Source organism: Melospiza melodia, chromosome 1 (assembly GCF_035770615.1).
Source record: "Melospiza melodia melodia isolate bMelMel2 chromosome 1, bMelMel2.pri, whole genome shotgun sequence".
Taxonomy (NCBI): Eukaryota; Metazoa; Chordata; class Aves; order Passeriformes; family Passerellidae; genus Melospiza; species Melospiza melodia.
The window spans coordinates 89,984,556-90,272,913 of NC_086194.1; the positions used below are offsets into that span (position 1 = coordinate 89,984,556).

The window sequence follows — 288,358 nt, forward strand, 5'->3', positions numbered from 1 at the left end:
CATCCCAGACATGGACTACCTAGGTACTGGTCTCTGTCATACATTGCACACTAAATGGATATTGGTCTAGGCTGGAGTTTGGATGGATTGGGAACAACATCACTGAAGCTGTGTCCTGGGACTGCTGTCAGTCATAGGGTGCTGTCAGTGCTGTGGTGACTTGGAAGTTACTGTGGCAGTAAAGTCCTTGCCCCAGAGATGCCTCAGAAACCCAATCCATCTGCCATTTTATGTGGAGCATTTACTGTTACTCAAGAAGCTTTACTGTGTCAGCAGGGAATTTTGCTTGCATCCCCTTAAATGCTGCTGTCTGTCCTTTTAAAAAAGTCTTTTAAAAAGTCACTGCCTCGCAGCTGTGGAGGGAAACCTCATAATTCACAGCTGCTGGGGCAGTGTAGCAGCAGGCAGCCCCTGGCACTGGCAGCACTGGGAATGTCTGTCCCTGTGCAACAGGCAGCTCCTGGCCTGCACACTTTGTTCCCAGCCAGCAAAGAGGGGGGATCCTCCCCAGTTCAGGGACACCAGGATCTGACTTTTGGTGCTTTGAGTAGCAGTTTAAGGCCACCAAATGGTCATTTCTTTCCTTTTAAAAATTTTTTCCCCTTTCTCAAGGCAGCCAGCTGCAGTACCAATGTGGGAGAAAGACTCAAGTAGCAATAGAAAGGTGTAACATGATTTTGCTTTACATAGAGATGCAATGAGATTTCATCTCACTTCTCGTATCACCAATAAATTCTCCCATCTGCAAGGACTAAATGAAAGAAAAGGGCTAGAAAAAAACTTCAAAACAATGTAGCACATTTGACAATATTCTTCTTACAGCAGCCAGTGACTTGTGTCCTTCTGGACAGCAAGAACTGGGGAGCTCTGCAAGAGGACTTTGAAGGCCTTTGTAAGGTCTGAATATGCAGAGGTGAGCTGTCCCACGATGGGCCTGAGGTGCTGCAATAAAACCAGTGGCAAGGTATTCATACCATCTTGCTGGGACCAGTAGCCCATGGTGCCTTCCCACTCAGTAACAGCCAAAATTGCATTTGCTATAAACAAGCATAACAGACATCTGGGTTTTTTAAGGGCCAGTGTATTTATTGACCCAATCCACAGCAAAAGGGGAAAAAAAAAAGAATTATGTAACAAAATGAGTAATGCTGAGTGGGTGAGGGAATTTCTTGGTGTTTTCTAGCATGCAGCTACCTTCAGCAGAAGTGTGTGTGGCTGAGCTTTCATCACTGACAATGTGAAAAAAAATATTTTGCTTCAAAAGGGAAGCATTCCCCCATGCTAGTAAGTCACCCTTCAGAGCATCCTTCCTGTTCATGCTAGCCATGAGTAGCCATGCATGCAAATATCTCTTCTTTTTCACCACTAAAAAAGAGCTGCCTGGTACAAAAGTCAATGAAAGAGGCCATCCAGGCAGCATCAGCTGTCAACAGTCACTGCAGCTGTTCAGGCCTCAGAAGGCATCGGGGGCCTGCATCAACTGCCGGCCAAAATTAGGAGAATTTTCAGAGTTTTCCTGAGATAGAGTGAAATAAAGCCAAGCAGGCAATGTGTCTCATAAGGGGAGTATTTCCCATGCCACTGGAAGGAAGGCAGCAGCTCTCTGCCATTGAAAACTTCCCCCTCTACCTCTGTAAGTCTGCCCTTGGTGGTCCCAGGTGCTGTTCCACCAATGGGACAGTTGTGGACACAGCGCTGCACGTACCATGGCCCTTCCTTTTCCAGTGATACCAAAAGCTGCTGTGATCTGGGGTGGAGAAAGGTGGGAGGAGATGTAATACTGTATCATCATTTTATTTCACATATGAATTTTTCTGGGAGACATTTCCAAAAGCAACCAAGTCTCTTTGTCTGAAGTGTCCACCATGTCACAATGCTGTGGAGTTTCCTCCTGTCTTCGGACAACATTTCAGCTCTTATGAATTTCCCCTCACATTTAGCGGGTTTATCCTCCATCACCCAGGAGGATAAGGTGCAAAAGGTGCCAAAGCTGCTTTGGGCTGAAAGATGCTGATAACCCAGGAGAGAGGGGTTACTTCAAGCTTGTCAACTGCTCTCCGTGCTCTCATTCCCTCTCATTCACAGAGGTACCTGCCAAGGAGGACTGCAACACAGATGTCCCAGTTGTCACAGGGCTGCAGAAGGATGAATTTCCTCCTGCAGGAAGGATCTTGCATTAAAGCCCCTGCCCAGGACAGCTGGCAGTGGAGAGCTTTATGGGGCCTGCTGATCCAAAGGCTAGAGCTGAAACTACTGAGCATCCAGTGGTTCATCTGGCGTTGTGCTGTAAAGTGATTTTTGGTTGGATTTGCTGCTACATGTTTTTGAAAACTTTTAGAAAGCCTTCACTAGTTTATGTACGTGCTAGACTGATCACTGAGAGCAGGAGAAATTCTGACTTGCTACCCTCTGTTCTTGCTCTCCACCGAAATCCTTGTTTACAAAAACCTGTTTCCTTTTAAATCATTCTCCTGCACATCTAATAGGGTCGAGCTGCTTCTTTTCAAAGTGAAATACCACGGTACATTCATTTAGGGCTTGATTGCTCACTCCCTGTAGATCACAGCCAAACTCACACTGCACCCCTGTGAATGATGAAGCAGGTCTCTCAACACAAAAATGTAGACATGTTCCGTTGCTGCCTAAAGAAGAGCAATAGATAAATGGGTTTTTCTTTTTCTTTAAATACTTTAGGTTATAGCCCTCCTTGCTCACTAAGTATTTTTCCTTTAGGGCTCTGGGTTCCTCTTTTGTCTATCAGAAAGAAGAATGTAGCAAACTGCTAGACCATCACCACCTCCTTCTCACAACGATCTGCATGTCATCACCATCTGTTCAGTAAATCAGGGCTGGGGATTTACCCCTCGCTAATCAAGACAGGATGAAACCAAATTATGTTTGAAATGGTGAAGCCCCCTCCACAGTGTTGCATGTGCCCCAAGTGTGCCACTGGCAATCCTCCCAGTTTCTTTAAAGCAGGGAAATCCTAGTGGCACCCACATCAATGACTTTTGTGGAACTTCCCAAGGCTCACTTCCACCTGAGTTCCTTTCTCTATCATTTTAATTCCTGCTTTGCACTGCTTTTCAGAGAGATGCTCCAGTTCAAAAGGACAGAAACCCCAGACAGTTTTAAATTTAATGGACAATTGTAGTAGGCAGCAGGAGCAGAATGGATGATACCTATGTAGTATATATCTTGTGGGTTTGTTTTTTTCAATATTCAGTGCTTAGTGTTTAGTGAGTGTTCTTGCTGTGCCACCCTAATCCCTCCCCTCTCCAAGTAATTTTCTTTTTTAACAGAGGTTCTTGCAGCTCACTTCCTTGGAAGTGGAACCTCAACTCCATAATGTACAAAACCAAACTGATCTTTTGAACCCAGTAAATTATGTGAGTTTGAATTTAGACAAAAAGGAACCCAAGCACATTTCTTACATTTCCTGGTATGAAAGCTGGCAACAACTGGTTAAAGTATTTAAAGTGGTTGTACATGCAGCCTCCCTTCCCCAGGGCATGGGGCTCTCACAGCGTCCCAGGGTGTCCAGCACTTGGAGTGTCATCCAGCCACAGACTCTTGACAAGCTCAGAATGTGCCAGGAATCAAACAATGTGTCAGCCCACAGTGCTCAGTGCTCCCCAATTCCCTGGAAACTCCTTCCTTGCTGGAGGACTGTATTTAAGACAGTGATCCCGGGGCGATCCCAAGCAAGACGCACAGGTGACAGCACTCCTGTCACCAGCTCTCTATTTGTCCCACAGTAGTCAGCCTGGCCCTCTCCTTGTGTGCCCCACAGCTTGGAAACAGGCTCCAGACATGGAATGTGTCCAAGGCAGGAATTCAGTCTTTACCTTGTTCTTTGCTGTAATAAATCACATTTAGATCAGGTACCACCTCTGGAGCAGTCCCACTTCTCCACTACGGTGAGAGTCCATCCCTAGTTTGGCCTTACTTCTGTGATCAAATTGCAGTAAGTGTTTTTTTTGTCGGTGCTCATCATATTTGGGATGTCTTTGAGAGCAGTCTGTAAACTGCCTTTATGGGAAATACTCTGATGACACAACATAGCTGATGAAATTTGGCCAGGTGGGCTGTTGGCCTGAAGTTCTTACCTGTCACTCCATCTTTTTACTGCAAATAAAGAAGGTTGGACATGAAAAAAAAAGATAAATGCTATAATTTGGATTTGCCTCTTCCACTGGATGAAGGGTAGCACAGGTTCCCAGGTGAGCTGGACCTGTTGCTCCAGGGCATAGGGGACACGGCCACGCTGTGCCTCACATGGCTGGCACAGGACCATGGTTCCCTCCATGGCAGCAGTCCCTGGCAGTCCTTGCTGGCTGCCCTGCAGAGATGGAAGGCTCAGATTATCTGAGTTAAGGGAGAGGTTGCTCTCAACAGCTCCTGGCCTGCATCAAATTAAAAAAAAAAAAAAGGTGCTTTCCTTTTTTTTTTTTTTTTAATTTGAAAACTACTTAATTTTTTTTTCTTTTTCTATCATTTTCTTCTTTTTTTTTTTTCTTCTTTAGATTCATGACTGCTGCTTGCTGATGAAAGTAGCTGGAATACCAAAGGTTGAAATGCTCTGGGGAGGTGGGTGGGCTGTTCAATCAGGAGGCAAGGAGCCTCCTTCCTTGAGGAGCAGGAAGTCCATAAACATTTTGCTGTTGGTCTTCAGAGGTGAAAGTGTCAGCCCAGGGTTTCCAAGCTCTTGGCCTGACATCTGGGCCCTGGGGAAGGGCACCACACTGCTTGTGTGCCACACTGGTTGGGTGTGCTTGCCAACTTCTTCTCTCCAAAGGAAAGCCAGAGAATAGCATTTTTATGTGATGCTAATTTGCAGGTTTTTCTAAAAAATAGATTTTGCAGTTAATGTATTTTCCCATCTTGCAGTGGACTTGGCCAGTGCTTGGTTAACAGTTGCACTTGCTGATTTTCAAGGGCTTTTCCAAGGTAACTGAATCCATGATTCTGTAATGACTTAGGAGTGAGGACAGGTGGTGAAGGGCTCTTTCAGTCCCATGCACAGGCTGATGTACAGAGGCATGAAAGCAGCCTAATGGGAATTGGTTTGAAATATTGTTGGCTATGAAGGAGAGGGGAAGTACAGGAAAAGAAAACAAAACATCCACCAAATCCACCTAAAATAATGTCACCTGGGCTGTGAGGCTCTTCTGCTTGAAAGGTATAACAATGCTTGTCAGTTTGCTTTGTTTCTAGTAGTTTAAAATATCTCTGCAATTAGCATTATGGAAAATATATAACTGACTAATACTGGTTTAGGAGTCACGATTTTAAATGGAGGAACTGCAAATACCCTTCCAAAACAAGAATGCAGCTCTTATGACACCAGGAGTTGAAGTTGCTACAATAAAAGATGCGGTTTTTTATTTTTTGTTTGAACCATGTTAGACTGCTTGCAGAGCAGGTGCTTTGCTCAAATAAACCAAAGTAATCAGAAATCTGCCCCGAATTTCCACAGTGTCTCTGAATTCATTCAATTACATCCACAGACATGTTTCTGATGTATGAATCACTTCTGAACTCAACCCCATGCCTCAGAGCTGCTGACTGAAGAGTGGTGTTGTGAGGCTTTAACAGTGCCCCTGTTTGGGTCCGAGCTGTGCTGCTGCTTTGGGCCATGGAGGGCATCATTCCACAGGGACTTGCAACCAGGGATTGGCAAGGACTTCTGAGGGATGAAAACCCCATGGTAGAACCTGTGCCACCAGCAACCTCCATCTCGGGGAACAGGTTTGGGACAGCTAAAGGTGTACACAGGTAGCTGTGGGCTTTCCAAAAATACTTTTAGGAGCTTAATGAACTTCTGAAAATGCTTCTACCAATGTCATTTGTCAAAGGGCTTCAGCCCAAGGTTTGCTGGGCTCCTGAAGAGCCCTGGTCAGGGTCTCCACTTGAGAGGAGACATCCTGCTCACTGGTGGGTCTGCTCCGGGCTGCAGCCACAGTGCAGAGGGCCAGACCTTTGCTGGGCACCAGGAGCTGCCCCCATGAGCAAACTCCCAGGTGCAGATGGAATGCCAGGACAGCCAGGACAGCCAGGGCAGCCAGGACAGCCAGGGCAGCCGTCCCAGCCCAGGAAAGCCCTCCCAGCCCAGGGCAGAGCAGTGCCACAGAGTGGGCGCCCCTCACTCCCCTCTGCAGGTTCCTCTTCTGCACCGTGGAACTCCCCCTGTGCTGATGCCCCAGGGAGGGGATTTCTCGGTCTCTGGTGCAGAGGGAGCCCCTGAACAAGCCCCAGTCCAACAAAAGGTCTCTCCTGCCAGACTTATGGTCCCTGGCATACAGGGGACAACAGGTTCCTGTTTGGCTTAGGGACTGAGTGCACCCAGTGGTATTTTAGGGAGACAGGAGAGCCTTTGTACCCAGAGAGGGAGAGAAACCTTCCTGAAGGAAAGGAGGAGTAAACTGCTGGATGCAAGAGCATTTAATATGTGTCCTCCATGGCTCTGCACTGCCCCTTTCTGTAGGGACCCACTTCAGAGCGCTGCTCTGACACAACATCTGTCTCTCTTTGCTTTTGTACCTTGTGTGCAAGTCCCAGGTGAGTCAGCTGGGACTTCAGAGGGGTTTGGTGAAAGCAGAAGCCATCTTTTTGTGCACTGAGGGCTTGTTAGAGACTGTTGAGAAGAAACAGTCACTTTTCCTGGCATGCCTTTAGTCAGTGTGACCTTAAGAGTGTGAAAAACAGGGGGCCCGGCAGCGACTGCCGTGGTTAAACAGCAGCAAGAGCATTTTCACAAGAGGACTTCAGGCATTAACTCAAAAAACTTCCATGAAGGCAGCAGGGCTTTTCGGTAAGGTTTGAAGAGTCAGACACTCGCAATGGTGTGGAAAACACCAGAAATGGATGAACAGGCCAGGCTGTTGTGCTTGCAAGGCTGGTTAGGGAGGAATCATCTCTTGGGATATGCAAAAAGCACCCAGAGATGCAGCATTTAATGGGGACACCACAGCTGAGGTATTGATCAGAGCTTTCTACTTTGCAGACCAAAATTGTGGTCCTACATATGTCCTACATATCTTACTCATGAGAGGACTGATTTGCAAAGGCCGAGTGTGCATGTAGGGGTCTGGCTTTAATCATCTCCTCTAACATTTAGGCAACTGGAGACAGTTTTCTAATGGAGTTCTTGCTGCAAAGCAACCAAACTCCCAGCCAGGTAATTTCTTACATAGGTACTCTCTGGGGATTTTATGACTGACTTTATCTTCTCTTGACATGCAACTTACCTACCTCTCCATCTATACATGGATTTCTTTGGGCAAGAGCAACTGTTTTTTCTTTTTAATATTCTCCAGTATTTGAGAAAGAAGGTTTTTATTTTTCTCATGAAGGATTTGACCTAGTGCAGGTCCAGTCTGCATGTTTCACCCTGGTCCCAAATTTCCTGGTTTAAAAAACACAAAAGAGAACACATGAGAAATGTTCCTTTTACAGTGATATATTTCAAGATGGTTTTATACTTAGTGAAATTTCAGCTGGCACCCTGAGCACCACACAGTCTTAACCCTGCAAATTGAAATTGGATTTCTAGTAAGTCTTTCAGATGCCGTTTGGTAAAGCTGTGGTTACTTGTCTTGATTTATGGTAGCAGTCACATCCAATATCAAAGAAGCGTTCCAATGTTCCAAAGGTGCTTTGGCTCATGACTGAAAGGATTTCACACTGGCCCTGCCAATGCTTTTTTTGGAAGATGGATGGTGTGTTACAGACCCAATACCTGAAAACGCCTGCACTTCTCACTTCTCCCTCCGAACGCGGCGATAATTACATTTAAATTTCAGAAGATGGCGTTGAAGATTTGCAATTAATATCCTAAACCTGCGGCGCAGCGCGGTGACAGATTCTGTGACCTGAGACGTTGCACAGAGAGGATGTGGATGGAAGTGCGCTGGGGACGTTAGAGCAGACCAAAACCAGAGTGTCGTGCCACTCCGACACACGTGCTTGAAACCCGAGAGGCGGCAGAGAGACTTTCATGCGAGCCCGGAGCTCGCTCCTTCATCCACCACGGTGGGGCAGGAGGCTCCGAGGGCAGGCGAGCCAGAGGGTTCCAGCCCTGGCGCCTCAGGATGGGCTTTGCAGGAGGCAGCGTGCCCTGGGCCAGCGGGGAGGGAGCCGCTCCCGGGGGGCTGGTGGCTGTCCCGGGGGGCTGGTGGCTGTCCCCGCTCCCGGCCGGGGCTGGTGGCTGTCCCCGGGCTGGTGGCTGTCCCGGGGCTGGTGGCTGTCCCCGCTCCCGGCCGGGGCTGGTGGCTGTCCCGGGGCTGGTGGCTGTCCCCGGGCTGGTGGCTGTCCCCGCTGCCGCCCCGTCGGGGCTCGCTGCCTCCAGGACCGGCGCCGCTGGTGTCCCCCGATTTTGCCCCCCAGTTGATCACACCTTTCGGGCGGCCAAACACGGAGCGGGCTGGACAGGGAGAGCCCGAGCCCTGGGGGGAAGGAGGCGGGTGTGTGTCTCATTCCACCCCGCGATCCGGGCCCGAGCAAAGAGGGGCTGGGGGGCAGAGGGCGCCGGCCGGGGGCACCGACCGGGCACGGCGGGGGCTGGTGCGCGGATGCCCCCGCGTCTCCCCGAGCATCCCGGGGGCCCGGCCGGCGCCGTCTAGGACGGTTCTGGTGGGTGTAGCGAGCTGGGTCTTTACAGGAAAATTCGCCCGGCTCTCACTGGTAGGAGTTTCCCTGGGCTATTTATGTACGTGCGTCTGTCTGTAAAGATTTAAAAAAACCCAAGCCAGCGGGGACGCGGAGGGCGGCGGGCTGCACGCCCGTCCGCCCGCCCGCACCGTGTTTACCAGCAATGGCTATGTGTCACTGCTCAGATGTTTTCCAGCTCGCCGAGGCCCGCTCCCCTCCACCGGCTCCACCCCCGGGCCCGCCTCCCCCCACCCGGCACGACGCCCTCCATCATATAAAGAAACTTCCCGGTGCCATCGGCCCAGTCGCTCCGCTCCCCGTCTCAGCAGCCCCCGCAGCCGGCGGCCCTGCCCGCTCCCGGCACGGTGACGGAGGTAAGCGAGGGGCGGCCGAGCCCCGGGACCCCCGGGCAGCCCCGCCGGGCTCGGCGCTCCGGGCCGGGCAGGGCGGGGTGGGCGGTGCGGGCGCCTCGGCTTCCCCCGGTGCGCGCTTCTCCTGCGGCTCCGTGTCGGCACCCGAGCGAGCCCGTTGCCTCTTTTTTTTCCTTCTTTCTTCCCCCTTTTATTTCTCCCCCCGCCTCATTCTATTTTTTCCTTAATTTAAAGCAAACGAAACAACACCCGCCCGTTATCTGCTCCCGAGGTGAGGGCGCCCACCGGCCCCAGCCCGACCGGTTCCCGCTGCCCTCGGGAGGGACGCGGGAATGTGTGGGAGGGATGCGCTCCGTGCACAGTGAAAGGGGGGAAAGCGACTTTTTGGGGGTCTTCTCACGGACTCCTGCGGGCTCCGCGCTGGGGAGCCGAGGTCCCGAACGCGCCCCGTCCCTCGGACGCGCCATGTGCGAGGGAGATGCCGGGGGACCGCGTTCGGTGTCCGGGGGGATGCTGCCCCTCGGAGGGGTGTAAGGGGTGCGGAGCGGTGCTGCCCATCTGCCCGCAGTAGTGTGCGCCTGTCGGGCGAGGGTCTCGGAGCGGCTCCCCGTGGGTAGAGGCAAAGATCCCTGGTGAGGAATCGCTTCATTTTGTTAGGTGTTGTAGGGGGGTGGAGTGGGAACCCACCAAATTAGGATTTCGGGCATTTAAACATTTTCGAGGTCGGTGAGGCAAACCTGACGCCAGGTCCCCATCGCTGGTGCCGGTGTCCCGGAGTTCGCACTTCCCGGCGCGTTCCCATCCCTGCGGAGCCGCGCCGCGCTCCGTGCGCGCCTGCGGGCGGCTCTGGGCCTCCGTGTGGTGGGCTGGGCTGGCAGCTCCCACGTCCCGCGGGACATGAGTGCCCTGATGCCGGGCTCTGTGGGCTGCTGCCTTTCCACTTTTAGGTATACGCAGCGCATAGATTTGAATGTTGCCATGTGTGCGTGCTGGGAGCAGTTGGAGGGGTAGATATGTATAGGACATCATGTGTTCAAGCGTGTCTTGCTGAAGCGAGCTTGTGGAAGCTGCTGTGGTGTTATAGATGGATGCCATAACTGGGTGTGAAGCCCTCTGAATAGTGTGCATGGCATGTCTGATAGCACATACGTGCACCATCATAGGCAAACCTATTTTAATGTGATTTTTAACTGGTTTGGTTGAAAAGTAAACTCCCAGTTGAACTCTCAGCAGGACAAGGGAGCTGTGCCTTAAGTCACTTACGACAAAAACTTCAACGACCGATGTGTGTTCATGCATAACAGCATCGGGACGGGGGGAAGTCTGTCAGAGTCTGCAGCACAGGCAGTGCCTGGGGAGGGCCGTGGGGGGCTGTGCCCGGTTTCCTGAGGCTCTGTACCGTGTTTCCCGGGGCCCCAGGGCCCCCAGCATGCCGTGGCTGCTGTTTGGTGCGGTGTGTGTGGCACCAGGGACTGGGCACCGCTGGTGGGGACTTAGCCCAGCGCTCAGCCTGTGGGTTGGCCTCTCCCCACATCCTGCCCATTTCCCCCTCCTCAGCAGCTCCCAGAGAGCCGGTGCTTGGACCTGCTTGGAGAGGCCAGCTTGGTGGGGCACCCCGAACCCCCCCACCCAACCTGTGACAGGAGTGGCATGAACTTGGAGCCGGGCGAGTGCGGGATGAACTCGGTGAGCTGCGGCAATGGGAAACTGCGCCAGTGGCTGATCGACCAGATAGACAGCGGCAAGTACCCCGGGCTGGTGTGGGAGAACGACGAGAAGAGCATCTTCCGCATCCCCTGGAAGCACGCTGGCAAGCAGGACTACAACCGCGAGGAGGACGCCGCCCTCTTCAAGGTGAGGCTCAGCCTGGGCTGGGGATGGTGGAGCGCTGGCAGGGCAGGAGGGATGCTCCTCACCATCCCATCCTTGCCACCTGCCTCTGCAGGCTGCTTCTGCTGCTTGGCTGTGCTGGGCACTGCCTGGCTGTGCCCTGGTGTCCCTGTGTTTGTGGGACAGCCACCGTTCCCCAGTTCTCCGCGTGGAGCTAAATGCTTCTGGGACCACAGCACATCTGTTTCCACATTCATTCCCCTTTCTTATGCCCACTAAACTGTTTTTTGTACCGTGCCACGCTGCTATTTTTTAGCCTAAACCTGTGCGGAATAAATTCATGAACAATTCGTGTACATGTAAGCACACACACACGTAAGCACACACACTGTATGCTGTTTCAAGCATTATGCCTTGTACTTGATTTTTTTTTCTTTTTTTTCTTCCTTTTTTTTTTTTTTTTCCATTTTCTTGCTCTTTTGATTATCTGAAATGTTTCCAGGCTTGGGCTCTTTTTAAAGGAAAGTTCAGAGAGGGCATTGATAAACCAGATCCCCCTACCTGGAAGACAAGATTAAGGTGTGCTTTGAACAAGAGCAATGACTTTGAAGAACTGGTGGAGAGAAGCCAGCTGGACATCTCAGATCCCTATAAAGTGTACAGAATAGTGCCAGAAGGAGCCAAAAAAGGTAAAGCATCTCAAATTCCCTGTGTAACAGAATGTGAAAATGTCTCATTGCAAGCATATGAGGACTGAAGTGTGCTTTTCTGGAATGACCCTGCAGCCTTTTTAAGTCTTTTAAGGGACCAAAATGAGGGCTCAAGTGCAGCTTGTTCTGTGACTTGAGAGGCTGTGTCTGCGGGAGGATGCTGGCGTTTGAGCTGGAGCACTGAGAGGGAGCCCCTGCAGGAAGATGCAGACAGGCGCCTGCACATCACTGCAGGAATTGCTCTTTTAGCTGGAGCCTCCCTGCCAGTTCTGTGTAGTGAGAGCCAAGCAGGCGGCTCAAGGGACAGGCAAAAAAAGCAAATAAAAATTGCATGCTGGATCTAGGTTCTGAATACAGGGAAGAGCAATTTTGGGGGAGACTGTAGGTAACTGCCTTGGGGGGAAAGAGCTGGGAGTGAGGGATGCCCAGCCTGCAGCCTCCAGGGCAGGGGCAGGGCCATGCCTGCTTTCCAAGAAGGCCCTGGTGCCAGGCAGGGCCTGTGAGAGGAAAGGCTTGGCATCGCTGTGCACTAGGCTGGGACACACTGTGCTGTGGGGCACTGCAGAGCCCAGAGGGACAGGCTGCCCCAGGGGGGCCAGGGAATCCAGTCCAAGTGGGCACTGGAAGGTATTTTGGTCCTCTCTCTGTTCAGTGGCAGGTTGTATGGATTTGCCTTTATTGTGCCGATTTCAGATTTCCTTAAGATGTGGTTCACATAATTTATTTTCATCCCTCTGCTGAACACAGGTGCAAAGCAGATCAGCATGGAGGAACAGCCATTAATGATGAACCATCCCTTTCCAATAACATCTCCTTACGCTGCACTACCGTCCCAGGTATGGCAATAGTTGAGTGTTTTGGTGCCTTTACACTGAGCAGCACAATTTCTGTGCTATGTCTGTCCTTGGTGGGGGGGCTCTCAGGTTCTCCCTGCGAAGAAACTTCATTATGAGAACTGAGAAATTGAGAAGCAACTTTTCTAATGTCAGATGAGGCCACAGGGCAATTGATTTCCCTTGGTGTTGTTTATCCCAGAGTAATAGCTCTTTTCTGTGGGACAGCAGCTCCTAGAGCACTGCCATTCTCTTGGTGCCAGATTGCGAGCACCCAATGAAGCCTTGCTCTTTCAAGCAGACATTTACCAGCAGTGCTTTGACTGCCTTTTGTCATTCCACTCCTCTTATTATTTACACCAGTGGGGAGAAACTAATTTGAGAGTCTCACTGGTGGCGGTGGCCAAGTGCCATCCGCGTAGCCTGGGCACGGCTCGGACCTCCATGGGCTTTGGCAGGGAAAATCAAGGAGCTGAGATGAGAAAGCTGATGCAATGCATAGCATTAGCTGTGACAGCTGCCTGCTGAAAGAATACCTCATTAAATCGAGTAGGTGCCGAACTACATGGTGCCCCACGAGCGGAACTGGAGGGAGTTTGCCCCGGAGCAGCCGCATCCCGACATTCCGTACCAGTGCGCCAGCATCCCCTTCACCGCTCGCGGCCATCACTGGCAAGGGCCCGCCTGTGAGAATGGTAAGACAACCCTGTTCGGGGCTGCTTGCTGAGGCTGAACACCTGGAGGGAGCCCAGATTCCTCAGGCTCATTATTTGTGGCTTTGGAATTAACAGATGTGGATGTAGAGGAGTGCTGGGTTCCCTTGAAAGGGAGCCCCCTTTGTCCTGGCTCTTGCATCCGCTGCCACTGTATGTGTGGTGTGTGGGCTGTGCAGTTCTCTACATTGATAGAAATCAGCCCTCAAAAGTCCTCAGCTGTCTCAAAAGCCCTGAGCAATAAAGAAAGCAACCGGCCCTCACAAAAACCCCAAATGGGAACATATGTTCTTTAGCTTTTCTCTCTGATTTTGGACTTTGAGGCATACACCAGTGAGGTTTTCCCTCCAGCCTTGTGGGTTAGACTGACATTATTCTCCCTAGGGGAAAGCTGGAATTATTACTTTATTTTAGTGCTGTGGCAGTGGGACAACTTGTCATGGATTGAGACTCTCTTGGGGCTGGTACAGCAGAAACAGAATAAAGGAATGTTTCCTTCCCCAAAGATCTCACAGTACCAGAGCCTAACACAATCATGGCTTTCCAAGCTCTGCATCTGTAGGAAAAGGCCCAAACTGTGAAAATTGGCTGTGCTGAAGCTTGCAAGAAATAAAACATAAGAGAAAGGGAACTGTGTGCTGTAGATGCTTGCAGGGTAACTCACCTGAGGATGCAGGCATTTGCTTTGTGAGGAGAACCACCTGGTTCAGAAGGGCAGGAAAGGATGGAAAGCAAGAAAGGACCCTTGGAGTAGGTGGTATATCTTCAGTGGGCAGCTCTCTCCTGGTTTTGATGCAGAGAAATCTTTGGGTCTGCTAAAAAGTAAATACTCAGTGCACTGCAACTTTACTGGCAGTATATTGGAATTATCAGGCAGAATGTTTTGCTCTTTAGCTCAGTTATTTGCTAATAAAAAAATCAAGCAAGCAGAGTGAGCTCTGCCCTGAAGTACATCCTCTGCAGCACTTGCACACATTTGGATCCTTTGCTGAATTTGTAGGCTGTTGTTAGGGTTGATACTGTGTTTCTCACTGGGCTATAAAATGCATCAGGAGATGGGTGGGTGTTTTTTATCCCAGTTACTCCAGCTCCTGATTGTGGTGAGTTTTGCCACTGGGAAAGGTAAAGTGTTCTTGTCTGCCAGTCACTTGCATCATCCTCCAAAGACTTTTATTGGCATTAATAAACAGGAAAAACATCAGTTGTCCATGGCATAATCCACCTCCTCAAAGGCATCTGTTGGAACAGTTTAGTAGTTCTAAATAGTAGTTATGCTAATAAAGCCCTAATAATCTTCTGCTGCACATTTTTCTTCACCTACATTTAAACAGTGTTAATCCCAGCTTTATTGTTAGACCCATCTTAAGTAAAGTTCTTTGGAAATATGGATTGTTTCATGCAGGTGACTTTTAAGAGCACTGTAGTCTAGTTAAAAATGTAAATTATTTCTTTAATGGAATAACATGTTAAGTAAGGGAAAGGACAAGGGGGAATATAGAAGCATAAAGGGATTGTTTCATGCGGATCCAATTGAAAATATAGTCCAGGTAACATCTGGAGTGATTGGTAGAGTTGGCCTGCCTGGAGGAATTGGGAAATAGGGCCTTTTTAAGAAGGGGAAAGAGAGAGAGAGAGTTCCTGTTGGGGCCCAGGAAAATTCACTTTTGCATTGCTGTGATCTCTGCCCTGGCTTTTCCTCTAGGATTTAGGCCTCTGTCACTGACTTTTGTTTGTGAAAACAGGTTGTCAGGTGACAGGAACCTTTTATGCTTGTGCTCCTCCTGAGTCCCAGACTCCCGGCATCCCGATTGAGCCAGGCATAAGGTCTGGCGAGGCCCTCGCTCTCTCAGGTAAGGTCCACAACCCCCCAGGCTTCCTGGGGAGCTTGGCAAGAGAGACTCCCCCCTCTGCCTTGCCCAGGCACCATCTCTCCTTTCAGATTAAAGGAAAAAAGAAGAAAAAAAAAAGAAAGTTAATCCTCTTTAATGAGTGAATTTGGGTGTATGGTTGTAAGTTTGCTCTCCAGGATACTTAAGCACTTCCAGCCCCAGCTCCAAGGGATGGAGGTGGTTAAAGCTTATGGAAGTGCTTGACTGGCTTGTGGTGTTAGTGCTGGGTTGCTTTGGTGAGACACCAAATCAGGCCTTCCCTGGGGAGTTTGGCAATTTAGGAGTGTCAGTGACTTCAGGCTCAGGGTTTCATTTGGGAGAACCCTCCCCAAAATTGGTAGTGCTTGTGGTGCTCCTGTTGGTGCCATCTGGCTTTGCTCTGCTTTGTTATTCCTGGTGGGGAAAAAAAATGACATTCAGGAAAGAAAAGGGAAGTTACTTCAGCCAGGTTTGTAGATGTCTGGATGCTGGGGAACTTACTGAGTAATTCTGGGAAAAGGTGTGGGAATGTGCTTTTCATGGAGATAGTGGATAGACCTGTAGAGTGCTCCTTGGTGGGTTTCTTAAGTGGGATTGCTCTCCTGAGTCAGGGGCAGTGTGGGTGTGTAGATGTGTGTGTCTTTGTGTGTGTGTGTGAGCATACACTGTACACACATGTAGGTATTATATATATTTTTTCAGTGCTGTGTGAATTCATAGGAGTCAGCCAAGTGGACCAAATGGCCATTTGAAAGCAAGGCAGGGGATTTTGAGCACAGCCCTGTTGGAGCTGGAGCCAGCAGTTGCTTCTCTCTGGGCAGCTGAGTGCAGCTTTGCAGGTCCCCTGTGCAGGAGCCTTTTCTATGCAAAGTCTGGGGGAAACACAGCTACTTCCTTGTTAAATCTGAGGAAGTGTACTGAGCCAGTGGGTTTAATTGTGACGTGAACTTGGAAAATGTGACCAACATCAACTTTTTCTGTGCAGATTTTTCCTTTTAAATGGAAATGTGAACTTGGTGGGATTTTAGTTCTACGAAATTCCCATGCATCAGTAGCCCTTTTAATAAGATGAGAGAACATTAATGCTCCTGTGTCCCTAAAATTTCAGTATTTATATTATTTTTATTCTTTTGACTGATATGACCTTCTGGGTGGCGCTGACTGCTGGGCTCAGAAATCTTATGTAAACTTGTCTCTTGGCCTTAGCACAGATCTGAAACATTAAACATCCATACTGATTTATCACAGGGATTGTTTTTTGTTTGTCTGTTTGTTTCTCCTTGTAGACTGCCGACTCCACATCTGCTTGTACTACCGTGAAATACTGGTGAAGGAGGTGACAACTTCCAGCCCTGAGGGCTGCAGGATATCCCATGGCCAAAGCTACGAGGTCAGCAGCCTGGACCAAGTTGTCTTCCCTTATCCAGAGGATAATGGCCAGAGGAAGAACATAGAGAAACTGCTGAGCCACCTGGAGCGAGGAGTAATCCTGTGGATGGCACCTGATGGCCTCTACGCTAAGAGACTTTGCCAAAGCAGGATCTACTGGGATGGGCCGATGGCGCTCTGCAGTGACCGACCCAACAAGCTGGAGCGGGACCAAACGTGCAAGCTCTTCGACACTCAGCGCTTCTTAGCAGGTAATTCCCACTGGGGCTTTGATGTCCTTTTGGAAATGTCACCTGTCACTGTCCAAATCAGCTTTATGGCAGTGCTCTTTTCATTCAAGTGAGAATTGCCCCTTGATGCTTCTGGGCCAATGCAGCCAAGGGATGCTTGAATCCTGAGTAATCCTGTGAATTTCCACTCTCTGCACATTCAATGCCCCTGTACAGACCAGCAGGAGTCAGCTGAGGCTCAGCTGGTGACACCCAATCTCTCACCTTTCTATATGAAGCATAAGGAGGAACCTAGCAAAATAGTTCTTCCATAAATTGACACAGAAAACTGGATCCTCATCTTGGATTTGCTAGTCTAAGTCCTGGATAGGTCTGCGGGATGCACTTGCACTCCTCTCAGCTTGACCCAGAGCAAGCCTGAGGTCTTGCCCTGAGTACACAAATTTCAGTAGCAAACCTTCTTTTCAGTCTGTGCCAGTGTCTAAAAGATACCTAGGAATTCAAAAGGGTTTCACAAACTCTGGAATTTCAGAACTGCCTGATATTCCGAGCAAGGAGGTGCATACCTCACCAGAGCTCTCTGAAAGGTCTCATTTTGCACCAGGCAGTGCAGAGGGAGCGGGGCAGTGCTTTAGGACAGCGCCTTCTCCTTACAGCCTGTGAAGGGAAGGGGCAAAGCTTCAACCCCACTTCCCAGCACACCTGCACAGTTAGAGAGAGGAGAGCTGTCCACTCAGAGGAACTGGTGGGAGGTGGTCATTGTCCCAGAGGACAGCTTGGGCAGCAGGAATAGATATTGGTCCTTTCTTGATATTTCTGGCATCACTTAGAGGTGAACTAAGTTGCTATGGTTTGGTGTGTTTCATTACTAGAACAGGGCATCAGCACTGGCATGACACTCTCAGGAGAATAATGCCTTTCAAAATTAAAAGAAAACCCAACAAATGAAATCCAAATCATCAGTTTTAGCATACTTTATATTCCAAGGTTGACACGCTGTCCTAGAGAAACAGCCAAGAAAAAATTGCATTTAAAGAGAGAAATCTTATATAGATGTGAGAATTGACAGTTAGAAAGGGGAATTTGAGGTCAGGCATTGGGCTGGGCTTCAATCACATGCTAATTTAAAGATGTATAATTCTGTGCCTTGTGATGGTTTTGGAAATCCCTTTCCCTTTTCTCAGGTGGTTTTTTAGATGTGCTCTGGGTTCTTCCAAATGGTTGACAGGACATCTCTTTTTAGACACCCAACCCCAAAGATAAGCTCAAGCAATAGTTATTTTTCACCCCTCCTAAGTTATGCACCAGTGCCTGTGCAAACCCAAGTGTGTGGTTGCAGTCACAGTCTGTGGCATGTGCAAAGTGAGTTTTTGCATGTGATGGTGCTCAGTGCAGTTTGGAAGTGAGTTGCCATGGGCCTGACACATCTACTGTGTTAATTGATGTGCTGGGGTCCCAGCCTGCAAGCAAACTCAGGGATTCCCCTACCCTGGGAAACTGGGACTCCCCTGGGAAGAGAGGCAGGTGATCTCTGCCAGGAGAAGGAATCATGAACAGCAGAGAAAGGGACAGATGCAGAAGTGCTATAAACCAGCCACAGTTCTTGGGGAACCACTGAGGAGCTGGACCCTCAATGCAAACTGCACTGGAGCACTGGGGCCTGGGCTGAGAAGCCTCTGCTGCTGAGAAAGCTAAAATGGGGCAATAAATCAGAAACCAGGGAAATGCTCTCTGTGGAGAGAGATAAATTCATGGTAATTGTTGTAAATTGGGCTGGGTGGAGAGTAGGAGAACAGAGGAAGAGAGCTTGGAGTGTGAGGTGGCAGCCAGAGAACAGTTGGTGGGACAGAAGGAGTGGCAGCTGGAGCAGGAGTATCAGGAGGTGGGAAGGGTTTGGGGAGGCTCAGGGGGAGCCCTTTGGTGTTGAATCATGCACTTGGGCCTGGAATGGAAAACAGAGTGAGCAGAACGTTTTGGAGAAGTGCAGGGCTGAATTCAAACCATGGTTGTCCTGGTGGTGGGAAAGAAAGGGCTTTCTCCTCCAGCTGTGTGCTATGGGCACTCCCACAGGTACTCAGGACTTGGAGAATTGCTGAGGCCAAGTAAAGCAAGGGAAAGAGGAAGTTGAAAGAAGTTGCACATCAGCTGGTTTGGACTTGGGTGGGTCATCCTTCTTTGTCCTGTAGTAGCACAGAGGGAAGCAGAGTTCCTTAGAAAAATTTCTTCTTTCTTGCCTTATCCCCAGAGGGTATGGCACACTTCAGGGGTTTCTGGGGAGACTTTGGGGAAAGCTACATTTTACTCCATGTTTTAAGCAAGCTGCCCATTGTTTTACTTGTTTTACTGGCCCTCTCAGTAGGAGTTGTAGTCCAAGCCAGGGTTGGGATAGCCACTGAATCCACACCTTGGTCTGAAAAGCCTGCAGTTGGAGTAGGAATGGCAGGGGTGTATTTTGGGAAAAGATGCATTTGTCATGTCAAGTTCAAAGGCTCTCCTTTCCCTTTCTAGCAGGGAGGGTGCTTCATTATAATGCATTGGCTTTAATATTAATTGCAGCTTTTTCCAGAAAGCATGAACAGGGTTATAAATTAAAATGGAAAATTTACCTATCAGCTGTGGAGAAACACAGCACTCAACACACACTTCAGCAAGGATATTGTGTTAGATTGAATTTTGTCTTTTCTGGATGGAAATGCAGTATCAAAACAACAACATTTGGTCCACAACACTGGAGATTCTGGTCTGAGTGGGAGTACCTTATAAAGGCCTCCTCTGCTACTTTTCACAGGGGACACTGACTATTAGAATAACAATATTTCATCATTTCACTTTGCACTAGGTTATGGGCTGGCAAAGAGAGTGCAGGGGCACAGAAGACACAGAAAGCTCTTTTGCTGGCTCAGTACATGGCTGAAGTAGAGCCTCTTCCCCTTCCTTACCTCAGTGTGGCAAAGACAGTGTGGCGGTGACCTCACCTCTGTCACAGTCTGGCTGTGGCTAATTTTTGGGCCTGGCAGTATTTTGTGTCTCTGGCACTACCAAGCCATTTCAGTGCTGCTCTTGTGTGTCTGCTTGAATGGTTCCCTTGAATGGTACCAGAGGTGTCTGCTCCAGGGTTCTGCTCTCAGGGTCCCATAGAAGTACTAACTGGAAGACCTCTTGGTTTCATTAATTATGAAATTAATCGTGAGACAAAGTACACAGAAGAGTTGCAGTGTTGTAACCAGCTCCCCCTGATCCCAGGGAAGGTCTCCAAACTCAGTGTCTTGTGCTTACCTTTTGTCTTTTTCCTGACCTCTCTCATCAACCCCTGGAGTTACTTTATCTTCTCCACTGTGCTCCAAGGTCATCCTCAAAGTCTGTCTTACTGGCCTCCACTGGTTTTGACTGGAGCAGGGTTAATTTTCTTCACAGTGGTCCTTGTGGTGCTGTGGTTTGGATTTGTGACCTAAACAGTGCAGATAACACAGAGACAAGACAGTTCAGCTGATGTTGCACAGTGCAAGCACAATGTCAAGGCTTTCTCCTTGTCTCACTCTGCCCTCACAGGCTGCAGTCTGGGGTGGACGAGAGTCTGGGAATGGGCACAGTCAGGGCTTCAACAATCCCAGCTGAGGGATATTCCATGCCATATGACCTTGTGTTCTGCAGTAAAACAGGGCATGGGGGACTTTGCCAGAGGTTGCTGTTGCTTGGGCACTAGCCCTGTGTAGATCAGCCAGTCGAGTGATTGCTTTTTCCATCACTTGTTTTTCTTTGTTTTGTCTTCTTTGTTTCTTTTTACCCATTCAACTGTCTTTATCTCAACTCACACTTTTTTTTTCCTTTTGCCATTCTGTTTTTCTCTCCCATGCTGGTGGTGGGAGTGAGTGAGTAGCTGTGTGATGCTTGCCTGATTATTCCACAGCACGGTGCTTTCTCTCTTTCCAGAGCTGCAAGCCTTTGCCCACCATGGACGTCCGCTGCCGAGATATCAGGTCGCTCTGTGCTTTGGGGAAGAATTTCCAGATCCACAGAGGCAGAGGAAACTAATTACAGCCCATGTAAGTAGGATTTCTGCTTTACCTAAAACAAGCACACTCCTTGGAGGATATGAATCTGCCAGTCAGGCTTTTGTGCCTCATGTAGATTATGAGGGAAGTGGTAAATTGTTGAAGATGCAGCACTTTGCAGAGCAAGATTTAATCCCCAGATCTGCCAAAGGCTCTCTGGAAGCCCTCAGTAGGGCAGAGCACCTGATTTTCCCTCTGTACAGAGCATTTTTTGATCTGTTGCAAATCCCATCTAAAGCTGAAAGGTACCTGGAGCTGCTGGGCTGTGCTGTTGTGCAGCTGCTTGGGCTGCCTGGCCGCTGCAGGATGTGGTGCTTTTACACCCACTGCACTGAAGATGCTCCAGAATCCCAGCTTGCATCTCAAGGGCCTCAGCCCTTGATGGGATGCAGGGGCTGCCTGTGCAGCCTCAGGGTTCAGTAGCTGTCAGGCTCATGGGCTGGCTGACCTCAGCTCACACACACTCAAAGCTGCTGTTTCGGGATGCTCTCTGAGAGAGGGTGAGGGTGGAGACTGAGACCAGGTACTTTCTGAATTGGCTGTATTGGCCAATAAAACCACAAGAGAGGTGGTAATGCTCACACTAGTGGCAAGGCTTTGCTTACTGCATCCTTGAGAAGAAAACTGGTGTCTCTTTTAAGTTTTTTGAAAGCCCCTTTGGTAGCAGGTTGGGTGCCAAGTCAGATTTCTACCACAAGCTGTGGCCTCTGTTTAGCTGTGTAGCTTTTGTGCTGCCACACTGCTGCCTGGCAGATCTCTGGGGTGGAAGTTGAGAAGCTCACAAATCCATCCTGAGCTGTGCAATGAATAGTTAGAGATGGTTGCCCATCCTTGTCTCTCCTTCAACTTTTTCCCATTCTTATTTTGGCTTTCCAGCTTTCCATCCCTGCTTTGTAGCATCCTCCCTCCAGCCCCCTTATCCATCTCTTGTCCTGGTATCTTCTCTGTGAGCCTGTACTTCCTCCTCTTTCCAGAGCTTTGCTTCCCCTCTGCCAATTGCTCAGTCTGCTCATCCTCTTGATCTGTCCTGGCTTGTGGGCTGGTGGGACCCTACCATCCCACCAAACAGTAATGCACTGAAAGCTGCCTGGGGCACCTGTCCCACTGCCTTCCCATCTCCACCTTGGCATTTATTTCCTCCAAAACAGTGCCTGTGTCTTTTAACATGGAGGGATTGGCTGACCAGCAGGAGAGGGTTTTGGACAAGTGTAATCCAGCCTGTCCTTCACTGAGAGTAAGGAGAGCTTCAGGTGTTTGTTCTCAGTGTACAGTTCAAATATTTACAGTCAGAGCCCAAAGCCCTGAGAGGGAATGGTGGTTTCTGAAGAGACAGAAGTGGAGGCAGTGTTAACTCATACAAATCCCACTTAGTGGTTGAACAAATTTCTCATCAGAGCTTGAATGAACAGAAACAAAAGCAACCTAAAATGTTAGGTTGAAATCTGACTTCAGACACAGTCATTTGGTGACATATCTCAGCCTACCTGAGGGCTCCAACATTTCAAATTAAGTCCTCAAAGTACTTTGCAGTGCAGATAAGACTTTTGACACGTTCAACATGTATTTAAACACTTGGAGTGGCTGTGGGCATGTGTGTCCTGTGGGCATTGCTTACAGCCTGGGGCTGGCTAAGGGACTGCAATTTTTGATACATCATTTGTGTCACTGCTACAGTCCCTTATAATGAAGGTGGTGAAGGAAAGGAGTGTGTGCAGGTAGTGAGACACTTGGCAGCAGGGCTAGGCAAGACCTAGTTTAAAACAGAGATTAGTGAAACCATTGAAATTGTATTCCCATTCTGGGAAGCAGAACTGTTCTGCCCCAACTTGGTTTTAACTTAAAGCCACCCTGAATAACTAAGATGAGGAGCGTGAAGTTTTGTCACATGTCTGATTAACATTTTGTCTGTTCTTAAGGTTGAACCAATGTTTGCCAGGCAGCTGTATTACTTTGCTCAACAAAACAGTGGACATCTGCTGAGAGGCTATGATTTACCAGAACTTGTGACTAGTCCAGAGGATTATCACACATCTATTCGCCATTCCTCTATTCAAGAGTAAGAACCTCAGAAGGAGTGGTTTTACAGGCACTGTAAAGATTTTGCAGAGTGGAAGAGCAGATCTGGGTCACGATTTGGACATCCACAGTCCCAGCTGGAGGCATTCAGGGGTACAGTGATAGGAAAGTGAGCAACTAGGACAACTGTATTGTACAATAAAATTGACGGGTCTTCAACATTTGGATGCTACGTCTCACATGGGGTTCCACTGTTGCTGAGAATTAACTGAAAACTGACAAAATGATTGCTGTGTTTACGTTTGCTTAATGTTCTTCTTGGCTTTTGAGGACTGATCCTTACCGAAGATTTAAATCCAGAGTTTACACTGTTACCTTTGCAGGGCTATTTATTTTGGATTACTGATCTCAGGGAAAGTACATAAATTTGCAGTGTTCCCAATTTGAAACTGTAGCTACTGTAGATGGGTAGCAAACGTAGATGGTTTATTGAGGATAGCTAATACATGTATGTGGTTATAAAATTAGATTCATAAGTGTGATGCCTATTTTCTTGTATAGAATATTTCAGTGTATTTTTTGAAAACAATGCAATTCTTCAGAGACATATTTTTTTAATGTCTGACTGACACTTGTCCTGACAATGAATTTTGTTGCTGCCATTGTTGTTATTGGATTAGCCTCCATGATAGCAGTTTCTAAAGTAATGCATTTATGGTACTGTGTTAAGAAGAGTGACCATTCAACTCATATTACCTGTGGATTTAGTGGATTAACCACTAAAATTCTAGAGTCCCAAAGAGCAGGTTTATAAATAAATTGTTTTTTCTTATAATTGTAAGCTACTATGCATGCATTATACATACACATATATATGTACACATGTATGTATGTATGTATGTATGCATCAGAATTAAGTTGGCAGACCTTGCAAATAGCACACAAATGGTCCAGCTACCCCTTTTTGATGTCACATACATAAGCCAGGTTAAAATAACCACCACCCGTGACTTAGACAGAGCCAACTCTGCTGTTTGTGTGCACTTGCAGCTTTCTTCCCGTGGTACTGAAATGAATGTGAAAGGAGAGCTCAAGGAAAGCAGCATTTAGCCTTCTGTACTAAGGCAGTCAAGGAAATAGTTGTTTGAATGTTTGCAGAATTTGATGCAGTTTGCAGCTTTCAGTGGTAGGGTACTGTTAGAAAGACAAAGAAGTCTGCTGGGTGTGTGTGTCAATGAAGTTTCCTTGCTAGCAGGCAGACCATGTGGTCTTAGTAGGTTTCACCCCAGAACATGATCCCCCTGTGCTTAGCAGGCATACTTCACTTGACTTCCTAAATGAGGAAGAAAAAACGGTACTTGGTCTGGCAGCAGACTTGTGTTAGGGACTTTGAATTTATACATCTTAAAGATGCATACTCCTTTGGGATATATTATCCTCCTTCTCCACAATGCCAAACAGAATGAACAGATCATTTCTACTTTGTTACTTGAAGGGTTTTTTCCCTGGCTTAAAGATTTTTGTAGGGGAGACCTCTTCCTTAGACATTAAAAGCAATGTTCTGGGTGACCATCTGAGATTCACATTTGCTTTTGTCCTGCGCGTACATTTTACTGAAAGGGACTTCTGTATTCAGACTTAACTGGGGCCATACAAATATTTGATGTGTTTTTCACTTTTTTTCTAGTGGTTGTTGCTTCATATGCTCATTGCTTCAGCTCACGTCTTGGAATAAAGTTCTATTTCCCCACCAACTCGGTGCGTATGTGTTGTTTTCAGTAGTGGGACAAATCTAACGCGTGTGGTTCTGCACTGTGAACCTGGGCAGCGCTGCTGGTTGTCTATGGGGAACTCTGTTCTGAGCCAAAAGTGCAGAGAAAGGTCAAAAGGTAAGGATTTTTGTTTACAGAAATGTCTGCAATATTAGCCACAGGTAGCAGAAAAAAGGAAAATAGAGAGGTTCCCCTTCGGCTGTTGGTTTCCAGGTCCATGGACAGTGCAGCAGAGCCCTGGCAGCTGGGGATCTGGTGCTGCCATGCTCTGCCCCTCCAGGGCTTCTGGGGCTGGGGACCAGGCTGGAACTCTCCTGCCCAGCCCAGCACGTGGGGATCCTCTGACTGCCACTTGATTCCTGGTTTTAGAGTTTCCAGTGCACTTTAAAGTGAGTAAAGCTAGGAAAGGGTGAAAAGGAGGATGGTAAAGTGAACCAAAGTAGTGAAGTTGCAAATAGGAGGGAGTTTACCAGGTAGCCCCTCTTTGCTGGAAATCAGGGTCCTGATGGGGTTTTTGGGTGCAGGAGCTTACAGAGCAAGCAAGGTGTGAAATAATACAGTCTCGAGATCTGTAAAGCATCTGAAGATGGCGGGAGGGAAGTGTTTTCTTTTTTTGTGCAAACTCCTATTGACTAGCAAGGTGAATTATAATTTTTGGCTTTGGAATGTGCTTTTAATTATTGTCCTTGAAGTAGCATAATTTAAAGCCAGCAGCTGTGGAGAAGGAGGGAGGGAGGGAGGCAGGGAAGGAGAGGAGCTAGAAGAGCACCATCTAATTTCTGGCCAAACACAACTTGCTTGGAGGAATGGCACAGGGGGGTGAGTGGAAGGAAAATCAAGCTGTTATTTGTACCATAAATTGTTTTGCAACTTAAAGCTGCATTTACTTCTGTGACCATTTTTTACTGTTCAAAATACCTATGAATCTCTAAAGTGGGGAAAAAACAAAAAGCAAACAAGAAAAAAAAACCCTGGAAACATTTTCTCCTTTTAGTATCTTTTTTACAGTCACTACGTGAAAGCATTTGAGGTACTTCCTACCTCTGTTAAATTCTGTTTATAGTTTCTGAGGTCTGCTTCCTTCCTGTTATGTTTTCGGTGGCGTTGTAAATGACATGTTTTACTCCTGTCAACACTGAAGGCATAACTGTTTGGGTTTTTTTCAAACGTTTTTTGTGTCAGTATTGGTTTTTCTGATTTTAATACAGCCACAGTTGCAACTGTTTCTTGAAAGGTTTTTGTAGCAGCGAAGTGCCTATATTCCAAATTTGGTTCTGCTGAGTAGTTTGTCTGTAAACTGTATTAGCCTTAGAGGGGTTGTAGGTTAACCAGAAACAAGGAGATATATTTTAAGCTGAAGTACAGTGTAATGGGTTTTGTGGAAAAAACGCAGGATTCACGTGAAAACCCCTGTGGCCTTTAGACGGGCACATTTATGGTGTTTACATCAGCGTTTGTCAGCAGCGTGGGGGTGGGGAAACACCACCCTCAGCACAGGGCTTTCAGGAAAAAGTAAAGCATTTTCTCCTGCACGCTCTCAGATCACTGTCTGTGTACACTTGTAGAGAGGCAGGGGGGAGGAAGGGGGAAGGAAGACAGAAAGAGAAAGAGCACTCACCAGGGAGGCCAAGCAAATTGAAACAATCGTATCTCCTTTCCCAGGCAGAACTCTGACACAGATTTAGATGAACTTGGATGGAAAGATAATTAAGATTGCCAGGGTGATTCTTATGTGAACTCTGATCTGGCTGGTAGGAGGCTGAGAGCTACTGATTTTTGATTTATTGCTTATGAGTTTGGTTGGCTCAGAAGAGATGTCAGCAGGTCCCTGTGAGTCGGAGTAGTTGTGAGGTAGCTGTGTGCAGCCATTCCAGCACTTAACTTTCACGGGCGTAGTCAGGTGAGCACATCCTCCTTGCATCCCAGAGGAGCGGTCACATCCACTGTGACCCACAACCAGCTCCACTGCTGGGCTTCAGGAGCCAGCTGGCCCAATGCCTGTGGAATGCTCCATGCCCTGGCTGTGCTGAAATGATAGTGAAGGAGGAGCTAACTTAGGTGTCTCAGAATAATGCTCTTGCGGTGATAGATGGTAAATAACTTACAAACACACTGATTGGATGGGTTGTCGCTGTCCTTTTGCCAACTGGTAATAGGAAAAGACAATCACCTATGCCCAAGTGGAAACTGAAAAGGAGGCTAGATGCCTTGGTTCAGGGTTTGGACTTGTTTTTCTGCTTGGTCCTAGCAGACACTGCCTGGACAGCTGATGTCTGAGTGGTTCTGCCCAGGGTGATGTTCCACAAAAAGACAATTATCAAGAGTGCGAAGAGACCAGTCCAGGTTTCATCTCTTCAATAGGAGTAGTGTCTGGTAAACAATGGCAATGAAACACAGGACTTCATTTTGCAAACTCATTTTTATTGTTTTTGCACAGCACAACTGCCTTGCATGTCTCTGCAAGCAGCTGGCAGCCTCCTGCCACTCTAGCTACAGTGCTGCCAGCTGAGGCCAGACCTGTTGTGCTGGGTATTTCTCTCAGATCAGTCTTCCAGGCTTCAGCTATCATTTCCTGCTCCCTACAAAAGACAGATCATGAATTATGCAAAAGATTCTGTCTTTTAAGCTAAGAGAATAGACAGATCCAGGTGAGTTTTCACAAACCGCAGGTAATGCATTCCCTCCATATTTCTGGGAAGTGTTTTTGTCTTTGACCCTTAGGCTTTCTGTGTTTTGATTTTGAGACCAGCTTCTGAATTCCTGCTCTAGGAATGTCTGAAATCCAAAAACTTAGGGTCCCTGGTTGTCCTTCTTCTTACCTTTCCTAGCCAGGCAGAAATTATGTCCATATATTATCAATGAAACCACCTCCCAGAGGAAGTTCTGTGAATGTCCATGTGAACCTGGTGAGGTTAGAGCAGACACTTGCATCTTACGTGAAATATGCTTTCCAAGCTCTCCTGGCTATGGCAGTGCAAGTGCAGTGTGTTCATGTAGCACATTTCTTCCCATCCTCACCGTATTGTTCATCTTGCTCCTTCTCACTTCCTTCATGAAGATGTTTAAATCTGGATCAGGCAGATAGCCCTGATTTCCTCAGGTCTGCAAGATGCAGCTTCTCTCTGACCTGGGAATGGCCAGTGCAGCACAGGCAGTGGTCAGATGTGTTCAGGTTCAAGCACTTCTGCTGTGTGTCTCCAAAATGCATTAGCCTGTCATTGTCCATGGATAACTCCTACTCATATATCAGGGACTATTTGTCTCATACAGTCTTATGCCTTCTCTTCCTGGACTAATATGCCTCAGCAAATGGTCATCAAGAAATTCCCTTTTTTCCTGGTGGTTGCAGCCATCTAGTAATGTGCATTCCTAGGTACCTTGTTGTGGTCTAGCTAACCCTTTTGACTCTCTCTTGGGTCCTCTATCAGTTTTCCTCTACACTGGCAGCAAGACCTAAAGGCAGACAGTGCCTCTTAGTTGAGCTTGCCAAGCAGGACAGGGCACTACCTTTGAAGGTTAGTCTCTGGACAGCACCACAATTTCTGTAATTGTGAGTAGGATGTTCTTGTGTCTTCCCAGTTGTGATTCTGACCCTCAAGCCCATGAACTGATGTGCAGAATATAACCATGGTGATCATTTAAGCTAGGCTTTCCTGTAGGAAGCTGGTGTGCAGCTTGTCTCCACCCAAGGCACCGCATTCAAATTGCAGTTTCTCAAGGTGATTGAATCAATGATTTCTCATGCTCCTGTCAGAGCCACACTCATAACTGTCTCATAAAAGCACAGGCTGAGCATTTGTACTTTCTAGCACAGAGCATATAGCCTCCAATAAAATCACTTTTAGAGCTAGATATCTTACTTTTTTTCCTTTCAAACTTCTGGGTTGCATCCTCAGAAACTAAAGTTATGGGTCAGGGCTTGATACATCTCCAATAGCTCATTTTCATTTCCTTTTTTCACACATGATCAAGAGGTTTAGCCCTCTTCATGACTGTCCCCTCCCACAGAAAAAAACCCATGCAAGGAGTAGTGAGAGAGAGACTTCAAAAACAGGGTGAGTGACCTCATCTACTGTGGAGACGTCAGTCTCCAAGAAATAGGAAAGGTCAGAGCTGTTTAGAGCAATGGGGTTTTCACAATTCAGCTAAAAAACCCAGACTCTGTCTGAAGAGTTTGTGGTGCCCTCACCCTTTATCTCATCTTTTCCCGAACTAGTTGGTGACCCTCCATCCAGAGAATTGGCTGCTCTGTGGTTTTTAACATAGATTGCCATCCTATGTTCCATTGCTTAACATGGACTTTCCAAAGGAAAGTGGTGAAATAAATGACAGATGTTTGCATGGGAATATTGCAAATCCTTTTCACCCTTTAAAACCAAACATAGTGTTTTCTTCTTGAGCTTCTTCCACCCCCAATATAACGGAATCCTGGAAGTTTTGATTGCAATTTTATTATTTGAGCTAATTAGCTGGTTTGGTTGCTGAGCTTTGTGCAGCAGTCTGTGTGGGACAGAGGCAGAAGGGCCCTCTCGGTGGTGGTGGCAGGAAGCTGGAGGAGCTGGAGCTGTCTGTGCCTGGTGCCGCGGCCCAGGGAGGGGGTTTGCCTGGTGTCACTGGGCGTGGATGCGGGTCACCCGCAGACAGCGCCAGCCTGGAAGATGACTCTGAAGTCTCATTTTCCTTTAAAGCCAGCACTCTACAAATAAAATGGCTTACCTGCAATCCCCACACAGTTACAGGCACCGTTTAAATATAGCATCGATGTCTATCTGCGAATTACAAGGAAATGAATAAATCGAGGCGACGCAAACCGCAAGAAGGAAGTTGAAAGGCTGGAGCTGTGATAGGCTGCGTGTGCCCAGGGACCCGGTCCCACCTGCACCTTCGGCTCCAGAGGTGACACCGGACTGCCCAGCCCGTCCCGGCTCCCCGGCACGCACATCCCTGTGCCGCCGCTCTCCGGGGCGCTGCCCACGGGGAGCGGGCTGGATCTGTGCCCTGGGGCACCTGCACCCCCGCAAAAGCCAGAGGCACCCCGGGGTCCCAGCCGCAGGGACGGGGACGGTGCGGCGCTTTCTGGAAATGAATGAGTTCATTTCGGGGAGGCAGTGGTGGGCAGTGCTGCAGCACGCAGGGGAGCGCAGGGAGGATGAATGCAGGAAGTTGAAGCATGACTTCTGTGCTGCTCACCATCCTGCAGCCTGCTAGCTGCAGATATTTGGCTGAGTTGTTTGGCCTGGCTTCATTTTTTTATTGTAAATGTTGATGACTTTTTCTGATTGCAAAATATATAGCAAAGCCAGAGTCATTAGGTGAAAAATGAAGATATTGCATACAGAGAGTGTGTGTGTGTGTGTGTGCAGCTACCAAGCCACTCTCACCCTTCTTCAATAATCTTTTACGCAATTGGCAGGGCTTATTCCCCTCTGAAGGAGGTGCTAATGACACCCTAAACATTTTGTGAAAATATTGGGCTGGGGAGAGGAAAAAAGATCAGGTGTAAATCAGCATCTGCTGCAGGCTCTCAACGCATATTAGGCACTTAATTTTTTGGACTCCACCAGAGGAGTCCATTGATGTCTTACGCCTTATTAACTCCCCGACACTGTACTGCAGACTAATTCTGCTGCTCCAGAACTCCACCTTACCTGCAAGGTCTTGTGGAAAACCAAGCACATACCCCTAGGGCCCAATAAACCCATTTTTCCTCCTTCCATATGCCAGGTGTTCCCAGGATGAAGGCTGCAGCTCTTGGCACTAACAACGCTTTCCCTTGGCCAGCAGCTTGGGTGGCAGGCTGACTGTGGGCAGGGGAAGGTGAGTGCTCATGTGCAGTCTCTTCTTCCAGCCCCTCTGGCACACCCCTGTGGGATAGGATAGTACTGAAGTTAGTCTGGCAGGATGTAAGGATCATCACCACTGCTCTCTACCATTCCAGCCAAAATGTGTCTTTCCCAGGAAAAACTCTGCATCTTTGGATGTAGGAGGCAGAGGACAGTGGCTGCAGGCATGAGCCCAGTAAATGGAAGGACAGAGTGTGGAGAAGGACAGCAGGTTGAGGACAGTTCAGTTCAGTTGTAGGTATAGCTGGGGCTCATTAGGGCCATTTAGTGCGTTCTGCCGTTTGCAAGAGTCTGAAGTAGAGAAGTGGGTTTTGGCCACGAGGAGAAGTCAGCTAGTTCTCAGAAATAAGGCAGCACGTGCAGACATGGGGAGCAGGAAAGGCGTAAAAAAGTAAAAATAAGAATCTGTATAAAGACAGGTCTTCCCCTCAAAAAAAAAAAAAAAAAAAAAAAAAAAAAAGAAAAAAAAGAAAAAAAAAGAAGAAAGTTAAAAAAAAAGGACAAGATAAATTTGGCTGGGAAAAGAGGAAAAGAAGTGGACAGGTATAGAGGTATGACCTGCTGCTTGTGGCCACACAGGGTCAGTTATGGTGGGATGTGGGGGGAATGGGAGCTGTTATGAGGGCAGGTCTGAAACAGCACAGTGAGAGTTGAGAGAGGGATACCATAAGGATGGGCCCAAAGCAAGCCTGGAGACCATCCTAGGGGAGGATGGAGAAGGAAAAAGGGAGTGAAAGGGCCCCCCAAGGGACAGTGGTGGGGCCTTGGCCATGAGGGAAAGTGACAGTGGGGCTGCTAAGTGTGGGTGTAAATTCAGGGCAAGGGGGAGCTTGAGGAATAGAGAGTAGTGAGTTGTGATTGGAATAGGGCAGGAAGCTTGAGGAAGAGCTTGGATGGAGAAAAGGAGCAGAAGGCAGTGCAGCAAGAGGGATACTGCAGCCACAGGCGCTCTGGCAAGCAGAAGGAAGTGAGGCCAGGAAAGAAGAAGAGGATAGAGGATGATGATGGTCAGAAGTAAGGATCTGGTTGTGTTTAGAGGAGTCAATGTTAGGTGTGTGGCTGGGTCCAGAGGCGCTGAAGGAGACGGTTATTGAAAGACCTTGCCAGGAGGCTTTCATCCACTCTTGGAGAATGGGGTAAAAGTAGCTCATGACCTGGGATAGTATGAGCCAGAGTAAACCCAGTGCTACAGAGAGATAAAATCAGGAGACTCAGAGCTGTTGGAGAGGACCTGAAGGATCTTTGTGCAGAGGGACAAGGAGAGGCTGAAAAAAGCAGCAAAGCCACAGGCAGTGATATAGCCAAGGTCACACCAAGGCCAGGTGGAAAGACAAGAAGATGATGCTGAGGGAGAGACAAAGGTGGCCATAGAGAAGGAACTGAGAGCCCAGAGATCAGATAAGGAGCAGAGCATAGCCTGAAGAACGTTTTTAAGAGGAGTGAAAGTTAGCAAGTGGTCCTCATGTGGTGAAGCCTTAGTGAAAGTGGGATGTTGAATATTTCCTCAGTTCCTCAACAAAATCAAGCTAAGGTTCTTTGGCTTCAGGTAAGTATCTCCCCACAGACACCCACGTGCTCCTGCTCCTGCCCAGCCATCTCCAGCTCCATGTTTGGAAGTAGAAAGTGAAGAGTATTACTTTTGGAACAAACACAGCAGTTCCTGTCCAGTCCACCAGGGAATCTCACCAAGACTGCCATGGGTTTAATGGGCCAAGAAGGCTGATTTTAAGTAGTGAATAATAGTTCAATTAATCATTGATTTTATTGCCAATGATGCAAAAGCACAGGCTGCCATTGCTAGTCAACTCTTTTTTGGAAAGCCCAGCTCCTTGGACTGCCATTGCCATTACCATGCTCCAGCAAGAAGGTGTTGCTGTGAGCTGCACAGGTGCAAGGAAGTGCTATGTTCCCAGAATGCTTGGGATTGCTCTGGGTCACACAGTCCAGCAGAGATGTCCTTCCCTTTCCATGAGCACACAGCCAAGCCTTGCACATTGATTATCTCCATCTGCCCCCCTAGACCCTTGCAGCCCCTCTGTGGGCTGGGCTGGGGGAGCCACCGCTCCTTTCCCCCATCCCATGGCTGGATGGAAGAGGCTAAATGGACCAGGCAAAGGTCACCTACCCGATGCTTGAGAAGGATCCATGGGACAAAGTCTTCTGCCTGGCAAGAGGGAAAGGTAACCTGCCCCCAGAGTGAGTGGGGAAACACTTGGTGATGTTTGCTAAGGGGTGAATAAAAGTCTGGGGTATCTCCAGAGTAAACCCATGATTAAAGGCTACCCAAAGCCATTCTTCCACCCCCAAAATGGTCCTGTGCTTATTGGTGAGAAATCATTCAGGTTTGCTTTTAAATGCTTTGGAAAGAGGTGAGTTTTAAGAGAAGTACACAAAGCAAATGTGCCGTTTATCACTTCTTATGCTGATGATCAAAGCAAAGGTTTTCTTTTCTCTGCAAGGAATAATGTGAATTGAGTGCAATCATGTTAATGACAGCAGTAACAACCACAGAATAAATATTATTTTAGTGGAAACTGAGGTATTGGTGAAACACAATCTAAGAAACTGGAGAAGGACAGGGCTGGGGTGGAGGCTCAAAATTCTGACTCCACTGACTTTGTGGGCTGAGATGTCACCCCTGAGAGAAAAGTCTATGTTTTAAAAAACCAGAGATGATTTCAGTTATTTGGGAGTGGGTCTGTGGTGTTACCTAACTGCTGAGGACATTCCATGAACCTCACAACCACCTGCCTGTGTTTTGATGGCCAATTTGGAACTGAAGCCACTGATGTGGTGGAAATAATTATCTCACCATCTGATTTAGTCACTCCGGCAAGGTGTTTGCAGAACTTAGCGCTTTGTATAGGATAACAAAAAAGCAATGGGCTGGCTTTTAATTCAATTAAAAGCAAATAATACAGTCTAGGCACTGACAGCATGTGGGAGGAAGTGGTGTTGTTTCCACTCTGACTGGCAGCAAAAACAAGGTGGTTTGAGGAAGGCTTGCGTGTTAATGGCATTTCCCTGTTCTGTTTGTCAAGCAAAGGTGGGAATAGAGAGTCAGAGTTTACCTGAATCAGTTCCTTTACAAGAATAGACGGGGGGACTCCATGGGAACGGTGCCCGTGAGTGTGAGGGGCAGGTACCCAAAATTGCTGTGGGTGAAAACAGAGCAAAAGACACCAGGGCTGTGCACAGGGCAGGTAGGAGATGGAGGTCTGGCTGCCGGGAGTGCTGAGCTGCCTTCTCTCTCTCTCTGGCAGCCGGGCTCCCACTGCCTGCTGTCAGCTGGAGGCTTGTACCTAAAAAAGCCTGCCCGTGGTGTGGCTGATTCACTTCGTACTTGCAGCAGTCACAGGCCCACTTTGCAGCCAAGGGCTCAGCAGTCTGGTTATGGTGTAACATTTTTCCAGAAGTGAATCAGACTCTGCCTGGTGGCTGTATCAGGCATGATAACCCAAAAGTATCTAATAGCACCTTCCTCTGTCTCTGCCAGTCTGAGTTCATCTTTCTATCATTACAAAGGTAAAAAGGCCACCTGTACTGATTCTGGGTGTTCTATCCTACAGGACAGCCTATAGGATATTAATTCCCTCCTGACCACCTCAGATGACTTTGCATGAGGAGAAAATATTTCTGTATCAAAACTCACTTTAAAAGAAATTTGCCCATAAATAACTAATTCTAGCCTTTTGATGGCCTAATCTTTCAGTCAGTGCCTTGCAAGAGAGCTGGAACTGAGATGCAGCATAGAGAGGGAGAGTTTCTGGGCTCCCAAGTATGTGATGCCTCTCACACTGGAGCAGGGATTCCTCTGCAGTGCTGCTCTCCTACTCACAGCTCTTACTCTGATTTGAAGTCTGCCAGCCCTGGCTGGCACCAAACTCCTCGTACTAAGTCAGGCTCAGCCTTTTAATAGGTCTTGTTTCTCCTCAAACAAATCACAGCAAAAATAAAGTAAGTATGTCGATTCTCCCCCTCCTGCACCAGCTAATATATTTTGTCAATGGAAACAAGGGGATATGCTCTGGACTTAGTTCTGTCATTCCAAAGATGTACAGAACAGCATAAATCTAGAAAAGCTCATACTTGGACTGGCATTACCTCTGGCCCATCCTGATGTTCCCATGCTGGTTTTGGTGAGTTTTTTGTCTGCGTCTTGTCTTGGTTCAAATCAGACCACAAGCTCTCTGGCAGTGTGTGGGCATTTCTCTGTCACTAAGCGCTGGTGGCTCCAGCTGGGAGCTCTGTGTGGTGCCGCACTATGAAGTCTGGGAGAAGGTGGCAGGGTGAATATAACAAATGCAGCCAAGAAGTAGCATTGCTACAGCTCATCCTGCAACATACAATGCACCAGCACATTTTTGCTGGCATCCTGTAGAGCACAGCCATCCTGGCCATGCTGGATGCCTTGGAAGACAGAGCCTGCAAGTGTGTCCTGCAACATCCTCTACCATCAGCCACAGGGGCATCTCCAGGAAAACAGTGAGAGGAGAGGCAGAGGGCCTCCTGTGCAATCAGAGACGCCTTAATGCCACTAGATGTGTGCCCAAAATCTCTCCAGGATATTAAAAACCCTCACAACAGCATAAACCAAGAATGTGCCCCAAGCAAAGCTAACATGGCTGTGTGATGCACATGTCCACACCACACAGCTCCTGCCATTCCAGGGCTTTGCAGCCCTGTGTTCTCAAACCATGTCCACAGCTGATGGTACTGGATGTTTTGTCTGCCTGGAATAGTTTTCATTTCCAGCTGCTCCTGAGAAGAGCAGCCCCTGCTGCTCAGAAATGGGGGTTGCATGGGCTGGGCACTGCTGAGAGGGACCAGGATGCCTCACCTGCAGGTAAAACCCTTATTCCTGTTGGGAACCTGCCAGAGGAGAGAGCAGCTACTTGATCACATTTACTTAGACCAAAGGGTAGTTCCTTTTGTTCTGTGGTTGGCATCAGGAACTTCACACCAGTGATTTTTTTTAAAGTTGTTTTTTTCTCTTACCCAGTTTGAATGGAGCTGCCTTCTACTCTTCCTTCCCCATTGCTTGTTTATTCTCACTTAGTACTTCTGCCTCCCTGTAATTCAGAAGCACTGGCTGAGGGAGGCAAGGTGGCTCCCTGGTGTTCATTTTTTTGCAAAAGCTCTATTGTCACTGCCTGTGCTGGTTTGGCTTTGAGAGACAGCAAAACAAACCCCTTGGTGTTGTTTTCATGGCCCTGCCCCATGTTAGACCTCTCTCCAGCCCCATGGCATGTGAAAAGCTCTTGTCCTGGGTAGTGGGAATGTCTCTTACTCTCCATCACCTCATTGCAGCTTGGGCAATGCTCACAGCAGCAGCACCTTGGGAATTGAGCTGCATCCCAAGTGGAAGTGTTTGTGTTTTTTCCTTCTTGTTCGCTTTTTTTTTCTTTCCCACTGCTGCCACAGGTCTGTCTGCTTTGCCTCTGCCTGTCAATAAGTTGGGGCTGTGGGACAATAAGAATTCTGTTTTGCAGAAGAAACAGGGAGTTTTGTGACATTTGGAATTTGGGCTTTTGTTTGTTGTTTAGTTTTTTGTTTTTTTTTTTTTTAATTCAGCAAGAGATGGGGGGAAAGCAAGATTTCCTTACGATTTTTCTTGGGGAAAAAGTCTCCAAGAAACAATTATAATAAAATAAAATAAAATAAAATAAAATAAAATAAAATAAAATTAAATTAAATTAAATTAAATTAAATTAAATTAAATTAAATTAAATTAAATAACAAAGGGAAGCCATTCAAAAGTACATCACACCAGTAAGAAAGCTTGAAATCAGGAGTAGGGGCCTGGCCCAGTCCAGTCTCCCCAGTCACCTGCCTGCTCTGGTGTTGCCACCTGTGCCATGCATGGGTGCAGGTGAATCAGCAGAGATACTGAGATGCCCAGACACTGCTGTCCCTGGAAGTAGCAGCCAGGGATGAGCAAAGGAGGCTTGACCTTGGTGGAGCAGAGGCTCACTGATGAGGAGGACACCTCTTCACCCCTGCCAAAATCAATAACTTCAAGGCTCAGCCCTCAGCCTGCTGGGAGTACTCCTGGTTCTCCAGAGCTATGCTCCACAGGTGTTGAGAGAAAGCCCAGCAGAGGAGATGGCACTCCAGGAGCCAGGGTTGGTCTGTGAGATGCAGCTGGAGTGTGGTTTTGGGTGCTCAGGCAGCGAGGCAGAGCCTGGAGGCAAAGCTGCTCCTTGCAGGTTGGGGCCCCACTGCAGGCGCTCATGGCTGAGCCGCTCAGGGGCTGGGTGTGCAAAGCTTGGCTTCTTCTAAAAACAGCAGACTTACTCAGAAGCAGAATCCAGTACTTGCCTTTACTCCAGCTCTTTTATATATAGTCCCCATTTCTCCTGTTTTTACTTCAGCAGTCGCTGTATGAATTGCAGCTGTGAAGTGCGTGCAGGGGGTGCAGGGACAGCTGAGCGCTGCTGGCCAAGCTGGAGCTGCTGTTTTGCTCCTGGATGTGGGGTTCTCTCTGCAAAGGCCATGTTGGAGAGCAGACTTTATCCTCCAAATGGTTGTTGGGGGGAGTGAGTGGCTTATGCCACCTTAAATGAAAGTGGGGGCTCTTCTTTTTCCCCAGGGATAGACCAAGAACATTTTTATTAGTGTTTCCCTTACCATTGCTGTTTTTCTGATTTCCTTCCCTCCTCCCCAACCCCCCAATTTTTTAAAGAAACATAGCCAAGCTGCAAAACTAAGATGTTTTTTTCCCTGCAATGCAGGATGATGCAGAGCATGGATTATTCCTGGATTATTGTTTTCAAGGGAGGTGTCCGATGCCAGGAAGTACATTTGCTCAAAACCTGTGCTCAGAGGGAAGGAAAGAGAGCAGTGGTGGTTTGACCTTACCTCCAGGAACACTGGTGCTGCAGGCAGCAATAGGCCTCCCAGTTTATCTGAAACTCAGAAGATCCCCAGATCCACCAACCAAATGTCTCAAGGAGCCACAGCGTTCCTGCTGCCCTTTCCCAGCACACAGCATGGTGATGGGAATTGGTGCTGCTTTCACTTCAAGGATTCGCAAACCCATGAATTCAGACCTCTGTTAATGAGAGCAATTCAGAACATATATAAATGGGGGCTGGTTTCTTCTTCTCCTGTCATTTTTATAAAGCTATAGCAACATAAACAGGGATTCATAACAGCCCAGAAGAGAGCTCAATGGAGCAGTCTGAAGTATTTTCCTAGAAAAAGTTCACACAGACATGAGTCCTTGGCCCACATGATTATAAGAAGAGATAAACAGAAATGTTTATCTCCTTTTAAACACTGAGGCTACCCTCCTTGGAGTTAGGGAATTTAAAAACAAGGGACATCTTTCTATACTGGTCACTTTAAGAATCAACCTGATTTTCCTTTTTTCAGCACTAACAGTGTAACTTCTGAAAAAGTAGCACATCCTATATGAAGTTTCCTGCTTCCATTACTAGAAGCAGGCACAATCAGCACATGTGTATGCAGAAGACACATACACAAATCAGGTCATCTTCATGTTGGAGTCAAAATCAAAACAGAACCAAAAAGCCAAACCCAACAAAAACCCTCAAAACACTTACAGGTTTGATTTCACCTCATGTGAAGGTGAGCTTGAGACCATCAAACAAGAACTTTCAGGCATTTGGTTGCTCAATTTTTGTTAATGCTCTCTTCTGCTTTACTGTCTAGACACCAAACCAAAATGATGTTGGCAGCTGCAGTAGCTTCTAATAAGTGACATTTCTTGCCCTCAGAAGTTTCCTGTTTAAGTCAATGGGGCAAGTGGCAGAAGAATGGAAACATTACTAACTAGATCCCTCCCCCGCCACCTTTGAAAAAGTGATATAATGAGAGGGTTGATAAGAAAAACATTGCAGTTTTGATAGTTGAAAAAAAAAATTAAAATTAAGGGAAGCATTTTTTGAATGGAGCTATATGCCTACAAGACCTGGAAATCACATCATGGACCCCTTTACAGTCTTAGGCATGAGACTGGCACCTGCCCTGGGTACTCAGGGCTGCTGCAAGGAGTCTTTGGGGTGCCCAGCTCCAGGAGGGCCCATAACTCCCTCATGAGCTCATATCTCAGATTTCCCCCTTGCCCAGGTAGTGCTGTCCTAGCTGGTGGTGAAAGGAGCATTTCCAGGAGCTGATGCTGCTCTGTATTTGTCCTTGCTCACAGGCAGATGAGAAACGAAGGATCAGCACAGCTGCAGACAGGGCTGGCAGGAGGCTTTTCCAGCTCTGTGTTGACAGTCAAAGTCTCAGTGCAGTGTACAGAGATGAGGTATTTGTGGGGAGCTTGTGGCATCAATTCACAACCTGTCACTTTGCCAAGGACTGCAAGGAGCCGGCTGGAGCAAGGGTGGGATGGTGCCCGGTGGCGGCAGTGAGGGCTGGGGTAGGCCCAGGGCCTGCACCTTTGTAGGCCCGCACCTTCCAGGCCTACACCTTGCTCTCGACCGGACAGAGCAACCATCAATACCTATCAAAAGTAACAGCAACCAACCCCAGGCCTCAGCAACCTATTTTTGTGAGCAATTGCATCCATTATCCTAATTAAGAAGGAGATGCCAGAATTCTGACTAAGGACTGGGGTTGACTGGAGTCATTACCCACCATGTCCTCCCAGGGCTGGGTGCCTCTGTAGGTGCAAAAGGAGGTTAAAAGAGGTGAATAATGAAAGCACAGGGCGCGAAAGGTCTCTTTGCAAAGCTAGGGAAAAAGAGCAGAGATAAGGGATGGTTTTGGCACAGGTCTCAGAATACAGAAAAGCCTCATGGCCCATGATTCAGAGGTGCTGGTCACCGCTGTAGTGCTGTCTGAAGTGGTGGGTGTTCAGCTTCTCAGAAACTCAACCTTTTATTTACAAACCCACTCATCACTTACAATCCTGCCTGTTTACAAAGCCTGTTGATGAAAGTACCTTGCCTTGAACTCTCAAAGGAAATCTCTTTAATCATAAAAGTCTCACCCTGCTTCTTTGCTTTGGGTTGGTTTTTCTTTTATTCCTATTTTGCACCTCACTTACAGTATTATGCAGACAGAGGAGAATATTTTGATGGCCACATGGGCAAATTTAAAAGATGCCAGCGTTTGACTTGTCTGTGCAGTGCTTGAGTGCCTGGGTATGTGGTTTCTTTAGCTTAAGGAGACAGAAATGGAAGGGACAGCAAACTTAAGCAACAAGATGGGAGCCCATTCCATTGGACCCTTTCTGGCTGTAGCCTGATGCTACACCTCCCAGAGGTGCTCTGAATTGCCACCCTTAAGATTGGTCCTCACCCAGTATGTCCGATATGCTCCAGGCACTTCCCTTCCCCATCACCACCATCTCTAAGGCACAACTTCTCTCTCCCTCTCTCACCCCTCATCCGACCCCAAGCCATGTTTGCCATCCCCTCCACCCCCAGCTCCTGCCTTGTCTCCAGCAGCTCTGAGGCTTAGGCTGCTGCTGCCAGCACTGTTGGTGCCTGCAGTCGTGGGAGCTTCCTCCTGGGTGAGACCCCACCAAGACCCACTCCCTGGGGCTGCAGCACAAAGTTCCATGCAGGGGGGTTCAGGTGCAGACCCCAGGGGGGCTCATGGGGAGCCCTGGGTGTGGAATAAAGCTAGGGAGTATTTTTTTAGCTCTGGTCCAGCTCTAGGGAGTGCTGTGAGCAGGATGATTTATTTCTTCAGAGGTTTATAACTTGGCAAAATTTGGATGGAGGTTTTTTGCAGGCAAGCAGCACATTCCTGACACCCAAGCCAAAGTCCTGCCATATTTCAAGTCATTTTTCAAAGCCTGGGGACATGAGGAAAAGGTCACCAAGTTTCTTGAAGCATAGAGAAAGAGTATATTTTCCTCCAGCTAAATGATCAGCAACTACTTCAAATTTCCAGGCAAAGAAAATAGACCGGGGCAGACTCCAACCTGGGATATTTTAGACCAAAATTACAAGCAACTGTAACTGAGAAGCAAGAGGCAACTACTGGATTTCCTTGTGTCCCATTTTTGCATTTTTCAAAGACTGAAATTGCTGTACAGTGTATGTGCTATGGTTGGGAAGAAGCAGCACCCTGCTTTGCTTCTCCCCCCACCTCCCTTTTTTCTGAATGAAAGTGTTTTACAAATGAAAAATGAGGTTTCCTGAAATGATGGGTTGCTTTTTCTTCTGAGCTGGCTTCCATGAAATGTATTTGTGAGCTTTTTGTCGTTATCTCTGAACTTGCTGGGAGGTGACAAGGGACCATCCTGTCCTGGTCAGCCTGGCCAGGCAGAGCCCAGAGGGGCATTTGAGGAGGTTCTGGGTAGCCCCAGGAAAAGGCTTGTCACTCTCTTTGTTGCCTGTCCCCAGATTCAGAATCAAACTTCATCTACCTCTGCTTCTCCATAGGGCCTGTTGGACATCTGGGAGGCTGCAGGAGGGCCATGTCCCCTGTCACACCACAGGGCTACAATCCCAGCCAGTGCACCATCCTCATGACATCCAGGGGAAAGGCTTGGCTGCCTGGGTGTCATCACCACCCCATTTGGACACCAAAGGGTTCTGGTTCCCCAGACCAGAGCAGGGGAAGGTGTCTCTGGACTGCTCACAGGTATGACCTGCACTCGCCCTGACTGCTGCTGGCTAACTCACTCCTCCTTAGGCTTTCTGACTCATCTCCATCACTTGTCTCCAAGTCTTCACTCTCTCTGTTGTTTCACTGAACTCCCTTTGTGTACCAGCCCCTCTTTCCCCTACTGCCCTAGAGTGCCACCAGGAAGGGTGGAAAGTGCTAAGGAGTTCCAATCCCTGGAATTCCATGCACCAGCAATCCCAGGAATGTCCAGCTCCATGGCACTGCCCTCTGTAGCAGGAAGCAGAGCACCCAGCTGGATTCTGGAATCTCCTGGGCTGCAAGCCCATGGTTTCTCTTTCCAGTGGGAGAATTGCACAGTACCAGAAGTGCAGTACCAGAATTTCTGCATTCTGGTATACAAGAACCCTCATAGACATGTCAGAGCAAGGTGACACATGCAGCATGACCTACATGGCCCTCTGGGCAAACGGGAGAGTCAGGAGTCCATGGGTAGGTGTTGGAGAGTGTGAGCCAAGGCCACTGTGACTGTGCCTGGGAACAGCTGATACCCGTGAGGGAAGGCTCCCTGTGGGAATGGAGGCACCTCAGGACACTTAGAGCTACTCAATAACTCAATGAGCAGCAAAACTCTCCCCAGCAAGGAAAAAGCAATGCAACTGTGAATGATAAACTGTTGCATGGGTTAGGATAATAGTCTGAATGGTCACATGAGCACAGGAGCTAAACTTGTAAAAATCCCCCAAACTTGCTCACCCTCTCTAACCTGTGGACTCACTGCCACAAAGCGTTGCTGAGGCAAAAGCTCCACAGAAAAATTAAAAGCCTGGTAAGTCAGCCCCTTGCCCCTCATCTATATGGTTGTTGGGAAGAGCAGAGCAGTACAACAGATGAAAAGCCATCTTGGTGCAGTCTTGTGCAGGCGGTAAGAGCTGCAGGGATGCTGCAGTGGACTCTTCCACCAGGTATGCAGACAGGTCAGACGATGTCCCATGAAGCTGGAGCGCTTACTGCAGACACTCAGGAAGGCATTGTGCTTTTTAAAGCAGTCCTAGCTTCAGCTTTCATCCTGTGGGACAAACATATAAGCAAAAGGATGTGTATTTGTGTCTGTGAGCAGGGGTGGATCTACTATTAGACAGGTCTGAGGAGACTGAACCTTTGCTCACCCTTAACTTCTGCTGGTGTTGCTCCCACCACACATCCTCTTCTTTTCCAGGGCCAAAGTGGCACAATTTCAAATGCGATATAACAGGATGTGTAAAACAGATTCTGTTTTGCCACAGAGAAAACCTTTGATACGTTGAAGTTAAGCTGAAATATTATATAGTGAAAAGTGTAAATTTTTTAAAGAAAGAAAATACATTGCCACTGCAAAATCCCCCTCAGGTAACACCTCCTTCCAATAAATCAAATATGTAAAAAAACCTCTTCCCAATAAAAGACCGAGCAAAACACATTAAAAACAAACACCAAAAGGACCAACCAGCCCTGAGACTCTGACAAAATGGCAGCAACTGGGTTTTATTGGAATATGAGGAACTGAGTAGATGTAAACCCAAACAAAATGCAGATATGGGAAGTGGGAAGACAACACAAAAACACCCCAACAAGATGAAGAATAGAAGGAAATAAACACTCAGGGCATCATTCCAAAGAGCCCACACTTTGTGGTATGAGTCACTTCAGATGATGCTCCACCAGCCCACTGTGTCTTTGTTCTCCTCCCTGCTCTCTGCAGCATGATAAAAGCATAGGAAGGATGTTTGATGGCAAATTGGCCATTGGCCCCTTTCAAAGGAGAGTCATTTAGTGAAATTCACTCATATTTGTATAAGCTGAAACAAAAAAAAATATGAATAACATGTGTAAAGCAACCAGACTGATCTTGCAAGCATACTTCATTTTGGATCTGGCTGATGGGAAAAACACTCCATTAGAGAGAATGTGACACTATGAATACAGATAACACCTCCCAGCAAGCCTCAGACACCTATTTCTAGATGAGTGTTTACCACCATGTGGTCAGTTGTGGCTGACCATGTCGTGTACAAGTCTGATTATTACGGCCCCAGTGTATCAATTTTACTTTTCTCAAATATAGGCGTGTATGAGTGAGAGGGGATGTGTGTCTGACTCGCCCTTCATTTCTGTAGCACAATGGAGTAGTCAGCTTAGACTAGAATCTCTGAGCTGTTTTTCCCAAAGTGGGCAACCTGATAAAAAGGCTCCGCAGAAAGGTGGAACCATTTTTATCAGTGAGTGTTTATCACTCACTATCATTGGTAAAACCTCGCTAGTCAGACTGAAGGTCATAAGAAATAGAGGAAACCCACAACATTTCTTCAGTTATTTGAGTGACGTGCTGCTCCCCGAAAGGCTGAGAAAGCTTTTGAAGACTGAGTAGTTTTTCATTCATGAGAACTGAGTTGGTTTTACTGTTTGTTTGTTTGTTTGCTTGTTTTTGGGGGCTTTTATTTTTTTCTTTCTTTGTTTTTTTGCTTTTAAGCCTGTCTTGCAGATAAAACTCGACACAATTCACCACAGGCAGGAAACCCTGGAGGGTGCGGTCTGCTGGGTAGAGCAGAGGCCCAGGGCTTTGAGTATCTCACTTCCATCCCTGCCACTGGCACCGACTCGCTGCCTGCTGGGGGTGAGTCACCTCTGGCTCCACAGCTCCTGGGGATGTGATGGCACACCGGGTGGGACAGCTCTGCTATTAAAGACAGCCAGTGCCAGGCACGTGGCTTGGGGGTTGTCAAAGCCAATGGGTGGTGTCTGTTGGCTTTCACAAGTTCTGATGTTCATCCCTGCAAATTGCACTCGGAGTCAGAGATCAAAGGTGTCAGACAGTGCCACAAGAAGCTACGCTGGATTTGTAAATTGAATTTTCAGTATGTTCATAGATTGCATGTGAGGGTGGCAGAGGAGTGAGAGCACCTCTGCCTTCACTGTAGCATCAAGCATGGCTTGTCATGCATGAGCTACCCAGATGTACCATGACTCTGCTCCAGGAGGACTTCAGATTCATGTCTCTGCTCTTGCATCAATGCATGTGGCCACAGGGGAGTCACCAAGGCTGATCTCATGTCAGGAGGGGAACCTTGGACACTTTGTCCCATCTCAAGCAGGGCTGCTTTTGACCCTTCCAGCCCTAGAACATGCATTTTTTGTCCCTACACTCTTCCTTGTTCCAGCCCTTGTGTTTGGCAATCATCTGCTCAGTGGTCTGATGCCACAGATGATGAATTTGAGGCAAAGGTGGAGTGCTTGGCCAGGGGAGTGATGCAGCAGCCTCATACTCCTCAGAGCCAGCTGTTTCCAGCTTTGCAGTTCCTCAGTCCCACAGCAGAATCCATTCTGAACAATCGTGAAGAAAAGCACAAGTGTGCTGCAAGAGCACATCAGCTGCATGAAAAGGCACCTACACAAGTTGTTAGAAGTCAGAAGCTCATATTTAAAGTCCTTAGTTGCAACACTTCATCAGTCTTCGAAACTGAGATGTTGATCTTCACCTGTCCTCAATTCTCACTTTCAGCAACAAAACACCACTTGGCTCCTTTTTTCTGACCAAAGAAATCTTGAATTCATGGACCCAATCATAGAATGTTTAGGCTGGAAGAGACCTTAGGTCTCATCTAGTTCCAGCCCCCCTGCCATGGGACAGTTTTCACTGGTCAAAGCCCAATCCAACCTGGCCTTGAACACTTTCAGGAATGGAGCATCCAAAACCTCTCTGGGCAACCACTTACAATGTCTAACCACCCTCACAGTAAAGACTTTCTTCCTGATATCTAATTTAAACCTCTCCTCATTAATTTTTAAGCCATTCCCCCTTGTCCTACCACTGTACATCCTTGTAAAATGTTCAGCTCTCTTGCAGGCCCACTTTAGGTGCTGCAAGATGCTAGATGGTGTCCTCAGAGCCTTCTTTCCTCCAGGCTGGACAGCCTCAACTATCTGAGCCTGTCTTCATAGGAGAGGTGCTCTCAGAAGAGCCCTCTGATCATCTTGGCGGTCCTCCTCTGGATTTGCTCTAACAGGTCCATATCTTGTGTTGAGGGCCCCAGAGCTGGATGAAGCACTGCAGGTGGGATCTCATCAGAGCAGAGGGTCAGAATTCCCTCCCTTGCCTTGCTCTGCTGGCCAATCTGCTTTGGATGCAGCCCAGAACACGCTTGGCTTTCTGGGCTTTGAGCAGACATTGCTGGAGCTTCTTGTCCACCAGTTCCTTCCTGCACAGCTTAAACCATGGGAATTGGGACTCCTTACCATAGTAAAACATACAGCAGCATACATCTCATCTTAGGTGTCAATATCTGCTTGTGTAGCTGGGTGCAAAAAACAATGGGATTGGTACTGGAAAAGTTGACACACAAGTCCTGGATCTGCTATGGGGGAGGTCACCAAGTACATCGAGGAAGCGGGACTGAAGTATGGATTAGCACAACTCAGGTGGTCTGTGCAATGAGTACTCTCAGGAGCAGAGAACCACACACAGAATATATTGGCACTGGCACACAGGGTCCCCAGAGAGACAAGTTTATCAGAGTTTAGAAAGAGTTTCAATATTCACAAATATGGGACCCTAAGAAAAATTGTTTATTTTTCCCATGAGCTAACCCATGAACCACCTGGGCTTGTAAAGCTCAAACTGACTACAAGAGCTAGAAATTAGTTTTCCCATTTGACTCAACGCTTAAATAATGACCCACAAAGGTCAACCTGGGCAGAATTGCAGCGCAGGGATGCAATTCTGGATGCAAGGATGCAAAAGACATGCCTGCAAGAGATGTCCTCCTCAGAGATGATATTGGAACTAGTCCAGTTGTGCTGCTCATTTTGGAAATTTCAAAATGTAGAGTAGGTTTTGTCCTTGTCAGACAGAAAATTTTGCTGGAGTTCATGCTATTCAGTTTTGCAGCACTTTTAGTTATTACAAAGAATCATCTCACCTTCTGTACCATGATATCACATTCTCCTGTTCTCCAGCAGGAGTAGGTGGGGATGTCTGAAGAGATAGAGACGGAGATTCCCTTTCCTGTGCAGGCTGTACCAAAGAGAGCTAGAACAGGTGTCTACCAATATTTTTTACCCAAATGGTTCAGAGTTCTTTGGTCTCTCCTAACTTATTTTCAAACCTATGTCTGCCTGTCTGTATTTATGTCAGGTTCTAAAAATAAGTGGCACCGTTCACATTTTGAATTTGAATTATCTGTTGAATATCTAAAAAGATAAGGTGGAACGGGAAGCCCCTCTGTGAGCAGAAGTACAATCTAGTTAAAATGAGTGAAATTTATCAGAAAAAATGAGTAATGAGCAGTGAGAAAAACTGTCTCATTTCGCTAATTTTACTTTATAAATTATCTGATTTGACATTCTGTGCTAAAAATCTGCTTATGAACCAAGAAAAGCAAGGCATGTGCTCCACTCGGTCAAAACAGAATCTGTGGCTGCAAAAATATTGCTGCATTAGTACTGCAGCACGAAACCCTGTGCCACCAAAATGAAGACTCTCATGGTTGTTTTTAGATTGCTGTGTATTTAGAAATAACTGGGTACACCAGGCTTCAGGTCTGAGTTTATACTGAGCCCCCTGGTTATCTGCAGTCACATCAGAACTGCAGTAATTTCACCACACAGGTGTCATCAAAGCACGGAAGCCTGCAGCAAAGCTTTCCTTTCCCCTACCTGCACCCCATTTCAGGAATAAAGGAAAAGATAAAATGAATGAAAAGATAATTCTTAACTGGTATTTAATGCATTCTTCATGAGCTATATTGAGACCATCAGCCCATTTTGTTTGTGCACTTTTGCCTGGGACTGGCAATGAACTTTTAATATTAAAAGTTTTTTCACAAGAAAGAGGTGAAAGGCTGCCAGAATAGGCTATAAAACTAAGAATGTGTTAATAGCATCTGTTGCAAATAAGGCTGGATTCCACTTTCCATTGTCTTACTCCTTTTTCCTCAAGTTGTTTAAATTTTCCAATTCAAAAGGAATTTGGCTGAAGATTTCCCTTACTTGGTCTTGAGCTCAAGGAGGGCTGCTTGCAGAAGAGTCATACAAAACCTACTACAAGCCTTTAAATAGTGGGGTTGTGAGAGGAAAGGAATGCAGCTGTCTTCTGGGATGCTCAGCCTAGAGCAATTAGGTACAACAAAAAAGCCCATCCAGTTCCCCTCTTTTGCTCCCCAAAAAATCCTGCAGCAGATCTGTCAATGCAGCTGCTTCAAGAGCTGTTCTGTGCAGTGATAAATACCACAAAGTGTGACATTTAAGTTACTCACCAAGGCATTGTTTTAAAAGACTTCAAGGTTGTACTGGTGATTCTCCAAAGGAAAGCCCCCTTGGGTTGTCACATAATACTGAAAGGAGTATATAATTTACATGATAAACACCTTGTTCTGAAATAAATACACCATTTTGGACCCACTCTCTTAATACCTTTGTTAAACACAAGCTTTCAGATCTCTGCAGCTCAAAACAGCACAAGAGAAATGGAACTGAATTGCACATATCTCCTCTTTAACCCTTGGCAGCACTGTATAAAACCAGAACTTAAAAAAGGTGAAGACAGAAATGGCTATCGGGTTCCCTTATGAAACTGTGTTCCCTGTTACTCCCAGTTTTGCCTTTCATTTCATTCCAAAAGAACTCTAGTAAGTGATGCTAAGTCAGAAAACAGCCTGTCAACCACATGAAGCCAAAATACTCTTAACATATAACACAGCTTGTGCAAAATTATTTTTGCCAATAATTAACCATCTAGCTCCCTTTTTTATGGCTCTCTTCAAGAATATTGAAAGAAGCCAAGTGTCCTGTGTTAGCACTGTAGAAGCATTTCTAGCCATGGCAAACTCACGTGTGCACACTTGGCATTAATGTTTGATCCAGAAAAACAGGAGAACTGCTAATGAGGCCATGGCAGGTAAATTGGACCATCTCTTTATCACTATATGGACAGGCTGGAATGTAACTAAGGATGTTTTTATCTTTGAATGGTAAACACACCAAATTCTCTCCTAAAAATCTTTTAAAGGAATTTACAAGTTACGATTATTTTTATTTTCAGATGAGCATATTCGCCCAGAACTCCCCCAGTCACACAGCTAGGCCAAAAATGCCAAAGGACTGAAGTCCTAGTTGAAGTCTATCATCAAGTTAAACAAATTCCCAAATATTTCAACCTGTCTGGAAGGCTGACTAATTCAAATCATATTTTCATCTTACTACTTAAATAATGCATGTGCTGGGTCTTGTTTTGACAGTAGTCAGTCTATTACTAACTCCTGACTAATGCTACAGTTTTAAGTGCCGTACAGGAAGTACAGTTCCTAAGAACTAGAAGCAGATTGCAGAAGCTAAATATCCTCAGGGGTCTCTCCTTCTATCCCTGGATAAGATGCATCTCATCAATCAGATCCAGAGAGCCAAAGCTTTACAAGGTGAAAGATCCAGATGTGAATTCTGAATCTCAGACTTCAGCAGGGGCACTGCATTCAATTTTCAGTTTCAATGTGTTGTGATGAGGTTAAAGATATTAAAGATATTTTCCTTCTAATTTTTATAGATATTATGCAATGATGAGAGTAAAATAACAGTCATGTTTAAAGTGTGTAAAGCATGTAAACCTCCTCATTTCTAGTGAGTCCAGAAATGTGTTTGGATACAAAGATCAGTATTTGCATCCATTTATGCAATCAATATTTAATATCCTCAGGAAAAATACAGCCAAGAGTATTTTAGCTGGACACATCCAAGGGCTGTGGTCTGGAGTTGACTTGAATGTGGTCTGGCAGTAGGTTTGGAAGCATAAATCCCCTGTGCAGGACTGTCTCTGATGATCATGGTAACCATGGCAAAAGATTCTTGAAGTTTCCTTCTTCATGGGGCCAAAACTGTATCTAGGAAACCGCAATATTCTACCTTCTCTTAGATTAGAAACAGAAAATGCCTATCAGAACCTTCAAATTAAAAAGGAGTTGGATTTCAATACATTCAATGTTAAAAAGGAGTTGAGTTTGTGAATACTTTTAAGGTAAATTTCTTAGGGCATCGCTTAGCTAAGTATTAGACTTTTGCAGGTGAGGGATTTTTTGCTTCTCAGGCTCAACGGTGAAAGAGCTCCATGAAATTCTTCGATCATGATATCTTAGAATATTGCCATTACCTCTGCCTTTATAGCAACAATCAATTCTTACTTTTTTCCCCTGAACATACATAGGCCTATTCTATCTGTATCTCACCACTTACCAATAGAGCAGGGAAACATGCTAGTGCATCAGAAATGTTTTTTTGTTTCTGGACGGAGAAAGGCTGCCTGGGTAGAAAACAACAACACCACAAAAAATCAATCTCACCTTCACCATAAAATACCCTCTCTTCAGGGAGATGCAATAGTTTTGGCAAAGGTTGAGAGAGACTGGACCTATTTTACAAGGCCAACAGTCACACATTACGGAGCAGCCAAAAGCCCCCTGCAAAGCACAACTGCTTCTTATTTCCTGCTCTGTTGCCATACAGTGAAATTTAACTGATCAGAGTCCTGGGAATATGTAAGGGGTTTAGCACACAGAATTCAACCTGATTGATCCTCAGTCATCTCATGCCTTTTCTTATCCTTAAAATTCAGCACAGGCATGAAAAGTGGTGGGACTGTGGTTCTTTCTATATTAATAAACCATGTGGATTTTAAAAAGCTATAGGAAGATGTTAAACTTGGACAATGACACACTATGAGCACATTTCATAAATGATTTCTAAAGAATGTCAACTAAAAAAACCTTTTGTGAATGAGAAGGAACAGGATTTCTTCATTCTTTCATGCTACTTATTTGAGTTATTCCATTAAGTCAACCCCCAGATATGTAGTAACTTTTCCCTATATTTACATATTTTTTTCCCCATCACTTTACAGGGGGATTAAAACTCTTTTTCTTGTGTTGTTCCCTAATTACATTAATGCAGCATTTGTTTTTTATTTTCTCTTTGCCTACCTCTTGAACTACTCATGACTATTCAAAATAAATGTCAAAATACAGTAATAGAAGAATGCCTCAGCATCTCCAGAGGCCGAATATCTCAACATAGCATATTATGGTTGAGTTTTGCTGTAAGTCTTTAAGTCAGATATATTTTACAGCCTTATTACTTTCTATATTTTTCATTTATGCAAGAAATAAAGCACTCTAGGCTTTTAATTCAGTGACAATTTTTTCCAGTTTGTATCCATTTTAGATCTTTCTAGAGGTTCAAGGTTCATGTAATAATTCACTTTATTTTCCCTTGTACTGTTTTGAGCATTTACTTTGCTTTAAATGTCAGAGCCTTTCACTTCTGTTACTTTGATTTCCTTGCTGCGTCTCTTCTCTGTAAGCTGTAACTGATGGTGTATTCTGGTGTGGTCTCCCTGTCTTTCCCACTTTCAACAACCCTTTTTAAACTCAATTGTATCTTCTAACAGTTTTTTATTGCAAAACCCACACTGACCACTTCTTGTTTTTTTAATGTTCTTCTCAGAGGAACTGCAGCCTGCTGTACATTGGCTATGAAACCTCAGCAGTCCCAACATCCCTTCCATGCAAAGGAATTCCAATACCTCTGTTGCAGCACGATGCTCACTGACTTCCTTAATCCACAAAATGGATTTATTCAAAAGCAGTGCTCTGACTTGACTGTGAACATTCAGTCATATCAGATGGGATTCAAGGAATGTTTTGATCGATTCCACATTATTCTTCTTGCCGTCAATGAGATGTTCTAAAGTGTAAGTTACTTCAGAGAAGCACCTACACAAATGTCTGACTTCAGGTTTTAAAGACAAGCAACAAGCTGCTGCAGTAAAAGATGAGTAAGAGAATGATCTTACAATAAAGAGATGTCTGAATATGTATTAAGACAGTACAGATAACAGAATAGGTTTTCAATACTTAGAACATGTCCGATATGAATACAGAAATTGTAGACTGGCAAAATTCAAAGTACTATTCAAAGAAATAATATTTCTTGGAAAGTGAGGAATTCAAGAAGAGCTTTTGACCATCTCTCTTAATATTTTATTATTCTGAAGTGAAATATTTTACAGAACTGGATGACTATTTCAGTTAACAACAGCAGTTGAGACTATGACCACCGCAGAATGGACAACACTTAACAAAACAACATTGCTCCAGGTTCTTAATGATAATAACATATTTGAAGCCTGACACTTCCATTTAACATGCTTCTACTACTTACACAGAACTTTTTAACAAGTAACTATGTGTGCATCAAATTTTCTCCAAAATTACATTTTATAGGAATTGTACATTGCATTTTTAAAGTACGTAATTGAACTGGCAGAATAAATGAGCTGACATTAAGAAATTGTTTGAAAAGCATGCAATATTCCTGAAATTATTTACCCAAAATGACTGTAATTACAGAAAGAATATATTATTACTGCATTATTTAATTCCAAGCCATAATATCAATTATAAAATTAAACCCATTTGTTACCCCCCAAAACAACGGCAGCAAAACTGTTCTTCTCTCCTGAATCCCTATTTCCCCTCATATAAATCCAATAACTAGTGGAGAAAAGAGGAAAAGAAGATTGACTAACAAGAGGAAGACAGTGGTAATAAGCCTGTAAGAGCAAGGAAAGACAAGAAGAGTAAGAAGGAAGAAGCAAAATGAATGATGTATTGTGCTCTTCCTTACTATGTGAGAAGCTATCAACTATTTCACTCCTTAACACCAAAGAGTATTTTACCTGGACATTTTTTCTACTGATCTTATAAACTCTGAGTGCTTTTCTGTTAATTGCCAGTGAAAGTAGATTTCAGATGTGAAGGTCACTATCAATACTCAAATAGAAGGGAGAAACCTGAAAGGTGGCAACATGTTTAATTAAAAATAGGTAAGAGAATAAAAGCCCCCAAGAAATCAGACTTACAAACACCAAAACTATAGATGAGAATAGAAAAAAAAATTACCATTTTCAAATGCAAAAGAAGCAGTGTACTTAATATGGTATCTGGACATTAATTAGTCAGCTCTACGGGGCAACGCTTATTACATACTTTTCAATAGTTTATAGAATTTGTGTCTTCCAGTCACTTCAGTATCACTCTACACCTAGAAAATAAGATTGATACACTGAACAATATGACTAATACTCAAATTTGACATTTGCTAAAAATACATTTCAATGTATTTTTAACAAGTGAAACTGAGACTACAGAACAGTAATGAATATTTCTTCATGAACAAGTGTATGTAAACAAAATTGACTTAATTCCCTCCACAGAGTGAAATACAGTAGACAGAAAACCATTTTATCAAAGTATGCAGGAACACAAGTCTCACTCAGCAGGACACCCCATAACATTACTAAGGAAGTTGTATCTCAATTTATTTTCCAGTGGAATTCTTTTTAGCTTTTTTAGGGTGTTCAAAGGAATTGAAGTAGTCCAGAAAAATGTACAATGTTTATGCACGTTTGTCTGCATTGTGTTGTTGTCTATGTTTTCATCATGGCTGATGAAGAAGCTTGGAAACAGGTCAGCTGCAAGTGCATGCTGCTTTTGAATTTGTTTAGCAGCTCTTCCAATAACCTGCAAAGGGAAAACAGTTACAACTTTAGAAAATTCTGGAAAGGGAACAATTACTACAAGTTTTGATTATTCTGTCTGTGACTTCAGGTATGCTGTCTGCTTTTCTTGTGTAGCTGAATTGCAAATTTGGGTTGTCGGCCTTGTCTTTGGAAGGTATTTGTAGATTTCTCTTAAGTATTATGATTGAAAGATCAGAGATATTATGACTGTTCCAGGAGAAACATTAATTCACCACAGTCACATTGTTTTGTCCCTAACAGATAAACTGTGTATGAGTTCATTTGGGGGCATAACAATAGTTAATTTACATCTACCAAGCTGTCAAGAAAGTACCTCGTGCAGGGGATAGTATTTAATCCACAAACCACAGATGTGGGAGCAATGGTGCTGATGGGCCTGTTGCAGAAAATATTGATTGCAACACTGGAGATGCTTTAAGTTGTTTTACAGTCTTGGCTGGGTCTTTTATTTGCTCCTTAATCTGGGGAATAATGTGATCTCTGAATTTTCTGCCCTATTTCAAAAGCAAGCCATATAGGGCAGACATGTATCACCTGAACTTTTTGGCATGCTGCATGACTGAATGGCCCAGTAACAGAAAAAAAAAATTACACTGTGTGTTAAAAGAAACCAAACTAGTCCAAGAACAACAACTTAAACCAGAAAATCAGTATCTGCTTCTTCAGCAGGTCCTCTGGAAAAGGATCATGTCCATGTAATAATTTAGCATCATAGTAGTGATTGTGAATGAACACACACGAACAGCTCTCAGTCAGAGCACGAATGTGCTATTTTACACAAATACATGTAGATTACAATCAGTTGCCTGGAAAAATGGCAATTGCCATGTAGTGACCTGGGAAACAGAACAAGTTCTGCACTGTCTGGGGCTCAAAACACTGAGGCAGATGTAATAATGATGCAGTTCTTGATTCTCATTTGTCTCATGAAGCTCAGATGCTTGTGACTAAGTGAAAAAAGAATTTCTACAGGTGTTTTGGAAAATTTGAGTTAAAAGATCTCTCCTTACTCAAAACTGATTTTTAACTTTAATAAAGCATAAGATCTAAGTAAGATGAGGAAGTATCTCGAGACTTGTTGTGACTAGAGAAGAGCAGGTTTGACTACATAGACAGAGGACATCTGGAAGAAGGCACAGACCACAGACCATGAGCTGCACAGTCTCTTTATGTGTCTACAAAATATTCTAAATTCTGACTGCTAAGTGCAAACTGATTTGATGCAGGAAAGTACAATGAAACCAATCTCTAGTTCAAGCCATCTGTACTTACACTACTCTACTCATTACAAATCTGTCCTAGTTGTATTCTTCATTATACTGTGGTTGTCAAATAGACTATCAAGTATCTGGCTGTTTGTCAAAGGTCATGGTGGTGGAAAAGGAAGAACCCAAAATTCCTCCTCCTGATGTCACAGACCCTCCTTATTTGTTTTTTAAAGGAAACATGCCAGTTTTATGAGTTCCCCATCCATCAGCTTGACAAAGCCTGAACTTTGTTCTTGGCCATCTTTTTAATTGCTACTTAATTCAGTAAAACAATACAATGGAACTCACAGAAACCTTAAGGATTAACAAGGAAGGCTAAAGAAGACAGATACTACAAGACAAATACAAAGCGACACTGAACTGAGAAGATAGGATGGGCAAGCAGGGTATGTCACAAAGCCATTGGCTCCTCTGGGTAATTTAATAGGCCATGAACAAGGCAAGGACTGAGCTTTTTCCTGACTCTGTCTAAAAAGGCTTCTGCTCTGTAATTCAGAAGGGCCAAATATGGTGAAAGTTAACCCCTTTATATCAGAGTTTTCTTACAAGAGTAAAAAGCAATGGCTCCAAAGACCATAAAGGAAACAAGAGGGTGCAATGTACTCACTTTCTGTCAGTTCCACTTGAGAGCTGAGGCAAGGCTTCCAAAGCTTGCTTAAAGCTTGATCTGCAAGGAAAACAAAAATACTCATATTCTGCTAGTACAATACTCAGCATTTACAGTTTCTCTCTATAAATCCTATTGAAAGATGCTATATTTTATCCATCCTTTATTTCAATAAATTGACAAAATATTTACCTGAGACCTGACATCCATATGCAAATTGAACATAAGTCATGGGGTCAAGCATATGTCTTGATATTCCTAATGTGATGTACATCATACATCCACAGGAAATGTTAAATCAGCAGCTCACTGAAGACTGTCACATCCTGGACTGTTCAAAAATTAACAGGTAGAGGCTAGCCTGCCTTCTGCCCAAAATTAAGTGACCATCAATCAGTGTATGAAGAACAGATAAAACATTGATTTTGTCTCTCTGTGCTTAGTAGACAGACCGCTGCAGTCTACCTTACACAAGGGTGCCTACAGAGAGTGTTCCAGTGGGTTTGCACTGGTAACATAGTCGCAGAATATTTTAGGTTGGAAGGGACTTTAGGTCCAACCCTGACCTCAAAGCAGGGCCGATTTCAAGGTTAGAGGAGGTTTCTTTGGGCCATTATCCAGTCAAGTGTTGAGTAACTCCAAAGATGGGGTTCCCACCCCACTCTGGGCAACAGGAGTGGAACAGAAATGAGGGAACAATGCAGGACCTGCACAGATAGGTAGAATCTTGTCAGCAAAAGATTAATATGGTGACTTATGGCAACTAGTTACAAGTCCAGCAATAAAAAACACCTCCATGAAGCTCTGGCTTTCCGGGTTCACTGTACTTTGCCCTATTACAGACAATATAATTTCAATTTTATCCACTTTGAGCCAATGCCCAGTAGTTTTCTTTTAGTAGTTTTTCTTTTAGAGGCCTTTGTCACTATCAGAATAGGGAAGTGAGTACTCTGAACTGGAATGCAGTGACACCAGGGGACACTATGTGTGACTCTATGAAGGCACATTAAGACTGAAATGTCTCCTACAAAACTGTTGATTTTTAAGATGATCAAATTACCATCTGCAGGGACATATAATGCCAATCTTAAAAGAAGTGAAGGTAATTAAAATAATGAATGAATCTGCCCATATCCAATCCCCACCATAATCACCTAGAAATTTCAATCAATAAGCTTTACTCAAAACTGCTGAGAGCTATCATAGCCTGTTTTTACATGCCTTGGCTGATCAACCATTGATGGTGCTAATGCTTTTCCTTCTCCCTCTATATTAATGTGAGTGTCCCCCACACTACTTATCTTTGGTCTTGCCTCAGTGAGAAATGATAAATTGCTGAAAGCCTTTTGAAGGCATTGACTCTAGGAGACAGTGTCAAGTGAATTCCCTTTCCCCAGTTAGTGTGTGGAGAAGGAGCAGGGTATTGTATAAGCCTATGGAGAGCCCTAATTCTCTATATCCCTATAAGGGGATCCTGCCAGTAGCTGGATCTGTAGACCCTCTGATCAATCTGGCAGGTTATTTATGTTTTATGAGATTGCTGTGAAAAAATGGGTATAACTCATCAAGATCTGCTTGTGTCTGGCTTTAGCATAATTATCCTCACCAGCTGTACAGCTGTTAAGAAGTTTTATAATTTGTTTTTGGTGGCAAATATTGGTTTGTGTCTAAAAGTCCAAGTAAAAAAACAACAAAAAAAAACCAACAAAAAAAACCCCCCTATTTTCTTTCAACTGATAAAATCTTGCCAGGTTTCTGGTTTTTGTGTATTTACATAGTAGATCACATATTCTATTTGAAGCAAAATTCCCTCATTCTAAATTTACAGTATGTGTTTTTGCATGTTTACCAAGGATTCCATTACACTGCAAAAAGTGACATTACAGCACATCTTACTTGCTTTCAGGTGTTAGGTATATGGCCACGGTATCCCTCAATGCACAGATTTCAAGTTTTGCCTAAAGACAGAAATACAAATATTGAAAATATTGAAACAATGACACAATGCCCTTTCACCAAGTGGATGCAAGTATCCCAAAGCTTCACCTTCTTGAGAGGCAAATACTATTGCACGCTGCCGTTGTAAGCAGCCTTGGCTTTTAACAGTTTATTTCCTGTATTCTTTGTTGCCATGCTACTCCGTCAGGAGACTGCTCAAAGGAACAATTTCATACTTTTGATTCAACTCAAACTGTTTACATGGTCACTGTGTAGTAGTTAAAAAACACTGGTTTGTCTCTCAGTAACAGTAACAAATCTTCAGTTCTGTTTCACCTTTTCTGTACTGTGATAGAAAGACAGATGCAACTTTTTTCTTCTTTTTAAAAAAATTAAATACAGGGAGCTTAACTTCTCACAGCACTGCTTAGCCAGGGAGAAAGGAAACACAAAAGTACAAAAATCTGCCAATATACATTTTGTGCTTGGTTCTTCCAGTGAATTAATTTTTTTTCCATCAGATGAGGAAGCAGGATGATTGTATTTTGTTTCTTTTGTGTCATCTGGCGGGCACAAGAGCTTGGGGATTTTATTCCTGCACTGTACTGTGTGCCCAGGTATTAATTTTCACTTAGGCAAACTGTGGAGGAGACTGAACTCACAGATTAAACAAACTTCATAGATCATCCATTGGTCTTTGAAAAACCGCACGATCATCACAACTTTTATATGAAGTAGAAACATTCTGGTAGATCATTAAATAATTTCATTTAAAAATACAAAGCGAACTTCATAAAAAATAACATTTTGGTATTTTAGGCATAAATATGAAATTTAATCCAGTTAGACATTACAGTACCCTATCTACATGTACACACAACATTCATCTTCCAAAACAGAACATTTAACAATGCAACACATACAACTAATTCCACATCTAATGAAAGCCTTTGGCTTTTAGGTATCTCCCTCATCCCTCCTCCAGGCAGGAAGACCAGTAAAATGCATGCTTTTTTAGAGCTAGAACTTTCTGGCACAAAATATAACATAGCCACCTCAAATTTTATACTCATCAGAAATGCTTTTCTCAACACACAGTATTTTACCTTTTTTTATATAGTGCTCCAAGCTCAGGAGTTGTGGATTTTTTGAAGTCCTACGCCTAAGATTCTGGAGTCTTTTCTACGTTTTAGGAGGTACCAGTACCCCCTTCTCAAGTACCACAGCCTAAGTGAACCTGGTGGAAGGGCAAGTCCTGCAAAACTGTGGGTCATGGGATGTAGGAATACAGAGTGAGGCTTGAATGAGAATTTTTTGTTCAGTCTAGCAAGGCTTGGATGACTCTCACACTGCTGCTGTCTGTTAGACAGGATTTTCCCTGTTCAGAGGAACAGAAAATGACCATGAGGGACAAACTTACAGTAAGGAGAGAAAAGCCTTTCAATTACAGGCTTAGGCAGCAAGTCCCTACAGTTGTTTAATCAGACAAAAAGGATATAGGCACAGCTTTGTTGTTATTCATGGATTTGGTTTAAATACGGAGTCAATCACTTGGCTGTGATCTTCCTATACTAATTCTCTGTCCAATGCCATTACTAGCAGCAATTGGAAAACAAGGCTTACCACTGGATATTATTTTCCCATCATAATGCAAGAATGCTGTCATGTACAATGAAAATAGGGAGTTTGCTCTTTTTCTGTTACAGCCATAACAATCTGACTCAAAGGGATTTTTTATAAAAAAGTGTTTTTCTTAGAGTCCTTTAAAGCTTACCCAATAGTAACACCAATCCAGCTGTAAATAAAGACAGCAAAGCTATTCTGCCCATGTTACAACAACATGGTATTTTAGAGAGAGTAAAGCAATCAAGTGACTAGTCCTGCAAAGTCTTACAAGATCCTACTGCATTCTGTTTTAGGGATTTTTAAATCTTAAAATATCTTTACATTGTTTTTTGCTTTTAAAGTGATTTTTTATGTCAGGCCAAAGAGAATATTTGACAACACTTCAAAGAGATACCATTATGATGCTTTTTATTTCATAGAATATAGGTAGTCTTTTAATGCTGTCTAACACAAAGATAACCCTAAAATATAATAAACCCAAGAACCAGTATCCCAAAGGGTATTCATTCATAAATCTGAAATAGGTTGTAAACGAACCCTTTTTATCTCATTGCTTTCACTGCTACAATAAATCAAACGCCCAGATTATACCTCTGTCTGTTATTCTCAGTTTTCTACATTCAGATGTTTGACAGTACAAAGTATTCAGGTACCTGTAAAGCTCCATTTTTGCTGAAGGATGAAACACACTGCATCAGTCGACTGAGTTCTTCAGAGACTGCTTCTACAACCCTTGACATTACTCGAGGAACTAAGTCTTTAGAAATGGTAAACACCTAAGTTTAATGAAAGAAGAACCATGAGCACAGCACCTGCATTAACAGAAGTATTTTCAAAACTAACATTTCAATAAAAAACATAAACATCTTTGACTGAAAGGTCTCATTCATTTTTATCAACATACCAAAAATTCAAAAGAGACTTGAATATGAAGGATGTGTTTTGATGCTTGCCCTGCACTTTGACCAGTCCCCTCTGTTAGCAGCAAATTTGGCTATGTGATTTGTGATAACCTTCTTGCTATACAAAAAAGCAGCTAAACTTCAAAATATGCACCTTTGGCTGATGGATGCAGGTAGTCAGGTGTCTGTAACAGGTAGCCATCTTGTAGATAGCACCTTTAATTCAGAGTTGTATGTCTGACTTACACATTCAGCCACTATTTACCCATATACTCTGCTACTCTGCTATTTCTTCTAGACTCCTTTATATTTGACCACTGTCCAATGGCTAGTGTTGTTATACTCTGTGGCAGAGAAAAACATTTGACAGCCTGTGTGAGTACGAGGGTGTCAATGGATTTTCATTCAGATTCTGCCACTCCTGCCATTTATTAGTTAACTGGCAAAAAATTTTAAACCTTACTGGTTTTCCCATGCATCAAAACAATCTTTATAACCTCTTATTTGTATAACTTGTAAAAGTTGCATATTCAGAATAGTAACTGCAACATGAAGTTATTAAATCTATGCTTGAAGCAAAGTATGAAGAGACCAATTTTCCTTAAAGGGAGTTTTACAGAAGTGAGAAATTGTTGTGGATTTAAAAAACAAGAAAGTATGATTTTTCTATAATGAATTCAGGAAAATGCAGGCCAAGAGGTTGGAATATAGGAGGAAGTGAGATTATAGGTTAGACACACCAAACTTGTGTCAAAGCTTAAAGGTGATGATAAAACTGCATTAAACTGCACAGGGCTGGGAAAGAAGATGACACATGAAGCTTGAGTGGTTTATGTAAGCTTAAGTATGTGACTGGAGTGGTACAAGAAGGAAAATGAGATGTATAAAGTTTTGAAAGATTTCCACAATTTCTGCTTTGAAAGATTCTAAAGAATTAAGTAGTGGATTGTTTTGCTGGAATACTTTTGCTTTTACACAAAGTTTAGATTCCATGTCTGGCAAAGAAAATTAGCAACTGACAGAAGATGTTAATATATATGTGTAAAAATCAACAAGAAAAAAACCAACCAAAGATTCCTACAGAGTTTTCAGTAATTTAAATAAAGAATTGTGTAGCAGGCATTCCATAAGGCTGATCATTCCAAAAGGCAGGTCTGCACCACAGGTAAAGCACAGTGACTCCATAAATGTCAGCTACCAGCTGTTACCAGTGCTGGAAAGAGGTCATCTTATTCAGCACCAAACACTGCTGATCAATTCAACACAAACATACCAGGAACACGCCCAAAGATCTTCTACTGAGAAGAGAATATTTCTGCCTGCAATGAGCACTCCTGAAGTTACTTTACAGAATCCAGGAAAAATAATTGTCAGCAAGGGTGAATCATCACAAATTTGCAGTAAGAAGCCCTTATTTTGATTTCAGCTAAATTTGAATTCAAAGGTAGAGAAACAATTTTCTTTCCATTTCAGTCAATCCTTGCTGTTCATCTGATAGTTAATTTTTGCTGTTACAAAATACAGAAACTTGCTGCCTAGCTAACTAAACTTAAACCTGACCCAGCTTAACAGAATTTCACCAGTGGAAATGGGAGTTTCGTCTTGACACACATTCTCATGTTTCTGTATATTTCACATCTAGAAATTTAAGAGGCAATGCTATTTAGGCCAGACTCAGTATCGGTCTCAATGAAGAGAGCACAGCAATGCACCCTTAGCTGCAGCATTTTAACAAGTATGCATGTTTACAAGCCTAGCTCAATAAGTCACAAATTACTTTGAATTTTTTAAAGCAAACCCTCTAATTTCCATTTTAATTAATTTTCACTACACTGAAAAACATTATTAAAATTGTTATCATGTTGGTATATGTTTTTAGTGTTTCTTATTTCCTCATTTGGAAGCATTTGGTAAAATCACAATGCTTCTGTGTAAATGCTTCTGCTATAATTTAACACTGAAATAGTATAAAAAATACTGCAAGTCAAATTTGAAGTTCCTGAAAATATTTTAATTTATACGAATCCTTGTAATTTAAGAAGGAATAAGATAAGTAAAAGCCTCAAGTGAATCTCATTATATTTTAATTACAGGGAAAAGGTCGAACAGCCATACTTGTGGTATTTTGGAAGGTAAGAGAAATATTACTACCAATGCTTCTACCAGGAGCAACTGTAATGTGTTAACACTCTTGATGATTAGAAGAGTGATTATGTAAAACACAGGTTCTAACTTAAAGAACCATAGGAAATTCCTCCATACAATCCCAAAAGGCTAAATAATTGCAGCCCCTCTGAGTTTATTATGTTATAAGCAATGCTTTAACATGCACTTCCTAGCCTAGGTAGCCATTACCTACTTAGGTATTTCAAACAGTATTTGTGCTTACAAAGACTATAAAACTTTCTGTGTTTAGCTTTCCTATTTCCTATTGTATGTAGAAGACTGACATATCTTGGCTTTTCACTCTGAGTGGCATGTGTTGAACATTTCCTTCAAGGTGAAACAAAGGTAATTTACAGATGTTTTGGAAGAAAAAAAAAGGTAATCAGAGAAAGAAAGCATCATAACTAGCTATATATCTATATATTATCTGAATGGAAAGAGAGAATTTAACTTTAGCATTTGGCTTTCCTCTTTATCAGATAATAGAGACAAAAAGGTGTAATGGAGTGTTAGAGAGGATAAACAGGAACCACTCATCTCCTTCTGCCCATAAAAAAAAGTTATCAGTTGCATAACAGGTTGGCTAAAGCTAATCTAAACTACATCTATAATGAAGGCACTTCAATAAAAAAAAATCTGGGATTTACCAGCAAAAGTACACTGAAATCATATGAATTTAAGCATGAAATGATCTGAAGTTTCTCCTCACCTCTGCATGCACAGCAATGATATTCACTAATGCTTCTTTCAAGTAATTTCTGACACCTGAAACAAGAGAAACAAAATAATTACTGTCATTCTGTTGTCTCAACACCACCATAATATTCTGCTGTTCAATACTGTACTTTTTATTTTCATTTTTTACTACTACTTTTGCAATCAGAGGCAGAAAGAGAAAGTTACATAGCCACACCACCAGACTATTTCGTTTTTCAAATCAAATGGAGAAAGGCACATTTCCTTACAGCAGAAGGTTAAAAAAAGCCAGTAGGTTCCTGTTTTAGTATTCTTCTCTAGCAAGATAATTTCACCAACTTTGCAATTTAATAAAAAAATAGCATTATTAAAAAATACATTCTGGATGCTTTGCTAGAATACACACTCCATGGCACAGAACATGCACCACAGTTTGGTAAGTTCTAAAGAACAAAGTCAAGAGATTTTGTTTGTATAACAGTCTTCAAGCTCTTACTACTTTATCAGCTTCTCTATCTGTGAATTATTACAGATAGGAATAGCAAGGTCTCTTGTTTATCTGAAAGCGGTTCAGAATATATTACTCATGGCAGTTTATAGGAGATGTCATGCCTTAGTAGAAATTTCCTTTTGGGGAAGGTGGAGAAGTTAAATAAGCATTTTCTTGCCAAGCTTATGAAACACTTGTCAATTTACACTAAGAAGTGAATTCTAAACAGAACATCCAGCAGCATGTGCTTTAGTTGGGACAGGCTCTTAGTACTCTCTGCTGCTGTAATTCTGTAACTTTCCCAGCCTGTACTCCAGCCATCTAAGATTTTTAAATAGGCAAAAATCTAAAATTGCCTCACTTGTTTTTATGGCCTATTCACTCTAGGCAAAGGAAAATTAGAAAGCATTCAGCTCATTAAAGTATGTACAAATGCTGTAAGTACAAACAAAGTAACGAGAGAGGGTTAGTGATCCACATGACCTCAGCTTCTGATTTTGATTAGTCTACCACGAGTCAGAGAAAGTGCAATGACCCCATCCCTCCCTTCAATATAGTCAATTGACAGTAAAATACAAGAATCATGGACAAAGACTAGTGAGACCACACAGCTCAGAGATCACAGTGTGATTAAGGCTAATGCTGTAAAAATTACAAGATGAACCTTTAATCAGTTCATCTTACTTGCTCCACCTTTCCTCAGATAACACTGATGCAGAAACTTAGTCTTGCTAGAAAAAGCAGCTTTAGAAGGGGTTACCAGAGCTCATCAAAAGGAGCTATTCTGTGAGAAGAGTAGTATCTCACTATTGCCACCTCAGTCATGCTCATGTCTTTAACCATTCATCCCAGAACTTGCCTCAAGATCTAAGAAGGTGACACTTTTTCTGTCTTCCCTAATTAGACAGTTAGGGATAAAAATTTTATAAAAGCAGGACACAAGGATGACCTGTCCTTGGCAGCACAGGACTGTCCTGCATGAGGAACAAGCATCTAGGATGTGCAATGGGATGCAGCCTGGATGTCAGAAAAATACAAGCCTTTCTCCACACATTCCAAGACATCTCTAGTGCCTTTTCTAGTTACCTTTATTCTTCCCCTTGAAAATCTCAGCAGTTTTTTTTTCCGTTTAAATTAACCCAAAGACAAGTCAAACAGTATTGTATACCAGCTTGCAAACCTAAAATTTCTTTCATCTCAGTGAGGAAGTGAGGGAGGAATAAAGCAACACCAGAAATTTTATGGAACTGACTTTTTTCTCTTGCCCTGTAACCTTGCAAAACAAAGCAAGAATGTTACACACCAATACTTGAACCACACCAAAAGATCACAGGTATATGTGGAAGTGCAACACCCCCTTCCTTTCTCCTCTTGTACTGTTTTCCTTCTTTTACTTCACTTCACTTTACTGCCCTTGTTTAAATCCTCTGCATACTTCATATCACAGAGGTCAAAATTTCTATCACACCCCAGAAACACATACAACTTGACCAGACACTGAACAGTGGTGTGCATATCACATTAGGGTGAATTTGGGAGCTGGTTTGCAGTTAACCTCTGGGTGCAAAGCGTTGCTTTTGGTCTGCAAACCTATGCAGTATTCAGCTTTTGGCTGCCTCCCAGTCTCATCTTGTGACAGTAGGATCTTTCATGTGGAAACTTAGATTTTACTTTTGCACAAATGCTGCACAAGATTAAGACTTTGACAGTTTCCCTTCTCTAGGGATACCTGAGCACTGCCACGGCACGTTCCTTAGTAAATCAAAATTTCAGTTGTTACCTAAGCAGAATTTCTTTGGCCCAACAGGTGTTTCCTAATGAAGTATCTCACTCAAACCCTGCTACTGCTGGGGAGTAGTAAGGAAAGTACAGAGAGGGGGCTGCCATATCAAACAGAGAGGGCACGTGTGTCTCCTGCAGAGGTGGCCAGCACGCTGAGCTGGGAAGAAGTGTTATCAAGGAGGTGAGTGAGAAACTGGAGTGGATAGAGACTGAAATGGGTTGTGTAAGAGGGTGATGTGGTTCCAAGGAAGAATCCTCATTTCCCACCTATCTCACCTAAATCCCCGAGGTAGCGAACCTCTTCTCACACATTTGTGCAACTTGGCTCAGGGTAGGAGCTGCTAATTCTGTCTGCTGCTGCAAGCACTCAAATTAAACAGCTTTTGACTGTGCTAGTAAAAGTTGCCTATCACTATATCTGCAGAAACTTTACATAACATATTTCATGAAGAGTGAGCTACCAAGTTGCCATCACTGCTATAACTACCTATGTACTGTTAATTTCTAAAAGCATGAACTACAAATATCAGCAACATTAGCACCAGGTGTTGAACACCATTGCCTGATGGTTCTCAGCTAAGGTAAAATGGTCATTTATGTCAGAGCTCAGAATCAATTCAGTAAATGGAATGGAGATGGAAGCTATGGTAAAAATGAAGTGACACTAGTTTAGTATAGCATATTGTTAGCCTATCCCAGCTGCATGACAAAATTGTTAACTTAAACCTCAGTGAAAGAGCATAAGCAGACATATTTTATCTTCCATCCTTGTATCGTGCACAAGGACGAATGGGTGAGCTAAGTACTTAAAGGAGATAAGTGCTACTGGGATTGCAAGAAATAATTAGGTGTTCCTGATCTTCCATAGCAGGCTCAGTCCTGCAATGACTGCAAGATCAGGGAACTCAATACCAGCACAAATATTTCCTCTGTTTCTTCAACAGGTTTTACAATTTAAGAGCAAATAATTCAGCACAAACTGTGTAAAGCTATGCAGTTTAGAGACAGTCTATGTACATCAAACAGCAGTTGCCTTAATTGCAGCATTTAATAACCTGGAAGACCTTGTCTTGGTAAGCTAAACAAGCCAAAACCAGAAAGAACATGCAATTGCACTCTAAAAATTCCAGTTAGTGGAACCAGACAGGGAAAGAAGGGAGAACTGTGTAAGGTGAAGAATAACATAGGCACAAGAAAGAAAGAAGGAAGGTATAAATGAACTGGTCATCAGTGAACTTAGACTGGAAATTACAGGTCACTGTGTAAAGGTTTGCTCTAACTGAGCTATGAAAGATGTGGTTTTATGACAATCATTGATGTTGGTGGGGGTCATTTTCCTACCACAAATAGAACATAAGTAAAAAGGGCATTTCCCCCAGCCCTCCCTTTTGTCTTTTTTGTAAAGGATTTAATTTTTGGATGTGGGGACAAAGCCAAACATATTGGAATGTCAAGACCTGCAGGCATAGTTAATAACTGTACTATATTTTGAAAAGTTACAATTAAAAAATATCCCATTTCTGATTTATATCACTGTACTGTTTGTGGCAAGTTTGCTGAAGCAAAGTATTACTCTTCTGGAATATGATTCACTGGAAACACAAGCAGTGGCATCCAACTGTGAATTTGTTGTGAAATTCATTTCAAAATGAAAAAATTCTGTCTAGAATAGAATTTTTGTACAGCTTTCTCTACAACTGTTCAGCAGCCCACGCAATTACAGTTTTTGGGACACCATGCTGCCAGTCCTATTATACAGCACTGAAAGCTAATGCACCATGTAACTGTAGATTGCAACTATTAGCTAATCAAGTGAAACATAACATTCTTAAGTCTAAAATACCTCTTATTTAGCATATTGAAGGACAAATACAATGCCTTTCCACTGCTTCTGACAGAAATGTGTTACAGAAAGTCTCAACAAGCCCTTGCAATTTCTCTGAGGAAAATGTTATTATTCTGTTACAACATAAATGCATTCCACTCCCACTCTATTCTTAATACCAAAGACTGACTTGCTGGAATTCTAGCTGCCACTAACAAAGCCTCAGCATTGCTTTAAAGAAAAATGAATGGGAAGACTTAACAAATAAAAATGAAGGACAATTTCAGCCATCAACTATCACAATGGCTGACAGAAACTTTAAAATAGCATCTTCCAATTTTGGACTCGTCACTGTACTTTTTACCAGAGAAACATATAACAAAATTATCCATTAATCTCCAGTTTACACCACCTATTAATTTTATTCTCTTTTTTTTTGTTTTGTTTACAACTTAAATGTGTCAGTCTACATTTCAAAGCAATTTTAGCAACACTGTAAAGCTGTAGCATGGATGACTGGGTGAATGATGGGAAAAGCAGAAGGGAAAAAGGTTTGTGGTTCTGAGGAGTAACATAAACCAAACTTTTAACTTGCCAATACAAGAGTCATTCAGGAGATCTTCAGATGGTGTAGTGCTACCAGTTGTCCCACTTGTAGTTAGTTCTCAGAGATATGTTTCCCCCAAGTACTTATATGACATCGTTATACTACGAAACCCCCAAAGTGACTGAATAAGCATGAAAGAGCTGGGACTCCAATACCACACGTGTAATTCTAAAACATAGGCTACAAAAACTTGCATGCAAGAAAAGAGCAAAGGTTGCACACACAGTAAAACAGAACTCATCCAGCTGCTCCTTCTGTGACAGAAGCCAGCTTGGGTCTTCAAATGTTCCCAGTCCTTCTACAGTAAATTGATAGTGTCAAGGATGATATGAGCTTCAAACATTTTTTAAGCCTTCTGCAGACTCAAGTTCAAAGAATGAGCTCAAGTTCAGTGAGGACAACTGAAACACACAGGAAATATTAACCCAGGCAGATGGGGTTTGACACACTTTTAACTTTTGTGAGATTGGAATCTCATTTGAGATGGACAGCTGGGAATCCAGCCCTGCTGCTGCCTCTCACCAAACCAGCCTTTTAGCTTGCCTCTTGTGCAAAAAGGAAGAGGACAGAATAAATGCACATAACTGTTTAGAAAAAGCAGGTGATGTCAGCAGGTACCTCTGCTTATTAGCAGTAAACCAGACATGAAGATGAGAGACTATGAAGGATCAAAAGAAAAGAAAAAGCAAATTTAGTTAAAGAGAAATCACGCAGGAATACTGAAAGCTACTGTTCCTTTCTGGAGGAGCTAGAAAAGCCATCCACAGGCAATTCTACAGTTTGACAGCTGCCACTTTTTTTTTTTTTATTTTAAATAAAGCAGAGAAGACTGAACAGCTCTTAATATGTTGACTAAGCTACTAGTCCTGTTTCTCGACTGAGTTGACTAACTTATTAGAAACCTAAGCTCAGAAATGAGTGTTGGGTAGGCACAGAGCCACCAATTTAGGAACAACAGAGAGCATTCTGAGACCATTCTGTAGGAGGTCAGTACTTAACTGGGCAAGCAACCACTGCTGGTGGTAGCAATGTTTCTTAGTGCTTCTGAAAAGAGAGCTCTAAATTTGTTGGCCTTGAGGCTTGAGCATGACTTGGTAGAGATAGGAAAACTGATGCCTGGGAGTCTGAAATTTTGCATTTTAAGACACATCCAATTGCACGCAGTAGTTTTTACAATTTATTGTTCTATTTGGTGGGTTATGCCAATAACAGTCAATCAGTCTGAAACCTTTTTCCTGACTAGTTTTGAATGAAAACTTTCCGAAAAAATAACAATGTACAGAATTTGGTGATCCAAAGAGGTTACTATTTTTCATGCCTAGCTGCAGAACAACAATTGCCTGTTCCTGGACATTCCATTTGCTAGAGGAGGGCGAATGCAAAAAATTATTTAATCCGCTCCGTTCTAACGAAGGAACTGGCTTTTAAATTTTTTTGATATATATTCTTTCTAGTTACATTACATCCTACTGCCAAATTTAAGCAAAATGGTATTGGAAATGTTAATTTCTAAGCTTCAGATATATCATGCCAAACTTTACAGCAAGTCACACTCAAAGTGTTCTGAACTGTATGTCAGTTAAGCTCCCACAGCTCTTCTGTAAGTTTATAATCTGCTATGTGAAACTGTTGGGAAAAAAAAAAACTGCACACATCTCCTGCAAGTCGTTAATCAGTGCTGCGTAGTGAACATTAAAAAAGAAACTAATGAATGGTATCCAAAGCCATGTGGATGTAACTTCTTTAAACAGTCTGACTTTAACTGTTAAGTTTCCTCTAGGTTCTGGCTGCATTGCAGCTGCAACAGCAGTATTTGATACCTGCTTTAACTAAAATTATCCTGGCACAATTTCTAGTGTGGTCACATTCTTCCCCAATGCAGCTCCTGTTGCAGAAGTAGTGCTAGGGGCTAGCAGGATTCCTTTTGGGATGGCAGAGACGCTAATTTGTATTTCTGCAGCTCTTGAAAAGGCAGTCTGTGCTCTGCAACACACCAAGTGAGCTCCATCCTGCCCATGCAGTCCATGTGGGAATTCCAGCTTAGATGGATGCCTCCCGATAAACCAAGCTGCCCCACACATACCCCACAGAATTTCACTTTTCAATCTAACCTAAACAATAACTTCCACCTAAAATCAAGTAATCTCTTTCCAAACCCCAAACGTTTACACGGGCAAGGCAGAATGGGTGGGAGGGGGAAGAGGCTCTACAGAGTAAAACACTGTCTGAGGTTACAGCAGGTCAGCAGGGCAGTCAGCACTGCCTCCATGCAAAAGCTGCTGGAACAATTTTAAAAAAAGGTTAACTGTGTAGAGGTGTCTTGGTAGAAAAATTTTAATTTACAAGATCTACAGATAACTCCAGCTTCCCATACTTACGGATCACTGCCTGACACCTCCAGGGCGTGCAAAGGTCTATCAACAACCTTATCCCAAGAAATGAACAGGAAGCAGCACAGACTAAAAGTGAAAATTCAAATGAACACCAAAATATTTTTATTTTTAGGCTGCAGAATTCCAAATAAACATGACTTATAATGCACCTTACACATAAAGCATTTCAGAGACTCAGGGTACTGGACTGTGAAGTACATATAGCAAAAACCAATTTACATTATGTTGGTATTGGGAAGGTACTTATGAAGGAATATTCCTTATATGAAGGAATAAACTTATTACTTGAATTTTTAAGAGCATTTAACTTGGATTTGAAAAAAAAATAGACCAGTTTGGATTTAGAATGGAGTGCCCAGGATGACATGAAAAAGGCTGTCATCTATCTATGAGAACCAACAGCACAGCATGCCTGAGGCTGCATTAAATGCATTTGAAGAAAGGTGTTGGCCCTCAAAACTATTCAGAAATCTAATATTTATAACCAGGGAAAGTTTAATGTGACTGATAGTCTGTTTAACCTTTTATGTTCCCAGAACAACAAACTGTATTTGCCTCATTAGAAAATGCCCTAAATTATTTAATGTTTCTGGAAAATTATTTTGAAAGCTAGCAACTATTTGCAATTTCTACAGTAAATGTGATACCCCATTTAGAAAAGTAGTCTTTTAATTTCCAAGGAGCCTGCACCTTGCAAGACAGTTCCCTAACCTGTAGGAATAGACAGAAACCTAACTTGTTTGCATGCATAAACCTTCCATGAACTACAGCACTGGTATATGAGTATTTAAAGCTTTTTTACTGAAGTGCCCCCACCCACGCAGTGATATCATCTAACCTGACACCCCACAGATGCTAAAAAAAAATATATATTAAAAAAAGTAGAGGCGTGACTTGGAATTTCCCCATGGACATAACAAAGCAGCTCACCTTTATGCTTTACAGCAGCACCAAGGTTTGCCCCTTAAAGGACAGTTGATAGGAAATGAGCTTCAGCTAACAGTACTATCAGTGGCCTGTTTGCTAAATTAAAGCAGCTAGACAAGCCTGCTTGTTTCTTCCTAATTACTAAAAATACATTTGCTATCATGCTTTGTTGTTTGCCCTGGATAAAAACATTTCCAGAAAACTGCTTGCAAGATGCTAAGAGCAGAACACGTGTCTGGCAGTAGCTCTCAAAACACAGGAGATCCACCAGGTCACAACCTTTACTACCTACTAAGTGGCCTTATTTGTTTATTATATTCCCTCCTTGTTTTGACTCACTAGTATTTTTCAACTTGATTAAAAAAAAGTTAATAATTAGTAGCTGTCAAAAACCAAACAATAAGCAGTGCAAATAATGGCTTTCATTTACTTCTTGCTTCTGTTTGCCCAAAGAAATACAGATACTACCTCGTAATTCTAGAGAATTAAATGGACATTATCATATTCAGTAAATTCCTTACTTAACAGTAAGATTTATGCAGTCTGATAAATACCACTATTTTTACAATCATTTTCCACAATTTTTATAATCAGGCTCGAAGGTTTTTATAACCTTTGAACACGATTAAATCTTTTTTTAAATGTGTGCATAGTATATTAACAAACAAATACAGATAATACCATAATACCATTAAAAATAAATACCATAAAAAAGAAAAAGGTAAGTTAGAGGGAAGTAATTATTTAATACCAGTCTAGAATGAAAGACATAATTACAGCATTCACAGAATTTTATGGATCCATATGACACACCTGAGCCAAGTTAAATGTCACACAACTGCGCCATTGTCATTAAAGAAGAAAAACCCACTTAAAAACAGGGACTCCAGAATCTCGTTTCAGTTTAAACAAGAATGTGAAATTTCTCACTAGGCCACTTCCTGCTATTGCTGGAAACATTCCCTCCTTTAAACGGAGATGGATTTCAAGGTACTGTACTGAACGTTGTTTTGAAAGTACATTAAGAAGAAAATGTGAACGTGTAGGCAAACTGGAAACTCTCTGGAGAGATTACCCACTTATTTAACCACATTTCCTGTTTTTTAACCCATTTGTCCTAAGTCACTCCTTAGACTACTGACAAAAATAGATACAAGTGTGCTATAAATAGTTCATTAGCAGGTTTTTCTCAGTAAAACTGAAAATGTTTTGATAAATCTATTGTTCTTACTAGCTCCATACTAATTAAACTGTGAATCAGATTAATATTTTCTTGAAATTCGAAAAAGTCCCGAGAACTAATAGTGACCTAAAAAATAGCTATCAATAATTGAAATTTAATGAAGAAATTACTGGTAACCTACGTGACAAAGTGCTTTTACAAACAACCGTTTTGAAGCAAGGCTGATCATACAAGTCACAACCTTTCTAAATATTTTGAGATCTGAAGGCCCAAATGCTACATTCATTGAATTAGTCACCTTGCACTTATTTTCAGCCATGGTAGTGTGTTGACCTGACACTTTGAATGTCATTTGAAGGACCTGAAACAAGTAACCGCAAAACTAATTTCTAAAAATATTAAAATGTGAAATATTTTAATGAAAATATTAAGATGTCTGCTTTTCAGACTTATGTTACCTATAGTTTTTGAACTACTTTAATTCAATCAATCAAAATTATGTCATGACATTCAAAGAACCTGAAAGTTTCTGTGCTTCAGCTGCCTTGGAGTAGCAGGAGCTCTAAAGATTGCCAATACTTTGATTAATAGCTTTGTCTCTGCATTAACTTCAGTCTACAAGAAGACAATACCAAGAGAATAATGCTGGTTCTGTGCCTTCCTGCATAGCCCAAACTGAGATATCTTTAAAACTGAAGCTGCTGAGGCTCTTCTGAACTTTCTGCTACCCCATTCAAAAACCACAGAATGATCTGAGGGACTGTTGAAGAGGTCTACCCAATACTGCTGCTTTCCTTACAGATATTAAACTCCGCTTCTGGGATAGGATAGAATCCAGTTTCCTGTATTACTAAGAAGGAGCAAAATCTGTAAATGTCAGACTACAACAAAAAATGCAAAACCCAACTTGGGAAGGAGAGGTGTTTGCTAGCACCAAACGGTAGCTGAAGGCCAATTTGATATGTATGCATGTTCTTGCAAGGATTTTGTTCAGAGATGGATTTATTTTCACTTTTTCCTCCAAACACAGTAACAAAGCATAAAGGGCACTTCAATGCAGGCATGAAGGCCTTGAGCAAAAGATGCTGCACGTCATAGTTAGAATTGAACCATGAAGACTCTCAAATTATGCAAATTGTTGCACAATCAGCCAAATTTCAACCCACTAATCAGGTAACAAAGAATGTAAATGGTGAAAGAACAACAAACAAAAAAGCCCCGAACCCCATAAAGGAAGAATTCCAATGCACTAATGAAAAAAAACACCTACTTCAGAGGTCACAGCCATTCATACCTCTCCATCTAAGCATACACTGGTTTCAGCTCACTCCCCACTGGTAAAGAAATGCATTGATGATCATTAGATGAACCCAGTACTTGAGATACATTACCCACAGAAATTTGTCTTTTTGTTGTTGTCATTTAAATAAGAACAACATGGTCTGGCAGAGTTACAGCCTTTACAGTGCTCTACAAGTGCAAGCAGCAATGTGTGGCTGTAACCCATAAAAGCAACTTGGTGTCAGAACAAGAATATAAACTATTCACGAAGCCAGCAGTCTGTTGCTCTATAGATTTAGCATTACTTAAAAAATACCTTACCATTTCTACTTCAGCATTAACAGCTTCGGGGATGTTGAGTCTTTTTTTTGATGTTGCTGAATTAAAGTGGGTATATTTTTGACTGAAGGAAAAACCCAACAGTTGAAATTAATTACGACTATTAGATATTAAAGTAAGGTGGTTTGAGGAAGATGAAAAAAAATTGCACTACAAGAAAAGACATTTCACCCAACTAAAACATAACATTTAAACCAAACCCATTTTTCTTCCTGAATGTAAAAAAAACCCAGGTTCTGAAGAATGAAATTTATGTGTGAGACACTCAGATATAACAAACACTCCTCCTTGACACGAAAATGAATACATCTAAGGATGACTCAGTATTACCTGAACTTTATCTACCAGCAATCCATTTGCTGCAGAATGCCACTTCATTTTCCAGAAGAAAAATTTAAACCAATTTTTTCCCTTTTCCCCCCTTGATTCTCAGCATATAAAGGTCATATGTATCTAAGTATGTATCTATCACTACATTTCCACTATAAAAATAATTTTAGTGCTAAATGATTTTCTTTCAATAAAGCAGAGACTACTTATAGCTAACAGGTAAAAACAGTGTGCTGAAAACAGGGCACATGTCCCTGGTATGACTAGGTTCCTACTGATTTTAGCAATTTGTAAGACAGGACTGTAATCCTTCTGTGTGTGTCCAGGAAATGTAGCAGAGTGGACACTTAATGGCTCTTTCCTGGTCACAGAAGGTTCTTAAGTTCCCAAAATTTGTAGGCAAAAGAAACCCTGAGGCAAAACACTATATTGCACATAAGAGGGAACAGAGTACAAAGTGTATATAAATATTTGCTACGTATTGGACATATTTTCAAATAGCTGTGTGCATAAATAATTTTTTCATGAAATAAAGTTAGATTATGCTGGCCAATAAACTGCTCTGCTGCTTAAAAGCTGTCTTCCTATGTTTTTTTCCAGATTTAAGAATAACTGAGAAACTGTGAAATAGACCAGCTGGTGGGTGGTAGACAAACAAAGAGCATCATCATCTTGTAAAACTAGTGCCTACATACCTCTGAAGCCTGGCACTCACATAATTTCCAGTACTGTAACCTGTCTGCCTCTTATTTTCCAAATTCTTCGCAAGTGAGCCTCTTAAGAAAAAAAACCCAACAGTTGTACCCCTTGACAACTTTGACATGGCTTCCAAAGGTCAGAGCGTGGTAACTCATCACACTTAGGGGTCCTTGCCACTCCCAGACCTCTCTCACTTTACAGAAGTGAAGTCACATGTACCGTGGTGTCAGTGGGGGTCAAAGCCAGCAACACGGACAAACCCCTTCAGACTGACCCCAGAGGTCCCCACACAGGAAGACTTATGTCATGACAAGAATGCCAATTTAAAAAGGTGTTCCACAGATAAAAGTGTGCAGCTGTATTCACCCCATAAAGATACAGGATGACCAATTCAACAGGAAAAGCCAGTCACTCCTTTAATTGTAAGGTAGACTAAAAACCAACATTTCTATCAAAACTGAGAACAGTTGAATCCAAAATCTCAAGCAGTATTTCCTTTCATTAACACAAACCAAGCATAGTCGGCAAGAATATTCATTTATTTCTTTCAAACACATCAATTTTAAGGCACCCTGAAGGTGTCCTTTCATGATTTTATAAAACCTAAAATTATTAAAACCTTTCAAAACACAGACTCACTCAGGAAACTGTGTGTTCTTCTCATAATTCCTTAAGTCACTGGTACTGTAATAATAGCCTGTCAAATGCAAAATGACAGCAATTTCATAAATGAAGAATGGGCTTAGAGATATACTATGTTTATGAATTTACTTTGGTTGTCACTCAAATATTATTATCATAAGAAATGAGAAAACTGAAGTCAACTGATCCAAAAGAGACTAATTTCACAAATAAAGTGTTTGGAACAATACAGACACTAATAATTTTAATGCCCAGTTTTGCTTGGCATGTCTCTAACCTTCAAGTTACTGAAAAAATTTTAATTACCCATGAAACATGTCCTGCATTTATTAGAGTGACTTACAACAGATATACTTGGGTAAGTAAAAGAAAAGGCAAAACTGGCAAGAGAAAGTACAGACCTTTTAAAAGACTTTTTTTAAAGTAAGCAACTTCAAAAGTGGTGCTTTGAAAAAAAGCTTATGAGCAGCACTAAGATGCACAATTTTCATGGTTTTACAGTATGTTTTGTTATTAAATTTGATAATTTTTTTGAAAGTTCCTATTTCTATTGAATTATACAAATGTATAATGACAACAAGCAGGTGGCAATGAATAATATAAAACCCCCAATACTTCTGGAACCTGATTCAGCAAAGGTCTGTGAGTGTTCTTAACTCAAAAAATGCAAGCAGTCACCACACTGAAAAAAAGCACAGAACGAGTTCTTAATATTTTTACATACTTCCAAATTGTTTTGTGTAGCAATTGTTCATGTTTCATGAAATGCATGAAAGTATATGAAATTTTTGTCTTTAGTAACTAAATTCAGCAAATTGGCAACCAAATCAAAGCCACTGTATTAACTTACAAACACTAATAGGGAGCAGTATTTAGTAGGCAGGATGGAAGTATCGAGTCATGGGAAAAAGCTAACTGAAGAAAGGGACTTTGATTACAGATTCAGTGGATTCTTTAGAAAATGTGGTAGGGGGTTGTGCTCTGCTTCTTTTCACCAAATTCTCAAATTTGATTTCTATGGCAAAATCTGGTTGTTGTTTGTTCGTTTTTTTCCACAGACTTGGTAATTTGGGATGACCTTGAAGGAATCACCATTTTGCCTTTCAGCCACCTCTTACTTCTACCAATGTATGTATTTAAAACCTGCAACACGTACTGCAGTCAAATGCACACAGATCAACATATCAGCACTCACAAAGTATACCTTAAATTTATGCCAAAAAATTACCTAAGCTGAATTTTATGTAGAGCTTTACTTATCCATCTGCTGAAATAACCAGTGAGCTGGAACCAGATAACAGCAGGTTTTAGAGATGTTACTGCAGAAAATCAACCAAAACCCCAACAATCAAAACAAAAAAGCTCACCACACCTTACTATCTTCTAGTCTGCTATAAAAAAAGAGAAAATGAGAGAAAATCGTTGTAGGAAACATACAGTACTCTATGAGATCACATATTAATCCTATTTATTAGTGTGAAGGTGAGAACTCGCACTGACTTCCAGTGTTACTATTTCACTGTTTTTCACTTCCAAGCTTTACTGAATCCCTATAGCATTTTGAAAAGGGCATGGATTTGAAATGAGGAATGTTTCTGCATGACCTGAACAATAGATTCCTAAAAATTATTTAATCCAAAATCAACATTTGGAAGCTATCTTGACTCAGGAGTGAACCACAATAACTGGAAAGCTTAAGACTTTCCACAGTTCAAAGTAAAGGCTTTTAATATTTTTGAATTACTTCAACTGCTGAACAAGCCCAACACTAATTTCATCCACACATCAATAAAGTTTAAGTGTTTCATTAAATTTAAATTGCTATTCGTTGTGTAAAGAAATTTTAAGCTAATGAAATGTTTTTTATTACAATGGATCTGCTGTACTGTTAGAAGCCAATCATATTTTCCCACTTAAAAAGTAAGAGTTCAAGGGCTTGATAACTTGGCTACTGAGAGAATATGCTCCAGGCTGAATTTTGTATAGAAGTTTTGTATAGAGAAAGCTGAGGCATTTTTTTACACTAAAATTTTTAACTTAAAAACATGCACACACCCTTGGGCAGAAAGTGTTATGAAGCATTGAGGAGATAGCTTTTCCCCACTGTCCTAGCAGGACTCTGCAAGTCTGGCCAGTTGCAATGTTCATTTTGGAGACTATTTTCATCAGTGCTTTTGAAATGTTAAAAACAACAGCATCCTTAACTACTGCATACATTCAGGGTCTAGAAAATAGTAGTTTTTTACTACTCCTCCTTCATCTTGAAATCAGTATTATTTCATGCTTGACCACAGACCCCTTACGCAAAACTTCAAACCATAACTGAGAATGTGACTGACCAGTGGGCTCACTAAGGGCATCATGGCTATTGGACCTCCTCTGCTGTGCTGTCTGGGGCAAATTCAAGATGTTTTAAGATGATTGTCTGCATCTGCACAGAAGGCAGTATAATGCTGTATTTTATATGACCCTTGATGAATCTCCACCACAAGACAGACACTAAGCACCTTTATCAGGAGAGATCACCCACTGTTATGGATTGTTTCTAAAGAGCACCTACATGCTAAACGTTATCAAGACAAAACCCATGTCTAAGCAGGACAATGTGAATTATAGGAACTACACAGGCAGCTCCATGCACAGAAAAGTTGGGTAATTTTAACAGAGCTGAGTTTATTTGGACCAATACCCAGGTTTTAACCTGGGACTTTACATCTAAATATCACACACAAATCCCTGATTCTTTATAATTTCAGCTAGAGGACTATGACTTAGCTACAAGCACCAGCACACCAACCTCTCCTACAGATCAACCTTAAATGGGAGCCACATTCAACTATGAATAGGTAGCAACAACACAAATAAGTTTCAGTAATATTAATCATAACCTGTAAATGCTTCTTGATCTCACAGTGTTCCCATGACTTCTGAAACTGTGATGATGACCCCAGTGAGATGTGGGTAAAGATTGCCAGAGGGACTTGGAAGCAGTTCTGGGTAGAAGAAGAAAGCAAGCACAAGACCTTTTAGCAGCTAACACTACCCAGCTGCATATTCTGAGAAAGAGAAAAGTGCGTACAATTAGCACACCTGTGGAAATAAATCACTGAAGGAAGATAATAAATCCAAGCAAAAAAGCCTAACAGGAACTCCAGAGGAGATCTGATACCATAGTTTGGGACTACAGGTAATTTTACTTTTCATGTGAGGTAATTTTACTTTTCATGTGACTTACTTCTGCCACTCCAGTAGTTTCATTACACATCAGTTTGTTAAACACTGCCACAGAAACTACCTTGAGCATTACCAAGAAAATAAATAATCTGGTTTCTAAGAGTAACAATTGAAGGAGCAGTCTAACATAGGTCACTCAAACATCTCATTCACACACATTTTGAATTTATTTTGGTTTATAATCCAACTAGGAATGAAATAAAACCAAGTAGTAGTAATAGTGACTATTGACTTGGAATTCTAAGCTTTATTGCCTATGATCTTCTCTTACCTTCCTCACCTCCCTAGACTTCAGCTCTGGCTTCCAAACCTATCTGAACCAACCCCAATGAGTTCTTTCTCTCACACACTTCCAATCATTTATTTCTCCTCAGTTATCTAACCCACAAACCTGCCTGTGCTTCAAGTCTGCGTAATTCCTTAACATTGGGGCACCCATAGAATTCAGTAAATTGGACAGGGAACATAAAGATGCCATTTGTGCATATCAAATGCAACAGAAACATGAAAGCATTCACTATGCCAACAAGCTAGACCATGGAGTATTGTTTTGTTGATGACACAATTTATTACTACTTTTGTTTTATGAAAGGGCTGAGACAGTACAAAACTCGTGTGGATATACCCTCATTCGTGCTTGTAAATAAGGAGTGCTGGAAAAGGGAGGAAAGAATGTTTGCCCTTTCTCCTCTATGCATTGATTCCAATCTCCAATTAGCTTTCTGCTTTGAGCAATGCAGGGATTAGATCCTATTACCAAAGACAGTCAAAAATACAAAATGATATTAGAAGATTTTAAGTGTTTCTCAAAGAGTATGTTTGAGGAGCTAAAAAATTTGAGTCTCCTTGTAACAAAATCAATACCAAAACAAAACAAATGTAATTGCCATTAACACATGTCCTCACATGACAGAGGCTGATGGTATAAACAAGAAAATGCTGAACTGATGTCAAGTATCATACAACTTCCTACAACTGGCTAGTCAACAGAAGACAAGTCAGAAGAGATTTCTGACTTGTCAGACGTGCCTGATAAGTAAATCCTCTGAGGTTGCAGTAGCTGTAATCTCAGGCAGGTATTAGAGTGACTTGTCATACCATCAGTTAGAACAGGTACTTAAGCAAACAATTCTCAAGCTACAAGATTAAGCTGCTGTCTGACCAAGGAATCACATCAAGACTTCATTTTAGAAGTCTTTAGTCTTTAGCAAGGCATAGACACAGACAGAAACGCCAAAAGGCATCCTAGCAAGAAGTTTGACAGGTAAAGCCAAAGAGAAGCTGGAAGAGTGATGGATAGCAGTCTAGTAAACAACTACTGATAGGCTTAACAGAAGAAAATGCCATAAAACCAGAACTGTGAGTGAGGGAGAAGATGTAAAAAGCAAGAGGAAGCATAAGGTATAAACGAGATAAGATGCAGATAAACTCTAATGAACACTTATACATACGGAGTCTTGAAGCAAAGTGAAAATTTTCCAGGATAGAAATCCATTTTAATTTAGGTAAAATGTGCATTTTTGAGTTGAGTCTGTGGTTAGAAACCATAGTTATTTAGCCAGACTGCAAGGCCTAAGCTCAGTGAAGTTACTTCAGCTAAGGACAGAGATAAAGAGGAGGAGACAGAAGATGATAGAGAGTGACAGGGACTGCTGTAAGGGCAAGTCAGTCTGACCTCGGAATTCTTTCTGATAAAAAGGAACTAGTGGTAAATGTCACATGAAACCCATAAAAATGAATATGTATGAGACTATTGTGAAACTGTATGCATATGTACTTGAGAGGGGGATAAAAGGAGACCTGAAGTTCTCAGAGGTACACATGCCTTTTAAGGAGAGCATTCTCCGCATGTGTCCGGCGCTGTAAATAAACATACTGAGCTTTACAACTTTTATGAAGTTGTGAGGTTTCTTCTTTTCTCTGCAAAATAGGCTAGAGGCTGCTGAGACCAGCCAACAAAAATCACAATTAGCAACAGAAAATCTCGCATGCAAGAAGCTGGAGAAGCACAAGAAGATATCTAATAAAGTCAACATACAAGTGCAACTCAGTGTGTAGCAAGTAGGAATTGAAAAATGTGATGTCCTCTCCAGGATGGTTTCTAATGGGATTTCTATAATAGTCAGAAATTAAAGGTAACATGTTGGCAGAAACTACAGGAAGCTGAAGGGCCATTGCCTTCTTCTGTTGCCATCTTATGCAAGGACAATGTGCATTCCCTTTCATCAGCTACAATAATCTTTAATGTTTTAAATTCAGACATGAATATAATATGAGAATACAATCTTGTGAGAAGTGAGAAATAGAATGAAACCTAAATGCCTCAAAGTGAAATTGAAGAAAAATTTCAGGTTAAAATGAAATTACACAAATGAAAGTATTTTGAAACATGCATTGAAATTTGTGCTTATGTTTCAAGCAACAAATTAATTTTATACAAAAAATGACAAGGCTGCAATATGAGAGCCCCTGATATTACAATTTTGGTACATGATTCTATTCTGCAAAGAATTAGGTCTAGTAAAACAAATGCAAGGACTGTAGTTGTTCAATGCATGGACTGTCACACTTGCTGATTGAATGGGTCATTTAAAGATGAATTCAACTCATCCTAATACAAATTTGATTGTTATATATAGTTGATATTTCCTTACCAGAAGCACAAAACATCAATTTACTAATGCATGTTTTAAGAGCAGTTAGCTTAAATGAAAACCAGCATATTTTAACTGCTGTGTATAAGGACCCTCTTGTGTCATAAACAAACTACTAGCATTTTGTAACAAAAACCCCCAAACTGACAAGTCCTTTAGCAACTTCATTTGCCAGTACAGAAGACTTTTTTCCCTTAATATTATATGCAACAGACCTGCAAAACATAATTTTCTTCATGTTCACATACATCATAAATCATCATATCATCATATCCCTGCAGGAATCAGAATTTGGCCTTACTAAAGCAAAAAATTCAGATAATTCCTAAAGACAGGACAGCAACAATTTGAGGACTGCTGGAGTTTAAAATCATCTACCTGATATAATTAAGATAATTCTGAAGCCATCCTTTTAAACAGTTAGGAGAAATGAGAAATCTAAAGGGTTACAGAGATTTCCAACTAAACTATTTTGCACATTTCAGTCAAAAAGTAATTGCTTATTTCTAACAAAAAAAAAAAAAAGGAAAGAAAGAAAAAGAAAATGATTTGTACTATATCCAAATGTTTTTAAGATGTAAATGCACTTGTCATCTTTCACGTAAGCAGGGTGCTAGTGCCCTAAATTAAACAAAAGAAGAAAAGTTAGGGTTGACAAGTATGTCGCTGCGTAACTACAAATTAAATATGCCTTTTGATATTTAATTTTTAACTGTTGAGTACCTTTTCATCAGGCTATTGCCATTAGAAGTTTTTTATTAGATTATTAAATTAGACAAATAACAGATAAAAGATGTGACAAGTATAAAAAAATCTGATTTAGCAGATGTGATGCACTTAATCTTTTACTGTGATAGTGGCATTTCATATATTTGAAATGTTTCAAACAATGATTTCTTAACACACCAAAAAGGAAGAAATTCAGATATAACTTGACTATATTCAATTTATGCCAAGTACAGAATGAATATCTAGAAACCACAATCACCTTTCAGTTGAAAGTGCAAAATCACCTAAAACTTTCAAAGCAATGTGAAATTTTAAATACCTCAACCCCCCCGAATATCTGACAAGACAAGTGAAACACAGAAGACACATATTTAAAAAAGACTGTTAGAATAGCAGCTGAAAATCTGTATGCTTGTGAATTCTGAGTGAATACTGGCTAGATTGCACAGCAGCCAGCATTTCAAAAGCAAGTTATAAAGAGATATCACCATTATCTGAATTGTTCAGAAAAATAAATGAACATTGACCTTTTTTTGTGGTAAACAAATCCTCACATACTACTGTCTTAGAGAAATTAATGCAATAGTTGCATATGTAAACAAATGAAATATAATCAAACTTGCCACATTATGAAAAGTAATTTGCCATTTGCATGGAAAAGCTCACATTAATATTCTAAAAGACTAAATACCCACATACAACTACCTTCACTTGTATGACACAAACTGTAATGCACAGAAATACTTTCCATCCAAATCAGAGCAACCACCTCATTCACTCTCCAAAAGTCTATAGCCTTGCAAGTGAAAAAGATCAATTTTTTAAATATAAAAAATAATGCAAAAATATAAATAAAAAAACTGCCTAATTTTGTTATACGACTAAGACATTACTTATGCATTTTAAATTAGAAATAAAAAACTCACAACAAAAACAATTTACTACCAAAACAGAGATCTATGAACAGGAACAAAAAAACTCCTTTTATGTTAAACTATCAGATTGACCAGTATACACAAAACACTATCTAAATACACACTTGGCAACTGATTAACACTATGTTTCCTATTGTTCCTTTCATCTCTTTTAATTATGTTAATAATGTAGAATAAATCAGAACAATGTTTCAAACAAGAGACAAGAACTAAACTAGATTTCTCTGCTGCTGCATGTTAAAATTGAAGTCTGTCTTGTAAAGACTCAGAAGTCTACATTGAAATTAAATTGAAAACTTGAATGAGTTATTTATTAACAATAAATCTAATTAAGTTAATAAAACTGCCTTCTAATACCAGCAGTCACACCTTAGATCAAAACAGAGAGCCAAACATAAAATCACTTTGTGACAAGTTCTGAGATTCAGATCTTTCTTACTGAAAAGCACATGCATGTTGAAAAACTAAACAGTAAATGTTATAGTACATAGGCTAAATGAAAGTTTGCCCCATGCAAACAATTTATCCTTTTCTATATTTGAAACTGTAACAAAAAGCATATGTATTAGGAAATATTTAACATTTATAGGACAATTGCTTATATGAACAAGGCATAAGCTTCTTCCACACTGACAGAAGCAGGGTACCACGCTTAAATAGTATATATTTTTCAAAGCTTGCTCAAAAGGCAGGCTTCTTAATTTTTTTCAAAATTCTTCTTCAGAACTGTTCATTTAATACAGTTCTTCTCATATTTGTATTTTCCTATGAATTTTATGATACAAGAAATTGCTGTCCCCAGTACTTACAGACAGATGCTTGCAGAGCTGCCAATGATAAATAGCGTCAAGGTTTTTGGATAAGATTTTTCTGAATGTTCTATAACTTCCAAGACTTTAGCTAGTCAAATTAACAATGAATGTTCAAACAGACAGGATTCAAAGAAGATGGCTTAAATATAAAGAGAAAAATGCTTAAGTGAGTTATTTACATGACATAGCGAACTCTGTGGACAGAAACCTACCTGTACCTTTTTTCCCCACCCAGATTATGCTTCACTCACTTCTCAAATTCTGTAACAGCTCAGGATAGATTTTTGCCTGTATCAGTTCCACTTAATATAAAAAACCAGTTGTATTTCCAAATCAGCTGTCATTTTATGAAGCAAATCAAGTGCACTCATGTGGGAAAAAATATTATTTAAAGATAGAATTATAAATTATTGCATTTGTGTAGTTTTCCTTTGTGCATGATTTTTACTGATATGGAAAAGGAAACAAACCAAAAATCAGATTGGAAAACAGAAAATTCTCTTACTGCATTGGTCTACATGGCTCACAACAATATTGGCAATAGAGACATGAAATTTCTGTACAGGAAATTCATGTGGATTTTAGTCATTTTGCTCATGATGTAGACCTTGCCTTTTGAAGTCCTGATTCTCAGAAAGAAACAATGTTGATAACACTGTCAAGGCAAAACATTTAGGTAATTGCTGTGCTACCCAGTGGTATTGCCTATATATAGCATTGCCTGTAGTATACTCCAAGTATACAATAATTCATACAGAACTTATGTTAGCTGTGCAAGGAAAGTAATCAGTAATATTAATAGGCTGTTACCCCTAGAGAATGAAAGTGCAAGATTGAGGGGATTTCTTAAATTATACAGCAGCCTCTGGTAAGCTCACTTGTCTAGTGAGTATCAGATTTCTCTGTCCTTTTATCTGCACTTCAAACCTGTCTCTTGTTTGAATAATCCTGTGTAATCCATTTATACTTCTAAATAAAAATTGGTTAATTCTATTTAATTTAATTTCTAAATCCTACCCTAATTTATGTTTTTAACTTGCTCATCCAGTCCTGGTTTTCCACCTTGCTCCACATCCATTCCTTGCTTGATACCAGTCTTCATCCGAAGTTTTTTGTTCTAGTCTCTCCCTCTCTTGCAGTTACATTATTTCCTATCTCAGCATTAGCATCCTCCTCCTGAATAATTCCATCTACCCAAAAGCATTACTTCCAATAGTCCAGATCAGGTGGCTTCTGCAGAGAACTGTTCAGAAACAGCTGTAGTCTTGAAGCTCTGGACTGGACAGGAAATTCACCACCAGAAAATTCTTCATCTTGTTCCTAACCAAATCAGGAGTGTTTTCATATGCACATTTTCAAAAATGTCCTTTACAAAAGATGCATCACGGCATCAACATGCCTCCAGTTCTGGTCAGATTTTCAATAGCTACATGGCTTGAAAGTTTCAGACTGAATCAGGGAAGTAATTTACCTTTTCCTTATCTTTTACATATGGGCAAATTGATGTTTTGATCTCTTATTTCCCTTTAGAAACAAACCTGTTCTTGTTAAAATTTGCCTTTTTACTATCATCATTAGTGCTATTTGAAAGCTGAAGCAGAAAGAGCATATAAAAAAACTTCATGCCAAAAGCTGATGTCCTGGAAATCATCCAGTAAGGATACAAGAATACACATCATTGATAGCATCACTCAGCAACACAACTGAGGCATAAATAGTTTGCCTTGCCATGATTTTTTCTTCTTTTATTTACAAATTAAGATTTAGAAAGTCAAAATCCAAACCAGGAAAATGAAACAATGCAAATCTTTACAATTTGCAAACATAAAGATTACTGAAAACAGATAATAATTTCCAATACACAATTTTTTCTTAACATATCAATACGTCACTGTTTAACAATTCCTTGAGTGAACAATGTGTTTGACTGAAGTTAGACCCACTCCTCGTCATATGTATGGTATTTCAGTTTAATAAAGTAGGTATTTTCAATGCTGTTGGAGATTAAGTGTAACATAGAGCTTTGTTTGCTTCGGGTTTTCCTAGAAGGAAAACAAAAAAGATAGCATGTCTACTGCAGTATTAACTGCATTGTTTAGATTATGTATATTTTCTCAATTAAATCTTACTGTACAATTTAAAGTTGTTTGTGAATACCAGTTTATTGAAAAAAAAAAATCAATTATATGGCTCTTGGGTGATCTTTTTTTCTTTTTTTGATTGAATACTGGAAAAAATCTGATTCTCATTTGCCCCAGAAAAAGGCTTTTTTTCATCCAGTCCTTTTCAATTACGAAGTTCCTCTACCTTCATGAAGAGGTTACCAATTAATCACTTAATAATTTTATCTTCTGAGCACCAAATATTTCCAGGGTCAATGAACTATTGCTATAATCAAACAAATTGAAGCTCCTCAAAGCTACTCTGTCTGGGTTTTGGGCTGGGATAGAGTCAATCTTCTTCCTAGTAGCTTGTATAGTATTTACTGTATGTACTATGAGAATAATGTTGATAACACATCCATGACTCAGGTGCTGCTGAGCAATGCTTACACTAAGTCAAGGACTTCAGTTTCTCATGCTGCCCTGCCAGCAAGTTGGGGGAGGAAATCCATAAGACTCTGGGAAGAGACAGAGCTGGGCAGCTTTCCCTGACTGGCCAAAGGATAGTGCATACCACAGGACAACATGTGAACTAGGGGGAAAGCTGGCTGGGGGCAAGCTGGGCATCGGTCAGTTGCTGGTGAGTGACTATTTTTCATTTGCATCACTTGTTTTTCTTTCTTCTTCCTTGTGGTTTATTTATCTCTTTGTTATTTTCCTTTCCATTAGAATTTATTATTATTATTTTATTTCAATTATTAAACTGTTCTTATCTCAACACATCTGTTTTTTTACTTCTACCCTTCTGATTTTGTCCCTCATTCCACCAGGGCAGGAGAGCAGCTGCGTGATGCTTAGTTGCTGGTTTATGTTAAATCATGATACTTCTATACCAGTAGTCAACTGAGTTAACATTTAACAGAGGTTAATTAATTGGAAAGATAATTAATCATCAAGGTGGAGAAGTACAGAAGTAGTGTCTACATGTTCCTTTTTAACATGTCTAGCTAGCAGGTTAATAAAAAAAACCCCAAACAACTTTTCTACTATTTTGAATTGGTCAACATTATGATATGTAACCTGAAGAGGTGTCTCTAATATTCATAGTCTTCACTTCAATTTTTGCCACAAAGTTACAGAGAAAGTACATTAAACCAAAAATAAACTAGACAACAAGAAGGCTGAGGCCTACCTGTATCAGAAATGCAATATTCCCTTTAAACAAAGAAAAGACTGCAGAATTATCCTAAAGGCAATGTGAGCCTAGAAAGTAGATGCCAATGCACTAGATCAAGAAAATGAGCATACAAAAAGCTGACACAATGTCTTGGTCTTGGTTAGCTGACGGTAATCCAAATGTGCCAAGTGAAAACATACCTCAAATATGATGACAAGTTATGTATTATTCAGAAACGTGTTTGAATGTGCAAGATGAGTATCTAAGTTATTTCCGCAGTATGTTGTATCACAGTATATATTCTGAGCACAAAAGTATTAACAAGAGATGGAAGACACACTTTTATCTAAAGTAATAAACTCTAAGATCCTTTTGCTTTTGAGCAAATAAGCACCTTCGGCTCTTGATTTACAGATTACCAGTGTAATTACCTCCATATCTAGTTTTGGAGTACCACAGAATCTTTACTAAGTCTGCCACATACAACTCCATGAAAAAATCAAAACAAGAATGTACAAATTGATTGGGACAAGATCACCTTCAAAATGCCATGTACTAAGTCACTGTAACTAATTTCTACTTGGTATTAACCAGGCATTTATGTGATAAGAAATTAAAATGCATCAATTTTGCATAGGACAAATTACGTGTTCAAAGGATCTAAGTCTGCACACTATTCACCACTGCAAAAAAAGAAAAAGGCAGACCCATTTATATATTATGCTCCCTCAAAACAGAGGACATTAAAGCATTTCAATAATGACTAACATCTCAGTCATTTTAAACATCTTATACCTGCTCTTCGATGGTTTACCATTCTTTATAATACGCATTTTCTCATAATTTTACCTTTTGAGAACTATAATTACATCTATTATCAAAGTAGCCAGATTCTATTGGAAAATATCCCAAACAACCTCAGCGAATTTCATAAGAAAATAGCAAAGATGGCTTTTATAATTCTTTCTATTATATACAAGCAATGAAGCAAAATAATCACAAAAAACAAGTATTAAAGAGATTATCAATAATGAAAGATGCTTTAATCATTTGGGGGTATTTGAAAAATGATTTAGGAATTAAGTAAAGTCTGTGAGAAAGAACTCATAATGAGAACATGTCAAAAGTTAAAAACACAGACTAGAAAAAAGTTTTTAATTGTACAGTATATTTTAGCTCCTATCAATCACTGTTAAAATCATTTGAGTTTAATAAGCAGATATTTACCTGTTGGAATGAGACAATCTTTCCAATCAAAATATCCTGCATAAATGCCAGGTTCTAATGACCCAACTATCGGATCTGCCTTGAATTCAATGTACATTTCAAACAGTCTTTGATCCAGCTCTTTCAAGGATTCCATACTAACCTAAAAATTAAACAAAAAAAAAAAAAAAAGGAAAGAGAAAGAACATAGTAAATAGTCATTAAGTAAAAGAATTTAATCACCTACCCAAAAAATAACATCATCTTTAATTTCAGAAAAAAACAGCAATTACTGACATATTTCAATTCATAATTATGTATATAAAAACTTCAAAACTTCCATATTATCTGTCCATCCTACTCAGTATAATTTTTTCCCTGATTGTATTCAGCAGTAGACATTTTCACGAAAAATACAAGGAATGCCTAAGCAGGCAGATCATTCAGCAACTGTCTACTGCCATGATTTTTTTCCCTGCATGTCAGGAGGTCTTTATCTTGCAAAGAAAACAACTGCATTTTGTGAATGCTTTAAAATATACCCATAAAAATTTCAATCCTTAAACATGAAGGAAACATGTAAGGAAATGTTCTTGGCTACCATTTATAGTTTCGGTACTTCAGAATATTAGGCAATAATGATTTCCCTACTAATAAAGGCAACTTTAAGAAAAACAGCCCAGTGTAAGAACAGATAGTTTTTTACTAAAACACACTACCAAACTCACTTTAAAATTAGATTTATAAAGCTGACAAAATTAAAAAGTATGATTTAGTTTCAGTATTTTCAGATAAAAACTAGTATTTAAAAAAAATTGCCAATTCTTTATTACAACTTTTAAATCTAATATTTAAATAAATTTAAAATTTTCAGAAGTTTAGGTGACAGAACAAAAAAATGAAACAATCAATTCACCCCTCTAAACATCTGTGAGCTTCCATCCTCATTTAAAATTAATAAAGGGCTCAAAAATTGCCCTCTTATGATGACTATCTAATTACCCAGATCCCCCCAGCTGGAATGACCCATTGATGTGTCCCATGCATGCAGTATTGCATCAGTCAGAGTTTTCAAAGGGTTAACACAGATTGGAAATTAATCTGCCCCTTCAACATCTGAATTTGGTAATTTATAAATGTATCAAACTTTTAGTGGCAATACTTTGATGTAGCTGTGCAAGGCAGGGTGTTGAACACATACAAAATGGTCTCAGATGTCTTAGCTGCTTCTAACTGTACTGAGCTCAACTCTCAGTAGCAAAAAATTGGTAATATCCAGAGTAATTTTCTATATTGTACTAACCCCACAAATCATAGCAATCCCTTTCAAATGCTATTCAAAACTACTTAGGCTGTAGAAATTCAAGCAACATTCAGGCATAATTGGGACTAAGGATGTACTACATAGTTGAACAATCAGTTTGAGTGAAACACTGTACTCAGTACTGGAAAAGATAACATTTTACTTCCAACCAACAAATATTTCTGTAAATAAACTAGCTTTATGGTCCTAAGGATTAAGTCACAACATTTCTCATAAGAAGTGATTAATCTTTACAAAAAGGCAGGAAAATGAGACAGCTACTGCCACCCACTTTGACATTTTCGTTCTTTGAAAAAGAAAAAACAACAAAAACCCCCCCAAAACACAACAAAAAAAACCATGAACTAGTTTATGAACAAGAGCTATCAGTAAAGCAGATTTCCAGATGAAATAATTTATCAAGTATATTCCTGAGATAACAATCTTTTACTCTCTGCATTGAGAGAACACAGTGACATTAAACAGTGTTACTAAGAAATCAGATAAGCTCTGCCATTGAATACACAAGTCCTGAACAAGAGCTCACATTTTCTATCCCAGCTGCTCAAGCCCTGTATGAACACACAGAACCATATCCTTGTTGTTGTTATGCCCAACCAATGCTTGGAGTCCCACCTATTCATGGAAGGCTCACCCAGGAGTCATTCTGGATGTCTGGACACTTGCACCTACTTTTCGCAGTAGGTAAAACAAATAAAAACCTTAAAGCAATGATGCTTCATTCCAGGGCTCTCACTTACTTGAGTTATTTTATCAACGCCTTGGAAGCCATGTTTCTCAAAGTGTTCAGCTATATTTAGGAAGGTATGGCGCTCCAGGTAACGGCAGTTACTGAGTGCAATTAAAAGTCTCTGCTCCTAAAGATTAAGAGAAGAAAGAGCATAACAGTTGAAAAAAGAAGTATCATCATAACCAACAATGTAAATGTATATAGAGTATTTTACTGACTCTGTGCATAATAAACAAACATTCTCGTAAATAAAGTAGGGTTTACAAATACTTTTGTCAACAAACTACTGAGAAATAAATGAATATTAGGTATGATGATTGAACAGGATGCTTCCTCTGATAGGTTCTCTTATATGATCCAGAGCATTCATTGGAATAGTTATGACTAATACAGAACTGTGGTTAAGACTTCTTTACAAAAATTAGGTTTGGATGGCTTTCCAGGAAGCTGTTTCTGGATTTTACTTTGTTTCAAGAAATATACTAAGAATTATGACCATCATAAATATACTAAGAATTATGGCCATCATAAAAATCAACTGAAGATCATCTTTACTTTCCCACGAAGCTGGCTAAAACAAGGGAAGCAGGTACTGAACAAATGCACTCACCGACTCTAAAATACTAGAAGGTTCTGAACTGCATTATATAATTTCAGCAGTTTGAAGAAATTCTAGGTGGTTATAACTTATGCCTGTTTTACAATGATTTTTTTTTAACTGCAAGAGAGTCAAATACATTCTGGAGTTGAGATAGTACAATTGCCTGTCCGTGATCTTGATAGAAGATATAGCTTCCAAACAAAGAACCAAACAAGACAGAACTACTATTTAAATAGATTGGGTCTTCCCTCTTCCCCCTCCTCCTTTTCATTTCAAACTATTTTTCTACCTCAGATGGAAGTTAAAAATCAACTGAGAAAATATTTTGAAAACAAAATTATTTTACAGTAAAGTCACCATAACAGCACTGATCTGATTAAAAATGGTATTGGTTTTCAGACCCAGAACTCTGGACAGTTTTGTATTTCAGTAATACAATGACTAGGACTGAGAGTTGCCTTCTACTTTAAGTTATAATCAGGCAGTATGCAAACTATTTGAAAAATGAGAATTTAAAAAATACAGTGACCAATCTTAGTCCAATCACTCACTTTCTCTGTTCTCATTCAAGACAGAGAAAACAAAATGTCTTGTGATTTACTTAAGAAAATAATACCATGGAGCCCTAGAAGCCATACATTGCCTAAAATGATGATTTCTTTTTTTTAAGCATTTATACCTATGACATATAGGAAGAAGCCACAAGTCAACAATTAATACCAAATCTGTGTGTTGCAAGAATAAAATGATATAAAGAACTAGTTATTATAGTCTACAATTCAGAAACTTGCCCCAGTTTGGCAATCTGTGATTCTTTATTGTAGCAGAAATGCTTATTACTCTTGTAAATTCAGCAAAGCTGAGCTTCTGACAACATTTAAAACCTGTACTAAGGAATATTAATTTCACAAGAGGTTCTCAGTAGGTTTCTTGCAGGTAAAACCTACATTTTTTCATCAGCTGCTTAAATGGAAGAAAGTACGTTAACCAAAGCATTAAGAATATTAAAACTATTTTTCCAACTTCCTAAAAATCCAAAATCAAACAAGCCAAACAAATTATCAGTACTTATTCTCAGTAAATTTTCTGTGGGAAAGTAGTATTATTGAATATCTGTATCTTTGTGGGTTTCAAAAAGTAACTAATAATCAGACTGATTCTAATCTAAAACAAGGTGATAAATCAAAAGTCAGATCCTCAGCTGACTTAACACCAGTGCTATTTTCACTGATTTCTGTGATGCCATTTTAGTTTCTGAGGACCTGTTTTCAAATATCACTTTCATGAGTTACCTTAACATGGTACACTAAGATACTGTAAAAATCAGTGCTTTCAACAAGAGAAATGCCTACAGAATACAAAATTATTCTCTATAAAAAAAAGAAAACAAAAGAAACTATATTTACAGTATTGCAACAATAAAAAAGAGCCACATTCCTGTATCTTTGAGAAATATTTTCACATCAACTTTTAGATAAAGAAACCAAACTTACTGAAGAAAGACTTGATTCTTCATGAATGCTTCCAAACAAATCTGGAGATGAAACATCAACTGAAAGACTAGGAATATTGTTTAAAAAGTAGGTATATACAAAAGTATAGTGCTTTTGGTTATGTGATACATGGTAGATTCAATCAAAAGGAATGAAATGCAATTCTGTTTCAAACCCCACCTTACAACAGATAACAAAGCAGTCCACATTGTTCAGTTTTTCCAATATGCCCACAAAACCTGCAGGAGGAGCATGATGGTCTGATAGTACTGTTCTAGCTACAGACCTTTCCTTCCTTAAGCATTTATCTTTAATATAATTTCTCTGTTCTGCGACAGATTCTGTTTTTACACCTATCCAGGCAATGGTCATCTGAATAGGAAAAAAACCAAACTTCATTAAAACCAGAGTTAATTTGCCCTTTCCAATGCATATTGCTACATTTGCCAAGTGTCTGGCTTTTCACAAATGTTTGTAACTCCTGGAAGCTCAGGTTACTCTGACTTGTTCTCATCTCTAAAATAAGTGGCTCATAAGAATTTATTGAACAAACAACTTTCATGAATTTGGCAGAAATACCAATACAATCAGTAAAAAAACAGAAGGGAAGAAAAGAAAGGCAGGGGATGTTTCACCATGACTGGACATTACTTAGTGACAAGTACAACTGATTCCATGTAGTCATGTCAAAACCAACACATCTGCCTCAACAGCAGCACACAACTCGTGCCACTGTAGAAATAGTATAAATAATGTAACATTAATTATCTTATATGATCTTTATTACATGATGCCACACAACATCTTGACATAAAAAGTACCTGCTCTTATTTCAAAGCATCAGTATTCAGAGGCAAAAGTATTCACAAGAAATATGAAATACAGAAGGGATAAAACCACAACCCCAGTGAAATGTAAGACAGCACACACAATTGCAGAATACTACACATAAATTTTATTTCTTTTTACTTACTGTGATGTATCTATGTCACCATCAGGTTTGGTGCTCAGTTGTTCCAAACAATCTATAAAGCCCTAGAAAATAATAAAGCAAGGTATAAATTTTCTGCCAGAACTAAAAAAACATTTTCAAGTTCACTTTTACTACACTCAATAAAAGCAGAGCAATCACCACCTGGTTTTGTCTTAAACCTTACATAAATACAGTAACGTTTAGTTACAAATTTTGAATGCATATTTTCTATTTTGCATGCATCATAGCATACTAGTAGGAAAACATAGTAATTTTTAACCCTGATAAGTAATTTTCATGATGCATGTTTAAAATTATGCAGCGATAATCTGCTGATTAGCACGGTTAACAGTTTTTATGTGCTCAATCTGAACAGTGGATTCCAAGTAAAAATTGCAGAAGCCTCACTATAATCCTTTTGTTGCTTTGGCTCCCCATTTTTTATTTGAGGAGACTATTAAAATGGTTCAAAAACCTAAAGAATGCTATTACCAAATTTCAAATAAACTAAAAAAAAAAATCAGATATTGTTACAAAGAACACTGTTTTCTGCTACAGAAAATAAAAGCCAGATCCTCAGCTGATGAAAACCAGCATTTCTCCTCTGACTGCAGTATATAGATGTTAGATGGCATCAGCTCAGGAAGCTTCATTGTCAGTAAAATCTTGAACAATCACATTCAGTAAAATATTTGAATATGTCACTTACTCTCTCAGGATTTGCCATCACTGGATTGAGCTAGTCAGCTCTACCTACTTTTAAAGTCAAACATTTCTCATAATCCCTGAGTGTAGCACAAGAATAACAGAGTCATCAACTTAAGCTACCTTTTGGGAGGTGGGTAAGGTAAAACGCACACATTTTTGATCATCACTGGTGTTGACAATTTCATACTTCAAAGAGATCAAGATACCTGCATGATCCCAATGCTTAGTTGGCACACATCCTCCTGTGTTTTCTGCTGCTGGAAAACCTGAGGATGCAAGCATATTATTTCAGCAGAACAACTTCACATGGCCTTATTTTCAAGGAAGACCTGAGTAACTTATCCCTAAAGAGATGACACAATTAAAGGAAATGGCTGCTGGGCCACTGTTTTCTTATGGATCAATTTCAATTTTTCTCCATCCTAAAAATGGGAGAGAAAATACAAGTCCCAGTAAACAGTTTGATAAGCATGAGGAGATAACACAGTAAAAGGAAGAAAAACCTAGCACACGTGGTATGTGTCATTGCTGGCTAAAGGAATTGCAGCAAAAGCTCTCAGGATATTTCAAGGTCTTCATGTCCTAAAAAGAAGGATTCATCGTGCAGGTGAATTCACTGCAGATTCTTTTGAATAAATGTTCATTAAGAAAACAGACCAGCTAGTCAGAAAGATTAATGTAAATGAGGAGAGAGAAACAATATCTATACATAGGTCCCAAGAAAGTTTGGAAAAGCATTAAACTCCCTAAGAAAGAAATATCAATGTTTCAATCAATCAGGGCTTCAAGGTACTGAGCAGAGGGGGACAAAAAATTGAATTTAAGTTCTTCAAGTAATTTGTATCTAACAGTGAGTGAAGAGTAACTCCTAGGAACAGCCTCTCCCTTTTTTATTTTAGATGTAATGTCTACTGCTATCTGAATAGTACATGAGTAGCATTTTTTTTCCAGAAGAACAGCTTTAAGGATTTAAATACAAGGTCCATCTGCCCCATAACCACAAATTACCCTTAAAAAATGAAGCACAATGAGAAGTTTAAAAGCTAGCACAAGTGAAAAGGTGTACATAGGAAACAAATACAGAAGAAAGTTATAACCTTGGATCATTCTCTGAAAGTTCTTCTCACACAAATTACTACTGGGTTTCAGAAGAACAAAAATGAAAACATAAATCAAAACTTACACTGGCTTCTCCAGGTTTGCAGTCCAACACAGTTTTAAGAGATTGCAAGGAACGAATAATGCACTGTTCAAACTGGGATGGCTGAAAGTCAAATGAGTTGTTAGCTGTAGATAAACATGTTAAATACACACTACACAAATAGATAAAAAACTCACAAGATGTATTTATTTCCAAATTATTCCAAATAAGGGGTTGGAGGGAAAAAAAATCACACTTCATGTATTACCAGAGGATCCTTTCATAGTGATGTACTTTTTTATGTAAATTATCTACAGAATTATTACCATAGATCAATGTACTTTTACATCAAACAGCCTCATATAAAAGGCGTAGGAAAGATATTTAGAGCTTTTTGTGGTAGCATTACAGATGACTGTTGACACACTCCCTCCTCTACTCCTTGATCCAAGATGGAATAGAATTTCACCTGGGATGTCCAATATTTCTGCATTGTATTTCAGCAAAATGTTTCTAAAAAAATCAGACTGACATTTGTTTCAAATGGAACAGAAAAGGCCTGCTGTTACCTTCAGGTTTCCAAACCTGAAATTTGAATGTCTTGGATAACATGTATCAATTTCATCCTGAAAGTGCAAACAAGTTCACAGCAGTGTCATTAGTCACTTTTTCCTTGTCTTTCTCTCTTCTCCAATAAGCCACACCTAATTTTTTCAATGCATGTGTCTGCTGGTATTGGGCAGGAAACTGTTGTGCAGGGCAACGTGAAGCAGTCACTGGTCCAGCAAAGTGAGACATCATCTTACTGGATTTGACTTAAAGAAGAGGAGTGGACAAAAATGCTTTTAAGTCCTGTGAAGTTGCTTTTCATTCAGTAGATAGTTTATGGCATGCCACCAACTTTAGGCTTAGAAATAACTTTTATTTCTGTAAATGATGGAGGTGGATAGGGAAACTGATGCTCACATGGCATAATGAAAATCATGAAAAAGCCACTAAGACCATCTGTATTTAGTATTTTTGGATCCCTTAATAGAAGAAGGCCAGCAGTAAAGTGCTGCTCTTGGGTTTTCACTTCCACACTATAAAACATCACATCTCAGGAGAGGAAAGTTGTTTAGATGTATGATTCTTTGGATATTATGAAGCTGAAAAAAAAACCAAACCCAACTTGGTTCTGTATTTCACTGTATCTTTTGCCTGGAATATAAATGCTAGAGAGGTCTTCAACCTTTTCTACAAACTTAAAATACAGTTTCTACCTCAAGCCTAAAATGTCTCCAAAGAGACTGCCTGGTCCTTTTTTATACTGGTTAACTTTTGCTCTAATATTACCCCAATGAACTATACTTCAGTAGGTAAACAGTTTCTCTATGACAAAACACAGCTTCCACCATTAAAATTTGGTATGTTTCAACCATGGTCTCAAAAGGTATCTAGTGAAGTACAGTATACAAGGAATGGATGGGTGATTTCAAAGCACAAAAATTATTTGAGCAGTTTTTAAATAAAGATGGCTTAGGCTACAGCACAAGCATAAAGAAACAACACTTCTGTGGAAGAACTTCCTCCCTGCCTTCATTCAGCAGATAAACACCGTGAAAACCAGAAGTGATAGGGACTTGCCCATAGCAGCAGCAACTGAAATCAAGACCAGAAGCTGTAAATCTGGTTATAGTACTACAATTGACAACAACACTCCTTCCTACGGTATGCATATTGTGACTGCTTAATGTCCTCCTACTCAACTTCAAACACGTATTTATAGAAGCAAATAAGAAGAACTAAAAAAGTCTGTGGAGCATTCCCTTAGATAACATACACAAAGGAACTGTCCCTCCCACAGGCCTTTTCTGCTTTCGCAGATTGTATTTAAGTCACACCTACAGCGCGCTTGCTGTGTTTTAGGCATTACTCATTACTGTTTATTTCCAGAAAGCGTCTCACTAATTTATCTGAATTTGGTTTCAAGTCATTGGTTGTTTGCATGTAGGCAATATCCTAAATTAGTTGCTTTTCAGTTCAATTTCTCATTATAACATACAAGTGACCTATTTATTCAGCTACAGACCATTCCATAGTAGTGTGCCTACTAAGTTATGAAGCATTTTGATGTGAACTGAACTTGTGACCTCAAGTATGACTTTTTACTCCAGTAAACCATTCAAAGAGGTAACCATTCAAACAATTAAAAAAAAAATTATTGTCCCATATTTTAATAAACCTACAGACACTATACACTGATTCTAATCTAAAACAAGTAATAAATCAAAAGTCAGATCCTCAGGTGACTTAACACCAGTGCTATTTTCACTGATTTCTGTGATGCCATTTTAGTTTCTGAGGACCTGTTTTCAAAAACCTGTTTTCAAGAACAGATAAAGTCCAAAGTAATTTAAATTTTGGAGAATGTAGAAATCACTTTCATTACACATGCAAAAGAAAGAAAAAAATCCAGCAACGGAAGTGTCTACAAGACGCCAAGTATACCCACCAACGATGTCAAACCTTCATTATCAACAACCCAGTCCTCCTTTTCAGCTAATCTCTTTATATCTGTAGGACAGAATAATAGGGGAAACATGGGATGGGTAGGTGGGGAGAGAAGGTATAAATTTTAATTATTAAAAACTCTTGAACTTGAAAAGAAACCACAGACACTGGAACTGCAATGACTAGGCATACAAGCAAATAGCACTACAAGCTTCAAAGCCCTCAGTACTCTCAAATGACTAAGAATGGAACTCACACATGGTCTGCTGACACCACACAGAGAAGCACATCTATTGTACATGGCAGGACTTGCATGAAGCACATCGTTTACTGGAAAGCTTAGAATTAAAGGAATATTGCAAAGGCTTTGAGTTTGTTTTTGTTTTGTAAATTTTTAATCACAATATAAAATACTCCAACTAAGAATCCAAGTCTCTAGCCTGTAACGCTCTAGCATTTAAAATGAAAGAAAAACTGCCTAGCATTTTAGCAAAGACAGAAAGGACAGCATGTAATTCATATTCAGAACTCTCAAAGAGGCACAGGTTCCCAACTCAGGGTCAAGGATCCATGGTGCTAGATTTTCTTCAAAAGTACATGAACAAATATGCAATAAGCACTCTCTCCCACTACCCAGAAGGTGTTAACTTATACAGGATTACTATATAACTATTTATTAGGATGTGAATCCAAAACTTATGCACTGTAAAACACAATTCTTCTGTGGATGACGTGCATCACGCATCATCACCATGTTTTGGGCTTAATTGAAGTGTAAACAGAACAAAGATGACCTGTGTGCAATTTGTGGGGCTTTGACATACAGCTTTCCTACGAAGAAATTGCTCATCAGAAGTGCCTGCATATGATGCAACTCTCTTTTAAATGAATAAAAATTGCAGTGAATTACCATCTCTTCTAAAAATCTAAGAAAAGAGAATAACTAATGCATGCTAAGAGTTATCTTCAAAATTTTAGTGCTTTCTGTAGCTAAATTAAGAAGCTTAGTTATAGTGTCATAGTCTGCAACACTCACACAAGTATAGACTCAGTAAGGATAAAAGGCATTAAGGGATTGTGTAGAATAATGACTCTGTTCACTTTCCTACTTAATTCAATTGATATTCTTCTAAGGACTGAGATTGCACTGGGCAGCCTTTACATGTTTTTGTGGCTGCTCACTTTTGCATTCTGCTCTTAGCTAATACAAATATAAAATCCACCTGATTTCTTTCTCATACTTCACTGCTCATCAAATTCCAGTCAAATACATTCATGTAATCTCACTGTCTAGTCTGGCATTCACATAATTTGTCTTTCATGACCTTTATGACCAGTGACCATATACAGGAGGGAAAGAACACAGACTGCCTCACAGGGCCAGTGTGTGTACATGGTGTTTATCAAAAGACAACAAAAAAACTCCTGTGTGTGGGCAGGTTTATCGTATTTGAAAAGCCAAAGTGCTCTAATGAATATTTTAACTACATCTGAATATTCTAACTACATCTGAATGCCTTTCCAACTTACAACATGCAGCAAGAGATGAGACTGAATTTTATATCAGCACTTTACTCATATTTCAGAGTTATTCGAAAGGGGAAATTCAAGTCCAGGAGTTGACTTTTTGACTTACATATTGCAGATATAGCTACTTCTGAGATACATTTACATAGCTCCATAAGAATATCCATTACCTGTACTTTCACTTGTTCCCCAATAATAAGAGTTTTTTAATAAAGGGCCCAGTTAACCTCATCATGTGCCAAAAAAATCCCCACTATCTTAAATACATTCCAGAAGTACAATTTTGATTAGTAGGCGAAGAAAAAAAAAGGAGCAGACACTCTGCATGTGAAAAAAGAACTGGGCTATTGCCTTGGTGCAACAAGTAGGTAAAACCAATCAAACAACAAATTTTTTCATCATTGGCCACATATTTGAGCTCTCTGCACTGTGCTGGAGAAGCTAGGTAGGCAGCTCAGAGATTGGATAAGCTGAGGACTGTCAAGAAAATGGTTGAGAGCTAAATACTTCCTTGCTTTGAAACAGCAAGACATCTGAGGACTCCCTCAGAGTTCCCAGACAGGAGTCAGTCCAATAAGATCATCCTCATATCACAATTAAAAGGAAAAAAATCTCTTACACCATTAAGAAAAAATAATTGAACTCAATTGTGCTAAGGGCTGAAAAGCAAAAAAGACTTTCTCATACTTTATGTGAAACCTGAAATAGTGATAGTACTTTACAGAGTTTTAAGGAGACAAGACAATGTATAAACTTGTTCAGCCAGCTCGCTTGATATTAATGCAGAAAATAAAAAGTTAATTGTGGAATGGGATTTAATAAAACAAGAGCCAAGAATGCAATTCATATCAATACTGTAACAAGTAAACCATAGATAACTAATGATTTGTTGTCACCAAAAGTTTAAAAACTTGCTTGATATAGCCACCTATGCTTGGCATACTTAAGCCTAGAGTAAAACTCAAAGCCTACATAGAATCATATCCCAAAGATTAAAAGTGACTAAATTGTAATATTAAAAAGCCATAATTTTTTTTAACATTGAGGGTAAGTAGTCTTTTGGAAAAAAATCCTTGGCCCTGCTAAGAGAATTAGTAGATCAATCTGCCCCAATTTTAGGAGAGACATTTATTTCTAGGAGATCTACTTAACTGAAATTTAAGTTTCAGAGTTGAATACAAGACAGCAAGAAGAATGGCCTCTGATGGTATAGAGTCATACTAGATCTAGAAAATGTGTTACTGGCTTTCACAATCCAGATATTTATGGCAAAAGTTATGTACACAGCAGGAAACCTGGGGATTACAATGTTAGTAAAAAGCCCTGGAAACCCCATAACTAATATAAAGGGCTGTGGATTGTTTATTTGGGCTTTTTTTTTGTCCTTGGGGATGAGACACTGCTTATTTAATTCTTCATGTTAGAAGAATTCTCAAGAAAGAAAATAAATTTTATTTCCAACATGGAAAAGCTGCATCGTGAAATAAATAATTTGCATTGTAGAACTGTCTCAACCCAAAAGAAACAAGTCTAACCTACTTTATTTATTAGACTGAGGGAAGAAAATACTCATTACTTATTTCTGGCAGAAAAATCAGGTATCTGAGTAACCCTTGTGAGAGACCACAGAATCAGATGAGTGCACTGCCACTACAACATCTGTAACAAACACAGTTATCTGTCAGACCATGTTTTGGCCTCATTAGGGGCACAAAGAATGACAGTGAGCAAGGGCACCTGCAGCCTTCCATTACCTTCAGATGTGTGCTGTAAGGTCACGATAATGCAACGTACACGAAGGTCCAGAATAAGATCCTGGATGATTTGAAGCATGTCATTGGGTATCTCAAGTGCAGTAAGAGACTCAGAACTAAGCCTAGAAAAGAAATGAAGTTAGGTGGAAGTGTAAATCTGAAGGGTTTTTAAGCTGATATGACCACATTGAATTTTGCAGACATTTTCTGCATATATAAATACAACAGCTCCATTCTCAGTGTATCTTTGAAAACTAATTATCCCACTCTGAGAAGATTAATTATTTATTTAAATAAGAAGATTGTAAATGCAGATTTATTTTTCTCTAAGATGACAATAATGCCATCACAGCAACATGCCATCTTTTTTCTACCATCTTTTTACACTTCTCTGCTTGATCTCCTGTCCTATGATCCAAGAATAATCCTTTTGGAGAAGAAGCAATGTTTTTTTTTTTTTGCTTTAGATGAATGCCTAGGTGAAATATGAGATCCACAACTGGGTTTCTGAGATTTTGTTTTTACTTGCATGAAAACAGTAACCACAATTAAGCTGCCAGGAATGGTGATGTGGCTGTGCATCAGATTGCTAAGAATATGCATATTCAAGGAGCCAAAATACAGATACTGCACCATGGGCAGAGTAAATTAATTCACTGTTTTGCTTCCAACTCTCACCAGGCACAAAACACTGGTACTACAGGTGAGGATGGAGACATTGAGACATTAATTTCTGGGTTTTTTCCTTTAGAAAGAGTAACACAGCAGCTACTTGCAAGAATTAGCATTTCAGCTTTCAACTAAAAAGCTGTAGCTGCATTCAGGGACACAGAGGGTTGTTCACTACTTTTATCCAACTCTTGGATATGTAAGCAAGGACAATTCAAAGGCAGTGACTGCCATCTCCCCTGCTGCTAATACTGAGCAAAGTACAGGTAATAGGAAGTGCAAAAGTGGAGGAATAGGAAGGCACAAAGCAAACAGGTGGAACATTTCCAATCATCCATCTGTAGGCTCCAGTTCCATGCCCCTGGTATTGGGCACAAACCACCAAACTCCCGCCATTAATGAGGCTGCTCTCCACTCAGCACAACTACTGAATTAGTAGATTAGAAAAATCTGTACTATCTCAACCAGCCAGGAAAGAATGAAAATACCTATCTGTGAGAAATTTAAGTTACTTTAGACTACACAGAAGCCCTGTACTTTAGAGTTGATTCCACTGAGCACACAGCTATCACATCCCTAAGATCATATTTTTTCTCTTATAATACACCCTACCAAATACATACATTTTATACCTTTATAGTAAGACAAAAATCTTATCAGCAATGGCTCACTTGATTGCATAGCTCTAATTTATTCTCTGGCACCTATTCATACTGGGCAATGAGAGGATGAGGTACAAGATAAAGACTGTGCTACCAACTGTGTGATACACACAAATATGTATGCGTGATATCAGTTGCGTGAGACATAAAAAGGAGCAGAAAAATTAAGATCACACAGATGTAATGACAACTCCTTGTTATCTAATGCTGTGAGTTCTATCACTCTTAAATACAAGCAGAAAACAGTAAATCATTTGTGAGACGACAGAAAAAAGTAAAATTCTATCATGTGCTTCACAATGACTTTTAGTTAGGAACTGTGAAAATAAGGCTTAGGCTATTATATAACTTTGCAACAAATAAAGGTCTTAGGCAATGTGTAGATTCCTCTTGGGAACAGCCCACCTTCATCACTAGCGAGTCACAAGAATTTTGCAGACTGTCTAAGTGTGGGGGCTAGAAAATTAACCTACTTGCAGCACTTGCACAAGCTTCTGACCTGGTCACAACTGATCAATACTCAATGATGACATGTTCCATTCCTCTTCTCCAGATACCCCTTTTATTCTCTACTTTTGATCACTTTGCAGTAAAGTCTAGCCCACTTTGCTCAAGTGCCATCACTAAGTAAACAAGGTGGGGAAAGGAGTAGGAGGGAGAGAGGATTTCCCCAGCTCTCAGTTCAGTTGTTCATTACAAGGGTAGTGCCCGGAAAGCAAAAGGAGATTCTCTGAAAAAAAATGTCTTCATAGTCTGTAGCCTCAGCCAGGATCTTATCTCAGATGGCAGGAGCACAGCTAACCTTTAGAGAACCATTGCTTACACTTCCAAGCCAGTATTACAGACGTGCAAGTGCTAAAGTCTAGAATTTTATAATTTGAGGGAAACTCATTGCTTGCTTCTCTTTATATCTTTTCATCAAGTCAGTTCCTTCTTAAATTGAAAGCATTCCATAAAACTCAGCCAGAATAACAAACTTCAGATGGAAATATTTTTCTATGTGGTTACAGTGCAGATAATTCAAGTGACAACAGAGTGACAGAAAGTGTCAAACAGACTTGACAACAGGTGTGTATCACCCCATCTGCACTAAGAATATCTATACATGATTATACACCTTTCTTTTCTTCATCTGTGCTGTTACCTGCTTTGAAAATTCAAGATAAAAAGTACAGTATCATACCCAGGTATTACTCAAAAGTAGTAGTTACTTTCCAAAAAGTAATGACAATTCTTGTAGGCCCCACAGAAATTTTTGTATATTACTGAGACATTTTGCAATTAATGAAATGTACATAATTGATTTTATAAAAAAATATAAGCTGAATGACATTATAAGCAGGAATATCACCTTCCATTAAACAACTGTAATGGTAAATTGTGATCTAAGAATAACTACAGTGAAAAACGTGATATTTTCACCCATTTTGGCAAAGATAGGAAGATGTGTAGCAAATGCAGCAAATAATTGCTTTATACCCTAAAGAATGAAATTGTGTTTAATTCACTGAGTGCCTATGCTCTATGCTGTGCCAGGCAAATATTTTGTTTAAACTTTTCCATAAGATGCTATGGGAAAAAATGAATATATTATTATGTAATAAGACTGTACCATGAGACATTGATAATTACACTTGCACATAGAATCCTAAATCTGACATAAGCCATTTTTTTTTTTTTGCAATCCTACTTTTGAAAACGTTAACATTCTCAAAATTCAGGGTATTTAACACAATGAACAAAACATTTTGTCTTAAAGCACATATATTCCATTAACAGAATGTTTTTATGGGTCCAGAGATGCATTTACCTTACAGTCTGGATAACATGTGTTAGCCACTGGCCAGAAAGTTCAGATTTCATCTCCCAGCCACCATACTGTCTTAATTCTCCTTCTCTGAGGCTGAATGGAAGCAAGGCTCCACGTATAAGTTTTACCAGAGAGTGCATAACTTCCTGAATCATTTTCTGCATCAGAAGAAGGGGAAGAAAAATCAAGGAAAAATCTCTATCAAGATGCTTAAGCAGCCATGTACCTGCTATATACAACAGGTAGAAATGTTAGATTTACAGGGGCTCCATATGGTAGAGAAGGGAGGAAAAGGAGGTATGAGGGTACACAAATTATTTAGGAAATCTTATTTTTCAAGGTGACACTAAAGTATCTTACCATGAAGGACAAATGATAGAAATTAGGGTTCTCCCCACCCCATCTCCCCCAACTACTTACCTTGAAATCATTTTGTCTTTGCCTAGCATTTTTCTTCGATCTTTCCATTTGGCCAGATTTTTCAGCAGTCTTGTGAAAATGAGAAAATTGAAAAGTGTAAGTATCTTATAACCACTGTTAAAATAATTCTGAAAAAGGGGGTTTCAAAGTGAAGAAGTGAAAACTGGTGAGCTTATGATGTAATTATAAAAATCAACTCAGGGCATTTCAGTAAGCAAAGACTATATATGCCTCAACAAACTCAACTTACTGTAGATAAGTACCCTTATGTTTAACTCTGAGGAAAAATGTGTGCTTAAGACAGAGACAAGCATAAGAGTAGCTTAAGCAGTACAAACTTCCTGAGGTTAAAGTTTTCTCACTGCAGTGTTAGTGAGATCTAAAACATATACAGTCAATTTTTGCATCAAGTTTACATGAAGAAACTGTATTTTTTTAGTATGGAAGCTGACCAGAGAAAAACATCAATGTGAAGTGGGAGACAAATTTTGGAATGAAGGCAATTTGGAAATGTATGATGTGAGGGGGAGGGCTGCAGGGTTTTTGTTTAGTTTAGGAACTGCATTTTGTAACAATGCTCTTTAAATAATTCAACTAATTGGAAAAGAGACTGCAAAATAAGCAGCACCTTTATTGTCACTTCTTTGAGAACAGCGGAACAGGAGTACACTTTGCATGAGACAGTTACAGTTGAAGAAAAACATGATTTGACTAATAGTCTTCCTGTTTGTAGTTCTACCCTTCTGTGAAGAGTACTGAGATCTCAGTAAATGACATTGAAAAAGTTATTTCAAATCCTAGGCGAAGCGCAGACGTTGAATTTTATACTTAGAAAATCTCCTATTTTATGTTTGTACAGCAACATCTACTGGACAAGAAGTGCAATAACATGATAGAAGTGTCCTCAAAGACAATCAGTTTACTTGCAAATGATTAATTTCAAATGCTGTATTTTTCAAAATCCTTCTTTAGTTAAAGCATTTAAGATTTTTTAAAATAAAATAAATAATTCAAAGTGAGCAAAAATTAGAGAAAAATCAAACTGCTTAACAGTTTTGGAAAATACATAGCTATTAAACTCTTGTATGTTAAAGCTCTGAATTATGCCATTGCAGACAAGGAGAACAACCTTCAAATTATTGCTGTATTTAACTCCTACTTCCCTCTTCTAAAGCATTAACAAGAAATTAAGTTGTATTCCTTGAAACTTCAGATAGCAACTTTAAATTCACACTGGTTTACAGATGGATTAAACAAGAGAAATTCATAGATCCTTGATACAAATTTTTTTCAGTGGTTTTACTGAAGACCAGTCTTAAGCCTTTCCTGCACAGACAGACCAAAACTATCTTGTGGTAAGATTGACGGTTACTACTCACATTTGTGACTTCACCTAGAGTGATTCAAAGAACACAACTTTTCAAACTGTTGAAATACCACACACATCTTAACTGACAATATTTTAAGGCATGCAGCTAATCTTTCAGAGCTAAAAAGAACCCCATCCCTGCCAAAACCCTACACACTAAACAAAATAAAATCCATCTTGAAATGCATATGTGGAGATTTTCTTTCTACGTTTTTTAAATGTCTTGAAGACTTAAATAAGCTAACTGAAATAACCCTGTATACAATTTTCTATAGGATGTTTCTTAAAAAAATGTAGCAATTGCCTTGCTTCCTGAATGATGACATATACCATGCAACATGGTAAAAGAATCTTCTTCGTGGACAACTAAAATTTGTACTGTTTCTGACAGCAAAACACAAACTTTCAGTCTTGGATGCACTGTGATAACAGATACTCTTAGGTGCTCTACAAGTCTTCCAGCTTATGCCACCCCCTCCTTGCATTCATCCTCAATTGACTGTGGCATGCAGAGCACACAGGAGGAATGGATTCCTTCCTATCTCCCCAAGAACTTGTGAGGCTTCTGTGAGCATCAAAGGAGTGAAAGAAAACAAATGTATGGGGATTCATTTCTCAGAAGTTCAGAATTAGGCCCAGACATAGAAGAACATATGTACCTTACAGACCAACAACAATACCTCTTCTGGTTTTTTTAATACATTGAAACAATGTTTTGTTCAGGCAAGACAGAAGATCACTACATTTTCCACTTGCAGTCATGTTCATGAGCAGGACTTATTAACCTTGTTTACAGTTCAAATCTTCATTTCTCTAGAAACTGCTTTCTATTTCATTGTACACAGGAAAAAAAAAATCACAGTAAACTTTACAGGTGAATTAGTAAAGTTTAATTTTCAATAGTACTGGTGTCAAAAAGAAAGGTTGTCATTTCCCTTAAGAAATAAATTATTTTTGTGAAACTCAACAGTACTAAGGTTTATTCTTGGTTTTACTTCCTTCACTGAACATTAGATGTAAATGTCATATCTTTCTTTTGATTTTTATAATGTAAAATGAGGATCACACCTAGCATCTATGTCACTGAAGCTACAATGCTCTGTACATTGTGTTCAACATGTAAAGGGCTATAGTATCTATGAGTATCATCATATGAGAATAGTATATTGATTTATAAACAGCAGCAATACATAGAAAAATTAATTCTTTGGAAAATAAAAACAAAAGCTTCCAAATGTTCTTTCTCAAAGGCTTTTGTTTTTCGTACTAAAGCTGCAAAGAATAGTAGATAGACATGATGACTTCTGAATTTAAACACAGCAGAACACAGTATACAACAAATTAATTAATTTATAAAAAATTAATTTTGAGAGATACCCTTTCAAAATCTGTTAGGAGTGTGCATATAAAAAGAGCATGTGTCATAAATCCTCACTTTTGCTTTTCCCCTTCCAAATCAGGCTGATTAGGAAAAATCAGATCATCTGAGCAAGAAGGAGTACTAGCACAGGTAGTTGCAGCTGACTAATCTTCCAGACTAGACTCCCTATAATGTGTCTGTGAATTCTGCTAAGTGCCTTGGTTATTATGCATCTCTGATCTTGAACCTCACCTCACTTCCAAATACTTATAACTCAAGAAATGAGTACTCCTTTTCCAAAGAAAGGAAGCAATATTTTTTCTGTATGACTCTGCTTTTTACATATCTCTACCTTTCATGCAATGTGTTAATTCTTCAGATCACCAGTGAAGGGCCAGCTATGAGTAAGAGGTGAAAGTACTCAGATATTATTGAGTCCAGCAACTGGAACACAGACACAGCCACACACAATCCCCACTGTCTGAATTTAAGGTAATTCCACTGTATGCTTACGTTCTTTTAAAAAGAAAAATCTCTTACTAAAATAAGTCATTACTTCTACCAGTGAAATATTTCAAATATAATTATTAGAGACCTTTGTTACTTTTAAGTCCTTTATATAGAAGAATCCATACCTCACTGAATAAACTTCCATTCACATAGGAAACCCAGAGCTTCCAGAAGTTGGGCAGCTGACTTACAACAAGTTTTGTCAACTTTTCAACAAATACAACTTGCTGAGGAGCTTTGTATCGCCAAGCTAAAAGGGAGAGAGGGGATGGAAAAAGCAATATTAACATTTTAAAAAATAACAAGAATGCACTACTAGCTTTCTGCTCCACTGTATTTCACAAGTGACTATACAGTATATATAAATCCTTTTGGGTAAAAATAAAATAATTTAAAACCTAGTCCAAATATGTGTACACAATCTGTACACATACAGGCTCTTTCTTCTCCTCTTGTATGCTTACAAGGTGCCAGCACTATGACAGTATCTACAGAATAGCTCCCCTTGTGGGAGTATCTAAGAAAACCCACCTAAAAATCCATTCAGACAGTCGTCTGTCTTCAAACCACTTTAAAATGTAAGGTAACGTGAAAGTAACCAAGGCATTACAAAAGTTTCAAATGAAATCTTGGTAACAGATGACTTTTTTCAGTTTCCTCTACAATGGGTGAAAAGGGGTAAAGAGAAAGCTGAACAGAGGCAGATGTAGTCATTAACACAGAAAATAAAGGAAACTGTGAAATACTCTTCTATAACCATCTATGTTCTCCATTGAAACCATCATGATTACAGTGGTTTAACAAAACAGGGTATCAGCACAACAGTGATAAGAGACTTGTATTTCAATTCAGGAACTACAGTCTGCTTTGGAACACATGGACAAAGAAATCATATATTTTTTGAAAAACCCCAAAACAAATCACCAAAGTCCCCAAGACACTTCAAAATGACATGTTTGTTGATGTGGTGTTTTTTTTACATATAAACTTAGGTCTTGTACAAATAATACATTTAATAATACATGATATCAGCCTATGTAACACTGTGGAAATGCAGAAAAATGTTGCATGAAATAGCACTTTTTATATCTACTTTGCTACAGAATGTTGTCTACACACAGCAGGAGTTCATGGGTTAGGCAAAAATAGCTGCCTAATAGCACATTACATACTAGTAGGCTTCACCAGAGCCTCACTGTTTCATTGTGTTGGTAGACAGTCTTGAATCTCCTTGAAGTACAGCTTGCCTTCAGCAGCTTCCATTTCTTGAGGTGTGGATCATGTATTGCTCCACTTCTTTACTGGAGAATAGAACATCTGCCCTACCCATTTCTTCTTACAGCCAAAAAGTTTAGGCATTTTGAATTAGTATTTGAAAATAAAATCATAATGGAAGTCCAATATTTGGAAAGAGGGTCTGACATAACTCAAGTGCAACTATGCTGAGAGTGATATATCTCTTTAGGAGGCGTGGAAACATCAAAGCTTTACTAGAAAAGCTCCTAGTGTGGACACAGATAAGATACTTTCACCAGCTTGGTTATGACTGCCAGAGAACTGGTCTAGACTCAGTGGCAGAAAAAGTTTCATTAACAAGCTGTGACAATGCCAGGAAGCTGTGCCAACAGAGCTATAGCAGCAGAGGCTCTGGAACTTCTACAGACCCCAACTTCTAATGAAAAAAATTCAGTTCTTTTGAGAAACCACTTCATCTTTGCCAAAAGCTCCAGTACCAATCCAAGGTTATAACCAGGGATGTCTATTGGTAACTGGCAACATACTGGCAAGATTTACTTAATCTCTGAAATTATTTTCCCCTCGAGGAAGCATATTTCAGGCTTAGTCCCAAGCCCGCAGACAGCAGATACCTCTTTGAATAAGCTACTGCACATCATATCAAAAGCTTATGGCCATAAATTCAGGATATTTTTACTTTGTTACAAGAGAAAGCTCCAATCTATATCTTATTCCATTGATTTTATAATCTCTGCTATATCATTCTAAAGAGGAAACCAGAGCTATTGCCTATTGTTTACATATTCTCATGAACATATGCTCAAGCAAGAGCTGAATGTTACTTGAACACTGCAGTTTTGAATTCATACTAATTTATTTAATCAATATCTTGGACAATCACTGTCAAACACATTGGAGAAAAAAAAGCTCCAAACACACCTAATCACAAAAAAAGCCCAGAGATGCCATTCCCTAATTTCACCAAAGACTAAAAAGATCCACAAACAAACTGAAGACAGAACACAGCACATTTGGAATGGGAGCTCTTGCACAGGCATCCTAAATTGTAGGTTTGCTTTGTCTCTCCACTCAGAAAAGAACAAGGATGGAAGAGTTATGGGTGGTCATGTGCATCTAAGCACCAAGGAACTCAAGTCAGAGGCACCTATTATTGGGATGGATTATTAAAGTGCTCCAATTCTCCAGCTTTCCTTTGAATCTTGGTATAAATGGGTGTCTACAGAATATGCAAAACTTACTGAAATTTTACCTTTTTCAGTTTGTAAAAGGTAACAGATCTATAACTAAGACTTTAAAAGTAAAATAACTGAAGTGGAATCGTCAGTCATATATGCAATTAAGTCCCTGCTCATGCAAAAGAATTCAAACAACTTAAAAATAAACTGGATTTTGGGTGTTGCTTGCTACATTAAGTGTGGTATTCATATTGTTAGTGGATGACATTCAAAAACAACCAGCAATTTAGTGTTTTGCTTTGTAACACTTGTTAATCATCTCCATGCAAGGCTTTAGGCTGAGAAATGACAAGGGTAACAACAGTAAGACAGCTATTTCAGTAAGGAATGATCTATTCTGTGAAAAGCATGTTTTCTGTCTCCTGTGATGTCATCACTGAAAGATTCCTGAGAAGAAGTTGTTTGGACAAGGGTATTGATGACAAAACACGGAAGGCCTCAGCAGGTTGTGGAGAGACAGACTGCTTGAGCTTAGTCAAACATTTTGTTTCCCTTTTTGGGTTTAAAGAATCAGAGAGCCAGATATGTGAAGAGACAGAAGGTGCAATTGCAAAGAGAACCATCTTAGCAAACACACACAAAAGGTATAACAAGCAAAATGTAGTAGGTAGTAGGTGGCCATGCATGCAGGAGAAAAGATCTGGTCTTGTAGAAAAAAATACTTTTACTACTTTAGCTACATTCTAAGAAGCAAACCTTGAACTTGAATTTTATGAACTGCTCTTTGCTTGCAGAAAACATGGAGGACTTCTTCAGTAAGCAACAATGGAGTATAAGAAGAAAGAATTGTATTTTGTAACAATTCAAAACAAACACACAGTATGTGGGTTTTTGTTTGAGCTTTTTGACTACACCACAGAGTGGACAGTGGGGTCTGTAGCTTTTCTTTTTCAAATATAACAGATGCCTACCATCATCACGGCCAGACTGAAAGCTGCTGCCCCTTTTCAGTGACGCAGTTTGACTGAGATGGCCGATAGGCGACGGACGCACATCACTGTCCAGGTCCAGCATGGGGCTGTGGAGCAATGCACTGCCTGGGTAGAGGGGAAAAACCCAAAAGTTAGGATAATTTTGCACATCAGCTGACATGAATGTGCATGCTGCATGTGGAATTCTAATTTAATTCAGTGATACAAATGTTATCTTCCAAAAACATTCTTTATTTAGACTCTCAGTTCATCTGTATCAGTGCTATTCAATACCACCACTACTGACTCCTGTAGCAAAGCCAAAACCACAAGTACCATGGGGAAAATGCCATTCTTTGAACTGTATCTTTCTCTGTTTATAATTGACGCCCTACAACTAACAGGTAAATTAACAAGTTGCTTGAAAGCCATGGATAAAAATGTATTTCTGCCATTAATGACATTGCCTGTGCTTTTTTTCTGGTGTATGTCCTAAACACACTTTTCAACAGCAAAAGTTTCTTTTGTGTCTAGCTGAAGCAGTTAAAGACAGAATGTTCAACTATTACTTAGCTGTTTTGCCTCTATGAAGTTCAGGTAGAGAGAATCCATCCATCAGGAATCAGAGGAACTAATGGCACGTTTCCTTTGTAAATGTTCTTATTCATGCATAACTACAAACCCACAAAATATTTTCCAGTGTATCAAACATTTTTTTTTTTTTTACTTTGGGTGCCTGTCCACATGTAGGTCCCTATTCACAAGTGTAAGTTAAGATCTTATCTGATGGAGGTAGATACTTGTAGTCTAACATGCATTTTGAAAAACAGTCATATAACAAAAATAAGAGGATTATGATAATTTTTAATGTACTGTGACACTGCCAATAACTTTTTAAAAGTCTAAATTGCTGCTTTATGCATTTCGCCTTATAGAGACATTTCTGAAAGTAGTCATTAAAAACTACTTCAGCATTGCTCAACTGAGCTGTAACAATTAAACTAAAAATCAATCAAAATTCCCAGAATAGAACATCCCAGGTCTCAGAAGACCATTTAGTCCAACCTTTCATGGGAAAGGGGGCCATGGTGAGATTATCTAGCACTCTGTCCAGTTCACTGTTGAAAACCTCCAGTGATGGCAGCTTTACAATGTCACTGGGGAGCTTACTTCAGTGATTGATTGTTCTTAAGGCAAAAAAATATTTTCTTATACTGAGATGAAACCGTCCCTGGTAATTAATCCTGAATTTTGTAGTGAGAATCTCAGCATCTGAGTTTATACTGTTGCTCTTTTCCATTGATACCTATATTCACTTAAAATAACAACAAGGTCACAGAGGATGACCACCAGCTGTAACATTGAAATACTCAGATTCAGGAGTAACACAAAGCAAAAACTATTCAAAGCACATTTATTTTAGTGTCAGAGCAGCATGGCAGAAAAGATACACCTAATCCTTTTAACAGCTGGGGCTTAAAGAGCAATATAAAGTATGTGAAACTTATCACAAACTTCCAATAGGTGACAGTATTGGGTTTTAGTTCATTTTGAAAGAAGTTCCTTCTCTTATAATTCTTTAAAGGCTTTTAAAGAAATTTCCTATGGCCTTTCACAGCAGCATTATCATTACCAAAATAACTGTCAGTTCTTCCACTCATCATCTTACAGTTCATAGTATAAGACACATAAGTAAATAGACCCAATGTGCTACATCACTCACAATTGTGATTGACACACTCTATTTACACTCTCGGTGGACTCAGCCTCCCTGTCTGCAGGCTGTGCTATGATTCTGTTCACTGCATAACTCCTACACCACTTATTAAACGCAGCTCATCTTTATCAGCTTTAAAACTGATGAGTTTTCAGCAACACAGAATCTGCTGCAGTGATTTAGGTGGATTATCCACCGTCACCACAGACAAGATCTACAGTATGTTCTACAGTATGTAGATCTTGTTCAAGAGTTTGAACAAGAATTTGTGGAAAGATTTTCCCTTTTGAAAGAATTAAAAACGCATAATAATGAAAAAGCAAAAAACCAAAGCTTTGCAGTAATCAGCATCCAGGGAAACAACCCAGCCATCTTACAGAATTAAGTAAAACCAAAACAAATTAATTCCTCTTCAGATTTAAAAAAATAAATATAAAAATTCATTATCTTACATAAATTCTACACTGAATGAAAAGAAAATTGTAGAAGACCCTGAAAAAATTTAAGTGTCTCACACAATTCCTGGGATTTCAGGATCATTTGAGTGAGATTGAACATATTTGCATTTTATTTGGAAAAAAAAAGAAAGTATGTCAAGAAGGCTAAATCAAAATTGTCACAGGCATTGCTATTTAAAACATATTTTATTAAAAAATAAAAAAACACTGGTAAGAGTGTAGCAGCATTATTTTCACAAAAAATACAACAAAAAATTCCTCTGATCTCTCTGCATACAATTTAAGTTCTCAGATTTCAGACAGCATGTTAATATAAAGAATGCCTTGTAAACAGATGGTCTCTAAATATGACAGTGCCAATTAAACCTCAGAATTAAGAAAAACAGACACTCACTAAAACACCTTAATGTGAATTAGCTCAATTAAAACCACTTGCTTGTGGTAACTGTATTGCTGCTGATGGACTAAGCCCATGCAGCCTGAATGGTTTATATATTCACCATGTAACAGAAAACATGTAAAGAATACTCTCTTGTTCCACCAGAAAAACCACATCATCAGTTTGCTGGCATACCAGGAAAAGAAAGTTTAACATGAACTAATTTCTTTATTGGTTGTCTAGCATTACAAGCAAGTATAACACAGCAGCAGGGAACTACAACAGCACATATACCCTCAGGACTAATAAACATCTGGACTACATTAGCAAAGCTGATCTTGCTCTCACCCTACCAGAAGATAGCGCATGAAGACTGCACACTAACACATAAATCTTGTAAAAAACAGTGAGAGCTAACTTACAAACAATTTTTCTTCTATCCCAAGTCATTCCCTCTCTGGAGCCAGCAGCTTAAATTTAGCAGCGTAATGCAATACAATGAATTAATAGTAGTATGGACTGCAGACAATAATATTTATAAACCTAAATAAACTAACCAAATACTAATTTACTGCCCACTCAGTATTTGATTTGTGTACTATTTTTACATTCCTAGATCCTGAATGTAGGACAGCAACAATGCAAAGTTTTGAGAAATTAACTTTTTACTGTGCTAACAGGTTTCAAGAAGTATAAACAACATGAAAAAATATTCTTTGTAGATCCTTACTTTTAAAAAATACACTGCATCTTTGAAGCTACAAAGTACTTTTTTCCAAAATACAGCATCTACATGGAGCATTATCTGTGAGAGACTCCAGTGCCAAGTGTATATTTAACCAAGGAAACATAGCAAAAGAAAAAGTACTACATTATCTTCTTCTACCCAGCAGTAATGACGAAACAGAAGTTTAATTAATGGCTTATTACATTTACAACTATATAATCATGTAAAGATCAAATATGAAGTTTTAAGGATCTCAGTACTGCTTTAATTTTATTTTTTAAAGGATTTTAGTGGGTTTCAACTTTTTGTGCGCTGATATTTTGAAGGTGCGCATTTAGAGGCTATGTGAAATAAAAATATTTCAGTGGTTTTGTTCACTCCTCTTCTGTTCTAGTGCAGTAAGATCTCACCAGAATAAGAATCTAAAAAACACAGTAAAAGTACAGTTCTTTTTGATATTATTTCTCTAACTCTCTGTAAATCAAAAGCCACCTGCACTGAAGGTTTATCATACTATAGGTTCCTACAGTACCAAACAACCAGTATAGTACAAACCTCAACACCATTTTTTGGATTGTTACCTGCAAGCTCTTGGCAAGCAGAGTGTTACAACCTCCATTAAAAAGACAACTGAAATTTGTCTAAAATAAATTTTTCAATGATATGCAAACCAGTCAATGATTTAAAATTTTAAAGCTGTTTTACCTTCATATTCCTAAATTATTACCAAATTGAGTGTAAAAATTGTTCTGCAATATCCATTGCTCCACAGCTGCCTGGGTTTTTTTCCCCCTCTGAGGTCTGGCAGGCAGAGGTTTCTTGGAGGAGTCACAGATCTCTCGCCTCTCTCGATATTTCAGCCTCAGCCACTCTGCAATTCTGTCAGCCCAGTGCATCAATTACATGACTTCCAGTAAAGATTTTTACAAAAGATACTTGTGATCAGGGGATTAATGTGCCAGTAGTAGTGTGCCAGTACTTCCTTCAGGGACAAAGAAAATTGTTAACAAGTGACCAATCTTAGGTTAAGTAATTTTTAAGTGAGATTTTCCATGTTAAGCCAAATGGCAGTCATTACACAGACTTGCTCATATACAACATGTACATGTACATACAACACATACATGACGTATACGAGCAAGATTAATTAAACCAAAAAAAGACCCGACAAGATGTGCAACCAGGTGAACACAGCTACTCTGTTTTCCTACCCATTATGTATCTTACAGTGAATTTTCTCACAGGCTACAATAGCAAGGAAGGCTGATCTGCAGCCTCCAGGCTCTCTGAAGGGCGGCAGACTTCCTCACCAGCCTCAAACACCTTTGAACACTTTTTCCTGTGCACAGCGGGCCCTTGTCCTGTGCTACAGCCTGACCACCCACTGTTGCTTGTTGACCAAACACACAGTGCCTGGAGCCCGCACCGACACAACCAGGATAAGATTCCTTTCAAGGACACCGCGGTGAGAATTTCCATTTGGCTAGGCCAGAAATTAGGCAAGCAGCAGAAATTACTGAAAAATTAACCTGCTCAGCAGATGAATAACATTTATTATTATTATTATTATTATTCGGCAGATAAATACCAATTTTATTATTTTTCTTAAGGTCTTTTTCTTTCTCACTTGACATTTTATAGTGATCAAGAAGAAAACGGGTTGTTTTTCTAGAAAAGAGATGAGCATGGAAGATTAAAATTGATAGAAAAAATTGGTTTTGGGAGATATTTAGAAATGAATGCTTTTAAAAATCTTAAGGCTAGTCTTCATTACTGTAAATGTGTTTATAATGAAACTGTTTTTCAGTTTACTACAAAAAGGGTAATTGGGCCTATTCTAGTGGTGTTCTAAGTATTTCACAGCCTAAGGATATTCCTTATTGTCAGCCCTTCAGACCAAAAAATTAGGAAACAAGAGCCAAGCATTCAAGTTCAGCAGATAAATAAAGATTACTTCATTTTACTATCTCCAGTAGACATTAAGATCATCAGCACTTCTGGAAAAACTCACTTTTCCTCCTGAAAAAGTCCTGAAGACTGGAGCGGATGCAAAGATAAAGTTCTGGCCACTGAAGAGTTTCATTCTATCTTCATTCATAATAATCTTTAAAATTTTGGTTTTAAGCTACCTGTGTTGCTTCTTAATCCCAATAGTTACTCTCTTTACAGTACTTTAATATTATTAAAATAGCACATAAAATAAGAATGCCCCCTGAACTTCTGAACATGCTGCATTCTACTAAAATGGCTACATTACAGGAAACTTACAAATACAGGTAGTAAAGGAGGAAAATGAGTCTGCTATCCATTTTTGTACTGATCAATTTTTATTCTCACTTTTTTTTTTTTTTTTTTTTTAATTAATAACCCATTAAGGGTTTGCTTGACATCTGCTGTCAAAAGGGTATTTCTGCTATGGACAGGGGATGTGGTTTAGACATGAAATGGCTCCCAGCTGCAAGAATTCTTCTTCCAGATGTACAGTAAGCAAAGGCAATGGAAGAGAACCAGCTGCTAGGATAACAAATTGAAAAGGCCCTTTTGACACAAGCCTTGCTGGCCTGTCTGATCTAACAAAGATGGATCATTCATTGCAAGGTGAATAGAATCTCAGTGTGGCACAGAAAAAAAGAGCAACATGGTCAAGACATCCATTTCTCTCTTTCACACCAAGTACAGCTGCTGTTACTCTGGCACACAAAAACCCTGCAGAATTTTTTACAATATTTGGAGAGCTGAGCATCATACTCAGTGCTGCAAAAATTATAGGTTTTTTTCAGCAATAAGAACTAAAAAAAATTATAATGATTAAAAAAAATCACAAAGACTGTACTATTAGACACTGTAGTATCATACTCCTGTTCGGAGAGCTAGCTCTACATTGGGAACTTTAATGGGTTGTGTATTATATATTTTGCAATCAAAGGGCAGCAAGAAGATCACACTACAACCATGTCAATGTTTCCATTTACAGCTTTAGTTTCTAATCAGGTTAGCTATTAACAGGTGGCTTATTTTCAATAATATTACATGAAATCTCAAAGATTTGCATCACAAATGAGTGATTTAGGTCACTCAAATCACCATCAAAGGTATTGGAAAAAGTAGTTTTAATAAAAATTTGTAGGAGTGAGACTTGACAAAGTTTGCAACAACCTGTTAAGAAATTAAAGATTTCCCAGCCAGTTTAATTATAACTGGATGGCAGTTCATACCCATTTTAGTTCAAAGGATCATGAAACCTACTAAGCCACTATTAAAGTCTAAGCAAATAACCACTGGCCACACAGAAAATAGTCTTAACCTCCACAGCTTCTCTTCCTTATACTTGCATTAAGAATCCCATTGCTTAACTCCTTTTGGCTATCTGCCCAGTGCCTCAGGAAAATTTTAAACTAAACCTCATTATTTACATTTATTTTCATGTCATCTTATGTCATTATGTTCTCCGTGTTTCCTGCACTCCAACAAATCTGGGAAGCATAAACCATAGTGAAAATCTACAATTATGATTTAATAATAAATTGCCAAGTATAGTTGCAATTTAAAATACGTAAAATCTTAACTGAAGGAAACCATTTAGTATCCAGGTACCAGATCTGAAAGTCCCTAGACATCTACAAATCAGAAGATCATATGTCAAAAGGAGCAATTTGGGCTTTAGCCAATACAAGGCATAAAATACCAGCACAAATCAGTTTACTATTCAAATGTTTCTTAGTAGAAATCTAATAAATACACTTTTGGGCGAGCATATGCTCTACCATGGTAACCTTTATATTAATGGCTTGAAAAAACACTCTTTTTCCATTTCTTTTCTGTCTCATGCATCTCCTTAACATATCTACATACTAAACAACAGCAGTAACCTGGCTCGACCTACTCAGAGTCCTCCCAGTGGACAGAACAGTGGGATATGACTAGATAGATAACACTAATTAATCTATGCTTTAGGAAAACTTCATAACCATTACAAAAGTTTCAAAAACAACAAAGGAGCACAACTGCCTATTCCATGAGTAAGGCAGATAGCATTTTAAGTTTTCTATTTAATGCAATAAATCCATATATTTAGAAGCACTACTACATAAGCAGAGTCAGAGCTTTAGCCAGTTACACATGGGTACCACATCTACAGCTGAACCTTTAATGAAAGAATCTGACCATCAGAGAAGCAGAAGAATGCCTTAATACAAAGAGAGGAGCATGGGAGCTTAATGATTCTGGCATCCCCTGTACTGCCTCACTATGCTTTTGGCAATGCTGTTTGGTCTCTTTGTCCTGGCTACTTATACTTCCGCACAGGAGGAATTGTGATCTGCTCTCTTATCTGCACTTCTACTCACTCCTTAAAACATGTGGGCTTGGAATCAAGCAGTTTCTCACAATACAAATATCCCATGCTTGCATTTTTTTTTGCCTCATAAATGAGGAAGGTCTGCTATAGCAAGAAACAGGTAGGCTAAAGGCAATGATGGGCGAGTAACAACAGTCATATTTTAGCACATAATGAAACATTAATCTACATAATGCAAGATTAATTAGCAAGCCAACAGGGTTGTTTAGACTGAGGGGAAACACTACATCCATGCACATACAGAGTTATTCCTCAAGGGAAATAATAGACTCCAAAATGCTGCTGTGAAGTACTTCATACACAGGACTTGAGAGAATTCCCCATCCTACTTGTACCCATTGAAATAAATGCAACTAATTAACTAATGATCAAATTGTAATAGATGATCAATGTCGATTAAAATCAAAGAAAAGATTCAATTAAACAATTTGCTGTTGGCAGTTGTCAGCTATTTAAATCACAATGCCAATTATTTGACAAAGCTTAGCACAGCTGGATATGCTCTCAGTTTTTGGAAATAATATTAACACAAGTTGGATTAACTGGAAACAGACAGTATTGGAAACACACAGGATTTCTGCTGACCCCTGAAATAAAATATGAGAAAGAACTCCAGGATCATTACAGTCATGTAAACTTGCCACGGTTTCTTCTTTCAGGTTGCGTCAGAAACTGCACCATGATATGATATTAAATGATACTTTGCACATCTAGGACATAATTCCAATTGCTGAGTATTTCTTACAAAACGGAGTTCATCTCTAGTAATATACAAGCTCAGAGGTTTTTCTTTAAAAAAAATCTGTGATAGTAGTGAAGGATGCACACTTAGACCAAAAATACATACCTCGTTATCAACCTAAAACAAACATGTATTTAAATATAATACACAAAGTTCTGATAGCACATTGCAATACCTTGGCATCTAAATTAGCTCACTCCTGTCCTTCAATTTGGAGACCCTTGGAAGTTATTAACAAGAACACAATCATCAGGTGAGGACCCTAGAGAGGATGTAGAAAACTAGACTGACTTCTTGTCAGTAATGGGGATTTTTCCCGACTGCCATTATTATTGTTCTGGATACGGCAAAATCTCTTACAGACAACAGGAGAAGATGCTATTTCTATATAAGAAAATGAAATTATTTCAGTTGTAATGACTAATGGGTCAGCCTTCCTGTTGTGTGGAGACAACTGGAACAATTTTGCCCCATATAATACAGTGTTGGCTTGTACTAGTGACTAAATTTGGAGTAAATTCTTGAATTTACTTAGGATTGTGTTTTAGCTTGTTTAACAAATAACTGCAGAGTAAGCCTTCCCTTCCTGAATACATCACGGCCAGTAAGTAAAGTCTTGTAGAATATTTGCAGTTTCACAATCATCTGCAAAAATCCTGTCCAGAATGTCTAATGGTTTAAAAAACCCCAGCCATATCCAGGTAAGAAAAGCAGACACTTTGTCTAATTCAAAACCTATTTAAAGTAGAAAAAGTCATGTGTAATGACTCAGAGCACAGTTCTCCTTTCAAAACTAATAAAATAGTAGCAAAATACTTTGCAAAAGCTCAGCTGAAAGGTGAAAAATTTCACAGAAATGTAAAAATAGATACAATCTGCTACTGAGGTTTAAGTTTACTATGCTGAAAAGTTTTGACTCAATCAGTTTGAACCCACAGATTCAGTTGGCAAAAGAACGAAGGTAAGAATAGCCAGAAATAGCTGGTATGCCCAAGGTAGAACTGTAATTGCTGTCTGCTTGTTTCAGCATTCATAGTATGAAAACTGCCATTTGCTAGAAACAATGGAAACCTATTCTTTTCGTAAGAATACCAGTCCTATGATCCATCTTTTCCCCCAAATGCTCGATAAACAAAAAACTAAATATTTTTTTGAAGCATGTGTTAAGTGGACGACTTATATGCTTGAAAATTTATTATAATTTTATCTTAAAAAGGGCCTAGGAATTTATAAACCTATAAATAACATTTCTAACTTGTTTGAGCTGATTAGATCCCACAGTCTTGCATAACCAAATTGAGCAAATATCCACACCTTCCTTGTTTGAAAAGCACACACCTATTAAAGTAGACTAAAATGCATGCCGTGCCTCTTATCACAACCAGCATTGTTCTACTTGGCAGTTAAAACCAATCCTTCTAAATTCTCTTTTTTCTGTCTCCTACCTGGTGCATGCCAAAATTAAACATCTGTGGAAAGTTAAAATCATGCTCAGCGACTTTCCTTTGTCCTACTAGATACTAAGTGAGAAATTCAATCAGCTAGGATTGATTCTTGAGTATTTTAAAATCTGTACAAAAAACTATTACCAGTGGAACACCCCATAGAAGGCTGGAAAAAAAATGATTGGCATTCAATGAGCTGTTAGCATTTATTTCATACATGCACAAAATATTAACTATTGATATTTGCACTTGCTGGGCATTCAAGTAATTTAACTTCCCTCTTCTGAGAGTCAAACAGAGCTGTATCATAATGGCCCCTCTGACATGATGGCTGAGGAAAGCAGTTTTGTTGCAAGAAAAATACCAAACATGTTGAGATTTTTCAAAACTTATATAGGAATGTTGACACTTTTTCCACTCATTCACTGGAGCCTGCATATCAGAATTACAGAGACTACTAAAACAGAAGTATCAAGCACTAAGTATCATCATGTGTCTATTTGTCTTGCTAAAAAGTGGAAAATGGTCATACAAAAATTTTTTAAGTGAAAGAAGAAAGAAGCTTCAAATTATTAACCATGGCTGTTTTCACAAGTGAGTTTTGCTCCTGATAACTTAATGTTGTGAGGCTGGTGGCAGTGCCTCATGAGGGCTTTTGACAAGGAAAGAAGATGGGGTTTGGAAACATTGTAAATTTTGATCAAGATGCCTGGAAAACAGTGTGGCATTCCAGCGGCTTCCATAGCACTTCACACTGTGTAGCAGAACAACGATGGTCTGTGCACACTTTTAAGCTAAAACTTACTGACATTGCTGTCACAAGTGATGCATCCTGTGAACTCCTTATCTCATGTCACAACGTGTGCAACAGAGAGTTGCAGAACAACAATGTTCTGCTCTGCAGAAAATTTACAGCACATTTCTACAGCAGTTCCAACGCAGTAAAACTGTTGTGGTTTCTCAGGAAAAAAAAAAACCAAACCTTATTTGGCTTGGGATATGCATGCACTAACACTAAACATGGGAGTTACCTGTAAGCCAAGGGATGCCAGATTCCAATATGCCTATTCATTTCAGAACTGGCAGCAAACTCTGTAAGACTTCTTAAGAAACAAGGTACAGCTTCTATTTCCTAATTTGAAAATCCAGTTTTCAGATTTTACTACTAGAAATGTCAGGCCAGCAGCCTTCCACCTGCTGGAAGGCTTTTCATACTTATACATTGTGATAGGTCTTGTTAATTTGTAGCTAAATTGCAGCAACACCTGCAAGCAATACCTTAACATTTTTTTGAGGAGCAACGTTGTCAAAGACAGAATATAACTATGTATTCATATCAGTCTAAATACTAACTTTGCCTAAATATCCCTTTTGTCCAGCTCCCAGGTCTGTGCAGATTCAGTGCAATCTGAATTTTGAAACTGCACACAAAGAAGAGGACTCCATAATATCATTCACTACATGTCAAGGAATTAAGCATTATTCCACTGTGCCCTAATATCTCAGGTATCCATATATTAACAGAATATCTTGTGACAAAGTAATCTAACCAGCAGATTCACAGAACAATCCAAACTTGATATGACCTCAAAGAAATGCTTCAAGAGAACAGTAAACCATGGAGAAATGATTGAAATTTAATGCTTTTGCCATGTAAAGAGCTTAAAACTTGTAAATTAAGCAAAAAGAAAACTCCAACTGCTGTTTTGTGTTTATAACAGAATAAAGAAAAAAAATTAAGTTAGTATTCAGCTTTGTAAAAAGCTATCTAAATTGATGGGGAAAACCTAAAATATCCTCTGAACACTACAATAAAATAAAAGGCAATGACAAATTCCTAAATGTCAATGTGTATATATATACATATATCTATATATAAAGATAAAATAAAAATGTATCCTTGCCTTTTTGTTCTTTAACATAGCTCTCCTTACAGTTGTGCATGAGCTGCAGAATCCACTGATGTTGAGCACCAATGCACTGCCAAGCTGGGTCCCCAGGTGCATGAAGATCAGAAAGATATCTGTAAAATCCAGTCCAAAAATCACAGTTCTGACTTGACACACTGAAGGCCTCATTAAAACAGACTAAGCATGTACTAAGAAATACTTTTCCTTTTTTTACATAATTTTAAAAATTCAAGAATATTTAATAAGATATGCTCACATCCACTGCAAACAGAAGTTTTGCATTTGCCCTTCTTCAATTAGTAAGGAAAAATTCCACCAAAAAAGTATAGATAAAAAACTCTTTAATATCATATTAATATGCATTTCCAGTTATGTCTCTAGTAAAGTATGCAGGAAACCAAACTCTTTATCTGCAAGGTTGCGGTTTAGTGCTTCAGATTTGAGGGAAACTAGTGATGGCATCTCAAGCACATAAAATATAGTATTTTTCTTCCAATTGATGTTATATGATTGTATCATCATGTAATTTTAACAAGTAATTACAGAAGGAATTAATTTCTGGCAGCTCATTAATTTTAGCACATGCATGCACAAACATATGTAAATCAAGCTCCTGGGCTCTTTGTTTATTTTGGGCTGGTGGTTTTTAGTCCATGCACAGTCTGAAAAAAAAGAAGTGAGTGAGATAACAAAAAGGATTGCGGCTTCTAAATTGCAGAAGCAAAATACTGTCTGTCTTTAGGGAGAGAGGAGCACTAGAAGCTGGCTGTTGTGATTTCGAAGAGAACACAAAAAGAATGTGTCTCATGTATGGCATTCAAGACTATCTGACAACAGGACTTCTAAAAGGGTATTTTCAAAAAGTGCTGGCTGCTCTACTGTTTGAGGCACTCATATTTTCATGAATGAGACTCGGGACAGATTAAAAAAAGTCAAGATGCTTAAGGTGAACTATACTGATAAATTATCTTAAGCAGCGCAGGGAATGTTTGTTCACTCCCTCACAAAAGCTGTTTTACTACAATAATACCTAATGCTAATTAGGACTGTGTTGAATTCTGTCTTCTTTGACGAAAGTCTGCAGCACTTGAAGAAAAAATAAACTGTCAAAGTAGGACTGGTTGGATGGATGAGAAAATTATACAACTAACCATTTTGACAGGGTGACATTTATAAATTATGAGCTCAAGTCCTTTTCAGTGTTACGGGGGACTTTAGTCTTAGGCACAAAACTAAAAAAAGTATTACCACTGGTCTTGAAATACGTACATCTACTTGGATGCTAAGTGCTATGGTAAACTATTTCTGAACAGTATAAAATAATTACCAGTGTGAATACTCTAATACAATGAGAGGAAAATATGAATTGAAGCCTATTTATAAACATTAAACATCTGAAGGAGAAAACCACAGTAGGTCGTTTTTTAGGTCTTGGTCAGCCTTCAACTTCAGAGACATACAAAACAAGTGTATCAAGGAAGAAAAAACACTCATAAAAAGGGCAGGATTTATGCAAACTATTTTACAATTTGGATTTTGTTAGTTTCATTTTTGCTGAAGTCCCCTGAAGAAAATCTACTTCATACCTTGCATTCAGAAAATTTACACTTATATACCCATGTATACTTAGAATAGTGAAACCAATTTAACAATTTTGTCAGCTGGGATTCTCTTGAGTCATTAGAACTGAATCACTCAACATTCATGCATTCCCTGCTCTGCCTTATTATACTTCTACATGCGGAATACATTTTGTTACATTAACAAATGCTTTTACATAGGCTGGGGTATTTTTAAAGATTCAATAGTTCAAGGTAAGTGGCTAGAAATGAAAACACCTTAAAAATAATCAACCAAAACAACCAACCCCAAAAACTCAAGCAAGAATCAATAAAACACAACCAGCCAAAAAAACCCCACAAGAAACCTCAAACGGAAAACCAGAATCAAGCGCATGTACAACTATAAGTTGTACATATACTATAAACTATAAGTGTTTCAAAGAACCCTTAGAAAAGGTCCTAACACCTGGCTTAGGTTAAACAGCTGCTCTTTAAAGTTTTCAAGTGTCACAAAGAAAAGGAATGGCCAGTGCCACCTTCACAGACATAAAACGCTGAACTATTGATCTTAAAAACCAATTCCAATGAACAGGCAATATTTACAGAGCATCCAGAAGAATGAGAAGCACTCTGCATAAATTCACACAGGTCACTGTAGTCATAAACTCACATGATGCAAAGGGACCTAAGACACCAACACCACACTTGGGCCTGTACACACACAGAATGTTCATGACCTTGTGTAGGTGTCTGAATTTTACAAATGCTTCCTGCACAGCACATTTGGTCTGTTTTTTTTACAATAACTGATAAAAACACTGAGATTGTCAAGACACACCAGGATGCCCTGGCAGCATACAAATCTCAAAAGCTTTCTAAATAAAGCCATCAAATGTTCCAGAGCACTCTAAAGTTTGGCACCAACAACTGAAAAGTTGAATCATCAGCTCATCTCAGTAGCCCTACAACAGACATCAGTTTTGTGAAAAATAGATAATCTGTAAATGTTAATGAAAACTGGGAAACTGGTTCATGTTCATGAAATACAAAGGAACTTCATTGTTAAGGCTGAGCAATAAAAGAGCCAATACCACTTTCAAACAACAGAACAGTCTGCATTAAAGCCTCCCTGTCATCTGACTCAGGACGATTCCATTTCAATGTCAAGTCAAACTGAAGCGTAAGACAAGTTAATAAGGAATCTATTTTGAGGTATGCAGACTAGGACAGGTCATTTCAAACGCAGCTTGCAATATGTGGGTTTAGAGAATGCAACAAAATCTCAACATGCCTTCTAGATTTAAAAAATCAAATTCAAAACTCAATTATGCTGCATTAAATTGTTCTCATTCAAGAACTGGTTTTCAGTCCTTCAATAAACAATCCAGTACCATTCTATTGCCATTATTTATATAATCATGAAGTCTCAAAATACTCACATCTTTAAAATCAGTATTTAAACCATAGTGAAACTAGTCACTACCCTATTTAGGAAACATTTAAATACACATTAAACACCATATGTCTGATGAAGCCACTAGGCAAATGATTACCTTATATAACGTTTCTGATCATGCAACGTTGACGGAGTTTCAAGCAGCTTATCCAACAAAAGTTCTCGTAAAGCTTCAATTCTGGTTTCAACTTCAGCATAATCTAGGAGTAGGGAGCAGGAATAAATCCAATGTGTCCTTAAGCAGTGTCATGAACTGAAAATTACATTAGTTTCCTAGGGTATCTGACATTTCTGGAGCGAATGTGGAAATCAATAAAAATCATTTTATAACAAGCCACATCTGAACATATTATACACGATAGTTTTATAAAACCAGAGAATTAGACTTTCAAGTCTTTTCAACAATATGTGAGAAAGATACTCAAAGTCACATTTTAATTGCTGTAGTCTTTTTTTATGTCCAGTAATACCAAGCCTTAATAAATAAATAAAATTGGCCGTGATTCCACATTTTGTAGTATATACCTCACTCAGAAAACTTTCCAGATATGTTGCTTAGAGTAATTGGCTCCTATAAATCCATAATTTGTATGGATGAAAATCTGTATCAAAATCACAAAAAGCTCTTTGGTCTCCTATGTGCTTTTTAGCCTTAAAGCTAAAAAAACCCAAACCCATTAAATAACAGAATCTGCATCTTACATTTTTTGAACACTTGAACCTCTGTCTTTCCAAAGAGGGACTTGGCTTTTTCGTAGTCATTAATAACCACATCATAATCGCCCTTAAAAACAAAACCAAGCATTTACATTTGTTAAGAAAAAGACCAATGTCAAAAGGCTACTTTCAGCAAACAGAAAATTATTTTTAAAGTATTATACCTTCTGGATATTTCTTTCAATGTTTAAGGGAAGATTGAAAAGAAATTTAAAGCGTTGAAGAACATTAAGCGCGTTTCTCGTTGAATCAGCTTTGTCCTTGCGACCCAGCACTTCTTGAAATAAGGTATCTGCTGTGTTACTGGCTCCTATTTCAAACAAAGGGTGACAGTAAGAAAAAGTAGAGTAAGTAATCACAAACAGATTTTCTTCATTTTAATGAGTTATTCAAGGTGTTTTTAGAGCAAATGAGTAATTACTGTTGATTTTCATATTTTTTGTTCAACTGTGTTAACATTTTACAACTGCTGAAATTCTATTTCAAAGTGAACCACTTAGCATTTTAATGTGGTAAGACCCCTGTGTGATTAAAAACAATCACTCTTTCCTATTTCAAATGCTTAGCTTTGCTGCAGATATTTTATAGTTTGCTTTGGCTCCAGATACACATTATGCATACCAAATTATGCATCTCAGGATACAGAAAAAGTCATAGAAAGCTTTACATTTAAAATAAGTATAATTACATTTTGGTAATTAATGTCAGAGTTTCTAAAGTTATCACTGGGTTTTGCAAAAAAGTTTTTAATGTTTTAAAGTCAAGTCTTAAAAATTATTAACAATATTTGACCCACTTAAAAGTACCGATGGTCAAGACAAAGACAACATCATGACTAAAAAAGTCTAACTAGCTGGTCACTGTAACAGGATGAATACAAATTGTCTTCACATTGCATTTAAACTCTCATCACACACAGGATGAAGCCTTAACCAACAAATTCATGTATTTAAGTCTATACTATCTACAAACACTCTTCAATAAATACATTACATATCGCCCTAAAACCTTTGCTATCCTAAACTAAAAAGCCTTCTATTTTCTAATAAAGATTGCTTTTTAACACAGAATAATAAAAATTCATTTATAGTAGAGAAGAATTACACTACATATGAATATTAGCATTTTTCAACTTATGACTTACTTTTAATTAACCAAAACAAAACAAAAAAGGGGGAACCGCTTTAGCCTTTTTGATCATTGCATGTAGAAGTTTCTACATTATCTGGTCTAGTGACTATACTTTAAGCAAAGATGAAAAAAATTACATCAGTCTCACTGGGTGGCTTGCATGCCATTTTCTCTAGTCAACACTGTGGGTGGCCTGCTCATGTTAAAAGTAGTCTTTGTAAAATAATTGTTATATCTAAATAATGTTTAAACTTTGTTGAAATTTTGAAGCCTTGATGTAAAAAAAGTTTTGTCAGGACATCTATTTCCACCACATTCTATTCAGGATAGAATATTTTAATCCATTAAGGAGAAATGCACAATGAAAACAGTTAGCTGCACATTTAAATACAGATCACTGTTAAAGTATGATTTTTCTCAAGGTTATAACAAATGATTGCTTTGTAAATCTTTCTAGTAAATAACATTTTGTTTGTTTGAATTCATATGTTTCTTGTGCATTCTTTTAACACTCCAGAAGCAATGTGCTTTACCTGGGAATTAAAGTTATATTCACCAAGTTTTTTTTTTTTTTTTTTTTTTTTTTTTAATTTAATGCAAACCTTTTTTAAAAGGTAACTGACAACTGCAGGAAGACCATAGTGAATTCTATTTTCAACTCTTTATGAAATCCTCAATTCAGGTAAATGATTCTATTTTTTTAGGGTATTTTTGATTAATAGAATATGATTCTATTTTTTTCCTGTTTTATAAGAAATTGAAATATATCAAATTACTTAATAATGTATTCATAAAATTCAATACTTCATGCAAAACAGGTCTATCTTAGAATTAAAATATTGTAACCTTTCTTCCCTCCTCATCCCTCCAAATTCTTTCTACAATAACAATCTTTATCTCTTGATTACTGATGAACCATCCATGGATAAAGTTTCAGTTCTTATATGGACTGATTATGTTTTCAAAATGGATGATTCATCTACAGTGCATGAATTTTTTTAATTCAAAATAAATCTCTAGTTATTCAACAGTTGTCTGTCTTAGAGCCTGACAAAAACACTACATAAAGGAATTTGATTTACTTCCTTTAAAATACATTCTTCAATAAATTAATTATAAGGCACTGTATGTTTTTAATAAAATAAATTTAACCGCTTGTTACATCTATACTTATTGTATACTTGTTACATATATACTTATTATAACATCTATAATTCCAGCTAAAACACCCAATTGTTCTTTCACTACAGCAAGCCACTTTAATTCAAGAATTTGGAACCCTCTTAACATGCATTCAGATGCTGTGGAAAACATGCTAATTTTTAAGGGTTTGTAACCAAGCTTACACAACAGAGCTTGTCTCTTAAAACATGCACCTACAGTCCATAAAATGCACAATTCAACTGAAGAATTAAAGTCATCTTTGAAAGCAGTCCCTGCTACTCATGGATTATGGAAGCTTTTCAATGGTCAGGCAAGAAACAAAGCTTTGATCCTAAACTACTTTGCATAATATTATTTACTCTTTTTAAATCCTTGTATTCCTACTTCCCTGCCTCCCACCCATCATGACTTGCAAAGTATCATGAGGAAAAGCAGCCAATTCTTTTCATAGCAGAGCCAAACTTCAAACCACTCTGAAGTGTCTGGCACAAGTTTCTCTACCGTTCCAGCTTGAAAAAGACAGCTTGCATTGTCTACATAGAGAGTTCAGCCACCATTTAATGAAATGAAACAGTAATTATATATTATAGGTAAATTTGTCTTATATAAGTGTCTATAGGAAAAAAACACAGACCTAAGTTTTTGCTTTTTTATTTAAAATCTCTTACATGATTTAATACAAGGGAAAGTGCCCTCCAAGGAATCAGTGCTTGGAGCATGACATGGCTTAAATACAGAGCACTGAGGATTGCACTGGAAAATTTCAACAAATGCTTCTTTTCTCCTACCTAGATGTACCAATATTCTGCACACAGACACACGCTACAGTCTTTACATAGAGGTGTGAGGCTTTATGTGGTGTTTTTTTGGTGATTTTAAAATTTTTTGGCAGTTTGGATTTTTTCATTTCAGCCATCAAAATGAGGGAATAACAATGTTCAAAGTACATCTTTATTGTGAGCATCAAGGAATCCTGACTAAAAAGGACTAGAGCTGTTCACAAAACCCCCTGCTTTCTTTGTGCTCCCCACATACAGTCACTGCTTTCTTCATACAAGAGAAGAAAAACAGTGAACTTCCATGTCACTTTCTTGATTTCATAAAACACAGTCAGACTTTCCAACACTGAGTCAGCTATCTGCATGTCATTCCTGCTTATTGATACAGCACTAAGGGAAACATCCCTTCCTCTGTGAAAAAAATCACAATGAAACAAAGTAAAATTATCTTGGCAGAAGTCCCAGAATTAAAAAAAAAAGGGAACTTTTTTGATCTGATGAAACACATACCAAACTGCAGCAAATTCAAGCCATCTCTCTCAATGCAACCTTACAGCTAATACAGAGAAAGAGAAAACAAAATACTGACAGCTTTTCATGGTTTCTAGAAAGAATGCTCATGCCAAATAGTCTAAATGCCAGCACATTAAGTGAAAAATATCCTGTCAATAGACCTTGTTACTGCAAATATCTTATAACTGGGTTTTTTTCTGCCTTTACTTGAACATCTCACAATCCTGGTATTTAGCTCAGCCTACCCTTCTACACTTCTTCTATCCATGTAGTTCCTTCGTTTTCCTCATCCACTCAAATCGCGAGCCAACCAAAATGAATTAAAGTAAACACTTTAGAACATTTTTATTTTGATATTTATTTGCTTTGTTATCACCGACACTGCACAAAGTCATGGCAACCGCTGCTACTTATTTCAAAAGATGCATTATCACACCTTGGAACCACTGTCACCAAACAGGGAAGGGACGAGAGACTGTTTTCTACTTTCTACAATATTCCTAGGAAAATATTAAAGCCTGTTAGAAAGTCCAAAGTCCATAAATAGTTGCTGCTGGAAGGACAAAACTTACTGTTCAGGACATTCTCCAGTTTTTGCGTCATGGATCCTTCTACTTTTTCCGTTCCATCCGCTTCCAGTTTTTGATGGATTGCTAGAATAAAGAGTCTAGTTAAAATGCAGAACATTTTAATAGGTGGGAACACGTTACATCAAAGTGACACTTTTAAACATTTTTAAAATTAAAAATAAAGTGTTATTTTTCTCTTTAGACACAAAAAAATACAAACATGCTTTATGGCAGCAGAGCCTAGTGGAAGACAGGGCTTAGAGCCAGACACTGCAGAATTTTAACCATTACTTTGACACAGACTTCCTGTATCTTCTTGAGCAAGACAGCAATGCTTAAGGGAAAAAACCCACAAACATATGGACAGAATAATCTGTTAGTTATTATAATCTAAATTAGCCATCTTGTACAGGTATTAATTAAAGTTTGTATTGTGAAAAGTACCATTTAAACACATAATACTTCTGCTTTATAAGTCACAGATGTCACAAAAAAGAAATTACCAATAATTTAAGGGTAGAAAGGGAATCACTGCGAACCTTGATGATCCCAAAATCAAGTGCTAGAACATTCCCCCATCACTTCCCTTCATCTATAAAAAGGCACTCCTAAAATACAATTTAAGAGTTTTTTGAAGCATTAACCATTATCACAATGTTGCTGTGTAATTTTGCTCAAAACAACAGGAAAACAGAGGAGAGGTTTAATTTTTTTTCATGATGCCTTTTTTTTTTTTAAGATGCTATTTTTCTCCTGTCCTAAAATGGTAAAATCCTGAACTCTTATTTCTGTGTGGTATTACTAATGGAGGAGGAAATGCACATTGCCAGCACTAATTTATTATTTTACTATAAGTTACTCTAATATCTTTCACAGGGAGAGGGAGACTTACTAGCATAGCCTAATGACACTATCTTATTCTGAAAATATGAACAATGAATGTAGTGTAGGTAGTCCTTTTTTCTACTTCCCCTCTATCACACAGCCCTCCTTCCCTCTTCTACCGTTCAGAATAACCAGCACAAACCAGTATTTTTCTCTTTTAAAGTATTATTCCTGCATATATGCAGCACATATAAAATAAGATTTCCCTTTCAATTTTTTAATCTGATAATGTATAAAATGTGCTCTATCAAATAGCCATCAGCTCCTATTGCTTCAGATATATTTGAGGCTTAAAAAAACCTCCTACTGCTTTCTGCTGGTTCTCAGTAGAATGGAGCGAAGCTAAACTACCCTTGAAAACAGTGATACTCAGTGCTTTGAAAAAAGCAAGTAATGATATATTTTAGTTCAAAACACAGATACAGTTCTGAAAGCAGCCTCTCAATTGTTCCAGTTTAACTTGCTCCAGTTTGTTTGGCAGAGCAACCTAAGCTCCTCAGCTGAATTCTTTTAAGGTGAAAAGATTAGAAGAAGCACTCCAAGACTACATCTGATGTGCTCAAAGAGATACCTGGAATTCAATCTACTGGGTGAAGTTTGAACTAGGTCTGAAATATTGCCATAAACTGCACATACCATGCATACAGAGATGCCAGATGCCATTGCCAACTGGTTTCCTCTCCAGTGCCATCCCTATTTGCTCATGCCATGTAGATGCAAGCTAACAAGTCAACCCGGACAGGAACCCTGGGGCATCAGTCCTACTGTAAGGAGTGAGCGAGGGTGGCTATTCTGAAAAAGAATGGCCCTTATAGTCTCCAGCCTCTTTCAAAGGAGGAATTTTCATTGGGGGGAGGTAGAGGAGACAGGTGAGTAAAACCAGTGTGTAATTAAAAAAAAAAAGAAAAGAGAAAAATGAAGGAAAATTTCATTATTCTCAAACACCCAAATTTGACCCTTCAATCCCTTGATCATACACAAAGAATTACAGGAAGTCTTGCTCTCATGGAAATATAAAAGCAACTCTATTTTCATTCTTAAAGTCATCAGAGGGGAAAAAAAATCTAATTAGGACACCATATTTATTAAGATAATCAATGCTGAAATGAAACTGATGGATTTTTGAGACTGCAATCTATCTGTCTATCTATCTTGGAAGATGGTGTGTTATTTTGTGTGATATTTTGTGTACAATGGGGACAGTACTTACCAACAAGAATACTTCTACAATTTTTTAACAAAAGCATTAGTGGCTCTACTGACATGATTCCAATTCTATATATCATTTTCAGTCAGAGGCAGCCAATTATTGTAGTGCAATTAACTTTACATACTGAAAAGCAAGTTCAGCAGAACGGCAACCACAACATAAACAGACATTTTAAAGCCAAATGTTGCAAGTACTATTGGAATCACATCAAACTGTAATGATTTTAATTTACATATTTTGAAGTCATTCTATGAAACATACTCTTGAAAGATACTTTAAAAATAGACATGGATAAAAATCTAAGTTACACACTGCCTCAGAGGTTTTTAAAATTTGGCATTTTGGAACCATTAATTACATACCATTAATTGCTGACCAATGCAATATCATGTAGCTTCTGAAGGGGGCACACATGAGCATTTCCAAAAATGAACTCTAATATCCAAACCTTGATCAAAGCATACATACTGGCAACAAAAGGTAAAACATGAGAAGGACTTTTTCCTCATACATAAGTTTTGGAAGAGCACTATCTACCATGTTAGAACCTTCAAAAAGCCTTAATATGTAGCTTCTTATTATGAAGGCAGCTTATTTAAAAATTATGATGATTTTAAAATACATGATCTTTAACCAGTTGCTGAAAGCAATTCTCTTTTTCATCTTATTCAGAAAAGAACATACAATAGCAATTTACTATTCCCTCACCTTCCTTTTAGGAGGCAGAAAGTAATTTCTTTTCATATTGGTAGCTATTGTGCACAGCAACCCGGAAAACAGTATTCATGAATCTTAGTTTGAAAATTTTGATGTTTTAAACCCAGGAAGAATGGTCCTATTAAATCAATTCAAAATGCACTTTCAGACAGAGAAAAGTATGTCAATGGGAAAAAAAAATAAAATAAACCAAGGTGTTGAGTTTCAGAAATGTGGAAAGCACTGCAGAGTACAGATAAAGGCATATTAAGCATATGTAACTAGGAGTGTAAAAAAAAGGCATTTTTGAACAATTGTCTGAAATAAGGTATTTTAGGACATTCTGTAAAGTCGAAACCTACTTAAATTACTCTGTGTTCACGCAATAAATTTGTTATATTTCCTTCTACATGTTTAAGCTACTTTGTTTACTGTAATTATTTTTACACATGATATTCCGATTTAGCAATAGAGAGAGAACATTCATTGTGTTCCAAGGCTGAATTACAAAAGAAAAAAAAGTCTTAAGTTTCCACAGTGAAAAAGTCTTTCTAATAAAGTCTGAGCTTACTCCATCTGCATCAAATGATTTTGAAAGTACATGTTCCTTCCACGGAGACCAGACAAAAAGTCGTTGATTTAGAAGTTTAGACAAGCAAAACTATATGCAGTCAAGAAAAGTATCTGTAGACCTCATCTTTGAAAGGAATCTAGAGATGGTCAAGTTATTTTTTTCTCTGAAAGCACTAAATCCATCTAATAGTGGGAAGATACTGCTTGGGACAACCCTGTTCTCCTGTACCCAAAGCGCTTCCTTGTGCTGGATCTAGCCGTCACACAGCTGCAGGGCAGCTGCAGTGAGATAATCTGGTGCAAAACTAACTCAGTAATAAAGAAACGTTGCTTTACTGGTCAGTAAGCTTGCCTCAGTGGGAGCACTGAAGTATAAGGAAAGGTGCATATGGCCAAGGGAAGGTGGAAAGACATCCTATTCTTTCCGCACTACCAGTACTTAAAATGACCTTCAAATGCAACTTATTCTCAACTCATCACTGGCTGCAGTAAGAAGAGTAAGGAGAAAATTTTAGGTCTTTGAAGGCTTGAAGTAAAGGATGGATGGGATTTTTCTTGAACTGCCAGTTACCCTGGATTTACCTGACCCCAGATTTACCAGAAAAGCAGTTGGAAACCTAGGAGCATCTGTTTTTTAGGAGCTTTACTGTAAGAAGCATACAATAAATAAAAATGAGGAAAGGCTACATCTGGATGCTTCAACTAAGGCCAGATAATTAACTGTATTTTGTATCATCTTTGCCAGTAAGTGTTCACGTTTCCCTAAGTCAGGATATTTAAAGGCTTGCAAACTTCACAGCTGCAGGCAGATAATGATTAAAAATAGTGAAGAAACTAAGTTCAAAACTCACAACCTCTAACTGCAACTAAACACACCAGAATACATGCAAAGTTTAATCTGGTAAATAAGCCAATATACAGGTTTTGTATTAAAATAAACTGCAATTAATTCATTGCTACTTGTGTTGAAAACAATCTTATTTAATCTAAGAAAGGCTATGGGGTTTTTTGTTAGATTTATGGTAACCATGAATCTAGTAGATTAAACCACACTTCCAGGATCACACAGCTTTTCATTTGCAAATTTCATACTTGATTTCTTTATTAGACATTTTTAAAATGTATTTTGAGATAGGCACCAGGCTTGGCATTCTCAAAAGGTCCTCAGCCTCTGAGCTCAAAGAAACACAGGTGAACATTTTCTACCATTTTCTGACTAAAGGATGGCTAGAAATGTGTTTGGCATATCTGAAAATCTTACTCATTTTCATAGAATCGCGGTTAAAGAAAAAAGTACTTGAAATAAATCACATCCTTTTAGTCAGATGCAGAAATCAGGAGGGGAAAAACACAAGAAGTGCAAGGCCGACTCAGAAAAGCATTTAAGAAGATCTGATGTAACTAAGAACCTGGCACCAAAAAACAGTAATGGAGGAATGAAGAACACATCAGAACATAGCCAGGATTTATGCCTAATGCATGAATAAAAATGTCTTTGGTTTCCTTTATGGGAAAATTAACAATGTTTTGTACTTCTAGCAAAATATAAGAAGGTCATTGACGAGGAGAGCATCCCTATGTAAGATAAAATCTGTTCGAATGAATTTAACAGGACTGCAGGACTGCATATAAAGAGGAAAGCAATAAAGACAGCATGCTATGAGTGGAGCTCCTAATACATTACTCTATGAAAATCTAAAAAACAAAAAAAAAGTAGCAGTTTTTTTCCTTTGGCCATTGGTTAATAGTGCTAAGTCTAGTTTGGTTTGGTCATTCCTGCAGTGCCCCTTGAGAATTCCAGGTATTTTTGAATTGGCATAGCAAACTCAGCTTTGTTTTGGTTAACATTATTAATCCTAGCAAAAATGACAAAATACTGAACTAAATGCAGTACTGTCTTAAGTTGCCTTTTTGTGTTTTGTTTCTCTAGCATTTACTTCCTCAAGCTTGTTTATCCAACACAGTGGAAAAAATCGAAGAAAATGGACAGAATTAACACGATATTTTAAGGTAATTGAAGCACAGTGCTAGGAAGGGAGGCTTTATTAATATATAAACCCCAAAAATTTTAATCTAAAAACATGATGAGACCAGAAAACTTGTTCTCAGATGGATTTATATTAAAGCAAGTCTGATTTCTCTGGGCAAATATCTTGGAAATAGGCAGGAAAATGTGGCTTATTATTCTGCCTATGGATGCACTAAAAATTCCAGGAGTGGATCCTTTGCCAGAACACTTCAGAATTAAACAGTACAGAAAATGCTATTCTCTCTTTACTGGCGCTAACTTTCTGCCTCTATGAAATGTAAAAATAGCAAAAAAAAAAAAAGAGAAGCTTCTAAATGTTGCATTTAAAAGGTGGTATGGAAATCAAAATGGAATAATGTAGCATGAAATAAGGGGGTTTTATGGGTTTCAGGATAAATCTCGATGAAATTTAATCACAGGTAAATTTTTTTGCACACTTGCAATCAATTGCAGAATTAGCTGTTTGAAAATTGCAATTGCAAAATGTAATTCTCTTTCTACATGCTTTACTATTTTTCAAATTCAAACAAAAGAGTTAACCTACCTAAAAAAAACACAACCAAGTTGATAAAATATGACAGCCACACAGTAACTATAAGCTCTCAAAATTACATCCCTTTAGAGAAATTCTGCCAGTAATTAGCTTACATCTCTACAACAGTAACTGATGAAGAAGATACATGAGCAGCCAGCACAAAAGCAGAGCTTGGGCAGACAATTTTCACTATGACCTGTGACAATTGATGCTGTTTCCCACATTTTCTAATCAAATTTTCTCTTGCTTGAGACAAAAATACCCCAACTCCCTACACAATACCATGCTAGGATCTACATCAAAGGAAAGTTGAGTCTTTTATCAATTGTGGTAACTTTTGCTTTTATAAAACTGCATTAAGGTAACAATTGGCGTGCTACAAAAATTGACCCTAAGAGCTGCATGAAGAGGAAGCATTCACCCGAGACTAAACTATCTACCACCACTTACATAATTTATGGCACCCCTTTGTCAGGTCATCTTTCTCTAAGAATACATTTCTCATTTTAATGTTCCTCTTGTTATCTAGTGGTGAAAGATCAGAACACAAGTTTTCAACAAGCAAAATTAAATTAAGTTTAATTTAGCATGGCTATTTTTAGAATGCCTAATTTAGCACATCTGTTTTTTTTAGTTTGAATACTGAGAAGGTCTATAAATGTAAGGAAAAATATGAAGCAATGACAGTACTTATCCTTCTCATTCAGCTTTTCTCTGTAAGGGTAGCACAAAGATGATTCAAGTATTCAGATAGGAGGACCCACTTGGAAAGCTGGACAGTGAGCAGAGACCATATCAGTTATTGCTTCATGATACTACATGGAGGCACAATCATAATTCTTAACTTGAAATAATGTAATTTGCACCTGCTATGGGGCACACACATGCAGGGGAACTGCCTCTCTGAAGTGACTGGTATGCTCTCAGATATGTATCTGATACATGCAGCATCATTTTTTTGCCAGCTTGTTTCCATGGCCCTGTTCTTTCTTATGCTCTAAAAATGGTCATCTTTGAAATCACTAGCTGTAACAGCAGAATGTTCTTACCCTGCAAAGACAATATTCTATCAATATTCTATACTTGAAGTAGGAGGAGGAGGGTAACATTAATAGACACACATCACACAGAGAAGTAGAAACACAACTATTCCAGACATTTCAAGTCACCTGTACAACATTTAGGTAGCAATCATACTTTTGAATTTGATTTACTCAGATTACCAAAAATCCATACTCTTTGAAAAAATATACATGACAGTAAAGTAAAGGAAAAGTGTGAATTAGATTTGCTACAAAACAGCAATGTGACAACAGCAAAACCTGGTATATCATCCCAATCCCATGTTACCAAGCAAAACCAGTCATGCACTAGCCTGCATGGCTTTTTTAAATTGGGAAAAAGAAAATAATTTCAAAATTAATCATCAATCTAGTTTGCAAACAGAATCACTAATGAAAAATTGGCTCTATATAATCTCTTCAAATTCAAATATAACAAAATTCCTCAAAAGTTTGAAGCGAAGGGACACATTTAAGACAGACTAGCATCAGTTTTTAGCTTCTCAATTTTCCAATCTGACTCAGAATTGAATATAACTCAGGTGATTTTTTTGTTTTACTTTAGGAGAAAATGAATTTAACAGACATAATAGCAGCAGCACAGCCTGACTCCAACCCTGGATTACTAACATGCTCATACTAGAATGAGCCTTAGGGAATGAACTGTAAAAATAGTCTACAGAAAGAAAAAAAACAAAACCAAATAAAAGAAGCAGGCATTGGCCAGATTAGGATCATTTCAGCCATACCATCCTAGCTTATGTACTAATAAAGGTAGAAGACAAAAGGCCAACTATAGTCCAAGGTCCCTATCATGCCAGTATTCCCACAGGCCATGCATCTGAACAGGAGTAAGAAAGAGACAAAAGGAACAGTGCTCCAATAGTCAGCAGCGCTTCTTTTGTACAGACGTCTTTCTGAAAATCACAAAAAATGTGTTTGTAGTTGTAATTGCAAAAAAACTGTTGCCATGGCAAACTAGAGAGCCAAATCTAAACCTCAAATTTGCTCATGATATCTGTGTTTTAAAGACATTACAGCATCTTCTTTACCCGCCAATAGAGACGTCGTACTTACATGTTTTTGTATAAGTGAGTGACTGAAGTAGTCATTTCACTATTTTTTTCCTGTAATTTAAATAAGAAGAAACTGCAGCCTTATGTTTATTGCAAAGAGTATTTCAGAAAAAAATATACTGAAAGAAAATTAATTTGCTAACTTTCCTAACAACTTCTGTGTGGGACTTGATTTGCTCATGACGGTAAAATACGTCTTAACTAAAAACACTTAAACAGGCACCCTTTTAGGAATGCTACTTTCTAGGCTGCAATTAGAGTTACAGGAAATGAACCAGCTGAACTCCCTGACACTGACAAGTAGGTCAAGTTGAGATAAACCCTGCTCTCCTCAGCTCAGTTTACAGCTCCCTTCAGCTGACGAAACAAACTTCCTGTTGAACATCTCCTCTGCAGAGTCACTGTCAAACTGTCAGCCAAGCTAACAGGCAGAGAGACATGGGGATCTGATAAGGTTATTCTATTTTCCCAGAAATTAAACCAAACAAGGATGGGTTCTGGTCTATTTGAGCTCTTATTTTCTTAGCAAACAGCTTCTAAATCACAAAATACAATAAACATCTAAGGACTGTTTTTTATGCTTTCTATTGCTTATTTATGAAAATATTAATAGTCATTTAAATGTGTAATAGAGTCTGATAGTACACTTAAGATCAGACAGAATTTACTCATCCTAACTAATGAAAAAAGCTGCACAATAATCAGTAATTCAGTGTTTCCTTAATCAAGATAAATATACATTTGCAACAAACACTGTTACATGTATATGAGTTTTAAAAAGCATGTATAAAAGGTGTAGAGGAGTATGAAGTAACTGGAGAAGCAAGTGTTATACCTCCTATTGTGATCCTCCTATGAAAAATTATCCTGTACTAATTTTGGGAGACTTAAGAGAAATAACTGCTCACAAGTAGCTCTGTTCTATAACTACAGTGCAACACATCTGGAGTTTATGAAGCATAACCACTGGGGTTAGAAGATGTGTTCTAACATATATGAAGGGGAACACTGAGAGTCTAAATTTTTACCCTCAAAAAAACCATATCTTTAGAAAATAAATTAGATTTTAGAAATCTTCCTAAAGCAAGAGAGTTAAAAAACATCTAAACCAAAATGAGCTAGCTCAGAAAATTTAAATCATATTGGAAGACAGACAAAATGTATCCAATGAGGGTTTTCCCTTAAATCCCTTTTCATCTGTGACAGTTGTATGCTCAGCATCAAATAACAAAAGTTTGCAGAACAATGGCTATGTCCCTAAGAGTCTGTGCTGAAACAATTGTTCAGTTTTCAAATCTAAACTACTACTCACTTCAGCTTTGTGAAATCCATACAAAATCTAGTTGCACTTTTTAAAGGAGAAAATAAGACATAAAAATTCACCCTTAGGTGTGCAAGGGCAAAAAAGTGCCATCACATCATCTTGCACAATCACTGTCTAGCCAGATTATATTTTTAATGTATTGTTCTTTTGTTTAAAAGCTTGAATTTGATAACTGCATAATGAATAATTAATGGGGGGTTTGTTTGCTTGGGGGTTTTTGTTTGGTGGTTTGTTGTTGTTGATTCTTTAAAATCTGCATCTGAGCTGTTTCTCTAGAACAATGCTAATAATGCTTACTCTTAATTCTCAGCATCTTCCATTTGAGAAAACTACAGTGATCAAATGTTCTGGAGAAAGCTTTGACATTGGGCACTGGGGCTGATGGCACCAAAGAAGTCCTTTTTTCTTCTTGCTACTAGAAGCAACATCCAGCTGAACAGTTGATTGTACCTATCACAAGCTCAAGTCTTACAAAGTTATGCAATTTTTCCAGCTATGCTCTTCCAAAAATATCTTGCATCAGGAAGAACAGGCAAATACGTAGTTCTGCATTAAAAACTGAAATTTGTATGCAATAAGAGTGGGTTTATTGACTGAAAAGAAGCAAAAACCCTTCTGCATGTGTACTTAGGATGACATTTCAACAGACAAATGTGTATTAAAATGCTAGAGAAGGCAGCTGTGACCCATACTGCATCCTCATTAAGTGTTCATCACCAGCATCGAGGCCATTCTTCCATGTTACCACTTTAATTTACTGTGTAAGCTGAAAGTCTGCTTCCTTTTGAGCACTTAGGGGAGATTACTGAGGGCAAGACAAAGCCAAGCCATATTGGTATGGTCACAGACAAAAAGTGACATCGAGAACCACTTGAGTCATCCATGTTTAAGTTCATAATTTAGCTAAAGGACTGCACTGATAAACCCTGATTTTAGGTAAAAATAACACTGATAAAGGTAAAAGACACAAAACAATATTACACCTTGTAATTTTTTTTAAATTGAGACTATAGTAGCTAATGAAATAAATGAGGTTGCTTTCCCTACCATTATTTTATTAATATTTCTCACATTACTACTTGTTTGTTGACCTCCTAATATATCAAAAAATCAGTCTCCAAAGGCAAAATGCTACTAAGAGGCGGAACAAAAGAAAATTACTCAGTTGTGCTCAGCTTTTCTAAAACCTCACAACATTTACCATTTGCCTTATCTTTCTTCAAATCCTACTAGTATTTGCTCACCCAAAAATAATCTTATAAGGTAATACTGTTGCCACTATTTTTTCTCCACAGTAGCAATTTCTTGAAAACAGAACCCTCAGTCTTTCAGCATATGTGATATTCCATATGCAAAGCAGATTTGGTTGTGAAAAACAAGCCACATTTCAATATTTATTTGGGATTATGTTTGAGACAAATTAAGAAAAAAACCCAGAATTTCAGTATTTTCAAGATGTGTAAGAATTACAAGAAAAGCCTATTATTTTTTCCTAGCATTTAATGAAAACTCAGCTTTAAAAGGTGAAACAATGCCAAGTAATGGTTCTTCTTAGAGTCTTTTCCTATGAGTTCCACCACATTCTTCAGATTTTCTGCTAAATTCTTCAATACTTTTGTTATTGAACCTTGTTAAGATTTTGGCCAACGGGGTCAATGACCAGGATGGATAATCAGCAGGGTGGTAAATGCCAAACCTATTGGGGATGGTTTCCTGGGCACTGTTGCTCTCTCACCCAGACCAGAGCCTCACTAGACAGGACTACAGTAGCCCACAATGAGGTTTGACCTGTGAGACATTTGATGCTTTAAGAGTGTGTCTGTGTGTGTCTCTGTACAGTTAAACATATGTACATATAAATGGCAACTGTGATAATCTCACTTGTGTGCTGCATTCTGCCAATGGCAAGCAGAACAGAAAGGCTCTGATTTCCCAAAGTAACAAGTGTCAGGATATTCATATAAATATTAGCATCTCGTTGTTGAAAAAGGCATCATAAAATCAAATCTTTTCTGTTGCTACAGTTTGCAAGCCATCTTAATAGTAACTGCAGTTTAACACTCCTCTTTCTTGCACTTGTGTGCTAAGCAATTTGACCAAACACCTTCAATGTAAGATACAGTTGGTGACATCTTTTGCAAATAAACCACATCAATCAGCTAGTCAGTTCTAGCTTGTAACCAACACAGCACAGATTTTGGGCTCATTATACAGTTTTAGTACAGACTGTGAAGAGAAACAGTGTTTTTAGTATTAAATCAAACATATATGCACATATTTTCCTTTATACTGTACTTAGTAAGTGCAAAGCATCTTTACCTGACAGAGCATCTTGTGCTTCAAAAAATGTGCTGAGACCTCCTTTGACATAAGCTAGACTCCCTTCATTTTTCTTATTAGCTTGTTTCTTCAAATTCACAACAGCTGTTTTGAGCTGATCAAAACTGAAAACAAACAAGAAAACCTCAGAGACATTTAAACAATAAGGTCAGCTAATAAATAAACAGAACAAACTACTTAGAAAATAAAGCCATTTACTTTCAGAACAGTTACTAGGGGCAAAGTAATTGCTAATGAGTGTACATTTCAATAATGAGAGTTGATTCTTAGTCTAAAGATCTCAGTATTTTAGTTTCAACCCTAAACAGGAGGCCTCCTATCACTTGTGATGGAAGAGCTTTCTTCATAATAACAACCTGGTCAAGATGTTTCTTCTAAACATGCAACATTGCTCTGACTTAACTGTACTATATTAAATTGGTGACAGTAGAATTCACTACACATAGTACACAGTAGATTAACAACAGATGTTACAAGTCTCTTTGATAACAACATTTGTTTAATTCTGCAGCTTTACTCACAATTCTTTCTCACTTTTGTTTCTGAATTCATTCAATATTTCAATATTTTTGTGTTGGTTTAGACACACAATTCAGAACTGAATACAATATTAGTTCAAAAAAAGAAAAGCTAAACAGATTCCTGCTTTATGAAGGTATGGTCTTTATATGCAATCTGCTGAAATATTTTTGAAAGACACTTCATAGGGCAGTATTAATTGCTAACTCATCATGGTTGTGTGGGGTAGCTTTCTTTTTTATCTGATTTTCCTAATATTTCTTCATTTTTGCCAGTTTACATTTGATTTCACATCTTTATTTTTTGCAAGCACCTGCAATTAATTGAGAAGTCTTATGTTGTGAATAAATCTTCATTAATTGTATATAATTTTTTTGGTTGATAATGATTAATATGACCTCATAGTTATATTACTTGATTAACTATAAAAACACCACCATGAACAAGCTCAGAAATTCAAATATAGCACATGATTTTCATACTTAAAGTGTTTCTAGCTGCCAGCCAAAGCTATCTCACTAATACAAAAAAAAAAGGAAACAAAAAACTGCACTACACCTCTGTGAGGAGAGGGATCAAGGAAGTAGGAAACTAAGACATAAGACAATTCCATCAATGTTCTGCCCATTTCAAAAAGAGCTGGTATACAATAATGCACATTAAGAGAACAAACCAAATTTCAGTCCAGGCAATGAAAAGGCTATCACCACCTGCTGGGAGACAAAGCACACTGGTGCACTTAAAAGTGCTTTTCTTTTTATACTCATGATGTCACAAAATTTTGCCTAATTTTCTGTTTCCATCTGCTGGACAGAAATAACATTACTCATTACCTGGATTGGTCCACTTGGGCATATGTGAAGAACTTATCAGAAGCATTTTCAAAATAATGAAAATCTGTATAGTTCTCCTTTTAAGCACTGGTTCATGTTACCTGATGATCTCACAGCATGTCAAAATAGTTTATTTTTATTTAACAGGATATTGCCAGGATTAAAAGAATCAGTAAAAAAGGAAGTTATACTGATTTCTTAAAAAGAATATCCTTCAAGGAAAAAACAGATGTAAGCTAACTGAAATGTCAGTGCACCACACATTTACCATTTCCAATAGCTAGGGTTATGTAGAGGACAAGAACTAAACCACTGCTCTGTTTCCAGAAAAACAGCACAAATTATATGGGATGATATTTATACAATTCCAGAAAATTTTTAAGACTACACATGTTGAATTGGGAAAAAAAGAAAAGTAACCAAAACAGTTTTTCTGCTTCTTTATTTAAAGAGATACTTATAGTTAGATTCAAAACATAACTGGATTCACCCTACCCTTGGAGCCTGTTGATCGCTGTTGAGTTTTACACTGCTCTAGGACCTTCAACACTAAGATTTGGATTTTATAAACCAATATAAATGGAGTTAATATGCAAAAAACTCCAGCTTTCATTTAAAAGTACAAATTAACATTTTTTATGCCATTGGATGGAGGAGATCATTACTTGAAACTGTTGACGTGCAAAGACAAAAATTGATGGAATTTTTTCAGCAGAAGAATGAAATACTTAAGCTCATACTAGACAAAGTGTTAAAAATGGTTTTTCTTTTCTAAAAGCACCTAACTCATTCAAGCTGTATGGCCGCCAATATTTATCCTCTTCTGAGCTTGTGGCTCAGCTCTCACATCTTTCTTACAGCAGCGGTCATAGCTGGGCAGAGCACTTCACTGCAGCTTCAACAATGCCAAGCAGAATAATCTCATATCTTACCTAACACATTGCTGGTGATACACCCCAGAAGGTGATTTGCACTAGACAGTCAACTTTTACGAACACTGGATTGTCTTCTCTAGGACTGCTTTCCAATCCCAGGTGTGTTCTCTCCTATGTGCCTTCCCCACACCCCTTTGAATCCTGAATTCAACTATTTCATAATTGCTACAGCCACGACTGCCACTGGTTATCACATCCCCTGCCTTGCCTGCAAGAATCCTACTCAGAAGAGTAGCGCCCCTGAAGGCCCACACTGCAGCTATGTTAGAAATCATTCCCAGAGCTGCTCACAAGCCTCCTGGGATTGCTGCCCCTCCTGTAAATATGAAGGATATTAGAATCTTGTACAAAAATCAGGGTCTGCTCTCTGGAAACTTCCCTAAGTTGCTTAAGGAGGATTTTGTTCACTTCCTCATGCCACTGCAATGTCACCCATTTCAGACTCCTGAAGAAGATCTCAACCATCCTGCTCCATAACAGGGCCCATATATTTATTCCAGCTGTTCTTCACATGAAGGTCAAGTCCCTCTCTTTTTTCCTGGGTATCTTCTTCAGGTATCCTCTTGCTATCCATCCCCAAATACTAGGAACATGAGCTATCCCACTTTATTCCAGTAGTAGGTTTGTCTAATTCCACATGTCTCTTACTTGCTTCTCAGAGAGCACATGAGTGTATAAAGGCATTTAAGGTTAGACACTTCCAGCTAGTTTTCTAATTATCTGCAGCATTCTTAATGCCATCACTGAACTCACAGGTAGCATTCTGTTCCCTTCATTAAACTGCAGGCTGTTATCACTATCTCCTGATATCCTGAATTTGAAGTTTTTGACACCAAAGTACAAACCTGCTGGCAAAAATGCTCCCATTCTCCCATCCTACTTTTTCAAATTAATTCAATTTCTCACTAGCAGTCTTTTTTCTTTAGTCATGGACCCAGCTACAGAAGAAAAAAGTGCTGCTTTTGAAACAGCACTTTTGAAAATGGGGTACAGCCATCTGTGAATCTACAGGATGCATCCCCATTACCCAAAGCTTTCCCCTTCACATATAAATCAAAGGGAATACCTAGGCTCCCACATTTTTCACTGTTGCCCCCAGTCTGCCGTCACTTGTTATCTGTTCTGCATTCCCTCTGGGCAGTGTCACTGGTGCCCACATGGATGAGCAACAAAGTGAAAACAGTCCAAGTACCAAACATAGAGAAAATTTTTTACAAAGACCTACATCAAAAGCTTTTTACTCTTTATCACTTTATTATCTCCTAAATTTTTTAAAAATCTTGATCCCCAAAGTTATCAGATCCCCAAAGTTATCAGATTCTGACAGATAGAATTAATTTGGAATAACTCCTCTTAGTTACTTGATTTCAAAAGATGCTGTCATTATACGTGTATTAGGTAATCATGTTCTGTTGCTGTTCTGGCCCTTTAAAGTAACACCATTTTGAGAGGAAATTTAAGTATTTCCCAAGCAGAGTAATGGCTGTTTCTGGAGCTTTAAAAACCAATCCTCCCACCCCCAAAACCAAGAAGCAACACATACTTTTTTCTACTAGTAGGAAACAAAAGTAAAACAATTTGTAAACTCATATTTCCCTTTAAAATACCAATCAGAGTATCTAGCTGAAAATAAGAAAAGAAGCTCATCTTCTCTATTAAAAATGGTTTCCAGTATTATGAGAACACATAGCAGATAAAAGTTTTGGAATTCAGTTATAAATGCAAAAATACATTTATATAATACATTCATGTAAATACATACTATGAACTGTATTTCTAAATTAAAATCTTGTCAAAATTTTAAGGGATTTACCTCAAAGATCCTACTTTAGCGTTTTCCAAAAGCGTTAACTACAACCTAACTGATACAAAAAATTTTACTAATCTGTTCAGTGTCCATAACCTGTGTCTCTGTTCATGACTTAATACCTGGAGTTTCCACTCAAGACTGTACTAACTTCTTGATTCCTACAGTTTGAAGAAAGACAGCTTCCATCTGATATTGGGCGTTGGGGATAAAAAAACCAAAAAACCATCATAAATTAGGTCTGGTTAAAAACAAGGTCTTTCTCAGAAGCAGATTAAGCAAACTGGTTGATTCAAGTTTCAGGCCAAGCAGACACACCAGAAACAACTGTGACCACTTGATGTAAATGCAAACCATCATTGACACATCTACTGCATAATGAAATACCATCAGTGACTTGCACTTAAAACAATTACTTATATGACAGCAACAAACCTTGTTGTTGAATGATTCTCAATCAGGTACCAGGCAGCAGAAAAGTTTTCACTTGTGAAATCAGCGCTCATCCCAGGAAACAGTGACTCTAAATCTTTTTGAGGAAATCTGCCCCTGAAAAATGAATATTAATTTCTTCAGTGAAACACAGCCTTGTAAACAAGTTTACAATTCAAACATTCACAAAAAACCCCAAACTAACAACAAACACCAAATAATTTCCCTGTAAGATGGGAACATTAACTTGTAACTCAGCTTGGAATAAAATCTGCTATTACAGACACATGTAACGTGACTAGGAGAGACTGAAATCTATTCTAATTAAAACTAATTTCACAATTGTGATTTCACTATTACACGTAAGACAGAAATGTTGTCTGTACAAATTGCTTCTATTTAACTTTAAAATGGCAGGGCATGAGAAGTTTGGCAGCTTGTAAATCATCTCACACAATTACTGTCTATTGATTCCTGAGCAGAAGAAATCAGAGAAACATGAAAGAGAGATACACAGAATATACTTCCATTATATACAAACACTGAAAAAAGTATAATACTGAGTTAAAATTATTCTCTTGCAAAACAGAACACACTGATCTGTCTGTTCACCACACACAAAACAAAGGAAAAACAGACTTATCTCAAGAGATAGCCAGCAGGTTTTCTAAGTTTTTACTCAGTCTTACAAATGCATGAAGAAACCATGTGAGCCAATTCCTTGTGAAAACAGATTCTCTATAACAGCATTTTTAAAACTACAAGTAGTTTCTAAGATATTCACCCAGAAAATTTATTCCATTTACTTTAAGTCTGTGTAATAAAAATATTTAAAGCACTTTTTGATGAAAACATGACAAACTTCATCCCTCAGTCTGGCCACCCACTCAACACTTGGCCATATTCATTCCACCAGGCACTCAATACATCACCAGGTGCACTCCCTCCTCTCATCTTCACCACCAGCTGCATCCCATCCTCAGAGACTAATTGTGGCAAACAAATTCAGTTGTGGTCAGCCCTAAATGGGTCAGTCAGTTGCAGTTTGTGGACTTATGTCCCTTTCAAGTGAAATATTCTCATGTATTCCAAAAATTTACAGTTTTTTCAGTAAAATTTTTCATTTTTGGACCACAACATCCAATTCAAAAGACAATGAAGTCCCTCTCTGATGCTCACAAGTTAGGTGAGCTTTGCTATACAAAGTAAAGTGTAAGCAAATGAAAATCTGCCATTCTTTGCATTTGAGAGCAAACTTGGGTGAGAGTAGCAATCCAGAGTCAGTTAAAAAAATTACATTTAACACACAGGGAAAGCCATTTAAATGGACACAAAAGCAGTGATGTCTTAGTTTTAGGGTTTTTTTCTGTAATCTAAACATGTTTCAAGATAGTTAAAGCTGTTTTTATTACAAAAAGCAAACAGCAGATTAAGTGAAACAAATCTAAACGCAGGCACATTAAAAACTACAACTATATGGAGAGGAGTTGTCTCCTGGAGGTTTCTTTCCATATCCAAATGGCCATTAGCACAAGCAGGTACAAAGGACCTACGTACATAATGACATGGCACATAAGTCTTTCATCAGTAGCACCTGATTACAGCAGGGGCATGAAACAATACTTTTTAAAAACCAGAAAAAAATCAAATGAGATTCAAGGAAAAGTGATGACAGATATGAAAAGTAGAGATACAAGGAAAATAGTGTGAGAAACAACTGCAGCAAGAAAAAATGAGGGTCCCAACATTTGCCTGTGTTCAATGAAAAAGTGATGATGTTACAATAAAACTTTAAGGCATAAGTAGCGAGATTCAGGATTTTAAATGACCTTAAATTTCATGAATGACAGTAAGCAGAAAATGCTGATGGATGTAAGAAGAAAGTTTCAATTTATTCTAAATTTGAAGACAATTTAAGATACGTTATTTTACCCTCCAATTAGTAAAAAATGCCCAGTAGGAACATGAACTTGAAGGATAGTACTTCACATCTAATACATAGTACAACTGTACAAAAAAGGACTTATATTCAATCCACACATGGTAACATCTTTGTAGACAGCTGCATTTTTAATGCAAAAAAACAAAACCAAAAAACAAATTTGAGTTTTCGGGAGAGACTTGGACATTCTGTGCAAGCACTATTTAAGTGAATGCAATTGATACAGAAGTGGAATTTCGCTCATATTTTCAGCATTTCCATGTATGTTCTCCAAACCCAAAAGAGAGATATAACACAAAAAGCACGCACACTAAAATATACCAATACCAAATGCTACTCATAACTGCAGGTTTGTAAGGGATATGCATGACAATTTAAGCTTATGCATGAGCTATACAATTCCTAGGGGGAAAAATGAGACTATTTTTTAATATATATATAGAGAGAGAGACCAAGATAGACTTGTAATGAATTACTGCAAATGAATCTTGTCTACAGACAGAGGGACACGAAGGAATTTTTTTTCAATTTGATGTTTGGCTGCCTTGAAAATTATTAGGAGGGTTTTTTTTCCAGCAGATGTACTTGTGTAGAACCATAAACTAACAATGCATTTGTCTGTGCAGACATATTTTAGACATAGTCACAACAGACTATAAACATAATTGTGAATGTGTGAGGTATGTTAGCAATACGTTATACTGTATGGTTTAGTACTCTTATTTTTATCACACATTTTACCAGTAGTTTCCCCACTAACAGATACGCTACAGCTTGCTACATACAGACTTGCTACAGCTGTCTTCAAAATGAAGTGCACACTAAAATGCTCAAACTGAAAACAACTGTATTTCTAGAATGTCTGGCCAGATGCATCTAAAAAGAGACTGACTCCACATACACACAAGTTTGTCTCACTAACTTCCATTAGTAAATTAAATAAGTCAGGTTTTGGAAGTTTTTCTCATGAAAACTTGCTTACCGTTTACTTATAAACAAGCCCATTTGTGACTTGAGAAAGTATTTCTGGTTGATTCTTTTCAACATTACAGGGTGAAGATGAACCAGTACAAAAAGCTTAGATCATGGCATGCAATTAAACTGTAAATAATTTCTCTGTTGATTTGCTCATTATACAAGAATCACTTAATGAAAAAGTAATCATTGTAAAAGATACTGGGAACCACAAACTGAATCCAGAAAACTTCAGAAAAGGAAGAGTGAAGCTTACTACCCATGACAACCCTAAGTATTACACTACCTTTAAAATTTCAGCAAAGGTACACATACTGGATTTGTACACTAGTATTTTCTGCTTGGCACACTATGTTACCTAGAATAGAACTAGATCTGATACTAGACCTATAGTTAACATTTTAGAATAGTCTTATAAATGCTTCAGCAACAATTTTAAATACAAAAGAATTTGAGATTTCACATGGTGGTTATATTAATGAGAAGTATAATAAAAATACAATTGGTTACAAGCCATGATACACTTCCCTCAAACAGCCATTGAGTGTAGTTAATAAAGTCATACAGCATTAGATGTAGTGGTCCTTGCTTCCATGTAAAGGCCATGCACATTTACTTTGGATTTAAAACAGCGTTCAATTCACTTGTGCCACAAGTGCCCATCAAGAGAAGTCCCTCCTTGCACTACTCCAAACTTCAGGTTCTGTATAGACTAATAGCAATAAACATAATTTCACAGTACAGGATACATGGGCTCTTACACATCTACAGAACTTGTGTCCATATACAGCATTTTTATTCTCCAGAGATTAGCTGGAAATCTCCATGGGTAATCACAGCCTTGAAGCAGTGACAATCAAATATGAGCAACAGGATGCAACAGATACCAATTAACAAAGTCTGACAATGAATGCAGTTTAGTAAGTAGTAATTTTTCTGTAAAATTTGCTTTGCTCCCAGAACTTCAGAATCTTATAGTCATAATTTCTGCATTTTTGACCATATTTGCAGATTAAAGGTGCATCCCAAAGCAAGATATAGACACCAAAAGCTAACTTGGAGCTCAGTTCCACAGGAGTTTCTAAAAGGTCAAAAGGAGCAACTTTAAATAAACACAGATTCTGAATAGCAACCAGCATAAATAAGCTCCAGCTAGAGCTGCTGTACACTCCCCCCACTGTCTGGTACCAGTCAGACTCCTTGAAGCTGGCTTTGTACCAGCTGCACTGTGTTAATAATGCATGCAAAAAGATCAGCATAAGGGACACTGGTGTAGACTAAACACGACAAATAAGAAGGTGTTAACAAAGGTCTCTCCAATGGCAACAAGGCAAGGGTGCACTCTGGCAATTCCTTCCTAGTAGCATTGAGTTCATTAGAAATATGAAAACAAAGTAGCAACTGTATTTTAGAACTGGCAGAATGTGGTATGAGAAATCTACAAAGAGATTATAGGCTGCGTGCTGCAGCTGATGCATCAACCTAACAAGCAGTAAGTGCTACTTTATTTTTTAATATCATAAAGCTAGGACTATACTGCAACTCTCTTTTGCAGCTTTCAGAATTTTTTTGCATGCATCTCTGTAATCAAGTTTCCACACGCCCCTCACATTCAATGATGAAATTTACTGCATTTGCATACAAGCCATTTAAAAATAAACATTTCGGCCTCCAGAAAGTATTTTCCTATCTCGTGGTAGCAAGCTGACGTTTACCATTAGGTGGCAGCATAAGATCATCTGTTTCCTTCTCCCAAATGAACTGTTTTGGAAGCTGGCGTGGGAAGAGGGAAGCATCTGTATTGAGTGGGTGGATACAGAAGTATGTGGAATGTACTTAGCATGTCAGCCTTTGCTTTCATGTACGAGATGGATCCACCAGAGTGACCTCTACTACATGCAAAACAACAAACATTATTCAAAAATTTTCTAACCACCACTAGGTCTGACTGATGTTACTGTTTTGCAGAGAATTAATTTCCTTAGTCTGACAGAGTAGTAAGAGGAGTCAGGGAACCCTTGGTTAAACAAGGATTTGTCGTGCAGGAGGAGGAAGTATGTGGTACATCAGAACAAGCAATTCATTCACAAATATCACGTAGATCTAAATTTTCCATCAACATATTTAACCGGTGTCTAAGAGACATAGTCTCTCCTGGAACAATACCAAATTCTGAATGATGTTGTGTTACCAACCTGCTTTTGTAACAGCTCTAAATTGTTAAAACCAATCAAAGTACTGCCACATTGCTTCTAAGGTCAGAATTTTCACACCAAGTTCCATATTTCTCATACTGAGACAACTACTCTGCACACTTGTTTTCCTTTCTGCAACCTGTTTAAGACTTCTCCTGGAGAAGCTAGCAAGCCAATGCTTGGACAGGTGTACTCTTTGCTGGATTAAAAACTGGATGGCCATGCCTAGAGAGTGGTGGTGAATGGAGTTACCTCCAGCTGTTGGATGTTCACTACTGGGATTCCCCAAGAGTTAGTACTGGGGCCAGTCTGGTTCAGTATCTTTATCAATTATTGGGACAATGGGATTGAGTGTACTCTAAATAAAGTTTGCACACGACAAGAAGCTGGGTAGGAGTATTGATCCGCTGGAGGGTAGGGAGACTCTGCAGAGGGATCTGGACAGGCTGGATTGATAGGCTGAAGCCAGCAGTATGAGGTTCAACTAGGCTGAATCTTGCTTGTGTCACAACAACCCCAGGCAGCTACAGGCTGGGGGCAGAATGGCTGTAAAGCAGCCTGGCAGAAAAGAACTTGGGAGTGCTGGCCGACAGCAGCTGAACATGAGCCAGTGTGTGCCCATATGGGCAAGAAGGCCAAGGGCATCCTGGCCTGTGTCAGCACTTGTGTGGCCAGCAGGACCAGGGCAGTGACTGTCCCCCTGTACTCGTGTGGTGGTTTGACAGGAAATGAGATTTCTGGGATGCAGTGAGAGCGCTGAATCCTAACCACTAGACCACCAGGGAGAGAGTATTTTCATGGGAGCACTGGCATTGAACCAGTGTCAAACCATGACAACTCGACACTGGTGAGGCCACACCTTGAGTGCTGGGTCCAGTTCCGGGCTCCTCGACTCAATCTGTGCCAGATGAGGTTCAGGTTGAACATCAGGAAGATTTTCTTCCTGAAAGGATCATCAGGCATTGGGATGGGCTGCCCAGGGGAGCTGACAGAGTCACTGCCCCTGGAGGTGTTCAAGAAATGGCTGCACGTGGCACTTGGGGATATAGTTCAGTTGACAAGATGGGGACTGGTCAAAAGTTAGACTCAATGACTTTGAGAATTTGCTTCAACTGTAACAATTCTGTGATTCTATTCTATGATTCAATGTTTTGTAAGGATTCCTGGCTATATCTGCATAACACCACAGCCAGGAATACTCCCTGGGGAGGAAGGTGGCACAGACCTGCTCTGAACTGAAAGTGTGTGCAAAGGTAGTGATAGGACACTAAACCCCCTACTAAATATTAAAAAGCAGAATTCAAAGATTAAGTATTTTAAATACCTATTTTCTGGTGGGAATCGACTATCTCACAGCATGCACATAACAGACACTAAGTTACATCAATGCCAAAAACCCCTTATCTGACTGGATCAGCTCTGTGTTTTAGGTGAAGGAACAACTTTTAGGAAGGGAGGAGAACAAAAGTGTGCAAACACTCTTCTGCAAATACATTTGTGACTTCAAGGGTCACCACCACCAAAACACACGGACCAGCAAGCTCAAGTTTCATTACAATATACTTGATTTTATTTATTAGCAAGTGAGATTCTTAGCTACATGACACAGGAACTGCAATTAATACTTGGAAAATGTGAGAAACTTATCAGGCAGCAATTACTGAGTAGTATAAGTAGTAGTATATTTACTACTTCCTGAACCTGCAGGCTGAAAGGTGATGGCCTGAACATTATGTATACATGTGGAGTTAAAATATCTCGACTGCATATATAACATTTAAAATATCTTGTGATTATGTAAAAGAACAGCCAGGAGGATGACTATATATGCATTGCTGTCTTTTTTGCATCCTTGCAACATTTGAATTTGAATATGAAAGGACAATTCCAGTGCATATTCTGAGTATATATATATACGTTACTCCTACAATACACCTATAGGCAGTATTCTAATTATTAATAGAAAGACCCACTATTACATATTTCCCCTAATTCACAGTTCAAACCTTTTGTTCACCTAAATCTCTGTCACTCCCAATTAAACTCCAATATTCTATCTGCAGAGTCTGAACAATTTTTTTGTCCCTGTCCATGCCTAATAATTTAGCAAACTGCTGTACTGAAGCTCTTCTTTTCATTACGTACAAGGTCTTTTTTCTCTTATTTCAAGGTCTCATTTGCAGCACCTTGAAAGCATCCACCATTTTGAACCTGAATGGTTCAAAAATGGTTCAAAATGGTTAACCAAAATGGTAAAAACTTTCGAATTTTAAAACAGATTTTAATTGGAAAAAGTGCTATAAAAAAGTACAGATTTTAATTGGACAAAGTACTATAAAAATGTTTTAAGAAGCCACAAAAGGAACTTTTAAAGCCAAGCATAACCCATATAAAAAAAAAAAAAACAAAACAAAAAAACAAAATCACTCCAAAAATCCCCTAAATCATTCCCATGCTGCAGCTTGTCTTTTCTGTATCATTTGCTAATGCCTGATAATCACTTTCTACAGGGAGGGCCTTTTTCTCTTGCAGTTTGTACTCTAATCACCTTCCTCTGCCTTCTCTTTAGTGTACTCCTATATACTTCATTCCTATTCCATTTTATCAATCTGTTTTTCACTGCTTTTCTCCCTGAACTTCTTAATTAATGTTTCTTTTGTTTACCACTCTTTGCATAATCAACACAAGGCACTCCTTTCCCTTCCTTCTCAGCCATCAGGCTGCGAGGGTTGTAAATCCCAACAAGTCAGACCAATGTCAAATGCTTCAGCTTCAAAATTAAAATACATATCAATTTGCACATGTTTAAAGAAAACATTTAAAGAAACCAAAGGTATGAATAAAAGAGAGATCCATAATGTTGCAGAGCCTTTCTGCATACACAACAGTATTATTAGGATCATATCAGGACGTCTTTTATTTTAAAGCATCCTAATAGCTTTTATCACTTCTAGTGACAAATATTCCTGTATCTAGTAATGGCTATTGCTAATTTTTTGCTTATTCACTCTCTTTCTTAGTTTACAATTGTCTTTTTTCACTACCTTGTACAACTTCTCAATACTTATTTATTCCATTTGCAAATGTGAGTTCAGCTAAACTACATGGTATTAAAGTTTATTTTATAGAAATAAACCTCACATTGCTCTAATTTATCAAGAAAATTATGGAAGATTTTCCATTGAGAAGGCATTCTTTAATTAAACCCAGAACGTTCATCTATAGTCAGAACTGTGCGGTCAACCATAGCACAAGGGCAGACCAGGCTTTTCCTCTCTTTCCCCTCTGCACAATGTAACCCCTCAATTCCTCCACACAACTACCTGTTTTACTGCTCAGTGATAGGTCTCTCAAACTGGTGCTTGCCATAATCTTCCTGCTTCTCCTGCAATGAACCTGGGAGATCAAGAACAATGAACTAGGCTTGATATGCTTGCCCAAAGATTTCCTAATTCCCTCCCTCTATGAAAGATTATTTCCTAGCTGTATCTATGTTTCTCATTTATTTCTTTTCAAATGAAACTTTAGGTTTCAGTAACAGATTTTCTAATGTTTTCAGGAAAAAACATTTAAAATATAACATGACTGGTTTTCTATTGAACAAACATCCAAATAGACAACTCTAAATTAAGCAAATCCTAAACTAATGCAGTTTAAGTTTCTAGATGATAATTCTTAATCTATCATATGGATAATGTCTTAATCATAAGTAGCGACTCAAGAGAATCAGCTAACAAAGCACTCACTGCTAGCTGCTGTGCAGCACAGTGGTAAAAAGGATTGTTATGGGGTTTTTAATTTACAAAAAGGTGAGGGAGAGTGGAAGAGTGACAGAAAATCTCCTAGTAACACACTGGAATACTGTCCATAGTATGATGGTCCAAATTTTGTCAGGGTCTGGAAAACTGAGGAACATGAAAGAATTACCTGTCAGAAATTACACCAAAGGCTAAAGAAAAATACTTTAAGAGATAAAACCTCCACCTTATTAAAAAAAATTGGGTTAGGACTTTGAAAAGAAAGAAAAATATATATTCAAACTAGGAAAGAAATGCACAGCCAGAGGCTGGATGGTGGTGTGGGTCTGCTAGAAATCCCATATGGATTTTGGGAAAGTGCAGCTTTCTCATCAGAACAAGGTAACAATGGACACTGCAGACTTTTTTCCAATGCACTCTCCCTCACAAACAAAAGTATTCAGCAGAGGAGACCTTAGTAATAATTTAATTTTAAATAGCCTTTTGTTTGGTAGAGCTGGCCTCTTGATTGAGAAAAGTATTCCTGATGCTATTTCTAAGAGTTGGGATGGTTTGAAGGGTGTCCCATTTAAAGACCCCTAATTTCCTTTATCATTCACTATAAAGTTACTATTTCAGACAAAAATGTCATAAATTCCACCGTACTTAAGAACTAAAGTAAAGAAGACTGTGTGCTGGAAAACAATATTAGTATTTCAATAAAATAAACTAGCTGATGTGATATAATAAATCACATTTTACAGTGCAATTTTAGCAACAGATAGCAATCTGATATCCTTAAAAGCCCCGTGAAACTCAAATGCAACAGTAGGTATTCCGTAACTACAATGAATAAATCTGAAGCCTTAGGTTATTTACCAATCTTCAAAATCTAAACATCACTGAGGTTCAATATATCAGGCTTTTAGATTATCTACAGTTCTAATTGATGATCCAAAATAGAGGATTATCAAGTAGGATACAACTCCCACTAACAACTCAGAGTACCGAATAGAATACTAGCAGCTAATAGATGTATGTGTTTTTAAATCTTTCCCTGCCCTGCAAACCATTAAACTTCCCTGGAATTCACAAAGACACATAGAGAGAAAAGCACTAAAGAAGTGGATTAAAGGCATTTGGTACTCACTTGTCTATCTCAATACCGAGCGGATTAGCTGGACGTAAGGACAAGGGGGGAATCCCTTTGTTCCTGTCAGTGCGCATGTCATAATAGTTCATTTCATCCACCCAGACAGCAGACTGATCCAAGATACCTAGAGAAAACAAAGCACAGATCCTTAAAACAACAAGGGCAGTCCAGCACCATCAACTTCTAACATACTGAATTAATTTGAAAAATCCTGATAAATATAAAATGCATGCCTAGGTAATATATTGAAAGATACATGGCAAAACAACCTGGATGCAATTATGCTAAATTATTTTATTATAGCTGCTGAAAAGGTATTCATGGCTGGGCATCAAACATTATCCTTTTGCAGAGTGCACAGTTTCACGTACATCAGAAGCTTTTTCCTGACCACAAACTATTAGTATTTTCATTCCTGCAAGTATTTTGGTTTCTATCCAAACCTTGTTATCTGCTACTTTCCAAAGAGCAATTAACGGAAAGTCTTCTCATTTGCATATTTTAGGGAAACTTCCTTTTCTGTCCCATTTGCTATCCAAAAGGTAACTGAACTTTGGCCACATGCCAAGATAAATGACTTCAAGGACACAGAACTGACTTTGCTTCCAGTGCCTTAGCACAGACAATGCATAAAGGTGAGGCACAATATGTCCTGCAATCTCAGCTGAAAATGGAGCCAGCCATACCCTTAGCCTTGCCCTCCTTTAACATATCCATCAGATGCAACACCAGAAATTACTCCATCCCCACATTTTCCCACATTTTCAAATATGAATTCTTCTCTGACATTGCCAAAAGCTCCACTGTGTAACATTTGCACTTATACATTTCACCTTTCTATTATTAATATATTAGTGCAGCTTGGGATAAATCACATGTTATTTAACCGTCACTGAAGAGCTGAGAATAAGAGCTTAAAACAGTTCCTGTGGGAACTCTTGTGTTAGGAAAGATAACCAGCTCATCAATGAGGGGTTCTGAGAGAAACATTTTCAATCCACAGGGTATTTAGACTGGATTCTAGGTTAAGCAGAGGTCCTGGAGTGCTTGGCAAAATAATTTCAATGGTTAAGCATCTCATGAGAAATACTTAAGACTTTGTCTTGCAGGATGGTTTGAATTACAAATAAGAAATGTCACTGATGACTCAACTTTCTTTAAAGGATTAACTGTCAGCTCAGGATTTAGGTGTAAAGCTCATGAGCTGGTCCAGACTTTGTATTTATCTACTACACTTAGGAGTAATTACTAGATCTGTTATTATGTTTTCTAAAATTTCAGAAGTTTAGAACTATTCCATAAAGAAAAGGATAAAGATCCTTCATCGCTGCAGATTTTATCAAGATATTGAGAAAGGAATAATTTTACCTATACTCTGAGTTTCTATCTCTCTCTATATATGGATACTTCATTTATATACTCTGCATTTTCTAAACAACTGAAAATTGTCCTGAAGTGGATCCATTTCAAACATACATTTTATACAAAGAGGCATTCAGTCATATATTTTCTTAGCAAAGAAAATAGATGTGGATTTGAACAAGAAATATACCTATTTTTTCAGGTTTAAGAAGTTTGAAGGAAACAGTTGAAGTTCCTTTGCCACCAGACTTTGTAGTAACAATAATGTCTCCCTTGTCATTTTTAGCTTGTCCAACTCGACACACAATTTTACTGGCAGACATCCATTCTGCAGTGAGGAGACAGTTGTGCCCACAGATTGTTAAACCTGGGAAGAAAAAAAAAAAAGAAATATAATTCCATTAATAGAAGTATCTTTTGAAATTCTGCAATGCAAATTCATTTATGATGCTACATGTGTTTTACATAAATATATAATCCTTCACCAGTCCCCTACAGTCAATTACAGTCAAGGAAACACAAATACATTTTTCAGATGTTTCCTAGGTGACTTCAGGTCTTTTGTCCCAGTGACAATTCATGAGATACAAGCAGAGCAGTTTGAAACTTATTTAATCTCTTCCACCACTTTTGGGCTACTGCAACTTTTACTTCACATAGAACAATAGATTTTCAGTCTGCAAGACACTGGAGAACTGCTGTTAAGTATTGCATTTCTGTGAAACTTCCCCTAAAAGCTGCACACACCAAACTTTTCACAAGTTCAGTCTATATGACTTTGCACAGAAAAAAAAAAAAGAAGACTCTCCGTAAAATATTTGCAATGAACAATGTTTCTTCAACCTTATTTGTTTAGCAGTACTTCAGTGGATGCAGAAGGCTGTTTTGGCTGAAGTAGTATTAATTGACAAATATTCCATCCCAACCTCTTCTATAAAAAATCCACAATGCAAGACTGATTCTGATTAATAAACTGCCCTTGTTATATAAAAGAATAATCATGTAATGCTCATCTATCCCCTATTCTTCACTTTCTCACAAGAAGGATGACAAACTATGAAATACAAGGAGGTCTTTTCTCATAGGAAGAGACTGACAAGCTTCAGTGCTCAAGAACACCTCTCATGACTTAAGAGCCAAGGTGCACCTTAATCTAAGGTCCAAGGCTTCCTGAGATTTCACATCAAATCGGTCTGATCAATCAAATCCATCATGAACTGATCACAACCAACTGATTGGTTCTGGTCAGATCAGGACTCTGGATGCTGGAATAGATGGATTATTTTCTCAGATCTAGAACAATTTCCATATTCATAGCTGGAGTTCTGCTGTCCTGGAAAACTGGCAAGATCCTAACTGCTCTAGTATCAATTTGAAGAACAACTCCATTAGGTTCTTCTTAAATAACACCCTTAGCCAAAAACATTTTGCCTTATGTCCAAAAGAACAAGGCTGTACTAGTGTGTTGGCTGTATTGGAGTATAATTTAGTCAGGCAGAGCAGTTCCTCCCCTGCTGGCTTGACTTTTGTTTTTAATTTCTAGAAAGCTCTGACCAATTTAGAAAATACTTAGAGACAGAAAAAGGTCAGCATATGTGGCTTAGTACCAAAGCTTCACACTTATTTTGTCTCACAATTTAAGTCTCTGACATGACACAGCAGAGAAATTTGGCAGTTTTCATGGCTGTCAGACATAAAAATGCATTACTCCCTGCCAAAAACTATTTTGAAAATGAAATCCAAAAATGAAAAAAATGGAAAGGCACTGAAACTTATTACAACTGAAATTAATTTTACTCGAGAAAGGACAGTAGATTTGCTTCTTAAATATTCTTTCTGAATAAAATGTGGAGAGTGGGATGAAATAAGATATACAAACAGAAAGGCTTAAAAAAATATTTTGCTTATTTACTCATAAAATTTTAATCAGGTTTTATTTTCCTGGGGGAAAGAAAAAACCCCATATATAAGGATGCATATTACATACATGCAATAATATAATCTTATGCTATATGGTTATATTATTACATCTCTTAGAGTTTTATGCTTGCATCTTCTCTAAAGGAAAAAAGATTGTGATAGGAACTAACACTAACTGAAACACTTTGCCCAAACAATTTATAAAGATGTTTTCACCCCGTATTTTCTGAATTTATGGTTCAATTGAACAATACTTTAAAATCGAGAACTAAGCTATAGTAACTGTTTCAAGATCCTTGTATCAATTATTGTCTATTCATCAGAGATTCCAAAAGCTCTCAAGACATCAAGATACAAGGTCCAATACTTTTGAAATGGTAGGAAATGGTCTTTGCCTGTATCTTAAAAATGCAAAAGGAACTTAAGTCTCTATCAAGATTTTATATACCATATGAAACAGTAATGGCACAACACAATTTCTAAAACAAATAAAGGCATGTTGGGGGAAAAGTTTTGATAGCACAGTTACCACATTTCTTTCTCTAGAAATAGGAAACTCCCCTTAAAGTAAAACTTAATTTGAATTCGTTGCATGGTATAAAGAAAGATCTCTGAGAACATCATTCTCAGCTTCTAGCTTTTATATGCCTTTCTATAAATAGCCATAAGTAATACTCTTCTGGAGACTTTCTGATTTTATTTAAGCTCATATATGGACAATTTTACAATGTCTAAAAAATACAGCTACAAATGCCTTAAAAGACAAGTTAAACCATGAAAACACATATGTTACAGGTTCCTCCTGGATCTGACTTTTTGTACCATGAGCTATAGAGTTACAAATAAAAAGTTCATTTGCTTTCAAAGATACAAAGAGATTACTATAAGGCTCTCTCTTAAATGAAACCAAAAGAATGTTCTTCTATAATGTGATACTGTGTTTATATACAGAAAAAATGTTTCTTGCTTTTTATTTTACACTAATGCATCTCAAACTTTTTAAACTTTATAAAGACCTCACTCAAACTTGCTTAACTCTCATGCCTACAAAGCCTCACTTTTCCAATTACTTTCATTCAGTAATAGGGAATATTTACATGACTAATTTAACCATTAAAAGAAATCTTTACCTATCTGGGGCCTTAGTCACTTACTGGAGAAAGCTGACAACTGAGCTAAGGAGAAAACAAGGCAATGCCTTATTTATTTTTACCTCAAAGCATAAAATTATTAGCAGCTGTGTGTTACAAATATTACTCTGAAAGAAATATAAGAAGAAATATCAGCAGCTGGTCAGCTGTAATACCAAGGTACAGCTCAGGATACGTCTTCCTTCCAAGAACATAGCACTGTTCATTTCTAAGAGGATCATACCCATGAACTAACAAGGCTATTGAAGTACATCAGCCACACAAATACACAGAAATATACTCACCCCTAACATCATCAGTTACTTGAGGATTTCTCAATATGAATTCTATAGTGTACTGCAACCTCACCTAGCAGCTCAGGAAAATACTATTTCTCCTGGTGAGAGACAGCAAACTGAAATGGAGTGGAAAATGTAGTAGCTTATGCTTGGCCATAAAGCTCATTGTGGTGGCCGTGAATGGAATTTGTGAACTTTGGTTTACAGCCATGAAGCGAAATATTTTTTCTAGCAAAGCCAAACAAAATTCCAATGGCCTTCAGAGGAGTCGTGATTCCACAACAAATTAGACAAATTGCCTCTAACATGACTACTGAAGTACACATATGCATGTCTTACAAAAAAAATAAGGGAAATTCCAGTAGTTATAGTTAACTTGGATTTCCAGGAACCTTTACTGAGTCTTTTTTGAAAGGCTTAAGAAAATGATGCAGCTATAGGATACAAACCTCTAATGGATAAATAGCTCAGCAACATAGAAACAGGGTTACAGTATATGATGTGATTTGACTGAGGAAAGTTCCACATGGTATATGCCAAGATCACTTATGTTCAGTACACTTATACATGACAAGATAAAGAGGTTATAAAGTTTGCTGATGATTTTCTTTTATTCAGAGCATGAAGACCATAAATCCCAGAAAAATGCAAGCCAGAACTTACTAGGTTGAGTGATGCACTATAATGTAGATATTATAACACAACGGCTGAAATTCACTGAACAAAGACAAGATGCACGCAGGCAAAACTTTAAATTCATAGATGGCACCCTCAAACTGACTCCTAATCCTCATGCATTTAATCATGGAACTATAGTAGGCAGAACAACAAAAACATTAGCTTGATTCTCAGTAGGAGTTACACAGAAAACAGAACTCTACGGCTGAAACACAAAACAAAAGTGAAAGTACAGCGTTATGCCACAGGGCATTCACATCCTGAACAGTGCACACAACCAAGATGTGACACCCACAACTGGCAGTGAAAGTAAAAGAGATTCACTGAACAGCAAGAAGAAAGGCCAAGGATACATGCAGAAAAATTAAATAAGCTAAGACATTTCAGCCTGAAAAGGAAGCAAGAGAGCAGTAATGAACAAGGTCTGTGACCAGGAGAATCAGTGAAAAGATCTTGTCCCCTCCTCCAGCACAGGAGCTACGACGATCCTGATGAAATTACTATGCTAAAAATCAAAACAGTAATGAAAAGGGTTCTTCACATATTGTGTAGCTAAATCACTGAACCTGCTTTATCATAACTGCTGCAGATATACAAACTGACTTTAACTCAAGGCATAGCAATGTCTTGGTTTAGGGCAAATATGGGAGAAAATCCCCAATGACTTTCTGAATACACTGAAAACACTTCTGACATGAACACTACAAAGGGGAAATTCTCAGTTCCTGAGAAAGTAACAAAAGAGCATCTCATTACATCTACCCTCTTCTAGTACACTGCAAAAAGCATTTCATGTTCAGCACAGGATGCTGACTCAGATTAAGGGTTCATCTAAAAAGGCAGAGTCAGTCTGGTTGGTTACACATTGGGTAGTATCTCTGAATTTATGAATTCAAGTGCATATTAGTGTAAAGAGCATTCAACACAGATTCTGTCATGCAAAAAATTAATCTCTAATCATATCCGAAATGTTACCTTCTGCCATACCAAAAGGGTGATTTTTCAACTTACCTAGGAGGTCTGTAGGTCCAGTTCCCAAATTTTCTCCTCTAATTGTCACTTTTGTCCACGCGATGCCTTCATTGGGAGAGATACCGGTTACCAGTGGGGGCTGCCGTGCTCGAGACATGATGAATTTTCAGTTACTGCAATCTGAGCTGCTTTTATCTGTTTATCAAGAAACAATAAATTGAAACTCCATTAATTATATAAAAATTATTAAAATAATTTTAACCTGTTCTTCTCAAATTTTAGGGAAATACAAATGTAAATATGGAACACCACTCAAAGTCTTTTTTGACACAGTCATAAAACAATAAAGAAAAATTATACCTTCTTTGTACTTTTTAAAAAGTTAAATATAGGTTTCTGAAAGAAAAAGTCTATTCAGAGAAATATTAAACTTTCTGAATGCTTAATGAATATGTAGACACAGACCTCAAATTACTTATGTAATAGACTCATTTGAATTCTGACAACTTCTATTTGAAAATTATTATTGTACTCCTTAGGAAGTTCAGAACTGTTAATCTAAGATAAGTAATAGACTTATTTGGACAACTTCTCCATCAAAATAAGACCTACTTACATAGACAGTCCCATGTGAGGAAGCACTTGGCACTTATTTGTATAAAGCATCAATGTTAACATGCACTGAGAAAATTAGAACATGACTTGTAAATACTACACTAGCAGAGATCATCAACAAAACAAACAATACCCAAACATATCAACAAAAATGTACGTAAAATTATTGAAGAAGCATGTCCAGAAGAGTACTCCTTTGCACCTGAAATTGAGTCAACTCAGACCAGTTTAATTAATTGTGTCATTAATGAGTTCTGTAGCTCAAACACAAATATGGTACTGATGTAATGTGGTCTACATTTAGTTTACTATGCAACTGATTGCAAATGCATATTTTTATTAGCAGTTTCCTTTGTGTAGCTCTGCAGCTATAAACACCTATAAGAACCTGAGCGTGTATATATATATATATATATATCTAATCAGTATAATCTGAATTACAAGTCTTATTAAAAACCACTACCATTCCAAAACCTCAGTTACACATACACACACCACTTTAGTGTAAACAATTCAATTTTGGAAGTTCAGGTTGGTAAAAAATACGTGGAATGTAAGTCAAGTTTCATAAGGCTCCCCTCAGCTATTGTTTTTTTTTACCCAAAATGTATTTTCTACTTTTATTTGCAAATGTTAAGTCCATGAAACCAAGAAGCTCTCTAAACCATCTCTAACAATAAATAGCAGCAAAACTGCAGTTTCCAAGTCCCTGCAGTTAAGACATACTAGAATTAAGACACACTTGTTTCAGCTACTTCTGGACATACAAAACACTTTCATTGTACCAAGATACCCCATGCTCCTACACAGCCTCCCCACATTTTTCACTGGTAGTATCTAGATCTGACACAAGAATCAAAGAAGCTCCCACCAGCTGATTTCATTCTTCACATTCCAAAGCTGGAACACACACTGAAAATTAAGATGGAAATAGACAAGGCAGGAACTGGAAAGATGATCTTATACTAAAAGTAATCAAATACTGCCCTCAGAACAGGGTCTCCTGTCTCTGTCTGTTCATACCACAGATGCACAGCATGTCACCTGTAACAAAACTCTGAATTCTGATCCAACTTCAGAGTCCACAGCCACACCTGAAGTCAGTGTGAAATGCATCCTGAATACAGGGAATACTGCACAATGTTCTGAAATACTGAGGTCCTAAACAACCACCTCAATTCCATAAATATGTCTATTTTCGAATGTCTGTTTCTTGGTTTTACATATTTAAAATAGGAATACCATCACTCATTTCAAAAGCTACTTTTGAAAACAAATTCATTAACAAAGAAAAGGGATTTAGATACCCTGAACACAACAGAAGTATTAATATCTTCAGAGAGTTTTTCACACTAAACAGTGTGTGTTATTAATTAATAACAGATGTAAATTCATGTTGAACAAGCAAGACCATAGTAAATTGCACTATGTCAGCCATGTCCAGAGTAGGACATGGCAGTGAAGGAAGGCTGGTAAGGGCCCATGATAACACACACAATGCATATCTAGTTTGGCTTTGTATCTTTCCGTGGCAAACTTCATAATACTTCTTGACATTAAAAATTCCATAATGTGTTTAATAAATCATTGGTTTCTCTGGTTTTTTTTGCAAATAACCAACTATGAAAAAGGAATTAAGTTATATAGGTACTCTTAATAGTCTTACATGTAAACTACTGGAACATTTTACATGAAACCAAATGAGACTGGAGAAGCAAGTAGTCAACAGATGGAGGCCATAAGGGTAGAACAGCACTCAAGAAAAGAACTGTATCACCAGATTACAAAGAAATCAGCTGACAGTCATTTCCAGCTATGGAAGAGAAGGCTGTGCTCTGTTCCAGTGGCCTACTCCTACTTCTTTCACTGAACCGGCTTCTCCTTCTCCTCCTCTCTCGCACAGAGACAGTCCCTGCTTCACCCAAAAACTGAAGCCAGGTCCTCATCTTGCAGACAAACTGTTTCTGCCCCATCCTGTTGATGGTCCCTCTGACTTTTCACCCATAAGTTCAAGCAGGGAGGGAGAAGGATGTTACTATTCCATCCTGCTTTCAAATCCAGACACTTCGGTAATTCCTCTTACCTCGCTTTGCCTATTCCAAGCCTTCTTGTCCAGACACATCATCTGCACAACTATTGATCCACTTAGCACACGTGAAAAGGACAGACCTTGTCTTTTGTCAACATCCCTAATCTTGGAGTCACAAGGTTTGCCCAGCTTTCCTCTCATCTGTGCTGCATTCAAAACTATAGCACTGCCCAACAAAACAGCGGGCAGCACAAGAGAAATAGGATGCTAGAGAAAAATAAGGTCTATAATTTTACCAGGAGGGAGGAGAATAAGCTGCATGTATTCCTCACAATCTCATCTATGTAGTCTTTGCAGCTTTTCTCACAGATCCTCAGCAGAGCTCAGGGATACACAACAGCTGTAAAGGAACAGTGGTGTTAGGCCCTTGCAGGCACACAACCACCTTCTGCAGGAAGCAACATGTGTCTAGATACCAGTTAGTCAATATAAAACACCTCTTTTATTTTGGAGCAATTTTTTGTAAATATTTATGTGGAATATTAATCAGTAAAAGTGATGTAAAAAAGCCATCTTCAGGAACATCAGGTAATATGGAGAGGAAAAAACCTTGAGAAAAACAAGTAAAATAGAAGCTACTGTGGTATTATTTGTGTGGTATTGTTTGGTTGACCCCTTCCCAAATGTTATAGTTCCCTTGCATTGCAGCTATTGTTGCTTCCAAAATACCCAGGCACACAGGTAATTGGCTTGTCTCAATACCAAAACTCAAAAGTAATATTACAACATCTTTTTCTGGATTTCAGAAATCAGCACTAGATCCCCCTTCATGATGGGCTAAATAAATGTAATAAAAACACTGAGCCTCCTGAGATCTAGTATTTCTTCTAAAGTATTTCCATACTTACTGCAGAATTGCTTTAAAATACCTCTCTGGAATGAGAATACCACAGTAAATCTCAACACAATTCAAAGCACTACAACAGTGAGATGCTCTATGATTATTATTTTTAAACAGCAAATGCTTTCATTTATTTCAAAGACTGGAACTATTTGTAATATGCCATTATTATAAATATCAAGCAAATGCTTGGGAGCCTTCAATTCATTTATATTTCCTCTCCTTAGGACAGATGTCCATAGCTAACATGACTGAGGTGCTTACTGGGAAGCCTAGCCACTAAACTGCTGTGGCAAGTTCCTAAATTTCTTAAAAAATATTTTAAGGCAAATCTGACAAAAAATTACTTTTTCATTTGACAAAACATGACAATCATCTAATTCTGAGCTTTTGTTGCAATTCTGTATGCTTTGCTAAAGATAAAATCTATTCTTTATGAAATATGTATTACACATAAAATGTATTTTTATTAAAACAGCTCTCTTCCTCAAAGACTGATTCTCATGCAGACAAGGAGAGTGCAGAAAGACAGTTTCTACACAGGATCTTTCCTCTCAGGAGCCAGACTCACTGAGGAGGTTTCAACAAGACTGTTTTTTACAATGGACAATCTTCTACATTAGCAGAATGCTCTCTCTCTCTCTTTATTTCTCTCCACCCTTTTTTTAAACCTAATTTCCTCACAGTATCTCCCCAACAATTTAATGTGGATATCTGATTGACTGCTCCCACGATCTTGCCCATACCATTCTATTATTCTGTCATAATTCTTGTTATAAAAGCACAAGGAGTTAGAAAACCTCTGCAAAGACCACCTACTACAAAGTCCTCTTGAAAAATGCCTTTCATAAACAACATCTTTGTCTTTGCACCAGTTTCTCAAATAAACTGTCCTCTCACAAAGGTTTGGTTAAAAAAAAAAAAATCCAGACAATTCTGAGCATTAAAAGCTTGCTAAAGAGAGGACATCTTCCATCTTTATCCTAAGAAAACCCACTTGAAAATAAATAATGAACCAATGAAATATGCTCCAGCATAAGGGAAAGCACAAGTCTATTTGGTTTTGGGGTTTTTTTTTAGTATTGTAAGCCTTCAGTTTTATGTTGTTTTGAAATGAGAGTTCTTATACAGTTTTCCTCATTCAACTTTCAATGGCAAACACAGAAGGGACCCAAAATAAAATGCCAAGAGTGACCATACCTGTTCTGTTAAGCAAACTACTTTCTACATTTTACTACACTCTGGAAGTACCACCAAAATCAGAAATACATGAACAACCAAAGTTCAGGATTGGAGACTATTAAATTGGCTGGTAATTTCAAAAGGAACTCTGGAAGGCAAATAACAGTATGCTGCCACCTTACAAATTTCACCAGTGGGAAAAATTAGCAGTTGAAGTGTTTTAAAACAGAGTTTCTGACTTCTAAAACGAAATAGCAAGATGGTTCCAGTGACTCAAAGTTCAATTTAAATAAAGTTTTCAGTGATACTTTGTTACAGACACTGAACTTAAAAGATTCTCTTGGAGGAAGGCAGACTCAAAGTCAATGCAAGTTTCATGGTCATCTAGCAAAGGGAATCAAAGCTATCAAGAAGGGAGGGAAGAAAAACCCAATTTGTCATCATTGAGAAAGTCTAAGTTACAAGAAAGTGTTTAAACCTTCAGATATCAAATATTTATTTGTTCTTAATCATATATATGTGAGAGAATACAATTAAAAAATGGTGAGGCAGGAACAGCAAAGCATCACCCATGTGCAAATCACAGTATGCTTCAGATGTTGTTTACTTAAAACAACAACAAAAAAACACAAGAAAATCAACCTGAAAACAATAAGTGAGTTACACTAACATCACAGCATTGAATGATTCCCAAATGAAAAGATTTATGACATGCCTTTTTAAACAAGCTATAAATACTCAGATCCCAGAATATAGGTGATGGCCTTTTAACCTTAAACCACACAAACTTGTGCTTCTAGTACATAAATCTAATAATTTGTTTTCACTAGAAAACCCAGAGTCTCCTGAGTACAACACACTATGACAAAGTCAGTGAAGGGACACGACAAATGACCCCAAGAAGAACGACAAAGCAAAATGCTTCCTGGATGTTTGTACTCAAAACCATTACAAAATGATGAAAAACACTACTACAACGTTTTCTGCGCTTTATCTTCCCAACAATATAAATTCAGACAGACAATCTACATAAACCAAGAATTAAAAGCATCCAAAAAGCAGCACTGTGAAAATAACTGACATTTATTAACCCCTCTGGAGATCTTCAGTGCCCTAGAATTGCCACAGCCTTCAACACTGCATTAATAATATAAAGTCCATTCCTGCAAGCCTGCCAGAAAAGACTGGGAAGTGAATAAGCTAAACAATGCTGAAATTCCAAGTGATATTAAGAATCTATGCATGTTTATTTAAATAATAAAAGAAGACTTGTCAATTTAAACAAGAAGCGCTCACGAATCTTATATTTAGGGGGAAAGAAACTCTTCATAACACCACTAAGCTACTTATAATGAAAAGATGAACAAACATAAAAAAGTGGGCAATTTCACTGTCACACAGAAAAAACAAAGCCTCATTTGTCTTGCCCTGTCATATCCAGCGTGTTGATTCAAGCCAATATTAACACTGACAAACATGTTAACCTACAACATTACATGCCAAAAATCAGCTCCAATTTGGGAAGATGTGCAAGTTTTGTGACAGAGAGGGCAAACAACTACAAAGAAGACTTTCAGTATTAAATAACATAATATGATACTCTGTGCTTTTTCAAAAGGCTCCTGAATATTCCAATCAGCCACAAAGGGCACACTAGACATTTTAGTTTTAGGGTGGGCAAGGAATGAGCGCAGCAGTTTTGCTTTCACCGCAACAATCTTCGCAGATTCCCTTCAGTATCTCAGAGGTCTCGCTTGCCTTAACCCAGCAAGGTACATCTTCACGGCCATGTATCTTGACGGAGCGAAAGCAAAATAATCCCAGCACTCAGCGATGCCATTACCCTTTCTCAGTCACAAGGGATTAAAAGGCTCGGAGCCGGGGCAGATGCTGGGAGAGCCCTGGGCAGAGCGGCTCCCCGCCCGCCGCAGCCTGGGCCGCAGCTGCGAGGGATTGACACCGCTGACGGTGGAACCCGGCTCGGGAGAAACTGCGGGCACAGTTCCGGCATCCGAAATAAATTAAAGTAAACAGTGTTGCTCTCCCTCATCCACCCTGTTAGCAGCCTCTCGGTTGAGCTGGAGACCACACACCCAGACCACACAGCACCAGCTGAACTCACTCGCACGCAACATCTAGAAGCTGTCACTCTGCAGGGTATGGGGAGGGGAGAGAGAGGGGGGCCGGAGGGCCAGTGTGTGTGTTTAGAGAAGCTGCTTGCTCTCTCCTCCTATCATTACAGCTGCTTATGTTTTGTGTGCTTGGGAAGGAGGGAAAGAAGGAGGGATAAGAAAAAAGACCTATAAAGCTCGCTAAGAAAACACACTGGCCTTGGCCTTTTGTAGTAATGATTTGCACTCCTCCTGTACTAGTTTAGTAGCTGATGAAGGGCTAACAAAGCATCCATTTAACATCAATTAACCTTCTATCTATCACACGTCAAAAAAAAATTAGACTAGTATAAATCCATTTCCTTGTACATTTTAAATTACAGCATCCTGTCAATTACAATGTGAAAAATACCTATATATTGATCTATTTTTACATCAGGAGTTCTGAGATGTTATTTATTTGGAGAGGGGAGAGATATTCACCGCAAAAATCAACCACACAGATGACATTATGACATCAAAATGCTGAATTTTCTCCAAAAACATTCCATTGTAAAATGAAGTTTTATTTGTTAGTATCATATACCATAAACAACCTGAAGGAAGTTAATGAGCCAACATATAACATTGAGTTTGTAACTCACCAGCAGCAAGAAGTAAAAATAGCAAAACACTAAAAATAGATTAAAACCAACAATAGTCTATAATACAGATGAACAGAGACTTTTAAAAGGAGGGGGAATTCTTTGTTTCTTTAAGCTCACAAATAATTTCACGTGCCAATTATGTCACCTGTTCAAACAGAGAAAGCGGAATAAAATATTTGAGGACTCATAAAATCTATTTCACTGAGTTGACTTTAAAAAAAGATTTCCTTCCCTCTGCTCTGCTACCATGAACACACATACCTCCCCCATCAAGCTCACCAGCACACAAACTTAATTTCATACATACACATCTGGACAGCCCAGAACCACAGTCACATTTTCACCTCAGTTCAAAATCTTTTTACCTAAGTGACAATGACAATCTCCAAGTGCCACTACTAAACAAAACCATCAAAACTGCAATAATCCAAATGTCAGTAACAGCCCTATAAACTTGGATGAATATGTCTGTGTTTATAAAAACCTTGAGAAAAAAATTCAAAAAATATTTCACATTACCAAATACATTTTAAAAAATGTTAGCTTCAAAGTTCTATAACTTCACACTGAAAATAATTTATTCCCCCAATTAATTAATTAGATCAATATGCTGGTTTATACCAGTTCTTGAATGAACAGTTTTGCTCATGTATTCAATGTAACAGCACCTATTCATTACCAAAACTCAAGTCAAACCAATTTAAGTGTTCTGAATGTCTATTTTGGTCATACTGGCTTGCCTAGAAAAGGTCAATAGCATAGAAGAAAATATAATTAAAGAAAGTTTGAACACAGATGTTTCTCCCCAAAATTTCCGCTACTTTCCCTATAAATTACATTGCAACTCCCCAGAAACTAATTCATCTACTTGTTAAAAGCTTCCGTATTTACTGTGTGACACATCACTATAATCTAGCAACATTGTAAAGTCCTAAACATCTATATATAAACATATATATAAAAAAGTCAGCTCAGCTTTATACAAAACCATATCACAGATGGCCATAAATCTCCCATTAATTTCTAAATTCTCACAAAGAACATCTTCCTACATCTGCTTCCACCTCCAACATTCCGCAATGTTTGCTTCATCCAGAAGTCATTATCCTACTCTCTCTTCTAGCTAAGCCATTCATCCCTCTTTTGTTCCAAAGTTATGATTAATTTTTTGTACATCATTTAATTATTAGAAAAATGGTAAAAAATCTTAATATCTCATTATCATTTAATCTTATGTTATTCACAGGCAGAAATTAGAAAACAATACTTCAAGCATCAAAATCTTTCAAATATGTTTATGCTAATGCATTCAGAAAGATCCAGAAGTTCAGAAAAATAAACTAAATGAATCCCAAAGGGATGAATTTTTTTTCTAGAAAAAAGAAACAAGACACCACAGATTTTTTTTTCTAAGCCCTGTAACTATACACAATATTCTCTATAAAAACACTATATAACCACTGTAATTACACAGTTCACATGGTCGAAGCTTTAACTTGGATGCTTGTATGTAAGATTGCAACACTTACACTTACTGTGTGACTATTTTAACAGTTCCTTTTGTTTCAAAAATATTTAAAAGATGAGACATACACTTGTGTTACTGAGATTCTAGTATTTTTCATGTTCTCTCCCCGACACCTCTTTCTGGCCTTTGCTCAGGGATGTACTCAAGCCATATGCTAGAGTGTTTTTCTCAATTCACATGGTCCAACACACACTCAATACTTCCCTGACAGACTGTGTGCACAGGTATTTTTCTAACAAAAGCCTCTCTTTGCCTTATGAGTCTTCATTTCTACTTGTCTGCCTAAAATCCCATCTCCTGTATGGAGTGATCACACTTACAGAGTAGTGAGGTTGTCTTGTGAGAAACACAATCTCCCCTGCCTTCTCCTCCAAGGAAACATACAAAGAACCCATCTGCTATACACATAGCTTCTGAATTTTTTGCCAAAAATCCAATGCTTAGTTTTCCAGCAAGAACAAAGGTATACCTGTTAAAACCGCTGTGAGATTTGAAATGTCACAAGACTCACAGAATTCCCAAACAGAAAACTGAAAGTAATTGCTTTTTTAATTGAGACATTTCATGAGTATCTCAAAAAAATTAGTTTAGTTTATTCTCAATGCAAAAGTGGCTATTTAAAAAGGAACTTTTACTTAAAATAGTCTTAATCGTTAACTACTGCAGGTTTTTTGCTGAACCTCCAAACATAGGGGTACATGGCTTCTGGGTTATCAACAGTGTCAAAGGAAAAAAAAAATACAAGTCTAAATATACCTAAAAATCCTTGATTTATACTGTAATCTGATCCACAGACACTTTTACACTGCCAGAGACCCCATTGGTTTCTGCACAATATAGCTTAAGCATAGTCTTTGAGAATAAAACTGAAAATCTGGGAATCTGCAGTTCTGGTAAGGTCAAGGGAAAATCAGACCACTTAAGGACCTGGTGTCTCAGAAACTTTGTTTTCCTTAAAAACAAAGCAAGGAAAATTAGAAAGGAAACATGGGCTTTCACACTCATCACCAGACGTAATCACAGTATTTTCTAATGAAAATGCTGAACATACTTTCTGCAGATTAGTAATGTCAGTAGTCAAGAAAAGGCTACACAGACCAAGTTTTTTTTGGAGGAAAAATCACTAAATACTTCCAAAATAATATAAAAAGTACAATTACAAAGAATTTCTCCAGAGGAGTGGTGAACCTGGTGTTGTTTAATATAGTAAACACGTATCTTACCTTTCCCTATGCAAAGCCTGCAACCCGGCAATCATGCGATAAATAATTATTTGCAAGCATTTCTGTCATTACTTGGTGTCTAGGGAGGTTGCTTCAGGCGGATTTGGAGGTTGTTTTTTTTTCTCCAGGGTATCAGAAAAATGATTTTTTTCTCCCTGCTGCCTTTCCCTTCTCTTTATAACTTTTAACACTGGGAGAATAACCCACATGCTTTTGAACAGAAATACTGATTGAAATTCCCTAAAATAATTTTCAGAGTAAAGCACGAAATTTTTTATCAGCCAGATTTTTGAACTCGCACTTTGCAAGCTGTAAACACAGACCTCTGCTTTCATGTTCAGCACAAAAGATGAAAAATAAATCTGACGTGACTGCGCTGTGCATGTGCTGTCTCATCATCCCTCATCCTCCAAGCACCTTTACAAACAAGATTCCCTCCATTACCAAACACCATATTTCTCCCCTGGGAAAAGTAATTTGAAAGACAATGTTGCACAGCCCAGATTTACAGAATGTAGGTGGTCCAAGACAGAAGGTCAAAGTTAAGCTGAAGAGCTAACATCTGACTTCTGCTAAAAGATACTAATTCAGCTGTTTTCGGATTTCGAACATTCAAGCTGGCTTCAAGTACAGCAGTAGGTTCCGCTCTGTCTGAAAAACTCACATCGAAAGTAAATTCACTGAAACATCTACAGTTCTCCGAGTACTATTTTCCAGTCCCTGACAGTAAAATGAAGTACTTCTGACTTCTCTTGCAGAAGGTTTTCTTTGCCTGTTTGTATAAATAAATAGTGACCTATAGGCATTCAAAATACATGCAGGTAGTGTCTGTATGTGCTTCACAAGCTTTTTTCCTCATGTACAAAACTCTAACTGTATTATTTCATGGATATCTTCCAGCGTTGTCAGAATCTATGTTTTAAGAACACCTTTTATATTCAGTCTTCTGTCACCATCCTATCAAGACAAATACTTTTTTCTTTTCATTCTTTGTTGTTTTTTTTTTTCCTTTTAAGTGAAGTCGGAAAGCCAAAAAGTGCAGAATAAACAGAATTAAAATAACTCAAAACTGATGTTTCATTTCAAGTACAGTGATTAAGGCTTACTGAATTTACAGCTAAACATATCACTACATTGAAAGAAATTGATTAAATATGGTTCAATATAACATAAGAGAAAGTTTTGATTAATAAATGAGGTCAGTGGCCTCTGCCTTTCTAGTCAACCTACTTATTTTGCTTTAGTCCAGCTTCTCTGGGAAGTGCAGTGTAATAAAGAATGGATTGCATCAGTGGATACAGTTTCATTCTAATAGGACCTCAGGAAAACAACTGGTGAATTACAGATTTTAATGTCTTTACTGTCCAGTTTTGCCCCAAATGCTCTCAACAGCTAGCATAAAACCCTGGATCACTCTCACAAGAAATCCTGCAATTTTAGATTTCTTGTACTGTTCATGACTTAGAACTTTACTTTTTTAAAATTCATTTGGAATTCCATTAACCTAAACTGCTACTTAGCTCTAAAATATTAAGAGGCAATTAGAGCATTAAAAACATCCCCAAACCATCAAGTCTGTAAAAACATTTCCGTTTATTGAATGAAGACCAGAAAAATACAACACAACTTTATACTTTTTTTTAAAAGCCAGCATAAGTTTGATGGATAGCAATCTTCTAATTAAATTGCTTCACCTCTGACACATTCTAAAATATGTTTTCCATAAAGAAAACCACCCTTACCATTACAACTTAAAATAATTTTCACTGAGATAAGTCCGACCAGTATAATGAAAATAACCGCATCTGTTTTAAATGATGTTGCAGATAACAGAAATTGCACCTAAATAAAGGAGTGGGCATAAACCACAAAAATTGTAAACTAAGCTATCCATAGGAAAGAAATCAGCAACAAGACATGCCTCTTGCTGCTTATTGCTGGGTGCAAGCTGGGATAAGATACAATAAAAACAGGGAATAAGAATTATAGAGCATTCCTTCTTCAGGTGAGCAAAATGTAAAGGAAGAAAAGGGACTTATTTTTCTAAGCCACGAATTTGTTTATTTACAGTCCTTTAACTGTTCTGACAACTTCATCATAAGCAAAACCAAATCAGCAAAAGCAAAAACAAAACCAAAAAAGTTTACAGCAGTGAAACGCAGAGAAATCATTAACGGAGAAAGGAGACTGTTTACTTGTTGTAAGAATGATCAGAAAACCTGGAAAACTGAAGAGAGATTATGATTTTAACTACATTTTAAACAATGAATATTTGGAGTTTAGGTTTAATCTGATGTTCTGTCAGAGCTAGGATTGCTTAATATTATACTGGCTTTTGACTCAGAGCTTTTGAGTCTATGGCTAGAAACTGTACCTGCAACAAGCAAGGAAATTGCAGGACGAAGACTATTTAAAAAAAACAGTAAAACTGGACAGAATGGGAAACTCTTTTCTGGAAGTGAGATCATCCCAAATTTCAGATGTCAACGCCTTGCTAAGAGAACATTTTCAGGTTCTTAATTAGGATATTGATGAGGCAAGGAGGAAAGATGTTTGGTCACCCAGCTCATGGACACTTGTGGACTGCAAGGCAGTCCAAATGAGGCAGAAATGTAGCACTGGGTAGGAAGTTAAAAAAAAATCCCAAGTCTCAGAGAAGTGTAATATCTCCAGACAGACATGGATGAAAGCAACTGTCTCTCAACCAACATGTTATTTCAATTCCTCCCACATTCCTTACCCTGTTATTTTCCTATTGCACTTGCCTAGGTACTCAGTCATTTTGGGGAGCTGTATCTGAAACTTGATGGCACAACTAAATGTGCAAAGACAAAAAAGAAAAAAAACTAAAACAAAAAATAAAATCAGTCCTGCAAATAACCACCTTTTCAGCAAGTCTTACAAGTAACCAGCTTCGACTCACCTCTCTACCCTGCTTATTTCCTCTATCCCCCACCCAGCACACCCACACTTCACTGAGCCGAACGACCCCATCATTTCACAGGGTCGGACTGGATGATGTCGGAAGTTTTTTCCAACCTCACTGACTCTGGCACCTCGCACAGCTCCGGCCCTGCCCGTGCAGCCCGGCGGGCACCGGCGCTCCCCGGGCCGCTGGCAGACACGGGACACACAGGCTAAGGCCGCGGAGCCGCTGCTGCTACCGGGCTCGCAGGGACGGCGCCACCAGCGCCGGGCCCGACTCGCCCGAGCAGGGAGCGGCCCCCAGCGGGACACCGAGAGCCCCGGGGAGCCGCAGGCGGCAGGAACCCCCCGCCCTGCCGGGGGGCTGGAAGGAGGAAGAGCCGCTGCAGCCGGGAAGTCACCGGGGGGCAGACGGCCGCAGCCCAGCGACGCCCCCTGCGCCCCGAGAGCCACCGCCGACAGCTCGGTCCCCACGGAGCCGGGGCGGGGACGCTCGACCCCGCCCGGGGAGCGGAAGGCGGGGGGAGGCCGAAGGGAGGGGGACGGCCTCCGCCCCGGGGAGGCGGGAGAGGGGGGAAAGGGAAGGGGCCGGAGCTGCCCCGCGGCGCCCGAGGGGGGCCGGGGCGGGGGCCGGGGCCGGTCACTCACCGCCCGCCGCCGCTCGCATCCGGCACCTGCGGCCGCCCCGCTCCCGGCAGCGCCCCGCGCCCGCCGCCGCCGCCAGGCGCCGCCAGCCGCCGCCCGAGCACATCGAGCGAGCGCCGAGCCACCGAGGCGGGGGGAGGGGGCAGCCAAGCTCCGAGCCGCGCCCCTCCGGGAGCCACGCCCCTCACGGAGACCCCGCCCCTCCCGGAAACCCCGCCCCTTTCCCGCCTCCCTCCCTCCCAACGCCCAGCGGGCGTCTCTGAAGGCCTCCGGGGGGAGTGCGGGTTGGTTCTGCCGTGGGTGAGGAGCAAAAGAAAAAATACAAACTTAATTATGCCGGTCTTGAGTACGACAAGGACAACAATGACAGGACCCGAGGGAGCGGCCTGAAGTTGTGCCAGGGCAGGTTTAGGTTGGGTATCTGGGAAAGGTTCTTCATCCAGAGAGTGTTTGGGCGCTGGAACAGGATCCCCAGGGCAGTGATCACAGCACCAAGCCTGGCAGAGCTCAAGAAGTGCTTGTACAATGCTCTCAGATGCATGGTGTGACTCTGGCGACGGTGCTGTGCAGGGCCAGGAGTTGGTCCTGGTGATCCTTGTGGGTCCTCTCCAGCTCAGCACATTTTGTTGTTCTGTGCACAGCAGTAACAAATGATTGCTAAACTGCTCCCAAGCAGATAATTAATGCTCCCAGCATTATCATCACTGTCCCTACAGGCAGAAACTCACCCAGCAGTAGTGCTGGGACTCCAGCCTGAGGTGCGAGGGCGGCTGCCCAGGGAGGGCATGGAGTCTCCCTCTCTGGAGACATTCCGAACCCACCTGGACGCGTTCCTGTGTCACCTGCTCCGGGTGACCCTGCCTTGGCAGGAGGGCTGAACTGGATGCTCCAGAGGTCCCTTCCAACCCCAACCATTCAGTGACTCTGTGAGGGGAGGTGAAGAAGGATGAATGGGGGGCAAAATCCCAGGCACAAATACTCAGGCAGTGCTGTCAGCCCCAGGAAATAGAAATCTGTTCTCCTTTCGTGATAAACCAGTAAAAATGTTTCTTTTCAAACCCATTGTCTGCCTGGGGGGATTCTAAACACAAGGTCTTTACCTTATGGAAAGAATCAGTAGATCTCCTTTTTCATTTTTTGCTGGTATACTGTTCGAAGTATAACTTTGGTTGCAAAAACCAAATTCAGACAAAAATCTTACTGGGAAGGAGAGGAAAAGCAATGAGACAAAAAAAAAAAAAAACAAAAAAAAAAAAAACAAAAACAAACAAACAAAAAACAAAACAAAAAAACAAAACAGAAAAGAGGAATCCATTCCTCAGTTATGCTAACCCAGCCCAAAGCAGGACATTAATGGGAAAGCAAATTACCTTGGATAAAACCTTAAAGCACCATAAAAAGCATTATGGCCAAACCCCAACTTTCCTAACTTTTTTTTTCACAGGTTAAAGCTGCTCAGGTTAAATTAGTAGACTGGAATATGTCATACCATGAATAAGCAATACTCTTCTGACTCTCTGTAAAACACTACTCAGTATCTTTTAGGGAAAAACAAAGGCAGATGATACCTATCTTTTCTGTAATTGTTTCCATAGTTGTAACTAGTAACTGCAGTTTTCTGCTGAGATCCAATGCAGAAAATGAGCTCCTTTGTTCTCCAAGAAAAGTAAAGTTGGCATCAGATTTTAAAAAAAGTGCAACCATTTGCCACCCATTTCAAAATTACATTTTTCCTCCATGACAGCTTGTTTGAATTCTCTCATTGAATGCTTGTCATCAGCTGTGCCAAAGCAAACTGCTCCTTGAGAGGTTGGTGGGATCAGAAGGCCCCACCCAGCGTACCTGGGTCCCAGCCCAGCGCCCTCTGAGAGGGGACACCTGTGCCCAAAAACCCCACTGACTTTTCTGGGACTTCATAAAGGGAACTGTGTACCCAGAAGGTTTTGTAATAAACAGCCATGAGTTTAGGTTTAGCTCAAGTGATAAATTTCAGTGCCAAACTGCAGCTGGGTTGCAGCTTTGATTGAATATTCACCTCTGTTGTAAAGGACCCTAAATAGGTGAATCATTAAGAAGAGGGAACCTGAACTTGAAAAGAGTCAGCCTCCCCAGTGTTAAACCCCTAAGTGAGGACAAGCTGACAGACCTTTTGCTTGTGAAAATGTCACCTAGCCTTTAGGGATTTTAAGCTGCTGTTTTTAAAGGGCAGCTCAGCAGTATTTTTATGCAGATTGTGGTCCTTGGGAATTTGTCAGAAAAGCACAATCAGGCTAAACTCTGCAAGAACAGAAACCTTATAAAAGGCATGAGTACTTCACTGGCATCCACACAGGCAAATCCTCCTATTTCCACAAGCAGCATCCAGGAATCTTATGATCTATAGGGCCCTGGATAACACTGCCAATGCAGAACTTCCTGTGTGGTGCACTTTGTTCCATCTGCTGTGGGTGGTTTCCCCAGCTGATATTCAGTGACCATCACCTACCCCTTCAGTGACTCCAGAACAAAGCTGACAGTGACTGACTGCAGATGTGACCCTCTGGAGAGAAGAAACACCACCCTGCATATCTCTTTGGAACAAAAGGAAGAAAACTAGTGTGATTAATATATATATATATATCTGTCATATATATATAACTTATGATGTATATACCATAATATATAGTATATATTTGCTGTCATATATAATGCTGCTAATATAAATATATTACTCTTTAGAACTCCAGATGCTGTTAAAGAGATTAATCTATGCAGTTAAAACTGAGGAAAAAAGTGACAATTTGTAATGTAATGACCTGGTAAATAGTAAGTGTTATACCTCATAGAGGTCACAAGAGTAATTGCTCATTCATGCCTTTTTTCTAATCCATTTATGCAGATTTGACAGTGATCTGTAAACATTACATCTCTCTACAAAGTTGGGTAAACAGATTTGAAAGCCAGAGAGATTATTATGATCATCTTGTCTAACCTGAATATTGAAAGCTGTAGAATTTCCTCCAGCCATTCCCACACCAAGGTCTTTTTGTAGTTGTTTTTAAAAAACACATTTTCATTTTATTTCAAAGAATAAAATTTGTTATTTATTTATTTTGGAGAAATGGCAAATCAATCATTCTGCTTTTGAAGATTTTTCAGTGGTTATGCTAACATGTACCACACTACCTTAATGTGCAAAAAGACCCTGATAGAAATATAAATGTTGTTTGAAAAGGTAAATTCATCTAGCTGCAGCATCTGTCCATTGCAAGCCTGCTTCTTGTTAACAGAAATATCTTCCTTTTGAAGATGTCTGTGAAATGCGGCAGATTTACTCCTTCACTTTCTCTTGACAAATTGTATGGATTAGCTTTGATTCTGCACTGTATAAGTGCCTTTCCAGAACTGTTCTCTGAATGCCTTCAAGCTTAGAGATATTCCCTAAATTTTTTTTGACATGTGGACTTCCAAACCAGACCTTCTCCTGCTCCTGTTTAAATTTGTGAGGAGAGTATTATAACCAGGGAAATCTGAGGAACAGGGTAATGCTAAGAAGCCTAAGGGGTAAAGTGATCTTAAGAAATCACCCTTTCCAGTTATTTTCCATGCCCCACAACAGGATCAACTACTCTTTTGTTGTAACATAACTGTTTTTTCAATCTTGTTCTTAAAGGCTTTCCCAGTATGGTGCTTTTGCCATCTCCTCAGGCAATTTTTCCTAGGGTTTCCCTACCCTTATCACTAGAGGTCTTTTTTTCCAATGTATGCTCTAAATATGTCCCCTACTGCAATTTCAGTCCATTAGTGAAAGGTCTGTCTTTGCTGGCCTGGAGAACAGACTCTTTGCTTCCTCCCTGTAGCAGTCTTTTCCACATTTAAAGGCCCTGTTATCTTCTTTGCCTCATTATTCCAAACAGTCCCGCTAATATCCTGATATTTAATGTTGTCTGGACTGGTAATCAAGCTTTAACTCCCCTGCACTTGTCTGCAGACACCCAATGTCATTCTGGAAACACAATTCCCCAAGCCAAACATGATTCAGGTGAAAAACTTAAAAAACAACAACAACAACAACAACAAAACACTAAAATTTAAGCTGCACCATGGGGTAGCAGAGCAAAATAATTGCTTTGCCTATTTTGCAGGCTGTTTTCCTGTGTCTATCCCATTTGTATGGCATTTTGCTTTTTGCAACAGCACAACAGTGGTGACTCGTGCTTAGCCTGTGATTCACTCTACATTTTTTCCAGGCAACTGTAATCCTGTTTACTTTTCCCCATCCTGTATCTGGGGAACTGATGATGCTATGTCTATTGCACCTATTGAATACCATCTTTTGTGCTTTTCTTAATAAAAACCCTCATAACCAGTTTGACAAATTCCCTCTGAATACTAATCCTGCTCTCTAACACTCTTTTATCTGCTTTCTTCTTCATGTCCTCTTCAAATATATCAAGCTTAGTCTCTACTCCGTTCTTTGGGTGTTTTATAAGGAGTATCAGATATAGGGTAGACCCTTGAGAAACCTCTTTCTATACATCTCTCCTTTTGATAATGGCCCCATTTTGCTAACTCTTCCTCAGAAATGGTCCTGACTATTCTGACACCATGGGGTTTTCAATTTGGACCATATTGTCTTTGCTTATGCACAAAAAACATTGACTTAAGCCTTACTAAAATGAAGATATATGACTTTTTAATACTTTCTTCTTTGTATAGCACCTATTATCTTACTTTAAATGGAGGTCTTATTGGTTTAGTAGGATTTGTTCTTGACAAATCCATAGTCATCATTATTTGTCTGTCTTGAAATGCATACAGATAATTCAAATGCTTCATAATTGCCACAAACTGAACCTATCTGATTTATAACTCACCAGCTCCTCCTGTTTTCCTGTGTGTACATAACCAAAAGCCTATTTGAAATTAAGAGGGCTGCTTCCATGACCATGTTGTGTCTTCTGAGCTGGAGATCAGTAACCCACCAAAGCCATGGCAGTAGAACCAGGAGCAGAGCCAAGAACCCCAACTCATCCTTGACTGCTCTAACATATCTATAGTCACTGCACAGCCTTTCTTCACCTCATTGCCTTTATTTCCTTGAACCATCAATGTAACATCCCTGTGGATGTTGGTTTCTAGAAGTTCCCATAGATTTTATAAAAAATTCGTGTAGGTATTTCAATTTCCAAGCAGATTTCTGCTCCCAAGACCAGCTGCTTTCTGCTTCCTCCTAAACTGAAAATCACCTGGGTCTGTGTTGTCAAACCAGCATCCAGGAACTGATTTACTTAAATCTTACGGCTCTATTCCTTTTTTTTATACATAGGTTCAGAAATAAATCCTTTGACCATGGCAGCATTTGGCTATAATCCGTGAACTTAAGCCAGAAACTTTCTTTATGAAGTTAAATATATTTATCTTTGTTGAAAGGCGAGAGAGAAAGAAACAACTTACTGATCAGTGTTTTCTCCCAGATGATTTCTGGTATGCTTCAAGAGAAACAACATATAAATTAATGCGCACACTATTTTGAGTCTTTTTCCAGAACATGCACAATCACTTTTTCCACATCAAACAAAAAAATATAGTCTTTGCACTTTCAACCATTTCCAACGGTACACAAAATTCTCTCACTCTTTTACTTTCTTGGCTAACACCACCCTAATTCTTCCCTTTCAAGACTTATCCAAGGAATCTGTGCACTACTGACCCAGAGGCATTGTTTCTCTAAACAGCACCAATGAAACAAATTACTAAATTACTTTGTGCAGCTAAAAATACTGGATGCTGGATACCACAGCTCTGTCAAGGGTGTCACTAGTAAGTTGCATCAGTTTAAATGCTTCTTGGGACAAGCCTTTATGTACTGTGGTTACTGTAAAAAAAATGGATGGGGAGAAGTTGAAATTGAAACAAACTTGAAATTTTGCCCCTTTTCTTTCTCAAAGGGGAAAAAAAAAATCCACTTCAAAGGCTGTTTGGCAGGTTTTGTCTTCAAATTCCAGGTGGGATCCTGTTTCTCTTTTCCACAAGAACAAACTCTGGCACAAATGCTTTAATTTCTATACTTTGGGAATAAGCAGGGAAAAGCTATTCATCAGATATTTTTTCAGACTTCTGAAATGATGTTGAGTGAGCACAGAGATCAGATCTCAGTTGTGAACTGAACTGTACTCATGGGACCATTCCTTGCTGCCTGAGCACCCCAGCTCCACTCCACTGGAAGGGAGCACATCTCTGTTCCAGTAGCAGCTAACACTTCCTAATGTGTCCTAGTGAAAATCAACTTGAGTAACAAAAAACTATTATTCAATTATCAGCTTGACTCGTTTTGATGGAACCAAGTTGTTTCCCTTATTTGCCCCATTCAGTGTCTCTGCAAAACTGTATTTTTTTTAAAGGAAATTATACAGGAATTCTTGTGTTTAATATTACAAATAAAGGTTCCATTTATTGCTAAATACCTTCTTGTTTACTTTTTTTTCTTTTATTCGTTATTCTCCTTATCTCTCTCTCTCTTTTTCCTCTTTTGTTTCTCCTAACCAACTGGTCTCTAAGTCTCCTAGGGTGAAAAAGAAAAGGAAAATTATAAAATAAGGTTCAGAAAAAGGTGATGAGAATGGTAAATGTATATAGATAAACTATGCAACTGGGCCAAGTGTAATTAATTTTTCAAAACTTACCTTTTTAGGTAATTTAGATTCAGATTAGTATCACAACTATGCTGTTACATTGCATTTTACATCATTTAGATATATTATTAAGTTCCTTTCAGACAGAAAAAATATTTCAGTATCTCAGACAAGCAATTAACATTAAAATGTGAATCTTGGTCTGTGCCTTAAATGTATGATCAAAGGTATAGATCATCTTAAACCTGTTAAAAACATGACAATATTTAATTTTATAGAACTACAGTTCTAGTCTTTAGTGTTTCTTAGTGACATTTATTCTTAGACACAGAAGTCTAAGGGGTGTTTGGCCTTGACTTCAGATCTTCAGCAATTTCCACAGAAATTTCTGAGAAGAATGTTAGCCAATGTTTTAAAACACAGAGGCCTAAATTTAGACTGTTAAATCTGTATTTAGCCTTGCAATGTGCTGAGCTCTTGGGCTGTGATCCAAGAAAGCACTTATGAGTTCCCATTAACTTGAAAACACTTTCAGGTCTATTATTCACTTTACCAAAAGAACTGAACTCAAAATTATGCATGCACATTAAGTACCCTGTTGGACTTGCCTTATACAGTCCCCAGATAAGGTCAGCTCATACCTGAGACTCTGACTCACTTTATTCTTTGAGACACACATTTCAAAATGTGGTCAATATTTAAATACATTTTTAATTAATATTCTGTCCTGTTTCTATGTTGCTATTATATAATAATAACAACTAAAATAATGATAATAATAATAGTAATAGTGTTTTGCATGCCCAAATCCTGCATGTGGGAAATAATCATCCACTTCTGAAAGCTGGATCAAAGTTGCATGGCACTGGTTAAGAGTTAGTTTTCCGTGTCTGGGAGGGACAGGATGGTGAGTAGGAAACACTATAGCAAAGGCATTCAGAAGAATTGTAACACTAAAGACAAGGAAATACTGGTATAGATTGTTTAGGGAATCCATGGAACCTTGTTCATTGGAAGCCTTTAAGAAGTGGCTAAAGCACCTCCAGGAACAATTCTATTCCTGGAGCTATAGTCTTTCCTTAAGAGGCAGGATGTGCTAGGCACATTCATAAGGTGCCTTTTAGCTCTGTGAACCTTTTAAGTTTTGACATCAGGCTTGTGTTTGCTCTTGCTATGCACTGGCTGGCTTTCTATGCTGGTATCATTACATTTGCCCACTTAAGACTTTTGTCATGATTCACTTGTGAGCAAGCAGCAGGAGTAAACAATTTTTTCTTGATTGTATAAGTATTTCTAGCCACAGAAAAAAAAAGGAGGGCATGTGAAAACTGGCTAGAGAAGTTTCCATTCCATTTGTCCATTTACCAAAGCTATCAGCTGCAGTGAAAAACAACATCAGTTGTGATCTGACAGAAATCCTGGTGTTTTATCTAAAGGCATTTGCAGAAAAAAATTACAAAATCAGAATTAGAAGAGTTAGAAGTGGTCATTTGTGAATGTGACTTTCGCTGGTTATTGTGCAGCGCTGTAATAGATACAATCCCTATGTGCAGCAAACCCACTGCTAAAAGTGCCCCATATGCCCACCACAAGATCCCTCCTGCTCTGTGCTGTGTCTCAGTTGTGCCAAATGCCAAGCTGATGGTGTGACTGTATCCTCAACATGGTAGAGAAACCTTCATGGAGGAGACATGGAGGGGCACTGTCTTCCATTTCAACCTGTTTTTCCTAATTGATTACTGCTCTCATTTACAAGGCAAAATTAACCAGCCATAAATAAAAAATTGAAGTCCTCAATTACTTACTTGTGTTGCCCTTCATAGAATCATGGAATGATTAGGGTTGGAAGGTACCTTAAATATCACCTAGGTTCAACTCTCCTGCCAAGGCCAGGGACATCTTCCACTAGACCAGGTTTCACAGAGCCCTATCCAGTCTGGCCTTGAACACTTCCAGGGATGGGGCATCCACAGCTTCCCTGGGCAACCTGTTCCAGTGCCTCACCACTCCCACTGTAAAGAATTTTTTCCTAATATCTAATCTAAAGCTTTTAATTTGAACCCATTCCCTGTTGTCCTGTCACTACACGCTCTTGAAAAGAGCGTTGCCACATCTTTCCTGTAAGTTTCCTTTCAGGTACTGAAAGGCTGCAATTAGATCACCCTGGAGTTTTCTTTTTTCAGGTAGAGCAATCCCAGTTCTCTCAACCATTCACCTCAGGGAATTTGTAATATCCAGCTGAAGCAAAACTCACTGGTTATTGTAACGAGGCACAATATATGCATGCAAGATACACTTTGATCGATTGCTACACAACCCTTCGCTTGGGTCACTTTTTAACTGCCAAAATCAAGTTTCTCACTGGGATATGTATCATGGGGGAGTTTGAAAATAGGATTCAGAACCAGCTGGAAAGGCCCAGTTAAAATCTGAACTTCCCCAGTGGGGAGATCTTGACTTTTCAAAGGAGAAAATGATAACCTGGAGGAATGCTTGGGCTGACATTTTGATTTGAGATTGCTTCTGTTAAAAAACCACCCCCCCCCCCCCAAACCCCCAACAACCACAAAAAAGAACAAACAACAAAACCCCAAAATAAAACTGCACAACAAAACACCACAACAAACCAACCAAACAAAAAAATCTCACCCTGCTTATTTTGTTACTTCACTAAATTGCAAGAAATGTTTGGTGCTTAACTAAAAGGTCTACAAATGTCAGAGTTATAGATAAAATACCAAAATAGTGTCCTGAAAACGTGGAGATAGGAGAGACATTTCGTTTTTTCAAATTTCTTTTCCTTTCAGCATCCAATTTTATCTCCATTCTGGAACATTTATAAATTTAAATAGTTGGATAATCCTAAAGATGTGTGCCTGTAGGTAAAAACTCCAATTCACTCTTCCTCCAAATAATTTCCGAAAGACAGATCAGCAGCTTAATTGTTTATTTATTGTTAAACATTTCCTTATGCCTGAATTCTGGGAACAAAACATAATTCCCAAAAGACTTCAATAGTTGCACTTGGCATATCAGGATAAAAACAAACAGGATCATGCCAACCTTTAATTTTTGCACACCCAATAAAAAATCACCATCAAACAAAAAAAATTAGGCATGAAGAGAAAAGAATTCTTTAGATTTGAAATATTGTCAAGGGATCAGTGAATTTTTTTGATGAAAACTTGAAATTTGCAACAGGTACTCATGCCCAAGCATGTTCATTTCCAAGCAGGGAGGTAACAATAACCCTGTCTGCTGTGGAATTACATTCCTGCAGAAATCCAGGGGGGCAAAGCACAATGCTAGTGCCAATGGCACATCCAGACATAGTTGGAATTTTCCTAGAGAGTGCAGGGGGGCTGTTTCTCTTTCTCTCCACACACATTATGTGTGTAGCTATTGAACTCTGCAAGACTTGCAAAGAACACACTTTATATTATCTTTTCATTTCCATGGCATCTGTACATTTAAAGTTTCATGCCTCATTGTGTCTGCATGTGATCATCTTGTACATGTATTTAAATTGCTTCTCTTGCCTCTGATCTTCAGAGACAAAAGCAACATTGAATTCTTTTTCCATTATATATTTTTACAAAAGAACTACTGTAAAAATTAATCAAAGATATTCTGCTTTTTATTGTTATTTTTTTAATTTTGGGGGTTACTTTTCCTCATATTGCAGTGGTTTTGAAATTGAAACGTTGCACTGCTGAGAAAGTGCCATGAAAATATAACCCACTACATTCCAGGAAAATAAATAAGCAAGGCCACCCAAATTTTCAATTAGTGCTGGTGCAGTATGCAGGAAATGGCTGGAGAACCGTCAAAGGCAGCCTTAGGCTGGGTCGTGGATACGGAACAGTGACAGGAAGGTTTGAAGCAGGAACACAGGCTCAGTGTGAAGATGGCTCTTCTCCAAGGAAAACTGCATACTAATAGGTTAATACTGATTTCCTGAAACATACAGCCTGGGTATTACATGCTGGAATTTACATTCTGACAAAGGCAATTGCTGAGCCTCAAGACTTTACTTTTTTGGTGATGAAATAACACTAGAAAGTTCAAACTGCATTATATATTTTATGTTTTAAGCTTATTAAACATTCAAAGTACAAACTGTGCACATATTTTTAAGCCACCTGAAATAGCAACAGCCTCACTAGTTTGGGAAACTAGTATGAGAAACATTACATTTCAACAGGTCAAGATTGTTTGGAGTAATCCCAGCAAAAGATACCGACCAAGATGGAGTGATGCCACTTTTAGAATAAACCTGCCTGGAATTGAGAATTACTGCCCAGTCAAGCAGATACACACAGTATCAGGAGCCAAACACTTTTCCTTTAGCACAGCCTTTGCAGACAAAACGGTATTTGGAAAGTATCTGAAGGCTGAGTCGGACAACGCACTTCAGAAAACAAAGAACTGAAAATCACAAATGAAGACGCTACCTCTCTTTCTGCAAGTCAGAGGAAGGGCTCCCAGTGATGACAGAAGATGCTGTGCCAGGCCTTCATCCTGAAAGTAAGTGCCTAAGACAAGAGCAAAATTAATAAAGCAGAGAAACTGTCCCGTTCTTGGCTGTTTTTGATGGCCTGGAAAGGCTTGGGATGGCCTTGGGACAGCCCGCGCTCCAAAGGACGAAAAGAATCTTCAGGTTTTTTCTCGGTCTTCAGTGTTTATTAGTTTTTATCTACAAGATTTTCTCTTGGCCCGACAGAGGTCCGCACAGCACATCGGCCATGAGCACACTGAGACCCCTCGGGGTGGTCACTTATCTTTATACCCAAAACTACGTATACGATATTTACCTATTTTCCCCAATACCTTTCACTCTTATTGACAAGTGCACTTTTAGTAAGAACCAATCCCAAAGTGCCACCATCACCACAGAAGATGGAGGCCAAGAAGAAGAAGAAGAAGGACAGGACACGCCCTAATTCCTCCATCTTTTTTCTCCAGACCCCCCAGTACTGAAATTCTAAAACCTGTGTTTCACACTATAATTAACCTATCCCTTCACCATTTATCCCAGTGTGATCCTCCCATCCTCATACAGGTGTCGTCTCCTGTGCAGGATCAAAGTCCAGCCACCAGACACTTCTGGCAACATTCCAGGACCTCCGAGCCCCCCAAGGGTTGTCTCGGTGACTCTGCACATCAGGACTGCTGTGCTGAGATCCCACAAGAAACTTAATGAGAAAGACCAGTCCAGCTAAAGAATCCAGCCAAGCTTTCCCTACAAGTGTCCTCCTATGTCACTCTATCCAACTGATGTTGCGAGTGTCAGCTGAGGGTGGCACTGCAGCATCACAGGAGTCCCTCATCCCCTCAGCCAGATCCATGTTCTACCTCTGCTGGCTTTATAGAGGGTGGCTGGCACAGGAGCACAAAAAACACCAGTGGAAGTGGGGAAGAGAGTGGGTTCTTCACTGGCATCTGTGGGGCCAAGATTTTTCTGTTTATCCATCTTAATATCAGCAGGTGTGTTTCTACCATTACACTTGTGCAGGCATGATCCCATGTCACAGCGAGCAGCCAGCGGTGCCCAGCTGTGCTGCCCTGCACCCGCTTAAATCACAGGCTGCGCCTCTAGTGCTGGATCATGTTTATTTATGAGGTGTACACCGGTTTCATTGTCGTTCACTGCTCAGAGAACTGGAAGCCCATGCTGCAAGTATTTTTAACAGTTTTAATTGCACTAAAGTCATTGGGAAATCTGCCCAGATAGAGCCTGGAAAAACTGGGCCACTGAAAGAGACCCATTATAATTATTTGCAGTAGGAGGCAGAAACAATCCCTTTCCAGTTCCTGCCTCTTCCTAGGAAATGTTCTGTGGGATTGAATTTGCTGAAAAGTGCTTGGGATCCATTGAGTGATGCACTTTCCACTTCTTCTCAGGGAAGCTGTTTTCAATAAGCTGGATAAAAATTTTAATCATCACATAGTATTTTAAGTTCTGAGTACCAGCCCTACCCTGGAACCTTTTTAGTTTAAAGTCAGTAATTGTGTCAGTTGCCTGTGAAAGAGAAATTAGTGGAGCAAGGGAGGAAGAGGAGGGAATTTTGGGAGTTTGCATTTGTGTTCACACATAATGATACATTGTTTGGTCATATGTGATAATTATTTAATCAAATGGAATTTGCCCTGTGGTGCTTTACATGACACTGCTGCCAATCACCCCAAAGCAAATAAATCTTTTAGGTGTTGAAGGGAGCGTTTCCTCGCCTGTCTTCTGGAGAGCTGCATGCTGTGAATGCCAAATGGCACATCTAACACTGCTGAAGGGATCTGTGGGCAGCCATGTGGAATGGACATCAATTCAGGGCAGAATTTATGCATTTGGGGAGTCTAGCAACTTTCACAGAAACTTGGATTTCTGTGTAAGGCTGGATATATTCTCAATAGTTGTCCTGAACAGGATGCTCTGCTGAACAGAGGACACAGATTTTATGAAAAGGTACTTCTTCCCTATAGGAGAAAGCGCCTCATTTTTTTTTTTCCACATGAACACTCAATCCACGATAAATGTTTATAAAGTTCCCCTTCACCAAGTTTCTTAACTGCTGAAGAATAAATATTTAAAGAATCACAAATGCTATAATCAAAACCACGTAAGATGCTACAAGAGTGTTCCCTTTTGTACGAAAAAACAAAGGAGCTCAAGCTTGCAGAAAACTCCATTGCCTGGTTTGAAAACTGATACACTGTACAATACAGCATGTATTATCTTTGTGCAGTATTTTTATAACAATACCTTAAATGCCATTGCCTTAATTCTTACCATATTACTATAACAAATCTATGGAAGCTCTGCAGAAGACCAATGGAGAGTAGGCTTGGGGGTTACATCTACAGGGGCTTTAGCCTCTATTTGGTGAAGTCCTGGGGATGAGACCCGTGTTTGAGATTAAAGATATGCCTAAGTGCTTTGCTGGATGGGAGCTCACAAGACTGAGCCCTTTGCTGTCACTCAGGACAGAGACTTTCAACACTGAACAAATTCCTTATGTGGAACAAGTTATTATTAATAAAAAGAAGTTTTTAAAAATCCCCCAAAAAAAGCACAAAAACCCAAAAAATACATTTCCTAATTGTAATAGGTAAGTAACACCTGTAACCCTGTAATAGGTAAGTAACCCTGAGAAGAAGGGGAGCACCTGATGGAATCTACCAGCTGATTTCAGAAATATAATTGTATGCATAAAGTTGAACAAGACTTATAGTGAAGTCATTTGGGTAAAAAAACTGGTTCCACAGAACAAAATGGGATAAATTTCCATTTTTGACATGGGCCCAGCATTTTGTGCATCCCTTTTACGTGACACTGGCTGATTTGGAGCCATCTTCTGACTCTGAATTTGACTCTAATATTAAGTTAAATGGCAATTTCCTATGACCAGTGACCAAATTATCCAATAAGGTCTGCTTAATACAATCAAAATAAAAAAGGTGGAAGTCATGTTATTTTAATGCAACTGATTTGTTTCCTGAATTTTAAGCAAATGGGACAGAAGGATCAAGTCAGTGATCCAAAAATTTACACCAGTTTAGAGGTATTTTGAACAAAACCGCACACCTTTGCCCAGGTAGAACTTTCTTAATTCTATGTCTTTGTCCCTTCTTTCCAGTCCTACAAGTATTCGGGGGAAAAGAAAAAGAGGGAAGAAAAGCTCTTCTATTTAGGAAGGCAGGAAAATTGAAAGGAAGTATAACCACAATACCTCTGGACTCCTGGATATCAAAGGTACTTTCCTGCTTTCCTGTCCATACAATTGCTCTGTGGAAAAAAAAAAAAAATCAAAAAAGGTTAGATAATAAAAGGTGAGGGGAATGACATGGAGACATTCCTGTGCTCTGGCAGTCACCTGGCTTCCCACACGCTCCTGCAGCAGTAATGCAGAATGCAGCAGATGTACAACCAGCGCCTGAGCATCTCAGCTGCAGATTTTGGGCCACAGCCCCCATGCATACACCTGCACTGAAATCCTAGCCCACTGCCAGGCTGCTTGCAAACCAGCACTGACTTCAGCAGAAGCAGAGAATGATCAGAAGCAGTTTTCACCTTGTGTGTTCTGTATGCTTGTAATTAACTGTACATTAACATGGAACATTTCTATACAAGTTCTCTTTTTATCAGCAAGAGGTATACCCATGTGTTTGAGCCTGGGGAGAAAGAGAAACCTGTTGGTGAGGTCAATGTTTTATTATTTTTGCTTTCCTTTCAGACTCCAGGTGTAAATGCTAAATTGAGAAAATGAAAATTTGAGAGTGGGCCTGAGTTTCCATTTATGGTATACCTAATTTTCACAGTAGCCTTCAAAAATGAAATAATTTAACTATATTTTTCCACAGTAAATAGCTGTGGACTAATTTCAAATCCAGTACAGGAGCTGAAGAATTAATAGGAGAAATAGGGGAAAAGCTAACAGACACATGCAGTTTTTGTTTGTGAAGCCATTAATGAAAGCAGAGCCCCTTAGCTGAATTACCTACTTTGTTGCTCTCTGATATATCACTATGCCTTTCTCCTCTCTCAAGATGAATCACCATAGCAAAAGACCTCTACAAAAAACTAGCTCAAAACTAAGTGTTGTAAAAGCCAGAGGAGGAATTAGACAAGCTTTCTTCTGCAAATTATAAGAATTTCTCATGCACATAACCATTGTTTATTTTATTTGCGTTCTGTTTAAGCTTTCTCTTTTCAAGAACCACCAGAGGGAGCCCAAAACCTCTCATAAATATGAGTAAAGGCCTGTTGGAGTCAGCAGTGAAAAAAATGGAGTAAAAATTAAGCTGTCTTTGGGTTTCAAAGGAATACTCTAATTGCTCATTTACCAAGATCCACATAGATGCAAAAGTTCTGGACAGTGATAGATGAATCACATAAAACTATATTAGAAGAGTATTTTAAATTTAGTCCTGACAATTAAGAATACAACCCAAAATAGTCAGAGCATGCCAAAAGACACACATTAGAGCAGAAGATGAAAATATTTAGGCAGTCATATACCATACAATACATAATCATTTAGGAATATACTTTTGAGATCCACTGCTGCATCTGTTTAACACTGTCAGGTGCAAAAACAGTAAGAGAAGTTATTTCTGAGATGGCCTCAGGGCTGCTTCTCATGATTGCCACTGTTTATTCCCTTATAAGTGCTGGTGGCTAAGGTAATCACTGGGGAAGAGCTGATTCATTGGATAAGAGGGTGACTATCACAGAGAAGCACTTCAAAACCTAGATTGACATACTGTATGAGTTTCTACTGATTTGGCTTTTCATCAGCTGGTCACCGACTGATCCAGCTAAGCATTACCTTGACTAGAAAATAAAATAAATAAGGAACTATGTGGATGGTACAAGTGGGCTTACCAGACCCCTCTTACCAGAGAAAGCTAAAAATGTCCAGAATAAGTCGTGATTTCTTGCTGCAATTACCTTATATGAAAGTTCTTCCAGAAGGTTCAAAAGCATCTGACTAAAACAAAAGTAGATCCTAGGAAAAGCCCAGGAAGTTTGGCATGATGATACAGGAAATGGCATATAATTTGTTTCCCCTTTCCAGGTCAGTATTTTCAGGATGCATGTCCTAGTTTTATAGATATGGGAAAAAATTAAAAGCTCAATTTGCAGAAAAGCTTAAGAGGAAGATGGACAAAGGACAAGATTTGATAGCAGGACCTGAAACATGAAAGCACTGTTCCTTTGAACAGCCAAGCGAAATTAATGAAGATTAGATGAGCTGCATTTGCTGTGCCAAGGACTGATCCTTTACCTTTATTAGCTCTCAGGAAAGGCTCTACAACACACTCCTGTTTATTTTGGGCATAGAAGGAAAAGCATCTTTGAGCACTTTGGTCTAATGGAAGGTGTCCCTGCCCATGGCAGTGGTGTTGAGACTAGACGATCTTTTATGTCCTTTCCAAGTCAAACCGTGCTGTGATGCTGTGATACTCTATACATCTTTCCCTTGCTGAATTGTCACAGGTTTTAATTGCAACATTTTTCAAACCAAACTTCCACCCTGGCTCTGGAGGTGAACATGAATGTAATTGCCCACAGTTTTTTACAGATGTAACTATAGAGCATAATTTTCATCTATTACTGCAAATCTTACCACTTGTTTCACTGCTGTGACCTCAGCAATGGGGGAAATAGTTCTTTCCCAGTTTTAGCTCTGTAGTGCTCTGAGGAAGAAGTTGCTTTAAGCAATGCCTGAAGTGCTTGACTAATATGCAGTTCTGTTTATATGCATATTACAAACAGACTGGTCAATGCCACAAAGCAAAAGCCAGAAAAACCTGGATTTATAATATTCTTGCAGTGCACATCTTGACTACACCAGTGAATTCTGTAGCACTACTGTTCTCAACAAAAAAAGCGTCTAATTCAACAGTAAAATGAGCACTCTATCTGATCTACCTTACTTGGTCCATAGTATAACTCATTAAAGATGCTTAAATAAAAAATAAATAAAAGGAACAAAAGGTAACATCATGTTATCTCTGTTTCACTTCCTTTTAGGAGACACAGGACAGAATTGCAGCCAGTTTATTATTTGAGTACTCTGCAGATGAGGGATCAAGTAGAGATCGGTTAATTTAAAAAAAGAGGATATTATTAGAACATCATCATTAAGGGGGGAAATTGTTTGAAAGCCAGGAAATTCCTTGTTTAGTGTTCACAAAGACCTGACCGCTAGAACTTCCTCATTAGGAGAGAAAACTTACTCTACCAGAGGGCACACAGATTACAAGGTGCAGAGAGGATGGAGGAAAAATGCTCATGCCTGAATCAGGTAAAAAAGGGCATCAGTTGAAATTAAGTCCACCCTGACAAATCTTTCTGCAAGGGACCAATGCAAAACCCCCACATGTGACTCTTGTATCACATCTCTGATGAACCCCATAAAACTCAATCTAAATCTGTTCTTACTGTTTTAGTGTGACAAAAATTTTGCAAAATGGAAAAAAGAGGGCAAAAATCTCACGTTCTTCGTGCAAATTGCAGACACCCATTCTCCCCTTGGACCATCCCCAGAAGGGCTGCATCCAGGGCTGGAGTGCCATGATAGGTGGTGATGTGCCCATGCAGGTGGGGAAGGCAGGGTGGCCACCCCAGGGTGGGCATGCCAGGTGTTACAGGCACCTCGTGGGCCCAACAGGGCTCTGCAGCCTGGGACAGCAGCTGGAGTCTCCTCCAAGGCACAGGCACCGTGCAGCCAGGCACGTTGGTGAGCCTGAGAGCCAGCTGTGGTGGGATGCCTTAAAAATCCTATGCCCAGGGGGCGAGTGTAGGACTGTAGCTGTTCCTGAAACTCGGCTTCCCCAGCCTTAGGCTCCTTCCTCACCCCCATTCCCACGACTCGGCACAGTTGGGGATCGCTTCTGCTGCCTCAGCCGGCTGTCACTGCCTGGCCATCTCTCTTTGAGCCCATGAGTCACTTCCTCTCCTCAGATCCCACCTTTCAAAACTTCCTTTTTCCTTTTTGGGGGTATGTGTCTGAAAGCCTTTTCTGAAAGAGGGCATTGGACTTACCATGGACAAAAGCTTACCAAAGACAAACTTCTGGGAAGCAGCATGTTCTCCTGTCTGAGGACACACAGCCAAGACCTTACAGTCACATTCCTTTGGTCCCCGTGGTGCTGCCATGCACAAATCTACACTGACCTCCCCGGTTCTCTGCCCTGACACACTTCAGTTCTGGGGGGCTGGAAGGGGGCTTCTTGCCTGCCTGCAGGTGGGGATAGACAGAGGGAAGAGGAGAGAAAGGAGAGGCTCATCCCAGTTTCCCTTGCTGGCACCAGCTACTGCCTCTTGTTCACAGAGCAGCAGCCTGTGTGTTCAGTCACAGCTGGAGAGAAAACAAGAAAGTAAAACAAAAAAAAAATTAACATAAAAATGGAGTTCCTTTCTTTTATCCTTCTTCTTCTTCTTTTTTTTTTTTTTTTTATCTGTTGGGAATTCAGACTTAATGTTTTTCCCTACAGCTATGAAGGTTAGAGAACTGTTTCTTGGAGAGCAACAGTGAACCCTCCTAAAATCAATGACTGTGTCAGAAGCTTCTCTGGCAAGCCAGTAGTGCCACACCCTGGGAAGATCTTTGTGATAACCCCTTGTGTGAGATGCAGAGTTTATGTGTTCCAACCCCTCATAGGCAATGAGCACCAGGAAAGTTAAAGGGGGAGGAGAGTGTGGATGTGAGAGAGGTGTGTGGGGGAGATCTGTCAGGGTTTGTGTGGTGGTGCAGGCACAACTTGTTCCCTTGGAGATTTCTGTGCTATCAGCAAGACAATCTCATTGGCTAACAACTTAACCTGCAGGTACAGAGGCCAAATCTGCTTGCACTCAAAAATTCAGAATGAAGCTGTTAGTTTACTATCCTATTTGTCACTGTTATACTGTTGAATGAGGGTCCTTTCACTGCTTTGGCAAAAGATGGGGTTTTTGCTCTAGGACCTCTAAGGCCTGATGTTTTACCTACCTGTAAAGCTGTTATTGCTTCTTTGCCATGTGGTAAAGAACCATTTACCATTAGGACAGGAAAAATAAAATCATTTGGGACAGATTCTCAGCTGGTGTAAAGCCACATCTAGAATAGGGGGCTATGCAGGTTCATGCTGGCTGACAATTCAAGCTAATTTATAACAAGTAGCTGCTGTGGAAGAGATCCTGTGTTTGAGTTATTTTACAGCAGCCTTGCAGTTGTCATGTTGATTTTATGCCATGCTAATTAAGTCACTGGGCAGACAATTGCAGTATTTAAATTAAGCATGCAAATGGATGTGGTGTTGAAAGATACTGTTTCATTTGTATCACCCATTCTCAAATATTATGATGCTTTTCATGGCCAAATACACCCATACAACTGAGAGGGAATGTGAAGAAAATAAACTGTGTGTATAGATTCCCATGTGTTGCCATTCTGGTGTAACGGATCTGCATCACTTCTGGTCAGGGGGTTTTGAACCCTGGTCTGTCTGCCCCTGACACTGTGACTGAGTACTTAATGGACCTTTCTAGGCAGGAATAAAAAAGCAGGAGTAACCAGTGCTTTTTACTAACATTGGGTGGGCAACACTAACACAGATAGGAGAAAAAATTTCCAGGGGAAGAGGTGCCAAATTTGCATAGAAAGATTAATAAATTACCATAAAGTTGAAATAGGAACATGCTCCCTTCACCAACACTTCTAAAATGTTTCTAAATTCACAAGGTTTTAAAAAGACAAAACCCACAGAACTCATCTCAGTCCAAAGTCTAAATAATTATTTTTTCAGATGCAATTTTTTTCTCCAACACAGTGTTGGTGTAAATTCCTTATCAAGAGGTAACAAAGAAATTGATTTCTCTTTTCAGATCAAGAGAGCAGCTTTGGTAATGGCTGTATTCATTCATCTTTCCATTCCAAACATCATCCATCATGCCTTACATCCCATACACCGGACTGCAGAAAACATACCACAAATTCTACTTGGAATAGCAATGCATCTTGAACAAAGCTGACTAAACTCAAAATTAAGTTTTCAACAACTGCATGTTAAAAAGAAAATCAATGAAAGAAAAACAGCAAGCTCTACTGAACAAACATCCCACAGTTAAAAAAAATATGTTTTGATTGATGAAGGAAAAAGCCATGACATTTTAGGTGGCTTAAAAGGAATTTCAAGGATCATATTAAAAAGAAAGTTGGCATTCTATTAAAATACAGTTATCCCAAGAGATAACTGGAATATACTAGGAAAAAAAAGGACATAGTCTGGCTTTTCCCATTTCTCAGAACAGTTCATTAAATTTTCTTTTCTTCATCTCATGTCCCCAGCTGAGGGAGTTTACATTCAGGTCATCAACTTTCTTGGTTGTGAAGCAGCTCTAATCCACTTACTTGATCCTCCTGCAATCAATTAATGCCATGCTAATCCTGTGCTGGCCATGCACAATGTGGAAAACTAAATGTATCACATTATCTACAAGAAAAGCATTCAGGAATCTAGATCTGAATCCAAGACACTTTCACCTCTACAGAAAGGTCAGGATGAAACACTCTATAAGATTTATGATATCTACAAGAACAGCAAGGTAAGCTTTAAGGAGAAGCAATATCCTTCATCAGATCAACTGATCCAGCTGGAAAAGGCAGGCAACATTTCAGGCACAGGGACCCAGTGCAACTATGGGCAACATCAGAAGTTTAGTTTAGATTAGCCCCACAGTGAAAAAAGTCTTTTAGCATTGGAAATGTACACTAATAACCCTTACTAAGATAATTTTTTTATACTCTTTCTGAAAAACATTCTCATGGTGTAATTAGAAAAAAATTTTCAGCTTTTATTTTTATTAGAGCAACCCGTAGGAATTTATATGCTAGAACTAATAATGCAGACACATTTTGCAGATGCAAAATTAGTTATATTTGTAGTATTGGAAGCCTCTGTCCAGTCTCACAGATTTTTAAACTGAGTACATTGATTCCAGAGGGTCAATGATCCTTTTCCAATGACTTAATTTCTATTCTTACAGACAGTATGAATCGCATTCTTTCATAAGAAAGTGTAGGTCAATGGAATTACTGTGGAAAATGCAACTTCCTTTTGACTGAACTTTCCAAGTGAATGTCTTCACTAATAGTACTTTGAATGCTACTCTAAGGGCATCTTTGCTAAGCAGAACCTCTTTGGGAGCAGAAACCTGCTGCTATTCTTTCTTGTATTTGCCTGAGTTTGTTTATCTACTTCAGTCCTTTATGAAGGCAACAAGATGGAACAAGTGTTCCCATGGGAATGTGGCACTTGTGTATGTCATCCTCCCTGAATTTTGTCCCGAATTTCCATGACTCCTGTGCATTATCAGTGGGATTCTTGATTATTTATGCAATTGTAGTTGCCTACAGCTGGACAAGCCCATGGCAAGTTCCTCCTCTGTGTATATTAGCTACCATTGCTCTACTCCATCCTATTTTATTTCTCTTTCAGATATAGAAAGAGGAGTGAAGTGTAAAATCATGGAAACAAAAACAATAGAAGCCATGAAAATGCTGAGCAGCTCAATGCAATGGTATTGTTTTGTTCACAGACAGCCTCTCCAGCACAAAGGAAGTGAGGTGGGCTCACACTGAAAAGAAACAGACCCCTTCTGTATGGCCAGGGCCCCAAGGATTCTGCTTGTGAGGCTGCTGGTGCTCATGCCTTGGGCTCTGGAAGAAAATTGCTGGGACCTTCTTGTCTTACCTCTCTCCTGGGCAAGCGCAGCTTCCCCCTCTCTGGGTGGTCTTCCCAGCAATGGAGGTCTTGTCCTTCTGCTCTGGGGTGACCCAGCAGTGAACCGAGCTCATTAAATGTACTTGCCTCTCCTTTGAAAAAGAGAAGGGTGGAAATAGATAGATCCAAGTTATGATGATAATGCATTTGTATGAAAAAAATAAAGACAGTGGACTTGTTTGTAGAAATCAACAGCATTTCACCTCTGTGATACTTCTTTCTTGAGAGGGTGCGACTGTCAGATCAAGCATTTCAAGACACGTCATTTCCAGAAGAGAGGAGTTAGACACACTCTTGATCGTGTGCTTCTGTTTATTCTGCGTAAGGGATCTAGGACACCTGTGTTAGTTTTAAAGCTACTACATGTACAGCACTTGACTGCTATATTTTGGCAAGTCCCAGCTGTTATTTCACATGTGTGAACTAAGAAAATACCCAAGGTAAACACAGACTTAGAAGAAGTACCAAAAACATTTACAATAAAGTGCAAGTATAGCCCAGTATGTTAACCTGCTAATATATACAGTGTGCTGGCCCTGATCTATTTCCCTTTAGAGAGGCAAAGGAAAAGAGATGTAACAAAGCCTGTGTGAAGCACCACAACTGGTTACTAGTTTTTTCTCCTAAAGCAGCAGCACCACTATGAATTGCTTTTCTCTTATTTCTCTTTACTCACAGCTATTACCAGTCAAGCTTACTCAAATGTGGACAATGCAGAATAGAAACATTTTTTTTCTGTTAATTTTGCACATCTGACAGAATTTAATTTAAAAATCAGTTTAAATCCAGATTACTTACATGTGTGCACATGCTCACACACTCCCCCTCTACATACACAATGTTAAAAGGACATTACAGATGATAATTTATTTTTCTCTGCTCTTGCTGCATTTCATAATATCCCTTCTCTCTTGAAATACTGCCAGAGAAGATTGTCTTTAATAGACTTCAATGGTGTCAAAAGAACCTCAGGAAATGAGGACTGAGGTGAACCTAAGGTCCACTGTGTGCCACCAGGAGTCTGATTATATACACTGCTTTGTACAGGAGGCAAAGATCTGCACCCCTGATGTCTTGCCTCCAAAATCCAGTATTCTGTCCACTTTCTGTCTCCTCTAATTAAAGCCCATTATTTTGACCTGCTTGGCTTCTTGTCCAGAAGTGATGTTCTTTTACAACCTCCTCTTGCTCACACTCAGTTTTGAGTTACGTCTCAGAAACTCTTAGATTTCATTAAAAATGAGTTTTACTAGAAAAACAGGGCTACTTTATCTGCATGATTTCCTGTACGCGGGTCACATCCTTTTAAGTACAGTCATCATCTCTGTAAATACTATCCTTAGAGGTAAGCTTTCCAGCTGCCTCCTGACATGTCCTGACGTAACCACCCTGTAGTCTGTGAGCCAAATCTTCTATGGGGCAAACAAATAAAAAAATGAGCTATTGATTCAAATTAAACGAGTCAAACAAGGAGTTTCCAGGCAGCAACCTGAACTCAGATTAATGTTTCCTGATTTATTTAAGCCAGGAGCCTAGCAGGTATGAGAGTTGTGGTAAAAAAGCTTAGCTCTTCATTAGTGACAAGATTAAATTTTTTTAATGTGATTTCAGCACTTTGTGTATCTAGGATCAGCTCAAGATCCAAAGGAACATTTCCCAATGTTTTAGCTCTCACTTGTTTAATTAGTTCCTGATGTAAATGAGACCTGTTCTGACGAAGTTATGCAAGCTTGCTGTGTAATACCCACATGCCATTTTGTGATTAACTAATTTCTTGCTCAAAAGCTTTCAGGAGTAAAAGACAAGTATTGTATTTGTCCCATGTTTGACATGGCAACTTTCAATTGAAGTATCATGACCCTCTAATTATAGGTGCTTCAAACTCAGTAATGTTTTGCTTACATCACTCACTACTTCCATTCATCATAATCCAGGATTGCTCTAGTTCACTCAGCAGTAATTCTAGCTGGCTTTCATCATTCCCATGGAAAACATATACGAACAATTAAATCTCTCAGCAGAAGGAATCAACCTCATCTGGAGATTTATGAAAGCATTGCAAAAAAAATCATGTATATATTTATGTGAGCAATAGCAATGAATAATTATGTAAATATCTGATAACAACATGGCTCATTTTATCAATGGTAAAGCACTGATTTGGTTTGATTCTTGAGAACTTCCTGCATAACCTGAAAAGAAGGAGAAGAGGAGAAAAGACAAGAAAAAGGCATATGTGTTTATCTGTAGAAGTTCATTGAAAGACCCCTATGCAGTGCAATCTAGAAAATATTCATTTACTAGAGTTATATAACCATGAAATATTTAAGTATATATTTAGAAACAACAAAGTACATCCCATTACTTTAAGGCAAGGAGAGCAGGTGCCCAAGGCAGACAAAATTTTACCTCACTCATTTCTTACCCTTGCAGCTTTTTCCATGCTGACCTCTGATCAACAATCTACACTGTCCATTCTGTTCCACCTGCTCTGATGACTTATTTGAAGCTCTGCAGAAAATTTGTGTGAGGGCAGGCAATGAAGAAAGGTCTTCCTGCTCCATGCTGTAACCATGAGATCACCCTCCTATGTAAGAGCTTGAAGACATCACAATAACAGGTGAGAGGCACTTTTATAGCTTCCCATGTGTCTTAGTCAACTTATAGCTTTGCAATACTAGAGAACAAACAGTGAGCAAAAAGGTTTGAGGGCTGATAGCTCTTCATGAAATATTCACATCAGGTTGATACTGACTTAAAGTTGTCTTTACAAGCTCCCAATGTGTCCTTCCAAGCCTTGAAAGAAAGAAATTAAGTTTAGCATTAGCTTCCTAAAGATTGCAGTTGTGTTTTTATAAAGAAGGAACATAACTGATGCATAGCTTTCGATGTGTAAATAACATTAGTAAGGAAGCATTGTTAGTGGTGCTCATTTTGCGTATGCATATGCAACATGAAGTAAAAGAAACATGAGAAAAGAGGTGTTTCAAAGCTACAGAAAGAAATCGTCAAGGTTGCAAGATGTAAAAACAAAAACGCTCTACAATACAGAGCATGCGCAATAAAATAGCAAAATAAGATTTGATCAGGCTAGTGCACAGGTTTCCATCCTAAAGACTTCTGTACAAAACTAATCCTTGCAATGTAGATTGCCCTTGCGGTAGACATTTTTATAACTGACCAGCAAAAGACATTTCAGTGTAAAAAGATGATACTTAGAGTCACAGAATTATTTAAACCTTCAGAGGCAGGGCTAATGTTAGGTCAGATTTAGTGTTCACACCTGAATTCCTAAACCAGAGAATACAGATTTATTTTAATTCTATCCTTTTATAATTTATCAGTACTTCAACTACAGCATATACAAAACAACTGAGAATGGATAAACAGCTTAGCCCTCTTTGGGCTCCCAGTGGTCCTTCCATTGACTTCCAGGATTATGTGTCATTTACACTTTATAACACTACAATGCTCATACAGTTAATGATATATCATCCATGCCTGGATCCTTCTAGCTCACAGGCATAATGGCAGAGAAAGAGGAACTGACTTTAATTTTCTGCTTTGCATGACATGACAAAAAGATTCTTCCAAGAACACGTAGGCACTAAGAGAAAGCTGTTTTGGAGATACAAAGCCTTATAAGGACCTTTTAAAGGAGTGAGATCCATGAAGGACTATCAGTGATAGAGATTAGCACTGCACAGAGGAGAGCAGGGATTATGAGTTAGGAAAAGAAAGTGCAGAGTCTTAAAAGAAACAATCTATCTTTATTGCCTTTTAAATCAATTAGGGAGCGGACCACCAGCATTTCTACATCCTGTTTTTGCTCATGGTACTCATAGATTATGAAAATGTTGACATTTCATTTATACTTGATAAGACTTTTTTTTAAAAAAGGACATTATTTTTAGATGCATTGCTTTTCAAAAGTAGTGTTGTAGCAATGATGGTTCAAGGGTAAAACCAAGGCCAGATGAGTAGAGAGAGGTATTGTCTTTCATTAAACTAAAATAGTTGAAAAAATAGACAAGATTTAGAACATGCCATCACTCTTCAGGTAAAAGGAATAAAAACCTAAAAATGCATGAAGCTAAACTGTGGAAAGAGATGAATGCAAGGTGACAGTCAATGGCCTTGTTCAGGCTTACTGGGAGAAAGAGGCATGCAACCTGTCTATTGTCTGCACTGTTCAAGAGGAGCACCCTTTATGATTCCTGATTGTGACGAGTTTGGGGATTGCTGTCCCCAGACACTGTGAGGGACAGGACCATTTTTCCTCTTTTCTGAGCCTCATGAATGACAGGCTGCTTTTGACAGTACTTTTATACCTGCAGTGGGAAGTTCGGATGCAGACATACACCTTGCTGGTTGATGCACGCATTCAGGATGGATTTAAGTCTTCAAAAAAAGGAGACCTGGAAGAACTGAATCACTGTCTTTATAAATCCTGCAGATGGCATTGCTCAAGCAAGCATGTTTGAATTCTGCATGAAAAGAAAAACATATCTGAATAAAAACTATCCAAGAAGAAAAAAAAAAGTTCCTAACACTTGGCGTCTTCTACTTTCTAGTATATTTTGCCTTGGATTCAGTGACACTTGGTAACTGTATATAAAACAAAGCTTTGTCTCCTAAAAGCTAACTTTGTATCCTTGCTCTGTAAAAGTCAATAAATAAATAGGAACGCTAATAAAATGTTAGAATTTGGATGAACAAGCAGGGATTTAATAAATGGTACATAAGAACAGTCTTAAAAAGAAATGCTTACTGTTTGGAGACTATTCTGTTCCCATTCTAGTGTTGTTAACAGAGATGTGATCACAAATATTTCACAAGGACACTAATCCAGTCTAGGCAGCAGAAGCACTGCTCTCAGTGAGCCAACAATGACTGAAAAAGAAGGTAATGGCAAATGCTATGCATTAGAAATCAATGCATAAATACTGCAGTTCTGCAAAATTATGATTATTATCACAATGCAAATTGTGATCAGCCTGGAAATGTGTGGACAAAATGGCTAAAACTGCAGAGAAACTAATAGTTTCAATTTTTTTTCCCATGTATTTATATAGTGTTAATTTTCTGGAGTGCCTACCATCAGAAAAGATGGCATTTTGCAGATGATAAAAAATATTGATTATGTCATTAGCTTTTAATTTTTTAGCATTTTTATCTTGATAGACTGGCATGTGGAGAGACAATTGCAGAGTATTCAACTTTAGGATGGGAGATGAGCGCAGACACTCCCCTCTGGTTCTGGGGCCCAGCCCATAAAGAGCAAGCAAAATGACAATATACACCTTTGCAATATACACCTGTGGTTTTCCATGCAATGAATGAGAAAGAGTTAACAGCACTTGGGAAGGGCTCCTTTGGGAACTCTGGCAGGCTGTTAGTCAGATTTGTTTCGGATCTTGGCAAGTGTCTTAATTCTCCTTTTGCCCATTGGATAGCTGTTCAGCAATGACTAGGTTTGTTAAATTGTTCTTGAGAAATTTTTAAAAATTCACACCATATCATCTCCAAAAAAAATTGGACATCTACATTTGCTCCAGAGTGTTGAAAATGCTCAGAAACAACAAGCAATGATTTTTTTCTCAAGGATTACACTTAGGCAATTAACTGCTTTTTTTTTCCTTTAAACCTCTTTAGGTAGATAATATTATCAAGATTTTTCTGTTTATCTTTCTGAGAAATATGTACACACATCTATAGCATGTGTGTATTTATGAATATAATTATAATTTACAAAAATATAAATGTGATTATAGTACTGTAATTTTTATAATGTTTAATAATGACATGCAGTGCTAAATTATAATCAGCATTTCATGCTCTTCTAAGAGAGAGAAAAAAATGGACGAACAGTCAACATGTCAGGCCTGTTGCTATTGGTGGTACCTTGAGATGAATTTTGCTATTTCTGAGGCAGAGGCTCTTTCCAGAAGCCAGCAGGAGGCTCACACTGAGCCTACCAGGGCAGCCAGTAGCCACTGCAAAAGCTCATCTGCCCCATTCACCTCCCTGCCACAGGGGCCCCAGCCTCAGGTGAAACCACACAGCCCTGCAAGGGGATGTGGAGCAGCACAGGGAGTGGTGGAGACAGGCTTCAGTCCTCACTGGCTGCTACCTTTTCTATGGAATCCTTTTCCCTGGGTCATTTCTGTTAGCCTTCAGGGATGTATTGTAATGCCAGTATATGTAAATCACTACTGAATAAACCACAACTCTTTGGCATCCTGATCCTGGTAAGGACCAGGCTTAAACTGCACCCATTCACACACCTGAAATAATGTAAGCATTTGGTTGCCTGCAACATAAGTTTTGTCCTCAATTTGATTTTAAAGAAATCCTTGCAGTGAAAGCTAGGTTATGGTCTTGTTCTGGGGGAAATGGAGAATCTGAAAACAAAAAACTTTTTGCAAACTAGGAATGATTCCATTTATATATAAAATTCTCTTAGCACTAGTTTGTTGGTCTGTGAGTTGTTTGTGTGTTTGTGGACACGATACCTTGGCATAATATTTACTGAGTCCAAACACATTTTTATCATATGGTTAGCTGCTGAGGTGATTTATTTTCTGGATGTCATGTTGTCATTAGCAGGTTAATGCTGGAGGTGGCCAAAAAAGGGGTCATGATATGCTCTCCTAATTATTTGTCTCCTTCCCGAAACTTTCTCAAGTCTGGTGAAATGACAGGATTGCAAGGAGAAAGGTAAGCTTATATCCAAGGCAAGGGAATGTCCAGCCCCAGGGCAAAAGTGTGCACATTCATCCTGTATCATGTGAGTCTGGGAGGGAATGGTGCCAGACCCTCAAGTCATTCTGCTGTACAGCAGGCAGATTACTCTTAATACAAAAAATGTAAACCATGATAAATGGGAGCAGATTTTAGCTATGATAGTCCATGTAGACCACAATGCATGAGTTAATTCTTTGATAGAAGACTGAGATATTTACGTCGTTGACAGATACATTTCTGTTCATATGGGTGATTTTATAAAAAGTGGTTATATAAATAAAATACATAGTTTCTCCAATTCAGATTCATGTAAATGATACATGCAATTTTAACAGGTCAAAATACAGCATTCTGCTTTAAAGCTGTTGTTATATTCAGTTCCAGCTGAAAAAAGTAGCTCAGGTCTATGATGTTTAACAAATATGATTTTTATTCTATTTTCTTCTTTAAAAAGACATGAAGCAAAAGAAAACACAAATACCCTAAATCAGAAAATCCAAAAACCTATCCAAAAGAAATGTATCTGTCCGCTTTTTAGTGAATTAATGCATTGTCCAAAGAACATGTGCTTTGTACATACATAGGTCTTTCTTGCAGTGGTTCCAGCTGTGCAGTGCAGGACCACCTGGAATAACAATGGAGACACTAGAATTACTTTTTATGCATATACAGCAACCAGGATTGGGTCCTAGCTACATACAAGAAAACTTTTGCTTTTGAAGTTGTTCCCAGCCAGCAACACCTATATGAATAGCAAAAGTTGCAATTTAAATAGTTGTGTCTCACATCTGTTTGGGTCCAGCACTCTGCAATTGGTTCTCTTGATTAAATCTACTGCATGACAGGGAAAATCTGTGAAAGAAAGTCTGTCTCTAACATTCCAGTTAGATGGTAGAATTTTATACATATTCCTTACTCTTAGCCTCCAGTAGAAACCACATTCTTTGAGTTATGGAGAAGTCCCAAGGCCTAAGGGAGCCAAATTTTTGTCCTCCATTACCCAATAGGAAATGGGAAAAATTAAATGTACACAGAGTGGTGCAGTTAGTCAGCATCACATCTGAAACCTCGCCAGTAATTCAACAGAGGTAGGGGAAGGAAACAAATAGGAAACTACTGTGCTACAAAGGATTTTGCAAGAGTTTCACAAGAGCATAGTCCATTAAATGATGATAGCAAAAACTTGATTGGCAGATGGCAGAAATATTAAGTGCATCTATTTTAATATTTTTTTCCTTTACGCTCACTAGAGTGACAAAGCCACCTTTTTTATTAAGGAAAAAAAGGCATTTAAAATGACTGTTTCATGCCTTCCAGAGTCAGGGCATTTTTTTCTACTTTTTAATATGATTAATAACTCTAACAGGTATTTTCAAAGCCAAACAGCTGGGTTATTGCTCAAGAAACAGCTGTTTCATTGCTAAATATATCCTTATTCCACCAGCCATCAGCTTGCTGAAGTTTGTTGGTTACTTGCCTTTAAACATTTGCTGATAGTGAGAAAGTCCTGGTACTTAATCATAGCTGGTGCTACAAAAGCTGGAGCTACTTTGAAAAAATAATACACAGAGAAAAACATTGGCAGAAGGCTTTTTTCTTTGAGGGTGGGGAGGGTTTTTTTTGTTTCAATGCCACACATTAGGTTGCAACCAGATGTTCATGTTATAGATCCTGCTTGGATTAAAAAAAACCCACACACACAAAAAAAACCTCTTTTCATTCAAAAATGTCAATATCGTTTAACAGCAAATGTAATATAATTACAGTATTCAATAAACATTTAACAAGACACAGACATTTTCTGCAAGAAAATATTACTAGAGTGAGCCTTTTAGCAGTTTAGCAGTTAAATTAGTAATTTCTTTTATAACATCTGGTGAGCAGTCTCTAATTTCTAAAGCTTTGGAACAAAGAGACATTGGGCAGATTTTGAGTTATGAATAATTTGCCAGTTGTTTACCTTTATGCCAATCTAATTCTCCACTGCATAGATGCAATTGAATACATTACAAATGTGTTTTCCATAAAAATCCCTAAAATGCAGGAGGGGGAAGGTAGAGAATGAGTTCAAGCCACTCTGGCCCTTCACAGGCATTGCCACGCCTGTCCCCACCATCCTCCTCTCCTCTCTCAACATGTGATGGAGCCTCAGCAACCCACTCTGAACTCCCAAAACTCCAGAGTGCCTCTGTGCACTGACTCAAACCAAAGCTGTTGACCTTCATAGAAACCTTTCCATAAACTATGTGGATTTGGGATCAAGTCCAATGAGAAGCCGTCATGGCAAGAGGAGTCTCTCAGGAAGCGGGAGAGAGGCAAGGGACCATCTGTGAGGAGGAGGATGGCCCCAGGCACCTGTTAATGTGCTTCTGGGCAGCCTGGGGACACGACCCATGGAGTAGGAAGGCTTCTTCCACATGAAGATGTTGCCAAACCAATTAACACTTTGCTGTGCTGAGAGCTTTCCCTGAGTACTGTTACTCCCTCATATCCCAATACTTCTTGCTCCGTGCTTTTCCTCACCTGGCTGAAGATCTCAGATGAGTTTTTGGCAATTTCCCTCCTGTTGCAGCTCAACACTTGCCTGCACCACAGCTGCAGTGGCTGCAGTGACACCTCCTCTGCAGGACCTAGGGCAGCCCACCCCATCTGCTGTGCCCACTTCTGCCCGCCATGAGGGTTGGATCCATCCTGCATTACAGCTTCTCCTGTGTGCTGGGAGAAGAGCACCAGCAAGCAGCTGACCTGCATCCAGTGCTCCACATGCTGGAAACAGCGTGAGAAGCCTTTCTCTAGGCTGTGGATTTCCGGAACATAGCTAATTTATTGTCCCTTATCTTGAATGCATGATAATACAAAAGTTATTAAAAATTACTCTTTGTCATCATGCCATCCATCTAAGATACAAGATTTTTGTTTGTTTTTGATGAAAGGTTTAATTATTAGCCTATTTCTAAGTGCTATAATTTTTATTCTTTAATCCCAAAAATTAAATCTGGAAGATTTTTCAATGTATATGTTCCATACATGCTCATAAAACTTCTGGAAAAGTTTTGTCCATAAAAATGGTCTTTTAAAATATGCCTCCTGTTTTTTAAAGAATCAAAGTTGAAAGCCCAGAAGAAAATCTCTTCTTGTGGGCGCTTTTGTTGTGTGCTGTGGCAAAGCGTGGCTGGATCTCATTTGCCTTGTGCTGTCCATTCAGTGACATCAGCTGAGCCTAGTGCAAATATAGGCCAGAATCTTATCTGATGTAAAGCACAATAGTGCTTTAATTTTTAACCCATCTGATCCTTTCCTTTTGCTGCCTGCTTATTTTTTTTCCAAAAAAAAGTTCAGAGGAGGCAAAAATAAAGCACACATACTTGTGGAGGTTTTGTGCTTTGCTAGATCATCTAGTGCACTTCCAGTTCCCCTGCAGGTCATGCAAACATAAACAGTCCTTAAAAAGGAAAGAGAGAAAAAAGAAGAAACAGAAGCTTAAGCTAGGCTTTGTTTTGCTCTCAGTAACTCACTTCCACATGTGAGAAGTGAACAATATTTTCTTCTATAGCCTTAAACCCCAAAGCAAAGCTACATAGCAGGAAGAAATACTGTGTTTGCAAACACCAAGCAGCATCAGAAATTAGAGGCAGTACAAACCATTTTTTCTTCAGAGAATAAACCCACTTTGGATCAGTAGGGAAGGGCACCTTGAATTCAAAATCTGTTGAGGCAGAGAGGGACTGAAGAGCATTTTGTGCCTTTCATGCCAGAGGATCAGTTGTTTGCAATGGTAAAAGCGCACAATTTGTCCAAATTCTGCCTTCATTGCAGATGGCTCTTGCTCTAATGACTTTGAACAGCTTTTGTGACCACTGCAAGGAATAGGACTCAGCCTTCTCATGCCTTTAGGACTGCACCTCATTGCTACCTGCTAGGCTGAGAAACAGGAATGCAAATGGAAATAGGCAGAGTTTAGGATAGTTAATTCAGTGAGATGAGAGACATTTTAATGGAGAAGGTGGTTTTTTTGGGGGTGGTGATAGTTGTGTGAGTTCCTTTTTTCTTTCCTTCATGATTTGGCATTTCTCTGCTGCAGAGCAGCAGAATATATCTGGGATGTGACGCTCTGTGGTAAGTGCTCCATCCAGCTGCAATATAAACAGAGCTTTTCACGGCACATTCTAAAGCTGTAACATTAAGGAGAATAATGGACGATGCCTTTTGATATCTTTGTGTAAACGAAGAATTTTATTACAGTGAATTACCATGTTAATTTATCAAAAGTAAACAAAACCAAGTGCAAAACTGATTCAATGTATAACCTAACTTTCCTGGTGCCTAATGAGGTGACAGTGATGGAATCAAAACAAATATCTTTATGTTTCATAAATGTAGGGAAAAATACTTCTGTGTTCAATCACCGCCTGGAGTCACTGACAATGCTGGCACACCAACACCACAGGTTTTGAAGTAACTAAAAGTCACTTTGTCTACTGGCTGAGGATACAGGCAAACTCACTGTGGACCACCATGGGTAGTAAGATAACAAGGATGCAGGGAAATGGCAGATAAGGTTGAGAAGCAGTTGGACCATTCTACACATAAATAATATACTTGGCCCCTGTCATTCCCCCATTCATCTATATAAGCTATAAGTGTGCAAAACACTTCATACAGAGCACCTCCCTTGGGCCAGAACTGTCCTTTGACTTCCAAGGTCTTTTGTTTTGTTTTTTTTTGAAAGAAAGCATTGAAATCTGGGCCCATGGCAGACAAGGGGTTACCACTATTCCTAACACATTATCCATCTCTGGCTGGCAAGTTCCTTCCTGTGATGGTATTAACTGGGTGCAGGTGCCCTGATAGGTCATTTCTCCAGAAAACTGTGATCATGGGAAAACCTGCAACCCAGAGTAAACCTTCAGTAGGAACATTGTCCAGACCTCTCTGGGACAACTTGGATGGACCTTTAGCTCTTTACATGTATCCTTTCAGATGCTCAAGGGGTGTGTGGTGTGCTGATGTACTCCCTGCTAGGAAAGCCTGAGGAGGAGACTCCACCACAGCTGCACACTGAGAGAATTTCTGTGCAGAGACAGGAGCTGGCAAACTTGGTTTTTCACAACCATGTCCAGTTCCATAAACGGCCACACAATGCAACAGAAAATTCAATACCCTACCAATTAGTAAACTACATCTGGATAAATCTATTAGGGGTCCAAGAGATGTGACAGAAATTAGCTTAATTCTTATGTCTGTGGACTGGACCTTTATGTTCCTAAAAGCCATCTGGAGAACAGCCATTTGTGTCTCCTACACCTTATGAGCTTTTCCTGGGAAAAAAGACAGAAGGCACAGCCTCCCTAGCAACGCTCTTTTTCCCTCTCTTGTTTCACAATAGAAATATTTGCAGTAAAAGTAACTTTTTTTTATGTGGAAACTTAACAGAAAAACTTGGGGATCCATGGCAGAATTTGGCATGGAAATTCCAATTGCCCTCTACACAGCCAAAGATTAATATCATATCAAAAGCTGTCAGTTGGCAGCAATGACAAAAATAGAGCTGGGAAAGAGTCCACTTGTCACTGTCCATACTTTTCTTAGTCTGATCAGGGGAAACCATGGTGTTGGCAAGGCTCTAGCAAACAGTCAGGGCCTTGGACTCAGCCTCTTCTTGAGCTGCCAAGTCATAATCACTCTAACATCCTGGACAGCCTAACCCTGCCTCCTTTTTAATAAGCTTCTATATAGGAAACCATTTATAGATAAAATAAAGGAAAATTATTGTGCTCACTTCATATTCCTGAAGAAGGAAATAGAAGCAAAGTAAATTAAGTCCAATTTGCATGGACTTTTGAACACTCACAGTTTTGGGTATAAGCTGTGGAGCAGACATAGAATGTTGTAGCCTTTATAGTCAACATTTTATTAAATTTTTCCTTGTAAATTTTGCCGTGTCTTTATTGCATTCATTCAATAATGGGAGAACTTTCCTGTAGCTAATTCTGTGCCTTGAAATTTCCCTTCTTGTTAACCTGTGATTGCAGTTGAATGCAAAGAGTGTCTGCCATGCAATACAATAAGGGTAGATTCAGGTACCAAGGTGACTGTATTTTTTATTAAAATACCATTTTATATGCTCAGTTTCAAGCTGATGACTATATTTGCAACACCTAATTGCCACCAGTATCCACAAATACTTTGCATTTAATGAAAATATCAAACTATGGTCCTTATTTTGGTTGAAGCAGTAGGTTGTATTATGCAGCGTAAAATCCCATTTTATGAAATTTCATAGAAATACAGATATGACTTTGCACTCTCCATTCTTGTTTGAACTTTATACTCTCTATATTGGAGGATTTTAATAATTTTTTTGTGGTAAGTCTCAAAATATTTCTGTTGCACCAGGGAACTAGGCAGTTCCATTGTGGCTAATTTAACACCTGTAAATTGCCATGGCTACCAAGGAAAAGCTTTCTAGCTTTATGAGGCAAGTATCTATTTCATATTTCAAAGCAGTGGTAGATTTGAATCCACTGGTTGTAGCTTATATTAAAAATTCTATTAACATTGTTCACCAACACACCATCAGGGAGCACACAAGTTCTCACACCTTTTAAGGCCAGAAGGTAAACCCTTCGGTCAGCCAAAGCTGAACTTCCTCATAGTCTTCTACATAGATCCTCACCTAATAATGGCTGAATTGGAACCATTTTAAAGATCCAATACATTTTGCTGCTTACAAGAGCAAACAAGAAAATTGTTCAGCTATTTGAAGACTTTGTTTGAAGACTTGTTTAAAACAAAAATCTGTGTCATCTTTGCTTCTGTCCGTCACTCCACAGCTGCATCAGACTTCTGGTAAAAATCAGCAAGGATCTGGAGGTCTTATGTGCAGCCAAATCATCTACTCCTCAACTATCCTGTTAATGCAGCTTTGGACTTGCTTGAGGCAAAGAGCCTGGTCTACATCAGGTATGAAATGGCCTGGTGTTCACAGCCCTGTTACCCAGGCTACAGTGTAATGGCAGGCATGAGTCATGGACTTCAGCCCGACTTACAAAGCAAAATCAATTCATAGCAATACAAACCAAAGATCACAATTTTTCAAAACTAATAGGATAGGTAGATGCCATAAAACTGAGATTTTTAGTGCCCAGTGATATCCTTCACATATCTGCAATGCAAGTATGACATTCCATAAGAGATGCTTGCCCAAACAGCCTATCCACTTTACAGGGACAAAGCTGGAACACCTGCAGAGGTGAACCCAAGGGGTTTCAGTTTCATCCTTATTCCATAAGAATTATTCCTCAAGAAGGCAATGAAACTCCATCATTTGCAGGGACAGAGAGCCTTCCTCCATCTCTCAAGAAAACAATTAAAAAACCAATAAGGGTAAAACTGCCAATAAAAAAGATTTCTAATTCAGTAATTTAGTTTTGTGCCAAATTCTGGATTACATTTAGGTGACATGACTGGTTGAGTTGGTTACTGTAGAGGCACTTGGTATAAAGATAAGTGTCTAGAGGGCATGAAGAATGACCAAAAAGGCAAAAAAAACCTGCATCAAACCCTCTAACCTCTGCTTTGTGCTTTGGCTGCTTCTCATGAACAGTTTTACACCTCCATGGGTACAAGTTCAGAGTCCTCTTTTCAAAGACTGCAGATATTCTGCAAAGGGCCCAAGAGGAGAACCTTGTAACATAGCCAGATATATTCACTTCACCCTTCTGATTTAGTGGGAATTGGTCAGAAAGGCCTCATGAAAAATATACAACACTTTGAGATGGAAAATAAAAAGGAAAAGAACTTGGAATACATTGAAAGAAGAAATGGGAATGCGAGAATACAACTGCACTGATCTCCTTGATAGTGAGTGCAGTAGGAATGTTACTTATCATTAAACATGTGACAAGACTGTGGGATTTCCTTTTTAGCAAGTCCCTTCAAAAATAGGAGATTGTGACATAAAAAATTGGTGCTGCTAATTCAGATGAAGAAGGCTTCCTTACACGTACTGTATATATCTTGGCAACCCTGAATGGAAATTAAAAAAAAAAAAAAGAATGGGAAGATGCTTTTTGCAGAACACATAAGTGCAAGTCTGCCATTCCACTGGGTTTAGTTCTGCAGATTTTCTCTATTAAAAGCAAACCCAAACAAAAGACCTAATTCTTCTTTCATTTACACACACATCATGTAAATCCTAAGGCAAATCTACTGCAGCTAGAGTTTGTGAGACTGAAACCAAGTGTTACACGCACAAAAGATGTGCTCAGGTCTGTGTACAAAGTCAGGGCTGGATCTGGAAGTATTTGTATAATATAAACTCTGTATAACATCTATTCATTCCTGATTTACTTAGAAGAAAACCCTCCAAAAACTAGAATAAGATCCTTTCTTTGGGATTGCACAGAATACATCCATAAAACAAATCTTGGTATTAATATCTATTAGTAATCTTACTTTGTTGTACATTTCCTCTCTTCTGTTTTTATTTGTTCTTCCTTGCTGTAACTGCTGCTCTGACTTCTTTTCCAGGCAGCAAGTGTCTGTCTGATTCAATCAACTTGCCTTGATCTCTACCTCTCAAAAATCAGTTTCTTTTGAAGAATTTAAACTGACCGAGTTTCTTTCGTGCTCTTATAAGAAACCAAACCCAATACCTGTTGAAAATCTGAAAAGCTTCAGGTGTGAAAAGTCAAAAAGTTTAGGTGTGCTGAGAGGATATAAATATGTATTTTTCCTTTATTTTTTCCAAGAAAAAGGTGCAGATATATTTTATGCAATAGGAGTTCTTAAGAGGGGACATGTAGTTGCATTGCTACCTTTTCTGAGACAGTTTGGAGATAGGAGTTTCTTTAAACATTAAATATTTTTCTTTGTGTATATAGAAACCTTTTTTTTTTTCTTTAAGTACTAAAAAAAGAACAAAACTAAACCAGCAAATATTCTATCAGGACAAGAAAAAGCTGCACAAGGATTTTAAGTCGCCTTTCATGCAGGGGCAGCCTGAGATCCAAACCCGCTGAAGATGATGGAGCGGGGAAGGGGAAGCGGCTCCCAGAGCAGGCGCAGGGATGCAGGGCAGGGCGGGAGCGGCCCCGCAGCCACCAGGGGTCGGCCGAGACCTCCCCAAAGCCCTCGGTGCCCCTGGGGGAGCGGCCGCGACGAATCCATCCCCGGACCGGGGATCTGGTACCCGGCTCTGCGGGCGTTCCGCCGGCTGCTGCCTGCGCGGAGCCCCGGCGCATCCTTCTTATTCCCTCTGATTCCGCCAGCAAGCGTTGCTCTTGCAGTATCCCAGTATCCACTCGCAAGGGTTTAGTTTGTGCTGATACAGCACAGCAAGGTGGGGTTGTTTTTTTTTTTTTTTGTTTTTTTTTTTTTTTTTTTTTTTTTTGCTTTTCCATACTCCCATTAGAGATGTATTTCAGGCTGCTACTTTGAGAGCAAAGCAGTCCCACCAGCCAGCAAACTGATTGTGTGGGGAGTGAATGTATCTCTATTATCCAGAAACTAATTCAGAAAAATATTTAACCTTTAAAGAAATTCATGTCTATAAACTGTCTCAGAAAAGGTAGCAATGCAACTACGTGTCCACTCTTAAGAATCCCTATTGCATAAAATATATCTGCACCTTCTTTCAGGTTTTCTTAGAAAAAATAGAGGAGAAATGCATATTTATATCCTCTCAGCACACCTAACCTTTTTGCCTTTTCACACCTGAAGCTTTTCAGATTTTCAACAGGTATTGGGTTTGGTTTTTTTATAAGAGCACAAAAGAAACTCGGGCAGTGTAAATTCTTCAAAAGAAACTGATTTTTGAGAAGTAGAAATCAAAGCAAGTTCATTGAAGCAAAACAAAGAAAGAAATTATGGATATAGTCATACCAGGTGCCAAACTTGTGCTTTTTTAAGAATTCAGTTCACATGTGGCTCACTTTTTTCCAGATCAAATGCTTCACTGAACTAAAGCTAAAAAAGAAACACAGCTAGCCAAACAGCCCGAGATCACAACCCTACAAAAACAACCCGGGACACACACACAATAGAAAAGCAAAGCTTCTGCAGCAGCAAGGAAACAGACTCCAGTCTCAGGCTTCCAGGGGGGTTAAAACAACAGCCAGTTAAACGTGCAACTTTGCATAATAGGAAAATATCTCGGTCTTATATTCCGCGAGTCAAGAGCTGCAGCATCAGAAGATGAGAACTGTGTGCTGTAACTGAACCTGCATTACAAATCCTGGGTTTGTCTGCACGTGGAGGGAGACAAGGGTTTGGCAACCCCAATTCAAGGAGAGGACCTGAAATTGGGAAGAATGCTTTTGCACACATACTAGAACCTAGGAAAGTCCCTGAGACAGAAAAATATAAACCAGCATGTATTCAAACACTTTCCTGAACCACAGCCAGTGTCTATGGTAATGGTTAGAGGACTTTAATGATCAAGCTATTGTAATTAATATTCAGATGGTCTTATTTTTCATGGAAAGAAAATACAAGCTTATAAACATACCCCAACATAAGCAATTTTTGCCTTACATAAATAATTGGGGTTTTGAAGGATTTCTTTCCTAAAATTTTTTTATCAGAACAAATAATAAGACAAAAAATGTCTCTGATAACCAAGCAAATAGAAAAAAATGAATTAAATGCAAATAAATTAATATTTTTTTGCTATTTTTCTGATTGACTGTATAATTGCTTGTACTTGGAAAAAGCAATTCACTTGCACGTTTTGACCACAATTTAGAACACTTACATATTCCCTCCTCCTGGGATACAAACTGTTCTTATTAAATGCAATAGCTCTGTAAATATAATAACATACTTGTAGTATAATGAACTTTTCCATATCCAGCCTTTTTTCCTGCTCTCAGTTATAATGACTACTTAGTCTGAATAAGACATTGTTTGCTATACAGCTTCTTTGTACAGGATAATATCATATTTATCTAAAACACTGTTATAGCTTTATTCTGTCTTAACTAAAAAACCAGTCATATAATTATTTTAGAGCTGTTTATGTCAGTGTTGGAGACAACAAAAGGTGACCTCCAGCTTATGAAGTTCTGTAAGTGCTCATAAAATGATGTCATTCAGAATAATTTCTGCCTGTTCCTCAGGAGGAATGGTTGTGATCTAAATTTGAGTCAGTCCATGCTATTTCCAGAGTTTGTCAACAGAAGACTGGGAAAAAACCACAGCCATAATTCTATCAATGTAGCAATGGCCAACCTAAAGGTAGGATTAGATAGACCAGGCACTGACCTGCCAAGACTGAACATAAAATCAAAGCTAATCACATCAAGTAGATTGAAGAGTGGGTTGACACTAGGTGTTAAAGTTACAGTGGACTGAATGTAATATATGAAAATTCAGATTTCTTCCAATAGCCATTCCCCATTAGACACATATGCATGTGTGCACAGGGTTTTGTGCTACACAGCTATAGAAATAAAGGCAGTGAATTTCCAGGAGGAGAATATGACCTTCAGGTTTCTTGACCCCGGCAGAAAATGTGGGCATCTCATGTTGTAGCAGACAAGACAATCTCTCTAAGGTCCTTGGAGCACTGCCACAAATTTTTGGTTCTAGTAACAATGTTGAGACACCCAGGTCTAGATGGCATTTTCCTTTAAGTGACTAAGCCAGTTCAATGGGGTTGTGCCAATTAATACCGGCAGGTGGGTTCACTCAAATATGTTCCAAATGCTGTTTTTCATACAGACACTGCCTTTTTCCATCAAAGGCAAGGGACATGATCACAATTCTTTTAGAAGGATGTGTTTCAGGGGAAGCTTCAAAAACCTTTTTGGGAAACATTACTTGCATAAGAAATGGCTCAAAATCGAGGAACTTTTAAAATAAAATTTAGTAGTTTCGGAGGACTTAAGACAGTGTAGAAACTTGTGCCAGAGCAAGATTTCAACAAGACTGCTGTGCACGGGGTTTGTAACAGGGTTCAGAAGCAGCTGAACGGTTGAAGAAGGAAGTTTGTCTTTTAAATTTTAACTGCTTGGTGACAGCAGAACTGCTGGGGAGGAACATGTCCTATCTGCTGCCTGTAATGTGCCTCTCTTCCCAAACACGGCACAAAATACATCAGTTGCTACAGGCAAAAATGATGAGTTTTTTCTTCTACTGGAGAATTCTGTTGGCTCTTCCCCATACTGCTCTGCTTCCAGCTCCCTTACACCTTCCCTCTCAGACCCCAGCTCTCTTAACCCTTCCTTCCACACCCAGAAGTGCTTCTGTTCCTCGTAGTAATACCTTCTCCTTATAGATCATTGTGAAAAAGAGGTGGTGAGGAAAGAGGAATTGCAAACACACCTCTGAAGCTTTCAAAGACAAAAAAACCAGTCAAGGTCTGAAGTGGAAAATTTCAGCCAATTCTACTTTCTGTTTTGCTCAAGGCAACAGCTCAGCTGACCCAAGCTTTTATGAAGCAGGAGAAGTGCACAGTTCAATGACAGCAATGCCTGCACACAAAAATACAAATATATATAGACTCTTGTGTGTGTGGATAATTATTTTAAAAGCTGCTGCCTTGCTTTGCTTCCCTTCCTTTTCTGCTGTCAGTGCTCCTAGAAAAGCCCTGTTTCAGACAGACCTCTTCTTCCCAGCATCCTGGCAAAGAAACCCTGCCTGGTGGCTGCTCAGGGTTGGGGTAGGGAATTGTGCCTCCCTCCAGACAATCTGGATGTTAGGAAAGCAGGCTGGCACTAGTGTTTAGAGATGCTGCTCACAGGGCTGAAGCAAAGGTCCCTGACAAAGAGGGCACTCCAGCATGTACATGGTGACTGCTGGAATGTTTCATGCATTAAAACTGCTGCCCAAGAATGCCAGCAGGAGACCAATCTGTACTTCTACAGCCAAGGAGAAAACAACCAAGAGCTAAACTACGAGGGTCAAAGGCACGCAGCATCCATGTGAGCGTGGTTACTGAGAGAGGCAGCAAAGTCACTCTGCTGCTGGAGCATGAAGCATCTCCAAGGGACTTAACAGTCAGTGCAACAAGTTGGGTGGTTCTGCCAGGCAGCCAGATGCTGTTTGGGAAATGTATCCAGTACAGCTCGACATCTGGGACCCTTGGTTGCCACGGAAAGGTAGGAAAGCACTGTGCTATTATGGACAAAAGGCTTTTGGGGCTGTATGTACCTCACCCTTCCTTTCAAATAATTGGGAAAAATTCTTGGATGGATGGGTTGCTAGAAAGGACAAGCCGGGTAACACAACTGAAGAGTAACTTCAGCAATTTATTTATATATTTACAAAAACATATGTCTCTTATTATGGCTTTTTATTATAAGAGCATTGTTTGAGACCTGGGAAATATATACTGAAATTAAACCACTGGATATTATACTATGATATATATGTGGGAGGGGGGAAGTTTTCCTGTAGGTGATGACTCTGAGCCTGCTCCCAGTTACATCCAGGCAAGACTGCCATTAACATCTGTAGGAGGAGAATTTGACCTGGTGAGAGTCACTCAGACTTCCTCTGAACTCAGCAGGGCCCGAGTAAAGTCCAAAGGATGATTCAGCTCATGGAAGCTCATTCAAACCCACTTTTCCTCAATATGATCATAAATCATTTGCTCTCCTAGGTCAGCTTCAAGGAAATTTGTATCCTCTTATACTTATTTTTGTCTGGCTGAAACTAGAGTTACCCTGTTGGTACACTAGGATTAGAGCTTGCTACACTTCTTTTTTCCAGTTTCTGTTTTATTCATTGAGGACAGAAGCATCTACAAATGCCAGTTCTTTCTTTCTGTTTTCTGGGAAGGTCTGATTTTTGAAAGCATCCTGCATTTGCTGCTCCTATTCAATTTTCCTGCAGTAAGTTCTCAGCATCTCTAAAAGTCTCTCAGATTTGAGCTAAACAAAGCATGCAGAAAACAACAACCTGATTCAAAAAAAGCCCACAACCCCATCTGAAATCTTAATATTCTCTCCCTGTTCACTCAATGCCTCAGTACATGCTGAAGTGCTTTGCTGGGAATTGGATGTGTCTAGCACCAAGTACATCTCACAGTGCTTTGGTGGCGGATGCTGAGGCTGAGGTCCCAGAAGGCAGAGCCCACATCTCCAAGGGGAGCATGGCACCATACCTCGTGTCCCACCTCAGCCCCTGAATGATCTTGCAGAGACCACTGGAACCATATGAACCCAGAAGAACTAAAACAATATCCAAATGGCATCTACTGCTCTGATTTGCACTTTGAATAGCTCTCTGCAGCACTGCTGAGCAGGTGAGCACATTATTAACAGCAACAGGACAGAACCACTCTGCCTTTTCTGATAAGGTTTCTTACATGAGGGGCACTATGGCATAGCCTGCAACACTTTATAACAAGTGACAGGCACAGATTTACAGTGGAGAGGGAAAGGGGCAGTAGGCAGGCCCTGTTCAGGTGGAGTCAGCCAGAGCAAAGTTCCCACTGTGCATTTGCCTGCCCAGCCCCTGTTAACACGGGTAACCTGAGCTTGCAAGGGTCACTGTGGGGAGTTCTGCAGCACAAGGGCCAGGCAGCAAGCTGTCTGCCCTGCAGCAATTTGATTTTGTATTAACTTAAACAAACTAGGCATTTATGTATAAGTAAATAGAGAAATGGAGACAGAAAAAAGTCAGTTTGTATTAATTTGAATTGCCTAGATCTCAATTATTTGAGACCTGACATTAAAACAAACATAAGCCTAAGAATAATTTCAGAGAGTTAAAAAACTTAAAAGGGGTTAGACCTTAAATGGAAACAGGTAAGTAGCACTGGATAAGTTATTTTCCATAACTATTTAGACAGACAACAGCTCACAAACCATTGGTAGATAGAAATTTTTGTTGGCAGAAACAGAGCACTGAGACCTGTCAAGCTCAGAATTTGGTGTTATAGCTCCTGAAGTGTTAGGTTTTTATGAAGCTCTGTTTTAAGAGGTATTCTAGAATAACATGAAGAGATGTCTTAAATCATATGTTTAGACTAGAGACTACCATATAGGATGCACATTTCACCTGCACAGCCCTGGACACAGCAGACACCTTCAATGCATCCTCCTTAGTAACTGCAACTAGAGAGGTAAACATGCTAATCAAAATCATAAGCAATAATTTAAAAACTAATATTAGCTTCCATTCATTATTTCAACAATTTTTTCAAACTGGCACAGTGAAAATTTCTGTCTCATGTCTTACCTAAGTGAGCAACATGTCTTATGTGCCCATTCTTCTAGATTACATTTACATATTTATGATTACATTTCCAGACTCTCCAAAAATTGCTCTTCTGACGCATAGGTTTCAAGGAAAGCTTGAGTAGCAAGAAAAAGAATTTTAAAATAGCCCCCTTCAGAGACATTAAAATACCTTAGAAATGGATAAAAAAAAGGATGGCAAGTTTTCTAAGTTGTGCCTCTAGACCTCGATGCATTTGAGCCCCTCACATGAAAAACAATGTTTTTCAAAGTTTCAAATTATTAGAACCTGAATTGAGAGCAACTCTAAGTCATGTGTATAAAAGGCTCTATAAAGTAGGTTAGCCTATTTTTTTTTAACCTGAAAATTGTTCTGGCCTCCACAATCTGTGCCTGGAAAACATTCTGGACAAGATGGAGTTGGCTGGCTCTATAGCCACGTGTTGTACAAACAGGCATCACACAAGCCAGTTATGTACAACCAGAACTCCTAATAGTCTTCAGCTTTCAAAACACTAACCCCTGCTAAGGGAGTGAAAGGATCTGCCCTGCTTGTGTGGAGGGAACCTAACAAACACTCAGGAATAGTAGCTTTGATATTTTCCAGTTTATGGACAGCAAAAGCACAGACAAAAAAAGGAAAAAACAAAAGGCATTGAAACTTGATTCACAATGCAGCCCTGATTTTGACAACCTTATTGAAGAGGATGGAAGGAAGTACATGCAGTTTTGGTTTGCTGGATGGAAAATGAGCACTGAAGTCTAATTCTTGTTAAAATGGGAGAATAGCACTCCTGTTATTCAGGGGAGATGTTTGCATCTGAACCTCATGATATTAAATTCCAGAACAGGCTTAATTTTTGACCCATACTCATTCATGGGAAACTCTGGTCATACATAGCAATCAAGCAGCTGGCCTTGGTGCTCACTTATGCCTTCCATTGACTGGGGATATGTATGAAGACAGCACAAAGAAATATTGCTTTTTTTCTTGTTTTTAAACACTTCCAAAGGATCTAGACACAACAGTACTGTGCAGGAGTGAAGATGAGTGGATGAGGGCACAGGGTCTAACAAACCATATAACTGGGCAATGGCTTCAGGAAAGTTTTGTTCCTACGAGCAGTAGCCACAATCTCACAGGTTCCTTTAAACAAATTATATAAGCAAAGGAGTGCAGTGGGTACAGCACTTTTTGTCCATAAGTATCCTAGAATGTGCCTCAAAATAAGCAGCTTTAGGTTGCTGACAGGCGATTCAGAGTATGACAGCCAGCTCTGACCAAAGGCAGAAAAGTTAGACCTGTTACAGAAAACAGCCACTGCTTTAAAATCAGTCCATCAGAAACCATCTGTGTTGACCTAATTATTCTACCTCCACTTAAATTGGTGGAAGTCTCTGATACACTTCAGAGTCTCCAGAATAAAGCTAAACATAATTTTACCTCTGCAAATCACATCCATTGTGACCACATTTCACAAAAAGGATTTTGCTCTCTATGCCAAGGCATCTGCACAGAGCTTAGGGAATCCAATACTGGGCAAGCTGAAACACATTTATTTTATTTATATTAAATCTACTACATAACATCTGGGCTTAATGTAGAAGTACATCATAGCAGACAAAAACACTGAAATCAGAAAACAGCCCCTAATCTGCCCTAGCACCTTTCCTGTGCATAAATAAATTTGCCACCACAAAAAGGCCAGGTCAGAGAAATGAGTGTAAATGTCCTAGGCTGGGTTTGTCAAGCTGAAACTTTTCAAGCGTTTGCTAATTTGTGGCCAGAAGACAACAGCACGATCTGCAACAGTGCTTTCCTGCAAAACAGCAAGCGTAGGATTTTACTCCACAATTTTTGCAGGAAATGTAATAACTTGTGGTAGAAATAGAGAGTTTAGGGCTTTGCAGTAGGTAATTGCACTGTTATAAAAATATTTATATTTGTCTTGAAATGAAGCAACAAAGCAAAGAATTTCAGCATTACAGATTGGAAAGAACATCAACACTGTCTTCTTTTTTCAACTTGCCACATTTAGGATACTTGGTGTTGACCCATTCAAAAAGTCAATCAACAAAGAACACACCTGCTGTGCCACATGACATGCTAAGAGGTTTTTGAAACATGTTGAAACTGTTTTCTGCCTGGTCTTATTTAATGTTCGTATTTAAAAGAAAAAAATCCAAAATAAGAAACAGTTTGCCATTTAACTTCCCATTTCAAAATTCTTGCCTCCATAAGAGAAATTAATTTTCCTGCACATTTTCTTTGGCAGAAAAATAAAATATTTCTGATTCATATTCTGCAGATGTTAAATTGTGATTGCTAGTATTGCTCATTGTAGAATTACAGACTGCTTTTAATACTTAATGTGATTTAACAGTCTTGACCTAAGCATGCTCCTTTCTGTGAAATGCATTAGCATTGAACTGATTTAGAGTAAAAAGGTCTAGTGTTGGGCTTTTTTGAACTGATGTGGGTTCTTTTGGAAACAATAATTAATTGAAATAGCAACAACAAAAACAAACTAAAAAAAAAAACAGAGACCCCACCAAAACAACTGAAAGTAATCAAAACAACTGAAATTTACCCACTGTTAATGTCACGAGGTTTACCTCAGAGATAACCACCTTTTAATTATTTCAGATGAATTTCAAGATTGAATTGTGTAGAATTGAAATCTTTGGTGGTATGACCCAGACTTTCACTTATTTCTATTATTTTGTAAATTTCTACAGTTGATTAAAGTATATTTCAGCCTCCCCAAACATTTCCATTAAAGTTTCTTTCTGTTCATCTGTTCATGAAATGTTCTTTATGAGAATGCCAAACCTCAAAATATATCCTGAATCAGCTGGTTCAGGCAGTTTTTAACATTTCTTTGGGCCCAGGTCTATGAAGTCCCCAGCACTTATCTACAGCTTGCTCCAAGGCTCCATGAGCCAGATGTTGTGGGCACCAGGAGATTGAACAGTCAAGCCCATATTTCTGGTGCAGCAGTGGAATGGAAGGCATGGTTTAAACCCCAAATGGTGAAAACTTGTTTCAGGAAGTTACAGGGCTATTTTGGGCAAAAGGACAAGAAAATTCTGTAACACCAGCCTATTTTACAAAGTCACATTAGATCACTTAGAAAACTTTTTGGCTCCTGAGAACAAACCCTAAGAAAAGAAACTCAATTACCTTCAGATGCGCATGAGTAACTCATTGGTTCCAATAAGTACCAAGCCTGTGCATGTGCTTTTTGAGCATTTATGAATGTACAAGGCTAAGATGCTGGCAGATTTACATGCTGGATGCAGTTCTGCTTTTTGGTAGAAGGTGAAGGAAGATGAGCACCTCCCACTTTGGGAGCAGCAGCTATTCCACAAGCACAGGAACAGCTTTTCTCAAGGTGCATTCTGGCTAATAGGAGGAAACCTCAGATCTGCAACCCTCCTAGTTTTCTATCAGACAATATGCTTTCATTGCAACCTTTAAATCAATGGCAGAACAGCTTTGTTTTGCCTGAATGATTAATGAAGATTGTTTTTTCTAAATTACATGTTAAGAGAGTGAAAGTGCTATATGCTTCCTGAGATTTGAATATATTTTTGGACTGAGATCTTCAAGGTACTGGCAATGCCAGAAAAAACTAAAGAGAGAAAAATTAGAAAATATTTTGAAAATTTTATCATCCTAGCTGAAGAAAAATTAAATTTGACCGTTTGTTATTACATAAATATTTGGAAAATATTAATTAAATATTTAATATTTGAATATAATGATGTATTGTATTAAACTAATAAAGAAACTCCCACTGGTGGTTTACATTAAATCTGATTAATTTTCCCGAAGATTTCTATGCAGGTCTGCTGGCATGATGCAGAGCGATTTTAAGCCTAAAGAAATCAGAAAAAAAAATAAAAGTACTAGCAATTGCCACAGTAAAACTTAAAGTAGGAAGAACTTGTTTTTAAGTTCTAATGCTATGTCAAGACTGTTAAATAAATCAGATCCAGGATATTCCTGGCCTGAAGGCCAGCCTGACTGCATCTGCAGTATTTGGCCTTGGTCCTTTCTACCACCCCACCTTTGTCCTTTGCTCGGCGCAATGGTGTCCCAAAGACATGGACACATCTTTAGGTTTGTTCTTTTTTCATCCAGTGTGCCTGAAATAATGTGCAGGCCCACCAAAACAGTGCTTTGATCATGTGAGCCTGATGCACAAGACATATGTTTCAGGAGCACACAGAGAAGTTGGAGGGTGCAGAGTCTGCTCAACCTCAAAGGTCTGTCCTGGCAAGAGGCATTTAAATGTGGCTCAGATTTTTCTGTATTCCCTATTGAAACTGATTTCTGCTCCCTGCTTTCCCAGTGCCTGGAGTAGGTATTGCCTTAGAGAGCACCATACAGCACAGCTCAAAACAACCAGGGACTACACTCAAAGTTAGGCAGCAGGGATGCTCAGGAGTCAGTGCCCAAACACACTCCCTGGACAAATTTTATTTAGCAACAGAAACAAAGCCCAAGTGTTTAAAGGAGCTTTACCACGCCCACAAGAACTGTGGGTTGTGGTAAAGGTCAAAATACCATTTATGGAAGCACACTTGGCTTTTTCAGCAATCTCGTCAGAGTTACAGCCCAGCTCTAAGGAGCGCGCAACCAGCTGTGCGTGAAGGAAGCCTGTGTGCTCTGGGTGAGGAGAAGGAAAGGGACACCCAGCCAGGACACCTTCCTGGCACTGTCCTGCTCTGCTCCAGCACAGCTCCTGCCACGGTTTCTCCACCTGTAAATGCAGGTGCTGATCCTTTCTAAGGGAATGGACAAGGGGTTGGGATTGTTTAATGATGCAAATAATAGAAAGGAGGTACTAGCAGTTCTGAACATTAAAATGGTATTTGTTATCAGTGATAAAATTAAAATAGATTGTAATTTGCTTTCTGCAAGAGCTGTAATTAGGATTCTATTTGCTTTTGAGTCATGTATGGAGCAACATTTCATCTCTTGAGGAAGGGTGAGAAGGTACATTTTCCATTTTTATATGCATACATCTGTATCTAGCATATAACATTCACACTTTGTTTCTTTTTTGAATACCAGGTCAGCCAGTAATGCCTAACCTAAAAAGGCATTCTTTGCTTTTTTGTTAGACTTCTTCAGTGTGAAAGTGCCTGCATAGTCACCAATTAGAATTTAAACATCAGGAGAAAGATTTAAAAGCTCAGGTAGGAAGAGAGATCAACAGGAGAAAAATTATTCAGGGCCATCCTCAGTGCTGATTCTGACTGTGTGACTTAAAGCATATCATATTGGTTAACAGTTTTGAAAGGTATTTAAACTGATGGCTCCAATCAAAAGCAGTAACTTCAAAATAAATTCTTAAAATAGGAAAAACTTAAGACTTTCACTGAACTAAACTTAGATCTTAAATCCAAATAGGAGTTCTAAAATGTCCTGATTTTTTTTCCATATTAACTGAGGTTAGTATGAGTTATGCTATTGTAAACAAAGGAAGATTTTCACAAAAAAAAATCTGTATGTTGTGGTTACATCCACAGTTATTCCCTAAAATTAGGGGTAATCCCTCACAATAAATAACACCTATAAAATAATAGAAGGCAGAAGATTCTTAAAATAAGTCAGAGGTGAATTTTATGGAGTACTGTTAAAGCACAGTGGTAGGAGTCCTTTGTTCCATTCATAATACATCTTTTCAGCTTAAAAATGAATAATGAAAGAACTATTATATTGAAAAAATGTCATGCTTAAAGCAGATGTGATACATTTTCACTGTGGTCAGAAAATGGTCTACAGATAGATTGGCTAAAGTATGTCTTTGACTACTGTTATGTCTTTTATTTTAGTTTAGTGATATATTTTGTTCCAATCATTTAAAAATAAGTTTGTCCTGTCAGTTTTTTTAGGATTTTTTTGAGAAGTTTGAGGTGTGGTTCAGCAATTTTATCCCCCTAAACTGAAGGAAGTTTGTAAGAGGTACAACAATTTTCTCCTGAATGTGGATTAGCTAGCACCTTCTGTGTAATTTCCTTCTTGTCTGTCTCTCTGAAGTGGTTTGACCGTCACATTTTCTCCAAATGGCACTCCAAATGCTGGACTGCCTGAGCTCTTTCCATGGAAGGACTAAGGTCTGTGGAGGAACCATAAATGCTGTAAAATGCACCTTCTGGGAGCTTCCACCACAATGCAGTGAGGGGGATTCAGACACACCACTTCTGATGGTCGAGTGGGAGGAAAGAGGACCCAAAGACTTGTGAAGTCAGAACAAGCTGCTGCAGGCAAAGTTGTTCCTTTTTTCTACCTCAATGACCTGTAATTTCTCAGAGAAACTTCCTACCACCCCATGAGCTGAAACATGTACCACACTGGGCTCTTTGGGCAGTCTCGCTGGTGAGCTTGGTAAGGGTTTCTGGGACCCTGAACACTTGGGTTGCCCCCTGATGCACCTCCAGCATATCTGGCCAACTTACATCAGGTGGAGGCAGACACACACACACAGCAACTGATGGGATATGCCCAGCTTTAGCCCATTTCTCATCCCAGACTGCCCCAGCTGATGAGGGGCTGTTGAGGTGAGCCTCACACATCACTTTCTTCCTAGCTACCTCCCTGCAGCAGGTTTATCCATTATGATGAGGGGCTTTCTTCAAAGAAATTGCTTCCAAAGCCCTTTCCACCATCCAAACAACTCATCAGATAATGTCTGACTCATAACATATCCAACCCATTATTTTTGCTTTTAAGTGGTGTGACCATCTCTAAGAGTACCCTGACAGCTCTGTCTCACAGTTCAATGGTAAGACAACCTAATAGGGCTATATTTTCAAAATGTAGCTTTGGTATTTTCTTTAAAAGAGCAACAAAAGTCTTCTAGCTGTTCAAACTTGTTGCCTTTCAGGGCTGTGTTCTCTAATCCTCCTGTTTCGAATGACCAAACAGGAACTAGATTTAAATTCTTTCTAACTCTTGTTATTTTACATACCTTTAATTTCTCCCCTTTAAAAGCTGAGAAACAACTTTTGCACTGTCCCTTTTCAGATGGAAGATAATGCAGGTCTCAGAACATCTTGGAGGATCAGGGGCCATACATGTACAAAGTTTGCCAAGAAATATGTAGCAGAACATATTCTGACAATACAGAGAGAAATTTTTGAAACTTTGTTGAGCTAAACCAGAAAAAACCCTCAATCTCATTTCACAACTCTGTGTCACAGGACAGCTGTTCCAAAATCTGTTGCACTTTAGCATCCTATTTTGTTCTAGGACAACATCCATATTTCATTAACTCCTGTTTGTCATTTGCATAGTCTGCACATTAGGATACACAGTACATCACAAAATATTTCTTTGTTGAGAGGCAGCTCACTTATGGCATTATGATAATGACAGTATGGCACATTTCATGGCACATTTTTTCAATATTTAGCCATAGGTAATATTTAAAACTTCTATTTTGCTGTTATTGAATCTTGAAGACTTAAAATTACTAGAAGTCATGTTCACAATTCATGTTCTGACTTTCTATAACCCTATTTTAAACAAAAATGTTAATCGTATTTATTTATGCATGTTTCCCTGTATAACTCAAACTCTGATCAAGAGAACCAAACTTTTAATGTGAGCATTCACTAACATTCTTTAGTAGCCAAAGCCATACTTTTTGACACTTTTTACTGTGATTTATTTCAGGGAACGGCGCAAAATTACATGCAAAAGAACATGTTGGTTTTTAATATTCCCCTAACTTCAGAGTTTTACTGAGGTTTCTGGTTCTGTGTGTTACAAAATCTACAATAGTGATAATACTAAAATCTTTTAAAATTCCCTAATTACATTCAGATTTTTACCAGTTTACAAAAAGCTCCTCAGAGTGAAATGTAAGCTTTCAAGAAAGTACTTCAAAAGAATAAGATAAAATACATTCTGGCTGGCCATTTTTATCCAGATAATAAAGAAACTAATTCATTGTTTGGACAGGCCAGTGAGTAAAAAGTAACTGAATTTCTGGGGGAGATCAAGTACTTAATTCAACACATGATCTACGTCAGCTTTAATTTGTAACAAACATATAATGAATCCAAAATAATTTTAAAGTAAATATATTAGAAAGCTTATGGAGATTGTCAAAAGAGATTTTTTATGAAAGACTGCATAGCTACTCTTGCTTCCAAACATCACATGAAATATTTTCCTACTTTAAGCACACAAAAAATTGAAAGTAAAAATGTTCTTTATGGAATAAAGTGTAATAAATTCTGTAAAGACCTAGAGACTGCGCCACTTGAGGAAAGAATGAGTCCAGAGGTTGCAAGTTTTATTGTTAGTTTGCATAGAATTTAGGACAAAATTCAACTTTGTGCAGTGAGGGAGAACTAACCTAAACAAAAGCAGCCCATTTAATGTGCACACTAACAGAGTCCATAGAAGAGCAGGGGAAAGATTGAGGACTAAAGGAAGGAGCACTCGGTGGGATGTGTGGCACTTGGGGAGACTGCACTGTTCCTGGGGCAGGGGTGACACCTCTGCCAGCTCTTGTTTCGAAGAGTTGACTAGGGCTGGGCCCTGCTAAGAGCCCTCAAATGTCCCTCAGAAACCTCCCCTCCGCCTCCCAGGCAGGGCAGTGCCTCCCATGCCCTTGGTGTTTGCCTTCCCCACCTGTGGAAGGGGCAGAAGGGGTGGTGCCTCTGTTTTCTAGCTCAGAGTTAAGCGTAGGTCCTGGCCATGTCTCTGGGCAATTAGCATTTTTACCTCCTCTTGGGCTTCAAGCTGCTCTGGGTGGACTCAGAATCCACTGGTGGAAGTGGGGCAGGTGCTCTGCTTCCTAACTGGAAGACAAATGCTGCCCAACAATAGCACCCATGCACAGAACTCCCTGGGCAGAATTGCCACCAACCAGATTAGCCAACCTATGCTATAGAGGGAAATCTGAATCAGCTTTTCAGGATTTAAGTTTATAGAGGAAATGGGAAATTACTCTAACTGACACGTGGAAAAATTGAAGTTCTAACTTCAAAAAAATGCCAGCCAACCCAAGAAGCACCAAGGAAGCTAATAGCAACAAGCTGGTTCACCAAACATAAATGCAGCAATTTCAAACAGAAAACACTAACAAATTTAGTTAGTACAATTAGAATCACCACCAGCAATCAATATTGATATGTCACAGCTCTTTCCACATGACAGCATTGTGTGTTTGGCTAAAACTGTAATTGTTCTCATATGAGGGCACTCCAAGTAAGGATGAATGAGATTATGAAATCTGCAGAATGCTTTCAAAAGATGCCAAATGGATCACTGTCATAAGGAGGGATTGATTTAGACAACAAGATTAACACTCAGAATGATGAAGCACTATATTTCATATCCAAATAAAGAAATGGAAGATTTAGTAAAGCAAATAACTGGAGAAATTGACACTTGCTGACCAAGTTAACATATACAAGCAAAGATAATTGATATGAGCAAAATTTGATATTAAGATTCAATCTGCCAGTTAAAGAAATGCAGCACAGACCTCACTGTCAAACTAGGACACCTTCTCTTATTGCTCTTGTTTGGCTTTTCCATCCATGTCTTAATAAAGACAAAGTGCAGATGAGCACAACACAAGTATCACATGATTTGATATTACACCAGGAGACTCACAGAAACAGTGAGTATAATAACATATAGCTCATGTGCTTGACAATTTGGTGTGCACACAAGTATAGATGAAGATTTTGGCCAAGTTTGCAAAAAAAGAATCAAATATATATTTTGAAAAGAAATTATCTGCTACAAGCATCACACACTTCACCCTTAAAGAAGAATTCTCACAGACCTCAACTCCAGCTTAAGCCTAAATGCATGAATCTTGAAATATTGAAGGGATCTCAAAATATGAAAAGAATTTTAGTGTCACAACAGGCAACAACTAAATTTACTGGAGTAAGCTGCCTTTGTTCATCAACAGTCTGTATCTTAATAATTAAACTACAGATTTTCAATAAACATTTCCATTTGGATATATGGAAGTGGAGGCTGGAAATGCATCAGAAATAAAAACAGGTGTCTGCGCACTTCTGAAAGCAAATAGACATTTAAGGGAACAAAACCATGGCAAACATATGGATGATTCTGTTGGCTTAACAACCAAAAGTTAGTCAGAAGAGTAGGAGGAAATTTATAGGATATACATGAAAAATGAATATAGAACATCTGCTGGGAGAGGGATATACAGGGGAGCAGGGCCAAAAAACATTACTCAACACAAGGAAAATTCATGGGGTTTCATAACAAAAAGGACAGAGAGCAGCCAGAAACAGACTGGACTGGCAGGGGCCATGCTCATGCCTGTAGCACATCTAAAAAGAAAGGTTTCACCTGTGATGTAGGCTTAGATGAACTCTGACTGGACTCTAGTAATTCAAAAATGCTTGCTGGTACATTTGTTTCTAAATAAGAGGAAGAGTAGAAGGGCTTTGATAGGGAAGTGGCTGTAACTGTGGTTCTTATGACATTACTGACCACTGCTGTGAACTCCTTCCTCTATGTTAATTCATAGCCAGGAGTAACTGCAGGTGCCAACACCTCAAGTCTCTAAGAACTGCAGCTCTCTGCTTTGTCCAGCCCTTAATATGTAGCTCTTGCCCGTGCTATTCCCATCTGTACTATCATACCTAGGAGCAGGGGTGAAAAAGCCCATCTTTGCTCCCTTCCTCAGAAGAAATGGGAAGGCCTATGAGTGAGTAAACCAAACAAGTGTATCACTCATGAACCACACTGCTGGACAGCCATAGCCCCTCCCAGTGCACCAGCTAACTTGCATAGAAATTGTCACTGGTCAATTTTCCAATGAGGAATTTTCCAAGCAAAAATGCAATCTGAGCTTCCTTGAAGCATCCTTCTTGCATAACTTGTATTATGCAGTGTAGGAAGAATGAGGATATTCATTTAAAGCCCCTTTGGAAAAGCAGCTTCAGTTCTTCTGAAGGTAATGGAAGGAACAAACTCTCACTGCCTCATGGAAAAAGTTCCCAGGCTGTGCTTCTTTATGCACTGGGCACTGCTGACCAGGGGTGTCCTAAGTTTGTGAATTTGACCTCAGCATCTTTCTAACTTCACCATAGTATGGCAGTGTGACTACATAAAACATCCTGGAGTTCCCCAAGGCAACACAAATGACAAACCTACTCTAGTCTTCCCATTTGGAAGAGTGTGATTACATCAGATGAAGCAATTTGATATTCTAACTAATTTCTAAAATTATGCCTGGAGACTGGATTTTTGTGACTACTCCCTCATTTACATGAAAATTCAGGATAACCAAAAGAAAATGAGGTTGTAAAACATGCTAACAGTTTAGTTCATCCCTAAGAGAGAAACTTGCCAGTGTGATTGCAAAAGAATAACCTGCTATAATTTGTCTTTCAAGGATCTACACCCTTGTAATGGTTGGAAAACTAAGGCAACCAAGACAAAACTAAGGCATTTTTTAGTTTGAAAGGGTCCCCCCTCAATACAATCAAGAAAAAGCCTCTCTCTGATGGTACTTTTCAGATTCCTGCCCATGTTTTTCACAAGCTAACCTGGGATTATTACTTGTACACTTATATATTGAGGGACCAAGTAAATACATCTACTATCTTATTTTTACTGGGACTGACCTCCAAACAGAACAGGAAATCTCTTTGTAAGCAAATTCCCATAACCAGTCCCCTTGCTGTTTAGTCTGCATTGGATTAAGCAGTGACTTGCTTGCTTCTTTGATTGGCAACTATAGTACTATAAAAACAAATGTACAGAGCAAATCTCACCAGAAAAGCCTCCCAATCTGCTGACTCTTTCAGCTTTATTTGGACTGAAACTTGATGATAGCTCCACTAGACAGGAAACACTCACCCCTCCTTTCTAATATGGCACTACCAGGAGGACACATTTTCTCACAGACCAAGTAGCAAAGCTGAGAGCAGGGGAGAGAGCAGCAACACCAGAGACCTCCTATAGTACATGTCTCAAATTCAAACTGTTTTAAGACAGCAGAAGCTGACAAAACTATTTATTTAACCTGCATTTAATTCTTTAATTGAGAAAAAACATGGTTTACACCATGCTTGAAACTGGGTGAGATACGGAGAAAGCAGAGCAAAAGCACCCCAGGCATTTTAAGCCCACCACATGGTAGAAGCTGGAAGGGGCAGACACTTGAACAGCAAACCTTTTTTTGTTGTTGTTGTTTTGTGAGTTTTTTTGTTTGGTTTTTTGTTTGTTTGTTTGGGGGTGGTTTTTTGTTTTCTTACTGGATATAACACACTGCTTGTTAATAATGCTCTGCAATTCTGTATCACCAGGAAGCCCCTGCTGATATAGAACCAGGTGGTTGGGACTCTGCCTTTGGTGCTGTAAGAATTCACAGATATGCAGAAGGGCTCAATATGTACAGCTCAGTATGTACAGTACTCAGCATTGACAGAAAAGATAAACATACACATGACAGAAAAGGAGTTGGGGGCATTATCTTGCTGTTCTCTACTGTATCTACCAAGTCATGATATTTATATGAAGTGACCACATATTGAAAAGTCAAAGAAATCAAATATTTATTTTTGAGACCAAATAAGAGATGCCACATACTTGGACTAGCACTGAACAAAGGAGCCACCAGCAGGTGTGAAGTGGTGCAAGTCTTCTCCCTCTTGCACTTGCATCATGTACGTTTGACACTGCTCTCAAAGTCCAACCTCACCAGCCATCCCAGCCAAATGCCCCAGTTCCTTAGAATCCTACAATAACCTGAGTTGGATCATCATTGATCCTCACTTCCATGAGGATCACGGAAATCCAGCTCCTGGCCCTGCAAGGACACCTCAAGTGTCACACTGTGTGCCCGAGAGCATTGTCCAAATGAGCTCTGTCAGGCTGGTGCTGTGACCACTGCCCTGGGAAACCTGTTCCAGTGCCCAGCCACCCTCTGGTCCAAACATAACCTCTGCTATGTATTGGGCTGCCTGTTGGAAAGTTGTGGATTCACCTCCTACTGCTACCAGTACAACCGCAGCCAAAGAACACATCCAAGAACTGGAAACTGTACAGGCAAGTATGTATGTGTGTGTGTGCACAATTCATCCAAGTCTGGATGGCCACAGAAAAATTTCTTCTGCTGCTTCTTCACCAAAATAAAAGATGGATCAGTGACAGATCTGAAATTTTATATGCACAAGAACTTGAATCCAAAAGAGTCCTAGCACGTTGAGAAAGGCAAATTGCAGCTCTATACCTGAGTCATTTGCACTCCATCTGGGCCTGTTAAATGCTGGTGCCCAGCTACACCCAGGCTGAGGTCTCCTTCCTAAAAGCCCAACAGGAAGGACACAAATAAAACTTCTGTGAGATTCTCTAGCTTTTTTTAACTGAGGAAGTGGAGGTGGCCACTTACTGTGAAGCAGTGAGGTGCTAAATCCAGCAAGCATCAGGAAAGCCATGAGCTTCCTGGTCCTTCTCCCTCCTAACCCCAGCTATATTCTATTTTCATTTCACCTTCCTTCTGCTGACTCTCCTACTAGCTCCATTTATTGCTGAACTCCCAAGATCTCATTTGATAGGGTGAGAAGCAGGAAGGGGTAAACACCCACATCCCATTCACCTGACTCACATTAATTACTCTGGAGCACATTTCCACACCTGCTTGCATATGATTTATGTGAAAGCAGTTAAAAAGACACTAGAAGAAGTATCTTGCTGGCAAAAAAGTAGCTGTCTGATGTTGGTTTCCTCCTTCTTTTGGTGTAGGGTACCTACATTAGTGACTTCTTGAGAACATCAGCTCCTGTGCAAGATGGTCGCAGGCTGATTTTGCAGATCAGACACTGAATTTCTTCTCTGAAAGAGAAAGAAAAAGGTTAGGCCTCTTAGTTAGTTTTCTGGGATGCCTGAAGAAAGCCTTTGCTGGAGCTGGCACCAGCTCATCCCCACCAGCAGGGCTGCTCACGAGGCTATCTCCCAGCCAGCTCTGGGGGTGGCTGGATCCCTTCACGGGATGACATAACTCACTAAACCTGCAGAAGGCTACACCTGCCAAGGGTGTGGGGGGGAACCTTTCTGGCATTTTAGGAAGTTGGATTGCCTCAGCAGAGGCCAGTGATGCCAGAACTGCCACAGGAGAGGGCAGGGCTCGTGACCGTGGGGCGAGGGAGAAGGGCCGCTCCTTCTTGGCTGGTTTGGCCATCAGAAGCACAGCCTGAGATTCCTGCCAAATTCCTGGATCACCAGGCTGGAGGCAGAAAGCTGCAGGGCTCCCAGGCCCTGCCTGCTGAAGCTGGCACTGTGCCTGGCACCCCAGGGTGTTAACTGGGACAGGGAAACAGAGCTGCTGGCTGGACAGCAGGGCACAGGGACACTTGCCAGCTGGGGCAGAGCTCCAGGGACATCCCTCGCACAGCCGAGAGAGGCAGGCCTGCACCCTGCAAAAGAGCATCAGCCTCATCTGGGGAAACCCTCATGATGCCCTAGACAGATAAAAATCCTTGCCTTCAGCTTGGGGCACAGCAGTAAGGGGGAGTGTCCCCTCTCTGGCAGAGAAAGGACCTGATGTCAGGTGTCCTGTCACTGCGGAGAGCTTAGACTGAGGTTGAACTACTATTTCCAGCAGCTGCACTACTTTTGGGGTTGTGGGTTTGTGTTTTTGGTTTTTTTTTTTGGGGGGGGGGGCTTTTTTGTGGTCAAGGGACTATTGGGGCTTCTCAAAGGATATTTGTCAGAGCTCCCACTGGTGGATGCCATCAGGGGTTAAACATGAGCTGCATATCTACTTACGGAGCTACTTACAGGAAGGGAAGAGAAGAAAAAAAAAAAAAAGAAGAAAGAGAAACCAGAGGCAGTCCCAGGCATGCCCAGGAGCAGACCTTTGGGCACCTCAGGAATTTTACTGGCAGGAACATAGGCACTTGCAGACTTCAGACGCCTCTAGGGTTAGGCAGTAGCTGAACAGGGGTTTTGAGGATCTAAATATTGGCCACAAATGCCTACGAGGTTGTTAGGCAGAGCTTACATGCCTAAACCTTTTTTGTGGCCCTAGCCCTAAACTAATATTATGGAAAATACCAGCAATTATTAGGGACTTCTTATCAGATTGGATACATATTTCCTTTGCATAACTTTACCATGGCCTCATTTATGTGGTGCTTGGAGAGGATGAATACCTGTTCTGCATGAGTAATTATGCCAAAGGCTCGTGTGAGGGAGGTAGTTTGTGACTGCTGAGCAAGGCCAGCTATGCTTACCCACACAGCTCCAGCGCTCACAATTGGTCTTACCACTAAATCCCCCTTGTTGCTTCGTTTGCCTGATTGCAAACAGATCCCAGAATCTGCAGTTGCCCTGAGATGATTGATGCCAAGATGCTGCAGTGAAAAGGAAGTATTCTTTTAAGTGTTATCACGTCCACGAGCATAAGCAAAGCCACGTCACGTGACAGAATGTAAATAGAGTATTTCTTAGAAAAGCCATTTATTTGCCTCCATGATTTATTATTCAATGACATGTAGGCTATTTTTTCTTTGTTACTGGCACTCATGTTCATAATAACAAGGTACTTGACTTGAAGGTATTTGGCCAACCTTTCCAAAGCGCTATGTAAGCAGTAATCAGAGAGAGCTAGGCTCATGAGTCAACAAATTGCTCTCCCATGCTGATCAAACAGTCTTGGCATCTCTAAAAAAAAATACAAAAGCAGATTTTGGGCTGGCTTACCCAGTTTTCTCTCTAAAATTATTTATTGTATTTGCATTTGGCAGAGTTCAGGCTTAAAATAACCAAACGTGACAGTTGTTTTATTAATAAAATTTTACATGTGATTTTCATTTACGTTTAGAAGGATAAATGAGACAGCAAGTTAGCCTCCAAAGTTTTTGTTGCCATAAATTGGGTTTCATATGCTCAACCTAAAGGCAAATGATTCTTTCATTTTGCACCATACCTCCACAGCCTGCAGGAGAAAGCAGTCTAATACTTGGGTCAAAGCTAGCCAGATTAGTAGAGCTGAGGTTTATTGTGAAAAGCTTATATTCCAGCCTACACCAGGTTATTACTGCTAAAGCAAGTAACAATCAGATAGACTGCACAAGCTGCAGGCTTTACCAGGAGGAGGAACTCAAATCTAAGTGGGATTTTGACTCGATTTCCATCATATATGCTCACAAACCCAGGTCTTGAATCCAAAACACACATTCCCATGCTCAATATTGCTACTTCACTGTGTAAATGAATGTTAAAAAAAAAAAAAAAGAATCTTTAGTTGTGAATCATCTCCCTGCTTCTGTGTGCAAAGTGTGTAGAGCCGTGTGAATAATTGCAGGTATTTTCACTGTGACTGCTGAATTCAAAATATTTTGGAAGCTTGCATTAAACAGATGCAACTTCCCTTTCTCTCCCTGCTCTTAATTTTTTCCATGAAATGAAAAGAGGAGAGCCTCATGTGCACTGAAAAACTCCTTCTGACCCCCAAAATGAAACACTTCGTTTTTTGGACACACGTAGTAAAAGCAAAGGAAATTAAAAGGCTAAATTTCATAAAGGAAGAAACAGTGTTCTCCCCATTCTGAATCAGTAACCAGTATGCAAGAGACAAATCCTTTGGTTTCCAGAGGTCTTTGAAGCTGTCATGTCCATTCCCTGGAGATGCCACTTATCATCCCTCAGCTTGAGGGGGACCACCAGGCTGTGGCTTTCCCTGCAGCCAGTCTGCTGTGCACCTTTTCTCTGTGCTGCCTGTTTTGTGGTGCCCCAGACATGGAAGCAGCTCCCAGGGAAATGAGGTGAGGTGTCACCGCCTGAACCAGCTGCCTCAAAAGCAGCAGGTTGTCCTGCTGCAGACAAGATGCTCCCCCAAGGTACAGCTCTGCAGGTGGAAGCTCTCCTAAGCACCCTCCTTTTGGCTCTGTTTTGGTCTGTCTGTGTAGTAAGCTGTTCCCCAAACCCAGAGGCTTCTTTATTCTCAGTGAAGGAGCCTTTCCTGCCAGGCTACACTGTTATGCTGCTTTTTAACCAAAGGGTTACTTCAGCATTTGGTTTCTACCAAAGGGCTGTTAAAATATTTTCACTTATTGCAGGACCACAAACATCTGTTAATTATGGGTCTGGGGTTTATTTATTTATTTATTTTAATAGCTAGGTCTTATTGACCTTCACTTAAGCACTTTTGAATATTTTACTCCATATAAAGACTGCTGTGTTGAAAAGTGCTAACAATTACCATCATGGGAGTCTTGGATTCAAAGACACTTTGCAGACCTCATTAAGCCAAGGAGCTTGCCAAGTCCAGTCTTTTCAGCTCAGTGGAAGCAGCACTAAAGTCCCTTCATGTAGCAAAGCAGCTGCTAGGAATGGAGCCTGCCTGGCATGGGCAGAGAGAGCTAAGCTCACCCAGGGAGACTCGTCAGCCCTGGCACCAGAAGAGAAGGAGTCACACTGGAAACAAAGCGAGCTGTGAGAAGAACCCTAAAAAGAGCTGTGAGAAGAACCCATAGAGCTGATCAGTGAAGCAAAGTCAAGAACTCTGGGCTAGACCAAAACCTCCTGTTTTTTTTCATGTCACAGGAAACATGACTTCTGTCTAGTCTCTGTGTAGTTACAGCGATAAATCTTGACCAATGCAGAACAAGACTGGCAAGGTTTTCCAAGCCCAGCTAGTGATGGGCTAGCACACTAGGAGGTCTGCATCATGCCATTGAGAATTCTTGTCTCGTATGCTGGAGAAAAGCAGATGTTTGAGAAGTTTCAAAAAAGTAAGATAAGCCAAATCAGCTCTTCAAAGAGAGGTAAGATGCTTTAGGCACTCAACAGATTGAAAAGCCAGACTCCATATTTGCATACTAAATATGGAGGTAGGAGAATGCCTCAGGTTAGGCAACAGTGTTTCTGTGCTTTTGAGCTCTGTATGTGAAGGATTGACCACAGGCACTCAACTGCATCAGTCTGAGTGAGGCAGATCAATCTTACACTGTCACAGGAATATGTACAGGGTAAGAGCTGTTTAGAGCCTTCAGTCTAAAGGAAGTGAGAAGCTTATTGGCATTGGTGTTCTATCAGGGAACTCAAAAACAAGAAGGAAATTAACAGACCCACAAAACAATTGAGGCTTCTGAATCCAGCACTATTTAGGCACTTTCCATCTGTGAGGGAAAGAAAAAGATGTGCAAACACATGACAGGTATCCTGATTCCCAGGCCAGTGCTGTCCACAAAGTCCATCCTCCATTCTTCGTGTCCTTCTCAGCTCAGGATGTTTTCAAATAAGTATTTTCCAAGGACAAATCCTCTTTCCTCTCTATTTCCAGTGAAGTTACAGAGAAGAACCCTCATATTTCCTCAGCGCAACCCCTCAAAATTTGTTTTCCCCAAGCAACTCTATATTAAAGATTAACAGTTATATTAAGGATTCGCCCTATAATTGTATTCAACCATAACACCCTTGTAAGTACTCATCCAGTATAGCACCCAGAAGCTGCCCAAACACAATTCCCAAGTGTGATGTAAGTGAATACCTCTTTGTGGCATGGCTGTTAACAAGTTTTATAGAAATAAGAAAATAATACAAAATTTGCCTTGGAACAAACCTGAATGATAAAATCCCTTAGTGAACATTTTTGAGACATTGTTTTTGCATTTAATTTATAGCTTCCTAGTGTTTATCTCTTCAGGTGGGATTTTACAAATTAACCATGAGTAGGACACACCCCACTTCATAATTCCCTTATCTTATTTAAATAGGAGACAGATAGCAACTTCTATACATGCTCTCACCTTGCTAATAGAAAACAGTGATCTATTGAAAATTTCCTTATCACCTCCAGTTCCCACACAGGTGTTCTCGGTGATAAACTACTGAATGATATAAACAGTGATTTCAGGTAAAAAGTAACAATTAGTCAAAAGGAAAAGGTAAAAAAAAAGAAAAAAAACCCAAAAATTAAACCACATTTGCTGAGAAGGATTTGGAGCTGAAAATACTCAAATACAAGACTATAAGTGTGAATTTTTTCAGTGAGACACATAATCCCTTGGACTTGCCTTTAGTAATGCTTGCTGTCACCTCTCACAACCCATAGGCAATTTCTCTTCCCTTTTGAGATGATCTTGATGGGCAATTCACAGATATGATAAGGAAATGTATGATATTCCCTTTGGTGTCAGGCAGTGCAGGTTTGCCTCCAGTGGGTGCTGTCACAGATAGGGTGTACAGCTATTCCTGAACAACAATGGTAGGAGAGATATTCTGGAAGAGGAATTACTAAAAAAAGCTCTCTCCATTTTAGTTCTTCTGGGATTGTTCTTTCAGATGTAATAGAGAGCATTTAAGTGTATTTAAACCAGCTAAACTATGTTGCTGCTATTGTGCAATGAGCGTATTGAATACCTCAGGTCCACAGAAAATTGTGGAAGTTTGTGTTCTACATTGCCTTTGATTATTTTCTTTTCTGTATTCCAAAGAAAATCTTTATTTTATAGCCCTTACTAATTCCTTCCAAACAGACCACTAGAGGCCCCAAAAATAAAAGAAAATTCAAGCTTGTTTTTGCAGAAGTGCATGGCCAAGCCTTCGGTCCTGTGAAGGCCACAGCTTTCTGGACAGGGTCACTAGAGACAAAACTGGAAACTTGAGCATGTGATGATGTTTTCAAAAATCAACCCTCTCACAATTTTCCACCATCTGCATTAATTATCCAATAATGGTATAAAGTAAGATTAGTCATTCATAAACTCTTTGATAAAATGTAAAAGAACAGAGTATCAGTTTAACAGAAGCAGGAATTCAAACATACATTAAATTTCCCAATATGTATTCCAAGGTGTCTCAGGCTTTTTCCAGAGCAACACTAACTGTGCTGTCTGTCAGGACAGGACTCTGGCTTTGCATTTATTATTCATGTGGTACCCAAGGGACTCAGTGGCTGCACTCAGCCAGGCAGACATCACCATGACTGGACAAGAGTATCTCAGTCTAAAGAACAACACTGCCATTCTCTTATCAATTCTTCTTAAAGTTTCTGCCAACTTACAGGCAATAAAATTATTTTCAAAAAGTGGTAATTTTGTTTTAGGGGAAAGAGTAATGCTTTTTTTCAGTGGCTTTTAGATTATTTCTATAGAACCAACAGAGTCCTGTTGAGTAGGGAAATTCTTCTTAGATTTTATATCAGACCTATCAAATTTCTCTGTTATTTCTGCCTCATATGCTTTCTGCAGTGGTTTTATGCCTCAGTTATATTCTCCACATATTGGTGTCTATTGAACTTCTGAAACTTGGAGTTAAATACCTGGTTAGTAAGTCTGGGTTGTTTTGGGTTTTTTGTTGGTTTTGTTTTTGTTTTTTTTTTATTTCATTCCCTTTCCCAAACGCCACCCAACAGTCAAAAAAATAATCTTCAATGTTTTCCATAGGTCAGGTGTTGTCTGGGTAGGTTTCTTCCAGCATCTGCAAGAGGTACCAAGTTAATGACAGAGGTTTCTAGGCCCAGAATGCATGAATTACTAATGGAAGGGTCCAGTTTCTCAATAAGAAATGCAGGGTGCCACTACATAGGCACAGCATGCCAGTGCACAGCTGAACAGCATCCTTAGCATATCTACTTAGCAAATATTGCTCTCTCAAACCCTCAAGGCAGATGGGATTTAGACCAAAAGTGCCACTGGCCAAACATCTATTCCGAGGGCAATTATACAGAGTATCAAATATATTTGATTATTCCTAGGCATTCTTGATAAGCATCAGATATGCTTAACACTTCCTGGGAAATCTTTTCACAGGAACAGGGCCCCATAGGTATAATTCATCATGCATTAAGCAAATTGGAATAAATCTCTTGAAGCAACTTTGCATTCTTGAGATCTGTTGCATTGTTTTCATTTGGAGTGGCCACAAGCAATCACAGAGGTATTTTTTATTCTTGTTGCGGTTCTTATAACACTAGTGTTGGCTGTGGATTATGGCTCACACTCCAGCAGCACCAGTATTGTCTCATGTCCCTGACTCCTCCTTACTCTGCTCAGTCAGGGTCCAGTTGGATGCCACCATCTGTCAGAGTCCACGAGGAGGCATGGGGTCTGAGAGTGGATTCTCATGAGAAAGACAGCAGTGTGAACAGGAAATGTCCCATCAGGAATCCTTTCTTGGGACGGGCTCCTGTGGAAAAGAACAAACCCTTATTGTCACTATTGCAGCTTTAGCTTTATATTCTTGTGCTCATCCTTTGATTCATTCTCTCACCCCCCACTCTATTCCCATCCGATGGGTGGGAAACAGGATATTTTGTGAAATTCTTTCCTTCCTGTGGGTCTACATGACATCTTTAATTAGCAACTCTCTGCAATGGAAGTGAACAATTAGAAAGCGCAACTATCCTGTTGATGAGATCGTAATACAGTTGCTTTTTCAACAGGTATTTAAGGCATCACTTTCTGTCATTTACTAAGATCTTTGATGTTATTATTTAAAAACATCACACACCAAAAAAAGTCTCTAAACACTTCCCTACAGAACTAGTGATCAGGAAGAGCTTTACAAGCATTCTCTGTCTTTGTAACCCCTGAAAGTTTTTTTGGGTTTTTTTTTGTGATGCAAAGAGTGGTGAAAAGGAGACTCTGCCTTCTTCCATGGACAGAGCTCCAGCCAGCTGGCACCTGCCATTTTACCTGGAATAAGTAGGAATACTTGTTTATTTAATAACCTAAATGCAGGAGCCGATCAGGGTGATGTGTGCTTCTACAGAAAACCCCAGTGGCTGAAAAGATTTTTGTCAGGGTGGGATTTGGCACTATGGAGGCACAAAAATCAGCAATGCCTTGGAAGAAGACCAAATATAGACAAACCTGGCATGCTCAGAGAACCTGGAACTAATCCTTCCTTGTCTTGTCCTGTAGGCTGGTAGGTGTAAATGCTATTAAGCCTCATCTGGCAGGTCTGCCCTTAAATGCCAGCAGTCCAAGTGATAGCCCTCAACTTCTGGATGTCCCATAGTGTTGGACTCTCCCTCTCTTCCAGATCCACCAGGATTACATTTTCTTTTCCCACTGCTGCTCCAAGGGACATTAAGATGATCCTGCTTTCTGATTTCCCTTCTTTTTTTCCTTAGCTTCTTTTTATTAGTTTGAACCTCTGATGTTCTACCTGGCACCTGGGAGAACTCATGTACACCACTACAGAGCAACATACACTCATTTTGTGAAAACAAACAGTAACAACACAAGAAGCTAGATCAGAGAAAACCAGGATCTCTGAGCCAGCGTGACAATCCAAAATTTGGGGCTGTGAACTAAGAAAACTGCAGAACAAAGTACAGGGTTGTGCTTCTGCTAAAATATCTGTCATTTCCCGAAGGTGTTGGAAGGTTGGTGTGAAAACCCGTGTGGGATCTCACCAGGCTGTACGTCACATCCGAGAAGACACAGACAGGAATGAGAAGATTTTCAGGCTGAGCTTGTGCGCCAAATCTCCCAACTGCTATCTCACATTGTCACAGCAACAGGTCTGTCCACAGCTGCTCCACAGCACAAAGCAACTGCAGGCACTGCCTCCTCATTTTCATACAGATCTAATCATGAAACAAGAATGTGCTTGGTCATATTTGTGCTGGGACTGCATGTCCTCAGCAAAGTTTGCACACCCCGATAAATTGGCTTGCAGTTGAAAATAGAAACTACTACTGTAATAACGGAACATCAATGCACATTTCTCTGAGCAAAGATTGCCAGGGTGTGAATATTGCTAATGGCAATACTACACATTAATTGACATTTCTCTGAGCAAAGATTGCCAGGGTGTGAATATTGCTAATGGCATTTAGGGTCTTTATCTCATCTTGTAAAGTGTTATCAATCAAACTACAGGTGTTAAGCAGGTAAAAGCTGTAGTTTGAGGCGATAGATAAGAACTTTTCCCTTGGATCTTAAGCATTGTTTCCTACTAGACCTTTCCTGAGAGAAAGTGTCAGGATATCAAAGGGGAAAAGAAATACATATTTTTAGGCCTTGGGGCATGAGAGGGAGGGGATTTTGTAGATAGTTTCAGGAGATGAATTATCAACCTCTCAGAATGACTTCAAATAGCAATCTCTTCCCCATCACAACCAGATGTTTATTAAATTTACCAAAGAATTTGCCTTTTTTTTTCTTAAATAGCAATATGGTAATAATATTGAAGCTATGTCTTGTGAACTTGTGAAGTATATGTGGAAAGAGAGGCAAGCATATTTGAGCTGCATAGCTTACCATACACCATAGGCAGCCAAAATAAATGGGTGGCTACATTGCACTGGGGCTTGTTTGATGTACTGGGATCTAATGCACATCACTTGGTTTGCTCCCAGCAAGTGTTATGCATAGTTAATACACAGAAGGTAAAGAAATCAATTTGAAGGTTATAACTGAAAGCCACTATAAAATTCCACTATTACTGCCATGCTGTAAAGTACATATGTTATTGATTCCTCCGGCCTCTTTTACATGGGAGGTGACTTGGTGGCTCAGGGCCTCAGCCTTTTATCTGAATTCAGACCCTGCTCAAGGAATCTGTTGGCCTTACTTTGAGTCTCATTTTGGGTACAGAAATAGCTGCATTTATAGCAAGGAAAAGAAGATACCTATGCCTGGTTCTAGTTTGAATTACAAGTCTATAGTTTTGGGAGCTAAAAATCTGTAATTCAGAGCAACAGGTCTTTTTATGAAACAAACAAATTTTTTAACAACTTTATGCTTTCTTCCTACTCCAAAAAAGAAAGGGAATGACCAAAATGAAAGATATAACTAAGGGTTACAAGTCCTAAACAGCTTAAAACCATGGGGAAAAGTAAAACCCCTTTTCTCTGTGCAGTTGATCAGAGGCTTCAACTCATTTTTGAGGCAGGCAAACCCTTTGACAGTCATTTTACAGTCTGGGAAGAGAGGGTGGGATGCACCCAGGGACCTTACTTGAGGCGGGCACTGGGGCGGGCACTGGAAAGCAGAGGTCAGAAACTTGGCCCCACATTTCCAGTTTTGAGTTCCAGCTGCCCAACCTGAACTCTAAACCATGGGAACTGCAAGCCAAAACCAATCATGAAAAGAGAAAAGAAAAAAAAAACCCAAAACCTCTGCTAGGAAGAAGACCTGCAAAATTCTGTGCATATAACCTGATATCTGATATCTGAGCTAGCTACCTTCTAACACAAACCACTGCAGAGGAAACAGCCAATCTCCTCACACACAGGTACATTTTTAAATGAGTGGATTTTGTCTGGATTTCAGCCAGAATGTTTGTGTACTATAGGTTCAGTTAAAACATTTTAAATAATTATTTCATTTTGTAGTGATCACCCCCTAAGGCTGCTCAATTTTCACAGAGTGACACAGTATTGCTTTTTCTAATGGTCTAAGTCTACTAAGCAAGGCAGTGTCCCTGGAAAGGTGAGAATTTTTTTGTGCCTAAAGAGACAGTAGGTTAAAACCCAAACACTGACTCTGAGCCCTTTGTATGGTGGAGAAAATAGCCCTGGACCTGTGAAGCCAAGCTGTGTCTGTGCCGTGGTGTGGTTCAAATGTGGAGGAGCTCTTTCCAAAAGCCCAACGACAGCAGCAAGGGATACATGCCAGTTAATTTACCCCATTTATTACCTGAATCTAACAGTAGTTGATCAGCCTCTGAACTGAAGAACTCAATCTCAGTTACCAAGATTGACTGATTGGAGTAACTGAAGCAACCTTATTTAATGTTTGCCTTAAATGATCTGGCAATCTGATTCAGATAAGATTTCAAACAGTCTCTGTGCTTTTGATCTCAAATTAACTTCAGGATCAACTCAAGCTTGGTTCAGACACAGTAAAAAATTCTTTTAATTGTATCTTACACCGCAGCCATGCTCAAGCCATCTTCCTGATTCCACCAGAATAATTAAAATCTCACCCCTACCCAGTTGTGATAGTGACAGTCTGAACTGTAGGACAGTGCCGGGAAGCTAAGGGGAGAAGTGAAACAGCACTTACAGAAACTCCTGCGGCTGAAGAGTTGTTGCAAGAAGGAGAATCCTTGCTGCCTCTTTCTTTTAAATTGTGTGATTTCTTCTCTCTCTGGTACACAAAGAAAAGTGTCTGTGAGCAATAAGATCCAGAGACAACATGAGCAAATGACATTAAATTAGTTTATACAAGACAGCAGTGAAACCCCAATTCTACCAGTGAAAGCTCAAAGTGAGCCTGAGCCTTTAAGGAGCTCTCCTTCTGCCTTCTGTTCACTTCACAGCATGCTTCAGACAGAAATGCTTCTAACATTTTGAAGGCATACTACACAAGGGGTTTAATTTCTTTTAACATAAAACAACCTATTTTGTTATAAGTATTTGCTTTTAACAGCTCTGTTCCTTTGTGCATTCCTTTCCTAGGTACAGTACAGGTGCTTCAGGGCAACTCTAAAGACAATTTTCAACTTGGGAGCCTAACTATGAGTTTGCTAAACAACAGAGCTAAGCAGACAGAGAGATACCTATTAGAGTCAAGTTAATGCTGTAACTAACCTCATATAATAAACTCTCCCAGGCAGCCTATTTACAATTTGAGGGGAAACTATACCTTTGAAAATTGTTTTCTAAAGGTATTCTGGCTCACATTTCTCTGTTCATGGTTAGACTTTGTGGTATTAATTCCCTTTTTTTTTTTTTTTTTTTTTTTTTTTAAGATAGGGAGGTATCCAGGCTCAGGTTTCTAGAAGTACATAGGTGTGAATAGCTGCAGAGGTGTGCAATGGTACCTCAGGCTTGCTGAAATCCCTACCCATGACTTGCAGCTCTCTATTTATCATTTACCCTTTGCTGCTGTTGAAAGGGACAATAAACACTTTGAAAAAGCTGCTCCTAAGTAGCAAGATTACTTCAGAAGGTGAGTTTGAGGTTTTTAATTCCCTTAGAAATGCTCCACATATTTCACCTCAGGTCTACAGAAGTGTTTGTGTATCACCTAAAACCACAAAGCCTGATTTTGATTAGACTGTGGGTACCACTGCTAGGTTATTGTTTTAAGATAGCATCATGGAAAAACTTCAGTTATAACTTAATTAATTCAAACACTATCGTTACTTTTGAGTGGAAGCATTTTATCCAAGCAAAGGATCACCCCTGAATGACTGTATTTGTACTGCAGAACCACCAGGGCTCTAGGGTTCAGCTAAGGTCTGCATTCAAAGTTATTGCATTAACACTTATGTTATACTGCTGCCTACAGGTCCATATTTAAAATTAGGGTGTTATGCTAACTTATGTTTAAACAAGGCTCCTGTTGCAAAGCTTAGGAAACAAGCAAGATAAGAAAGGAATGGGAGAAGCTGAGCCCATTTTACTTTCCATGGCTATGTTTGTGTATGTAATTGAGTGCATTTCTTCCACTACCCTGAAGCCACCACAGAGGGGCTGCTTTTGTAGAGAGCTACATTTGGGAAAGCAGTTCAAGAGGAAGACAGGGGTTATGGTAGTGTCTGTATTAGAGGTGCTGTGGAGGAAAGCACAGGGACACCTGGAATGGCAGTCCTCCACAGGGCAGACAGGTAGGTATCTGATGATCTCTCCTGTGGTGTTTGTTGCAATCTGTGATTTCCCCTTGTGGAAACTGTACATTTTTTAAAGCAAATGTATATGTATTTTGAGGTTGGACACAATATAAGGACTGTCTTTTCCTAATCTGTGGTTTAAAGATCCCTTACAAGTAGCCTATAAATCTCAAGAGCTTGTCATGTTGCATCTCACTAATATATTGAAAAAAGGAATAACATATGCCACAGATTTCACCAGAATAGAAACACCATTCTTGCAGAGGCTAGAGTGGGAAAGGGTAGTTTTCCTTTCCAATTCATGTGTATAGTTCTGCTTTGGGTAACCAATTTAAATTGCTACACACATATTTTGAATTTAAAAATATTTTCTGAATGCAGGAAGAAGAAATTTCAACTTAGTGCCTGTAGGGGAGCCAGACACTTCTGCAAGCACTTCCTCTCCTCCCTACAGAACTGATTGATCTTGGCAACTTGGGATGCTGGTGGTTTCAGCTACAGCTAATAGTCGCTGAAATTATTTTCCTCCGTGTTCTGTAAACTACGCTATTTCTGCAAAAGGAGAATCCTTTATTTGAACAATTAGCAAACTGACATTTCCTAAGATCATATAAATTAATAGAAATGTTAGCATTTAGCGCTCAAAATCCGCTGCACCCTGGAGGCAGGATAAGGTGTAAGTCACCTCTAATTAAAGTTGTTTTGTGTTGCTGCTGACTGCCACAATACTGTTTTCTATGTAATTGTTGGTCAATTTGTTGCAATATATCATCAGGATTACTGAATTATTAGTTATAATTACAACTTCAGAGTCAATAGCAGTGTCACAGCAAGGGTAAGTAAACACCAGAAAATTATGAGAGATGGAAATACCTTTCTAACAGCTACATCATATTAGTAGTACAGAGACCACCCACTGTAACAGCTAGGCACAATGATAAATTCCTACTTGGAGAAAGTGGACTTGGATGTTTTTGCCTTAATGTTCTGCATTCATCTCAGTGACATCCCCCATAAGCTTCTCTTTGATTCCTGCCCACCAGCTGTGGAGCACGCATGTGAGGTAGTCTAAACTTGCTAAAACCCATACAATCTCCCACACTAAATTTTACAGCTACCAGTGTCAAACCATCTGCACAGACCCATCCCCAAGGATGCCTCTCCCAAAGGTCTGCAGGTCATTCTTCAAGGATGCCTCTCCCAAAGGTCTGCAGGTCATTCTTCTATGGCTCTTTGGTCACCCCAAGTCCCATTTTCACACACGGCCTGGAGGATCAGGAGCCCACAGCCTGTGAGACAGGTACCAGTTCTCCATTCTCCAAAGGCACTATATACTTTTGATTCCTGATATGGTTAGCTGGTTATGACTTCTTGGGAAATTTGCCCCTTGTGTATTTCTGAGAATGGCAACACAATGTCCTCTGTGGAAGAAGTGTGATAGAAGTGTCTACTGCTTTTCGCAGAAGAACATAGTATTTGATGTTACTACTTCGACTCACATGAGAGATACTTTCCAAAACTATTCACCATTTCAAAGGATGCATTAATTTTGGGGAAAAAAAGGAAAAAAGAAAAAAAAAAGTATTTTTCTGTAAGTCAAGTCCAGGACTTCCAGGAAATCCAAAGAAAAAATACTTCTGATAAGAAATTTCAAGTTTTACTCTAAGTTCAAGGTGTGTTGGGAAATGGACTGAGAGTTCAGTGTGTGGAAACATGACCTGTAATGTTCAGCATATACTGCAAGAACCAAAACCTAATTAGGGCAGTTGGTCAGGCTTTTAACTTATCTACCTAATCTCCAACCACAGCCTCAAAGGTTGAAAATGCGACTCCATCTTCTAAACCAAGAAACAAGTCATTAAAAATTCAGGCTGTACAACTAACATTGCCCTCATTTAACAAAACAAGAGTTCAAAACATAAGAAGTTTAACTCCACATCAGAGACATTTCTGGAAACCGCAGACTTAACGAACTATCTTCCACTCCATTGGTTTCAAATGAAACAGGCACAGAGGCTTTCTTTGGCACAGCCTAACCCCGCTCAACCAGGTGTGGGTTTCAATTAAGTTGCCCTTGTGCAGGAATTTGAAGACAAACATACGTAAACTTTTTTTTTGGTTTGTTTGGTTGCTTGTGTTTCAGAAATGTACCCGCAGTGGTGGCCCTGCTGAAGGCAGCCCGGACAGCTGGAACGGCAGCTCGGAGCCAACCAGCCGAGTCACAGCCCTGGCTCTGCGCGAGCTCGTGCTCTGCTCTCACAGCCTGACTCAGTGGAAAAAAAGAAGTCTGTGGAAGCTCAAGCTACAGTGAGATGACAGGTGACTTCTGGGGGAAAAAACCCCTATAGCTGTAGCCCCACATCCATTTCTGGAAACTTGGCACAAGTCATTTGTGGGAGAGAAGGTATCAAGCGGAGCTGGCTGGGTGATGGTGGAATAAGTCCATTCCAAAACTGTGCAGGTTTTCCAATTTTTTTGTATGGTCTTGAAATGAAAAAAAGAAATTTTAAAATGGAAGGGTGTGGAATTGTGTTGAAACATCTATTTCTGAGTTAGAGAGATCAAGTTTTCAGATCAGACATAACCAGAGACCTCAACCTGGGATACATAAAACTCCCCATTCATCAACACCAGCACCTCTGCAAAATGTTTTGGCATCCAAGAAGCTGCATATTTTAGTTAAATATATTTCATCAAACGTGTTCTGACGTATTCCAATCTTGAAATGTCATTGTGTCACCAGTTTGTGGAAAGATCAGTGTTTTTAAAAAACTCATAAAAATAAAGGACTGGAAAAGAAGCTGAGGAACAGTCAGTCACTCAAAAGACATTTGTCAGCAAAATTAAATATAAGTTCAGGCATATTCTGTTTCATCACATACTGTTCCTTTTAGGGGTGAGGCACTTAAGTAATTTCTCTATTTTGGAATGAGACTTCAAGACAAACAGTTTATCTTCAGTTTGGCAAAAGAAAGTTACATTAACGTCTATCAAGATGAAAGTGGCGCAAACCAGAATATTTTACAGCTTAAATAGTGACTCTGTTCTTCAGCTATGTGTAAACTATTCATCTCACAGGATGCAATCAAATGTCACTGTCTCAATATGAGTTCCCAGTTATGTGGAAAACACAAATCCCTGTAATTTATATATGCACACACACACATATATAGTACCTATATATATACACACACACATATAAATATAATATTTTCATGTATACACATGGATGCAAACCACATCTGGACTACCATTAAAATACTTCTCCTACCTCCTCAATAACCACAGTTACAGTAATCCCTAGAAGGAACAGACTAGGGCTAAGGTCAGCTGTCTCTGATCACCAGTGTTTGTACAAAGTGATTTTATGTTTCATTTGCACTAGAGATTGATATCAAGTTATAATTCTGGCTCAAAAGAATTTTTATGGAAGAAAAAAATATTTGGAAGGTTGAAAGATTTTCCCAAAGGAAGGTTCAGGGAATAAATGAGAGCTTATTTATCATTTTCAACAATTTTGCAAACTGGAAAACAGGGACAAAATTCCAAATCTTGCTACTTAAAACACTGAATTATCAAAAGAAAGTCTGTATTGTATTTTTTCTGCTGAAATTAAAATATTTATTAAAAAAAAGAGGGGAAATATAATGTGTAAAATTCAGTCTACTCTTCAGTGAAAATATTACAGTTTTTTCATTTTAGGAATCATCATTTCACCAAGATGATTCCAAACATGATGTACATTTTCCATCAAGTTTGAAAGAGTATTTAAGAAACACCTTCATTTCCATGAGAGTTCATAGTTTGGGTTTTTATTTCTTTTTTTCCTCAAATGTTTTTATTGAAACAAATTTCAGCCTATTCTACCTTGCATTTTGGATTCTCTCAAAATTCAAATTCAAAACTTCAAAGCAAGCCATCTCCGCAACCATTACTTTTGTAGGATTTTGATCAAAGCCATGGAAATTCCTGGTTCCACCCTGCAATAATGAATGGGCCCAGATTTCATTTGAAATCCAGCTCTGAGGAGCTGACTTACCCATCTGGTTTGCAAGAATCCTGCTGTCTTCACCTGACCCAAGAGCATCTCCGCAGAGCAAAGCTCTCCTCCAACTGGAACACATCCATGCAACACAGTCCCCATTCCCTCGATGTGGGGGGGCACCAACATTTGGCTGTCAACCTCCTGTTTACCAACCTTCTCCAAGTTCAGAAAGCTCCTTCTTTCTGCATCCTGAAGATCAAGGGGGTTTTGTTGTTTTTTTGGTTTTTTTTTTAGCAATTCACTAGATAGCTGTTTGCCTAAAGAGACCCTCCCACTGCTCTTTTATCCTCTGAAGGCAGGCCAATTTTCAACTACAGCCTGGTGGTTGCCTGGGTTAACCTCTGCCTTGTTTCATGAGGCTTAGAAACCCCAATACACCTTTCAAATGGCGTGTCTGATCACACTGCTCTGGCAGATAAGCAGAAAATTAGAATGAGCTTCTCCAGGTAAGCCCCAGCATGAAGGTACCGTCATCTTCCAGGAGGGGGGAATGCCTGGCAGGCAGGCGTGCAGGCGGGCAGGTTTGGAGATCAGTTACGATGGGGACACAGAAAAGGCAGCTGTGTAACAGCACAGCAACAACACTCTTCCAGTGCCTCTGCCAGGCAAGGCTGTGGTGCTTTCTTCTATGAGGAATTTGGGACGAATATCTTGAGAGCACTTTTAAATATTGTACATAAGAAATTTAGGTGGCTGTTGAAGATGAAATTATCCCTACCTTGCTCTATATAGCTTATATTCAAGTATTTTAGATTTGAAACTTCATGTTTCAGTTCAAGGCCTTTATTCTGTAAGTTTTCCAACTGTTTGTAGGATTTTTCCATCTTGCTGGTAGCCTCTTCCTCCTCTCTCACCATGACCGGTGAAATTGCCACAGTCCTGTGCAATAACACGGCAAAAAACATGGGTTACTACAACTTGGTTTCTAGTTTCCATTCTTTATCTTTCTTCAGGTTCAAATGCAAACTTCAGTGCACAGAAAAATTTTGGTCTTGCAGTTGGTTCAGACTGTTTTCACAAACTAAAACTTTGAGTGAGGGGTGACATCCAGAAGAGCCTCTGAGTTTTCCAAACTGACTCTGGGGATCTAATTACTCCTATGGATACCTGGCTTTCCTGAGGCAAAAGCTCTCTTTTTCAAATCAGGATGTGTTCAAAATAAGTACAATTGAATGAAAAAAAGAAAAAACCCAAACCCAAAAAATCCAAAACAAAACAAAAAATCCTCCAACAACTTTCAGCTTGGCATTTCAAGTGATTTTTTTCAACTTCAAAAACACAGTTCAGAATTCTCCACCAAATCCCCACTATTTAGGTCTCTATTCTCTTGTGTGCCTTTCACAACTTTCCCCAAAACCCTAACCAGACATGTAACCATCTCCAAATCCGCTGAGGCCAGTGGGAGCAGATCCATGCCCCTGCAGCACACAGCAACTCAGCTGCTCAGATTCCTTCCACAGCGTGGCCTGCAAAAGAAATTGTTTCAAGGTGTACAAAGCATTTTCTGCCTGTTGCTGTTGGCAGGGGAAAACTGCCATGGAGCTGTTGCCAGGGGAAGGAAGAAATAAAATCCCCTCAGGAGAGAAAAGAACACACAGGTAGAGAAGGGGGAGTGGGGTGGGAGGCGTGGGGTCCCCCGTGGGACCCAGCCCTCACTTGGAAATAAGATGAGCTTGCTGTTGCAAGCACAGGGTTTGGCCAAGATCCTCCTGTGTGCACCTGAGCATCTCTGTATGTGGATGTCTGCCACACACTGAGGGTTCCTCCTTGCCCCTCTGAGCCTTGGGTGTGAGGCCTCCTTGAGAAAGTCTTTCAAAAGCAGTGACTCTTACCCTGCTTCCTGCCTAATTGCTGCCTAATGGCACATCAAGGTGGGCACCCACAACGCTTCACTGTCTGGGAACACAAGTGGCTGCATAGGAGCACAGCCCTTCTGCAAACACTTGGGTGGCTTGGGAAGCCTTGCCTGGGTCTGCCCCTTGTTCCCAACCCAAAACACGCTGAAGTGCTTTCTCACCCACGCTGATTTGCTGATACCCATTTATGGTACAAGAAACTGGACTGCAGACCATGAGGCAGCAATTTTAAAATCTTTAAACACCCTTCCTATCCCCATGCAGCCAAATCTGCTTGGAGTGTGATGAAACAGCTTTGAAAGGGAAGGAAGCCACACAGAGGCAGTGAGTCGAGAGATGGAGAGCAAAAGCCATGGGAAAGGTCTGGGGCCTGATAGTCCTTCCCTTGATCTCAAGTCTTAAATTTTCTGTTGTATCTATGGTTTCCCCAGAAGGTTTTTCTCCAGCTACTGCAGCAGGTATACCCATGCTCATTACCCATGCTCATATTATAGTAGCAGGAATCATATGAGAATCCAAATTCTTTAAATGTTAATGCAAAAAAAAAAAAAAAAGGCTCAAAAAAATTAGATACACAATCTCATTTATCTTCATTCATTTTGGGGTCATGCATATATGAAACTTCCTCTTCTGTAACTTCTTTCACAGTCTCCCACAGAGCCCTCCTGCAGATAGTCCCAGCAGTAACAAAACAATGCTGTCCTTGCTGAATGACAGCACCATTCTTGTCACTCTGCTGAGTGGATGCCTAAAACAGGCACTTTGCCTCTCAATTAATTATTTTCTCATCACTCTCTGAAAAAACATTGCACCTTCCAAAGAATGAGACTGAGTATCAAAAAGGGATATTCCTGAGCAGAAGATTTTACAGTTTACTTCAGTATACCATAGATTAAAAAATTTAGTTTTCTTACCTATCTTATTGGAGTTTTTCAAACTCTTTCAATGGATTCTTTGCTCCAGAGTAAGTGTTAGTTCCAAACCAAAGTTTTATGCAACAAAGCTCACTAAAAGACAGAAAAAATTTCATAAATTTTATAGCTGGTTTGCAACTAGGCATATTTTCCAACTAAATTCTCTTTGATCTGATAATTCAATGCTGCATTTTGAAGCAAGTTCTACTACTACTAATACTCAAAAATTGTTGCCCAATGTCACACAGAGACTGTATTTTTCAAATATTAATTCACAGCTTTCATTTTAAGGACATGTTTATAGAGGCTGAAAGGAAGTTCAGATAAAGTTGTTGCATTGTGGCAATATGTGAAATGAATTGTTTTAATAGGAAAGAAGTTTAAGATAATCTCTCGGCCTTATTTCCTTTACTGGTTAAACCCCTTTGGTCACGTCTGTGAGAGCAATGCTGGCCACTTTTGTTTATTTTTCTTTAACTGAAAATTTTTAACCCTAAAAGTAAAGGAGAAAAAGTTTGTCCAAGGGGCTTCATGCTATGCCAGCGTGAGTCCTTTTCCAGTTGCAGATGCCTCACGAAGCCAGTGAAGTGATGATTTTTGCCTTCCTATCTGAATTTCTGTGTTCCATTTGTTGTAGCACCATCTGCAAAGGGAAGATTGGCATTGCCGTGTGCCAAGTCCAGAGACATATAAAAGTAGGATCTAACTGTAGCCAACCAGAAAAATTGTAAAGCTGATGGAAACAGGACAGGCCTGACAAGAAGATAGGAACTCTTCAGAGGAGCTGTCAGGCAGAAAACTAGAAGTGAGGAGATTGTACAGCACCAGCAAAAGTATAACACTACTTTCTTAAACCACAGGATAAAGGTTAGGATTTTGGTGGTGAAGTCAGAGCAGAGGTCTGAAATCCAGAGGCTGCTGTCAACCAAGATTCCTGTGGTCTATGTCTTAAGCAGATAAAAAGAGAGCTCCCATTCCTGGATGACTGCCAAACTTGTCCTTCTCCATTGGTTTCTTTTTTTCCCAGCAGAGAGGGCTAGACAGTTAGATATATAGCTACTTAGGATTTTTTTTTCAAATACCACAATGTTAAAAATGTGAGGTGGACTAGCCAGACAATAAGTTTCTACTGATCTGTTACCTAACAGACCAGAAACCAGGGACTGTTTCCAGTAACATTATCTATGTTTTCTGGATTTTACCTTTCTCAGGACAGAAAACTCCCTGTTTCCCGCACAAGTGCTCCTCATGGCTGAGGAGTCTGAGAGTGCAGTGCTGCATCTGAGGTCTGAGGTTGCTAAATCAGGAGTCTCGGAGCTCACCCAGGTGCCTGTTTTGTGCAGACATGTCACCAACATGCCCTACATCCACCTCTGGCAATGTGCACACTTGTCCTCCTGCTTGTCAGGCACAATGGGTCACCTCAGGTTTGCAGGAGATCCCTGCAGAGACTAAGGACTTCCACGAGGTACTTGGACCATGTAGGCACAAAACCTTTTCTCAGAGGCTGTTCCTTATCTCAGACACAGCAAAACATTATTAGCTCAGCTACAGGTAGCCAAACCTGACTGGAAGGCTTTCTGCCAGTTTGCTTGTGGCTGGCAGCCTCTGCCAGACCACTCACAATGACACTCTTCAACCACAAAACGTACAAGTCATAATGCACAACGCACTTGAGCATTAACAGAGGTGTTACAACATGGATTTACTTATGCCAATCACACTCTCAAGGAACCCTTGCAGACGTCACCGGGCTCTGAAAGATTTCCAGTAATACCAAGGAACAAACAAAAAACCCCACAGCTTCATTTCCCAATATCAAAGGGAGAATTTGCCGATAGCACAGCAGCAAGCCCCGCTGACTGTGAGCAAACAAGCTCAGTTCTGCATTGCCTACATCTAACTTTTGTTGAGGTACCTAACTTTGATCTTTGATAAATGAAAATGTTGGCAGGTATCTTCTTTTTATGCTGTTTCTGGAAATCCTGCACATTTGAAGATTTGGTGAGCTGGCCTGACTAACACGTTCATGAATGCTGACATTTAGTTCACAGTTACCAGTGAGGTATGACCTGAGTTATTTTTCTCAAGACCACAATCACACCCAGTTCTGCAACTGAATTGATTTTAACATAAGTGAAAATATTTTTGTGTTTAGATATGACAGAGAATAATATGCATACCTTTGTCCAACAAAAGGAAAGTTCATGTCTCCAAAGCCGAGAGCTAATGCTCTGTGGTGTCTGTCTTCAAAGCACTTGAGTGTGAAAGCAGACACTTCAGTTGCTTTAGCCTACACCAAAAGGCAGATGCCAGGGATGCACAGTGTCACTGCTGCACTGGTTCATTCATTACAACCTTTTCAGCTCACTTTCTGTAGAAACAAAGAGAAGCAGACGTGCCAGGGGACACTTTTGCAAGGGTACAACTTATACAACAACTTCCTCATTTTAATTATCTAAGTGGTAGGTGGGTGGAGCACCTTCATAATTTGCTTTTCTCTTCTATTACTGAAATAAAATATCTGAAATATCTGAGGGTGCTGGGAGAGAGGTCGCTCTTGTTGCATTCCTTTGCAGGCAGCATAGCTATTTCAGGGACACTTGTCCACAGGAAACTCCGTAAACGCTTTCTAACAGGTCCCCAGGTAGTGGAGAGAGCACAGCTGCTAGAGAGAGTTAATGGCAGGACAGCTGCTTGGCTGACAGAATTGGAACCAGCTCGGTGCATGTGCTGGGACTGTAAACAGGAATGAATTTTCCTAAAAGCTTTATAAGTAAAAATGCTTATTTTTGGAATATTAGCAAAATAAAAGGAGTTACGATGTTCCTTTAATTTTAAGTCAAAACATAATGACGTGCAGCTTTTAAGGAGGTTTATTTTATAGCAAAATCTCAAATTGAAACAAGGTGGCTTTGAAACAACTTCAGAAATACCATAGATTTCTTCCTAAATGTATATATAAAACATGCTTGGGCATTTATTTTTTGTCCTTAATGTGTAGCGAAATCGGTCATGAAATTCTGCTTTCCACAAACCATACCTGGGGTATTGGGGAACGCCCTTCTGTCTCCCAGGCCTGCCACTGATAGCAAAAGCTCGGTGTGTGGTGTGAGAGGTACAACAAGGTATCTGGAACAGGTTATTCCCATGCCAAAAGCATGAAATAGAGGTCTTGTTTCAAGGACAGGCACCAAGATGAAGAACCTTCCTACCAGACTTCCCCCAGCCATAGCCTTCCTCTCTGAGTCAGAGCCATCCAGTGCCAAGAAAGTGCCCTCTTGTGACAACCCCAGCACAGGCTCAGAGATGGGATTTTGAACCCAGACAAACACCGGCTTCAAACTAGTTGCAAACAACTTAAATTCTTTTTGGAGTGTTAGTAAACAACACATTCTCTTTGGGAAGTTCACCTGAGGACAGCAGAACACAAACTGCTTGCTACTCACCCCACAGCACTTGCAGTGCAGCACACCAGCCTGGATGATGAGCAGTACTTGCATAATCATCTTGAAATGCCATCCTTATCTTTTTAGGAATGACAGAGACATTCTAAAATCCATCTAGACTTTACCATGTTTCTCAAAGTCTCTCAAAGGCATTTTCTGCTGTAAATGCTTCACCAGCATCTCATCAAGGGATGAAAACAGTGGCTCTACCACTTGTACATAGCTCTTCACAGTTTCTCCTCTTGAGTTTGAAGCTATGCTTGGTTTAAAGTTATTAATTGCCTTTTTCGCAGCTGGCATCAGCAGCCTTGCATGTTGACTCAAAGTGTGATGTGATAATTAGGCAGGGTGAGGAATCTTTGTTAAATTTCATTCTTTGGCGCTATTTTGCCTTTGATCTTCACTGCTCTCCTTTCCAGAAGCGTTACAGCATTCCAGCAGAAGCCAAGGGTGGGCCTTTCATCAACCTGGGGGAAAAGCTTTGTCCTGTGCCCCACGGCACTCTGCTCTCAGTCTCCAACACCCCATTTGGATGACAGCTATGTGCATGCTGGAGCGCCTGCGAGGTGCCTACAGCCAGAAAAGCATGTACGGTGCACCCTCCAACAAAACACAGATCACATCAACAAATTAAAAGAGAAGTAGGAACAAAGTTCAGTAATGAAATAAACAAGTAAGCAGGCTTTTAATAATGCTGGTTCTCCATTAACTTGATCAAAACTTTGTATTTTATTCTGCAGGTTAGAATGGCCCATGGCACAATGAATTTAAAATCCTGTAAAACCAATGCCTGCTCCTCTCTTGGACTCCAAAGCTGTCCATATTCCAGAGTCATGCAGGCAGTTAACTTCAGCATTCTCTTGATTTTAACTGACCAATTACAAACCATTTAAGAGATGGTGTAAAAATAGTTACATAAATGCAGGAATAAGTCCTAGAGCTTTTCTATAGTTATGAATGAATCACTTTCCGAAATGCTCATTCTCGGGCTTTTGTCACTTTTCATTCCTTAGAGATCTGGCCTTTCTACTTGTCCTAGCCTGTTCCTCTCCAGACCTGGGATGGCAAGAAACGCAGGGAGACAGCGGGCCCACCTGAATCTCATGAATCCTGTCCCTGCCATATTGTTAACAACACTGGGCTTTTAGCAACCCATCAATGCAAGCCAAAGAGAAGCATCTGCCCCAGAAGACATAACTGGTAGGATATTTGCAATATGCATAGACCAAATAAATGAGAGAATTCATTTTTTCCACTCAGGAAGGATATGATTGCCTGTTACACTGTGATGTGTGTTGAGCTATGTCCCAGAGATGTTTTGGTAGTAGAAATTAGGCAGGGGTAGGACACCTGCAAGACAGGTACGTAACTATGCATTTGACAATGAAGGTACTGTCAAAGTGAATGTATGTGAAGAAATGAGCTGCATGGTGTGTCATGCATAATGAGTTACTCTTGGAAGATGCTTTCCCCAGGCTGCTATCCTCACAGTCCCTTGCTCTTCCAAACTGGGGAGACTGAGTATGAACTGCCTGTTAGTAGGTTTTGCTGGCACAGCTCTTTTAGTGGTGGCAATCAACAGAGCTTGTGCTCATCATCTTCAGTTTCTTCTGGGCAAATGTGTGAAAATTCCAGTAGGAGATTTCATGTGATTGCTGGGAGACCCGATGCTGGCGCAGGAGCAGATATCTGCCTGCTCCATCTCTTATCTGATGGCTAGCATGTTGCTGCTCTTACCCCAGAGAGAGTTCAAAAGAGTAATTCCCTTTAGGGGTATGAGACCTCCTTTTCACACACAATGTGCTGAGCCACAGAGCTTTTTTGCCCTCTTGTGCCAATCTGCCTTCCCTCTCTTCCACATTGCACTCCTAGCTGCAGCTGCCCCTATCCAAAATTCAGGAGGTGGGATGCAAAGCAGCGACTCACAGGTTATTGTTAAACAGCCATGGCAACAGAAGTACAGAGGTGGAAAGGGGCAAAGAAAGCCCCTTTCTTCTCCTCAGACCCTAAGGATTACGCAGGATACGCGATTTACAGGGCAGGTCTTTTTGTGGGTTGGGTCAAAGAGGTAACCTGATCCCAAGATGCAGCAAAGAGAACCCGGTGCTGGGTCACATTGACACTGGGCTGTCCATGGGCTGTAACAAGTCAGTCCTGCCTGTTCCTCTGTGGCTTAAGCTTCTGCAGTAAGTTTGAAAGATTCTTCTTACAAAATACCCCCGTGGGAGTGAGACAGGCAATGCACTGGACTAGGTAAGACCCAGCAGCACTCTAGGATGATCACTGTTTCCCAATGCAGTTAATTTAAGTACATTTTCCTGAAGTGTGGCTCCATTTTAACTGAGACACCATACACCCCAGCTAACTGCGCAAGTTCCTGGCTCACCACTGCAGGGGTTTTGATGACATCTCCAAACTACCTCTACTCCACAGGTGCCACCAACGTTAGGACTGATTTTCATGCCTTTGGTGAATGGCACTTAAACCATTCCTTTTCCTACTGGGGCTTTTGTCTTTGTGCTTTTAGTTTTCCAGGAGGATGTCTTCAAGCTTCTGTCAAACTCCTGTTACAGCCTGCAGATAGAAGCAGACATAGAATAAAGTACTCATATGTTCCATATTCTAATTTAAGCACCTAATGTTCACTGGACTTTGAGTCCTATCCACAAGAAAGAGAGAAGACAATTTGCTGGTAGGAAAATGACCACCAGAGGCTCCACCAGGGCTGAGCCTCTCCGAGATTTTTCTAAACTGGAAAAGGTATAAAAATATATTTGAATCTGAGAGGAAAAAGAAGTAATCAGAATATCTTAATTCTGACAACAGTGGATTCTGAAGCAGCTGGTAGATTTTTAGATTTCAATTAATCCAGACAGCAAGAAGTGAGATCACATGGCAAAAATATGAAGCTGGATCTACTCCAGTGGAAAAATTAGATTTAAGAGATGGCAATTCTTGAACAGAGAATACAAATAGAAGGGAGAAAAAAAGCCTGTCTGCAACTGAACCCAGTTTGTGGGTATCCTGTGGCAGAACACTAGAGGACACATAAACAAACCTTGAAAACTTGCTCAGATTTACCCAAATATGAGAATGCAGTGGGCCTATCTGAGAAAACTGAGAGATGACGAAAGAGTGGGAGCAAAATGCAGCAAGGCCGTTTAAGTTGGAACCCAGGAAGAGATGGTCCCTGTAACGTGAAACACGTTACCAGCTAGTGCTTACCATGACCCTGCCCAACAACTCGGGGCATATGCAGCACTTCCTATGACAGGATTTCCTCAAGCTGCACTTGGGTTAATTTCAGGACACAAGAATTATATCTGAGCATGCAAGGGCTTAGATTGCCTGGATCTACAGCAGGCACCAAGTTCAACATAAACAGCATTTTCTGACTATTGGAAAACCAGTGGAAGATCATGATTTGAAAAGAAAAGAAAGAAAAGAAAGTGTGCTAGATTGACAATAACCAGAGAGAGTCTGTGTAAGGATTGGGAGGATACTTCAGTTGAGTTCTACCTCTGACAGACAAAGGAGACATAAAAATATTGCTCAGAATAATGAAATATGTATTGGGAAGTTTGTTGCTCATTGGTTGCTCATTTGTTGCTCATGGCCTGATGGAGCAGTGACAGTGTAAAAAGTTGAAGCACTGGAAGAATTAAAGAATTCCCAGAACTGCTTATACATCAGAAAGTATAACATTTAAATTGTTCAAGGAAGATATTAGTTCAAGTTCTGGTAGCAAAATACAGTCACAACTGACAACTGATGGCTTGAGACATGAGGAGCTCTAGGATGGAAAGAAGGCTGCTGCAATTTTAAGACACAAATTGAAAATATTTAATATTTTTACTGATAGGAGCATTATGAACTTCAAATTGACTGTAAACTCTTTATTATCTTTGCCACACACACATTTTGAAAAAAGCATGACTTTTTTTTTTTTTTTTATATTTATTTTTTCCCAGCTACCAAACATATGATCTGCAAGGCAAATTTAAGTGAGGCCGATAGTGCAGGCATATGCATTTCGGCCTTCAAGGAAAGTCTGGGGTGACAAAATAAATTTGGTGGGAGCCAATCTAAGTTTAAAAGCCTTGTCTAGATGAAATACGGACCATGAAATGTGTTCTTGCTTGAACAACTGCTCAGGATGTGACCCCACGGGGAGAGAGTAACAGCCTGTGTGTTGTGTTACAGCTATAGGGCTGCTGGGGTTTTAAGGCCTATTACTCCATTGAAAAGAAATTATGGGACTGAGAACTGTGCTTTAAAGGCTTAAGCTACTCAGTCAGAGACTCCAGGTCTGGGTTGGGACTCTGAGACTGTTGTCAATATTAGGCAGAGCAAGTTGAAAATGCCTATGGGAGAAAGTCCTTTTATAAATGCCTTCAGAGCCTACAGCCTGAAAGCCAAAGTCTGGTGTTGAGATGCTGCTGCTGTTCAGGATCTCACCACTGACATACAGCATGTCCTTGGGCAAGTGCCTCCACCTTCAGCAGGCTTCATGTTCATCTGCTGGAAAACTGAAAATTCCTTGAGTTCCACAGAGATGCCACATGAAGCTATTGATAGCTGTCAATGGTTCTGACTTTTCTGAGTGTGAAGTCCACTTAATGCAGAGAGTGGCTGACTACAATAAGTTTTGGATCTTGCTTTAAATAAAACCTGTATTACTTCTGACTGAGTAGTGAAATTAAATTTTGTTATGCAGCTAATGTGTCTGTATTCTAAACTGATAAACTTGTAAAGAAGCCACATGAGAATTTCTTCACACAAACCTCTACAACCTCTCCAGTCAGAAAACACCAATTTGAAAAAAAAAAATAACAAACAGTTATTGATTTGATTTTTTGCTGGTGTTTTTTTTTTTATTTTTTCAGGAAACAGTCACTTGAGATAAATTTCACAATGTAGAGAATATTTTAAAAAATGCTTCCAGAGCAACAAAATATTTTGTTTTAAAAAAAACAAACTCATATGTTAAAACTCATTGTTGTTTGGAAAATCTTCATATCTACCTGATAGTTATAGTAGCAAAGTAAGTCCACAGCCCAAGGCGAAAATTTCCATCTGATTACAATTGGGATGAAAGCCATGGTTACAAAACCGATTTGGGGAAGAAGAAAGCAGTTCCTGGTCCAGTGCTAGCCATGGTAACACCAAGCAAGCTGCTGCACAAGCACAGAACCAACCCTTTTAAACACTTAATGTGCTATGGTCAGAAAGAGCAAGAATATTCATGCTGGGAAACTGAAGACATGTTGAACATCTATGAAATGGCACAGATAAGTAATTGCTTATTCTCATAAAGTGAAAGGATCTACTAGTGAGGTAAGGAAAAAGGAGGAAAAGAGAAAATTTAGAAAATGTGAACCCATAACTACTTTCTGAAATGATTCCTTTTTTTTAAGAGTTTGAATGGGACAAAGGAAGGAAAGTTACATACTGCTGTGGGTAACAAAGCCAGCAGGAAATATGGTTAGCAGTCAAAGGAACGTACACGATAACACCCAAGTTCACACGCAAGAACAAAATTTATCTCCTCTTCCCACCACTGTCAAAAACATATAGGGTCCAATAAAGAGTGTCTGCACTACCAAAGTGCTCATATAGGAAGGGTTTAGGGAAAGTATCAAAGCACACCAAAATCTGAAGGAGCAGAGGCAGACATGTACCATGATTCAAGAGAAGAAAGTTAACTTGAGAGGAAAAAGAGAGATGTCAGGCAAACACAAAGGGGTACAAGCCTCAGCATTCAAATCCACGTTTCAGACACCTACATTGATCTACATTCTCCACTCAGCCGCTATAAAGGCAGGGGCTGGGCTGCATGCATGGTGTCTGAGGGCAGCACATCTCTAAGGCCAGGCTCTATCCCCAAGCCCTGGTTTCACCAGGAGCATGGTCTCCAGAGTTGCCTTTCTCAGGTACTTCTGTGCTTCAAAACTGTGGTGTGCATTTAGTGAGTATTGACTTTAGATGAGCTGCATGCTCTCAATATATGGAAAATACAGTGTAGATGCAGGTTCCAAAGAGCCTTAAAGTTTAAAAATACTTGGGGCAGGGATCTGTTTTGGAGCCATGTATGTTAAATTGAGATGAACCATAGCTTGCAAATGAGTGGCCTGCTTGAGTCTTCATTCAGGTCATAGATTTTATGAAAATCCCATTACTCTTAAAAAAAAAAATCTAATCATATTTCTATTGTGTCAGTTACTGCAGTTTTGGAATTAGGCTTCGATCCCTTTCTCTTTTAAAATTATCTCTGCACTCCCTGGCTTTAACTGGATGAAGAAATGATGCTGGAATAGAATGAAAAATTACTTCTTTTGAAATGTTTCCAACCCAGCTAAAAGCTGTCTGTATGAGAAATCTTTCAAGAAAATCTGTCCTCATCTTATTTCCAGCTGGGTTGCATCCAGTTCCAAAAGTACTGCTGATGGTGGGAGAAAAGTATCTGGATATGGACAGTTATGTTATTTGAGACTCTGAATTTTGGATTGTGAATACAAACAACTCTAGAAACACCAGAGAGATGTGTTAAGGACACTGAAGGGAGAGGTGAATTGAGACAGCTTCCTCTCCTGAGGAAGGGCCACCCAGCCTCTCCAGTCCTGCTGTTACTCCCCTGTGAAAAATCAAGCATCATCACAGACGCTTTTCCTTCACTTCCCAGCCTTGTTTTTCCCTCACTTCTGTTCTTAAAGGCAGCAGCTCATAATCCCCTACCAGCATTCCTTCACATTTCATACACCTTTCTCTTTTCTTCATGTTTTGAAAGTGAAATCTGTAATTCTCTGCACAGAGCTACTCTATGTCCTTCAAAATGCCTCCTAAAGCCTCCTCTGCCATCACACATAGGAAAACCTGGGAAGAGGCTCCCAGGGTGCTGCTCCACAGCCCAACATACAGCAACCATCAGTGCAGATGTACTGTTTCCCCATGTTCCCTCACCTCTTGGTAAGCACTTTTTTGGCAAGCCTGAAGGAGGCTCTGTTTTCTTTCTCTGTTTATACAACACTGAGGTTCTTACCTGTGGCTAAGTCTCCTTGATCCAATCAACACACAAATAACAACAGGGAATGGTTTAAAACAAAAAAGCCAAGCAAAAATATAAAGCTTAGTTGTTTGAATTGCTTTCACACACGGTGCTGAAAAGTCATTATTTGATACTACCAGAAGTGGCACAATCTTGTTATTATTATTTTTTTACATTGCTGTGTTGTTCCAGGGTTTTTTTCAGCAATCACTGTCAGTTCTAATTCTCCAAACAGGCAAAAATTTGGGTGGAAATCCTGTCTCCACTGAAGTCAAGTGACGGATTTCCATTGGCCTCAATGGGCCTGGAATTCACCCGGTCACAACCTAGAGAAAGAATATTTGTAGTAGCAAACCAAATAAATATATCCGTGTTTTTCTGTGAAAAATCAATTTGAGACCCCTTTTTCCTGGCAAGAGTTATGCATAGCGATATAATATGAGATACAGCAGTACTTGGAACAGGAAATGACTGTGGACACATTGTCAGGGCAGTGCTGTGCTATGCCAATGGCTGAAGCAGAGAAAACTCCGAAGAATTCGTTAAAATACTCCAGGAAATAAAATTAAACAAAATAAAAAACAAACCCAGAAATAAAATAGAGTGCACAATGAAAATACCAGAGTTGAAATTTCTGTGAGTTTGAGAGGAAACAAAGAGATGGGAAATTATATTGCAAGAAAAATAGTACTGCATGGGGGCTGCCAGTGAGGTGCCAGGTGCTGCTCTTTGCAAGGGAAGGAAAGCATCCCAACAGAGGTTGTCAAGGACTAAGAGTGGCAACAAAGCAGAGTACCTGAGGGAACAACAACCCCACAAAACATCTTAATATAGAAATTGGGTTCAGGATGTAACAGCTTTATTAGACACCCAAAGAGCGATTTTCCTATTCTACAGAATTAATAACAACTGAAGCATATGTGTGTGTACTCAACAGATCACATGAAACAGAAAAGGAATCTTTCATGGATTATTAGTTATGTGTTTGTTGTCTAAACATGAGAAACTAACCCTTAAAGGTAGGAGGCCTATGCCAGAAGTAAGGAGGCCTATGCCAGAAGTAAGAAAAGCAGAACATCACTGTGAATCAAAGGACATAAAAGATGCTCTCTACATCAGATATCAATGACATTTTCAGGTATTTAAAAACCTTGCTTGAAGAAACAACTATTCATTACTTTAAGTCAGGCCATTATGCAGCAGTGGGTAGTTAGTGGGTGAAGTGAGGAATGGCCCAGAAACATGAAACGTCTGTGTATAAAACCAGTGATTTTGTGCCTGAATGTGACTAGAGGCACTCTGCTTGTATGCATGTGACAGACACATCAGTTCAGGATTTTGGGGGAAGGTACCGACCACTTCCTTTCCCACTCACTTGTAATTAAATCAAAACATTTCTCTCTCTCTCTTTTCCTCTTTGTTTATTTGCTTGCTGTTTTTAATCAGAAGATTAATATACTTTTCCCACTGAAAATGATTACTTTTTGCAGTAGTTCTAACACTACACAGACAAAAATATTTCAGGTGAAAAATTTTATAATTGCATGTGAGAGAATAGCTACTGTAACACCAGCTTCCAACGGAAACGTTGAATTCCCATGACAATTTAAAGTAATTATTGGAGCATGAGACACATTCTTGTAACATGAGCTACACCAATGCATAGTTTATATCATATAATATTTGTACAGCATAAGAACATCATCAGAATCAAGTGTTTAATCAAAAGTGTAACTGGCAAGGTTCCAAATTGCATTCAAACTGATGATCATTTGTGTCATATCAGTCACATTCAGTTTGTAATATTCTCATTCACTGCAGTGCATGTTGCACAATTCTAAATGTTCCTCATTCCAATGTATTGTATAATGAGTTTTCATTTTTTAATACTTCCTAACTTCTTCCGGATGAGGTACTACTAAATAGTTTCTGCATATATGCTTCTAACTTTGAAGGCAATTTTCTGTGCATTTGAGGTGTATTGTATATGAACACCCTAGAAGAGGGATTTTGCTGGCAGAAATTCAATTTCTGTGGACAGAGTCTGTGGACAGATGTGTGTTATCAGTGCACACAGACTAGGTCTGTTGGGGAAGCAAGGAGCACTATGTGCACTCCACTCTGACACAACAGCCCACATCATCAGCCCAAAATGGACCTGAAGGGCAAATGGACATGCCACATTTAAGGGCCAGAGGAATGTATCTTTTAGCCCAACTGCAATCTTTTTACCAAAGTCCCTTTCCTAAGCTGTGGCTCATATATCTGGGTCTTTGCAGTTGTTCAGACTCCAGAAGATTCAAACTTCCTTGCTATCCAAAGAGTGACTTCTATTTTTTTTTTAGCTTTGAAAATATTTTTTTGACATAACAATATTTTTCTTCAAAATATTACATAATATTTCATAAAAATACAGAATTGTTCATGAAAGTGAGTGACTTCTGACTCTCAGATCCAGGACAACAGCTGGAATGGATATCATGGCATGAGACCTTAGCTTTGTTTCCTTTCTTATGTGAGCTCTCCCCTGCAGCTCTCTCTCACAGTCCCTAGTTCTACAAATCATACAACATAGCTAGCCCCTCTAACAGTCTACATATGTAACTTCCACCCAACAGATGAATGTGCATTGACTGCTGTATCCCAATTCTTTATATTTTAAATACTTCTAATTTTATTTTTGCAACTATTTTCTTATTTTTTCTCTCCTTAACCAGACCAAATGGAGGAAAAAACCCAATGTTGAATTTTTCTTAATCTTAGGAAAAATTATTTTAAAATTAAACAGAATAATTGAATAAAAGCTTGTCCTTCTCCTCCTTCCTTGCAGTCCTTTGTATCATCACACTGCAATTTTCCTTGGTTCAGACTGTTGTATCACAAGCTTAGCTGATGTCCTGGTAGCAGCAAGGGTTGTGAAGAGGTACAACCATTGCCAAAGAGAACCGTGCTATTGTGTTTGTGACACAGAGGCAGCTTTATTTGCAAATTGAAAGGTTGCTTTCTTTTAATTTATGAAAGGAAGCAGGAGAAAGAATAAATAATACAAATAAAAATACAATGTTGCTACTATGTATGTAATCATATAATAAGGAAAAACTCCTCTAGCAATGAACTTCCCAGGGTTACTTCACACCAGTAAAAGCAGGAAGATAACTTCAGACAGCAAATTAATTTATTATAATTATAATTTATTAAATTATTATTTATTATTTAATTATTATAAATTAATTTTTATATAATTTTTATTAAATTTAGCCTTTCCTCATTTCCTATGTAAAAAAATTAATGGTAAATATTAGCTGTAGTGCTTCCAGTAGGAGGACTGCTTCCAGTAAGAATTAGTACCAGAAATTTTCTAAGCACATGCTGCCATCTTCTAGGTTTTTATTCCTCAGCACATGGGACAGGTGGTTGCTTTATCATGTGAAGAGCAGAGCCCAGCTCTCACAGCAATGACCTGGGTGATACCCACCGAGCAGGCAGCACCAGCACAGCACTTGTTAAAGTGAGCGCAGACAGAAAACACCCATGAGGTGCAAGACCAAAGCAATAGAAGCAGAGGTGAGCTTAATTCCACAACAATAAACCTCAGGATGCTGATACACTCCAGGACTTTCTACTCTTAGTGTAAAGCTGGCAGAGGGCATGAGGAAGCTGTTTGAGGAATAATGACAGATTTGTGCTAGTAACAGGTCATATGCCAAAATAGCTCTGTGGGAGCAAACAATGCACATTGTGCAAGCATGTAAAGGCAGATGAGACTTTGCAGGCCAATAAAACACAACAAAGGAGTCCACACTAGTGGGTACAGAGATTAGAACTTAGATGTCTCGCTGATGAGAGCCTTTGTTTCGATTGAAAGAAAGAGAAGTATGAAAGTATTTTCTATTTGAAGGACCTGAGTACACAACATCATAGATACTCAAAGTTATTTATTTCAGTGAGCAGAACAGAGGAGGGAAACATAAAAGAATTGTGAGCTAATGGGGAATTGCTGAATTAAAGGAACCCACAATCTAAAATTAAATAGCCTAATGTAAGAAGAGACGCTGTTCGAAGCTGCTTCTATGTCTTATTCACTTAGATATTTTACACTTAGTTCAGTTATTTTATTTTCTTTCATTATTCCCTGGAGAGCATATTCCTGGCAATTGAGATTTTTGCAGGATAAACAGACAAGCAAAGCCATTTCCTAACCACCCCTTTTTTGGTCTTTTTCAGACACTGTTCAAGAGAAACTGTATTTAGAGAGAAAAATCTCAACTGGTGAGCAAATAAAGACACTCTTAGTGTCACCAGTCCTAAAGTTGGGATTTCTCAGCCCTGCACCACCAAAGCTTCTATAATAATCCCACTATTTGAATTAACATACTGGCTATTTAAATGAACATATCAATGAAAGAGAAGAGAGTTGTGATACACAACAAAGTAGAGCTCCTTCCACATGGCATCAGAGTAGGTCTAGCAAAATCAGACTATTTGTGAAGTCTTTGTAACAAATGTAAAAGAAATCATCCTAAACTGACACATCATTCTTGAACTTAGCTCAAGGTATGTGTTAAGAACATACTCAACAGTTTTCACTTTGAGCCTTTGCAAATTCAAAAATGGTGAGTCATTTTCAATGGTGCCCATGCTCTGATTGCATGCAAAGAATACAGTGACATAATAGATGACTACATTGATCTGTAGCATAGAAGACAATGGGGAAAAACCAGAGGACTGCTGACTAAACAGTGTTTTGAGAACATTTCTTGATATCAGACACAATAATGATAGGGAGATTAACAACATATGACGAAAAGATAGCTAATATCCTAGAAGCACCAATATTTTATTAAGCTATAGATTAGATAACAACTGGTTTGTTTGTCCCAGTATCACCACCTACAAGCCATGGCAGAGGGAGCATGAAGACCTTGTAAAGACCTTGGTTACCCAAAGTTTTTACTGCTCCCCTCCAAGCAGTACTTGCCTGGGCTGCCTTTTTTTTTTTTTTTTTTTTTTTAATGATTACCACACTGCAACATGACTATGATAGTGCTTAGTGCTTTTAAAGGAAATTGAAGTTCTTTTCACAGCTTTTTTTTGAGGATTACATGGCAACACATTCCAATTTCTATTCAGACTCAAGGCAATTTCTTACCTGTAGAATGCTGAGAAGATAGAGAAGATAAATAAGAGTAAAAGTGGAAGGAGAGACAAATAAGATCTCTTATTGAATGTGTTGAATGGGAACCCCCTAGCTAGCACAAATCACAGCCTAAGACCTAACTCCAGCTGTTATTATCGTTCATAGGCACAAATAGCTATTGCTTCACAATAGCACACCTCATCCCCAGATATAAAGACAGAACAAATTCTCATTTTCTAAATGAGAGGGTGGGAAAGCAGCCCAAACCCCTCATTTTCCTCCTCATCCTACAGACTACAGAGCTACAAACGTCCCTGTGTCATCCTGTCAATACTGATGTCAGTGTGTACACAAACACATCTGTCTTCTTTATTTATTCAGTCATCAAAATTCCAAGTCTGCAAGCTAGTCATAATTATGCCTTCCAAAGAGCCAGGCACCTGCCATTTACTCTACCTTTTTCAATTACATGTAATTGAAGACTTGAGCTCAAATAGAGGAAGGGAGACAAGAGTTCTTCAAACTGTCTAAACACTCTCTGTTGAATAGAAAAAGAGAGGTTTCCTACCACAGCTCAAAATAAGTCCTCCAACATGACTGGCATAATAAAGAACTGGAATATGAGACACATTTCTTTCCTGTAAACATCCTACACCATGAGGATGTTTTTTGCACAGGTGGTGGCTCACAGCCAGAAGAAAAGCCCCCTCACCCCTACTCTCCTCCCCCATCCCTCATCACTGCCAAAGTTAAGCCATTAGGGAATTTTTTTGAGTATAAGAACTTGGCAACTTCCAGTAAGTTTCTCCTTTCAAGAGCACTGAGATGATGGAGAGCAGCACATCAGAAATGAAGAAAAAAAATTTAAAAAAGAAACCAAGTTTGTATGTGATGATACAGATGAGATGACTGATAGTATATTATCCTCTCTGAGTACAGCTGTAAGCTCCTTGGCAGCAGTAACCTGATAGTCCCTGTGCTAGAGTAACCTTCTAGGAATTGAAGAAGCTGGGGGGGAAAAACCCCAGCTGGCTCCACTTATACAGGGGATGTAATTAAGCCTAAAAGAGAGGATGATTTCAGTCTGTGTGCTCTGCATTAAGAATAGGTGCCTGAGAGCATTGTTGAGAAGGCACTTCTGGTACTTGTGTGTGTGCACACATCTTGGGATTTTCCCTTTACTCAGATAGTGATGCAGAACTTTCCCTCAAGAGCAAGTAGGGAGAATATAATTTGGAGAGAAGATGGAAAGAGTCAAAGAAAGAAATCCTTCTACCATGTGATGAAAAAAGTTGACTAAGTTGGTTTGTCCCTCGAATTCATAGACAAGAAACCACCGCTAACATACTGTTAGTAAATGAGATGCTTATGCTAAAACCAAAATGGCCAAGTGGAAAATGTCTCACATTTGTTTTGGAGCCACTGGCAAGTTGTGTAACAGGAGAAGCAGAGTAGTTGAAAATATGACAACCCCTCATCAAATTAGTGATGCATGCACAAAGATGCCCCAGTATAATCCTTTACTTCATTTGTAAGCAAAGGTGAAATACTATTTGTAATCTGAACAGAGGCTGTTACTCCATCAAAACTTCCTAGCCCCATTACTACCTTCCTAAGTGCAGAGTGAACCTGTAGTGATCATACATTTAACTTTAAGAAAATAGATGCTGAGAGACATTTAGACATTGAGGTCTCTGTACATAAAAATCTATACTAGATAAATGGAATATAAACTTTATAATGGAGTTAGCTGTTAGAAAGTAGTTAATGGTGTTGAGTAAAAGCAAGGAAGAACTCAGCTATTTTTCATTATTTGTATAATCTGCTGGCATGTCAAGGGAAGAAGAATGAGATTCCCTTTTTCTGTCTTTCCACCCATTTTTTTGCTTTGTACAGAGAAACGTAGGCCGATGTAGTCGTCATCAAACAGTCTCACAAAGTCAAGATGATTCTTTCAGACTTTTCTGGACATTCCAGAATACCATTAATCGAGGAGTTTTGTGGAGAGTGCAATGTCACAGACAGGAACCTCAGGGACTGCACTAACACCACCAGCAACTAGCTAAGCTGTGTGCACCTGCTCCTTTTATCTCCTGCTTTGAGGGGCAAGAAACAGAAAAGAACAGGTAATTTGCTTTCCTAGCTAGATGCTTCAGTAGAAGAGATATCTGCCAGGCCACAAAAGCACAATAAGTAAAGAAGACATACTCTGAGGGTTGTAAGTGTATACTATGAATTTTACTGTGTAGCCTCCTTTTCTAATATATAAAGAGGATGACAAGAACTGATCATTTGTCAGTATCACTTGAATATATCTCCTTATGTTCATCTCTAGTATTTCTTTTTGTAGCACTATATATTTCTTCTTGTTCTTTATTTTTCCTAATATCACCATCTTTCAATAGTATTTCCAACCAGTTCCTGAGCAGATGACACTGCCTCTCAGACAAGGGGGTGGATAATCAATGAATTATTTTCATATGTAGATGCATATTGGCAGCAATGGGGGTTGCCAGAATTGCTGGTACAAAATATGCAAAGAATCATGCTCAGTTCTTTAGGATTACTTAAATGCTCTAAAGCAGGCGAAAGACCTGGTCTTGGTTTTTATAAATAAAATAGAAGCACCAATTCATTTGAGAGATCACTCTACTGGCCAAAAATTGCAAAATTGGTGACCTTGATGGAGTGACTTAAAAGATTCACTTGGCTTATTGGCTTTCCTGCCTATTCATTCATTCATTCATACCCCTGGGAAACTGAAGCATGGCTTCACTAAATACATGTCATGGTTTGTGTGCAGGTGTAAGGGGACATATGCATGCAGTAAGCCTGCACTCTTTCCTTTACCTTGGCAGCATCACCCTTCCTTTCTGTTACATTTTATCAGCCTGACATGAAGAATAAAATACTTTACTCTCCTTTCCTGACATGGGCAAAAAGCCTTGTTTTTTGACAGCACAAGTTAACCATGTCCACAATGATGACAAAATCCAGGGAAAAACTGAGAAACTACACTCAAGTCTTTCTCTCTCCACCAAAGGTCTGAGCAAAAATGCAGTTTAGGATGGTAGGGGCAGGGGCACAGGGAAGCAAAACCAAACCAAGCCAAACTGTGCTTAAGGAGATAGCAAGAGATGCAGGTGAGTAAACCAAGACAACCTGGCACATCACTGCTGCACTGACTGAGAGATATGAAGTTGTTCTGACAGGTTCAGGACTCTGCAGGTGTATTTCTCTCACAACACTGCAAACAGATTTCAGACCTGTTCTGCACAAATGTTATACAGAGCTAATTCCTACCTTTGCAAAGGAAACACTGCAAGTAAACTATCTATTATGTTCATTTCCATTATTAGACCCTCTTTCATCCATGTACCACAAATGTAGTGCCCAACAAAACACTGAACAATAAGGAATGCCAGGACTCTTTATAGCTCTTATATTAATACATTTAACACATGGCTGTTTACTGCACCTTACTGTAAACTGGCATTCATGCCTTCACTATTCCTTTTATTTCATAGCCACTGCTACTTGTTTAATGTTAGATCAGTTTCTTGTTCACATGCTTCAAATAATTAGGATAATTAACAACATTTGTGGTTTGCCTCCTATATGACTTGGTGTCTTCATTGCTTACATTAAAGAGGGGAACTCTGTTCATTCTTTTTATGCATATATGACCTATAGATCACTTTTTTTTTTATTCAACATAGCACAATTAACAGAGCTTTTGTAGAAGCCTCAACAGCCTCACAGACCCACTTTTTTTGGGTGAGACTGCGTTTAATAAAGAGCAAACAGAATAAATAAAAGGGTAAAAAAAGGTAGGCAGGGTAAACTGAACTTTAGCCTCCAAAGCATGTTTTTACTCCTAGAATGGGACAATCCCCTTTCATGTATGTGAAAGGGAGAAAGGAAAGCATGGAATGTTCCTTGGTGCAGAATGAGGTCAGAGTGCTCCAGAGCTCAGTGGGGACTCCTGCTGAGGGCTGCCCTCAGAGGGAGCAGGGAGCCAGGAGCACTTGCATCTCCTGGACAAGAGAGCCTGGGTTCACAGGCAGCCTGAAGGTGTTACTTCCCATCAAAAACAACTCTGAGCTATTGAAACATCTGAAAGAAAGATGTGGCAGGACAAACACAGCACAAGCTCCATGTGAGGCAGAGAACTGCTGTGATGAGGCCAAGCTGCATTGCCACCAGGCTCTGACAAGAAAACACCTGTCATATGGAGGTAGTTTAAGAAGTTACCTCATGTTGTTACATTCAAATGTACAGTACTCCTTAAGAATACTAATGTGTTGGCTCTGGGCAGCACTGTACTGTGTTGATATGACCTTAATTTTTCCTTAGCTAGATGTGCTCTCTCTTCCCTCTTTATCCTGTTTCATGTTGCTTCAGATTTAATTTGTTTCCCCAACATTTGTTTAAGGAGCTGAATGAAATGGGGTGGCACACGCTTTCCCAAGGCAGTATTGACGTTCCAGTGTGGTGAAATGGTGCAATATGCAAGAGAACACACTGCAGATATTCAATACAGCAAAAGGCAGGTTTGTTTTTTCTAGAAATGTTTCATTTGTTCTAGCAGGTGTGTCTGATACTTTTTGCATAATGATAAACCCACACACATTCTTCATGCAAATAGTGACCCAAGAGCTGCTCTCAGTTGCTTCAAGTAGTAAGTGCGTGTAACAACCTGTACTTACATACACACTGTATGTTTGCAGAGCATTCATACAGTGCAAGGTACACAGAGCCCACTGTGCCAGGGCAGGGACACAGACGGCTGCTGGAACAGAGGTGCCATACCACAGCCAACACTGTCAGAGTCAGCCAAAACTGCCAGAAAATGTCTTCAGAGATTTTGGGACAGCCATACATCTTATATTTCTTCCCCTTTCTGCAGCCAGAAAATATTTTTCTCTCATGTATGTTATTTGAAATGCCCCCAAATCAACTGTTCCTGTTCCACAAAGGTTTGGGGAGCAAGGTATGGGAGCAAATGAGGAGGCTCACCAATCTGGACTTTACGTGATGTGATCACTGCACACTTGGGTACCAGCCTTGGAAACAGCCTTGGTCAGCAGAGAGTTTCTCTCACCCTATCTCACATCTGCTAGCTTCACCTTTCCTTAAATATCCCAGGTGCTGAGCCTCAAAGGTCAGCAGAGCACTTCCTATACCAGTTCTCACCCCTAATTTGGTCAGATTACTACTGAGATCTTTGTCTTTTCTTATTACTGATTTCACTTCACAACTGAACCCAGTCCCAATAGCTTGATGGACATTTTCTTAATAGGAAAAATAAATAATAATGTTTGTCCAAATGGTTATTCTGGCAAATATGTCTGTGAGCTAGCTGGGTGACAATTCTTTAATCCATTGTATTTGAAGGAAAGTGAAAGGAAAGAAATAAAAAAGAGGCAATTCAGTTTGTGGCAATGCCCTAATGCATGTAAGTCTGCTTTTTCAATACAGAATTACCACTCTAGATGTAACTCTGGAACACTAAAGTGTTAAAATATATGAACTTTCTACCTCAAGCCAGGGGGTCAAATCAGCACCCATATTTGACACAGAACTTTCACAACACCACGGCACCTGTCTGAGCTTAGAGATTGTGAATTACAACAGATGAGAGGCAGACATTCGCTTCCATCTCTGTTTTGCCTGCTCTTTGGTGTCTACAAATTCTGTTTGACAGTAAATAGTTTAGCTTCACCCATTTGATCTTGCACTGAGATGAACTGAAGTGCTGATCTCGCCCACCTCTGAGTTTTAGTGGGAGCTGTAACCACACAAGGACCAAGACCCTGATATGCTTTCATGGCCCACCTCAGTGTTTTCGATGCTTTCAGGGCAGTCAAACATGCAGCTTTAAACAAGGTAAGTCAGCCACAGTGCAGTTCAAGTTTCCAGGTTTGACTTTGCACGGGGACATGCAGGGTCAGCAGAAATGTGTTTGCAGAGGCTGGCAGCCCTGCACGGAGACACGGTGTCTGCGGGAGCGCCCAGCCTGGCAGCAACAGCCCCGGCCCTCTCTGCCCTGCGCCTGGGCTGCCAGGAGCCAGGCAGGATGTGGGAAATGGGCTGCAGCTGCAGGACTCAAGGAGGCTGTAAATGGAAGGTTCCCCACCAGGTCTGAGGTATGGTCCCTTGGGGGATTTACTTTGTTTCCAGGTGGGTCAGGATTTTATCTGATAATGCACTTACCCCTCTAAAACCTGCTGAACTGCACAGACATTTGATAACTAGATAATTGATGGTGTTTCATGCAGAGAGTTCCTGTGAAGCACTGAAGACTCCTACTACAAGTCGGTAAATATTTTTTGCCCATTTTTATGCCATAGTAAGTAGGATGAGTAAAACAAGAAAATTCACGTGGGATGCCTGGGACAGATTCTGACCTCTGCATCTTCTAATCCCTCAAATGTGTGATGAGTTTTATCTTTTCCTGTGAGCAGTTTCATTCATTTCATTGTGTTTAGTTCTAGTAAAAGCACTAGAATTTGTCTCATTATGACTAAGAAAAGTAGCTAATAATTGTCATCATGCTTATCTCTTTGGCATTTTAGCTTGAGTTCCTACTAATAAAGAACTATTTGAGATTTTAACAGAAATGTAAATGTTGAAGTTTCACAGGTCATTGAGTTTTATAATATTGAGTCATTGGGCTATTATACATTGATCGAGCAAATAGCAAATGGTGTGACTTGCCAAAGAGCATTACTCAAATATTGACCAGGAATTCATGACAGTGGGCTACTCTCCAAGGACTACAAAAGTTAACAGGAAATTTCTACCTGACGCAACTGCAAGCTTCTGCCTTAAGACAGGCAGGCTTTTTTGGTTCCTTTTTGTTACTTACATTTTTAGTCTCCTCTGCTATATCCAAAGACTCTTATCATAAACAGAAATGTGCTCGGAGTAAAGGTTTCCATTTATGACAATTTTTTAGTTTATCTCTCAGTTATCTCTTATTTCCAACAGTCTATTGATTTCTTTAATTAATCATACCTATTATTCTTTTTATATTACAATATTATTTTATTATGATAATATAAATTTTTATTTAATTGTATAAATATATGCTTCCACCTATAAAGGGTAGATGCAAGGACAGGTAGCCTGGGAGCAATACAGAGATATTGTACAGAATCATGTAAGGAAAGCTAAAGCTCTGATAAAATTAAATTCAGCCAGGGACATTAAGGTCAACAAGAAAAGCTTCTATAGGTACATAAAAGGAAGATTTGGGAAAATGTAGTCCCTCTCCAGAGGGAAACAGAAGACCTGGTTGCCCAGGATACAGAGATGGCCTCAGTCTTGACAAGAAAATGATTTGGGCCACCCTGCCCAAATTGTAGAACCCAAAGGCAGGGACTGGGAGAGGGAAAAACTGTCTACCTTGGAAAAGCAAATTTGAGGGCATCTAGTAAACCTTAAGGTGCACAAGTCCATGCAACTTGTGACAAGATACATCTGCAGTTCTTGAAGGAACTAGCCAAGGAAGTGGCTAAGCCACTACTCATCATATTTGAGATGTCATGGCAATCCAGTGAAGTTCCCACCAACAAGAAAAGAGGAACCATTGTCATTATTTTTCAAAAGAGAAAAATGCAAGAACCAGGGAACCACAGGCTGGTCAGTCTCACCTCTGGACCTGGCAAGATTATGGAGCAGTTCTGCTTGGAAACCATGCTGAGGCAGAAGGAAAATAAGAAGATGGTTGGTGATGGCCAGCTTTGCTAAGAGCAGATCAAGCCTGACAAACTTGGTGGCCTTCTAAGATGGGTTTACAGCCTTGGTGGACAAGGGAAGTGGATAAGTGACAGACATCATCTACCTGGACTTGAACAAAACATTTCACACTGTGCCACCTGATAGCCTTGTCCCTAAACTGGAGAGACACGGATTTGTGAGGTGGACCACTCAGTGGATAAGGAACTGGCTCAAGGAGTTGTTTTCAAGGGCTCCCTGGTCCAAGCAGAGACCTGTGACAACTGGAGTTCCTTGGGGTTGGTCCTGGCACTGGTGCTGTTCAACATCTTTGTCAGTGACACGGACAGTGGGATCAAGGGTACCCTTGGTGAGTTTGCCAATCATGCCAAGCTGTGTGGTGCAGCACCTAAAGAAGACCTACAAGAGAGATGGGACTTTTTTCAAGGGCTTGTGATGATGGGACAAGAGGTAGTGGGATTGAACTGGAAGAGGGTGAGTTTAGATTAGATAATAGGGTGGTGAGACATCAGAACAGGTTGCCCAGAGAAAGTGTGAATGCCCTTCCCTGGAAGTGTTCAAGGTCAGTCTGGATGGGACTTTGAGAGGCCTGTTCTGGTGGAAGGTGTTCCTGTGTGTTGCAGGGAGCTTGAAACTAGGCAATTTTTAGTGTCCCTCCCAACCCAACCCATTCTATTATATTAAAAAAACTGCCAATGCCAATATATGCAGCTGTAAAATGTGATTTGTTACAGTACAATGCATCTTATCTTGACCAAAGAACACTAAAGTACAAGCTTCTAGCATGATCTTATTTGGTTTTACTTCTCCACAGTCATAAACCTGATCCCAAAAACAACATTTCAGCTCAGATAGGAGAAATTTCTGTTGAGAAGACCTTGTCTTAAACCCTACTTTTTTCCTAGGACACAGGACACCCTGCAGGAATTTCAAAACCTGGTGGTAAAGCAAGACCCTGATGCAGTTTGGGGTGGGAGCACAGTCTGTTTTTCAAAATATACAGCCAGAGCAGGTTACTCCTGGCTCAGAACCAGTGACCTCACCCATATCCACAGAGGAATGGGCTTCATTGGCTTCATTCTCCTTCTCACCATAAAAGAATTTGAATTAATTCCTTGAAGAACTCATAAGGCAGTTTGGGAACAATGTTCTTTCCTATGAAAGAACTATTCCACACTACTTGGAACAACCAGATATTGTCTTGGCCAGAGAGAGTGCTCTTGGACATTCAGCTGGATCGAGGAAACCGGGGTTTCAGTCCCTGTTCTACTGCCTATTTCACACTTTTGTGCTGTATGTTTAATAAAACAGAAACTGACATCAAAGTGTCTTTTCTCCCATGTGTGCTGTTAACATGAGATCACAGAATTACATTCATTCTCCTTCTTTATTTTAATTTCCTTCATTTCTAATCTAATGGATTTTGAACTAGTCCATAAAATTCAGTCTAATTTCAGCACAACAGCTGTAAGGAGACACACTGCAAGAGGTCACCCAGAGAAGAGCTGTGGATGCCCCATCCCTGGAAGTGTTCCAGAGCAGGTCAGATGGGGAGCAGCCATCCAGTATCACATATATTGAGACATTGCTTTGAACAACCTCCAATATCACATACAACAAGACACAGCATTGAAGTTCCGTGTGGCAGAGGAGGACCGTGGGTCCCTGCACTGAACTCAAACCTGTTAAGCAACCTTTCCACACAGACTTGGATAGCAAGCCACTGGATCAGGCCCTGCCCACCATGAGCTGAAGAGAGCAGCTTACTCATGAGCACACAAGTGGTTTAAGCACCAGACAAGAACCAATTTGCTGATTAGTCTGACTGTGCTGGAGGCCCTTGGCCAAAGCCAGGTCTTCAGCAGAGACCAGCAATCAAAGCAAGCCTCTGGACTTCTCACCACACTAAAAGAGGGAGTCTGCCCTGCTGCTCTTCCTAGCTGCTGCCACACTATCAGGAAAACAGAAGGAGCACCTCCAGAGCCACCTACACCAACATACCTTGAGAAGTGTTCATTCACCGCCAAGCACAGAGAGTCGCAGAGCAACTGCAAATAAATACCTGTCAACACCTGAGCTGTGAATATCACATTGCTTTGTGTAAAATGCCAGAGGCTTTAATTTGTATTTTTAGAGATTTTCACTAACATAATTATTTTCCAGCCTTCCTTAGAGTTCTAAGCCACTGTCTAGAAGGGGTTATATTCTGCTCCTGATTTGGCAGTAGAAGTGTCTCTGAAATAGCTTTTGCAATTTTCTGCCAGCAGAGGATACCCAGGACCAAAGCTTCCCAGAGCTGTGAATGCAGGTCCTGCTTTGAGGCTACACATTTTCACTTCCACTGTCTTTGAACAAAGAGCACACAAGATCTGATGCCTCACTTCATTCATCTCTATAATTTGGGGAAAATATATACTGCTACTTTTTTTTTTTTTTTTTTTTGAAGCTGTACCATTTTTATTTAGGCTTGCAATGTTTTCCAGCAGCAGGAATTTTGCACTGCCAGTCTTTGAGGTTTTGAGAACTACTGCACCTTGCCAAGAACATTTCTCATGACACAGGCTCATGATGGATAGATCAATAGATTCTTGAATCCTCATATCCTTTTCAAATTACTACCCGAGATATCTACCTGAGTAGGCCATCTTATCTGATAACTTAAACAAGCAACCTGTCTACACTTTAATTGTTATTGAGGATTAATGTTGTTTATAAAATGAAATCAATACAATCTCTATTGCTTATTAACTGAAACATTCTAGGCTCTGCTTTGTTTGCTTTGCTTTTCAATTAGTTTCTATTATTTTCCCTATTGGCTTTTAACAAATAGCTGTAGAAATAAACTTAATGGTTGTGAAACTGTTATCAGAGTCAACAAAGTCCCTTAATGGAAAGTCTTGTATATTTAAATGTAAAAAAGAATCCACTGTTTAATCATTTGACATTATGAGATAAGTTTATTACTATACATCTGTTCTGTACTGGGCCTTGGCTTGTTTTTAAGCTAAGCAATTAGGAGTTCTTAAGGGTTCTCTAAAGTTCAGATGTCAGAACTGTTAAGCTGGTCTCTACATTTAAGAACAAAAAAACTCCACAGTCTAATAACATTTGTTAAAAAATTGCAACACTGAAAATGGGCCAAAAACCATGGGATTCCTAGGAACACAACAAATACCATTCGTTTACACTGCAAAAGCCTTCTCAACACTGTGCAACAATTAAGTATGTGAAACGCCCGACTGACTCTGCCCATGCTTCCTCTGTGATCCTAACATGCAAGAGGACTGCTGCAGCTGCCAGGTTTGTTCCTCCCCCTCAGAATGGAAGGAGAGCAAGAAGGGTTGAAGGATGGTTTCTCAACTCTAGATGTACTTCTGAGTCTGAGTAGGATCCAGACAATGAGCAGGTGAATGTGAAGGAGGGATAGACAGGCAGAGTAGTTTTGAGGGTCCTGAAGGGCAATGATGTAGGGGACAAGTCCCAATATATAATGTAACAGTAGCATATCCATTCCAGCTAGCATCAGGATGGAAAAAATCTGTTTTTTCAGTCATCACTTTTTGGTCTTTGAATGAAGAAAACTTTTCTTCCACATTACTCACCATGTAGGTGACAGAAGTGTGTTTGCTGATGGGATTTTGAAGCAGAAACTCTCAGTCTGTAGGAATAGAGTTCCACCGCACTTGCTGAGTTGTACCTTTATGGATCTTTCCAGCACTGCAGTTTTACACATCACTGCTCATGGCCAGAGACACCTGCAACCCACACGCTCTTGGCACACAGTTTGTGGGCTCTCAGCAGTTTAGCTGGACGTGGTCATGAAACAAGCGAAGTTACAGGAGAGTGTTACATAATAAAGTGACGAGTTCACACAGGCCGGCAGCTTTGCCTGCTGCTGCTGCTGCTCAAACCACAGGCACCAAAAACAAGTGGCAAAATTCCTGCACTTCTCTACAAAAGGATTTGGCAGCATCACTTCTACTTAGTGTTCAATGACATGATTCGAGAGCTGGCAAAAGTGCAAGACGGGGTTGAACCAAGATCAGGAATCACAGAACCTTTAAGATGCAAGTGTATAATCCCCAGCACAGACTACCATTTTGTTCCTGGGAGCACACTCAGACATACACACAAGGAAAGAGTTCTAAAATCCACTACAAGCAGCATGTAAGATATCCAGAGCAACCTATCTCAGGAAATGTTCTGTGCTCCCCTGGCTTCTAATAATTGTGCTTGCAATCACCAGAACTGTTCCTAGCCTTCACACAGCACAGATGCATTCCAAGGGAGGGTGAGGCAAATGGTTATGAAGCTTACTCAGGTGTCATTTATTTCATGAAAGTTTTCTGGTTATTATAATCAAATGTCAATTGTCTGTAATTGCGGCATGCAATGGAAAATCCCTGCTTAGGACATGTTCTGCCACTTGCTGGTGAAGTACACTAACCCTCAACAATGAAGCAACACTGAAAAAATGGTTTTGACATGTAAGCAGGTCTAGGAGTATAATTAACACTTTTCTTTTTGAATTTTTTTGTATGGTTTTGCTGTAAGGAAACTACCCTGTATTTGAAAAGAAAGGTTCCATGCAGAATTAAATAATTCTTCTTACTCAGTTCATTTGCTAATCTAATTACTAATTAATAAAACTTTCTGCTTTAATAGCCTCTGTTTTGACTTATCTTCATGAACACAGATGAATCTTGCAGTGATCTTGCAAGGCACAAATGTGGCTTATAAGTAAGGATCAGTGCACAGAGCACAACTTGAGCGCACCCCAGATGCTGTTGCAAGACATTCTCTGAGCTTGCATTCAGAGCTTCAAAATTAGGTAATATCTACTTTTAAGGGGATTCTACTTGAGAAGAGAGGATTAAAATTTGAGGTCAGAACTGTGACTGATCATTGATATTGGCTGCGTGGGATAGGATAGATGACTCAGTATTTTAATTCTTTTTTTCCTTCCTTTTAAATGAAGCAAACTAATGGATTTACATGTATTTACTAGCCATATTATTCTGATGAGTTACAAAACTGTGGAAACATTCTGACATTGCTAAAATTGATAAAGCAAGCTCTTAAAGAAAACGTCAAAAAATTTCCACTAACAAACATTTTTTTTAACATTAAAGGCTGTAGAAAATAAAAGCACGATGGCAGTTTCATTTTGAAACTGAGAATGAAGAAATTAATATCAGAATCTAAATTCTGGGTCAGCTTGAATATAGATGCAGTAGACTTGCCGTCACTTCATCACTTGCAGATTAGAGTTGAGGCTGATTGACTTTCTGAAAAGATGGTACAGTTCAAACAGTCACGCTGGGCTTGATGCACAAATCATATCACATTGTTTTATGCATGTAGAAAAATATTATCTTTATGTACCATTAATATCTTGGAATCTTGTGGAAAGAAAAGGAATTAATAGTATCTCAGCAGTCAAGTAATCAGGGTAGATTATGAGAAGATGCACTTGAAAAATTAAGAGGGGAGAGGAAAGGGAGGAATTTCCGCAAGAATTACATTAGCATGCCAAGTTGGTCTAACATTCCTCATTAGTGTTTGTATTCTCTGTGCACTGTATTTTTTTAACAGCTGGCCTACTGTAGATGAAAATACACACAAAGAAAATGTGCAAAGCTTCCTTGGGCTTGTGCCTGAGGAATTCTTATGATTCCAAAATTATCTGTACTGATTTTAACTGTCACGCATAGGACAAACACCCAGACTTTATGCAGGTTTCTCAGAAAAGCTGAATTAGGCTGCTTTGTAGCAGTCATTGCAGTGATCACATCAGCACTTTTAAACACATTCACTGTCACTTCCTGTGATGAGAAGTGACATGAATACAAGACCAAGTGGGATTTCTAATTTTTTTCCAACCACTGATCCTTACATCACACGTATATACAAAGAAGATCAGAAATTATGGAACAAACCTAATTAAAGGTTCACTGGGCATAAAGGTCCATAATTCTTAGAGAAAGTGTATATGTGTATGCACCTCTATAAAAATATAATTATACATGCTGGTCATTTTGTGAAACCACTTAATTTGCAAAATTATTTAATTCTTGGTATTCAGATCATTAGCAAAAGAAGAATTATTATTGTGTTTATTGGCATAATAATACATAATAATTTCCTATACTTTCTTGTAGAACTGTACAACAGTACAAACATTATTCCAGGGATTAATTATTCTCAGGATTAATGTTTTCACAGCTTGAACTAACACGATTTTAGCTATTGTATTACAGCTCTCCTCTTTACCATCTGCATCTATTCACTTCTTTACACTCCTGTGACTACATTTTAAACAGCCCTGACCTTTGTTAAATTACTTGGTTAAGGCTGATTTAGGGGCACAACTTTATTATTATTAATATGCACGCCTGCAGGAAGATTGGAGAAATGCTCTGCAAAACCAGCATTTTATTTAGTAGACAGAAGAACAAAGTATTATGGTTTTGGCACAAATATGCAACTCTTCACTCATAGGTTGGAGAATAATTGGTTAGCAGCTCTTCAAAAAAGGATTGCAGAGTTATAAACTGCAAGCTGAACTTGAAATTACAGTGCTGGATGTGTGAGCAAGATTAAACATGGTCTGAAATTTCAGAGAAGACATTTTAAGAAAGCCTCTTAAAATGATATACTTCATACATAGGGCACAAAAGTGGTTGAAGTTCAGCACCTAACTGGCAAACCTGCAAATTATTTTCAGAAAGTATTAGTGGTTAAGAGGTGGTTAAGTGCTGCAAATACATAGGAATAAAATAACATGAGAACTCAACAGATTATACCCCAAAGTAAAGCGAGAGACACTAAGTGACCATAAATGCAAAGTATACTACCAAACTTACAGGCAAAATATAATTTGCTAGAAAATGGCCAGAGTTAGATATTGGCTTGCACAGAACTGTCAGGATCAGATCCCTGTTGGTGTCCTTGCAGGGCAGACCCCTCCCTCTCTAATCAGCTTTTGCAGTCTTGGCAAACAAAAAGAGCTCACTAAAATCACACAGCCTGCATAGGAGAGGTGCAGAGCACAGCAGCTTGAGAGATTGCACAGAGCAGAAAGTATCATGCAGACATCTAGAGCAGATGCAAATATGAATTTTATGGGCTTGTTCTCTTGAATGGTATGTGTCTCTATGCTTAAAATAAGTAATGTGTTCCAATTATTTTTATATTAAATGAGCAATTATATTTGATGTGTTTTTTATGTAAAATAACTCAACAAAACTTAGAAAAAGATCAGTTGGCCCATGTTTAGAATGACAACCCAAGCACCACATTCTCTCTCTGGATCCAAGCTTGCTCAAAATGTTCTCAGTATTCTTTTATTTGGTTTGATTTCTGTCCCACTCTCCTAAAGAAAAGCAAGTGGGATGTCACAATACACACTCACAGACACCAAGGCCAGTTGCAGTAAGTCAGCATCCACCCCTCTGAAAATATCAGAAATTACTGGTAATAATTAACCAAAAAGTTACATAAAATGCTAGTATGCATAATTAAAAACTCTACTGAATGCTTGGTGAAACAGTAGCCATTTATCATAAAAAGCTATAAATAGAAGGGATATTGAAGGAAAAAACTCTAAACCTACTGAGAGGGTCTCTTTAAATGACTAATTTTTATCTGAAGCTTTATTTATTGGAAACAGTAGGATACAGAAGATACCTTACAAAGCTGATTAAGCTTCACCATGGGTCACACACCCAGATGAAAAGCGTATTTTTTTTTTACCTCCCAGATCAGTTCTCGTGAATATTACTTTGCAATAACAACTCTGGAAATGACCTAGGAGCCAAAGCACCCTGCAGCAAGAAAGGGTAATATCCTCTCCAAGCAGACCCAAGGATCCTTTGGTGAGATGCCAGTTCTCAGGTGGAAAGTACCCACATTTTTCTGGATTAGCCTGCATCTCCAACCCCTTCTCTCTTCCTACCCTCTGGCTCAGCAAACCACTTTCTCCCTAGTGCTCCCTCCACCACACTGCCTGTGCCAACACAACTTCAGAGCCTCCTGGGGCAGCGTTTTGGCTCTCCTTTCAAAGGCTCAGTGCTGGGCCACGGAGAAAGCAACTCAGGAGTGACTTTTTGGGGAGTGACTGCCATGCTCAGCACTACCAGGGCTCCTTGAGCTCTGCACTGAAGGGGAAAATTGTCTTCTGGCTGGGAACAGTGAGGAGCTGGCACCTTGCTCCCGTCCCTCAAGCTCTGTGGTGGCTGACCATTCAAGGTCATTCCTGATGGACCAGATGGCAAGGGACCCGTGCAGGTGTTTGGTTTCACCATTTTAAAAAGCCCTGTACAAACCAATGTGACTTTTTCCTCACAGCATGCTCTTGCATGCCTGAACACTGTTGAGGACACTGCAGGACTGGATCCTAAGACAGAAAATGCAATTTATGACCTAGCAGAGGAAATAATCAGTGTATTACATGCATTGTTGGCATTAGCCTGGAAAGAGCATGAAACAGTAGAGACTCAGTGAACAGGACAGTAAGAGCACTAGAAGCTACAAAAGTCAAAAGAAAAATGGCAAGCACCAACAGTAGTAGCAAGCTTGAAGTGAGAGAGAACAACAAACTACATGTGCATTTGTGATGTGCTGTGGCTCAGAGCAAATAATCCACTACAGTTTTATGGTGTGCATACTGAAATACTACTGCTCAGAACAGACACAAAACAGTATGGGCAAAAGGAACTTGATTATAGCATTTATCTGGGAATTGCTACCTTGTGGGCAAACAGGGAGAAGTAAAAAGAAGACAAACTTTTCTGGGTTTGCCTGATACATAATTTAAAATGACTGAATGAAAAGTCTAAAACCTGGATCTGCCTGGCTCTAAATACAATCAAAATTGATGTGATGTGTGCGTGCTCCTCTGATCTCACTAAGATATATCCTTGAGGTCAAATGCACATTGCTGTGCTGTACTAGGACAGGGCCTGAAACACCAAAAAAGACATGGAAGTTTCCTGAAGAATATGTATGAATCCTTGACTGTGACTTGAGAAATTTTTTCCACTGTCTGGATTTCTTTTCCAATGCCTCCAGCTAAATTAAAAGCAGAAAGGAGACAATTTTTCAGGAGCTCTTTCAGCACGTTATAATTAGAGATCATTTCATCATCTTAAACATCATTCAGTCAAATAAATGCTGATTTGAGCTGCAGCATCAACAACTGCAATGAACTGAAGTTATATAGAAATCCTCTGCACTTTGCTTCAAGCCAAAATTGTGTGTATTGCCATGGCCAGGGCCAGGGCTGTGACCACAGGGTTCAGACTGTCACCCCAGCTCTTGCCATGTCTGCAGGCTGGGGCACCACACACCCACAAATTTTTGTTATTAGCATTCTCACACACGCTTCTGTACTGACTAAGTCCCATATAAGTCTCTTGAGTGATGATAATTAGTTATGGTAACTCCTGTTTTTTTTTTTAACTTTTTTTTTATACTCTCTAATAAAATTGGCACAATAAGATACTAAAGGCATGTTATTTCCAATTTGTTGATACAGAATGCAACCTAGAGATACCAAGATCAGAACCAAAAACATTCCTCGACTTTTAAGTCCCTCCACATTGTATGGTTTTGGATTAAACTTGGACAGATAAACCCTTGTTGCCATTGCATAGTGAATTATTATTGAACTGAGGAACACATTGATGCAATTGCTAGTTTGGTAGTCTGGATGTCAAACTTGATCTCATAAAGGGTTTCTATAACAAACTCCTCCTGAATAGTTTGGAAGTTCACATAAAGGACTCCTTCAGGATTTGAGCTCTTACTGATTTTCCCTCTTTTAAATACCTCTACCATACTCTGTGTCTATGTTGGAAACAAAACAAAACCATACGAGAGGAGAACAGCAAGAAAAAAAAAGTGGAAGTTGGAATATGATGGCCCCTACAGACCTGTAAGTCTGACTGCTGTTGTATGCAAAGCAGATAGAGAATAGCATAAAATACAGCTTGGGTTGGTTAAAATGGGGCTATAACTTTTAATCTTTCTCTCTGAACTGATTTTCTTGGAAATGTGGTAGATTTATGTGAAGTCCTGTAAGATATCTGATATCCTGGCACAGAGGAGCTTGCTGTTTTAAGCTAGAGAAGATGTAGTGGATTAACAGAATTATAAAGCAGATAAGGAGATATAGAGGGAATGGGAGTATCCAGTGCTGAAAGGGAATATTGAGAGAAATCAATAACCTAAAGGAAATTGGAGACAGCCTTGATAACTGGAATAAAATTAGTGAGAATAATATTTGGTGATCCAAAGCAGAAGAATCTCTGCTTGGCAGGTGGCAAGTATTTCTACTGTAAGGAGATTCAGTTGGGTCTGCATCTACACTGGGATGCAGGGGATTTTGCTTGGAGCATTTGCTTGGAGCATCCCATCATCTGCTGCTTCCTTCTGGCCTATGCACCAAGATTTTTGCAAGGAGTAATGTCTATAAACTGGAAGAGGGTAGGAAGACTTTAGGCAGATTTTAGGAAGAAATTATTTACAGTGAGGATGCTGAGGCACCGGACAAGTTGCCCAGAGGAGCTGTGGATGCTCCATCCCTGGCAGTGCTGGAGGCCAGGTTAGATGGGGACTTTAGCAACATAATCCAGTGAGAAGTGCCATTGCTCATGGCAGGGGAGTTGGAACTAGATGATTTTTAAGGTCCTTTCCAACCCCAACCATTCTATGGCTCTATCATTGCCACCCCAAAGAAACAAGTTGAAGGCACTGAAAGTGTGAAAGGGAGGATGTAAAGGTAGAATGCTGACAACCACTCCTTTTGCCTCCCTTTATATTCACACATGCAGAATGGCAGTGAGCTGCCAGCATGAATGACTACATGTTGCAATGCTGCAATGGGAACATGAACTGAAATTATATATATATATACATATGTCAATCTGCTCCAAAACCACTTATTGCCTTCATAGGAATTTGGATTTGCAAGTCCAGCTTGAAATAACATATGTGAAAGTGTGTTGTTCCAGACATCACAGTCAATGCATCCTGGATTTTCATCTGTATGTTGTAAGGTTAGTTAGTACAGGTTCCAAAGAGCTGCTCCAGTAATCCAGCAGGGCACGACACCACAGGGAGACTCTGCAGGGTTTCAGTCTGGCTCCCTGCCAACTGCTTTTTGGGGTTCACATGCATTTCCATGGACTTTTATGGACCAGCTCTGACACTGGACTTCAATGTTCAGGATTCTCTATGTTAGTAAGTGGCTGTGGCACGAGCAGATCACTGGAGCTGCCTGGCAGGTCACCTGTGCACACAGCTGAGAGGTGTTGGCACGTACCACTGGCATGGGTATTTGCCTATGCAAATGCAGACACTCTGTGGGGTTCATCTAAACACAGCTCTAGCAGTCTGTCAAGCCCTAGAGAAGCTGTACAGGTGGCTGGAACAGGGCTATTCCTTTCCAAGCACTGACGGAGCACCTATGTCTTCGCTCAATATAACTAAACGCAACAAGAGAAAAAGCCCATATAAACTAATAAAAAATGTGACTCTGCATAAAATTTCCTAATCTGTTTCTTCCCAAGCTCATCTCTGATAGGTATCTACACATCAGCCACAAGCCAGAATGGGCTACATTGTGAAAGACGTGCATGCTTTACATATATTGCATTGCTACATACAGAAAACAAGTTTCGTGCCCTGACTGTTAGAGTCCAGAAAGCAACGTTTTCTTTTTCCTAAAAGATCATAAAACTCAAGGAAAGATATCCTCTTTCATAATGTGGGGAACAAAACACTTCAGCAAGTTTCTGAATTAGGAAGCCA

At 39.6% G+C, this 288,358-nt stretch overlaps 2 protein-coding genes and 1 long non-coding RNA gene across 4 annotated transcripts; 1 reads left to right on the top strand and 2 right to left on the bottom strand.

The window, feature by feature from the left end:
• Positions 1-10,651: 10,651 nt before the first annotated feature.
• Positions 10,652-24,406, top strand: IRF4 (interferon regulatory factor 4). Its single transcript, XM_063177384.1, has 8 exons — positions 10,652-10,877; positions 11,356-11,542; positions 12,311-12,399; positions 12,950-13,091; positions 14,852-14,959; positions 16,264-16,617; positions 20,527-20,639; positions 22,565-24,406. The coding sequence occupies exons 1-8, from the start codon at positions 10,674-10,676 to the stop codon at positions 22,706-22,708; spliced, it is 1,341 nt and encodes a 446-aa protein (XP_063033454.1). The 5' UTR covers positions 10,652-10,673; the 3' UTR covers positions 22,709-24,406.
• A 26,459-nt stretch (positions 24,407-50,865) lies between these two features.
• Positions 50,866-176,063, bottom strand: EXOC2 (exocyst complex component 2). 2 transcript variants are annotated; one of them, XM_063161504.1, is made up of 28 exons: positions 176,001-176,063; positions 162,231-162,386; positions 157,383-157,559; positions 155,828-155,954; positions 145,832-145,945; positions 141,282-141,406; positions 129,577-129,657; positions 125,582-125,727; positions 125,403-125,484; positions 124,798-124,900; positions 121,677-121,795; positions 109,948-110,073; positions 106,670-106,794; positions 103,306-103,374; positions 102,886-103,043; positions 99,745-99,866; positions 96,465-96,526; positions 94,013-94,093; positions 93,036-93,095; positions 92,122-92,183; positions 91,149-91,215; positions 89,065-89,181; positions 87,022-87,163; positions 61,667-61,722; positions 58,543-58,665; positions 56,222-56,283; positions 54,326-54,385; positions 50,866-52,430 (listed from the first exon to the last, which is right to left on the bottom strand). In XM_063161504.1, the coding sequence occupies exons 2-28, from the start codon at positions 162,346-162,348 to the stop codon at positions 52,337-52,339; spliced, it is 2,778 nt and encodes a 925-aa protein (XP_063017574.1). In that variant the 5' UTR covers positions 162,349-162,386; positions 176,001-176,063; the 3' UTR covers positions 50,866-52,336. The 2 variants fall into 2 exon arrangements, with proteins under 2 accessions (XP_063017574.1, XP_063017565.1); XM_063161495.1 differs by lacking the exon at positions 176,001-176,063 and adding an exon at positions 175,168-175,264.
• A 64,441-nt stretch (positions 176,064-240,504) lies between these two features.
• LOC134429969 (uncharacterized) lies at positions 240,505-250,577 on the bottom strand. The gene is made up of 3 exons (XR_010030695.1): positions 250,395-250,577; positions 244,804-244,887; positions 240,505-240,970 (listed from the first exon to the last, which is right to left on the bottom strand). It is a non-coding gene; the product is annotated as an uncharacterized LOC134429969 (long non-coding RNA).
• Positions 250,578-288,358: the final 37,781 nt, after the last annotated feature.

Coding starts and splice junctions, on each gene's coding strand:
- IRF4 (XM_063177384.1), top strand. CDS start 10,674: ATGAACTTGGAGCCGGGCGAGTGCGGGATGAACTCGGTGAGCTGCGGC. Junction 13,092..14,851: donor AGGGCCCGCCTGTGAGAATG/GTAAGACAACCC, acceptor TTGTGAAAACAG/GTTGTCAGGTGACAGGAACC. Junction 20,640..22,564: donor GGAAACTAATTACAGCCCAT/GTAAGTAGGATT, acceptor TCTGTTCTTAAG/GTTGAACCAATGTTTGCCAG.
- EXOC2 (XM_063161504.1), bottom strand. CDS start 162,348: ATGTCTCGAGCACGGCAGCCCCCACTGGTAACCGGTATCTCTCCCAAT. Junction 141,407..145,831: donor GAGAATCATTCAACAACAAG/GTTTGTTGCTGT, acceptor GTTTGTTTTCAG/TTTTGATCAGCTCAAAACAG. Junction 92,184..93,035: donor TAAGCATTGGGATCATGCAG/GTATCTTGATCT, acceptor ATTATTTTCTAG/GGCTTTATAGATTGTTTGGA.